The 239,483-nt window shown below is 40.6% G+C and overlaps 7 protein-coding genes and 1 long non-coding RNA gene across 8 annotated transcripts; 5 read left to right on the plus strand and 3 right to left on the minus strand.

Moving 5' to 3' along the window:
- Positions 1-10,696: 10,696 nt before the first annotated feature.
- LOC134818892 (centrosomal protein 43-like) lies at positions 10,697-58,343 on the minus strand. The gene is made up of 9 exons (XM_063828602.1): positions 58,196-58,343; positions 56,970-57,024; positions 53,504-53,592; positions 50,329-50,421; positions 42,076-42,252; positions 41,544-41,738; positions 39,459-39,546; positions 12,144-12,274; positions 10,697-12,002 (listed from the first exon to the last, which is right to left on the minus strand). Exons 1-9 carry the CDS (start codon positions 58,328-58,330, stop codon positions 11,913-11,915), a joined length of 1,053 nt encoding a protein of 350 aa, XP_063684672.1. The 5' UTR covers positions 58,331-58,343; the 3' UTR covers positions 10,697-11,912.
- LOC134818694 (protein PALS2-like) lies at positions 16,888-91,179 on the plus strand. Its single transcript, XM_063828334.1, has 16 exons — positions 16,888-16,898; positions 76,527-76,639; positions 76,776-76,840; positions 76,989-77,131; positions 78,599-78,716; positions 79,026-79,187; positions 82,560-82,781; positions 84,799-84,939; positions 85,157-85,364; positions 85,816-85,923; positions 86,089-86,218; positions 86,518-86,613; positions 87,158-87,283; positions 89,777-89,848; positions 90,148-90,243; positions 90,622-91,179. The coding sequence occupies exons 2-16, from the start codon at positions 76,582-76,584 to the stop codon at positions 90,746-90,748; spliced, it is 1,872 nt and encodes a 623-aa protein (XP_063684404.1). The 5' UTR covers positions 16,888-16,898; positions 76,527-76,581; the 3' UTR covers positions 90,749-91,179.
- Positions 29,027-45,936, plus strand: LOC134818893 (uncharacterized). The gene is made up of 3 exons (XM_063828603.1): positions 29,027-29,152; positions 45,244-45,413; positions 45,584-45,936. The coding sequence occupies exons 1-3, from the start codon at positions 29,029-29,031 to the stop codon at positions 45,692-45,694; spliced, it is 405 nt and encodes a 134-aa protein (XP_063684673.1). The 5' UTR covers positions 29,027-29,028; the 3' UTR covers positions 45,695-45,936.
- On the minus strand, positions 58,609-59,883 carry LOC134818891 (zinc finger protein 501-like). The gene has a single exon (XM_063828601.1). The coding sequence runs from the start codon at positions 59,866-59,868 to the stop codon at positions 58,723-58,725; it is 1,146 nt and encodes a 381-aa protein (XP_063684671.1). The 5' UTR covers positions 59,869-59,883; the 3' UTR covers positions 58,609-58,722.
- On the plus strand, positions 88,054-88,794 carry LOC134818894 (uncharacterized). Its single transcript, XR_010160700.1, has 3 exons — positions 88,054-88,116; positions 88,416-88,511; positions 88,781-88,794. It is a non-coding gene; the product is annotated as an uncharacterized LOC134818894 (long non-coding RNA).
- A 6,293-nt stretch (positions 91,180-97,472) lies between the features above and the next one.
- Positions 97,473-108,574, plus strand: LOC134818696 (mucin-2-like). The gene is made up of 21 exons (XM_063828335.1): positions 97,473-97,552; positions 97,808-97,905; positions 98,491-98,598; positions 100,495-100,571; positions 100,889-100,985; positions 101,175-101,353; positions 101,560-101,827; positions 102,095-102,326; positions 102,483-102,682; positions 103,133-103,331; positions 103,546-103,663; positions 103,778-103,876; positions 104,247-104,379; positions 104,653-104,777; positions 104,967-105,038; positions 105,362-105,476; positions 105,804-105,856; positions 106,011-106,188; positions 107,111-107,426; positions 108,036-108,235; positions 108,387-108,574. Exons 1-21 carry the CDS (start codon positions 97,473-97,475, stop codon positions 108,572-108,574), a joined length of 3,135 nt encoding a protein of 1,044 aa, XP_063684405.1.
- Positions 108,575-108,982: 408 nt separating this feature from the next.
- On the plus strand, positions 108,983-188,523 carry LOC134818697 (mucin-3B-like; the record flags this gene model as incomplete). The annotated part of the gene is made up of 89 exons (XM_063828336.1): positions 108,983-109,199; positions 109,230-113,962; positions 114,227-114,274; positions 115,739-115,797; positions 115,880-116,083; positions 116,320-116,540; positions 116,658-117,582; positions 117,656-117,974; positions 118,098-118,233; positions 119,613-119,913; positions 121,096-121,231; positions 121,579-121,881; positions 122,117-122,327; positions 122,452-122,628; positions 122,672-122,745; positions 122,800-123,060; positions 123,237-123,404; positions 123,794-123,994; positions 124,568-124,695; positions 125,983-126,013; positions 126,162-126,379; positions 126,587-126,694; positions 126,892-126,961; positions 127,073-127,325; positions 127,454-127,815; positions 127,921-128,098; positions 128,208-128,313; positions 128,466-128,529; positions 128,616-128,623; positions 128,753-128,842; positions 135,752-135,943; positions 136,069-136,247; positions 136,676-136,845; positions 138,391-138,426; positions 141,166-141,213; positions 141,502-141,657; positions 144,125-144,217; positions 144,345-144,876; positions 144,989-145,413; positions 145,602-146,392; positions 146,716-146,989; positions 147,159-147,407; positions 148,266-148,782; positions 148,975-149,087; positions 150,972-151,075; positions 153,949-154,039; positions 154,539-154,775; positions 155,032-155,306; positions 155,375-155,462; positions 156,806-156,865; positions 157,008-157,067; positions 157,848-157,943; positions 158,178-158,478; positions 158,708-158,813; positions 159,347-159,625; positions 159,836-160,071; positions 160,347-160,450; positions 160,494-160,642; positions 160,704-160,857; positions 161,228-161,402; positions 161,471-162,543; positions 162,732-162,822; positions 166,063-166,200; positions 166,866-167,032; positions 167,071-167,171; positions 168,032-168,134; positions 169,414-169,527; positions 170,548-170,696; positions 170,858-171,031; positions 171,141-171,230; positions 171,292-171,477; positions 171,984-172,049; positions 172,628-172,768; positions 173,667-173,756; positions 179,906-180,030; positions 180,430-180,611; positions 180,863-181,042; positions 181,163-181,276; positions 181,491-181,564; positions 181,879-181,984; positions 182,240-182,381; positions 184,934-185,055; positions 185,232-185,412; positions 186,090-186,224; positions 186,411-186,562; positions 186,883-186,957; positions 187,108-187,212; positions 187,515-187,575; positions 187,999-188,523. Coding segments are annotated over 89 exons (21,240 nt in total), but the record flags the coding sequence as incomplete, so codon positions are not given.
- An 88-nt stretch (positions 188,524-188,611) lies between these two features.
- Positions 188,612-208,049, minus strand: LOC134818124 (serine-arginine protein 55-like). The gene is made up of 7 exons (XM_063827554.1): positions 207,897-208,049; positions 207,623-207,693; positions 207,435-207,518; positions 204,261-204,336; positions 199,028-199,101; positions 197,332-197,475; positions 188,612-189,034 (listed from the first exon to the last, which is right to left on the minus strand). Exons 1-6 carry the CDS (start codon positions 208,023-208,025, stop codon positions 197,337-197,339), a joined length of 573 nt encoding a protein of 190 aa, XP_063683624.1. The 5' UTR covers positions 208,026-208,049; the 3' UTR covers positions 188,612-189,034; positions 197,332-197,336.
- Between the last annotated feature and the right edge of the window lie 31,434 nt (positions 208,050-239,483).

Here is a 239,483-nt window from a genome sequence, read left to right on the forward strand (position 1 = left end):
TCTCGTAAGGAGCACGTTATCCATCTTGAAATGAAAGCGCTTTTCTCATAGTCATAGCTGTGCCTTTCTCATAGTCATAGCTGTGGTCCAAATACATATTATCAAATCTGTGAGCTTGTGTGAGCTGGGTTACTGATACTAATCGTGTCACTAATTTCCCTTGTTGCAAGAGTTGACCGTGTTATATTTTGTTTTTTGTAACGCGATGGATTACAAGAGATTGCGGACTTCTTTGTGACTTCAGAACGTCCTAAAACCTTCTTGCGGAGAAATTCCTGAAAACTTTTGCTCGTAAGGAGGTATAGCAAAGGATTGGACGCTGCATTGATGAAAATGAAGAACACTCCAATCTTGTAATGAGTGTCAGTAGGATACGAAAACAAATGAAAAACGTTGTAAGATAGCAGTGGGGTCCACGATATGATAAAGACAGTAGAAACCGTCAGAACAACCCAAACTCCTTGTCGGTTTGAAGTTGTAACTCGGCAGATGATGATCATTAACCAGATAGCCGTGATCACGATTACAAGTAGAGGTATCAACATGAAGGTTCCACTGTTTATAGTTTCTAAGATCTCCCATATGGTACCATCTCTAGCCCCCGTCATACACCGGTAGATCTCCGGCTGATAACCTATTTCTCTGTCCAGTATTATCATCTGGATTGGATATAACAGTGACAGAAACCAAAGGAAAGACACCAGAATGTACCCTGACTTGACTGAACGGAGTCTACTTGCAAATGGTGACAGTAGACATGTAAGTTTGCAGACATTTAAAGCACAGATCATGATGATGTTCCCGATCCCGAATAAGAATTGCACAACACCGATAGCACGGCACGTGAGTCACCGAGTGTCCAGGTATCGGTCATGGTGGTGGTTGTGAAGATGGTGGGTATAATGATGAACAGAGTGTAACCCAGATCTGCTACTGCTATGTTCTGCACCAGGACCTGGGGAGGGAAACGGTGTCAATATATCATTTAATGTAATGCAATGTTGAACTTAAATTTAAAGCGAAAGACAATTTCCTCAAAACTGATCTTTTTGGCACGAACAGTGAAAAATCATGCTTCCATTGTAAGATAAGAAGAAGGGACTCAAGGTAAATGCAGGCGGACCGCGGAGATGATGTCTAACCTTGGACATGTTGTCGATCTTTATGGCATCATATTTGATTGTAGCAATGAGAACTGTGACGTTTCCTGCTACTGATAGAATCGTCGTCAAAACAGCCCAAACGCAGATGCAGTATCTTTCAACATCATCTGTCATCGTATTTGTGCTACAACTGGGATCAATGTTATGGTCAAAATAGTTACACAAATATAGCAAGAGTTCAGTTAAGTAGAACAAGCAACAAGTGATTTGTATGAATGATGAAAAATGTCATAGCGACTGCAACTCCAAAAGAAATCAGAAGGACTTAACTAACTGTAAAAGAACCACTAAAGTCTAAACTGACAGTATATGGCCATATGGCTCCTTCAAACACAGTTTTTGTGATATAATGTCCAGTGATTAGCAGTATTTGTCCTGGTGGCAGCAGAACATATTATTATGTACTCAGAAGTCAGATCCTGATCACATTCTTAAAACTATTCTAATTCTAAATGTGACATCGATCATTAACAACTAAATAACGGTATGGTAAATAAAACACTTTTAACTTTATAAGTTTAGTCGTTGTTATAACAACGACTAAACTTATCGACACAAATTAATTAACGATTTCGATTACCAGTCTGAAAAACAAGCGAATTACAGCTGCTTTTTATAATCTACCAGGACAGTCACCGACTAATCCTACAACAGCTGTGTGAACCTGGGTGATTACAAAACAAATTACAAGTGCAAAGTAGACAGATTTATTAACTAACGTATGTTACTATAATTATCATTAAACCAGCAAAGGAAGGGCGTCTGCGTCTGATAGTCCGAGTAACAAGTATCTAATATCTATGAATAAGCAGACTGCCAATGTGGCCCGTGTATTATAAAAGAACCGACTGCTGCGCTTCTATTGGAAAATGGTTGTCGAGGGCCTCATGAAACACCTGTTAATTAAATTGTTAAGATAATGTAATAATTGCTAAAATGATGTAAATATTAGCACTAGTGCAATGTCATTGCTAATAATACTAATAGACATAATGTTCACATAGCCTTGTGTATACGCGTACTGCGTGACGCGCTTGTTTCACAAGTAGAATATACTCCTTTGCCGCCTTCGGCGGTCGCGCACTACTGCTGACTGCAAGCGAGAGGGCTCTGGTTAGAGCAAGACATAATGCTACACTGTAGCATTATGTCTATGATTAGCAATGACATCAGACATTGCTTTAGTGCTACAGGGTGGGATAAAAGTCAGTGTGCAAACGTTGGTCTTAATAGCTCAGTCACTGAGTGTCCAATTGAAATAATTCTTTCTGGTATGACTTACTACCAGCACTACCACTGGTTCGAGGATTTTGTCAAATCCAAAAATATTCGACATTCGTGTTCATGTTTTTTGACTTTGTGATACTGATATTAACGGATTGTGTATAACACCCTTTAGTACCGCTATAAACGGAAAATACTACATACTGAGAGCTAAGAGATGTATTAATGTAAATTGTAAGTATAGGACTATTAAAGTTGAATTATTGCATGATGGAAATGCTAAAAACTGAGAAATACAGCGATTCCGTGTTAAACCGATTATGCAAAGTTTACAGCATAAATGATACAAATATTGCTGGACATTTTTTTTAAATCGGCCGATGGTAAGTGGCTTGATTGATGGTTTTGTACCATTAATGCAACATTATGGAGTGAGCCATTAAAATGGTTCACTTTTTCTTCCTATTCGCTCTCTCTCTTCCATTACTGCATATTATGTAGCGTTGGTAATTAGGTTAGCTCCGCAAGTGATATTAGGAATAGGAGTGTAGGGCACTGATTGCGGTCTGTTTGAACTGTAGAGAGAATTCATACTTTCATACGACAATGTTTATGCGTGTAATACTATAAGCTATAAGGGGGGGAGCCACTCATTGCAGTTTGTTTGTTTACTTTCATACGACAATGTAAATGTAATGCATGTTTTCAAATATACGGTGGGTGTGGTGCGGATTTAATAAGGGTTAATTTCTAAAACGATTTAAAGCGGTTTAAGACGGGAGTGATGAGGTGTAATTGTCGTGGTACAGATACTATTGGATACGTGATCTGAGGGCACTCCGAATATATTAATTGTTCACATCACCTAATGCGGGTTTTGACTCAGCGGGTAACCGTAAATACTGAGCGTGCTAAATCACTCTAAGTCTACAGTCGATCTTCGAGATTGTTCTAAAAGGGCCCCCGACAGTCGAAACCAACTTCATTCGATGTATTTTCGGACGCTGATTCCGATTCACCCCCTATGATATAAGGGTTAAAATGCGATCACGTGATATGACCGTATAAGGAAGTTAGTCTAATTTCTCGTTAGGGTTAGGGTTTCAGCATATGATTTTTTAAAGGATTGGGTTAGGGTTAGGGTTGGGATCAGATTAAAGGATTAGGCTTTCGAATAGTCGTTCAGGACCAGCTAGAGAACGGGTTGAAAAAGTCACGTGCCAGTCGAGTGTAGAGTGATTAATCATCATCCGTAAATACTCCTACCCTGTTTAACTGCGGCAGTGAAATTCCGGCCGAAGGCACGGGTTACACTAGTAATACCTATATTATCGTATCATAATATGTATTTACCTGAGGACCCCAGGCTATTATGTTCAGAAACATAAAGATTCGGCGGAATGACAGGCTGAGCGCCGCCCAGTAAAATATGTATATACTGAACGTTTGAACTTTCGGCTTCATTAATAACAGAAGCACTGACACATGGTTCAGGAACAAAATTATTATGCAATATGTAATTGAATGCAGTTCTGAAAATACAAAAGGGACACCTATATCAGCTGCAGCTCCGATGATAAATCAAAGTTATGTTTTGTAAAAAAAATCCAGCATCAACAATAAGCCGCATCACGAACTGTAAGCTTAATTTTGTAATTTAGTAATTCCGTCGCATAGCATTAGTAGTTTTAAACGATTATTTATTACTATTAGCACCGCGGTACTACTTATACTACTACTATACTACTAGTACGTAGCGTAACAAAGAATCCCGCAAAGTGCAAACCCCGCGCAATATGTATTGTACGAGTGCGCGGCTGTATCGTGGCCACTTTGCACTTAGTGAAACGACAATGGAAAATGGGGGCACAACGTGATACAACTATTTATAGATCTTGTAAGGTCGATCAGCGAGATTTTTTAGCATATGTAAACGTTTAGTAACCAGGTGTAGCTAGGCAACACTCTGGCCTTGCTCTATAATATTACGATTTTGTTTATCTTCTAGATGATACTATGATAAGCTCGAAAAATAGTGTTTTAATACTAAGATTAGTAATCTTAGCTGAATGTAAATGGTAAAGGCCTATGAGTATAGAAACTCAAACATCGATTATTTTCATATAGTTATACTCATATATATATAATACCTGGGGACCTCAGGCTATCACCATATTACCGTACTTTATATCAAAATTCTCGGATGATGATTAATTACTATACAATCGATTGTCACGTGACTAGTAACTTTTTTAACCCGTTCTCCGATCCAGACTCCAAGTGTATACAAAATCGAAAGCGGTTAAAATTAAAATCACCAAACTGTGATATTTCTGTCCCATTTTCAAATAAAAGCGACCTGGTTGTAAATTCAAAATTAATATAATAACTATAACCTACCAATTAATATAATAACCTACCCGTACTAATAACCTACAGGACGCGCGCCGAGTTGGACTCATCTACTGTTTCAATATTTTATGAGTATCACCCGTTAAGCGACCTGCAGGTGCCCTGGACCAATTTTTTTGTACAGACCAATTTGTCCATTGTTGATGGACTGACATGACCCGGCGCGCGCTACTTTGAAGTTGTAGGTTTATAACCTACCAGGACGCGCGCTGAGTTCTAGTTGGACTCGTCGACGGTATTTGGACTCGTCGACGGTATTAATTTGAAACAAATATTTTACGAGTATCACCCGTTAATGGTTAACTTTGAAAAAAATTATACGAGTTCATCAATCATCCGTCAAAGACCAATTAGTTAGTTCATTGTAATTGTAGATTGCACGAGCTACACGCGCAATAGAAGTACTACTAGTACTACTAGGCCTAAGGCCGTGAACCATCGAAAGTGAGCCGGGCGTACCTTGATACGCGAAAAGTGGCATGCAACGTACGCGTATGTCTAGGGGGTGCACCATAAAAATAAACTTGCTCGGATTTTAAAATTTTTTGTACCATTGTTTTCTAGAGACTGTGAGAATTTTCACAATACTAAATTTGTCATACCTTTTTTGGAAAGATCAGTGAGTTTCGCCTAGGTGCCATATTTGATGGTGCGCGGCTTTTGGAGCAAAATTAACTGTAAAACTCGCGTAATTTGACCAAATTTGACCAAATTCGTTGATTTTTGTCGTATTATTTGGATATATCTTCAGTTCCTTGAATGAGATCATTCTGAAAATTGGCGAAGACCTTCCAATAGGGCTTTCACAACTGTCCGAAAAATTTGGTGGATATCGGAGTTGATATAGTGATCAAAATGGAGCAAAATACGCTGCTTTTAGCTGTAACATAATGTCTGATGGTTGGATATGCTTTAAACTTTTCGGACACTTTCCTTGTAAGTCTATGAGTAAGCTTACCAATTTTTGTTGCAATCGGAGGTCGGGAAGGATACTTAATATCTATTTATTTGAAGAAAATTGTGCTGGCCGAAATTAGCGCTAAAAAACCATCCTACAGTCGGCACGCGCGGCTCACTGTCGATGGCGCACTACCTAGTATGTCAACGCGTACCGCACTACTGCATCGACATACCGACTGAGGCTAGGATGGTTTTTTAACGCTAATTTCGGCCAGCACAAAATTCTTGAAAAAATGCATATTTGGTATTGCCTATAGTGACGAAAATGAAGTAAAAGGTGTCGCTTCGAGCTGTAAAATAATGTTTGATGGTTCGATTTGTAGGTTTATAACGTACCACTACCAGGACGTGCGCCGACTCGCCGAGTTGGACTCATCGACGGTCCTATAATTCATAATTTGAAACAAATATTTTACGAGTATCAGTACCCGTTAATGGTTCGATATGCTCAAAATTTTCCCAAAAGTTTCCATGTAAGTCTATAAGTATAAGTATAACTATAACTATAAGTATAAGTAAGCTAACCAATTTTTATGAAGATTGGATTGAGGGAACGTTACCAATAATAATAGTATATCAACTCCAATATAATTATATCCATGAAGTTTTTCCAAAAGTTTCTAAAGTCCAATTAGCAATTAGAAGGTCCTTACGACATACGAAAATAATTTTTAGTGTTCAGTTGATACATGTTTCGTATCCAAATATCAGAGATATATTCGCGCGCGAAAAGTGGCATGCAACGTATGTCAAGTGTTCAGAATGATCCCATTCCAGGAACCGAAGATACGACGGAATAATACGACGAAAATCAATGAAATTCGTCAAATTACGCGACTTTAACACTTATTGTTATTGTAGCTCCGAAAAAACTAAGGCGAAACACAATAATCATTCCAAAAATGTATGACAAATTTGGTATCGTGACACGTGAAAAAGCTTACATTATCATTAAACAATGGTACACAAATTTTGAAAATTCGAGCAAGTTTAATTTGATCGTGAACCTAGCCTATTACTACTGGAAGCAAGATATCCAGCGAAATGTTTGGAAAATGGACATGGAAGATCACAAAAATGAGTCATATGTGATCTAACCCATTCTCAAAATTTAAGCATTTTCAATTTTTGGATCAAAATTTGATTACTTAAAATTTACTTTTAGATTAGTTTTTGAACTCCAAGACAAATTAAAATTCAAGGAAAGGCTGATACGGACAATACAATTGGACAGTCTAATTCGTGTTTAAACCTAAAGTGTTCAACTTCAATTACATTTTCTAGCTGGGCTTAATTAATAACTTCATTCTGTAATTGCATAGTTTGTAATTCAACTGAAATGTGCCAGTTAAAGTCACTGTTAATTTTCATTAGCCGATTACCAGTTGGTACTCGCAATATTGTGAGTGACCTAAAATAAAGAAGAGTTTAGATATTGAGATAGTAGTTACCAGTTAACCTAATTTTATCGTCAGACGGCGGCCATCGCTCTGATTTTGATAAGTTAACTTGTTATCTACATCACTCAGTAGCAAGCTAATTTGACAGGAAGAAGATTGGTTTCAATTTAGTTTCGGTAAAATATATATTATTATTGATGATTGCTATACGCACGATTCACCAAAAAACAGGCACAGCTCCAAGCTCTTACTCTAAGTCTCCTAGTGAAGACCCATTTCTTTATTTTTCAATTTCAGCATTGGATGGGCAATTTCCGGGCCTTACTAGTTACTGCTAAACAGTATTTAACAGTGAATAAATATGTAATGATAACATGACAAATATCAGTATCACCATGCGATGTTCGTGAACTTTTCCTTCCTCAGTTCAGCTAGAGTTATTGTTAATACTGCACGGTGGAGTTTGTAGCCTGGGGACTCCAGGGGCAAGGCTATTATGTTCATATTTATGTTTATAAACATGACAGACTAAGCTCCGCCCAGTAATGGAGTTTGTAGCTTCTACTAACTCGCTAACAGATCTCAAAGCTGCACTGCGAGTAAAGCTAAGAGCTGGAAAGGATTGATATTGTCAATCAAAATGGAGTTGACTAGAGACTACGGCGCACCGGGAGCTGGAGGTGGCATGAAACTTTCCCAAAAGCTGTTGTACTTGTATGTTGTAAGAGTTGCGTCGTGCTAACTACTAGTAGTAGTACTGCCACTACTACTAGCAGTGGTTGAACCACTGGTTCTAAACTGGCACAAAACCTATTATTCAGCTTGCTAATCTATCACATGTAGTGAAATTTGTTTGGGAGCGCCAGTCGACCTCAGCTTCTGAACTGTAAGAGTTCGGATTCTGAAGAAAACATTGATCGCTCTGAAAATTTGTGTAGTTAAGTTGTGCGTGTGCTCTGATTAGATAACCATTCTCGCCAAGTATAAGCTCTCCCATTAACACTGTTACGATATTATATAAGTCGAAGTCATTCTCCCTCTCTATCAAATTAGCTTGGCATGTTGGAGACTGGATAGTCATACCTATTCATAGCTATTTAAATCTATTTTTATAATAGACTAACTGATCAAAGCACACGCACAGGGACCACCCAACTACCAAAAGTTTAAGCAAGATTTGCGTCAAAATTCAAACTCGGACAACACACTCACAGATCAGAGGCTGAAATTGTCTCTTGACTAGCGCTCCCAGGCAAATATTCCTATAGTTATACAGCCATAGGTGGACAGTAAATCACACGAAACAGTTACCTGGGGACCCCAGGCCCAGGCTATTATGTTTATAAACATAATATGACGAATAAAGATTTGGCGGACTGTCAGGCTGAGCGCCGCCAGTAAACGAAACAGTTGTGTTACTGTTAACGACAGACTACAGAGCCGTTATGAGTTGTTAATGTTACGTACTGCTAGCACTAAGCGGTCTGATCTCCAGCCTATTTTAATCCATCAGTATCAGCATGATAATCTATTACTGGGCGGCGCTCAGCCTGTTATTCCGCCAAATCTTTATTCGTCATATTATGTTTACGAACATTATAGCCTGATAAGCTAATCTACAGACTACAAGTACACGGTACTATAACCTGTAATCCATCATTCGCGATATAATTATATATGATTCTATGGGAGTGCCGGATATGGGAGTGCCGGATATGGGAGTGCCGGATATGGGAGTGCCGTCTAATACCGGCCCTTGACCCGTGTTGTTCTTAACAATAGACAATAAAGAGACACTGACAGGATATACCATTAATGATTACACCATTATTGTATTACTTGAGTCAGTCAGACAGAGTGGTAGCTGAGTAAGACTAAGAGGGCTACGTATGTCTATTATAAGTGACAATATCTCCGTGATTAGGAGGGATACACGACAGTATCTCTGTGATTAGGAGAGATACGCGACTGTAGCAATAAATGTAGTATGACTCTATGAGCTACTTTTCATAACATGTTGTTGTGTCTTGTACTCAACACGAGATTCGATAATAAAATTCTAATGAAGTTTGTGCCATAAATACAATTTTAGAAATAAGATTTTATTGTGATTGTGGATGCGATAACTGAATAACTCACAACATTGTCAATGCAACTTGGAACTCGGAGTTCATATAATTACGGGTTAAAGTCTGACGATATTCAGACAGACCAACAAAAGACACGCATTGAATTCCCCTGGAATACACATTGGACGTCATGCCACCAGCTATTCTGAGCGATATCAGTTGTATTATGGAAAACCAAAACAGAAATGTAGTGACAGTCCACGTCAATAAATCGTTCCTGAAAAGTGCAAAATGAAGAATAACTTCCACTCCCTACTCGGACGGGTTTCTAAATTAAGATATAAAGTTAAAGAAACTTCTTCGGTAAGTTTCTGAATTTAATATGGACGATAAAAATTTCAGAACTAGAAGGACAATTTAGGCCAACAAAATTTGCAAAAACTAGGGTTCAACACGAAATGGGTATTTCGGATCGACTTTTACGTTTTTCTCTATCACTATGTATTCAAAGATGTGGTTCGTTATTTTAGATCCCGTTTCATTTCTGTTTCGAATATCTTTCACAGAGATTATCCATACTGTCTTGGAAAGCTTATTTCCTTCGACCAGAAAAAAAGGTTACGTTGACTCCAAATGAAAATCACATGAATTATGGGCATTTTTTTCGGATCCTATCTTCACAATCTATTTAGGCCTCTACCCAACACTAATTCAAAAGTCGATTAACTGCCTCCTGTTTTGAGGAATTGTGTCAGTTGGAACCCCGAAAGGGGACTGATAATTTCCTAAAAGTGGCGGTGAACCTAAAAACAGAGTCACGACGTGCCATTACCACCAGAACCAACTTGTTATCGGCAAAGTTCGCCCGAATTGTATTTACTGAAACTATAGGTGAACAAGGAAGGAAGGAGACTGCACGGTGGTCCTTTCCCGCCATATTCTGATAAGCTACCAAAAATATGCGATGATGGTTCACACTTCAGGGTCTGATCAGGGGTGGCACTTCCCAAGAACCAATACTGTTATCGGCCGGTATATTTACCTCTACTTGCCCCCTATCTGTAATTAATACAGGAGCATGGGGAGAGGGAACTGGGGGACACCAGACGAACCGCCGTTCCAGTCAGAGATCTAATCAAAATTCCGCGGCCCTTATGGTAGAGGGGGACCAGCTGGATGGCACTATGGTGGCAGTAAAGTTTGAGTCGTGGTTGTTCCGTTGTGTAGTCACGCTTTTTTCGTGATTTAATGACGGTGATATTATCGTACCTACTCATAATGTCATTTGGAAAAATTGTGAAAGTAGGAGTAGTACAGACAATTCAGATAGAAGAGAATATTGTGTACGGCTATCGTACGAGCGTAATTAATGGAATATAATTAATTTTGCTGTGATTGATTTATAAAAGCTCCTCGGGGTTTTATTCCTTTCTTCCAAAAAAACATGCAACAAATTCAACCACTTAAATTCTCAAACATAAACTTTGTTAAAATATATTTTACAATTGAACAATTGTGATAGAATAAATTAAAATAGATGCATTTTCACTATGAAGTCTAATTCAACTTGAAATAACAATTAACCACTTAGGGATGTTTTGTGCAACAGAACATTTCCACCTTTTTTTAAACAAGCAAAATAGCATTACAAGGTAAACTAAAGTCGAGTCTAACATTATCTGAGGTGAAATTGTGAAATATAAAACTGTGAGAGTACTGATTTAAACAACGTAGGACCCGGGGTGAAATAGGGAGAGATAGAGGTTAAATTTCAATCAGTATAGGAGTATTAATATACCGGGGACAAGTGTTTCGTCCTCCACAAATCTGTCCTAATAGAGTAATAGGTATTTTAGATATTGTTACTGACGCTCTGCTTATTGCTATTTTGTAAATGCTAATGGTAGTAATTGGGGGCCAACGCCCCAAAAGGCCCCGATTTCTAGGGCCCTTTTTGGATTTTCGATATGTGTAGGGCCTTTTGGGGCCCTAGAATTAACTTCAATTTCATCAAGTTTGATATATGCTAAGTGCTTTAATGATATTATCTGACTACTTGCACAGTACTTTTATGTTTATTTGAGTGTATTTACATGGAGATTATGGTCCATAAACACTATCAAATAGTGGTCAGGGTCAAAAGGCCCCAAAAAGCCCCAATTTCTAGGGCCCTTCTTGGTTTTCGATATGTGTAGGGCCTTTTGGGGCCCTAGAATTAACTTCAATTTCATCAAGTTTGAAATATGCTAAGTGCTTTAATGATATTATCTGACTACTTGCACAGTACTTTTATGTTTATTTGAGTGTATTTACATGGAGATTATGGTCCATAAACACTATCAAATAGTGGTCAGGGTCAAAAGGCCCCAAAAGGCCCCGATTTCTAGGGCCCTTTTCGGATTTTCGATATGTGTGGGGCCTTTTGGGGCGTTGCCCCCCCCCCCCCTAATTGATTCGAGTGTGATCAGGAACGATCTAAAATTCAAGAAACCACAAAAATGTGCTCCAATCTCATGAATATATGTGACAGCTAAACAAAAAACTAAATATTGTTTCTCTTAGAGTTTTTATGAGTGCTCCGAAAATTTTATAGTAGGTATGTAATTCTGAATCTGATTATTGGTATTGGATCATGAGATAGTATAATCATGACCACGACTGTCTGAAGCTCTGATGAAGTCTGGTTAAAATGTGATGTCCTCAACGTAGTCGATATCTCCGACACTATCCACAGATATGGTGTGATCTGAGGTAAACATCGACTCCTCGGCTCCCTGAAAAGAATGCGGAGCGTCATGGAATGTGATCGTATTAGTTCGACTTTTGATCTGTGCAATTTCGGAGAATTGAATGAGAAATCGAAGATAAAAATCACGATAAACAATTTATCTGGATTCTGCAGAACAGCAGCTCACCTTTTCGGTACCAATCTCGGAAGTGTGAAGAAGATCGTCAATGTCAGATATCCCGGATACTTCCTCGGTTGCAGACGTGTTTCTCTCGAAATCGTCATCGTAAGTCTTATCTCCAACATCTGTGGATGTCTCTGAAAATTAAAGGGCCATGTTTACTAATGAAATTCGCTTATTGAGAAATTGAGTTACGTGTGTGAATGTGTGTCTTTTTTTTGTGAAAAGTCGGTTAAAATACGATTAGAAAATACCATACTTGGTCATTTCATTTCAAGCTATGGTCGGATTCTCCTCAAACTTTGTAATAAGAGATGGTTTACTTTTTAAGTAAATATCATATAGTACTGACCGATTGTGTTTTTCCCTAATCGTATTTTCAACCGACTATTAAATCAACATTCCAACCAAACAATATAGACACTTACACCCACATACATCAACATTCCACAAATGAAAAATTTGGAACATTAATAAAAATTTGAAAATTTGATTGGTTATCACCACACGATTTAATCAGAATCATTGAGATGAAACTGTACTGCTAAACTCTAAATAATAAATTACCATTCGAGAACTTTAGACTCGACATGGAATCTTACACTAAACAACTGTGCAGACAATGAGACAGAATTAGACAAAGAAACAGAATTAGAAGTAGCGCACATTAAAAGAACAAAAGATTGAGGAGTACTAGCTGATGGTTCACATTCACAAACAACTCCAAAAGTCGAAAGTAAGTTTACGGACTAAAGTTAAAGAGGATTATAAGGACGTTGATAAATGATAACACGTCACTACACTGGAGTTAGCTATTCTTGAAGTTGTTATTCCTTGTGTGTTATAGATTTGGGCCTGGAATTCAAAAATGGAATTCCTTTTCGGATGTAAACATTACATATAACATGGTTCGTTAAAATATTACGTCTGTAAGATTCCGTTCATTTTTTATCAACCTTTCTTCCTTTTTGGGCAAAAACAATTTTTTAAAAGCAAGCTAGGAACAAGGGGCCGATTTCCTTTTCGTGTGGCATTCTGCCACGGTCCTTTCGGTACAGATTTCCCTGCAGCATAGTCTGGACGCAACCCCACTCCCCAGGCATATGCACTCGTGTTATTTTCGCAGCTCTAATGAGAGCCGCTACCATTCACACTATGGTTTGGTGAGTGACGGATGCTCTTCAGTGTTGAGATCTTGACCCAGCTGGGATTAGCACTCGTAACCTCAGGGCCTCCCCTTGGACCTATAAGTTGACCTAGCTGCAATAATAATTTCTATTCGCTAGATTACATTTTTCGGAACTCTTTCATTCCAAAAAAATGTTTTCTTTCCAAGGATATGGAATCATGATATTGTTATTTAATTTCCCCTAAGAGGCCTGGCATGTAGCAGTTTTAGGACTGAATCCCTACCGGACGGAATCACTACCACCCAAATATCACTACTGGTAGTGATTCAGTCCGGTAGTGATTCAGTCCTAAAATATACCTCAATCCCTACCAATAATGATTGGTAGTGATTCAGTCCGTTAGGGATTCAGTCATGTAGTGATTCGGTCCGTTCACCGAACCAACTTTTTAAAAATACCGTGTACTTTCTGTTCAACCCTACAACAACAACAACACTAATGTTTCACTGTGCTTCATTTCTTTGGAACCCCTTAACTTGCTGCAATCATGATATTAACTAATTGATCTACAGATCATCAATTCTTCCGAAAATATGTCTGGATTTTTCGGGTGAACCCACTAATTAAAGATCCGGCGAGATCAAATATTGTTCGTTCCTTTTGCTAGATTTCACTGTAAGTCTGTATGAAAAGATGTCTCATGTCTGGTCCTTTTCCCCTTCGACATATAAATGGACTTAAATGGTACGGCGCCAGCCAGTCGGGCACGTGGTCACCAAGTGACGCAGTCACGAGGTATAATCAGCTGATAGATATCGTGACCAATATTAGCCAGCGAGAAGGGCTGGATTTCAATTAGATTCACAGCTCACAATTTGCTTGAAATATGAAATATCATTTCAAACGCAAGCGTCTTCTTTGACATCGATACTTACCACTTACATTTATTCCGTACTGTACTCAATAAATGTAACTCACGTGACAAAAGTGCGGCCACTTGAAAAATGAATTATCATCTCAAACGTTTTAAATTAGTGGAGTAGATCGGAAGGAACTACTTTCATAAATTGTAACAGGAAATGGTGACCAACAATTTGAAATTAAATCGCACTGTTTTGTTTACATAATGACGTCTCGTATTGTTTTGATAGAAAAAGATGAACTTGAAGCTCTCAGGAAAGGCCGAATACCGGAAAACACACGAAAATCGACTCAATTCGCGGTCAATTTGTACAACACATGGAGTGAGGAACACGCCCGTTTGGGGCATAGGTATGCCCCGCTGGACTGCGGTGTTCCTTCAATGATGAACATTATGGTGGCAAATTTCATAGTTGAGATAAGAAGAAAGGACGGACACCACTATGCACCTGAAAGCTTAATAATCATTTTTCATGGAATAAACAGGTACTTAGTGGAGCAGGATGCTACCATGAACCTAAGCCTTGCTCCAGAGTTTCTCACTTGCCGCCAGAAAGTGGACGGCTATATCAAACATCTGGAGAAGGAGGCTCCACCTCACAAAAAGAAGAAGGCACCTGCTGTAGACCCTGGTGTACATAGGGTACTTTGGCTGAGTGGACAGCTAGGACCTGCTACGCCAATATCGCTAGTAGACGGTCTACTGTGGCTTTGTGGCTGGTTGTTCGCTCTTTGCGGCAAAGAAGAGTTGCGAAACGCCAGATATTACAATTTTCATTTCGAAGATTGTGTATTGAAAGAAGGTGGACCAATAATGAACAAGGTCACATATACAGAAAATAAGTCAAAAGCTAATCAAGGAGGTCTTCACAAGAAGAATGACCCACGTCCTGTACAACATTACGAAAACCCAAGTAATGAGAATTCATTCACGAATTTATCCAAGTTTTATTTATCAAAGCTACCTGATAAAGCAGATTTGAATAAAGCACTGTTTTTCACTCCCAAGAAGCTAGAGAATCCAATTCATGATGATGTGTGGTACACAAATACTCCAATAGGTATCAATACATTAAACAAAACAGTGAAACGAATAACTGAAGATATTATGGCGACTAATCATTCCTTAAGAACAAGTACCATCAACACACTGTTTGATGCAGGTGTAACGGAAACTGACATAATTAAGAGGACCAGACACAGGAGCGTAGCAACATTATCAACTTATCGTAGAGATAGTGTGGATGCTCTTACTACAGTTTCCGAGATTCTGTCAGCTCCAAGTGAGACACTTAAAACATCAGACGTGACTGATGAGGTAGCCACAACAAGTAAAGCGTCTGAAGTGCTCCCATGTCCAAGTTCAACAACGACTGCTCATTCTACACATATCATAGAGACACTAAAAACATCACGCATGAATACTAAGAGAAAGGTGGATAAGTGCGTGTCCCCAAAAAAAGCAAAGAAATCTAGATTGGATAAAGAACTCGCCGAAGCACTTATTTGGCTAAAAACATCCGACGTTTCCCAACTAGTTACAGACTTTGACGACTTTGAAGTAGAACAAGTACAATCAAGATGGACGGAAACGGTTTCGATAGATACAAACACTCTGATTACTTTGCCTAACCAGAATCCAGCCTAACGTCGAAATAAGTATGAGATTTGACAGCAACAATATGTCTGTTGGAAAGGTGCCAAATAAAATTGAAGACAATGATAAAAATGTAGGAACAGAGCTGTCTTTAGCCCGCGAGAGCAGAAGTTCATTTCACTGTAAGGTATTAAAATATCAATTTGCATGCCAAACTATTTCATTCTTTGTAACATAATATCTTACTCCTTTTAGAATGCAAGCGTCTTCTTTGACATCGATACTTACCACTTACATTTATTCCGTACTGTACTCAATAAATGTAACTCACGTGACAAAAGTGCGCTGTCCAATAGCAGTTAGGTAAGCTGTCATGTGGCAACCACGAGAGTAACACGATGGTAGCAGCATGGCAAGATGCTCATTGGACAATGAACACTTTGTGTCGGAAGTAGATACAGTTTTTTTGCCAATTTGACACTGTTAAAATGCACCAAATTTCAAAATTTTTGTCGGAAAATGTTCCCAAGACTGTAGTCTTGTGCCGTACCATAAGCAATTTATAGAACTCCTGACAAAACTCGTGCCTTCGGCACTCGTTTGGTCAGGAGTTCTATAACTTACCATAGCTGCAATGATAACTTCTATTTGCTAGATTAAATTTTTCGGAACTCCTTCATTCCAAGAAAATTTTTTTCTTTCCAAGGATATGGAATCATGATATTGTTATCTAATTTCCCCTAAGAGGCCTGGCATGTAGCAGTTTTACTCTACTTCATTTCTATGGAATCCCTAAACTTGCTGCAATCATGATATTAACTTATTGATCTACAGATCATCAGTTCTTCCGAAAATATATCTGGATTTTTTCGGGTTAACCCACTAAATAACGATCCGGCGAGATCAAATTGAAATATTGTTTGTTCCTTTTGCTAGATTTCACTGTAAGTCTGTATGAAAAGATGTCTCATGTCTGGTCCTTTTCCCCTTGGACATATAGATGGACATAGCTGCATTTTCCGGAACTCCATCATTCCAAGAAAATATTTTCTTTCCAAGAATATGGATGGACATAAACTGACTCGAAAACAGTCTAAATTATCATTTATTGTTGTGACTTTTCATACGGCATTCCTGTGATTCTGTACATCAGCGACACACCAGCAGGGTAGTAATTTTGTGAACCATATTGCAACCTTTTATTTTATTTCTAAAGAGAAGTCAGGATTTGTCCAGCCTCTAACATTGCTATTTGTTGACCTACTGCAACCTTTATAGTCCTTAGCAATTACACAGAATCTGAAGCTGCAGCCATTTTGAGATTTCACCACCTAACATAAAAAAGATATGAAACACCAGTCCTGCCATTTCAAATCCCGAAAGCCTTTGCCAAAATTAAATTTTTGGACAACTTCAGCATTGCCTGAACCCTCTTCCCCTCCAGTTACGTGTATAAACCCTCTTCTTTTAGACTGCTGACGTAATATCTGAACGATTCTTGTCTTGAATTTGTCGGGTCCTAATTAAGTGAAATTTCTGAATTGTGGTTTCCAGTTTTATTTTTCAAAACGTTGTTCGTAAAGTGGTTTAAAGCCAAAATAGTTTGCCAATGCTAGATTTTTTCCATTCACCATTCTTGAGTATGGCAGCACTCAAAATGCAACAATTGAATGCATAAATAATCTAAATATCATTTACACTGGACAAAGGGATCGTTCACATAATACGCTTAAGCCTTAAGGGGATAGGGTTGAAATGATTAAGCTATAATGGACGAAATATGAATTATGTAATATTATGTGAATGACTTGAATAGCCAATTGCAATTATATGCTTGCAGTCAATAAAGACACTGCAGTGATTGCAATGAAGGTGGAGCCTTTCTAACCAGGGTGTGAAGGTATTTTAATTTAAGGGGTTATATTAGTATAGAGACATAGAGGGAGGTTTATCGTTTTCTTAAGTGCTAATTTGTTATAAATTAACAACTTCCATTGCCACCACTACTCCTATTCTCGCAATTTTGTAAAATCACAGATTTCGTTATGTTAACTTCAGATAGCTGCAAATTTGCATTTAATGGGCATCATTCTCGGTCAAAATCGAAAAATCAAAAAATGAATATTTCCGATACCATACTCTTTTCAGCTGAAATATAGCAGTAGTACTTGCTAATTAGAGGACGATAGTTATGTTAAAGAACCAGTTAACTCAAAAAAAAGTTTTTCTCATATTTTTATAGATTGTGACAAATAGCAAACTGAGCAACGAGTCGAAATTCCTAAATCTCTAACTGCTCTCTAACGCGTGTAAATAGCGTTTGTATTATTTTGGCGATGACGTCATAAAGTCCCTTGCGCGCGCAGAAGAGCTCGTGAGACTGTATTTTACAGGTAGAAAATGGACATAATACACTGTTTTTTCCCCAAATAATGCTCATTCGACCACAAATAGAGGAATAAATTTAATTGTCAGCGGAAAACATTATGGGTGATGAGTCGGGGGGGGGGGGGGGGGGGGGGGAATCATATGGTCAGAATCGTACGTGACGTTGGGTGGGTGGGTCATATTTTCTTCCAAAACGCAGTTAGTATTCTTGTACTAAGTGGTGGGTCTGCTGCTCATTTCCCAGAAAAACAGTTAGTATATGGTACTAAGGGGTTCATTTTTGGGTGTCCAACCCAAAAAAAAACCATGTTACCTCAAATTACAATTTTGGGAATGGGTTTTATGGTTTTTTTTGCTTTTTTGGGTCTTTTGTAATTTTAAAATTTTTTTTGTAACTTTTTATCTAATTCGACTACATTAAAAACAAAACCCCTATACTAAATAGTGGGTATATATTGCCCATTTCCAATGTTTAATGACCTGTTCAAAGCAATTTGTGGGTGGGTATCTTATTTTATATACCCAGACTCGGTTAGTACCGTGATTTCTGATTTCTCAACAGTTAGTACTGCAAAAGCCGGCAAAAGGGGTGGGTGTCCTGAATATTATCCGAAAAAGCAGTTAGTACCGTGAAGGGGGTGGGTGGGTCCTTTTTGTTAAGTCCAAAACTGCACTTAGTCGACGTCACGTACGGCACTTAGTACCTGATCTCCCCCCCCCCCCCCCCCCCCCCGGTGAGTAAAAAGTGGCGGTAATTTTGTGTAAGTCTGATTGAACTATATAAGTGAACTCCGGAACTCACTTTAAATGTCAACTCCCTTAAGTCAATAACATAACCTGGCACGTCTAAATCATTATACCTCAACGGTCATAATGTACAGGCAATACTGTAGGGATACTGAAGGGAAAGGAAGCAGTTCTAACGAGCTCTTCTCAAACACAAGGATATAACTTGTGAACTCGGCTAGTATATATGAAACATTTGTCATGGAGTTGTAGAGGGAGTTATGTGCCTCGCCGGGCTAAAGTAGTGGATGACCTTGCTGTACAGTGTACGGCAAGTTAAACAAGGATCTGAAACTACTAGGTTCCGTACAGACTCAACTCTGCACCCGTGTCAATATGTTCATTATATGCAAGCCTCTTGATTTATTTTAAAATATCAAAGCGTTTAGAACTTGAACACTGCCACTTACAATTTAGGCTATACAGATACTTTCACCATTATTAAATAATAGGGGTCAATTTGAGCTAGCTTGATTGTACTTAAATTTAATGGCCATTATTATAATGTACTTGTACGTGGTTCCTGTTCCAGGCGCCTTTACTGATCGTTTCTCGTTAGACTATTACCTGTCTAGCCTGGGGATTAAACTGACATCAGAAATTAAAGATCATGATCGTTCAAATCACCAGGTTGAAGACAGTATTGTGTAAATTTAGTTATATTTTATACAATATCTTTGTCGCATAGTAGCGGGGACCGGGGTAGTAAATACGGTGTTTCGTTTCGTTTCGTATGTGGTGCAAAAGATGTTCTTTGGTTTGTTTATGTTCTTTTTAACGTTTTCGTAATGTGTTTTTTGTACCAGTCTTACAACCTCGCTCAGGCCATAATCGTGCACGGCGGTGCAGTGTGCACCTATCATCCCATCTAATTATATAGAATCATCGTTGAGAAGACTATATAATATAGTCTTCTCAACGATGACTCGTCTCAGGTTTTATGTTTTAGGGCAGCATTCCCCTTCAGATCAGGGCACTGTCTTGAAGTCTTGAGACTTGCCGACTATTATAATATAATAATGCCTTCGGCTCTTCGGGTTCCGCTTGATAATTCCCGACAGCTTGCTGGAGGGAATTTGCGGCCCGAAGAACCGGAGGTATTATGTATTATAATATTTTCCGGTTCCGATTAGGAAGGGGTGTAATCCGATACGTGCGCATGATACAATATAGTGTCTAATATATAGAACGCCAGTGTTATTTGTTTTACAACTTGCCGCCAGCCAGTCTGAGGTCTATGCTGATAATACTTTCGCTTCCCTTGCGGGATATATCGGCAAATTATCAGCTCTCAGTGTCCGAGACTTTTAGTGGATATAATTCCCGGAAGGTATTATAACTAGCAGGAACCCGTCTACCCTAAAGTGGTGTCAAGACTCGAGAGAATAAAATAATTATTACCTATTTAATTCGCGTTTTTGCCACCACTTGGGAGTCCAAATTTTGAGCACTAAAATTCTTATTCCTTGGCCAATTTTTAATTTTTTCATGCTGATTTGAAGGCCATTAAAGCATTTGACCCAGTCAAAAAAGTTTCAGTTGTATATCTTTTACGGTTTTTGCGGAAAGTCGCGTTAAAGTTGATGCCCTGGTGTCAGTAAAATGGCACGGATATATCCACATATGTATATATATATCGTCTCGCTTTATATATAGTAAGATAACGGACTATGAAATGAAATGAAATGAAATAGAGCATTTATATCCCGCTTATATCAACAACCAATATTATTAAAATTAAAAAAAAAAAATTGCCGACTTCAAAGCGGCTGGCGTGGTGACAAAAGTGATAATTTAAACTCCAGAATGCATGTATGTAAATTACCAGTAAGTGTAAGAGTTCATATATAAAATGGCCAAAAAATATGTAATATCTATTTTATTGAATAAGAAAATATAAACAATTATATCTCACTCATCTCTCTCACAAATTTTACCAGTCCTGATAAAATAACGTTTATTAGGATTTTCCGTGACCTTCCTCTTCAAATCTAGAACCAACTGTCTATGTACTTCACGCTCCTCCGGCGACCGATCCGGTGAAATAAAGACAGTTTTGAAACACTGAGACAGTCTGAGTTCTTTAGCTTTAATCAGTACCTGATGAACGGTACTAGAGCTTCCAAATGATACTTTGACAGCTCTATTTTTTTCAGCAGCTTTATTCCCAATTCGAGCAGCTTCAAAGCGTGGCTTCTCTGCCATTTGTTCAAACACATCGCAAATTTAATCCCCAAGTTTCTCTCCTGCTTCCTCCTTTAGACCAAAAATCAAAACATTTCTGCTGCGATCCTCTTCAGCTACCACATTCTGAACTACTTTCTTCAAGTTCTCTGCTGTGAAAGTGGATGCAGAGCTGGGGGGATGTTTTGACACAGCAGCACTGTAAGACTTAATCTCAGCTTGAACAGTATTTTCTACAGCGGTTTTAACAGTTCTCTGGACTGATTCTAGATCTTTAGTCTTAATGTCCAAGAGTTCCCCTTGCAAATGAATAACTGATTTCTGAGCATTAATCATGTCACTTTTCATTTCCTCTAGTTTTGTTGTCGCTGTTAGAAAAACTTCCTTATATGCAAAGCTAATCTGAAATGCATCAAAAAGGTGCTTTACTAAAACGTCCTTGTTTGGTTTCTTGAACTTGTCTAATGTAAAATGACTATCTTCATCACAGTTTATTGTCTTCATCACTTTCTCAATCCAATGACCAAGATTATTAAAAAAATAAAAATAAAAAACTTATAAAATTTTTAAAAAGAACCTCAAAAAACCTTATAGACCTTGAAAACAGTGCCACTTACCCTTGCCCGTGAAGGAACAGTCACTGACTGTTCTGATTAAAAACCCCGATTTACAATTACCGCACCCAATTTTTTTTCCGAAAAAGGTGACTTTATTTCCGAGAAAGCGAGAAGTTAATAGAAAACGTTTTTAAAGTTATCATTATCTTGAAATTTGATACAAGCCGGTTAAGTTAAGATATTGATAAAGTTATTGAACAGTTTTTTTCTCCGATTGTTTAGCAACAGCATCTGGGCCACTAAGTCTCACTTTTGTACGATAGTTCTAGACTTTTTCGTTTAAAGGATTATGCTTATCAGTATAAGGATATGATTTCACTACTAAGATATATAATATATTGTATACGTAGATTGAATTCATGACACGTGATTCCTTACAGTAGTGCTTATATAATACAGGACTCAAGACAAGCTTGTAAGCTCGTTTCAAGGTGAGCTTGATAGCTTGTGCTTGTGCTTGTGCTCATCACTTCGTGTTCTCTGCAGTCTGCATGTTATCGTTTAACGCCTTAGTTACTCGATGTTTGACAGTATTTTTTTAATGACAGCGCGATTGTGTTTGACAAGGATTGGTCGGTGCAACAGGTGAATACGTGATCTGTATAAGCCCATACATTTCAAAACTTAATCTGGAGATAGTAGATACCTTAGCGTTTGCAGAGAACACTTTATTTAAACGTACCTTACCTCTGACGTGTCTTATCTTAAAAAGAAGGCCAGAAAAATAGGAGATCTTTTAAAAGAGCCTGTACTTGGGATTTCTGATTTTTGCATAATATATTTTTGATATGATAATAAGCAAATTATTAATAGTATCGTCGTCATGGCTATAGTCTGGTATTCACGATTAGGAATTATTATTGGATTTCCAGAGCTGGTCCGTAGCTTAAATTCGGCAGAAATTGAGATCATGACGAGGGGTCAGCCGGTGCACGAGGAGAGAAGTAAACAATCAGGTACAAGTTTAGGCTGTGTTCCAGCTGATCCTGGTCGTTTACTTGTGTTATCTTAGCGATTTTACGTTGAATTTACGGGTAATATTACTCGTACATACCTTATCCTGCGTTTATCTAATTACAGCTCAATCTTTGCAATGTTTACTGAAATAATAGCCCAAAAATTTTAGTATTTCCCTATCTGTGTGCACTCATATTTTCCCCCAGCTCGAACTATTGGAAGTTTGGTTGTATCCGGACGAGGAGGACCCATTGATGCGAGCAGGGTTTCCATGCCCAATATTGAATTTCTCAAACATGCCTAAAATACCTTAGTACATATTATTATGATTGCTATTTTTGGCTTATAACTTTGAAAAGTTGATATTCGCGAACAAGGACCGATTTGAAATTCCGTACCTTTTTAAATTTCATGTATTTTTAATATCAAATAACGGAGTAGTTCGCTGTTTATTAGTCTCATGATTGAAATACTGATATCTGGATATTATCCGGTTGGAAGAGACAAGGACAAGTGAAACAAGGAAGTTAGGAGTAAGGGCAAATTTTCGGCGTCAACGCCATCTTCAGGCTGAAATTGTTATTAATGTTAGTATATAATAAATGCTTCTATACTAGTTAAAATGCTAAATTGAAATTACACACACTGAATACAGGTTACATCAAATGGTATTATACATTATATTGAAAATAGTGATGAACACACGTTTTACACTCTGTCCAAGTACATAATATCTACTGAACATAAGGGTTGTGTGCTATTTGTTTAAATTTGTCTTTGAATATGTTGTAAAAGAAATCCCTTAAGCTTCTCGCACTCTTCTTTGTTATTGATACTAGGTTTAAATAAATTAATGTAGTAAGCTTCTGTCACTTTACGTTTAATGGTGCTATATAAGTTAATTTCTAAAATATCGAAGGAAATATCTGGTTCTAAGTTATTGTGAAACTCTGAATAATGAGCAGCCAACGCATTATCAGGATAGGTTAAAGGCCTGTTGACTGCTCTTCGATGCTCTGCAAATCTATCGTGTGCTGTTCTACTCGTTTCCCCTATATATAGCTCTTGACATAATTTACACGTAACTTTGTATATGACACATTTTGGTTTGCAGTCGTGATTTGTTGTGATGAATGGACATATGATACAGTTTGGTTTTGGTTTCAATGTAATGTATAATACCATTTGATGTAACCTGTATTCAGTGTGTGTAATTACAATTTAGCATTTTAACTAGTATAGAAGCATTTATTATATACTAACATTTATAACAATTTTAGCCTGAAGATGGCGTTGACGCCGAAAATTCGCCCTTACTCCTAACTTCCTTGTTTCACTTGTCCTTGTCTCTTCCAACCGGATAATATCCAGATATCAGTATTTTTAATATATCATGTATGCAGGAATAAAACAACATAGAGCATTAGAATAATACTTATAGATTATTTTATACGAAAATAATTAAAAAAATAATTAAACTAACATCTTGCGAAAAAAGTAGAGTTATATCGACGAACACTGCCAACAACAGTTTTTTACGGATATTTGTTTTCTATTGCTTAATAACATCTGCATTCTGCATAAGTACAGGTTGAGGTAATGGTAATTAGTATAATGGTTTAAGAATTCCATCACGCTTTTCTGATTGGCTTAAGGTAACACTGCACGTACATTGTACATTGACGCGTGCATTATGCATTGAGTCAATTCCGACATGTTTTAATAGTTAATACAATATTGAACCAAGGCTATCAGTTTTGTGAGTTGATCATGCCATTCGAGTGTCCTGATCATCTTGAGTAATTTGTAGCCATTTGGCCTATGGCCATCTGCCATAAACCATAATTTATTCATTGGAAAGCATAACGGCCTCTATATTACTATTAAGAACTGAGAATTATCGGTATTACGAGTTCGACTATACATTTCGTGTCTGCAGACTTCTTGTGGTATATTCAATGCCCATTAGACGGCATGCCTTAGAAAGCTTAGCGTCGTCGATTAGGCCCCATACATTAATCGAACCATGGATATATTTAACAACCATTCATTTCCATAATCGTTCAATTTATCTCTTTACGTCTGGACGCCGAGGAAAAGAAAATGAGCAATACACTGAATGATCCCTGGTGTTGTCTGAGCTGTGTCTAATTGGTCGGGGACCAATCCTTGATAAGAATAGCTCCAGGGGCTCAGGCACTGGCAGTAGCCCGGGTAATTGTGCTCACGAACACGCTCCCTTTGCGTGTGTGAATTCTTCTCTTTGCAAAGGAACTCCATTGTTCCTGCTGATTGATGAAGGCATTTTTACCTTTCGATCGTCGACTCTTCTCGTACGCTGCTCACTGCTCAGCTCCCTCCTGAGTCCTGCATGATAAAAACACCCTAGTTGCACCATGTGTAATGTGTATTCAGACACCTAGAGGCTAAACTTTGGTGTGCTACTCCACTATTTCCATTTTTCAGACACGGTTGTAAAATCTTGACGTGCTACTACTCTTTCTTCAGACCCAGTATAATAATGTTAGCAAGGTCAAAGTTAAGCTACTGCAGTAGCTTTACTCAGTTAACATTGGGGTAGGGGGGCCGGGGCAACCCCATCCATGTCCATGCCAATTTGACCAACATTTGAGGAATAGATGGGCAAACTGGGCATCAATTATTTAAATTTTCAAAATCGAAAAATAAATATTTCTGATACCATACTCTTACTCCAATTCAAGGTTTACCTGTCTTTAATGCGATCCAATTTAACCAAAATTTGAGGAATAAATGGCATGGCATTGGCCGGTCCACCCCCCTCCAACGATACACGGAGACTATCGTCATTCTATTATTTGAAACTAACCCACAGGTACACCATCATCATCAATTCTGAGCGCTAATTTATATTGCACAACACACACACACAGACCCGACCACACAGGCTATGTGCCTAACAGAGCGGCAAAGTGGTTCCGCGGAAGACTTTCTGTAAGAGCGCTGTATCTAGCTGTGTATTTCCAGATAGAAAGGAAGTGCTCAACAGCATTATTCAGGATCTCATAGTGGAGAGTAATAGCGCTCTGTTACTCTGTCCGCTGCAATTGTTCGGTGTGCCTGCGCTTTTAGTTTAGTGCAAAATCCGATGTGGCTCAGCTTTGTTATGTAGTGTATTTATAGAGGGTTTTTAATAGAGTGGTTAATTACAGTAGCGTTGAGAATACATTAATTATTCAAGGATCATTTTACATGAGCAACACGCACGTGCTTAGTTATTTCTTGTATTTGACCTAAATAGACTTTAAACTAATTTATCAAAGCTCAATTTTTAGTTTGTTCTTTGATTTCGATTCTAAGGAACCACTGATTTTATTTCGACCCATTATCTTTATAGATGAATGTTGGGAAATTAGCTATGGCCTATTTACGGCCACTATAAATAGCCTCGAGACGCTCTTTGTATGGCCACGATACGGTCGTATAAAGGCAACAGCTAATGGCCCAATTCCACGGTATCACTGTGTATGTGAAACCATTTACAATACATAACGAAGGGTCGCTAAGCTAATGAGAAGGTGATGCATGATGATAGTGACTCAGCATAAGTAGGCAATGTTTGGTTCAGCAGATCGCGAGTCTAAGTACACGCAGTTCTCGGTATTACAGTATTACTATTTACTATTACCAGTGCGTGCTTTTAATTACTCACTACCACCTTGTTTGTTTGCATATTCGTAATTAATTGTTAGGTCTCGATAATTTACCGAATATAACTATAAAAATTTAGGGGTTGACCTTTTGTTAGTCAGCGACTACTTCGAATAGACGTTTGATTTTGATAAAACTATCACGAAGTTTTGAACCTAGAAACACTAATTTTACACGGATGCACTGTGTACCCCTTACAGCTCTACCATCACGTGTTAGATTAAGAGATAATCAAAGCTCAAAGGCTAACTTGCACGCCTGCACGGTTACCACGCGACGCAAAATTTTTCAATTAGATATCTATTCTGTTATTCTTCCACAGAATTCCGAAATTCGAATGTAGACAAATTTCAAAAATTTGGTCCCTCCGTCTTAATTTTGAAATGGTAGAATGTTGACCATTACCTGAACGCTAAAATAGCGCTGGCAGTACCGATCTTTCAAAACCTGAAAGCAAAAGCAATATTCCCAACCATACACGGCCACGGGTTAGGTTAGGGCTTAATGGATAATTAATTGCACAAGAGGGAAGCTTCTAAATTACATTGTTAAACTCGATTAAGAGCAAGAAACTTTCTAGATGAGACTGTACCTGCTGTTGCCTAGCAACACGCAGGGGAACACTGGCTAATTTGGGACCAGCCGTGTTATTTTCAGATTTTAGTCTCGTTTTAGCAAGATTTAATGAGTTATTAAATTTAATAACAGCAATGTAGTTATCCGCTCATTGAAACTGATCGGACCCGCTGAGGGTGTGTTTCAGACATTGATCAGCTGATCCAGCAGCCGGGCGGAGATGATAAGATTTGAAATGATCCAGAACAATCTGGGATTGTATTCGCCCCTGACTTAATTTTACATAATATACCGTATGAGATCACCGCTGGATGACGCAACTTGTAAATATTTATATTAAAGGGACAATAGGAGCTAAATAGTCGAAAACAGAAATTTTAAGTGACTGCGCGGCTCTCCCATGGGCCGCACATTAAATCATCATCACAGATGGCTGCTCCTTTATAATCCACCTCAGTTCACTTTTAAGAGTGTTATTTCTTTATTGTTTCTTGCCGTGTGTTTACTGTTTAGTCATCTCTAAATTGCTTCAGTAAAAGTAATTGTCACCAGTGGTTTTGCTTTTCGGTACCAGACCTCATCAGGATTCAGGATGTGGTCATGATAGTACAGTGTCATGATAGTACAGTGTCATGATAGTACAGTGTCGTGATAGTACAGTGTCGTGATAGTACAGTGTCGTGATAGTACAGTGTCATGATAGTACAGTGTCGTGATAGTACAGTGTCATGATAGTACAGTGTCGTGATAGTACAGTGTCATGATAGTACAGTGTCGTGATAGTACAGTGTCGTGATAGTACAGTGTCATGATAGTAAAGTATGATAGTACAATGTCGTGATAGTACAGTGTCGTGATAGTACAGTGTCGTGATAGTACAGTGTCATGATAGTACAGTGTCGTGATAGTACAGTGTCATGATAGTACAGTGTCGTGATAGTACAGTGTCGTGATAGTACAGTGTCGTGATAGTACAGTGTCGTGATAGTACAGTGTCGTGATAGTACAGTGTCATTATAGTACAGTGTCATGATAGTACAGTGTCATGATAGTGCAGTGTCGTGATAGTACAGTGTCATTATAGTACAGTGTCATGATAGTACAGTGTCGTGATAGTACAGAGTCGTGATAGTACAGTGTCGTGATAGTACAGTGTCGTGATAGTACAGTGTCATTATAGTACAGTGTCATTATAGTACAGTGTCATGATAGTGCAGTGTCGTGATAGTACAGTGTCATTATAGTACAGTGTCATGATAGTACAGTGTCGTGATAGTACAGTGTCGTGATAGTACAGTGTCATTATAGTACAGTGTCATGATAGTACAGTGTCATTATAGTACAGTGTCGTGATAGTACAGTGTCATGATAGTACAGTGTCGTGATAGTACAGTGTCGTGATAGTACAGTGTCATTATAGTACAGTGTCATTATAGTACAGTGTCATGATAGGTACCAGACCTCATCAGGATTCAGGATGTGGTCATGATAGTACAGTGTCATGATAGTACAGTGTCATGATAGTACAGTGTCGTGATAGTACAGTGTCGTGATAGTACAGTGTCATTATAGTACAGTGTCATGATAGTACAGTGTCGTGATAGTACAGTGTCATTATAGTACAGTGTCATGATAGTACAGTGTCGTGATAGTACAGTGTCGTGAGATGTCAGTTTGTTGATTCGCACGCCACTTTATAACTGCAGTGATCGCACGATCTGATCTCATACGACACACATTATAGATGACATGCAAATTTTATAGAATTACTCTGAATTGCACGATTCTTGTGGACACATTGTTAAAAACTCTCCTTAAAGACTTAGTACGCGTCACGCGACACATATTGTACAATTTATTCATTGTGTCTCAGAAACACGCAGATCATACAGTTCTCCAGAACACCGCTGCGAGTGGTGCGTGACTTGAGAACGTGACCAGTTTTTATTATAACCCAATTCAACGAGAATTCTTGCATATATCCCAGGCGCGTACAATACCCAGCCCAGTATACAATAACACATGTATATTCTACACAGGTTGACATGGCAATGATGAAGATGGCAATTAACCGGAAGGTGGTTGGCTACAGCCCACACTGGGAACATACAGTTCGGAGCACACAACAGCACAGGAAGGATTCCTCAGAAAACCTCAACTCGTGGGAAGGTACGTGACACACGTGGGGCGGTAGATGCTGCTCTATAATAAGTAGTCAGCCTATATCTCTCTATTACTACTACGATTGTAGACGTTGTTATTCTTATCGTTATATTCATTATTATTATTTGTCTTTGGTAGTGCTTACAGCTGACGTAGAGAGGCGGTAAATGCGTTGTACTCTAGGGTATAGAGTATAGACTAGGCTTTAGTTTGGGTTCGTAATATGGTAATAAAATTATTTTGCTCTGCGAAGGGAACATATGATTAGTGTCAATTCTGTCGATGAGTAGAGACATATGGGCGTGTCTTGAGTTCCCAATTCTACCAATACATCGGGTATGATAATTACATATGATTATTATGTCGTTGGAATAATAAATCATTAATATATGTAATATGTATAGTCATTTTAAATACTGCCAATTTAAGCAGATTTTAAAACAGGTACAGTAAATCAGAGTTGCAGACAATTTTCCCAGAAATTGTCCAGGTCTTCAATCAATTTGGGTCTGGACCTTAGGACGGTCTGACGTTTACCTCCCATCTTCAGTTATATAGTGGTAGCCGAATATACATGAACCGAACATAATATATAATAGTAGATTACCTATTCTATAACTTTGTATATAATGATAATAAGGTAACTTGTGGTTGTATGATACTACTATAATATAATAAAATACCTTACGGACAAAGGGCGTTGCTCTGTCACAAAGGTATTCAAGTCCCCTACATCGTACAATACATAATAACATGTTCCTACTCAAGTCAAGTTTACTACGCGATCTATTAAACAGTAGTCTAATAGTAACACACGCTGACGTAACACACGCTGAGGCATAATTATAATAAATGTACAAAGAGGAAATATTTGTTTTGACACGTGGTAGAGACTCTGAGTCTATGCTGGACGCAGATTGGTCAGCCACTGTCACGTGTCTGAAAAACCTGATTCATGTAACTCCACCGGTCTAATACAGTAATACATGCTATGTAATCCCCGATGGCCGATATGTACAAAGAGAAAATAATATAGCTGATGTTATAGTCGGCCACTGTTACTTAGTCTCATGATGAATATCTGATTGTCTCTTCTTTTAAAGACACTGTGAGAAAGATCTATTAACACATCTTTTTTTAATAGGTCAAAACAACAACAAAACAAGAAATTCCAACGACAACAACTTGACTTATAGACAGTATATATGATAAGTACAATGGGCGATTATAAGCGTGTGATGCAGACATGTGGTTTGTAAAGAAACGTTCAAAGAAACCGTCATTGCAACATCTGTAACAAATTCAATAGACACTATTATAAAGTGCAGCTGTTCATAAAATGTGTAAATAATTGTACGGATATGGCTGGTTAGTTTGCAAACAGAATTTTCAAGCAGACAAAGTGAGTCGGAATACGGATCTGTTTATAAAGATTATTTTAACTCTCATTAAAACTTAAAACTTATTAAAACTTGCTGAATATGACACACCCTTTCTAACATCTTCATTCAGCCATGACATCAGCACAGTAACTTATTAAACGAAGGGATAAATGTAATGAATATTTTGGTACTACCTTTATAATGCCGTCATACACTACAAATTACTACAAATGAGGTTGGAAATACGATATTTTGGTGAACTAGGACGATTCAATTCTCCGGAATCTGGAAATTCGCAAGTTAGCGCAATTTTGACACATATTTATAAGTCTATTGGTGATTACGGACGAGGACAGGGTCTTCACTCTAATATGGCTAAATCTGGCCTATGTAGAATAAAATTAAATACGTGAACGATCGCTGAAACATTAATTATTTGCATCTTTTGCAATCAGATCAAAATAGTTAATTCCGTTTTGCAAGATTGACACGTTGATAATAGTCTCAATATCTGGCCGTCCTCTCGAATATTTTTGGAGATTTGAAGTGTTTTGATAGGAAATATTCAGAAGAGCATTATAATAATGAGAGCATACTTTAAAATGAGAACATTTTGTGTTGTGCTACGCGTTTATGATAACATGTTGTTTTTAGCTTCGTTTATTTTTAAGGTCTCTTCTTAAAAAGGCGATAACATTGATTGTGTTACAAACCTTTTATACCTATTATATATTCCCAGGTTGATGAAATCACCACAGCAATCTCTAAAAAACTTTGGAAACTGTCCAAAAAATTACCTCATTTTGTAGCCAAATCCAGCTCCCAAATCATAAATGGAGTTGAATTATCGCGTTTTTTTTCTAAGTTGTAGAAAAAGGTTAAATTGAGGAAGGTGTGATTTCGGAATTTTGATTTGTGCGTAAATTTGTCTTCAATGAACGTTATCTTAGCTTAATTTTACCCTGTCGAATGTCGATGCTTAGCAACAAATACTTAACTTGTTTCATCGCTTTAAACTACGGCATATCTACCACTTTTTAATCTATTTTATCAGATTTTATCTGTTCATAACTTTGTCGAAAGTGATTAATATCATGAAATATTAATAAATTCGTTATCATTACACGGAGGATTAAGCTCCCCCTGTTTCTCAAAGGTTATAGTTGAATTAATGATATTGCTGATTGAAGATCTCCTCAAACACAGCTCTGTGGTTTGACCAGCAGGTTTCTAGCTGTTAATAAAGGTAATAAATTGATATATTCCAGACATTTTCTCTCACCAAACAGTTGAGAATTACAGTTTATAACTGTAGACATTCTTAGAAATGGCGATTTAAAGTCTGTGGTACTTTTTCTCGTGGTCGAGGACAATTATCTTACAAGTATATACGTCAATGACTAAGATTCTTAAATGGATGAGGGAAACTAGCATACTTAAGCTCGGCATTTGCAGACTCATAAAAATCCTTCCACGTCCCACGAGTTTCTATTGGGTATTACTGTGGTTATACTGTGGCCTATCGGTAAACCTTAAATCCAACGAATTGCAGATTAAAAAGAAAACGAGGTTAGGCAATAAGATTTAAAAACTTAAAATTTAACGGAATCAAAATTTTACTTTTATATGATTTACCCCCATTCCGACCACATTATACTCACATATATAACGGTATAATAAGGTTAATGTTACTTGTAATCTCTTCTGTCATGTATTATGCCGATTACGTAGCAGTTGTAGTCTCGAACATTCTGTTTGAACAAACTCGCAGGGACTAACCATATTTTGTTGTTTCCTATTAAGCAACTTTTCATTATATCCCTTTTTCAAACGGAATTTGCTTTGACAGGGTGCTGTGGACAGAGGTGACTTTGTCAAAGTGGTCGATCCAAAAATCCAAATTGCAATAGTCCAATATGATAACCTGAATAAAATTGTTTCTTGGCAATTTGGATCGACTGGAGAGTACCCTCACTCCACAGACCTTATTCCTTGATCACGTGACACGTATCTTCTGGAATATTTTTACTAACTTTCTTGCATCTCAATAAACTTACGGCAACGTCCGAACCAGAAGTGTCGAAACTAGTTAAAAAAAGTTTATCAGGCTTATTTACCAAATAATATACGGTGGAACACCCAGGCATGGCACACCTACTTTCTACGAATTCAAGATTCTGACTTTCCGGTTTATCTATTCATTCACATTCTAGACAAGAAATTCTATCGAAATTTCTGTAGAAACCTACCGGTCGCAATTTCAAAGAGGTAAGTCTAAAGAACCCGAAAGTTACATATTTGTGCAACTTTCGGGTTTAATTGTAAGTTTAATGATGACTTAATCATAAGTCCCCAGCCGCAAGTACGTCTTATCATTGTCGCATAAACAAACAAGTATGTTTCTAATAGGATAATATGTTAAATTTTACTCGAATTTAGGAATATTAATTCCTTTCCTGGGTTTTTTCTCAACCTCTGTTCGTAGATAGATGAAATTCTTCAATTGATATCTCAGGGCAAGAAGAAATTGAACTAATAGCTTGAAACATCGTGGGGTAATCAGATAATGATAGAGAAATATCATACAATAGAAAGGAAAACTTCGTGTCAGCATATTTGAAGAAGAAATGGGCGAAAACGTAAGGGGAAGAATAGAGGCTAACAGAATTTTGTACTTAAGAGATTATTTGCTAATTTAGAACGGTACCAAACATGTTAATCGTCTCGTAAATTAAATAGGTCCCTTTTAAATAAACGGGGCCTCCTTTATTGGAACTGTGTATACAGTTCCACCAATCTTACTACGTCAAGAATTATAATTGATTTTTCTGCTTTCAGATAACATCAGCTACAGCATTCTTCATGGGTGGAATTTTTAAAGGAGGCCCCGTTTAGTTATGAGGGACCCGTTTAGTTTAAGAGGCGCTTAAAATTTTCAAGCGTTATCAACCTTAATTAATATCTCGGTTATGAAACGGGCTTTATCAAAATCACGGGTTTCTAGAGAAATGTGATTTGCAAAAGGTTTGCAAAAGTCACAGTTTTATAGTCTACAATTTTTGAAGACATTTCCTGGTGTTATCTAAATGAGCTTTGGACGGCTTAAACCAACCACAGAATTTTCTTATTTTAGATAACGCAGAAAATGTTGAATTCAGAATCAATCTCATCAGCCGAATTTGTAAATGTTTATCAAAAATGCATGGAAGAGTGCTTTTGTTGTTGTTAAAACTTGTTCAAATCAAACCAATAGCAGTTGAGTATCTGTATAGTGCCTTACCTATTTTAAACAAGTAGGTACTCCTTATTATGAATCTTAAGATAAAGGAATAGGAAAAAAAAAATCAAATTTCTTACAATCATATATTTATCATTAAATGAGTTTTGCATTTTTAACTTGGGTCCCACACTACAATTTAAACTAAGTATAGGTCCTCCATTGCTCGGTTTCCATTTACAACAAGAATTTTGAACATCGCACCAACCCAAATGAAAGCGTGTGAAAGTGTTTCCAAAATTTCTTGGAAATTATTTCTAATACAGGGGGGGGGGGGGGGGGCAAAAGTCAGTGTGCAAACGTTGGCCTTAATAGCTCAGTCACTGAGTGCCTTAAAGAAATAATTCTTTCTGGTATGACTTGCTACCACCACCAAATTCCTCGAACCATGGTGGTCCACCATGGTTCGAGGAATTTGTGAAAATTTTTCCCGCATTTATTTGATAGTTTGGATAGTCGGTTCGAGCCAAATTTTATTGGATTGTGTTTGGCCATTCAAATTACGTTTTTGTCCTGAAAAAATTAGAGTTATAGCTTTTCAGATGACAGAGATACGAACCATAACAAGTTTATTCATTACGCGTGATCAGGTGATTGGCTTACCTAATCACGTGATCAAGGCTGCCCAGTTAAGGTATGGTGTCACATAATCACCCAGTCAATTTGTTAACAAGATACACAAAATGCTTGATAAGTTCGTTATTTCTAATCCGTTTTGCCTCGAAATTAGGCGTTCAGCATGTTCAAAGATAACAATGGGCGTGGTCTAAAATTTTCAAATTTTAGGGACGGAATCATCGAACAGTATGCCATCTGCAAAGCAACAACTCTCAAATATAAAACACGGCTGAGGTATAAGACCCAATGTTTGCACACTGACTTTGGCCCCCTCCCCCACCCCCTGTTATCTGTATAGTGTATATATATCATTAAATGAGTTTTGCATTTTTAACTCGGGTCCCACGCTATAATTTAAAACTAAGTATAGGCCCTCCATTGTTCGGTTTTCATTTACATCAAGTATTTCGTACATCGCTCCAGCCCAAATGAATTATTGCTAGTACCAACCCAAATGAATTATGGCTGGAAGTGGAAAGCGTTTCTTCAAATTCTTGGAAATTATTTCGAACATTGCCGCGGAGGGACTACCAGTACGTGCTTATTTTAATAAAATTTCCTGTTCTTCTAACTAGAGTCGATCACAATATTGTTATCGCGCTATTTCTCTGCCTTTATTCTCATCTGTGACCTTATTCATTGCCTTTACAACAAACCCAATGCGATGATAACGATGGTTTTAAAATAAATCTAGTCGGCTATGTTTTTGGGCTTTTTGACTTTTACACAGGAAAAAAGGATAGTCTTTAGGGGATTTTTACGGCTTTTGGGGATGAGGTAATCAGCAAAAGCCAAAAATTACTCAATTCCCTTTTTTGTCGTACATCTAGCTGTAGACGACAGGGTGGTAAATAAACGGGTTTATCAAGATGAGTATTTATATTGGAAGGGTGATAAGGAAAATTGAGTGAGCTTCGAGCAGGAGATAATATTCATGAACCGAGGCACACGCAAAAAGTCGCAACAGTCGGCTAAATGATTAGTAACCTCTAACGGATAGTTCCAGATTCACTAGCTCATTCAGCCTGGAGAAGTTGTGTAAAAATACAATTAAAAAGATTACATTGTCTCCTCTTCACTACTGCATATCATGTTCTTAATTGCGCTATTGAATACTGAAAAAGTGTTTGTTGTCTGAGATATTTATACTACGTCACTAGGTGCATGGCATTCCAGTATCCTTCTCTCCTCTCAAATTGTTCCAGACACTATTGTCTGCCTTTGTTACTTCTTTATTCACCTGCGTTATTTCGCTCCTCCAAAAATTAGCGCTAGACTTGGGTTTTTTACGGTTTTGCAGCCGAACAAAACGGTTTTACATTAACCCTGACTTTATTTAACATTACCCTTGCTGTAATCTTAACCGCAACCTTAACAACAACCCTGACCCGAGCCGTAACAATCGAATTTGTGTTTAATTAGCCTGTCACTTGACCAAAACAGGTTTTTTGCCCATAACTCCTCAGGGAAGCATTTTTCCTTTTCACCCTTTTGAAAAAAGGCAATAGTGAAAGGTTACGAATGGAGGTTTTTGAAGAAAAACGCGGATTTTGGAGATTGCAGTAGGGGGTCTGATCGAGTATGTCGTGTTCCTTCCGTCCGTTACCAAGCAACGAAAAAGTTGCGCGCGCGAGGATTGCTTGCGGAGATGTGATGTATAGATAGCCTGTGATCTATGAGTATGAATGCGCGGCGCGACTGTGTTTTAATGTATATGATGCATGTAATGTATAATATTACTATTAGGTAATACGCCCAATTTGTAAGTGGCACGCGTAGTGTATTGATTTGTACACGAGTATTTCTTGAATTACAGATACAAGTTAAGTTCTACGGCAATTGAACTGAATTTTTTCCCGTATTTGATGCATAATTTATCAATATTATTAATATTATGAAAATTGAAGTGAGCTGATTGGAGCTTATACTTAAATTTATAGTAAATGTGAAATGGAAATCTAGCGTCCGCCAAAACGAAACAACGGGCGCAATTCTTGTTACCCTACGTCATGTGGGGTGATTCTGAATCAGCGTTCAAAAATAAGTCTTGTTGCGTCAATCAGGGCCTTTACACAAAATTCTATTTGGGCGAGTGATTTATTTTTAAAGTTTTAGTGGGAACGTCTAATGGAGTCTGGCGAACAATAATATTATTACTTTGTGGTTAAATCACTGAAATTTTTCATCGTCTTGTGAACTAACTTCTAGGATTAATAGTGTTTCTAACGAATAATGCGTAGTCATGTAAATGTTGCAATTTTGTTTACAATTGATACTTTTACTATCGAAGCATTATTTTAGCTAATTAGTAGTGACTTTTACGATGAGGGAGTTGTCACGCGCATGATACTGGAGATAGCGAGTGTTTGTTTGTTTCGTATAATTTACTTACTTTAAGAAAATTCTGTAGGGCGCGGCTGAAAGATTGGCAGACACTCATTTTATCCATATCAGCCTCAAACTGGGGTATGTTTCCGGATGATTTCCACGTTACAACGTATAAATTTAAACTTTTGGCCAGGGAAAAAAGCTCGTTCTGAGACTTGAACTAGTGAAAGGAGAGAAAATGTCACTTAAATCAGTGACCACATTATTACTCCCTGTATCTTAACAACAGTTTAACAGCTCATGACCTCATGGGATCCCATGTAGGGCAGGGATACCCACCGGGAAGGTGATGAAGCGAAAAAAAGCATTCGGCGGCGTTAGGGCTATTGTTATCACTCAGGCGTACCCGTATAGGAAAATGTTAGTCGAATCACTCATTTACAAATTTCATCACCAATTAATTATGAATAATTTGAATACTTGAATACAATGTTTCTGTAGCTGTCGATGAGGAAAGCATTTTTCAGTTTCTTTAAAGAGCTCTTTTTTGTTTTCGCGGACAAAAATATGTTAAAGTGCCACTGTTCCATTTATTTTTGAATCGATATCCCAATCAGGATTCTACGTAAGTCTATGTTTGTCTAAATTAGTTTTTACATCGACCGATATAAATTAATGGCAAATTTATCGAGTTGATTGGTGTGAATTTATGCGATTTACGGAATGCATCCCCGCTAAAAGAGACAAAATTGTCTACTATAGAATTAAGAATTTCGTGACTCCTCTAAAAGATAATACCCTACTTCTTCGTTCGGTCAAGTTCAAAACGTTTCTTAGGAGGGATTTTTGCGTACTTTACAGAATTATAGCTGGTACCCCTTCAGCTGCTAAGATGAAATCTGCCATTAATTTAATAAAGGATTATCAGCCATTTTAAGTGAGACTGGACCGTGAAGAGACTTCTTCTTTCGTCACAGTTAAATAGCCCGACTAGCACGTGACTGGCACGAGACCACAGTTAAACCTGCAAGTCATTAAAAATTCCCAAGCCCCAAGGTAAGTTTTTTCTGGTCTCATCCTCATTGACGACACAATCCAGACTCTTCTAGGATTCTAAGTAAACACTTTAGCTTGTCCTCTTCATTGACGTATTAACCATTCTAGACCACTTAATGAGAAGAATTAAGTTCAAGGAAATACTGTCGGTCCTTCAGGATTAGGCTTCAACGAGGAACAAATTGGTGGACTTCAAAGAAAACATAAAGATATTCAGAATAAAATATGATGCAGTGGCGTTCCTAAAAACTGCACGTGATGATGCGCTGAATGTTTCAATTGTTGTAGGAGGCGGATGAAATCTAGATAAACTGCATAAACTAATGTAGCAATTAGCGCTTGTACGTCACACCATTTAATACTTGGTAGATGGATCAATTTTAGATCGCACTTTGAACTAACGCCCACGCAGCCTGGACAGTACTGATCGTAAATAAAGCACGGTAAAACCTCTTCTTACTCACGCGAACGGACAAAACTATTATGGCTATCTTTTCATCTCTTTAACCAGCCCAACGCGTTGCCACAACCTTATTTATAACAGATTTCTTTTGATATAAATGAATTATTAATTCCATCAGATCTATACAACTTGTTACTCTTACCCATACTGGTAGTTCCAACCCGTAAAACTAAAAGTGCTTTCAGCATTTATCAAGATTTATTAATCCTTTGACTTCCACTTCCATCCCCGAGTTAATAGTAGTTTGTGTGCTATTACTATTAGTACCTAATCTACTGTGTATTCTATATAATATGCTGCCGTCAGACCTCACGCGGTCTTGGTTACGAAAGGAAAGTGACGCAAGATCTGCTCTATAATAATAAAGAGTTTCGTGTTATCAGGGCGTGTACATTCCACCCCGAAGTAACACAAAAAACGGTTAATCTTTCAACTTCTAGAGTCTTGGGTGATTTAGGACAAGTTCAGGGTCATTCTAAGTCGTCGGAGTTTATAAGGGTGTCGCCAAACATGTTTTCGTTTATTTCTAGTTAAAATTTCGCACTCTTTAGTACTATAGTTGAAAACAACTTCACTTATTATCTATACAATTTAGGATCAAATTCAAAATATCTCTTTTAACTTATTATTATTATTAATTGTGCAGCCCCTATTTATCTTTAATATATTGTATTAATTCCAAGAGTAACCAAGCGAATTTTCCAAATTAAATCAACTTCCGTATAGTTATTTCAGTAAAGGAAACGTTTTCATGTATTGGGCCTTGAACGTGGAATGAATGGCCAAATTATATCAGATGATTAAACAGCTTATAGTATGCTTTTATTAAATCTCTTAGGACCTTATTTCAGCAAAGTTATGAGGGTGACTTAAATGGGGCGAAAACAATCAGGAGGCCTAAGCATAGGAATAATTCAGATAGCATTTTTCGGTATAGATTCTGCACTGTACAACATAGATGCCACTACACTCACAGCAAGTGAAATAACTGACATTTAACACGCTCTTCTAAGTTCTAACTACACCGAGGTATATATAAGTATTAAGTATAACACTTGACACAATCTGGTTCACAGCTCAAAAATAAAACAACTGACAAGAAGGACAACTGACGACAAACAAGAAGAACAACTGATGACAAACAAGAAGGCGAACAAACACTAAGTTATTAAGAAAGAAACAACTTACTAATCCCAATCTTTTCTAGCTTGTCGTCCAGGTTCTTACATTCTTCGTCCCATTCCCTGGTTGAGTGAAGATCTTCTTTCTCATTTGACTGAAAGAGTTTTAATCTAAATATTGCGAATTTATTAAGATGTGTGCGTGTGGTAGACAAATAAGATATAAATCGTAACGGCAATATCGATTTGCGTGAGAGAGAGGAATAAAGTATAGAAAATTAAGATGTGCGGTAAATGGGAGGTTTACAAATACATAAAAAGGAGAATTCGGGATTTTCGCAAAAATGTCTTTTACAACGTTTTCATAATTTGCCTCAGCTAATAATTCCAGGTCCTTCGTATGAAGTAGTTCGAGATGAATCTACCGGGATCGGGATAATTTAATTCCTGTTACACCGGCCTCACTCTGTTATCTATGTAGTTTTGTGTGGCCCACAAAAGGATAGCATGAAGATGCTTTGCCTGCCTCTGGGCTCTGGGGTGTGGCAACCCTCAAAGAAGACGGGGAAATCTATGGGAAAATAAGCGGGGGACAGTGGCTACAATGAGGAATTATAAAATGAAAAAGGTCACTCCGGTTTGATCCAACGATTCTTGCACAATAGTTGACAATATGTGTTGGTTGTCAAAGATTTTGTTGACAGAGGTAATAATCCTGAAAAAATTGGCCTCTAAGTTGAGAAATAGCTGGGCACTTTCCTAGAAAATGCTATCGATTTTTAAGATGAACTTAGAAGGTTGAGAGATAAAGAAATAAGAACTGGATTCGAATTTCTGTAAAATTCGAACCAACAAAGTAGGTTCTCTCCCACGACCTTGTGACAGAGACCATATAAATCTTAGCGACGGTTAATTAATTTTGACTGAGACCGTTTTTAATCGACATGGCTAGGGGGCGTTACGTTTCATTAGGTAATAGTTATCATCCATATTTTAAGTTTTGTAGGCTATTGTCAATTCTTGCACGTGCTATTTTTTACTCTCATTTTATAGACTTTGGATTAACGTTAAAAACGTTCCTGTGTGACAAATTACGGTATGCACGTTTTCATGAAGTGTTACACTGTACAGTGTGTGGTTAGCTTTCTAATTTCAGTCGTCGTTCTTGAATTAATTGGCAGAGTAATGTTTCGTACGGGTCCCCGTTCTGCAGTTTTTTGTCACCCCACTTTCATGTACGTGCAACTTTTCCATTTTCAAGATAAGGAACTCCAATATGATAACTCCGTGAAAATTTGGTTGCCCAAACAAATATTTTATCTCTAATAAGCAATTAGCAACCATAAACATTTCCAAATTTCCCCAGAATGTTAGTAGATCACATCAAGACATGAGCTTACAATTTGTCTGGTAATACGCCAATAGTAGCAGATAACCCAAATATTGGGGTGATCTAAAGAATTATCAGGTTTATTCATGATGAGTTCAAAAGACCTGAACCAACCGTTAAACGTGACATAATTCATATTGACAGTTACCGCTCAAATTTAGGCGATATTCCAATAGCATTGCCAAATTAAAAGTCTCCCTGAACCCCCAACATGCTTCTCCGAGATAAGCCTCCTCCGTGGATCCAATCAACTACCGCTATGGTTCCAGACGTGACGGAACTGTGATAACGGGTAGAAATTAGTGGCCAGGGGACATAGGCTTGCAACTTGGAGGGGGAGGCATTTGCTTGCAACTTGGGAGTGAAGTTATAACCAGGGGGAGCTTATAGGAATTAAGGTGGATTGTAAACGGAGGGATGTTAGATTTGCAGCCTTTTTTAAATCTTAGATGAAAATGAAAGGCGACCAGAAATTATGTTTAATCGAATTTATTCTTCTTGAGTGAGAAGACGAATAAGCGGCATCTACAGGTGAAAATATTTTTTTGCCAGTTTAAGTGGCAGCCCTGATCGAAATCCAGGGCCTTCCTTAACAGACAAACACACACACATACACACACACACAAATAAATACTTATGACATGAAAAAGCCAGTCAATAACCATTATCTGGGGGCTCTGGGATTTGTGAGATCATAGAAAGGAACAACCATTGAACATAATCTTTTAAACCTATAAGAATAATATAGCTGCCACCACTAACCTGGTCCATTTGACTGGAGTGCTCCGTGGAAATATGCTCAGAAATATGCTCAGATATCTGTTCTGAGATCTGTTCAGATAGAGGTGATGTAACTCGGTCGGGTGACGTCATGCGGTCACTACTGGTCACGTGATCCGGAGTCACGTGATCCGGAATCCTGCCTCCCTCTTTGTACTGGTGTGGCGGCGACAATATCTGAAGTCAGGAGAATGTTAGGATCCTGTTAATGGATACTTTGCAATGATCAATTAGTTTGGATTATGTCAGGCTTTTCCCTAGAAAATGGTTTCTACCTCAGGGGCATATATTGCGGCAATAATAGACAAACCCATTCCCCTAAAAATTCCACCGAACGCGCACCTAGATTTTTCTACGAATATCTCTCTAGAACGAAACTTTTCTACTTATAATAGCGGCTTCACGACAGTACCACATAATCGGAGGAAACCCCTGAAACCCAATGATTTAACAGTTATACTTAACAGTTAACACAGGTACGTGTCCTTTATTGCCTATATAAATAGCTCAGTACCTGAGTATTGCTATTAGCATATCGGTTAACCATGTCCTCTATTGGTTTCCTGTTGCTTAAGAAATCCATGCTATCGTTGATAGGGTCCTCAGCAGTGCTAGAAGGGTTAGATCCCCGTGTGTTGCTGGAGACTGTGTCCTTTCTGTTGAGGTGTACGTTGTGTCCTCCTGTGCAGCTCTGAAATTATCCATTATGAGACCCATTGAGCCTGTACCTAAATGGGCGTTGGTAACAGCAGGGGGTTGGGTACGTAACTACATGCCCTGGTAAGTGGTAAATCAAACCCTGTTTCTTTGTCACGCTTCAATGCGAGCCTGAATCACATTAAGTGGATTATTAAGCAACGATTATTGTGGGAATAGTTGTGAAAAATTATACACTGGAAATTTCAATGACAATGGGTCGAAATATAATGTATGAGATTCATAAATTCGGTCACGATCTCTTTCATTCAGTGCGCCCGTTATGGGTCTGAGATTAGCCCATCCTAGGCAAAGCAATTTGTATACTCGTAACTTCATAATTAATATCCACAAATTGCGGAACAGGCATGCAAATTATTGTATGCCGGACCACATCCCCTGTTTCGGAATAAATGTTTTATTCCGATCACAATTTTTTTATAGATAAATCATGAGCATCTGTTTAATCTACACTTTGCTTATATATACGGAAATTTATTTTCGGCTATTTTGAGACTTACTACACAGTACACACCTCTTCATTTTCAATTACACCAATATCAATTGTACATTTAACCTACAATTTTGCACCACGATCGATTTTAATGATAACGATTAAACGTGATTCTCGACAGATAAAAACGATAAGACTCTAGCTAGACGGTTCGTGACGCGTCACCTAATCTGTCACGTAACACGTCACGACTAGCAAGGACCAAATCCTAAAACTGAATTGGTACATTCAACAACTATTTTTATTAGATAAAGCATTGTATTTCGTATTTATAGTGTATCTTGTTATTATCCCGTAACCCGTTTCAAACACCTTGTTGTCACTAAATTTACTAACGACTTGTTGTATATTTCGGACATGTGGGAACAACAATGTCATTAGCCAAACAATACCGACATTAAACGTAGTTCTTCTTGGAGCGTTCTCAAATTTGAAATTTCACAGGATTTCTAAAACTGCGGGTAGAAAAACTAATAAATAATTCGACATGACTGTGCCTGTTTTTCTACTCGCAGTTTTAGAAATCCTGTGAAATTTCAAAAAAAAAGAAGAATTATTATTATTTTAGCACGTTCTACCCTAGTGATGACGTTAGTGCCATGTTCTGAATAACACCTCGACCTCCCGATAAGTGATATCTAGGTTAATTCGGTTACATATACGCATTCCTAATGCATAAAACAAATATCTTATCGGTCCAGGTAGCAGATTAATATTTTGTACAACAAAACATGTCAGAGTTGCCAAAAACAGATATGGAGACACAAATTGAAATGATTATTTGGTTTGATTAAGCAGAGAATAAGAGCCTAACTTGGGCAACATGGATTTGAAACATTGCACACGGCCGAGGTATTCATAGATAATCAGTCCAAACGATCAGAAACTGAACATTTCATGAAGTGAACCGTGAAGTGATAAGTATAAATTAAAATTGTGCGATAAACTCCCGCACAACCACGACCTTGTCCCAACGGTTCACACCTACTTTCGGCGAGATTTGCCAGGATTCAGGTCACATCCTGACCAAGCCAACAATCCAGCTACCTCTGCCACTGTAAATCATTTCCACGGAACGTCTGATAAAAAGAACCAATTGCGTTTGATTAGATTATCTTATTAGAACCCCGAATTTGATTCCATAGAAGCAGGGAGACCACGCAGCGCGTGCCTATTTAAACCCTCTACTTTACCCTAAGGTCACATAGTCCTAGTTGCGTGTCTCACTGGTGCAGGTGCAGTGGAGGCCACCCAATTGCAGTACATGTTTTTAGAGTTTATAGATGTGTTTCACTTTCCGATTAAAAATTCGTCATCAGATATTGCTCAATTGACATAATTGTATTGAGAAATACTTGATGATAAAGTTTTGTAAAGTATCGTGGACGTAGTTATTATAATTTAAATATTTCCGAGAGAGAATCAAAACTCTGGTCTTGTGTTTCTGAATACATACTTAATAATAGTATCGATCTTAACGTACGACATAAATTAATTATTAACCTAGTCCAAGAACACTTAACAGTTTATAACTCATTTGCATTAATTGACTGTCCCTTTTATACGATTCATCCTTTGACATTAAATTCATCCCAAGTGATCTGTATTCTGTAAGGTAATTAAGTGGAGGGTAGAATTTGAAACGTCCTTCGTATTCAATTAATTTGGTGCTACATATATACACTACTACAGGGTGTACACTGTACGTGTTGTAGAATTATTCAGTTGCACGGCTGGAAAGCGTTAAAAATATTTGATGAGCACTATTAGCGAGATAGTCGCACTGATTGACTGCAAACTTTAGATACGTCTAATCGGGTGACATGCACAGCTTATCATCGGCCTTAACTAGCTAAATTCTAGAGTCTGCTCCATCAAACCCTACAAAATAGGCTAAAACAACGGAGAGAAAACATTTGAAAAAATATATTTGAAAATTCTGCAGAAACGTTCGGCAGTAACTGACAACCTGACACTCTAAACTCGGACCTAAGCAACCCGTCGGCGCGTGGTATATTTACGGGCTTATCTTGCTTATCTTGCTTATCTTATAAATTAAGATTCTGCCTTTAGTTACTTGCCCGTTTTTTATGTTAAAACATTAAATCATCATGAAAGTTCTGGACACAACAATGGAGGAACCGCGGCATTAGTTTGTTCCCAGAGACTTCTCCGTGATTAATGGAAGTGGTGGGTTCTTTGCCAGCCATAATGGCTCATTGTAGACCAGTCTAACCAATTCTCCGGTTTTCGGGAAATCGGATAAAATTATCGCTTATTTTTATCTCATTTTGTGCAAGTAAGCGTAAGCCATGCATATCTACATCGTTCCTTTCACGAGGATTTCACAGGATTTTCAGTTCATCACCATCGTTTTCGTTCATATTTTAAACCTTCTCGAACTTCATTATAAATTATTTAAATCTTAACGGTATATTTATCAGTCGTAAACTAACACGTAACAATTATCAGAAGAGAAAGCAAGCAGCAGTATGTCTAACAACCGAGGTGAACTGATCGCCTACATCAAGAGGCTGGGATACAGTGAGAAGATCGCAGAGGAGGTCCTCCGACAGAGAGGAGATAGGATCAGCAAGTCAGAATTACTGAATTACGTCGTCATTGCTGCCTCCAAAAACAAGGTAACATTTCAGTCCTGTTTTTAAATGATTGTTGAATTTCTAGATTTTTTAAATGCGGCAAAAGTTTTTGTTTCATCACGTTGCCAACGCGTCGGTGAAAATCACAAAATTGCACTACAGTCTTGTAATTCTGAAATCGAGACAAAAAACTAATTCCATGACATCATCAGGACGTCAGAACAAAACCAAGTGCAGACTACTTAAACAACCAGGACAGCTTCAGAAAACCTGACGGGTCAACACTGAGAAAACCACTTTGGAAGAGGAAAAACAACAAGTGAGGGGTACGAAGACATCACGTGACACCCCGCGTGTTAGGAGCAACGCTCTGAATAAAAATCAGAATTGGAAGAACCGCATCAACATTGACAGATTCACTAAGGTATTGCTTGTAAGAAACAATCGAGGTTGAGACCCAAGACTGTCTTCAGAATAAATGACCCGTTTGTCGCTTTTACTGTAATGTTAATTGTTATGAAGTTTATTGTATTTGTCTACGATGTTGTTGCCTTCTTTCTCAGAACTACGACCATATCTATTACAGTTCTACTTTTAGTGTGTGTTTGGGATCGTTCACATATTACGTAATCACTGAGGGGGAGGGAGGGGGTTTCTAGATGATTACGCTGGTGTTATTTTAACAAAATAGCGATGTGTAAACTGATCACGGAGGGGGCGGGGGTTAAAATTGGCAAAAGTGATACTGATTACGTAATATCAAATATATAGTGAACGACCCCTAGTCTTTGATCAGCTTAATCAGATGGGAAGGGTAAGGGTTTATACAATAAACTACATTTGGCGATGAAATGTTCGTTTACAGATTAGTTTATTTGTGATCTAACCATAACTTAAGCTTAGCCTAATGATGCACTTCTTTTCAAGGTTTTAGATCAATTACGATTTGACTAACTCCATTGTCCTAGCACGGATGTGGCCAAAAATGCTGGGGCTATTAACGTAATTTGCACAATATCGATTATTTGCACAATAGCTTCATGCTAGAATAAAATGAGGGGAGTAAAAATGGCCGCATATCTAGTTATAATCTGCACGTTTGGCCCCAAACGTCTTTAAATGAGATAAAAGATGATTTCAAGGGAATGATTCAGCCTTGAAAGCTTGAATCAACCAACATAAGGCGTGCTCGCAACAGCAGATAAGTCAATGTTTCTCCAGAAAAGATGACGTAATAATTACGCCATGTTTTCCGCAGAAAAATTGACGCATTTGCCGGATTATTGCATTACGGTAATGTGGCATCAACCCATGACCCGCCTTAACTCACTACTTATAATCCTTATCGCAATCTGAAAATGATAAAAGCACTCTATCTACTTTCTACAATATCGAAAAATGTTGCTAATAATAGCTGATTTGGGTTGGTCATTGGTCTGTGGTCACTAGTCACCAGGTGCGGTTGAGACTTGTCTAGTAGTGCAGCTGGGAGTTTAGCATAAACGGGAAGAAAGGGGCAGTTATTAACCTCGGCAAAATATTTTAAAGCACGTGGGAAATAGTTTTCTGATTAAGCTGATTTCACAAATTAAACTTCTTTCATTAAATTACCAGAGCATGGATAGGAATTGATCTATAAATCCACTAAATTGTGCAATTTATAGTTAAGAAAGTAACAGGTAGTTGATATTTTCATAACTGATCTTAGCATTTTATAATGCAGTAAGAATACTGTAGCTTTAGCTGTGCATTTTCTAGACGTTTCACTTATCTGCAGACCTCTGAATTTTTACCGCTATTTGTACAGCCATGATAAGTCTGTTAAATAAAGTTGGTGGTTGAGTTTGGATAAGAAAAAAGGAGTGTATTTTACACACTTTTAACAGATCAATCTCAACGGCAAACTTCATTAAACAGTTCACAAATAATTAATTAATCATGTGAAATTTCTCACATATTCAGCAGATTGTTGCAATCAGTTATCAGAACTTCTTGTTTACTAAGATACCTAAGGCTCTACCTTAAAAGAGCGTTTCATTTATGTTATATAATGTAAATTGTTGGGTCATTCTAATGTGCGGCCAAAGAAAGATTTGTCACAGAATTTAAAAGATTTACAAGAAAGTGTTGACATTTTTGGACACAGAATGACCAAGCAAGCTTATTTTAAACACTCATTCCTGAATCTTGGGAATGATCCTGTTAGTTGCATGATGTATTTGAATAACATGATTCGTAACTATAAGCCGTAGATTTTTAGACTTGATCACTGGTGGTAAGCCCTATTTTCATAGGCACGTGACAGCCATTAAGGGGGCAGGGGGGGTCTTCATGGAAATTTTCTCAAAATCGACTTTTTAGTTGTTTCTGTTAGAGGGGAGTAAAATCTATCAGATACTTTTAATCCGATATTGTTCCTAGCCGAAATTATTGCCGGTAAAAGGTCTATGCAAAATTTTGAGATAGGCCTTTAAACATTTTTTATTTGATTTTTAAAATCTTGGACCTCGAAAAATCGTCAAAAAACCAGGTCCAAGATTTAAAAAATCGAATAAAAAATGTTTAAAGGCCTATCTCAAAATTTTGCATAGACAATCTCTTTTAAATGATCCTTAGAACATATCCTGAAAGTTTGAGGGTGATTGCTCAAAAAATGTAGGAGAAGATAGATTTTTAGACTCGATTTTCAGGGCACGCGATCAAAAATCGCTAGCGCAATACAATTACACACAAGTGCTAACCTTTCACCGGCGATAATTTCGGCTAGGAACAATATTTTTCTATCAGATTAAAAGCATCTGAATTCTGATAGATATCACTCCCCTCTATCAGAAACAGCTAAAAGTCGATTTTGAGAAAATCTCCATGAACACCCCCCTGCCCCCTCAACCAATCGGTATTAACCACATCCCAGAGTCACTATCACGTGTCAAAACAGATATCACCTCCCAACCAGTATCCGAATTTATTATCAGTAAAAATTCATCTGGAAAAAGTTTAAACTTGTAGTGTATTTCCAGCAGTATTATCTTTTTTTGTACGTTTATTTTTTCACAATGTTGTTTAATATGTTCGATGATACCTTAAAGACACTAAAATGCCATATCGACCAAAGAAATATTTTAAGGTTTGGCGGTACATATTAATTTTTAAATCGAGCACGATTGCCATTGTTAACATTTTACCAGTAACATTGTGTCGAACAGAAGGGTTAACTCTTCTGTTCGAAAACCCCGGGTTTTTATTAAAATTGCTGGTACAATCCCTTGCCTTCGTAGGGAGCCTTTCATAAGATGTTTTAGCTCAATGTTTTGTTGTAAGCGAGCGTGATCAATAACTTGTGCTAACTTGTACATGGTTTATTTGCATTTATGTCTGTTAACCCACAGTTTTATATATTAACATATCATACAAAATGGAGTTTTAATGAATACTTTAAATTTTAAATTGGATGACCATGGCTATTTGCAAGATATTTGGAATATCACAAAATTATCACCATTGCGATAGCTATCAAATTTATTTGAAATGAAAATAAAATAAAATGGAAAAACATAATAAATATTCGTCTCAAAATGCTACAGAGTTGTAAAGGGTCAGATTCTCAAATATTTTTCAAGAGACATACAGAGAAACACGAAAAATTACCTAAGATTAAAATGTGTCACATTAGCATGCTTTTTTTCTTAGATACTCTTCATTGCACTGTTATATGGATTCGAAGAACAGCTTTAATTTTTGTCGTGGCAAAGAAAATTATTCAATACCCTCCCATACTAGACATTTTGAAAATAGGGGCCGAAAAATATCAATACAGTTCATTGTTCATACAAAATTTTCTCGAAATTTCATAGAATTACCCAACATTTTTGCCTAATTATTAGATTATGCGCGTCATTTCAGCTTTTCACTTCTATCATCATTTTATTTTGTAGTACATAATTTCTGACTGTCATAAGCTAACAGAAGTTTAGCGAGGTACCAACATGATGGTTGTTGGTACCTCGCCAAACTTATGGGGCTTTATGAGGTAGTAATCAGAAAACAGTTTCCTTGCATACACATCGTACCCCCTCCCAAAGTCCCAACATCACCTCTGTTCGGTTATGACGAGTAGTGATAATGGTTGGTGATCCATAGTCAACCTGTCTTGTAACGATTTCCCAAGTGTTGAATGTTGGAAGTGTTGAATGTTGCTGCAACATCATGTGAGTAAAGTTAGGTAAAGTGAGGATGATACTAGGGTTCTTGAAACATACAAGTGGAAATCTTGAAACAAGTGATACAAAAGTTTGTTGGCAGGAGCTATCAGACAATATGTGTTAATCGTGCTCGGCTGAACGATGATGGTTTCATAATTACAGCTTCTGAGATATATTTATTGAATAAAGTCATACAACATTTATCGATGCCCATTGCCCATGCCCATTTCACCAAAAGTTAAGGATCAATTGGGCGAAATGGGCATAATTTTCCAGTCAAAATCGAAAAGTAAATTTGTCTGATACCATGCTCTATAAAGCTAAAATGTAACTGAATTTACTAATTTGAGAACGGTGAACACAATAATGATATTTACTATCATCATAAATCAAGTTTTTGCCGTCTAAGGCGATGCCCGTGCCCATTTCACAAAAACTTAGGAATAAATGGATACGTGGTTGTCCCCAAATTGTGATATTAATAACTCTTTGGCCCGGAGTTAGACTGAACGTGATGATACATCGTGCTTAACGGGTTTAATATCGTGCGTGACGGGTTTAATATCACGAAAGCCGTCGTCCTAGCCAGTTGTAATTATAAAGATAAGGAATTCCACAGAAGACACTAAATACGTCAATACGGATCAGACATAACTTTAGTGTCTAGTTTAAGGGTCACGTACCGTAATCACAAAACAAATGACATCGTGAGACCTGAGGGGGTCACGCTCACACACACACACACACACACCCACCTGTTTTATGATGGCAGCAATTAGGGGCAGTTCGTCTGAAACATCGTAATCAATCTGGCGTTCCAGCGTCGGTCTCCCTTCGTACTTCCCGCTCTGGATATTATAATAAAATTTATTTGCAGTTCAATAAATTCTCACTGATCACTAAAATCTCCCGACCGGCCAAAAACCAACTAACTAGTCACAAGAATATAATATAGTTTATTGGGGGGGGGGGGGGGGGTGACATGTCCGCCAATGTCCTGTCCTTATTGGATTCTACGAGACAAGCGGACATTTTTTGGGGACATTAGCGGACATTGACGGACATTGGCAGACTCGGACGGACATTGGCGGACATTAACGAATTTTTCGCACATGATTTGGACAGAATATTTTCGGCTAATAATGAACAGTGTAGCATGAAATGTGGAGAAAAGTGGTTTTCAGAAAAACTTTGAACATTTTGACTTAGAAAATGTTCGGTCCGAGTCATTCTCGATACGTACCTCCTGTATCGAGAGCTGCCGACTCCGAGCTCGTGTTGCAAAGGGGAAGCCTGCCGTCCGAGATCGCATTTTGATGGGGAAGCCTCGAGTCCAAAATTGTGTATCGAGGGGTAGGTGCGGACTTCAAAAAAAACCGAAAAAGTATTTTCGGCTAATAATGAACAGGGTAGCATGAAATGAAAATTTTCTAAGTCAAAATTTTTCAAAGTTTTTCTGGAAACTAATTTTGTTCACGTTTCATGCTACCCTGATCATTATTAGCTGAAAATAGTTTTTCGATTTTCGAAGTCCGCACCCTCTCTTTTTTTGGCCCCTTGTCCGGATTTAATGGCGGGGGGAGCGATGCCCCCCCCCCCCCCCCGCTTCCTACACCCCTGACTTGATCCTGAACTTCACAACTTGTTCCCTCTTCTACCAGCATTGTGATTGTTCATTCGTCACGCCTCTCTGGCTCAACCGACTGATACGGGATATTAAGGTCACGTGGCTCCATACTGGACTCTAAACAGTGACTACCGATGTAGCGCATGTATTTCTAGATCTTGTATCCAATTACAACACTCCTTGACATCTCACTTCGCAAATTTAGCAAAAATTAACAAAATTTAACAAAATTTAGCTAATTTTGTTGTCCATTTTTGTCCGCACGTGTCTGCCTATCTCCGCCTATGTCCTGTCCTTTTTGGATTCTATGAGACAAGCGGACATAGACGGACGTGGCACCCCCCCCCCCCCCCCCCCCCCCTTATTAAGAGACACTTCTGTTCCTGCTGTTCACGTTTGAAGAGGAGAAACACGTGACCACTTTCTTTTTCACTTTCTCTTTGTTACAGTCAATCTCGTAAGATCAGGTGAAAGGACGAGCATCGTGAGCTTATTGTCAGTGGCAACGTCAACTGCAGTGACTCGCACATCGAGCAGGATCCAAATAAACACCTGATTATCGCCATATTTTCTGAGATATTTGGACACGTTTAAAACCACCCCATCTAGATATACTTGTCACGCCCTAGCCGTCCAGTGATACCGAAATAGGGACAGGCAATCTAATTAAATGCTAAAACCAAGTGTTGCTCCTTAACATATGTGATATGTCAGTTATATATAGTATTCAATAGGCAAAAAGACGCTCTAGGGGCTACCGGCTAAACTTGTTAAATCTAATGATGTTTGAAAACAACGTAAATGAATCAGTGAAATGCACATATCTCTGGTTGTGGGAGTTCTTTTTCTTCGCGTTTCAGAAAAACGTATATCAAATATACGTCTCTTTAACAGCCAATACCATGTTTACAATTTACGGGCCTAACAGCAGTTCACAGCTAGGTAAGTTTGTAAGTTACAATTTTGGTCGAGCTGTAAGTTGTAACAGTGCAATTAAAAGCCATTGATCAAGCAATACCCATGACGTTCGCTCACTCTATCTCTCTCACCCTCTGGGACACATTCTGTGGTGATACCATGCGAAATGCATCCTTTCATTGTGCAAAGGGCGTGATTTTATATTGGTGATTCCAACTCACTTGTAGACTTGCTGAAATAATCACGGCTACTTACTAATCCTAGAACTTAAAAATTGCATTGCTCGGTCGGAATGAACATCATCGGTCAAAATCCTTGCCAAAGAATACGATCGAGTTTCGAAGTAAGACATTAAATCCAGATTGACATCTACGAAATGCGTTGCAAGGTAATACCTAAATAGTAAATAAGACTAGTGTGGCCTCACCCAGATCTCGAAGTACAGACGATGGACGAATGAGCACCACAGTTTTAATTTTATCGTTTTTAAATTACACACTCATCAGCCTATTGGCTAATGGATGCTTTCGGTGCATATCGCAAGTATCGAATTAGCTTGACAAACCATTAGTATACTTAGCTAGTACTATCGGCCGGACGCATTCATATCGCTATTATTATATCGCGCGCCGGTGACGCGCGCAACGAGCCCAAATAACATACAGAAAGTGTTGAAAATTACTTTGCATTTCAATAAATGATTTGGTAGCCGCGTGTTCCACGAAGTTTAACACCAAGGACCGTTGGCGGGAAGGGATCGTATAATGGCGGGTCGGAGCTAGCTTTACAAATCACAGCGATACTTGTCAGAACAAGGCAGAGAGTCATCAAATTGGAACGAACAGTTTTTGAAATAAAGATTAGAAAGTGCAGTCAAGTCGGTTTATGTTAGAAGCTTTAGAAATTGTCAACCTGTCCAGTGGCGTAACGAAAGGCCCTGCTGACCCCGCTGTGCAGGGGGGCGCCGTCTTAGGGGGGCGCCAAATCGTCGTTTGAATGTGGGACAATTTCGAAAACTTAACTAAAGTACTAGCAAAACTGCGCGTTTTGCTCTAGATACACACTTTTTTAGAGATTTTACCGGCGTATTCTTTAAAATCACCTAATTTGTTCAATTTTAGGGAGGGGCACCAAAAGGGGAGGGGGCGCCAACAGGGGGGCGCTTTTTTCGGCAGGGGGCGCCAACAGGCAACGTTACGCCACTGAACCTGTCATCCTGACAGCCAAACTGTGTGTTTTTGGCGCTTACTATAAAATGCGCTGGAGCTATAAAGCTATAATAAATAGCGATCGGCATAGTATTGCAAATTATTTCTAGAAAATACAATGGCGTGAAGTTCGGGGTAAGACTAAAGTATCAAGAGTAAATTTGAAGTTGATCTTACCATTCCAGTTTCTGGTTCGAATACTGCGCCAGTGTAGTCAAGTTGGAAGAATTCTAGAAATTCCTGAACGATCCCAGCTGCCAGAAGTCCTGAAGTTGGTGCGTATTTGTAAAATACCAAAACAGGGGCAGATTTGCGAACAATTTTATTATCCAATTTATCTTTAATGCAATGAAACCCTTCACCATCTAAACTTAACCCTTTACTATCTAAACTTAGCCTTCACTATCTAAGCTTAAGTCTGAAGTTTTAACCCCTTACTATTTAAATTCCAGTATAACAAAACTCTAAATTTTGAAAGAGAAAAAAATTAGGACGACTACTCCAGTAGCAGGGAGGAGTTGAGTGTGCACTTCGATGTACAGAGTTTTTTGCTGCTGAATCGGGTTAAATAGGTCATTGGTAACTCAAAAAATCGAGGGCCGCATGTTGTGTCGCTAGTCCCAACCCTGTGGAGCCCCGCCCATATTTCATATCAGGTGCGTATATGGGAAATATGTATCTCAGCTTCTGAAGGTCTTAGAGACTTAAAGTTGAGTTTAAAATGTCCGCAATACACATGTTTATATTGGTACTATGAAGGTCATGAAAGCCCAAAATGCTTATTTTTGGAAAAAAATCAGAAAAACCAATTTTCACTTGGGCGCGAGTAAAAAAATCTACACTAGAAATTGAGTGAAAATCGAGTAAGCAGTTCAGTGTCTACCACATTTCTAAACACAGGGTCCTCTGTTAGGTCATTCTAAATCAGAATTGATAAAGTAAGCAAATTTTATTAGTAGTTTCAACCCTGTGGAGCCACGCCCATATTTCAAATTATGTGCGAATATCGGAAATTTGTATCTCAGCTTCTGAAGGTCTTAGAGACTCAAAGGTGGGCTTAAAATGACCGCAATGTACATGTTTATATTGGCACTATGAGGGTCATGAAGGCCCAGAATGCTTATTTTTTGGAAAATTCAGTAAAACCGATTTTCAAGTTTGCGACACTTGGGCGTGAGTAAAAATCGACGCTTAGAAGTTAAGTGAAATCGAGTATGAAGTTCAGTGTCTGCAACGTTTCTAAACACAGGATCCTTTGTAAGGTCATTCTGAATCAGAATTGATAAGGTACGCAAATTCTATGAGTAGTTTCAACCCTAGGGAGCAAAAGCCAAAACTCCTAAATTACCCCCAGGCGCAAATATATGACTTTTCTATCTTTGAGCTCAAACTAACTACGATGGCCACATTTATATACCAACTGTAAAGAAACATAGGGTCTATACTCTATAGTGCTTAGTTTTTAAAAACTCATTAAAAACTGTTTTAACCTTCATGCATCATAAAATAGTAACATCAAATTAAGTATTAATTATGGTATCTCGGGCTAAAAAAGTCTTATAGACATTTCCAGCACAGTAAAACGTTCAACATGAACACATTCGGATAACATTTATGGAGCAGCACATACCACCTAACTTTAATTTTGGTATAACTGCGAAAATACTCAGTTTCAGAAGCTCCTTCCAGCTATCTTAGGCTGCCATCAGCTCCCTCTCTGGGACTCTCTCCAGTACTGCTTGGCTATTATGGCTAATCAACTTGAATCCAACCTCATGTAGTAGAATCTACTTCTAAGTTCTAGTTACCTTCTGCTAAGATTCTTTCTAGCAGCTACTATACCACCAGATGGCAGAAACCACCAATTCCAGCTGTCTCCACCTACTTCGGCTACCTCTATTTAGCTACCACCAAGGTTCCTCCAACTTCTGCTCGAGCAACTTTAGCTTAGGGTAGTGGGCTACTTCTTGCCATGTCTAGCAACCATCAGCAACATTTTATTCTGGCGTTTAGAGGTTGCTAGAAACAGCAAATTTCCTCTTCCTTAATGAGCTAGAAATTGTTGGATGCAGCAGAGGTTATACATCACTCATACCAGAGGTTGCTAGAAAGATCTAAAATTATAACATATTGGTGGTGGTAGCTGGGTAGAGTTGACATGGACTTAGCAGAAGGTAACTAGAACTTAGAAGTAGATTCTACTACATGAGGTTGGATTCAAGTTGATTAGCCATAATAGCCAAGCAGTACTGGAGAGAGTCCCAGAGAGGGAGCTGATGGCAGCCTAAGATAGCTGGAAGGAGCTTCTGAAACTGAGTATTTTCGCAGTTATACCAAAATTAAAGTTAGGTGGTATGTGCTGCTCCATAAATGTTATCCGAATGTGTTCATGTTGAACGTTTTACTGTGCTGGAAATGTCTATAAGACTTTTTTAGCCCGAGATACCATAATTAATACTTAATTTGATGTTACTATTTTATGATGCATGAAGGTTAAAACAGTTTTTAATGAGTTTTTAAAAACTAAGCACTATAGAGTATAATAGACCCTATGTTTCTTTACAGTCTAGTTGGTATATAAATGTGGCCATCGTAGTTAGTTTGAGCTCAAAGAGAGGCCCCTACAACGTTCAGAAGCCGAGATAGAAAAGTCATATATTTGCGCCTGGGGGTAATTTAGGAGTTTTGGCTTTTGCTCCCTAGGGTTGAAACTACTCATAGAATTTGCGTACCTTATCAATTCTGATTCAGAATGACCTTACAAAGGATCCTGTGTTTAGAAACGTTGCAGACACTGAACTTCATACTCGATTTCACTTAACTTCTAAGCGTCGATTTTTACTCACGCCCAAGTGTCGCAAACTTGAAAATCGGTTTTACTGAATTTTCCAAAAAATAAGCATTCTGGGCCTTCATGACCCTCATAGTGCCAATATAAACATGTACATTGCGGTCATTTTAAGCCCACCTTTGAGTCTCTAAGACCTTCAGAAGCTGAGATACAAATTTCCGATATTCGCACATAATTTGAAATATGGGCGTGGCTCCACAGGGTTGAAACTACTAATAAAATTTGCTTACTTTATCAATTCTGATTTAGAATGACCTAACAGAGGACCCTGTGTTTAGAAATGTGGTAGACACTGAACTGCTTACTCGATTTTCACTCAATTTCTAGTGTAGATTTTTTTACTCGCGCCCAAGTGAAAATTGGTTTTTCTGATTTTTTTCCAAAAATAAGCATTTTGGGCTTTCATGACCTTCATAGTACCAATATAAACATGTGTATTGCGGACATTTTAAACTCAACTTTAAGTCTCTAAGACCTTCAGAAGCTGAGATACATATTTCCCATATACGCACCTGATATGAAATATGGGCGGGGCTCCACAGGGTTGGGACTAGCGACACAACATGCGGCCCTCGATTTTTTGAGTTACCAATGACCTATTTAACCCGATTCAGCAGCAAAAAACTCTGTACATCGAAGTGCACACTCAACTCCTCCCTGCTACTGGAGTAGACAGGAGGAAAGTAAGAGGAACTGCTGAAAAGTAGGAAGTAGGACAGCTTAAATAATTGTGATGTTTAATAACTAAGCTTGTTGTGACGTTAGTTTAGATAGCTAGAAAAATAATTTTACCTTCTTTTGTTGATAAGAATTGCTGCAGTCTCTTGTTATGATGCACTTTTCTGTTCTGAAAATAAAAGAGTTAAACTAAAAAACTAAAAATAAATATTTAATCTACAGGTAAAATTTGTAATCAAAGTTGATGTTGTTTGAATTTCAGTAGCACTCACAATGTGGCGCATAGTCTAGTGGCTAGTGGTAGCCTACTAGTAGCACTCGCAATATGGCGCGTAGTCTAGTAGCTAGTGGTAGCCCACTAGTAGCACTCACAATGTGGCGCATAGTCTAGTAGCTAGTGGTAGCCCACTAGTAGCACTCACAATGTGGCGCGTAGTCTAGTGGCTAGTGGTAGCATTAGTAGCATCCTACACGCTAGAGTATAGCCTAAGCTATGGGCGAAGACTATACAACGGTTATCTCGCACTTCACCCTGCGAAATCCGGCCAGGCCAATTAGCTGTGGTTGGTGCAGGGTCTAGGCCTTGAAGACTGCTAATTAATTTGGGCCTGCTGTGATGGGCTCCTCGTGCAGATATACACGAATAATTATTGAACAACTACCTCCTCGCTTACACTTGTGTGAGCTTGGAGAAGTATCATGAGCGAGCGGTGCCAGGTAAATGAATCCCGTGAATGGAAGATTAGCAATGTTTCGTGAATTAAAATTACAATTAAACATTTTGAATTGAACATTTTGTCAATTTTGAGATACATCATTACGAATTAAAGTGATAAAACCTTCTACATTCTGTCCTCAGATTCTTTAGCTGTATTTACTTTAAATTATACAATGGATATAACAGTATAAGTCTATATAGTCATAATAATAATATATGATATATAATAGTCATAACTGATTACTCGATTAAGTAAACAGAAAGCGGTAGTTTCCTTATTAAAAGCAACTATCATAGCATTATGCACTGAGTCAGTTCACATGGAAAGTTGTGCTTACTTATTGACACCGGTTACACACTTGATGGTAATTGATATGATACCAATCAAAAGCAGATCTATTCACAGATACAAACTGATAAAATATTTTTGCTAAATCCTCTTAATATGATTATTGTATGACTTGCCAGTCACGTTTTCAGCGATATGAAACCATATTTTTCAGAATAACGGCTTTTTATGTGTATTTTTATGCTAAATACAGTGGATATTTGAAGCAAAAAAGTTACCTTATGTCTTTCAATTTTTGAAAATCATGCAAAAAAAAACCATATTAAATGTAACCTTTTTATCGGTGTCTTCCAAAGCCAAGAACACACCAGCCCTGAGTTGGGCCTGTATCTTGCCAAGAAGTCCATTGTTTTCTAGAGTTTGGGTTACCAGATCCCTTAACTCTGTATCTTCATCTCCAGCTGACATTTTCTTACCTAGGATAATTAAAAAGTGAAAAGGTTCCAATTATAAGTTCTTAAGGTCTTAAATTTGCTTATTCTATAAGAATATTGATAAAGTGATAAGTTGAATAATAAATTCCAATATTTGTATCATGCAACGAAATCCATCTGTATCCATACAGATAAGGTAAATCATATTACAAATATGGCTTTGTGAAATTTGGATGAATAAAACGATCAGTTTACTAACTCAAACAATATGATTTAAGACAATCAATATTCGATGGAATTAATTAATGGATGAGTTAGACAATTATATATCGAATTCCTTGCAATTTTAGAGTTTCTGTCCGGTGTGAGTCCTCATATATGCGCTGTGAACCGACCTTCCTGAGCACTAGAATACGAACGTTGGTTTCACTTGAAGGGTTTCTTTCCCGTGTGAGTCGTCATATGTTTCTTGAGATCACCTTTCTGAGCACTACAATATGAACATTCCTTACACTTGAAGGGTTTCTCTCCTGTGTGAGTACGTTGGTGATTAATAAGACTTGATCTAACAGAGCAAGTATATGAACATTCCTTACACTTGTAGGGTTTCTCTCCCGTGTGAATACGTTGGTGTGTAACAAGACTTGATCTAACAGAGCAAGTGTATGAACATTCCTTACAATTGTAAGGTTTCTCTCCCGTGTGAATACGTTGGTGTGTAACAAGAGTTGATTTAACAGAGCAAGTATATGAACATTCCATACACTTGTAGGGTTTCTCTCCTGTGTGAGTCCTCATATGTTTCTCTAGACTACCTTTCCGAGCACTACAATACGAACATTGACTGCACTTGTAGGGTTTCTCTCCTGAGTGAGTACGTTGGTGTCTGATGAGATTTGATTTAATTGAGCAAGTATATGAGCATTCGTTGCACTTGAAGAGTTTCTCTCCTGAGTGAGTCCTCATATGTTTCTCTAGATCACCTTTCCGAGCACTACAATATGAACATTCATTACACTTGTAGGGTTTAGCTCCCTTGTGAATACGTTGGTGTATGATAAGCTTTGATTTATCAGAGCAAGTATATGAACATTCCATACACTTGTAGGGTTTCTCTCCCGTGTGAGCACGTTGGTGTCTGATTAGCTTTGATTTATCTGAGCGAGTATATGAACATTCCTTGCTCTTGTAGGGTTTCTCTCCCGTGTGAATACGTAAATGTTTCACAAGATCACTGTTCTCAGTACAGGTATAAGAACAATCGTCACATTTAAAAGCTTTCCCAACAGGAGAAGTATTTTCTTTGCCCAACCTGACTAATGATGGTAATGAATTTAACAAGACATTTCTAGTAGACATATCATTGATTGTTTCACCATGATGTTCTCTGATATGTTCTACAAAGAACTCATCATAAAGGAAGTGAGCTTGACATTGCGGACAAATGAAACCATGTGAAACTCCAGTCACCTCCTCCTGTTCAGTTTTTATTTCCTTTTTGATGGGAATTAATGTTATGTTACTCTTTTCTTTATCAGCAGCTGTTGAGGATCTTTTACTCCGTGTTAACATGACAAACGTTCCTGCATTAATAACTGATTAATGAAATCAAAATACACAAACTTTCCAAATTCAAATATCTACATATTTAATTACCAGTGGGTATAAATAAATGGAATATTATTTAAATATAATATTTAGACCACGCTTAGAAATCCATATTCTATCAGTACCACGAGCTATAATGCAGTTAATAAATGTCATATCAGAGTCATATTATAAAAATAACAAATAATATAGATTGTGGAAAAACATTAAATTTACTAATTTCTACTATTGAGACAAGACAAAATCAGTGGGATTCAATTAATGGTTAGATATATATCAAATATTAAGTTTAATTTCACATTTATTTGGTCAACAGACTGCAAAATTCTTATATCTAAATCAGAAAAATTCATTTCAAACCTAGCTCTAAAAATGTGTGGAGATTATTTCTAGATAATAAATGTAATCATTGATCATACCTCGTAGGTAAACTAATAATATAAAATTGGAAGTAAACTGACATTCTCTACCAGTGAATACACTGGTATGGTGTCTAATAAAGAGTGACTGATCAGAATAAGTATACAGTTGTATGACAACATTCCTGGCAATTTTATAGTTTCTCTCCCGTGTGGGTTCGTTGGTGTCTATTAAGATTTGATTTAATAGAGCAGGCAAATGAACATTGGTAACATTGGTAGGGGTTCTCTCCCGTGTGAGTACGTTGGTGTGTAATAAGACTTGATTTAACAGAGCAAGTATATGAACATTCCTTACACTTGTAGGGTTTCTCTCCCGTGTGAATCCTCATATGTGTTGTAAGCGAACCATTCTGAGCACTAGAATACGTACATTGACTGCACTTATAGGGTTTCTCTCCCGTGTGAGTACGTTGGTGTATAGTAAGACTTGATTTAACAGAGCAAGTATATGAACATTCCTTACATTTCACAGTGGGCTGGGATGCTAGCATAGGCCAAAAATTGACTTTTCCCCCCTCTTTTCTAATTGATTTATCTATTAAGATAAAAAGAATCTCGATGCAATGCAAAAAACCAAAATGAAAAAGGATGAATCGTGTGAAAATGGCACCGCGCCTAAAATTTGTATTTTTTGGCAGTGGAAATTTTGTATTTGACTGCCAAAATTTACTTTTGTTTTATCCTTTCACCATAAATTGTCTTTGTATTAGTTTCCTGAGTTATTTGTGAGTTAGTGATGATCCAAGCTTCCTAGTTACTAGAAAAAAACCCTAAGGGTCTAGCTAATTTGCTGATTTTTTGATGGAGCGCCGATTTTAAACTAAATTTCAGCATTTTTTTCTCTTAAAAAGGGCAAAAATAGTTGCTAACTTCATAATACTTCAAATGGAAACCTACTTCATCTTAAAGCTGAGTTAATTTTGGTTTAGAAGCTTTTGGAATCTGTCTGGGCCACTTTGGGTTATATCTGTTTAAAAAATTAAGAAACTCAAAAATTGGGTAAAATTTGCTGCATTTTTAGATAATTTATGAGCTCAATTTTGCTATTAAATTGACATATTTTAGTTATACTCCATGTTTGTGGCGTTTTTTTGCATCCTAGACCAGATGCACATGGATGAAAAATCAAAATATCACAATTATTATGGTTAAAATTGATGAAAATCCAAAAAATCGTGTTTTTAAACGAAATTTTTGAAAATAACAGGAACAATTTTGGCGTTTCAGAAAATTTTGGTCAGATAAATGGGCACAACTTTTGTTCTGATCAATATTTTTTCATAATTCAAAAAGATTTGAGTTCCTAAGATAGCTGTCCTTTGTTTAAAGTTCATAAAAGAGCTTTAAAATCGATTAAACCTCTAAAAAAACAACTTTTCCTGGGATCAGCCTCCTATTTTTGGACTACAAGAGTGCTCAAAATCGGCCCAAAAATTTTTTTCTGAGACATTTTCGGCCCTGTGAATGATTGGAATCGTATTTTTGTACCCAAATTACCTTAAAAACAAAGTTAGAGGCATGTGTGATGGTCTAAAATACCCTATGCTAGCATGACCCCCACTCACAGCCCACTGTGCATTTGTAGGGTTTCTCTCCCGTGTGAATCCTCATATGTGTTGTAAGCAAACCATTCTGAGCACTAGAATACGTACATTGACTGCACTTATAGGGTTTCTCTCCCGTGTGAGTAAAATGGTGATTAATGAGACTTGATTTAACAGAGCAAGTATATGAACATTCCTTACACTTGTAGGGTTTCTCTCCTGTGTGAGTACGTTGGTGTCTGATAAGACTTGATTTAATTGAGCAAGTATATGAACATTCGTTGCATTCGTAGGGTTTATCTCCCGTGTGAGTACGTTGGTGGTTAATAAGATTTGATTTATCAGAGCAATTGTATGAGCATTCGTTGCACTTGAAGAGTTTCTCTCCTGAGTGAGTCCTCATATGTTTCTCTAGATCACCTTTCCGAGCACTACAATATGAACATTCATTACACTTGTAGGGTTGGGGGTGATGCAACGTCAATTAATGTCAATTAATGTCAATTAATGTCAATTAATGTCAATTAATGTCAATTAATGTCAATGTCAGTTTTGCAAAATTTTGGAATACTGACATTAATTGACACGATATTTTTCGACCAAAGATTATGTAGTTCTACCATATTTTTAGCACTTAAGAACGTTTATATCATCAATTTATTCACTACTATCACATATATGGAAATGTGAAATGTGAAAAAAATTCAGATCATTAAACAATAAAACTAAAATAATACGGTTTTCCGAAATTTAATTTTCTTAAATGGGCGTGGCCATCCAAGGGCGTGGTTCTCAACATCATCAGAACTTAAAACCCACATTAAACGAAATGCCTTCATGACATTTATATTTGAATAACGAATCTTAAACAGCTAACAGTACTCCTTCATACTAAAAAAGCCGATTCTAGATATTTTACCTGTATAAGAAACCAATAAAATATGGGCGTGGCCGGTGGGGATCGAAGATGGAAGAGTTGGAAGCTGAAATTTTTTTTGGTGGTCTTTGAACCTAAGGATCAACAGATAAGAACATACTCATAATTATTCAAGGACATTTTGTTTTTTGAACCGGTCTAACTTACATAGACGTGAATATCTTGAATATTTATCAAATAATGATAATCTCAAATTTCAAGACAAATTAATGTCAATTAATGTCAATTAATGTCAATTAATGTCAATTAATGTCAATTAATGTCAATTAATGTCAATGTCAGTTTGGGGTTTTTATGGAATACTGACATTAATTGACGTTGCATTCCCCCCGTAGGGTTTCTCTCCCGTGTGAAAGCGTTGGTGTATAATAAGATTTGATTTAAAAGAGCAAGTAAATGAACATTCCTTACACTTGTAGGGTTCCTCTCCCGTGTGAATACGTAAATGTTTCACAAGATCACTGTTCTCAGTACAGGTATAAGAACAATTGTCACATTTAAAAGCTTTTCCAACAGGAGAAGTATTTTCTTTGCACAACCTGACTAATGATGGTAATGAATTTAACAAGACATTTCTAGTAGACATATAATCATTGATTGTTTCACCATGATGTTCTCTGATATGTTCTACAAAGAACTCATCATACAGGAAGTGAGCTTGACATTGCGGACAAATGAAACCATGTGCAACTCCAGTCACCTCCTCCTGTTCAGTTTTTATTTCCTTTTTGATGGGAATTAAAGTTATGTTACTCTTTTCTTTATCAGCAGCTGTTGAGGATCTTTTACTCCGTGTTAACATGACAAACGTTCCTGCATTAATAACTGATTAATGAAATCAAAATACACAAACTTTCCAAATTCAAATATCTACATATTTAATTACCAGTGGGTATAAATAAATGGAATATTATTTAAATATAATATTTAGACCACGCTTAGAAATCCATATTCTATCAGTACCACGAGCTATAATTTGCAGTTAATAAATGTCATATCAGAGTCATAAATTATAAAAATAACAAATAATATAGATTGTGGAAATACATTAAATTTACTAATTTCTACTATTGAGACAAGACGAAATCAGTGGGATTCAATTAATGGTTAGATATATATATATCAAATATTAAGTTTAATTTCACATTTATTTGGTCAACAGACTGCAAAATTCTTATATTTAAATCAGAAAAATTCATTTCAAACATAGCTCTAAACATTTGTGGAGATTATTTCTAGATAATAAATGTAATCATTGATCATACCTCGTAGGTAAACTAATAATATAAAAGTGAAAGTAAACTGACATTCTCTACCAGTGAATACACTGGTGTCTAATAAATAGTGACTGATCAGAACAAGTATACAGTTGTATGACAACATTCCTGGCAATTTTATAGTTTCTCTCCCGTGTGGGTTCGTTGGTGTCTATTAAGATTTGATTTAACAGAGCAAGTATATGAACATTCCTTACACTTGTAGGGTTTCTCTCCCGTTTGAATCCCGTTTGTGTTGTAAGCGAACCATTCTGAGCACTAGAATACGTACATTGACTGCACTTATAGGGTTTCTCTCCCGTGTGAGTACGTTGGTGTATAGTAAGACTTGATTTAACAGAGCAAGTATATGAACATTCCTTACACTTGTAGGGTTTCTCTCCCATGTGAGTAAAATGGTGATTAATGAGACTTGATTTAGCAGAGCAAGTATATGAACATTCCTTACACTTGTAGGGTTTCTCTCCTGTGTAAGTACGTTGGTGTCTGATAAGACTTGATTTAATTGAGCAAGTATATGAACATTCGTTGCATTCGTAGGGTTTATCTCCCGTGTGAGTACGTTGGTGGTTAATAAGATTTGATTTATCAGAGCAATTGTATGAACATTCCTTACACTTGTAGGGTTTCTCTCCAATGTGAGTCCTCATATGTAATGTCAGATGACATTTCTGAGCACAAGAATATGAACATTCCTTACACTTGTAGGGTTTCTCTCCCGTGTGAATACGTTGGTGGTTGATTAGATTTGATTTAACAGAGCAAGTATATGAACATTCCTTACACTTGTAGGGTTTCTCTCCCGTGTGAGTACGTTGGTGTATAATAAGACTTGATTTAAAAGAGCAAGTATATGAACATTCCTTACACTTGTAGGGTTTCTCTCTCGTGTGAATATGTAAATGTTTCATAAAATCACTGTTCTCAGTAGAGGTATAAGAACAATCGTCACATTTAAAAGCTTTCCCAACAGGAGAAGCATTTTTTTGCCTAACCTGATTGATGATGGTAATGAATTTAACAAGTCATTTCTAGTAGACATATCATCGATTGTTTCACCATGATGTTCTTTGATATGTTCCACAAAGAACTCATCATACAGGAAGTGAGCTTGACATTGCGGACAAATGAAACCGTGTGATACTCCAGTCACCTCCACCTGTTCAGTTTTTATTTCCTTTTTGATGGGAATTAAATTTATGCTTCTCTTAACTTTGTCAGCAACTGTTGAAGGTCGTTTACTCCGTGTTAACATGACAAAAGTTCCTGCATTAATAACTGATTAATGAAATCAAAATACACAAACTTTCTAAATTCAAATACGGGTATATGGCCCCCAGAATATAGGTCGTTTTTTGAGCACTTAGAAACAGGTGTTAAAACTACTTCTAAGCATGTTTAGGGCTGTAAATATGTACATAATAACCCTTTAAATGTTTCTTGGGTAGTTGAAAATAATTATTAGGTTTTTAAGTGTACTTTTTTTTCACCTGTAAAAATACCATTTTTTAACAGGGCCCCCAGAATATAGGTCCAAACATCTGTTCCTAAGTTGTTCTAAAATTGTCACAGACAGTTATATGCAGTCAGAATATGTTGCTGAGACTGTATTGATGATGCCAATGGCTCCAGATACTAAATTGAAATGGTTTAGAGTATACTTAATAGCAAAAAATCAAAAACTACGGCAGTATCGAGATAGCCCGACCACTGGTCCGCGGACCACTGTCCGCGGACCACTGTCTGCGGACCACTGTCTGCGGACCACTGTCTGCGGACCACTGTCCGCGGGTAGGGCTGAGTTCATCCGTTTCGTTTTCTCTGAGACCATAGTTGTAGTTGTTCAAGAAGGAGTTGATGATAGAAATGATTGAGGAAGTCTCGAGCATTCTCTAGGGAGGCGGTGGGTCCATTAATTTCGTCCATTAGACAGAAGAGTACCATGTCAGGAATTGGAATAGTTGTTGTTGTTGATGATGGCAACTGATAATACTTCACCAAAAACGAACGACTTATATACCACATTTTAATCGTAATCATTTATTTCATTGAGCAATCAATATTATTCGTAACTAATTATATCCGAGAGACCACATTTGAATCGTAATCAATAGTTTGATCCAGTAATTTACTACGCTACAATTAATTATGCTAGTCGTAACTAATTGCATCCAAGATACCATACATACCATTCATATGATCTGGTAACCAATCAACTATTCACAAACACCTGTTGCTTGATTCAGGGGATACTGTTATTATACAGTAATATGATCTGGTAGACAGTGGTCCGCGGACAGTGGTCCGCAGACAGTGGTCCGCAGACAGTGGTCCGCGGACCAGTGGTCGGGCTATCTCGATACTGCCAAAACTACGGCCCCCAGAATATAGGTATGCAAAAATCGTCCTCAAATACTCCACCTTCATACATTTTGATGATGCCATCTCTTCAGCATATGTTCTTTAACTGTTTCTCATCACTACCCCACATTCCTTAATGCTCAGGGTGACAGAGAAAATGCAGAATCTTGGTCGCTATTTTTTTTTAAAACCTATATTCTGGGGGCCATATACCCGTAATGAGTAAAATCTTTAATTTTACTAGTTAAAAAGCTTTCATGCACTCATTTAGTAGGGATCTTAACTAAATACTTAAATAAGATTGAAGGAGTGTCCCTAGATATGATTGAGGGGGGCTGTTTTTATCTGTATCAATACAATGTGCACCTCAATGACTGTAAATCAGACATTTTTGGCCGCCAAATTGTTTTAAAGGCCTAACTCAAAATTCTGTCCCAAAACTTAAGGTCATGAGACAATTCTACGTTGATTCTGAAAATTTCATGTGAAAATATTGAAACCCTATTGAGTTCTATTGTTTTGAGCGAAGTCAGTTTGAGATATGGGCGATTTTGTTCATTTTTTGCGATTATTTGAACACAGAATCCACAGTTAGGTAGATATTGAGCTGATAATCATAGAGAATGTGTAATATATGCTTACCTTCCATATAAAGTTGGTTTCATTCAAAAATATTGATATTTGACCAATTTATGGACCAAAATCGATCAAATTTGGTGCGTATGCCCAAATATGGGCATATGGTTTTTGTTTTTATCCCATAACTCGGCCAATTTTTATCCAATTTTGATAAAACTTGATATGTGGGTTCAGGAGACTAGTAGCTACAAGTAGAGCATCCCAAAGCATGGTTTTGGGCATGTTCAGGGTTTTTGACCAACCTATATTCTGGGGGTCGTATAGACCTATATTCTGGGGGCCCGTAAAATTGTGGTGGCCATAACTTTTTTCCAAATTGTCAGTTTGCAGATGTCTCGATGAAAAGATAGCTTAAAATAATACTTATACTCATACCAGTAGTCTTAATGGCATGTGTTGGACAGATTTTTGTCATGACAATTTTTCGCCATATTTACCCCTCTAGAAAATGACAACATCGTTTAAATCTTTCGCTGTCATGACCAAATATACCAAAATACCTCATGTAGGTCCAAAATTTTTATCCAGAAACATTAGTTACATGTTTTACTCCAACATAGCAGTAACAGATCCCATTAGCATCGCTTATCTTGGTTAGAACTGTATCCACTAACATGACCTATATTTTGGGGGCCACCTATATTCTGGGGGCCATATACCCGTATCTACATATTTAATTACCAGTGGCCCACTGGTAATTAAATATGTAGATATTTGAATTTAGAAAGTTTAGGCAGTGGGTATAGATAAATGGAATATTATTAAATTATATTATTTAGACCACCCTCAGACATCTCTAATCTATCTGTACCATGCAGCTACAATACTGTTAATAAATGTCATATCAGAGTCATATTATGAAAATAAAAAATAATATAGATTGTGTGGAAGAATATTAAATTTACTAATTTCTAGTATCGAGACAAGACAAAATCAGTGGGATCCAATTAATGTTTAAATACATATTATCAAAGATTATATTTGACTTCTTATTTATTTGGGCGAAAAGCTGCAAATTGTTTTTATTTAAATCAGAAAAATCCATTTCAAACATAGCTCTAAACATTTGTGGACATTATTTCTAGACAATGCAATCATTGATCATACCTCATTATAGGTAAACTTAAGACATAAAATGGGAAGTAAACTGACATTCTCTACCAGTGACTACGCAGTGTCTAATCTAGGTAAACTATAGGTAAAAATATAATATTAATCATAAGCTAAAATGTACTAATCTTTGTATTCTAAATGGGGAAAAAAGAAGAAACATTGTCAGTCAGTCGAGAAAATTGTCAGTCAGGCTATATGGCAGCTTTGTAGATGTTGTGACTATGCTAGTAGTGGTCCCAGGCTTGCGACTGGAATTGCGGTGTTAAATCGATTTAATGGTACCAACGATCCACCTCCCACTTGTTGTTTGGTACTTAGCATTAATAGTGTTAGCTGTAGCCATTCATAGCAAGAATCTTAAAACTAAAGGGGATGACAAGGAAAAGAGGAAGGAAAAAGAATAACGGAACAAACAATTAATTAAAGTATTTATAGGAGCATTAGATATTGTAATTACAAGCTTCAATAATAAATCACTGACTAAAACTTCTAATTAAAATGACACTTGGTACGCTCGCCCATTTTCACTGGTCAGTCTGAACTTCGGTTTAGCACGTTGTACACTTATTCACCTAAGTTTCAGAATTTGTTCAGTTTAGCAGAGTTAGTACCCGTGTTTCATTAAATCAAAAGATATCAGGGGAGTTCTTTAATAATGTTATGGTCATCTAGAATACCGAACTTCCTGAAAACGTTATCATATTTCCTCAGACAACGTTTAATGCCTTTAATCAGTCTATCACGGCTATATCCTCTATCAATTAGAATTTTGAATATTTTGTGAAGATGGGAGGTAAATATATCCAATCTAGTGCAAACATAAAGTGTGACTGATTTAAACAAGTATAAGAGTTGTATGAGAACATTTCTGGCAATTTTGGAGTTTCTGTCCTATGTGAGTATGTTGGTGTTGGACAAGACTTGATTTAATAGAGCAAGCAAATGAACATTCTTTACACTTGCAGGGCCAGGGTTTTTCGCCCATGTGAGTCCTCATATGCGCTGTGAGCGGACTTTTCTGAGCACTATATAGAATATGAACATTCCTTACATTTGTAGGGCTTCTCTCCCGTGTGAGTACGCTGGTGTCTGATAAGACTTGATTTATCAGAGCAAGTATATGAACACTCCTTACACTCATACGGTTTCTCTCGTGTGAGTATGTTGATGTATAATAAGATTTGATTTATCAGAGCAAGTATATGAACATTCCTTACACTTGTAGGGCTTCTCTCCCGTGTGAATACGCTGGTGTCTAATAAGATTTGATTTATCAGAGCAAGTATATGAACATTCCATACACTTGTAGGGTTTCTCTCCCGTGTGAGTACGTTGGTGGTTAATAAAATTTGATTTAAAAGAGCAAGCAAATGAACATTCCGTACACTTGTAGGGTTTCTCTCCCGTGTGAATACCTAAATGTTTATTATTATTATAAAACAGGATCTTACCGACAAAAATGATTCTTAAAAATACCTTAATGCGGTAAACTGTACCCTTGAAAAAGATTTTCCCAACATCTGTTGCATGCAGCTATATCTCTAATTTCGTTCAATTCATGCAAGTTGTCCATTTGCAAATTTCTACTACTTAAATCACTTCTTAAAACCGATAACAAGTTCATTCTAGGTCTCCCCAATCTACCAATGAATAAATTATCTGATTCAATAGCAAAAGAGAGAGCCGTTTGGGCTGGGGTGTTCTCCATACTCCTGAGAATGTGTCCAAACATCTTCCACCGCTGGTGTTCAATACGCTTGGATAACTTTTCAACTTTGCACCTTTCATACAATGCTTTGTTGCTTATCATACCTTTAGGCCATTTGATGTTTAAAATGGACTTGAGGTGTCTACGATGGAGTGTGTCCATTTTCTCCATGGTTGCTTTCTTAGGACTCCAACTATTTGAGTTGTAAATCAATACAGATACAACTTGAGCATCATATAACCTCAGCTTTCTTTCAAGGGAAATTTTCTTACCGGACAACCATACTTTTCCAAAGTTCTTAAAAGCAATCTCAGCTAGGATTCCCCTTCTTTGAATGTCCTTCTCAGTACAGAGTAAGGAACCTAGTGACTTGTTACTTCGCCATGGTTCGTTATTAGCTAATGGCTGACCGTTTGTGTCTTTATCAGATTTTTTGGCCAGGTAGAAGGTACTGAATTCAGTTTTACTTTCATTTACTTGGAGGTTCCAGTCTTTGAGAATCTCCTTCACTGTAGGAAGGAAAATTCTCAGTTTCTCGATGTCCTCGTCAGCAAAGTCACAATCGTCTGAATATTCCCACTCAGTTGGAAAACCTAGTTCTGATACTGGTGGGTTTGGTCTCCCAGATACAGCTCTGAGGTGGTGTAAGGCTGCTGCAAGAATAAGTGTGAATAGCTTTCCAGATAAACTGTCACCTTGAAAGGCTCCGAGTAAACTTTCAAACTCTTCCGACAGTGAGGAGTTAACACGAACTCTAAGGAGAGTATTCGATAGAAGGTATTGAACTAAGCGAATGTCGTCCTCCGAACAACCAGCATCCTTCAAAACATTGATGATAGTGTCCCTTTTCACGGTATCAAAAGCTCTACTCATATCAATACCCATTTTGCTAAATGTCCATTTCTTCCTCATCACAACAGATATTAGCATTCTCTGAGCCCACACAATGTCAGAGCAGCTCCTACCTCTCTTGTAAGCACTCTGCCATGGCATGGTGTAGTTGTCAATTCTACTCTCAACCCGTTTTAAGGCAATTTGAGTGAGCATCTTCCTTGATCTGTTTAACAGTGTAAGTGGTCTAAGGCTTGTGAGGGGACCTTTAGGTTTACCGGGCTTCTGTAGAGGAGTCACAATACCTTGTCCTATTGAACTTATGTATTTGTTCCCACTAAATGACTCGTTAATTGCCTCAGCATACTTCTCAAAAGTGATTGGATGGGCGTACTTTATCAACTCATTCTGGAGATTATCTGGACCACTGGCACGGTTTGATTTGAGTTTACTTGCAGCAAGTTCAACTTCAACTGGTGTAATGGGGTTATCAAGTGGTTTTGGATCGCAGGTAAAAGGTTGCAGGCCAGCTTCAACTCCTTCTGTTAGTTGTTTTTCGAAGAAAGATTTCGCTGTGTTTGCTTTCCCTAAATCAGTACCAATAGGGTTGTTGTTGATATCATTGATCACTATGTTACCCGACTTTTTTATTCCAGCTAAAGATCTTGAAGCTCCAAACATCTTTCTAGCATCGTCAGTGTTATTTATTTCTTCTGCTAGAGCGTCAGCCTAAATGTTTCACAACATTAAATGCAATCATTGATCATTCCTCGTAGGTAAACTAATAATATAAAATGGGAAGTAAACTGACATTCTTTACCCGTGAATACACTGGTGTCTAATTAGGTGTGACTGATCAGAACAAGTTAACAGTTGTACTATGAGAACACTCCTGGCAATTTTAGAGTTTCTGTCCTGTGTGAGTATGTTGGTGTCGGGAAAGACCTGATTTAATAGAGCAAGCAAATAAACATTTCTTGCACAGTAGGGTTTGTCTCCTGAGAGCCGACCTTTCAGAGCACTACAATATGAACATTCTTTACACTTGTATACAAAGCATGTATAGCTAAGGCAAATCGTATGATTTGTTGGATTGAGAGGAATTTAGTTATTAGAGAAAAGGTTGTTATGATTGCTATATATAAAGCTTTAATAAGACCCCATCTTGAGTATTGTGTCAAATTGTGGAATCCACCTGCAGCTTTAAGAAAGATATGATTTCTAAAAGTATTACAAATGATTGCTTTTTTTGGAATGTTTCTAATTAAATGAAGTTTTAGTAAGAATTGAAGGAGCCAGTAATAAAGAGAAACATAACAATTATCTTTGGTTCCATCCTTATGTGGCAAAGAAGCGTTTTATAAATCTATATTCCACTGGGAAGTTTTTAAAATAGGGTAATGTTTTTGATAAAATTGTTTTTAAATATTGTATTTGATGAATAATTAATGTTGGTGGGGAAATATTTATTATATATTTTTTCACACAGTGCGTTACTGGGCCGCGCTCAGCCTGTCATTCCGCCGAACCTCTATTCGATATGTTTATGAACGTGATAGCCTGAGGTTGCCAGGTAAACAGTGCGATGATATTTTGTAGACATGTGTGATGATGTGATGTCATAAGTTTTACTTTACTTTACTTTACTTTGTAGGGTTTCTCCCCTGTCCTTATATGCGCTGTGAGCCTACCTTTTTGAGCACAAGAATGCAAACATTGACTGCACTTCTACGGTTTCTCTCCTGTTCGAGTACGTTGTTGTATAATAAGAATGATTTAACAGAGCAAATATATATGAACATTCGTTGCAGTTATAGGGTTCCTCTCCCATGTGAGTACGTTGGTGTCTGATAAGATCAGTAGTCACATTTAAAAGCTTTCCCAACAGGGCAAGCATTTTCTTTGCCCAACCAGACTGATGATCGTAAAGACTTTAACAAGACATTTCTAGTAGACATATCATTGATTGCTTCACATTGCGGACAAATGAAACCATGTGATACTCCAGTCACCTCCTCCTGTTTAGTTTTTATTTCCTTTTTGATGGGAATTAAATTTTTTATATTACAAATTCAAACAATATACACATAATATAGCATTGGCCATTGACCCTATATAAAAATTAAATATGAAATCAAATAAAAAATCTTAGTAAATATTATAAAAACCCTTTAAGTACCTTACTCGGGATTATTATGACCGGGATAAAGTGGTGGGTTTAGGGTAATTTCGCCATATTTTTCCCGAACCACATTTTCACCGGTCGTTAATAAACCCGCCTACTCAGCTTTTAGGGTTCCCAAGGGGTATGGGTGCTCATATTTTAATCGTTGTCTTATATTCTCTAAAGAAGACTATTGGGACACTTGTTGTAGGTTTTTCGACTTCATTTGGCTAAAATTGCAAAAAATTCACCTTTTTGCCCAATTCTTGTCATATATCCTTATTGTCAAATTTGATTTAAATAGGCCAATTTTTAATTTCTTAGGTATTGACTATCTCTACATAATGAAATAGGACTCAAAGTACAAGTAACAGTTAAATTAAAACTTGAATTAATTAAAACTGATGAAAGGGATGATCCAGATGAAGATAACGAAGATGATTACAACTTATTGGAAGACTAAACAGCTCAACCTTTATCTTAATATCGATCTGGTTGTTACGCTTCAAATGTTAAAAATTATTTTCCATCTAGTTTGATTAACCACGAGTCATTATTTCTGTCTACTTTCAACAATTATTGATAATTCGACTTGTTTCACAAGTTTTAGCAATGCGAAAATTTCTAAACTTGCTTATCTCTAATAAGGAAATTTACATCTGAGACAAAATCTTTGAATCTAAAATTGAAAGGTTGGACACCGGTAAAATGGCGACCGGGAAAATGTGGTGGGTTTTGAGCAATTTCGCCATATTTTTCCCGAACCATATTTTAACCGGTCGTTAATGAACCCGTCGTAATAATCCCGAGTAAGGTAGTAGAAGTAGCCAGTTCAATTTGTTGGCTCTAAATGTATGTCTAGTTCTGATATTTTAACAGCGTTACCACTTTTTCATTTTTATCCCTCTTTCTCCTCTAAGAGCTATAATTTTTTTTCTCAATAATAAGTCAAATATTATTCTTTTCCTGATAAATTTCATTGCCTCACTGTATCTTTCTCCTAATCTTTTAAACATTCTGTCAGCAATTAACTTTTTGAAAAAAGTAGTTGCTTTTCTTCCCATTACACCTGTTGTTGATTAGGACTATTGATGTAAATGTATGTTACTCTTAACTTTATCAGCATGCAGCTGTAGGTAGTTGGTGTGTACGCGATCTTCTGCGCGGCTGTAATAGGTTCTGATCGATCACGTGAATGCGATTCACGTGCTTTTTAACATCAAATGAGCCTTCGCACTGTTTTTCAGGACGATGGAAGTCGTAATTCACTTAGCCCGAATAAAGATTGGGCGAAATTACAGGCTGAGCGCCGCCCAGTAATAAATAACATAATATATATTAATAGTTTTGTGGTAAATTTAAATTTTGTTTTTCTTAAATTTTATTTTTCTTAGAACGCTGAACGCAGCAAACAAATTCTCACCAGAGCCTTGACATACGTTGCATGCCACTTTTCGCGCGCGAAGCGCGCGCCGCCGTATCAACCAGAGCCCTTGCGTTAACAATAGCGCGCGCCTAGCTCGCCTGCCCCGTACGGTAAAAAGTTGTATCGCGTCGTGACCCCCACGGTCGTTTTCCTTTACTGTTTATCGTCCTGACGATACAGGGCTAACATAGCCATGTGTCTACGCGTACTGCGTGACGCGATTGTTTCACCTTCAGCGGTCGTGCGCTACTGCAAGCGAGAGGGCTCTCGTTAGAGCAAGATACAGGAGGAGCCGCGCACTCGCGCGCGGCGGGTCATACAACAAGTAGAAAGCACATGGTGAGGTGGATATAAAATTAGGGACGTGTGGTAAGTTTATTGCTCTAACCAAAGCCCTTTCGCTTGCAAAACGCTCCTACTAAATCGCTCGCCCAAATTTTAAGAAAATTCTTGTGAATGGTGAAAAGGCCCTTTGGGCATGAAAGTAATCTATATCGGTGTATTTTGGACGCTGATTCCGCATCAGCCCTCCTGACGTAGAGTTAAAATGCTTCCCTGGAGAGTTATGGGCAAAAAACCGTTTTGGTCACGTGACAGGCTAGTAAAATACGAATTCGATTGTTTAGGGCCCTGGTTAGGGTTAGGGTTGTGGTAAGGGTTATGGTTAACTTCGGGGTTATGGTTAGGGTTAGGGTTGGGATTGTCATACGTTGTATGACCCGCCGCGCACGAAGTGCGCGGCTCCCCCTGTAGCGTCGAAGACGCTACTATAGTGAAGCGACCGTGGGGGTCACCACGTGATACAAGGTTGGGATTAGGGTTTATGTATAACGGTTTTGTCCGGCTGCAAAACCATAAAAACCAAAGTCACGTGAAATTTTTGGGCGAGCGAATTAGCAAAACCCCTTGCAGAAAGGGCTTAATTCGATTTTGAAAATTGTAGACCTCGTTTTTCGACGATTTTTTCAGGTCCAAGATTTTTAAATTGAATAAAAATTTTTCCTATCTCAAAATTTTGGCCCGACAATCTCTTTTAAATGGTCCTTAGAACATATCCTGAAAGTTTCAGGGTGATTGCTCAAAAAATGTAGGAGGAGATTTTTAGACTCGATTTTCAGGGTTCTTCTACATCATAAGTCCTATAAAAAATGACATGTGTCAGTATGTCAGTTGAACTGTTCAAAAAATTATTGAGTGAAACTTTTTGCAAAACCAAGCCATAAGAGAAATCACAGAAGAAAATGTAAATTAGTATTTGAATATTTAATAAATGAAAACCACACTTTTAGAAACCTTATCTCATGACAGTTATCCTATTGAAACCCCAAATATTAGTCTATATTTATTCATTAGCTATGCTTCTTCCCAGTCTAGTGTCTAGATCACAAGGCCTTACTTTTTTTAACAGTACCTATTTTTTAAATGCTCATTGGAAAATTCGATCTATATTCTTTTGATGCTTTGTAGATGTTGATGGTAACATTTTGAACATTTAAAATATAATTTTGAACATTACAGTAAAGTTGTTCACATCTCAAACAGAAAAAATATATGTGATATACTTTGTTACCTGGTATGTGTCACTTTTGCATGTTAAAAGTTTCTTTCTTCAACCATAGACTTGCTTCTGGTCTTGTTAAATATATAATTTACAGTTTTCAATCCTGCTTTGATGCATCCAGAGCCATTCTAGGGTGTTGAAATCGTTTGGCTTTGCATCTAGCGGAGGCCTCCATGGGTGGTGAGGCCAGCTCCCCAAACCCCCTGAGTCAGCCCAGGTGAGCTAAAACCCACATTCTCTAAAGGTCTAAAACACCGAACCCCTTGATGGGCCACCAAAATTCAGTCAGCTGCGAAACAGAAGAGAAGATTATATTCGAAAATCTGGTCCAAAATGTCTCCTTATAGCCTGATGATATTCCGTTTATCAAAGCTTTCTTTTTTAATCTAGCTTTCAACTCACTAATTGGTCATTGCCTCACTGAAGAAAAATTCAATCAAAACAGTGAAATTTGGTTAAGGAAAGTTAATATAATCTGAACATTTTCATGATTTTCCATCCATCAAAGTTTTCTCCAGCTAATCTGCTTCCAGTCACACTGACCTCACTTGTTGGTCATTGGTAAAAATTCAGTTTAAACTGTGAAATGTCAGTCATGGAAATGGCAGAAAGATTTGATCACACAATACTCTTTGGTAGTTCAATGTTACCGGGCAAGATGTAGTAGATGGAGTTGTGAAGCAAGCAATATACAATGACTGTTGAGACAAGCACGCCTACACAAGCTGTTGAGGAACTTTACAAGTATTTAGGTAACATGACGTTTTATTTAAAAGATAGTAATTCATTTGCAGTTTCGTTGCGAGGTTGTTTGCCTAGTTATCTATGTTAGATTGTAAGCATTCCATGTTTCTTTCAATTGACGAAACATATTATATATTTATTCAGGTGAATTAAAGTCGAGGGGAGGTCAGAATGTTGAATATGTCAAGGCAGTTTTCGAAAATCATCAGGTATTGTATACTTTAGAGTAGATATTCTAGCCAATTTCAACTTTTATAACCGGACTCAGTCTTAATTTACTATGATATCTTGGTTTTCAGTCAATTTTTAACACATCACAAAATTGTATCTGTCCAGTTTGCACGGCAATTATTTCAGTTCAGCAACATATGTATGCTATACCAGCTGATAGGCATTGCAAACTCCTTGCCCCGCCCCCGGGATTCTCATGTCAGTAGAACGCTAGGAACATTGTTAGACGCCCTCTCTAACAGCCCATCAGAACACGCGCAGGAGCTCAAGTAAGAATTATTTTATGTAATAATAATAATTAATAATATTGAAATCATATAATATAATCATATGACCATACGTCATCACGTTCACTAGTTTCGGAATAAGATGCAATGCTGTGTAAGAATGAAAAGTATGCATTTTAATACATTATTGTAGAAGTACACAGTACAATCGTACAATCGTACTCCAAAATTTGCCTGCACTTCTCGTTAAGCAAACCAGATCATATCTTGGTGTGTCAGCCTAGTAGGTATAATTATCATGATATTGCACATTATAATTGCTGGATAATGGAGAATGATGTGTAATACTGACCGCATTTGAATTAAGTTACTTATTTCTGCACTGTATCCATTGCAAGTATTGGTTATTGTACCACTGTTCGTAAAGTTTAAGGTTAATTAAGCTTGGTTGCTGCACCCGTAGGGCGTAGGCTATAGTTATAAACTGGTAGATATAATAGATTCATTCCAATTTAATTAGATGTCACCTGTGTTGAATAATGTCTTGAAAAATCACAATTCAATAAATTGAATTTCAATTGATTCTATTTAAAAGTTTTGTGCGTTGTTACAAATTTAGATTGTGTTTCCATCGTTTGAACGATCTTTTAAAAGGTGATATAATAATATTCCTCATGATAATATGCAAGACCTTATTTAGATAATGTCAGCATTGAAAATGTAAAGTTTTAGTTCGAATGGCCTCTATCAGCTTTTTAGGCCACACCCCTAGATAGGGATTATAGATAATAAACCACCATTCATGAAGTGATATCATATAAAATCATAAAACAACTGATGATACAAATTGACATAAAATCAACATCACGAAGTGAACTTTAGCTGTCACGTGACTAGAATCAGAACTTTAACTATATCACTGTACATTTATTAAACAATAAACTTATAAAGTGTAAAGGGGACATGCAACAAAACCATTCATGATTTGGCACGGCCAATGAATACATATTTGGAAGATATAGACAAAAACAATATAAACGATTTTGGTGTATGTCCCTTTAAGTCTAATATAGTATGATGACAAACTGGTTACTAATTGGACTGTTAACAGTTTACACTACACAATGTGTCAATTTACTTGGCAAAGATACAATATATTTAACGCGGCTTTTAGAAATTAAACTGCTGACAATACCGTTATACTTTTATATTTTTCTGGCATGTCACGAGTGATATTTAACGATGGGTTAAATATAGCTATCGTGTTTAATGATTAGTTACAAATTGAAACTTGTTGTCTTTCATAAGTGTTGTCGTGTTAGATTGTATTTACGTTGGTGTCTCTTGAAAATAATATTTATACTGTGAACTTACTCAAAGTTAAATTAAATATAATATCTTCGGTAGGATATGTGATTTCTTTGATAGATTAATATTTGATCCCTTCAAATATTCAACTATTAACCACTACAATATAGACGTATCAGACTTTTAAAGATATCCCTGTAGGTGTTTGTTAGAAGATACGTATCTATCAAGCTTTACGGATGTGATCAGTAAGATACTATTACGAGATTACGACGTCGTTCCACCCGGTCACCACCTTGATCCTGATGAGATGGACGAGGTTTAGATTTATTTTACCTTGATTAACACGTTTTCACTTTCTAATAACCAGTGGTCAAATTGTGATTTCAAATTTTAGTAAATTATTATTCGTCAGATTAAATAGTTAACATTTAAATTGAACATTCCCCAGAGCTGAGTACACATGATTTTGTGAGTGTTAACAGTACCTATGTTTAAGTACCTACAGTACCTATGTATAGGTACCTACAGTACCTATGCTGTCAATATTGATGTCCTTAAGTTTTTACTAAATAGTACAAAATAAGGCCCCGCTCTGTAATGTTTTGCTCATTTTATTATTCATCAGAGTTCAGAGAAAGTGCGGATGATAGGACTACACAAGGGTAAAGGGGAACCTCTGGGAATAACACTGAAGAAGACGAAAGAGGGAATTGTGATAGCTAGGATATTACATGGTGGCTTAATAGGGAGACAAGGATTACTCTCTGTGGGTGACATCATATTAGAGGTTAGTTACGTAATGTTAGAGGTTAGTTACGTCATATTAGAGGTTAGTTACGTCATATTAGAGGTTAGTTACGTCATATTAGAGGTTAGTTACGTCATATTAGAGGTTAGTTACGTCATATTAGAGGTTAGTTGTTACGTCATGTTAGAGGTTAGTTACGTAATGTTAGAGGTTAGTTACGTCATATTAGAGGTTAGTTACGTCATATTAGAGGTTAGTTACGTCATGTTAGAGGTTAGTTACGTCATATTAGAGGTTAATTACGTCATATTAGAGGTTAGTTACGTCATATTAGAGGTTAGTTACGTCATATTAGAGGTTAGTTACGTCATATTAGAGGTTAGTTACGTCATATTAGAGGTTAGTTACGTCATATTAGAGGTTAGTTGTTACGTCATGTTAGAGGTTAGTAACGTAATGTTAGAGGTTAGTTACGTCATATTAGAGGTTAGTTACGTCATATTAGAGGTTAGTTACGTCATGTTAGAGGTTAGTTACGTCATATTAGAGGTTAATTACGTCATATTAGAGGTTAGTTACGTCATATTAGAGGTTAGTTACGTCATATTAGAGGTTAGTTGTTACGTCATGTTAGAGGTTAGTTACGTAATGTTAGAGGTTAGTTACGTCATATTAGAGGTTAGTTACGTCATGTTAGAGGTTAGTTACGTCATATTAGAGGTTAGTTACGTCATATTAGAGGTTAGTTACGTCATATTAGAGGTTAGTTACGTCATATTAGAGGTTAGTTACGTCATGTTAGAGGTTAGTTACGTCATATTAGAGGTTAGTTACGTCATGTTAGAGGTTAGTTACGTAATGTTAGAGGTTAGTTACGTCATATTAGAGGTTAGTTACGTCATATTAGAGGTTAGTTACGTCATATTAGAGGTTAGTTACGTCATATTAGAGGTTAGTTACGTCATGTTAGAGGTTAGTTACGTCATATTAGAGGTTAGTTACGTCATGTTAGAGGTTAGTTACGTCATGTTAGAGGTTAGTTACGTCATGTTAGAGGTTAGTTACGTCATGTTAGAGGTTAGTTACGTCATATTAGAGGTTAGTTACGTCATGTTAGAGGTTAGTTACGTCATATTAGAGGTTAGTTACGTCATATTAGAGGTTAGTTACGTCATGTTAGAGGTTAGTTACGTCATGTTAGAGGTTAGTTACGTCAAATTAGAGGTTAGTTACGTCATATTAGAGGTTAGTTACGTCATATTAGAGGTTAGTTACGTCATGTTAGAGGTTAGTTACGTCATATTAGAGGTTAGTTACGTCATATTAGAGGTTAGTTACGTCATATTAGAGGTTAGTTACGTCATGTTAGAGGTTAGTTACGTCATATTAGAGGTTAGTTACGTCATATTAGAGGTTAGTTACGTCATATTAGAGGTTAGTTACGTCATATTAGAGGTTAGTTACGTCATATTAGAGGTTAGTTACGTCATATTAGAGGTTAGTTACGTCATGTTAGAGGTTAGTTACGTCATATTAGAGGTTAGTTACGTCATGTTAGAGGTTAGTTACGTCATATTAGAGGTTAGTTACGTCATATTAGAGGTTAGTTACGTCATGTTAGAGGTTAGTTACGTCATATTAGAGGTTAGTTACGTCATGTTAGAGGTTAGTTACGTCATATTAGAGGTTAGTTACGTCATGTTAGAGGTTAGTTACGTCATGTTAGAGGTTAGTTACGTCATATTAGAGGTTAGTTACGTCATATTAGAGGTTAGTTACGTCATGTTAGAGGTTAGTTACGTCATATTAGAGGTTAGTTACGTCATATTAGAGGTTAGTTACGTCATATTAGAGGTTAGTTACGTCATATTAGAGGTTAGTTATGTGATGTTAGAGGTTAGTTATGTCATGTTAGAGGTTAGTTACGTCATGTTAGAGGTTAGTTACGTCATATTAGAGGTTAGTTACGTCATATTAGAGGTTAATTACGTTATGTTATACGGCTGTGACGTCACGACTTCATAAATCCGCTCGTCATAATATTTGAAGTCATGGGTAATGGGTATGCACATGTTCTGCATGTTTGTTTGTTCAGTGTACAATGAACAAACAAAGTGTAACATTTCACATTGTTCTCTACTACAAGCAACATGTATTAATGTTAAGTTATCACTAGGAAACACGTTAGACTATTACAATACATCCCCCAACACGGCTACCCCACCACGGCCCGGCTCTCCTGGACAGCCCGTGTTTTAATTAGTATAAATACACGCTCTCTCAGCTCTCGGAGCTCATGCTGGGCAGTGTTCATTGCTTTGTTGGTAGTTCATCACCGCTTTTACTTTTTGAAATATCTCCCGCCTGATTGTACACTATTTGTTATTGTACTAGTATATTAAATCGAAGTTCTAAACAAGGGATAGTTAAAACAACGCCCAACTTTCCCTAAAACAAATAACTAAATATCAAAAACTTCATTGTAATTTCTGCCAATATCTACCAGTACTTTTTGTTATTGTATCGGTAAATCTGATGCTTTAGATAAGCGGCTTGCTAACGACCTCCATCATATTATAAATGAACTAGTGTAACCCGGCCTACGGCCGGGATTTCACTGCCGCAGTTAAAAAGGGTAGGAGTAATTACCCGCTGAGTTAAAACCCGGATTAGGCGAGCAATTCTATTCGGAGTGCCCTCACGTATCCAATAGTATGCTTAAAAGATAGTAATTCTTAATCAATAATCGATAGAAATTAACCCTTAACACCATGCACCACACCAGCCTATCATATTTGTGAACATGCATTACATTGTCGTATGAAAGTATGAACTCTCTCTACAGTCCAAACAGACCGTTTGAGCACTCCCTCCCTAATAAGTTTATAGTATTATATGACCATGTAATATATACGCCATGTAATATATACGCTACATAATATTATGCAGAGAGAGAGAGAGAGCTAGCCCCGTAACTCTTGCCGTTCTTCTCAAGCCATTTTATGTAACATATTTTGTGGTAAAAAACCATCAATTAAACCACTTACCACCGGCCGATTTTTATAAAATTTGCTTATTGGCTTCGTCAGAGTTTTGTCGGCACTATACCGAAAAAACCAGTCCCGTAACTATTACTGTTTTTTTTGTATAACCGTTCGGAAATTACACACAGACGATCAGACAGACAGACAGACAGACACACACACACACACACACACATTCTGGTGTTATTAAGGTGATTCTCTTCGCCACAAAATATAAAACGCCATGCGAATCTCTAATTTTCTGGTCCTACAAAACTGAAGCATCCAATGTTAGTTAAAACACAACATAATCCTTGATCCACACCACTAAACATCTCACCCTAAACATCTCACCCACACTAAACATCTCACCCTCGCTCTAACACAGGTAAATGGAGCTAAAGTATCTGACGACCCGAGCGAAGTGCAACAGTGGCTAACCAACACATCAGGAAGTCTCATGCTCACTATACTACCTTCCTTTAACCCCGCCATGTCCGATGTCAAGCAGCTCTTTGTACGTGCTTTCTTTGATTACGATCCTGCTACTGATGATATGTGTCCCAGCAAGGAGTTTGGGCTGCCCTTTAAGTTTGGGGAAATACTCCAGGTATGGTTTAGCTTTACTTTAATAGTCAGTTTTATTTGTATTGTGGTCATGATTGTTTGTGGTGGTAAATTTTATCTGTTAGTACAGTTATGCTAGTGATTAGCTGAAACTATGTGTAGTTTTGAAATAGCACAATTTCGATATGATATATTATTATGTAATGACATTTATTACTAACACAAAGATTTTTTAACACTGCATAATTAATCTGCCTGTACAAATAATCTGGTTTGATAGACATTTTATGATACTGTGCATATCTATTTTTGATTCGAATAAAGTTATAATATAATGTAATGATATTATGACCTGGTACTGATTCTTCGTGGCAGTGAATATTATCTTTAAGTTATACCAGCGATTCGGTTCGTGTCTCTTTTAAACTAGACAATGTCAATGTGAGGAGATTATGTCTTTTAGGGCCATATTTACCATATTTGCTTAAAGTACGAATTTGAAAGAAGAATTTTGAGTGCCACATTTAAGTGACAATATAATAGGGCCCCCAACCCCTCATAAAAATTTGTATTTACTAACTGAGATCCTCTAAATGCTGTATGGCCCTAAGGGCTGATAAATAATCTGACTGCTATGAATTAATAGTATTTTCTTATTATATTCACGATTAAATCTTTCATGTGCGCGGAAAAATAGACGTGCTCATACTACACTGTATATTATATTGTAGTATTGTGCATACTTTGTATTTGGAATAGAATTGGCTCGTTCACGTGTAAGCAAATTTACAGAGCTTTCTTGAGATTTGTGATTTATCACCAGTCATGTGACACTTAAGAAGATGATATGCATTTTCCCGTGTTATTATTGCATACATTTCACACAATGTAACGGAGAATTTGTTTAACAATGTCTCATATCTTCCACCTGCGTGCTGCACAAGAATGTTTTAAACTATTCTTTGTACTGAATTGAATATTTCATACACGGTGAGTAGCTGAACTACATTGTGCACGGTGCACAAGTACTGCCGCTACGCTGCAGAGTGAATATCTTAGCAGAGCCAATATAGTTAATGTTGCTATAATGGGGTTGTGACAAGTCCCCATTCATCACAGCCCGCTAGTTTTACTGCCTCCTTATATATAGCGGATATGATACTATATAATATAATTATCTTATATTATGTAACCTCAGTGTACTGTGCTCTGTAGTCGGATAAAATGTCAATAATGTATCATTGTCAATGCACGAAAGTATAACAAAGGTTCTGTACCTTCATCATATACTGTCAAGCCCACAATGTTACATTGTTATACTGTTACAATGTCACAATGTTACACTTTTACATTCTCTACAATATCTCCCTACACAATGTCAGTAGGTAGTGCAACTTAATTAATTAATTATTGGTTAAGAGCGTGTATAATGACCGGGTGTTTGATAAACACTACAATGTGTGGCCCAGTCTAATGGAATGCATGACAAACGTTTAACTCATCAATCATGACGTCATAGTTTATTGAGCTCACCGTTATATTGTTGACTACTTGACTGCCCATTATGTTCACTACAATGCCCTCTAGCAGGGCTCACCCTCTTGTGTGTAATCTTCTTTAATAGGGGTTCGCAAATCAAATCAGTTTGTGTATGTGCACAGTGTTGCGTTATATTGAGAGGTTATACTTATAGCAATATACTGACTTAGTGTAACATAATCAGATATACCATCGCAGTTTAAAAGTTCCTTTACCCCATCATGAGCAGAGGTTTTCCATCATGTCATAACTCATCTCTTACTGAGGATACTAGAGAACGTCCACTAACCTCTAATCCTACAGGAGGGAACGTCCACTAACTAACCTCTAATCCTACATGTTGTGATACGAGGGAATGTCCACTAACTAACCTATAATCCTACATGTAGTGATACGAGGGAACGTCCACTAACTAACCTCTAATCCTACAGGTAGTGATACGAGGGAACGTCCACTAACCTCTAGATCTCTAAATAGTTAGTGATACGAGAGAACGTCCACTATAACCTATACTATTACAGGTAGTAAACAAGGACGATGATAACTGGTGGCAAGCTGTAAAGGTGCACAGTGAGAATGAAAGTGAGCGACCCCGGCAAGCTGGTCTTATACCCAGTCTTGTGCTTCAAGAGAGGCGCAGAGCTTTCATCAACCAGGATATGGTAGGTAGCTTTAAAGCTTTTAGAGTTTTTTTAGTTCTTTTATTGTACCTTTTAGACAAAATCTTAAGGACAAATTTCTTAACAGCTTTATACTGCTGACAGTATTAAATTCAAGGTTATTACAATATCATCTTAAATGAAAAATACAAATCTATTTGATATGACATTAAACAAAGTTCAAAATATGTAATTGTCTTTAATCGCATGATAACACCAGGTCAAGAAAGCAAAGTCAATGAAGAAGCGGAAGATAATGTACTCAACCCAAAAGAATGCAGACTACGACAGGCACTCAGTTCCCATCTACGAGGAGCTCGCCAGAATGCCTCCATTCCAACGTAAAACCATGGTTCTTGTAGGATCTGACAACACGGGCAAAGATTCTCTAGTCAGTAAACTCCTGACAAAGGATCCTGATAGATTAGGTTTGTGTATTTAAAGTGTAATCATGTAATTGGATTACTCGTTAGAGAATGACGAGATTATCAATGATGTGTACATTCCTAACATTCGTGAAAAAGTAACGTGATACTGTAACTCTTGTAACTTTGATACTTATCTGAGTATTACAGCCCTTATTAGCACGCAATTGTAGCCCTCGTTTACCTCATTTTACTGGCTGTAATCCAGAGTAAACAGTCTCCTTCTCCTTTAAACTTTATAATTGAACATGGTAAAATTCAAAATCGTTTTGCCATTCCGCACGACTAACTAGATAACCCTAAAACTTGGGAAAGAATGACATGAATGTCCAGTAAAAGTGGGTTACTATTAATAAACAGCATTAACCTGAACTACAACCCTATTCAGCAACTCCTATGTAAAAGTGGGTTACTATTAATAAATAGCATTAAACTGAACTACAACCCTATTCAGCAACTCCTATGCCACACACTTCTAGAAGGCCCCGTGATGGGGAGGACTCTGGACAAGGTTACTGGTTCGCTAAAAGCAGAAAAGAAATGGAGGACGAGTTCTTACAAGGTTTTTACTTTATTCTTTCAAGTTCCAAGTAACCTGGATTTTCTGTATGATTTGTAAGTTCTTGGAACAAGCTATGAAAAGGTTAAGATATCTATATTGTCCAACAATTGCAAAAGTGACTAAGTTAGTACTGTTAATAAACATAAAACTGGAACCACCTTTCAGGAAAATACCTAGAGTTTGGTGAGTACGAGGGTAATTTGTACGGAACTAAACTAGACAGTGTGCGAGCGGTAATGAGAAGCGGGAAAACATGCGTCTTATCAATCCACCCTCAGTCTCTTAAATCTATCAGGTCAGTTTTACACTTTCCCAGTCTTATTTAGCAGATTAATTATATCTAATAAATTAAACAGTCCATATGTTCCGACAAGTGTGTTTTCTCAATTAATACTATTCTTTCCTCACATTGGTTACATGGGATTCTGTGTTTCAAAATAACGCAATCACATCACGCCACAGTATTTCATATGACGTCATCATATTAGAGTTCAACTAGTTAGTAAGCCAAGAATTGGATCACGAAAAATGACAGAAGTATTACGCAGTTATATAAGGTAATAATCAAGTGATATTAAATCCGTTTATTCCCAGAACGCCAGAGTTCATGCCATTTGTTGTGTTCGTGACAAATGAAGACGAGATGGCCAGTGATAAGAGTGATAGCCGAACTATGTACGACGATTACAGGTAAAATATTATTAAATCTGTATTCTAAGTATTAACTTCCTTGTTTTACATTTTTATTTTGGGATTTGCCTGCCGTTTAGTAAAATTAATGTGTCGTTTTCGCCGGTACTCATTATATTACTCTCTGTCACTTTGTAAAGTTTAAAAAATGAAACCTTTGACAAGACCGACATTTTAAATTAGAGTTCTCAAAATATGTCGAATCTTATTGTTATTATCAAATATCAAATCATAGTTAATCATTGTAAATCACAATACTCATATTTCGCCGGTACTCATTATATTACTCTCTGTCACTTTGTAAAGTTTAAAAAATGAAACCTTTGACAAGACCGACATTTTAAATTAGAGTTCTCAAAATATGTCGAATCTTATTGTTATTATCAAATATCAAATCATAGTTAATCATTGTAAATCACAATACTCATATTTCAGACAGTATTTCGACAAATCAATAAAAATTTCTAACCACAATTATATTGATATTTCAGACAGTATTTCGACAAATCAATAAACATTTCTAACCACAATATTGATATTTCAGACAGTATTTCGACATGATGATAAACCTGGATCCACGTGATCTGGAAGGCGCTTACACTTCAGTAAGACAGGGACTCAAAAGATGTGAGCTGGACCATCAGTGGGTACCAGTCAGTTGGGTTTATTAGACTAATTACCCTAATTAGCCTTTAATGAGATGCTAATCGAGAACTAATTATCGATCTCGTGATATGTTTACCACACACAAGAGTTAATACCAGTAATTAATTACCTTACCCCATATTAATATACCCTGTGTTTTATATAATATACGTGTCAACAATAACATAACTAGCTGCTCGTTATCAAGTGTTAGATGTATTATATTTATTTTAGCAATTTCGCAGAAAAAAATTGTTATTTTCAAAGTATGTATTCTGTTTATTACGTTTTAATGAAAGAGTTTTTTTGAAACGAAGCTCAGATTATTATATTAACAATTTTAAAGTTTACCACAGATCTATAATATATTGCTACTAGTCAGAATTGTTTTAATGCGCTTAAGTCTGGTACAGCATGGAATTTCTTATTGTTATTCAGAAACAAATTTTGCTCGTGAGATTTTGAGTTTTATTTGTCCAAGAAGTGGATTCTGAATTTAGATAATGGCAGCACGATATGCAATGTATTCCCTTATTTACGAATTTGAATTCAGGGAATTTGAATTTGGTCTGCTAATGGTAAAATGAATTCGGTGAGGACTTCCCGCACTAGTGAATACTGAATCTGACAAAATATTTCCATATTTGGAAATCATTGATTATTGCCCTGGACGCTTGTCCAGCATATATTTATGTCAATAGATTAGGAGCAGTTTAGCGCAAAATCAGGCATTTCCAAAATTGTATAATTTTGACGAATCATAAAAGGGCAATGCAAGATTCTCAGTGTGCGAGCAGTAATGAGAAGCGGGAAAACATGCGTCTTATCAATCCACCCTCAGTCTCTTAAATCTATCAGGTCAGTTTTACACTTTCCCAGTCTTATTTAGCAGATTAATTATATCTAATAAATTAAACAGTCCATATGTTCCGACAAGTGTGTTTTCTCAATTAATACTATTCTTTCCTCACATTGGTTACATGGGATTCTGTGTTTCAAAATAACGCAATCACATCACGCCACAGTATTTCATATGACGTCATCATATTAGAGTTCAACTAGTTAGTAAGCCAAGAATTGGATCACGAAAAATGACAGAAGTATTACGCAGTTATATAAGGTAATAATCAAGTGATATTAAATCCGTTTATTCCCAGAACGCCAGAGTTCATGCCATTTGTTGTGTTCGTGACAAATGAAGACGAGATGGCCAGTGATAAGAGTGATAGCCGAACTATGTACGACGATTACAGGTAAAATATTATTAAATCTGTATTCTAAGTATTAACTTCCTTGTTTTACATTTTTATTTTGGGATTTACCTGCCGTTTAGTAAAATTAATGTGTCGTTTTCGCCGGTACTCATTATATTACTCTCTGTCACTTTGTAAAGTTTAAAAAATGAAACCTTTGACAAGACCGACATTTTAAATTAGAGTTCTCAAAATATGTCGAATCTTATTGTTATTATCAAATATCAAATCATAGTTAATCATTGTAAATCACAATACTCATATTTCAGACAGTATTTCGACAAATCAATAAAAATTTCTAACCACAATTATATTGATATTTCAGACAGTATTTCGACAAATCAATAAACATTTCTAACCACAATATTGATATTTCAGACAGTATTTCGACATGATGATAAACCTGGATCCACGTGATCTGGAAGGCGCTTACACTTCAGTAAGACAGGGACTCAAAAGATGTGAGCTGGACCATCAGTGGGTACCAGTCAGTTGGGTTTATTAGACTAATTACCCTAATTAGCCTTTAATGAGATGCTAATCGAGAACTAATTATCGATCTCGTGATATGTTTACCACACACAAGAGTTAATACCAGTAATTAATTACCTTACCCCATATTAATATACCCTGTGTTTTATATAATATACGTGTCAACAATAACATAACTAGCTGCTCGTTATCAAGTGTTAGATGTATTATATTTATTTTAGCAATTTCGCAGAAAAAAATTGTTATTTTCAAAGTATGTATTCTGTTTATTACGTTTTAATGAAAGAGTTTTTTTGAAACGAAGCTCAGATTATTATATTAACAATTTTAAAGTTTACCACAGATCTATAATATATTGCTACTAGTCAGAATTGTTTTAATGCGCTTAAGTCTGGTACAGCATGGAATTTCTTATTGTTATTCAGAAACAAATTTTGCTCGTGAGATTTTGAGTTTTATTTGTCCAAGAAGTGGATTCTGAATTTAGATAATGGCAGCACGATATGCAATGTATTCCCTTATTTACGAATTTGAATTCAGGGAATTTGAATTTGGTCTGCTAATGGTAAAATGAATTCGGTGAGGACTTCCCGCACTAGTGAATACTGAATCTGACAAAATATTTCCATATTTGGAAATCATTGATTATTGCCCTGGACGCTTGTCCAGCATATATTTATGTCAATAGATTAGGAGCAGTTTAGCGCAAAATCAGGCATTTCCAAAATTGTATAATTTTGACGAATCATAAAAGGGCAATGCAAGATTCTCAGTGTGCGAGCGGTAATGAGAAGCGGGAAAACATGCGTCTTATCAATCCACCCTCAGTCTCTTAAATCTATCAGGTCAGTTTTACACTTTCCCAGTCTTATTTAGCAGATTAATTATATCTAATAAATTAAACAGTCCATATGTTCCGACAAGTGTGTTTTCTCAATTAATACTATTCTTTCCTCACATTGGTTACATGGGATTCTGTGTTTCAAAATAACGCAATCACATCACGCCACAGTATTTCATATGACGTCATCATATTAGAGTTCAACTAGTTAGTAAGCCAAGAATTGGATCACGAAAAATGACAGAAGTATTACGCAGTTATATAAGGTAATAATCAAGTGATATTAAATCCGTTTATTCCCAGAACGCCAGAGTTCATGCCATTTGTTGTGTTCGTGACAAATGAAGACGAGATGGCCAGTGATAAGAGTGATAGCCGAACTATGTACGACGATTACAGGTAAAATATTATTAAATCTGTATTCTAAGTATTAACTTCCTTGTTTTACATTTTTATTTTGGGATTTACCTGCCGTTTAGTAAAATTAATGTGTCGTTTTCGCCGGTACTCATTATATTACTCTCTGTCACTTTGTAAAGTTTAAAAAATGAAACCTTTGACAAGACCGACATTTTAAATTAGAGTTCTCAAAATATGTCGAATCTTATTGTTATTATCAAATATCAAATCATAGTTAATCATTGTAAATCACAATACTCATATTTCAGACAGTATTTCGACAAATCAATAAAAATTTCTAACCACAATTATATTGATATTTCAGACAGTATTTCGACAAATCAATAAACATTTCTAACCACAATATTGATATTTCAGACAGTATTTCGACATGATGATAAACCTGGATCCACGTGATCTGGAAGGCGCTTACACTTCAGTAAGACAGGGACTCAAAAGATGTGAGCTGGACCATCAGTGGGTACCAGTCAGTTGGGTTTATTAGACTAATTACCCTAATTAGCCTTTAATGAGATGCTAATCGAGAACTAATTATCGATCTCGTGATATGTTTACCACACACAAGAGTTAATACCAGTAATTAATTACCTTACCCCATATTAATATACCCTGTGTTTTATATAATATACGTGTCAACAATAACATAACTAGCTGCTCGTTATCAAGTGTTAGATGTATTATATTTATTTTAGCAATTTCGCAGAAAAAAATTGTTATTTTCAAAGTATGTATTCTGTTTATTACGTTTTAATGAAAGAGTTTTTTTGAAACGAAGCTCAGATTATTATATTAACAATTTTAAAGTTTACCACAGATCTATAATATATTGCTACTAGTCAGAATTGTTTTAATGCGCTTAAGTCTGGTACAGCATGGAATTTCTTATTGTTATTCAGAAACAAATTTTGCTCGTGAGATTTTGAGTTTTATTTGTCCAAGAAGTGGATTCTGAATTTAGATAATGGCAGCACGATATGCAATGTATTCCCTTATTTACGAATTTGAATTCAGGGAATTTGAATTTGGTCTGCTAATGGTTAAATGAATTCGGTGAGGACTTCCCGCACTAGTGAATACTGAATCTGACAAAATATTTCCATATTTGGAAATCATTGATTATTGCCCTGGACGCTTGTCCAGCATATATTTATGTCAATAGATTAGGAGCAGTTTAGCGCAAAATCAGGCATTTCCAAAATTGTATAATTTTGACGAATCATAAAAGGGCAATGCAAGATTCTCGAATATTTAACATAAATTGACAGTTTAGATGCGGATTGGGGCATTATCAATAATTTATTCTAAAGAATTGTGTACTGGATTTGTAGGGCGCAAGTTTTTATCAGTATGGCGCTAGCATTGGTGCACGCACTTGCAGCACGCACGCGCGTATTTTCAATTTTGTTCATGCTATTAAATTAATTAAAGTGTTAAGTCCTGCGCGGACTTAACTTGTAGCGCGATGCACTACTGGGTCGCGCGCGCGCATCCAATAATGCTTCTCGCAACCACGTATGCAGATCGGCGAGATGCGAAGGATTGACATCGTGAATCAAGGACTTAACATGTGGCACAAATATCTCTATTTAATCTGCTTTCGTCACGCTTTTTGCATTCCATTCCGCTTATACCAGTAATAAACGCACTCAACGCCGCCTTTTCACGGTTTTATATACGGTTATAATAATCACCATGAGTGAGGAGTCCTCGACATGGTAGTGCTATATTCCACACCGGATGGTTGTGTTAAAATTGGTGGAAACGATGCCAGGCCATATGCAGCCCCGACATGATATGAGCTGGACGAGGCTGATCAGACAATCAGGAAACTCTAACTGTTCAAGAGAGACCATCTCATGAGCAATTTGTATTTAAAGTGAGTGTAAGTACTGCATCGGAGGTCGGTAAAAATGATTTATGTATGCGGCATTGGTATGGGCCGAGCGTGCTAAATCACTTTACAGTCGATCTTCGAGATTGTTCTAAAAGGGCCCCCGACAGTTGAAACCAACTTGAATCGTCAATCGATGCATGGATGTATTTTCAGACGCTGATTCCGAATAACCCCCGATGACATATATAATACTAATAGTGTTAAAATGCTCCTATAGCGAGATATTGGCGAAAAACTGTTTCGATCACGTGATTACGTGATATGACGCGACGGTATTAGGAAGTTAGTCCAATTTCACGTTAGGGTTTCAGCATATGCTTTTGTTAAGCTAAGGATTGGGTTATGGTTAGGGTTATACTTATGAACAGATAAGAGGGTAAGGGTTTCGAATAGTCATTCAGGGCCAGCTAGAGAACGGGTTGAAAAAGTCACGTGACACTGACAGTCGAGTGTAGAGTGATTAATCATCATCCGCATTGGGCAGATCGTGTTTTAAAGAATTATGATTTTTAAACGCTATGATAACTGACCGTGTATGGGCTACACACCGAACCCGATATTTTCGGCCACATACTGTTCAAAGATTTATATCTTTGAAAGGAGCCTTCTGCCTGTATGCTGTACCGTATCGACCGGTAATAATCAGTTTTACATATAGCTATTGTGTTAAATTTTATTAACGTAATCATTTAGAAACCCCCTAGCTCCCTCCCACGTTCAACTTCAATGATTATCATTAAGTAATATGTGAACGACCCATTAAAGACTTATTCTATTTTATTTATAATTTGATTTTGTAGATTTTAAGACCCAAAATAATACAAAATGATCATTTTGTCCACCATTTATCAATATTTCTCATTAAGATTTAAATTTTGCATTCAAATAGGTTTGCACTTGTTTTTTTATTATCCAGACCTCTAGTATAGATCGTCAAGCGCTTAGTTTTTCGATTAGCTGTCGATCTAGAAATAAAGTTTTACAAAACATCAAGTTGAACCTGAGTCAATCAGCGATAATTTTAAGATAGAAACGCACGTGAAATGTTTAGAGTTTACTCGTTAACTATATACAGGGGGGGGGGGGGGCAAAAGTCAGTACCCATACGTTGTCCCAAGATCCTAGGGTATCGGAGAGGAGGAGAACTCTGTTTCAGGCCAAAGACGCATATCATGAGAATCCTACAGAGGAGAGTAGAGAGGTAGTTAAGGAGTGTAAGGATGCACTTGCAGTGAGCTACAAAGAGGTTGAGGAGGAGACTCTTGTTTCTCGGATCAGGCGGGCTGAGGATGCTGCTGACAGGTGCAAGAATAAGGAAAGTTGGGACCTTATTAATGACATAAATGGCAGGAAAAGCAAGCCATGCAGCCTGGTTGATGGAGGTAGTGCAGAGGGGAGATTGAAGAGCTGGAAGGACCACTTCACTAAGCTCCTGGGTCAACCACCATCTGTACCTGACCAGGAAATAGTTATCCAAACCATCCACCCCCAGCAGGATATAGAGACTGGTCTGTTTTGCAGGGAGGAGTTAGCGGAGGCTAGGAAGCAGATCAAGGAGGGTAAGGCCTATGGTGATGATGGCATAGCTCCAGAGATTCTCAAAAGAGTGGACATGGACGACCTGATTCTAGAGTTCTGTAACAGCGCTTTGGTTGATGGAAAAATCCCTGATCAATGGCGGCAACTCAACATCGTGCCTGTGCCAAAGAAAGGAAATCTAACTAAAGTGGATAACTACAGAGGAATCGCTCTTACGTCCATTGTTAGTAAGACCCTGAATCGTATGATCCTTAACAGAATCAAACCAGCGATGGAGAAAATCCTGAGGATCAACCAAAACGGATTTCGGGAGGGACGCAGTACCACCAGCCACATTCTGTGTCTAAGGAGGATCTTGGAGGGGGCTAGAGACAAAAACCTGACCGCCCTTCTCTTGTTCATCGATTTTAAGAAGGCCTTTGATAGCATTCATAGGGGTATATTGATGAAGATACTCCTGGCATATGGGATACCAGAGCCCATTGTTAGGCTGATAGATGCTATGTACAAGGACACCATGGCACGAGTCATCACGGAGGATGGTCTGACTGAAGCTTTCCTTATACTTGCTGGAGTTATGCAGGGAGATACACTGGCGCCCTACCTCTTCGTGATTGTCATTGACTATGTGATGACAACAGCACTTAGAGGCAAAGATCTGGGCTTCACTGTCAACCCCAGAAGAAGCAGGAGATACCCAGCAGTTAAGATGACAGATGTCGACTTTGCTGACGATCTTGCACTGACAACAGACACCGCAGAGCAAGCGCAAGATCTTCTCCTCAGTGTGGAGCTGGCTGCTAACTCCGTTGGACTTCACCTCAACGAGAGTAAGACGAAGTACATCAGAGTCAATCTCTCTGAGTCTGACTCTACCGTCATTAAAGCAGCAAGTGGGCAGGAGATAGAGCAAGTAGATGACTTTGTCTACCTTGGAAGCAGAATAATGAGTGCGGAGAAGGACTTTGATGTTAGGAAAGCAAAGGCATGGGGGGCCTGTCATCACTTAAAGACAACCTGGAAGTCTGGAATGCGCAGGGACTTAAAGATCCGTGTCTTTCGAGCAACGGTTGAGCCCGTACTCCTGTACGGCTCTGAAGCATGGACGATAAGCCAATCCATGACTAAGCGGATCAATGGATGCTACACTAGAATGCTCCGGATGGCCTTGAACATACGTTGGCCACAAATCATCAACAACAGTGATTTATACGGCAACATCCCCAAGCCATCAGCGATGATAGCCTCCAGAAGAATGAGACTGGCTGGACATGTAGCCAGGCATGACGACCTTCTGGCAAACCAACTTCTGTTCTGGGACCCTCAGCATGGATACAGGAGACCGGGGAGGCCCCACCTTACGTTTCTGGACATGCTAAAGAAGGACATCAGCCTTTCCTGTGTTGAAGAGATAAGATCTGTTATGCTTGACCGCGACGTGTGGCGAGGAATTGTAGTTGCTCGGACCAAGAAGCCGACTTAAGTCAGTAAGTCAGTGCTTTGCAGATGGCATACTGTACCTACTTGTTCGAGGATTCCGTCACCAAAATTTGAAAATTCGAATTTTGGGGGCCACGCCAAATCAACATCGAATTGTTTATACTGGTGTTTGTGAACATGTTAGAGACTCTGTTATAACATATTGCAATAGGTCATTTAATCCGGAATATAATCTGAAAAGATGGTGCGAAACGGATTTAAAATGACGAAGTTATCAAGCAATTTGTTTAACTAGGTAGTGCGCCATCGACAGTGAGCCGCGCGTGCCGACTGTAGGATGGTTTTTTAGCGCTAATTTCGGCCAGCACAATTTTCTTCAAACAAATAGATATTGAGTATCCTTCCCGACCTCCAATTGCAACAAAAATTGGTAAGCTTACTCATAGACTTACAAGGAAAGTGTCCGAAAAATTTAAAACATATCCAACCATCAGACATTATGTTACAGCTAAAAGCAGCGTATTTTGCCCCATTTTGATCACTATATCAACTCCGATATCCACCAAATTTTTCGGACAGTTGTGAAAGCCCTATTGGAAGGTCGTCGCCAATTTCCAGAATGATCTCATTTAAGGAACTGAAGATAAATCCGAATAAAACGACAAAAATGGTCAAATTTGGACGAATTTGGTCAAATTACGCGACTTTTACATCTGTTTTTGCTCCAAAAGCCGCGCACCATCAAATATGGCACCTTGGCGAAACTTACTGATCTTTCCAAAAAGGTATGACAAATTTGGTATTGTGAAAATTCTCACAGTCTCTAGAAAACAGTGGTACAAAAATTTTAAAAATCCGAGCAAGTTTATTTTTATCGTGCACCCCCTAGTTTAACTTTATCTCGTTAGCAAAATTGATTGGGTACTCAATGATTGCTCGATTACGACACCGTAATTACTTAATTAGGCTCTCTGCACGGTTCCCAAAATGCGGATCTAGCCTCAACCCAACCACCTGATCACACGTAATGAAAATGCTACATTTTTCTGTCATCTGAGAAGCTAGAACTCTCATTTTTCAGGACAAACGTAATTAAAATGGCCAAACACCATTCAATAAAATTTGGCTCAATCTGACTATCAAAACTATCAAATAAATGCGAAAATGAACCTTCATTTGAAAAAAATGAACCTTCATATTTTTCGATTTGACAAATTCCTCGAACCATGAGTGGTGGTAGTCAGTGGCGTAACGAAAGGCCCTGCTGACCCCGCTGTGCAGGGGGGCGCCGTCTTAGGGGGGCGCCAAATCGTCGTTTGAATGTGGGACAATTTCGAAAACTTAACTAAAGTACTAGCAAAACTGCGCGTTTTGCTCTAGATACACACTTTTTTAGAGATTTTACCGGCGTATTCTCTAAAATCACCTAATTTGTTCAATTTTAGGGAGGGGCACCAAAAGGGGAAGGGGCGCCAACAGGGGGGCGCTTTTTTCGGCAGGGGGGCGCCAACAGGCAACGTTACGCCACTGGTGGTAGTAAGTCATACAAGAAAGAATTATTTCAATTGGGCACTCAGTGACTGATCTATTAAGGCCAACGTATGGGTACTGACTTTTGCCCCCCCCCCCCCCTGTAGTATATAACGATAAAGAGATGTATCACTGTTTGTGGATGTAGTTGGTGCTCTGAGATGTATTCGAGGCAAACTGGTATATTTTCAAAACAAACAACCCTCTTAAACTTTAAAACGCCCTGTACGACCCACCTCTCCATGAGAGCATGTTTACAAGATCTCTTTCACGTGACCAAACTCCTGCAAACTGGGCTCAGTTTGATTGGTCAAATATAACGTCACGTGATATAGGGGGTATTTGGGGGTTATGATTCTCTCCTACGCCTCTTAGTTCATATTTGATATTTTGTTTTCTGTTTGTGATCACTCGTACAGTAACTGGGATTATAACGGAGTTACTGATTGAACACAATGATCAGACTTGTTCTGGGCGCATTTTTAGTGATACTTTATATTAATGGGTAAGATACTGTCTAGTCATTGACTACTGATTCTTTACATTTCGCTGATGCAACCGCTTGTTTAATGAAACGTTGCCTACAGCTACCAAATAATTATGTTGGGTATATGGAATAATCTCCAGTCAAATAAATCGCGTCTCAAAATGATGCCACATTGGTAAACAAGAAAAATGTTCTTTCAAAAACTTCTTCAGAGTTAAAAATGAGCTCGATTTCGAGTTACCGGGAGAGATATCTCTGTCAAAACGAAAAAGTCACTGGTGTACGGACGAGGAGGAGAGTGTCCAAGAGATTGTAACCATGGAAACGAGGACGGTTAATACCCTGGTTGTTGACCGATGCAAGCAGGGCGGTGAAACTGTTCCGTGTCCCCGCATGAGGTTAGAGTCATGTTTTTATCAGGAAATCGTAGCTTATATGCTTAACTTAGTAGAAGTTCACCGTTTTATTTACAGTTAAGAAATTCTTAGACAGGGTGAAGCAATGTCAATGACAATTTAAAATTGGTTCTGAGAACCGGAAGAGATATGAAAAACACGACTACAGATTATAGCCCAAAAGTGGGAACGTAGCAGTTTTTCGCCTGGCTTTGTCTGACTGATATTGTGTTAATTGTTACTTTAATCCGGTTTCAGACGTTCGACTGTGGAGATTCCTAAGACAGAGCAGCGAGTTGTAGTAACAAAACGTGACGTGTGCTGCGCTGGCTGGTCTGGTGACTCTTGCGACACACGTAAGTTTCATTTTTATTAACAATAACATGGGCAAAAAAGTAAAAAACATAGCTTAAATTTAAAACGGAAACTAGAATTGGATGATTGGATAGAAATACTTATACAGTGTATTGATTCACAATGGAAATTCGTTACTGAAATTAATGTGTTTGGCTGCGGCTGTCCACGAGATAAATATATTATCTTATGACTAGTTTTAGTTTTAAACGTGACCTGATGAACGTGACCGCTGTACTGGGAATTATAATAATTATCTAAAATCGAATCTTAGTGTTAAATTCGCACATGTGTCATGCACTGAAAATACGTACGCTCCGCATGCAGTGCATGGAGCGTCAGATTACAAATAATACTAACAGTGGCGTAACGAAAGGCGTTACGGACAGGGCGCCATTTTTCGAATTGTAAGCATTTAATGCGACATGAAAATTATTCCATGTCTTGTCCATCTCAGGTCGGACCGGAAATACTATTCATCAAAAATATTCACAACAATTTTAATTGGGGGACCGCCCAAACATATTTAAGCAAGAAGTGAAATATTTTAACGTTAACCCACATAAAATTAAAATCATTAATTTCAGCGGTGTGCAAGGAGGAGTGTAGAAACGGGGGTTTGTGCTCGGAACCAGGAGTTTGCTCCTGTCCTGAGGGGTTCACTGGTCGTTTTTGTGAGAGGAACGCCCCCGCAGGTTCGTCGGTATCTAATTAAGTAAAGCCAATTGGCATACATGTTCAACTTCACGGCTTTTCTGTTCATGTCCACCTTAACCATCATAGTGTGAATTATTTGAATTCATAATTTTTGACTAAACGTACAATCACAATTACAAATAACTGTTTAAAAATGTGAATTTCACGTGCGTGTCCGATAAGAAAAATAAAAAGATATTTCGAAGACTTAACTTAAATAATGATGGAAATGTCTCAATGTTTCGTTGCAACATCATACTCAAAGTACTATATATACTACCTCAATGTAACACACTTGAATCACGTGACTTAATGATGACGTTTTTGGTTGTGATCATTTAATTACGATTTAATTAAATTGATTAATTTAATTTAATTGCGATCAGAAAAGCACTCTCCTACAATTAATATCATGATTTTGGATATTACAGGCTTCATAAAGGAGAACATAGAAATGAGACAGATGGCAACGATGCATAGATCAAAGCGAGATCACACATCACCTCAACGTAAGCTCAATAAACTTGATTTATTACTTAGTATACATAGTAATATTCTTTTAGTTGTAATATGAAACATTTAGAAAAGCTAAAGTTTTGCGTAGCATACGTGCACAGGTCCAAAAGGGAGTAAACTAATCGAGTCTGTTGTAACCACTATCATCAGTACTGTGTTTTCCAAACTTTTAGTTCGCATTTGTCGGTTCTATACTTTTACTATCCGACTAAAAAGATCCGGTCGTTTCTGCACATCGTGTACCACGTTTCGAATTCTTCGATGAGATTCTCCACTTATCTCAGAATGTTCTAATGAAGGGGAGGTGATTGTGGAAGATTGCAGAACTTGTGCCTGTCATGATGGAGTCTTCGTCTGCCACGAATATACTTGCTCAGGTAAGAAGAATCGGATCAAAAACAGAGAGGATACTCTCTTTAATAATTCCTTTTGTATGTCTCTGTACAAGCCCATATAACGATCGATACGATGTTACTATGCTGCTAAGAGATAGCCCAACCACGTCGGGTGGCACAACTGAGCAAAAGTTTCTTTTATACTTGCTGAAATTCTTAAAAAATTTCCTTGAACGTTTACCAACTGAGTTTGGGCCAATCATGTTGCAGAGAGTTATCAATTAAAGCGAAACGATTGGTGCGGTTTCAGCCGAAACTACCGAATTCGAAGTATTGAGCCCGCAAGATTGTGATAACTAGTAAAACGCAAAAGCGATGCAGCTGTCGATAACTGTTAAAGTTCTGAGAAATTTTAATTTTTGGATTAGAGGTCAGGCCTCGTACAATATCCAATTCGTTCTGGAAGTTATTTGCTTTACGAATATTGTTTCCAGGAACCTGCGCGATATTCGGGCACAGAAACTATGTTACATTTGACGGGAACTCGTTTGAATATTCTGGGACGTGCAGCTACATTGTTGCAAGGGAGTGCTCTCTTGCTCAGTCATTCCAAGTCAGTTACATAATTGCTAATTCTATTAAACGAATTATCGATGGCCTAATATCGTAAGATTAGAAATTTCAACCGTCGCCCACGGCTTTTAAATTCATTATTATCAGTTATCGCCGGGCATAACTCGCGAAAAGCAACTTGATATCGCTTAAGTGCAGTACCGTATTGGTGCTGGTATAGTGGTAGGTAAATGGTAAAAGTAACGGATATCGAATGTTGTACTTCAGGTTATAGTACACATGAACCCTGAGGTTGACATGATAACGAGAATTAAGGAGGTCGAAATAAAGCTCGGTGACAAGTTTCAACTAACACTGCAGAGAATTGATGGAAGTTTCAGAGTTTTGATGCGAGATTACGTTATGGTAAACAGTAGAAACCGTAACGTCTTTGGGCAGTATCCAAGTAGCCCGACATGTGTTCCCGAACAGGTGTTCCCGAACAGGTGTACCCTAACCACAACCTTAACCCTAACCCTAACCCTAACCCTAACCCTAACCCTAAACCTGTTCGAAAACACCTGTTCGGGAACACATATCGGGCTACTTGGATACTATCTTGACACGATTTACGTTTAACTATCACATTATATTTGATTCACAAAATGATAGACAATTCAACTGCAAAACCGAAGTAAAATGAGATTATGAAACAATGATCATTCTGATCTACTCAACATTCACCACTTTGCTAAAATTGAAATCAATTTAGCAGCTATCGGCTTATTATTCGAGTATCTTGAACGTTCAGTATATCTTACAGTAGCTTAACTGTTTAAATTTGACAAAGTTATATAAATTACCCTCACTATAAATTCAAATTCAGCGGAGGGAGGTTGTATGGAATTTTTCCTCTGGTTTTCGCAGCTACGGCAGTACTGTTGTGTCTCTAACCAACTTCAACATTCTCGTTCACGCAACTGGTTAGCTACGCCTCTTTTTTTTCTTGTGAAAATTATACTGAGAACAGTGCCTGATATTTCTAATGGATCTCATATTTCATGTACATTTTGATGATAGCGAGTTGCGATAGTCTAGTTTGATCTTTAAGGTAAAATTCAAATCATTTTATCACGGGGATTATATCTGATGTCTTATCATTTCCTCCACAGATCTGAGTGTGAGCTGGGACGGAGGCGGTAATCTTCTGGTAACGGTCTCCAAGGAACACGAGGGTCACTTGTGTGGTATGTGCGGTGACTTCGACGGTGACCCGAGCGATGACTTAGTAAATAAGTTTGGCACGATAACGACGAACATTGAGGAGATAGCTGAAAATTGGAACAACGATGTAAGTGTACATTTTATTTTCGCTCAGTGCTGACTGCTGACTCACTTTCATAAAATTTATAAAGACTCGTGAATAGAGAATAAAAGAAATGCTTGAGAATCATGAATGTCAATCCCATCGAAATTCATGATGTTCCTATACTACTATTAGATTCGTTTGTTACATCGATCTAGAATAATAGATTTGATAACGAAGTTTAACCTTAGGAAAAGTGTGAAAGCATTTCAATCATCCCACCTGCCTGCCCTGCTGATCGCCTCGAATTCGCCAAACACGACTGTGAACAGATCAAAACCTACGACACTGAGTGTTGGGACATTGAAAGCCATTACAACAATTGTGTTTCTTCCGTCTGCAACTGTCCGGAGGAAAGGTCTCCGACAGAGTGTGCTTGCTCTTCTCTTGCCTCTTTCTTCGCCAGCAAGTGCCACTCTGATATCCACTGGCTACCTGAGTCGGTCTGCTCGGATCAGTGTGAGTGTGGGGGATATTGTCTATATTACTTTTTGCTTTTGTTTGTGTATTCAAGAGTATTGAGTATAGTTCCAGACAGTTTCATGGAATGGCCGGTTGTCCTTCTAGATAAATATTCCAAGAATGACACTTGCATTTAAATCTAACTTGATCGGCTTACTTTCTGCGGAATTCTTGGAAAAAAGATCCCCCTAAGGAGGTCTCACCCCAAGTAACCTGACCCTGTAATCCCAACAACCTCTAACTTCTAACCTGAACATCTCACAGTTTCGTGTGCTGGTGGGTCGGAGTACCATTCCGTATTCTCCGGCTGTGAGAAGTCCTGCTCGAATTATTATCTCGACCTGGGCTGTTCCCACACCACGTACGGGTGTTTCTGTCAAGAGGGCAAGGTCCGGGACGCTTACGGTGGTTGTGTCACCCCGGAGGATTGCACGTGTTTGTACAATGACGAGATATTTACTTCAGGGGAAACTAGGGATGTAGACTGTAGAACTTGGTGGGTTTAGTAATATCCGTCATAATATTCGTCGTAATTCCGTCATATTTCCGTCATATTTCCGTCATGCATCGTTTTTAGATTAAAACTAAAGCACAAGGATCCATAATATTTCCTCAACTGAATTAAAACAGTATGATATCATCCCTCACCCAGCTACTGTGAGTACGGAAAGTGGACGTGCAGAGATAAGCCTTGTCTAGGTCAGTGCCACCAATCCGGTCAGGGTTTCTACCAGACATTCGACAAGATGATGTACACTTTCTACAGTTCCTGCGAACACATCTTGGCTACGCAATGTGATTCCATGACCCATTCAATCCCGATGATCCTGAGTTTCGTGTCACTTCCAGCCGGTAATAATTCCGATTATAAAAAACTCTTGAAATGTATCATAAAAGTAATCACATCGCATTTGTAATTATCAAACGGAAGAACACCAAAAAATTTTCTCCTTACTAAGGAAGACATGTTGTCAAATAAAATGTGAAATGGAAATAATTAAAATTAAGCCACACTAAACTTCAGGGACCTAGAAGCGTGTACCACGTCAGGGCACTGTCCAGGCAGAGTGGTTATCGTAAAGATTAGCAGATGTCACGTTACAATAAACAACCTTCACCATATCACCCTCTCCTGTCCCTCCATGGGCATTGAAAACCGTAAATTGACAAATATTTTCATAAAAACACTGTGCATAATTTGTCACTTTTCTCACGTAATGCATTTGTGATGATTTCAACAAAATGTTTGTTTTGATGAATTGAACGTTTTTTAAAGCCAGTAATGTTAACACCTCACTTCAGAAGAAGAAGAGATCCCTTATTCGAACGACCACATGGTTGTTAGAAATGGAGCGTCCCACTCGGTCGAGGTGATGAGTCTCCACTCTGGTAGTAATCTAATGACGGTACTGTGGTCTGAGTCTGGGGAGGTTACCGTGTCCATGCCTAGCTCCTTGCAGGGCAAAACTTGTGGACTTTGTGGAAACTTCGACGATATTGAGTACAATTTTCTTTAGCTTAATCTAACTCACGCCCCTCTCTCTTTATCCTTTTACGTTGACCAAGTCGAATCTGGCTGCAAACTTTCGTTTTTCAACAATTGGAGTTTCATCATAAAGTTCCAGTGAACTCTTAAAATGCCTCTTTTGGGTTAACAGTAATTTCAAATAAACGAAAACAAAACATCACGGACTGAACTAACCACAACACTTCAGAGCTAACGACATGACAGCAGCCGGGCACGCTTCAGCCACTAACCTTGATACTTTTGTTAAAAGTTGGGCTGGACCCTCCTGTGAAGCGGAACCTTGGTTTGATAAATCCGTCAATCCGGTTAGTTGGTAGTTTTGATGAAATTAGGAACTTATTTTATTCGTTCTTACTTTTTTATTTAACTTATTATGATTCATGAGGATCCATGAGATTTTCCAACAAATTTCCTTCCAGGCTCAAGAATACCTGGCTAAAGAACAGTGCTCTATGCTCTTGCAGAATTCTGGATTTACAGCGTGTCACCAGTATGTTTTACCCACTGACTACTACAACGTAAGTAATCGTTATTAGAACATTGGAATTTGAGTCGCGGAGAGCTGAAATTCGAATGTGTCCTACCGTTAGGACATATTCAAACTTTTCATTGCATCAAATTTTTCTCCGGATACACTCCTTTCACTGAACTCACTGATAGGTCACTGGTCACTGTTTTGAACTTATTACGGAATAGCACTATCAGGTATATTCGACTTTAGAAATCATACTGAGGATCTTTAAATTGTGGCATAATTTAGTCTCAACTTTTAACTTTCCAATGTGATCCAAGCCTTAACCTTCAATTTCTAATCTTGAAGCTTGAGTGGATTAGAAAATCTGACGTAAGTTATAACAGTGTACAAAGATAGCGAACTTATTGTTTCAGGCGTGTGTAGTGTCAGTTACACACTGTGTGGGAGACAAGGAGAAGTGCTTCTGTGAGGCAGTCACAGCTTACGAGACAGTCTGTGCTTCCAACATAGCGGCCTCTCTTCACTGGAGATCTGGTACAAGCTGTGGTAAGTTCGAATTTGTTCTTATTTAAAAGTGACCCAGACCGCGCGTTACAGTAAGTTACCAGACCACCTCCCGGCTCCCTCTTTCAGCCATATAAGTTGGGCACTTTAAAAGTTTCAGTGTTATACCACGATTGTGGCTTCAAATATATTCTTACAACTACTTATTCACTTTGGCCGAACCTGAGAACTGAAAATAAGAATCTTGTTGTTGTATGTTGTGTTGTTATAGATTTGTCGCTTCTATTATAAAAATTTAATAATAAACTTTCACAGAGGTACTCTGTGATCGTGAAGACCAGGTATATCAGAACTGTGGAAGGTGCGCGCCCACGTGCAAAGACCTGGCCGACAACTCGGACTGTTCACAAGAGTGTACTAAAGGGTGCGCATGTCCGGAGGTGAGCTTATCCAATAATCTACATTATTTACGTTTTTTCTGGGAGATTTGTTAGTCCACTCGGAGAAGCAGTTCGATTAATAGCGATTTTTTGTTGTTTTAAGATCTATCTTTATCTTCTTATCAATTAAACTGCACAAAATCAATTTTGTTTAATTCAATTAAAGTTTTTAAATGTTTATAATTCCAGGGTCAGGCTGATCACGAAGGAGTATGTGTGAAAGTTTCTCAGTGCCCTTGTATTTACAAAGATTCACTTTACGTTAGTAGCTATACTTTATTTTTTCTTAGTTAATCATGCTGGGATTTAGAATTTAACGAATTTTTATTTACAAGTTTTTGGATTATATATGTCTTACCCTACGACTCTGAGTCAAAAACGTAACCGTGGAACTAGTTAAAAACATACAACTTAATATAAGTTTAAAGCTAACTGTCGGAACAAAAATCTGTTTGTTTGTTTAAAAAACTGAGAACTGAGTGGAGACTCTCACTTTGTCCCCCCTTTGTCCCAAAGCATCAAGTATAACAGTCGGAATGTTCAGAGCGAATTTCTCTCCAAGCTAACTTTTATAATCTCTGCAGGAAGCAAATGAGGTGTTTTCTGAAGGGGCATGTGAAGAATGTAAGTGTGAGGGTGGCCAGGTGATATGCCACGAAAAAACAGAGTGTCTCATACCACTCCAAGAAGAAGTTGACGGTGGGTTTTTTAATAGATAATTGATTAGATAATTAAACTTGACAAAATTATTAAGAATAAATATCCCCATAGCAGTGGCACTGGACACAGTGTCCATATCCCGACTTTGTAAGAATAACAAGTTACTCGTTGCAAGATGAAGATTCACAGCGATCTGCCCCAGGACCCCTTTTCTAATAGTATACTATTTTTTAGCTCCATTGACGTCGTGCCCCAGTGGTTCAGGTCCAGAATATTTCATCCCCAAAATTCTTGCCCCAGAGCATTGTGCCCAGCACCTCGTGGCATGTAACTGGATGAATCAAGTTGACATGTTATTATTTCCAGGATCTTGTGAACACGAAGGTGGGACTGTTCCTAATGGACTGTCGTTTATGAGGGTGAGTTTTGGAAGAGCTGGTATAATAAACCTTGTTCTTGTTTCTATCTTTGATTTAAGTTTTGATTTAACTCCTTTCATGATCTTAAGTTTATCATAATAAAGCAACATTGTAGCACTATAAATATAATAAAGGAGAACCCCACGCCCTGTAGGATTGCAACAAGTGTGAATGTTTGAACAGCAAGCTGACCTGTGACACCGCCATCTGTCCCGGAGAGTGCTTCGCTAGCGGAGACCCCCACTACAAGACATATGACGGACTAATGTACGAGTTTCAGGGTACTTGTGGGTATGTTCTCTCTCAGAACGTTCCCGGTCAAACTGTTGAGGGTAACTCATTCTCTGTGAGTATCTTAAGTGCGAGTTTTATTTAACAGTCTTTTTAAAAGTTGCAACCTGCCAAAACCAAGTTTTTTGACAAGCCAATTTGTTGATGCTTTCGTGAAATTTGGATACCCTATTACACGTGATACGGCACGTGATACGGCACGTGATACGACACGTGATACGGCACGTGATACGGCACGTGATACGGCACGTGATACGGCACGTGATACGGCACGTGATACGGCACGTGATACGGCACGTGATACGGCACGTGATACGGCACGTGATACGGCACGTGATACGGCACGTGATACGGCACGTGATACGGCACGTGATACGGCACGTGATACGGCACGTGATACAGCACGTGAGACGGCACGTGATACGGCACGTGATACGGCACGTGATACGACACGTGATACGGCACGTGATACGGCACGTGATATGGCTGTGTACCTATACGTGTAACTTTACAGGTGAACGTGCAGAACAGAGAATGCGGCAGCTCTGGAGTGACTTGTACCAAGGAGGTATCAGTCAGTATCACAGAGAGAAAAAGCAGTGAAAAAGGAGAGACAACGAGACAGTGACCTTCACTTTGATCAAGGACCAGTCTATTACAAGAAACGGGAAGGTCATTAGAATTCCATATAAGGACAGATCCGTTGGTATGATGCTTATTTGTGGATTTAAAACTGCTGTTCTTAATCGTTAATTTTCTTGAACTTTTGATTTAATTCCAATCTATTTGTAGATTTGTGAATTTCAATATTTTCATATTACTAGCCGTCTTTCATCTCTTCCATTATATCAAATAGGGTAAATTTTCACATTGCCTGGTTATCATTATTCTTCATAGTCAGATTTCCACAACTCCAAACGTTTATTTTTCTAACGTTGAAATAATAAAAACACCGCCTCCCAGATGTAGTGGTTGATAAAGTTGGGTTCTACCTGATGGTCGGCTGGTCGGGTGGGGTCCGGGTTCTGTGGAACGGAGGTACTCAAGTGCACGTCCGAGTACAACCAGGCTGGTCTGGAAAACTCCAGGGGCTCTGTGGAAATTACAATCTCAATAAGAAGGACGATTATCTAAGCCAGGATGGGATGATCACTGACACTGCTTATCCTTTCGCTAACTCGTGGAAGAACTTGGAGAATTGTCCTGATGTAGAGAAGAACCCAGAGACCCCTTGTGATATCCATCCTGTGAGAAGGAGCTTCGCCGAGACCATGTGCTCGTGAGTACTGATTTTAGATTAGATAATTACTGATTGCATACTGATTGTATTTGTGGCAATGAGGCAAGTATAAGTTAAAATGGACGAGTATAGGTTAAAATGGGAAAGGACGGGTTCTCTATCAATTTTAGTGTGTTGTAACAGAATATAGTTGCAGCCTATAATCATTGAAGTTCTTAACTTAGTTGTAAATTCTGAATTTATTAAAACTGCACTAGACTGTGAAGTGACGTGCGATCCTCACTCGCGAACGGTTAAAAACGAACAATCAGTAAAATATTATTCTCCGTTTAAAAGAACTAGCCTGACAATGAACGTTCCGGTTCACCAAAATGGAGAGTAGAAAGATAAAACTGTAAAATGTTCTCTGCACACGCTGTAGATCTACACGAATATCATGAACTCCGCTAGTAATTTATCTAACAAAGGCCTTAAAAACAGCAAAAACTAAAGTTTTGACAAAAATGAACATCACCACCGTGTTCTAATCAGCAATTTGAAATGCAGCAGCTACACTTCAGTTAGAACAGTATTGTATCAGAAATATATTTATGTTGGTTTTGACCAATTTTAACCGAAAAATGATAAAATAATGCCAACCTTTTCAAGGTTGATAAAACAGGACCTGTTCGCCAGCTGTCACCCTTTAGTCCCTCCTGGTCCCTACTACGAAAACTGTCTGTTCGACGCGTGCGGGTGTGATTTAGGAGGTGACTGCACGTGTTACTGTGAGGCTATAGAGACGTACGTGCATCAGTGCACGTCGCGTGGCGTGACTATTAACTGGAGGGTTCAGACTGACGAGTGCCGTGAGTATAGATACAGATATTGTGCAATGCTTTGGTTGCTTCTTTAAACTTTTCAAATAATTGAAAAGAAATTGGTTCCTACAAGGGATTAACTGTCGATGATGTTTTTTCGTCCCATGTTATCTCTGGTGTTTTTGACCAAAATTCACAGAGGTGATGTGTGAATGGCCTAAACAATACATCGAATGTGGACCGGCCTGTCACGACATCTGCGGAGAGAAAATCTGTAGGAACTACACAAACAACGAATGCTTTGAACAGTGCGCCTGTCCAGAGGGACTGGTGGAAAATGAGGAAGGAAAATGTGGAGAACCTGACTGCAGTAAGTTGTACACGTAGTGATAACAGCAAATTTTCATCGAAAAACCATTGCAGATATTTTTCAAAACGAAACGGTTCAGAAATAAGTTCAAACTTTACATTCGCAACATTTCAGCAAAGGGAGTAACAGCTAGTCTAACATCTACATCATCTACAGCTACAGCAACTTCTTCAACCACCACTCCATCAAGCTCATCCAGTACAACACCACCTTCCAGTTCATCAAGCACAACATCATCCTCAACAACAACGCCTTCTAGCTCATCTAGCACAACAACTTCTTCAACCACCACTCCATCAAGCTCATCCAGTACAACAACACCTTCCAGTTCATCAAGCACAACATCATCCTCAACAACAACGCCTTCTAGCTCATCTAGCACAACAACTTCTTCAACCACCACTCCATCAAGCTCATCCAGTACAACAACACCTTCCAGTTCATCAAGCACAACATCATCCTCAACAACAACGCCTTCTAGCTCATCTAGCACAACAACTTCTTCAACCACCACTCCATCAAGCTCATCCAGTACAACAACACCTTCCAGTTCATCAAGCACAACATCATCCTCAACAACAACGCCTTCTAGCTCATCTAGCACAACAACTTCTTCAACCACTACACCAACCAGTTCATCAAGCACGACCTCAGCGAGTACCACTCCAACAGAATCGTCTACTTCTCAAACTTCAACCTCATCATCGACATCATCAAGTTCTACTTCAACAACATCACAATCCTCAACAACCACAAGAACACCAACACCTTCAGTCTCTTCATCATCATCAACAACAACTCCATCGAGCTCATCAAGCACAACATCATCCTCAACAACAACGCCTTCTAGCTCATCTAGCACAACAACTTCTTCAACCACCACTCCATCAAGCTCATCCAGTACAACAACACCTTCCAGTTCATCAAGCACAACATCATCCTCAACAACAACGCCTTCTAGCTCATCTAGCACAACAACTTCTTCAACCACCACTCCATCAAGCTCATCCAGTACAACAACACCTTCCAGTTCATCAAGCACAACATCATCCTCAACAACAACGCCTTCTAGCTCATCTAGCACAACAACTTCTTCAACCACCACTCCATCAAGCTCATCCAGTACAACAACACCTTCCAGTTCATCAAGCACAACATCATCCTCAACAACAACGCCTTCTAGCTCATCTAGCACAACAACTTCTTCAACCACCACTCCATCAAGCTCATCCAGTACAACAACACCTTCCAGTTCATCAAGCACAACATCATCCTCAACAACAACGCCTTCTAGCTCATCTAGCACAACAACTTCTTCAACCACCACTCCATCAAGCTCATCCAGTACAACAACACCTTCCAGTTCATCAAGCACAACATCATCCTCAACAACAACGCCTTCTAGCTCATCTAGCACAACAACTTCTTCAACCACCACTCCATCAAGCTCATCCAGTACAACAACACCTTCCAGTTCATCAAGCACAACATCATCCTCAACAACAACGCCTTCTAGCTCATCTAGCACAACAACTTCTTCAACCACCACTCCATCAAGCTCATCCAGTACAACAACACCTTCCAGTTCATCAAGCACAACATCATCCTCAACAACAACGCCTTCTAGCTCATCTAGCACAACAACTTCTTCAACCACTACACCAACCAGTTCATCAAGCACGACCTCAGCGAGTACCACTCCAACAGAATCGTCTACTTCTCAAACTTCAACCTCATCATCGACATCATCAAGTTCTACTTCAACAACATCACAATCCTCAACAACCACAAGAACACCAACACCTTCAGTCTCTTCATCATCATCAACAACAACTCCATCGAGCTCATCAAGCACAACATCATCCTCAACAACAACGCCTTCTAGCTCATCTAGCACAACAACTTCTTCAACCACCACTCCATCAAGCTCATCCAGTACAACAACACCTTCCAGTTCATCAAGCACAACATCATCCTCAACAACAACGCCTTCTAGCTCATCTAGCACAACAACTTCTTCAACCACCACTCCATCAAGCTCATCCAGTACAACAACACCTTCCAGTTCATCAAGCACAACATCATCCTCAACAACAACGCCTTCTAGCTCATCTAGCACAACAACTTCTTCAACCACCACTCCATCAAGCTCATCCAGTACAACAACACCTTCCAGTTCATCAAGCACAACATCATCCTCAACAACAACGCCTTCTAGCTCATCTAGCACAACAACTTCTTCAACCACCACTCCATCAAGCTCATCCAGTACAACACCACCTTCCAGTTCATCAAGCACAACATCATCCTCAACAACAACGCCTTCTAGCTCATCTAGCACAACAACTTCTTCAACCACTACACCAACCAGTTCATCAAGCACGACCTCAGCGAGTACCACTCCAACAGAATCGTCTACTTCTCAAACTTCAACCTCATCATCGACATCATCAAGTTCTACTTCAACAACATCACAATCCTCAACAACCACAAGAACACCAACACCTTCAGTCTCTTCATCATCATCAACAACAACTCCATCGAGCTCATCAAGCACAACATCATCCTCAACAACAACGCCTTCTAGCTCATCTAGCACAACAACTTCTTCAACCACCACTCCATCAAGCTCATCCAGTACAACAACACCTTCCAGTTCATCAAGCACAACATCATCCTCAACAACAACGCCTTCTAGCTCATCTAGCACAACAACTTCTTCAACCACCACTCCATCAAGCTCATCCAGTACAACAACACCTTCCAGTTCATCAAGCACAACATCATCCTCAACAACAACGCCTTCTAGCTCATCTAGCACAACAACTTCTTCAACCACCACTCCATCAAGCTCATCCAGTACAACAACACCTTCCAGTTCATCAAGCACAACATCATCCTCAACAACAACGCCTTCTAGCTCATCTAGCACAACAACTTCTTCAACCACCACTCCATCAAGCTCATCCAGTACAACAACACCTTCCAGTTCATCAAGCACAACATCATCCTCAACAACAACGCCTTCTAGCTCATCTAGCACAACAACTTCTTCAACCACCACTCCATCAAGCTCATCCAGTACAACAACACCTTCCAGTTCATCAAGCACAACATCATCCTCAACAACAACGCCTTCTAGCTCATCTAGCACAACAACTTCTTCAACCACCACTCCATCAAGCTCATCCAGTACAACAACACCTTCCAGTTCATCAAGCACAACATCATCCTCAACAACAACGCCTTCTAGCTCATCTAGCACAACAACTTCTTCAACCACCACTCCATCAAGCTCATCCAGTACAACAACACCTTCCAGTTCATCAAGCACAACATCATCCTCAACAACAACGCCTTCTAGCTCATCTAGCACAACAACTTCTTCAACCACCACTCCATCAAGCTCATCCAGTACAACAACACCTTCCAGTTCATCAAGCACAACATCATCCTCAACAACAACGCCTTCTAGCTCATCTAGCACAACAACTTCTTCAACCACCACTCCATCAAGCTCATCCAGTACAACAACACCTTCCAGTTCATCAAGCACAACATCATCCTCAACAACAACGCCTTCTAGCTCATCTAGCACAACAACTTCTTCAACCACCACTCCATCAAGCTCATCCAGTACAACAACACCTTCCAGTTCATCAAGCACAACATCATCCTCAACAACAACGCCTTCTAGCTCATCTAGCACAACAACTTCTTCAACCACCACTCCATCAAGCTCATCCAGTACAACAACACCTTCCAGTTCATCAAGCACAACATCATCCTCAACAACAACGCCTTCTAGCTCATCTAGCACAACAACTTCTTCAACCACCACTCCATCAAGCTCATCCAGTACAACAACACCTTCCAGTTCATCAAGCACAACATCATCCTCAACAACAACGCCTTCTAGCTCATCTAGCACAACAACTTCTTCAACCACCACTCCATCAAGCTCATCCAGTACAACAACACCTTCCAGTTCATCAAGCACAACATCATCCTCAACAACAACGCCTTCTAGCTCATCTAGCACAACAACTTCTTCAACCACCACTCCATCAAGCTCATCCAGTACAACAACACCTTCCAGTTCATCAAGCACAACATCATCCTCAACAACAACGCCTTCTAGCTCATCTAGCACAACAACTTCTTCAACCACCACTCCATCAAGCTCATCCAGTACAACAACACCTTCCAGTTCATCAAGCACAACATCATCCTCAACAACAACGCCTTCTAGCTCATCTAGCACAACAACTTCTTCAACCACCACTCCATCAAGCTCATCCAGTACAACAACACCTTCCAGTTCATCAAGCACAACATCATCCTCAACAACAACGCCTTCTAGCTCATCTAGCACAACAACTTCTTCAACCACCACTCCATCAAGCTCATCCAGTACAACAACACCTTCCAGTTCATCAAGCACAACATCATCCTCAACAACAACGCCTTCTAGCTCATCTAGCACAACAACTTCTTCAACCACCACTCCATCAAGCTCATCCAGTACAACAACACCTTCCAGTTCATCAAGCACAACATCATCCTCAACAACAACGCCTTCTAGCTCATCTAGCACAACAACTTCTTCAACCACCACTCCATCAAGCTCATCCAGTACAACAACACCTTCCAGTTCATCAAGCACAACATCATCCTCAACAACAACGCCTTCTAGCTCATCTAGCACAACAACTTCTTCAACCACCACTCCATCAAGCTCATCCAGTACAACAACACCTTCCAGTTCATCAAGCACAACATCATCCTCAACAACAACGCCTTCTAGCTCATCTAGCACAACAACTTCTTCAACCACCACTCCATCAAGCTCATCCAGTACAACAACACCTTCCAGTTCATCAAGCACAACATCATCCTCAACAACAACGCCTTCTAGCTCATCTAGCACAACAACTTCTTCAACCACCACTCCATCAAGCTCATCCAGTACAACAACACCTTCCAGTTCATCAAGCACAACATCATCCTCAACAACAACGCCTTCTAGCTCATCTAGCACAACAACTTCTTCAACCACCACTCCATCAAGCTCATCCAGTACAACAACACCTTCCAGTTCATCAAGCACAACATCATCCTCAACAACAACGCCTTCTAGCTCATCTAGCACAACAACTTCTTCAACCACCACTCCATCAAGCTCATCCAGTACAACAACACCTTCCAGTTCATCAAGCACAACATCATCCTCAACAACAACGCCTTCTAGCTCATCTAGCACAACAACTTCTTCAACCACCACTCCATCAAGCTCATCCAGTACAACAACACCTTCCAGTTCATCAAGCACAACATCATCCTCAACAACAACGCCTTCTAGCTCATCTAGCACAACAACTTCTTCAACCACCACTCCATCAAGCTCATCCAGTACAACAACACCTTCCAGTTCATCAAGCACAACATCATCCTCAACAACAACGCCTTCTAGCTCATCTAGCACAACAACTTCTTCAACCACCACTCCATCAAGCTCATCCAGTACAACAACACCTTCCAGTTCATCAAGCACAACATCATCCTCAACAACAACGCCTTCTAGCTCATCTAGCACAACAACTTCTTCAACCACCACTCCATCAAGCTCATCCAGTACAACAACACCTTCCAGTTCATCAAGCACAACATCATCCTCAACAACAACGCCTTCTAGCTCATCTAGCACAACAACTTCTTCAACCACCACTCCATCAAGCTCATCCAGTACAACAACACCTTCCAGTTCATCAAGCACAACATCATCCTCAACAACAACGCCTTCTAGCTCATCTAGCACAACAACTTCTTCAACCACCACTCCATCAAGCTCATCCAGTACAACAACACCTTCCAGTTCATCAAGCACAACATCATCCTCAACAACAACGCCTTCTAGCTCATCTAGCACAACAACTTCTTCAACCACCACTCCATCAAGCTCATCCAGTACAACAACACCTTCCAGTTCATCAAGCACAACATCATCCTCAACAACAACGCCTTCTAGCTCATCTAGCACAACAACTTCTTCAACCACCACTCCATCAAGCTCATCCAGTACAACAACACCTTCCAGTTCATCAAGCACAACATCATCCTCAACAACAACGCCTTCTAGCTCATCTAGCACAACAACTTCTTCAACCACCACTCCATCAAGCTCATCCAGTACAACAACACCTTCCAGTTCATCAAGCACAACATCATCCTCAACAACAACGCCTTCTAGCTCATCTAGCACAACAACTTCTTCAACCACCACTCCATCAAGCTCATCCAGTACAACAACACCTTCCAGTTCATCAAGCACAACATCATCCTCAACAACAACGCCTTCTAGCTCATCTAGCACAACAACTTCTTCAACCACCACTCCATCAAGCTCATCCAGTACAACAACACCTTCCAGTTCATCAAGCACAACATCATCCTCAACAACAACGCCTTCTAGCTCATCTAGCACAACAACTTCTTCAACCACCACTCCATCAAGCTCATCCAGTACAACAACACCTTCCAGTTCATCAAGCACAACATCATCCTCAACAACAACGCCTTCTAGCTCATCTAGCACAACAACTTCTTCAACCACCACTCCATCAAGCTCATCCAGTACAACAACACCTTCCAGTTCATCAAGCACAACATCATCCTCAACAACAACGCCTTCTAGCTCATCTAGCACAACAACTTCTTCAACCACCACTCCATCAAGCTCATCCAGTACAACAACACCTTCCAGTTCATCAAGCACAACATCATCCTCAACAACAACGCCTTCTAGCTCATCTAGCACAACAACTTCTTCAACCACCACTCCATCAAGCTCATCCAGTACAACAACACCTTCCAGTTCATCAAGCACAACATCATCCTCAACAACAACGCCTTCTAGCTCATCTAGCACAACAACTTCTTCAACCACCACTCCATCAAGCTCATCCAGTACAACAACACCTTCCAGTTCATCAAGCACAACATCATCCTCAACAACAACGCCTTCTAGCTCATCTAGCACAACAACTTCTTCAACCACCACTCCATCAAGCTCATCCAGTACAACAACACCTTCCAGTTCATCAAGCACAACATCATCCTCAACAACAACGCCTTCTAGCTCATCTAGCACAACAACTTCTTCAACCACCACTCCATCAAGCTCATCCAGTACAACAACACCTTCCAGTTCATCAAGCACAACATCATCCTCAACAACAACGCCTTCTTACCTAGCTCATCTAGCACAACAACTTCTTCAACACCACTCCTTCAAGCTCAACCAGAACAACAACACCTTCCAGTTCATCAAGCACAACAACATCCTCGACAACAACGCCTTCTAGCTCATCTAGCACTACAACTTCTTCAAACCACCACCCATCAAGCTCACCAGTACACCAACACACTTCCATTCATCAAGCAACAACATCATCCTCAACAACAACGCCTTCTAGCTCATCTCAGCACAACAACTTCTTCACCACCACTCCATCAAGCTCAATCCAGTACAACATCACCTTCCCTTCCATCAAGCACAACATCATCCACAACACCAACGCCTTCTAGCTCATCTAGCACAACAACTTCTTCAACCACCACTCCATCCAGCTCCTCCATACAACAACACCTCCATTCATCAAGCACTACATCATCCTCAACAACACGCCTATCTAGCTCATTAGCACAACAAATTCTTCAACACCACTCCATCAACTCATCCAGTACAACCAACACCTTCCAGTTCATCAAGCACAACATCAACCTCAACAACAACGCCTTCTAGCTCATCTAGCACCCCAACTCTTCAACCACACTCTCCATCAAGCTCATCTCAGTCCAACAACACCTTCCTGTTCATCAAGCACAACAATCATCCTCTCAACAACCCCTTCTTAAGCTCATCTACACAACAACTTCTTCACCCCACTCCATCAACTCATCCAGTACAACAACACCTACCCAGTTTCATCAAGCACAACATCATCCTCAACAACAACGCCTTCTAGCTCATCTAGCCACCACAACTTTTTCAACCACCACTCCATCCAAGCTCATCCAGTAAACAACCACACCTTCCAGTTCCTCAAGCACAACAATCATCCTCAACAACCATGCCATCTAGCTCATCTAGCACAACTACTTCTGTCAACCAACCACTCCAGTCAAGCTCATCCAGTACAACAACACCTTCCATATCATCAGCACAACATCATCCTCAACAACACGCCTTCTACTCATCTAGCACAACAACTTCTTCAACCACCACTCCATCAAGCTCATCCAGTACAACAACACCTTCCAGTTCATCAAGCACAACATTCATCCCTCAACAACAACGCCTTCCTAGCTCATCAGCACACCACTTCTTCAACCACCACTCCATCAAGCTCATCACTGATAACAACACCTTTCACAACACCTTCCAGTTCCATCAAGCACAACATCATCCTCAACAACAACGCCTTCTAGCTCATCTAGCATCATACAACTTCTTCCATCCACTACACCAACCAGTTCATCAAGCACGACCTCAGCGAGTACCCTCCAACATAATCTTCTACTTCGCAACTTCAACCCTCTCTTCGACATCAACAAGTTTCTACTCACAACAACATCACAATCCTCAACAACCACAAGAACACCAACACCTTTCAGTCTCTTCATCAGCATCAACAACAACTCCATCGAGCTCATCAAGCACAACATCATCCTCAACAACAACGCCTTCTAGCTCATCGAGCAAACAACTTCTTCAATCCACCACTCCATCTAGGCCATCCAGTACAACAACACCTTCCAGTTCATCAAGCACAACTTCATCCTCAACAACCAACGCTTCTAGCCATCTAGCACAACAACTTCTTCAACCACCATCGCCATCAAGCTCATCCAGTACAACAACACCTGCCAGTTCATCAAGCACAACATCATCCTCAACACAACGCCTTCTAGCTCATCTACACAACACCCACTTCAACCACCTCCACTCCATCAAGCTCATCCAGTACAACAACACCTTCCAGTTTTCATCAAGCACAAACATACATCCACAACACCAACGCCTTCTAGCTCACTAGCACAACAACTTCTTCATCCACCACTCCATCAAGCTCATCCAGTACAACAACACCTTCCATTCATCAATCACAACATCATCCCCAACAACAACGCCCTTCTAGCTCATCTAGCAAACACCTTCTTCACCACCACTCCATCAAGCTCATCCAGTACCACAACACCTTCCAGTTCATCAAGCACAACATCATCCTCAACAACAACGCTTTCTACACATCTAGCACAACAACTACCCTTCAACCACCACTCCATCAAGCTCAAACCAGTACAACAACACCTTCCAGTTCATCAAGCACAACATCATCCTCAAACAAACCAACGGCCTTCTAGCTCCTCTAGCACAACAACTTCTTCGACCACCACTCCTATCAAGCTGCTACCCAGTACAAAAACACCTTCCAGTTCATCAAGCACAACACATCCTAAAACAAAAAACCCCTTTAGTCATTAGCCAACAATTCTTCAACCACCCCATCAAGTACCCGTACAACAACACCTTCCATTTCATCAAGCACAAATCATCCTCAAAAAAAGCCTTCTAGCTCTCTAGCACAACAATTCTTCAACCCCCCCCCCTCAAGTATCCAGTCAACAAATTTCCCATTCATCAAGCACAACATCACCCCCAAACAACAACCTTCTAGTCATCTAGCAAAAACTTTTAAACCACCACTCCATAAAGCTCTCCAGCAAAACCCCTTCAGTTATCAAGCAAAACTCTCTTTCCCAACAACAACCCTCTGCAATCTCCCAAAAATTCTTCACCACCTCCTAAAATTCCCCTTACAAAAACCCCTTTCCAGTCATCAAGCAAACATCACCTCAACAAAAAACCCCTTCTGCTCTTTAAAACAACTTCTTCAACCCCCACCCATCAAGTCATCGTAAAAACAACCCCTTTCCGTTATCAAGCAAAATATCCTCAAAAACAAGCCTTCAGTATCTAGACAACAACTTCTTCAACCCCCATCCATCAAGCTCATCCATTTAAAACAACACCTTCCATTTCATCAAGCACAAATCACCTAAACAACACCCCTTTAGTATTAGCACAAAAATTCCAACCCACATCATAAGTCATCCAGACAACAAAACCCCTTTCCCATTTCAAAGCAAAAACATCTTCCTCAAAAACAACGCTTTGCTCATCAGAAAAACAACTTCTTCAACCACCACTCATCAAGCACGACAACACACCCCCAGTTCATCAAAAAATCATCATCACAACACGTTTACTCAAAAACCAAAAATTTTCAACACCACCCAAAATTAAAGCTCTCCATACAACAAATTTCCGTTCATCAAGCACAAACACTCCTCAAAACAACGCCTTCTAGCCCTCTAGCAAAAAACTTTCCAGTACAAAAAACCTTCCATTTTCATCAAGCACAAATATCCTCAAAACAACGCCTTCTATCATCTAGAAACAACTTTTTCAAACCACTCCATCAAGTATCCAGTAAACAACCCCCTTTCCAGTTCTCAAGCACAAACATCTCAAAAACCCCTTTAGCATCTAGAAACAACTTCTTCAACCACCACTCCATCGCTCACCCAGAAAAAACAAAAAATTCCATTTCATAAAGCACCAACATCACCTCAACAAAACGCTTCTAGTCATTAGCACAAAACTTTTTCAACCCCCTCCCAACTATCAGACAACAACACCTTCAGTCTAAGCCAAATCACCCTAAACAACAACGCCTTCTAGTACTGCAAACACTTTTCAACCCACCCATAAGTCACGACAACAACCTTCCAGTTCTAAAGAAAAATCCCCTCAACAACACCCCTTTAGTCTTTTGCCACAATTTTTAAAAACCACCCTCAAGTACCCCAGTAAAACAACACCTTCCCGTTCTAAAGCCCCCCCCTATCCTCAACACACGCCTTTTTGTATTTGACAAAACTTCTTCAACCACACTCAATCAAGTCACCCAGTACAACAAACCTTCCCAGTTAAAAGCACAACATCACCCTCAACAACAAGCCTTCTGCCATCTGCAAAACAACTTCTTCAACCCCCCCACTCCTCAAAGCTCATCCCGTCAACAACCCTTCCGTTTTTTCAAGAACAAATACCTCAAACCCCCAACAAGCCTTTAGTTTTACCCTGCACAAACTTCTTCAACCCCCCACTCCAAAGCTCATCAGTAAACAACACCTTCCTTTCATCACCCAAAACATCACCCTCAACAACAACCCCCTTCACCCCTAATTGCACAAAAAATTTTTCAACCACCCCACCCTCAAGCTCACCGTACAACAAACCCCTTTTCCAGTTATCCCCCAAAAATTCATCCTCAACAACAACGCTTTAGCTCTTACCCAAAATTTTTCAAACCCCCACCCTCAGCTAACCAGTAAAAACACCTTCCATTTTTCTCAAGACAACATCACCCCTCAAACAAACCCTTCTGTCATCACCCAAACAAAACCCAAAAAAAAAAAAAAAAAAAAAAAAAAAAAAAAAAAAAAAAAAAAAAAAAAAAAAAAAAAAAAAAAAAAAAAAAAAAAAAAAAAAAAAAAAAAAAAAAAAAAAAAAAAAAAAAAAAAAAAAAAAAAAAAAAAAAAAAAAAAAAAAAAAAAAAAAAAAAAAAAAAAAAAAAAAAAAAAAAAAAAAAAAACCCCCCTCCTTCCCCCCCACACCCCCCCCCCCCCCCCAAAACCCCACTCCTACCCCCAACAAACCCCCCCCCAAACCCCCCCAAACCTATAAACCCCCCCCTTTCCTTCCCCCAAAACACAACATCATCCTCAACAACAACCGCTTTAGCCCTAGCCCCAACCCTTATCCCCACCACCCCATAAGCTCACCGTCCCAAAACCCCTCCAGTTCTCAGCACAACATCTCCCAACAACAAACGCCTTTACCCTTTTAGCACAACCCCTCTTCAACACCCTCCATCAAGTTTCCCAAAAAAACCCAACCCCGTTCATAAGAAAAAATCTTCCTCAAAAAAAAAACGCCTTCTCTCATCTGCACAAAAATTTTTTTTAAAAACCACACTCCATCAAGCTCACCCGGAAAACAACCCTTCCTTTCATAAAGAAAAAATATCCTCAACCCCCCTTCTACCCATCTAGCCAAACTTTTTAAACCACCACTCCTCAAGCTTCCCGTACACAACCCCTTCCGTTCATAAAGCCAAACCCTCTCCTCACAACAACGCCTTCTGTATCGAAAACCATTTCTTTAAACCACCCACTCCCCCAACCCTTCCAGTAAAAACAAACCCCATTTACCCAAAAAAACATCATCCTCAACAACAACGTTCTAGCTCATTGCACCCCAACTTCTTAAACCACCACCATCAATAACCCCAGCCCCTCAACCATTTCCAGTTTCCCCTACCCAAACCACCTCTCCCCCACCAAAAGTTCTTTTACCCATCCCAACCAAACCCAACCCCATCATAAAATACAACAAAAACCCCCCCAGTTCATCAAGCACAACATCTCCTCAACAAAAACCCCTTCTGTATCTAGCCCCCCCAATTCTTCAACCACCACCCCAAGTCACCCGTACAAAAACACCCCCCGTTCTCAAGCCAACACACCCCAACAACAACCCTTTAGTCACTAGCCAACACCTTCCCCACCACCACAGCTCCCCCATACAAAAAACCCCTTCCCCTTCATAAACCACAACAATCCCACAACCCCTTCACTATTAGCACAAAAAACTTCTTCAACCCCACCCCCCCAAAAGCACCCCTAAAACCACCTTCCGTCATAAAGACAAATCATCCTCAACAAAACGCCTTCAGCATTTGCAAAAACAATTCTTAAAACCCCACCCAAAGTCACCGACAACAAACCCTTCCATTTTAAAGCAAACTCATTCAACAAAAACCTTTAGTCATCTGCACAAAATTTTAAACCCACCACCCCCATCAAGACCCCATAAAAAAAACCCCTTCAGTTCCAAGAAAACTTCCCCCTCAACAACAACCCCTTCTGCTCATTAGCACAAAAACTTCTTCAACCACCACCCCCATCAAGCTCACCGTACAACAACCTTTTCCTTTCTCAAGACAACATCATCCTCAACAAAACGTTTAGTCATCTCCCCCAAAAAACTTCTTCAACCACCACCCCATCAAGTCATCCAAAAAAACCCCCCTTCTTTCATAAAGCACAACTCATCCTCAACAACAACGCTTCTGTCACTGCCAAAAACTTCTTCAAAAAACCCTCCTCAAGCTTCCAGTACAAAACACCTTCAGTTCTCAGCAAAAATATTCAACAACAACCCTTCTAGTCATCTAGCACAACAATTCTTCAACCCCACTCACAGTCACCCAGAAAAACCCAACCTTCGTTCTCAAGCCCCCAAATCTCCTCAACAAAAACCTTCTAGTCTCTAGCACAAAATTCTTAAAACCACCCCTCCCCAAGTACCCAGTAAACCACCCCGTTCACAGCACAACACACCCCTCAACAACAACCCCCTTTTCTAGCTTCTAGCACAACAACTTCTTCAACCCCACCACTCCATCAAGCTCACCCAGTACAACAACACTTCCGTTCATCAAGCACAACATCCCTCTCAACAACAACGCCTTTACCATCTAGCAAAAACACTTCTTACCCCCTTCCATAAGCTATCCAGTACAACAACACCTTCCAGTTCATCAAGCACAACATCATCCTCAACAACAACGCCTTCTAGCTCATCTAGCACAACAACTTCTTCAACCACCACTCCATCAAGCTCATCCAGTACAACAACACCTTCCAGTTCATCAAAGCACAAACATCATCCTCAACAACAACGCCTTCTAGCTCATCTAAGCACAACAACTTCTCAACCACCACTCCATCAAGCTCATCCAGTACAACAACACCTTCCAGTTCATCAAGCACAAACATCAATCCCTCAACAAACAACGCCTTCTAGCTCATCTAGCACAACCAACTTCTTCAACAACACCCACTCCATCAAGCTCATCCAGTACAACAACACCTTCCAGTTCATCAAGCCAACATCATCCCTCAACAACAACGCCTTCTAGCCTCATCTAGCACAACACAACTTCTTCAACCAACCACTCCATCAAGCTCATCCAGTACAACAAACACCTTCCAGGTTCATTCATGCACAACATCATCCTCCAACAACACCGCCTTCTAGCTCATCTAGCACAACAACTTCTTCAACACCACTCCATCAAGCTCATCCAGTAAAACAACACCTTCAGTTCATAAAGCCCCAACTCATCCTCAACAACAACGCCTTCTAGTTTATCTAGCACAACAAACTTCTTCAACCACCACTCCATCAAGTCATCCAGTACCAACAACACCTTCCAGTTCATCAAGCACAACATCATCCTCAAACACAACGCCTTCTAGCTCTCTAGACAACAACTTCTTAAACCACCACTCCACCCAAGCTCATCCAGTACAAAAAAACACCTTCCAGTTCTAAAGCAAAATCTCCTCAAAAAACAACGCTTCTAGTCATCTAGCAAACACTTCTAAAACCACCACTCCATCAAGCTCATCCAGTACAACAACCCCTTCCAGTTCATCAAGCACAACATCATCCTCAACAACACCCCCTTCTAGCTAATCTAGCACAAAACTTCTTCAACCACACTCCATCAAGCTCATCCGTACAACAACACCTTCCAGTTCATCAAGCACAACATCTTCCTCGACACAAGCCTTCTAGCCTCATCTAGCACAAACAACTTCTTCAACCCACTCCATCACGCTCAATCCAGTATACAACAACACCTTCCAGTTCATCAAGGCACCACATCATCCTCAACAAACAACGCCTTCTAGCTCATCTAGCACAACAACTTCTTCAACCACCACTCCATCAAGCTCATCCAGTACAACAACACCTTCCAGTTCTTCAAGCACAACATCATCCTCAACACAACGCCTTCTAGCTCATCTAGCACAACAACTTCTTCAACCACACACTCCATCAAGCTCATCCAGTACAACAACACCTTCAGTTCATCAAGCACAACATCCATCCTCAACAACAACGCCTTCTAGCTCATCTAGCACAACAACTTCTTTCAACCACCACTCCTTCAAGCTCATCCAGTACAACAACACCTTCCAGTTCATCAAGCACAACATCATTCCTCAACAACAACGCCTTCTAGCTCATCTAGCACAACAACTTCTTCAACCACCACTCCATCAAGCTCATCCAGTACAACAACACCTTCCAGTTCATCAAGCACCAATCATCCTCAACACAACGCCTTCTAGCTCATCTAGCACAACAACTTCTTCAACCACCACTCCCATCAAGCTCATCCAGTACAACAACACCTTCCAGTTCATCAAGCACAACTCTCCTCAAAAAAACCGTACTCATCTAGCCCCCCCTCACACCAAAATCCACCCCAAAGCCTTCGTACAAACAAACTTCCCTTCTAAACAACCCTTCCCCCTCAAAACAAGTTCTATAAAAACCACAATTTTTAAACCAAAAACCCCATAAAGTCTCCTTCAACAACACTTAGTTCATCAAGCCAAAATTCACTAAAAACAACGCCTTAGCTCATCTGACCACTTTCTTCAACCCCACTCATAAGCTCCCCCGTACCCCCCCCTTCCCATTTCATCGACCTCTCCTCAAAAAAACAACGCCTTCAGCTTCTAGCCACCCCCCTTTTAAAACCCCACCCCATAAAAGCTTCCGTCAAAAACCCCCCCTTCCCCGTTCTCAACCCAAACTATCCTCAACAACACCCCTTCTAGCATTTCCCCCCCCAAAAATTCTTCAACCCCCCATCCTAAGTATCCCCAGTAAAACAAACCCCTTCCCCGTTCATCAGCCAACATCCCTCAACAAAAACCCCTTTGCTCTCTAGCACAAAAAATTCTTAAACCCCCAACCCCATCAAGTCCCCCAGTAAAAAAACACCCCCGTTATCAAGCACTTCACCCTAAACAACCCTTATAGCTATCAGCCAACAACTTCTTCAACCCCCCACCCCATCAAGCCCTTCAGTACAACAACATTCCCAGTTCTAAGCACAACCTCCAAAAACCCCCAACCCCTTCTGTCTTTAGCCCAAAAAATCTTCCCCCCCCCCATCGTTCCCCAGTAAAACAACCCTTCCTTTCTCGCACCATACCCCAAACCAAAAACCCAGCCCCCCCCCTTTTTTAAACCCCTTAAAATCTAGACAAAAAACCTTCTTCCAAAAAAATTTCCCCAAAAACAACCCTTTAGTACCCAAAAACCCCCCCCCTTCAGATCCTTCCCCACCACCAACAAACTCCCCAACAACAACGTTTTAGCTCTCTAGCACAACAATTTTCAACCAACCATAAAGTCATCGTACAAAAAACCCCCTTCCCCTTTATCAACACAACATCACCCAAAACCCCTTTAGTATTAGCAACAATTTCTTCAACCCCACCCCTTTAAGTCACCCCGTCAAAACCCCCCCAGTTCCCTTCAGAAAATACCCTCACAACAACCTTCTAGTCATCTAGCCAAAAAACCTTTTAAACCCCATCCCCCAAGCTCACCCCAGTAAAACAACCTTTCCCGTTATCACCCCAAAAAACCCTCAACAACAACCCTTCTAGAAATCTAGACAACAATTTTCTTAAACCCACCACTCCAAAAGTACAGTAAACAACACCCCAGTTCTCAAGCCAAACACCCTCAACCACGCCTTCTAGTCTCTAGCCAAAACTTCTTCAACCACCACTCCTCAAGTTTCCCCGTCAAAACCCCTTTCCCCAGTTCATAACCCAAAACATCCCTAAACAACCGTTCAGTATTGCACAAAACTCAACCCCCTACAAGCTACCCGTACAAAACACTTCCGTTCTCAGCACAACTTCATCCTAAACAACACCGCTTAGAAATCTAGCCAACAACTTTTCCCCAACCCCCCCCCCACAAGTCATCCGTAACCCCCTTCCAGTTCATCAACCCAAAAACACATCTCAACAAAAGCCCCTTTGCCCCCAAAATTCTTAAACCCATCTCCACCCATCCAGTACAAAAAAACCTTTCTTCTAAAACCAACCCTCCTCCCCCCCAAAAGTTTACTTCTCCCCCAAACCCAAAAAACCCCCTTCCCCCTACAAAAAACACCCGCCCACCCCCCCCCCCCTTCCCCCCCCCCCCCAAAACCACCAATTTTCCAAACCAAAAAACACTTCCACACAACCAACCCCCCCAAAAAGCCACCTTTAGAAACAAAACCCCCTTAAAAGTCATCCAGAAAAAAACACTTCCATTTAAACACAACATCCCCCCGCTTCCTCTTTAGCAAAAACTTTTTCACCCCAATCATAAGCTATCCCGTCAAAAACACCTTCCTTTTATCAGCACAACCCCCTCCTCAACAACAACCCTTCTAGTACTAGACAAAAAATTCTTCCCCCACCTCCCATTCACCGTCCAACAACATTCCCGTTCATCAGAAAACCAAACCCTAACAACAACGCTTCTCTCTTAGACAACAATTTCTTAACACCACCCTAAGTCTCAGTCAAAAACACCTCCAGTTCATCCACCACCTAAAACAAACCCTTTCCCCTAAAAACCCCAACCCTCTCGCTCCCCTACCACCACCAACCAAATCTTCCCACCCACCCCCCCACACTCCATCAGCTATCCGTACAACAAAACCCTTCGTTCTCAAGCACACTCATCCTCAACAAACGCCTTCTAGCTCATCTAGCACAACAACTTCTTCAACCACCCACTCCATCAAGCTCATCCAGTACAACAACACTTCCAGTCATCAAGCACAACATCATCCTCAACAAAACGCCTTCTAGCTCATCTAGACAACAACTTCTTCAACCACCATCCATCAAGCTCATCCAGTACAACAACCCCTTTTCCAGTTCTTAAAGCACAACTCTCTCAACAACAACGCCTTTTTGCTCATCTAGCACAACACTTCTTCAACCACCACTCATTCAAGCTATCCAGTACAACAAACCTTCCAGTTCTCAAGCACAACTCATCCTCAAAAAACCCTTCATAGCTCATCTAGCCACAACTTCTTCAACCCCCACCCTCAGCTCATCCAGTAAACAACACCTTCCGTTCATCGCACAACACCCTCACACAACGCCTTCTAGTCATCTAGCAAACATTTCTTCAAACCAACCCCAAATCAAGTTTCATCCAGTCATATCACCTTCCAGTTCATCAAGCACAACATATCCTCACAAAACGCCTTTAGTACAACTTCTTCAACCACCACTCCATCAAGCTCAATCCCAGTACAACAACACCTTCCAGTTCATCAAGCACAACATCATCCTCAACAACAACGCCTTCTAGCTCATCTAGCACAACAACTTCTTCAACCACCACTCCATCAAGCTCATCCAGTACAACAACACCTTCCAGTTCATCAAGCACAACATCGATCCTCAACAACAACGCCTTCTAGCTCATCTAGCACAACAACTTCTTCAAACCCCACCATCCCCCAAGCTCATCAGTACAAAAAACACCTTCCGTTCATCAAGCACAACATCATCCTCAACACAACCCCTTTAGGTCATCTAGCACAAAAAACTTCTTCAACACACTCAACAAGCTACCCAGTACCCCAAACCCCTTCCGTTCTCAAGCAAACTTCATCCTAAACCCAACAACGCCTTCTAGCTCATCTACCCACAACAATTCCACCACCCCCCCTAAAGTCTCCAGTACAACAAAAACCTTCCAGGTCTCAAGACAACATCATCCTCAAACAACCCCTTTAGTCATCTAGCCAACAACTTCTTCAACCCACCACCCCAATAAAGCTCACCCCAGTACAACAACCACCTTCCAGTTCACAGCACAACATCTCCTAAACAACAACGCTTTAGCTATCTGCCCCACAACTTCTCAACCACCACTCCATCAAGCTCATCCAGTACAACAACACTTCCCAGTTATAAAGCACAACTTCATCCTCAACAACAAGCCTTCTGCTCTCTAGCACAACAACTTCTTCAACCCCCACCCATCAAGCTCATCCAGTACAACAACCTTCCAGTTCATCAAGCAAAAACATCATCCTCAACAACAACGCATTCTAGCTCATCTAGCCAAAAACCCTTCTTCAACCACCACCCCATCAAGCTCATCCAGTACAACAACACCTTCCAGTTCCATCAAGCCAAACATCATCTCAACAACAACGCCTTTCTAGTCATCTAGCACACAACTTCTTCACCACCACTCCATCAAGCTCATCCAGTACAACAAACTTCCAGTTCATCAAGCAAAACATATCCTCAACAACACGCCTTCTAGTCATCTAGCACAACAACTTCTTCAACCACCACCCCTTTCAGTCATCAGTACAACAACACCTTCCAGTTCATCAAGCACAACATCATCCCTCAACAACAACGCCTTCTAGCTCATCTGCGCACAACAACTTCTTCAACCACCACTCCATCAAGCTCATCCAGAACAACAACACTTAAAAGTTCATCAAGCACAACATCTCCTCAAAAACAACGCCTTTCTGCTCATTTTCACAACAACTTTTTTAAACCACCACTCCTCAAGCTCATCCAGTACAACAACACCTTCAGTTCATCAAGCAAACATCATCCTCAAAACAACGCCTTCTAGCTCATCTAGCACAACAACTTCTTCACCACCACTCCATCAAGCTCTTTCCAGTACAACAACACCTTAGTTCTCAAGCAAAACATCATCCTCAACAACAACGCCTTCTAGCTCATCTAGCACAACAACTTCTTCAACCACCTCTCCATAAAGCTCACCCCGTACAACAAAACCTTCCAGTTCATCAAGCAAAAAACTCATCCTCAACAAACCCCTTCTAGCTCATCTAGCACAACAACTTCTTCAACCACCTCATCAAGCTCATCCAGTACAACAACCCCTTCCGTTCATTAAAAGCACAACATCATCTAAACAACAAGCCCTTCTAGCTCATCTAGCACAACAACTTCTTCAACCACCACTCCATCAAGCTCATCCAGTAAAACCCAACCCCTTTTCGTTCATCAAGCACAACATCACCCTTCAAAAACCAACGCCTTCTAGCTCATCTAGCACAAACTTCTTCAACCACCACTCCTCAAGCTCATCCAGTACAACAACCCTTCAGTTCATCAAGCACAACATCATCCTCAACAACAACGCCTTCTAGCTCATCTAGCACAACAACTTCTTCAACCACACTCCATCAGCTCATCCAGTACAACAACCCCTTCAGTTCATCAAGCCAAAAATCATCCTCAACAAAAAACGCCTTCTGCTCTTTCTGCACAACACTTCTTCAACACCCACCCCATAAAGCTCATCCAGACTATCAACAACCCTTCGCTCTAAACAACTCTAACCCTCTAGCTCTCCAAACAACCCACCCCAATCTCCAACAAACTTTTTTTCAACCAATTCTCAACACCTCAATCTTAAAAAACACATCCGCTTTAAAAACATTCCACCAAGCCATCACTACACACCCTTTTTTCCCCAACCTCTCCTAAACCATTCGTTCTCAGCAATATCTCCAAAAACCCCTGCTTATTACAATTTCTTTAACAACCTACCACCATCACAACCCTCGCCAAAAAACACTCCTCACAAAAACCCCTTTTCCTCTAAACCCTTCTTCACCCACTATCACTCTCAAAAAACCCTTAAACCAAAACCCCCTCACAAAAACCTTCTTCATACAACCTCTTACACCACTCTCAACCTCAGAAACAAACCCCTTCAAAAAACCCAAACTCAACAAAACCCCGCTCTGAACATCTTCACCAACACTCTCATTTCCATCCAACCTCATTTCAACTCTCCACACAACGCTTCTAAATCACACCACTTTAACCCACTCACAAGTTCATCACACCTCAGTCATCAGACAACATCATCCTCAAAAAACCCTTCACCATCTACCCAACTTTCACCCCCTCCCCCCAAAACAAACCCCTCCCACCATTCTCAACACAACTCATCTACAAAAACCTTCCCACACTCCGCTCACATACAACCCCCAAACCAGCACAATTTCCCACAAACCTTCTAAATTTAAAACCACTCTTCAAATCCATACAACCCTTCCGCAATACCAAACAACCCGAAAAGCCAAAAACTTCTCAACCCCCCGCTCCGTACAAAACCTTCCAGTTCATCAGCACAACATCTCTCAAAAAAACCCCTTTTTCCCCACACAACTCTTCAACCACCACCCAACTCCTTACAACACTTCCAGTTCATCAAGCACACATCACCACAAAAAACCTTTCTTCACAAATCTTCAACCACCACTCCTCAGCTTCGTACAAAACACCTTCAGTTATCGCAACATCTCTCCAACAACCCTTTTAACAAAAACTTCTTAACACACTCCATCAAGTCTCAGTACAAACACCTCGTCATCAAGCACCATCATCCAACAACAACGCTTTAGTTTGCAAAACTTCTTCCCACCCAAAACCAAACCACCTAGCCAACCAATCCCAACAAAACCCTTTAGCCATCTCACAAAATCTCAACACACATCCTTACAACAAAAACCCAAAATTTCCACAAAAATTAAAACCCCTTTAGACAAACCTTAAACCCCCAAAATCATCCTCAACAACATTCAGATCACCCAAATTTCAACAAACCTTTCTCCACACAAAACCTTCAACCCATACCACCAGTAAAAACTCCCCCCCCCCCCCCCCCCCCCCCCCCCCCCCCCCCCCCCCCCCCCCCTCCCCCCCCCCCCCCCCCCCCCCCCCCTCCCCCCCCCACCACCCCACCCCCCACCCCCCCCACCCCCCCACCCCCCCCCCCCCCCCCCCCCCCCCCCCCCCCCCCCCACCCCCCCCCCCCCCCCCCCCCCCCCCCCCCCCCCCCCCCCCCCCCCCCCCCCCCCCCCCCCCCCCCCCCCCCACCCCCCCCCCCCCCCCCCCCCCCCCCCCCCCCCCCCCCCCCCCCCCCCCCCCCCCCCCCCCCCCCCCCCCCCCCCCCCACCCCCCCCCCCCCCCCCCCCCCCCCCCCCCCCCCCCCCCCCCCCCCCCCCCCCCCCCCCCCCCCCCCCCCCCCCCCCCCCCCCCCCCCCCCCCCCCCCCCCCCCCCCCCCCCCCCCCCCCCCCCCCCCCCCCCCCCCCCCCCCCCCCCCCCCCCCCCCCCCCCCCCCCCCCCCCCCCCCCCCCCCCCCCCCCCCCCCCCCCCCCCCCCCCCCCCCCCCCCCCCCCCCCCCCCCCCCCCCCCCCCCCCCCCCCCCCCCCCCCCCCCCCCCCCCCCCCCCCCCCCCCCCCCCCCCCCCCCCCCCCCCCCCCCCCCCCCCCCCCCCCCCCCCCCCCCCCCCCCCCCCCCCCCCCCCCCCCCCCCCCCCCCCCCCCCCCCCCCCCCCCCCCCCCCCCCCCCCCCCCCCCCCCCCCCCCCCCCCCCCCCCCCCCCCCCCCCCCCCCCCCCCCCCCCCCCCCCCCCCCCCCCCCCCCCCCCCCCCCCCCCCCCCCCCCCCCCCCCCCCCCCCCCCCCCCCCCCCCCCCCCCCCCCCCCCCCCCCCCCCCCCCCCCCCCCCCCCCCCCCCCCCCCCCCCCCCCCCCCCCCCCCCCCCCCCCCCCCCCCCCCCCCCCCCCCCCCCCCCCCCCCCCCCCCCCCCCCCCCCCCCCCCCCCCCCCCCCCCCCCCCCCCCCCCCCCCCCCCCCCCCCCCCCCCCCCCCCCCCCCCCCCCCCCCCCCCCCCCCCCCCCCCCCCCCCCCCCCCCCCCCCCCCCCCCCCCCCCCCCCCCCCCCCCCCCCCCCCCCCCCCCCCCCCCCCCCCCCCCCCCCCCCCCCCCCCCCCCCCCCCCCCCCCCCCCCCCCCCCCCCCCCCCCCCCCCCCCCCCCCCCCCCCCCCCCCCCCCCCCCCCCCCCCCCCCCCCCCCCCCCCCCCCCCCCCCCCCCCCCCCCCCCCCCCCCCCCCCCCCCCCCCCCCCCCCCCCCCCCCCCCCCCCCCCCCCCCCCCCCCCCCCCCCCCCCCCCCCCCCCCCCCCCCCCCCCCCCCCCCCCCCCCCCCCCCCCCCCCCCCCCCCCCCCCCCCCCCCCCCCCCCCCCCCCCCCCCCCCCCCCCCCCCCCCCCCCCCCCCCCCCCCCCCCCCCCCCCCCCCCCCCCCCCCCCCCCCCCCCCCCCCCCCCCCCCCCCCCCCCCCCCCCCCCCCCCCCCCCCCCCCCCCCCCCCCCCCCCCCCCCCCCCCCCCCCCCCCCCCCCCCCCCCCCCCCCCCCCCCCCCCCCCCCCCCCCCCCCCCCCCCCCCCCCCCCCCCCCCCCCCCCCCCCCCCCCCCCCCCCCCCCCCCCCCCCCCCCCCCCCCCCCCCCCCCCCCCCCCCCCCCCCCCCCCCCCCCCCCCCCCCCCCCCCCCCCCCCCCCCCCCCCCCCCCCCCCCCCCCCCCCCCCCCCCCCCCCCCCCCCCCCCCCCCCCCCCCCCCCCCCCCCCCCCCCCCCCCCCCCCCCCCCCCCCCCCCCCCCCCCCCCCCCCCCCCCCCCCCCCCCCCCCCCCCCCCCCCCCCCCCCCCCCCCCCCCCCCCCCCCCCCCCCCCCCCCCCCCCCCCCCCCCCCCCCCCCCCCCCCCCCCCCCCCCCCCCCCCCCCCCCCCCCCCCCCCCCCCCCCCCCCCCCCCCCCCCCCCCCCCCCCCCCCCCCCCCCCCCCCCCCCCCCCCCCCCCCCCCCCCCCCCCCCCCCCCCCCCCCCCCCCCCCCCCCCCCCCCCCCCCCCCCCCCCCCCCCCCCCCCCCCCCCCCCCCCCCCCCCCCCCCCCCCCCCCCCCCCCCCCCCCCCCCCCCCCCCCCCCCCCCCCCCCCCCCCCCCCCCCCCCCCCCCCCCCCCCCCCCCCCCCCCCCCCCCCCCCCCCCCCCCCCCCCCCCCCCCCCCCCCCCCCCCCCCCCCCCCCCCCCCCCCCCCCCCCCCCCCCCCCCCCCCCCCCCCCCCCCCCCCCCCCCCCCCCCCCCCCCCCCCCCCCCCCCCCCCCCCCCCCCCCCCCCCCCCCCCCCCCCCCCCCCCCCCCCCCCCCCCCCCCCCCCCCCCCCCCCCCCCCCCCCCCCCCCCCCCCCCCCCCCCCCCCCCCCCCCCCCCCCCCCCCCCCCCCCCCCCCCCCCCCCCCCCCCCCCCCTTTTTTTTTTTTTTTTTTTTTTTTTTTTTTTTTTTTTTTTTTTTTTTTTTTTTTTTTTTTTTTTTTTTTTTTTTTTTTTTTTTTTTTTTTTTTTTTTTTTTTTTTTTTTTTTTTTTTTTTTTTTTTTTTTTTTTTTTTTTTTTTTTTTTTTTTTTTTTTTTTTTTTTTTTTTTTTTTTTTTTTTTTTTTTTTTTTTTTTTTTTTTTTTTTTTTTTTTTTTTTTTTTTTTTTTTTTTTTTTTTTTTTTTTTTTTTTTTTTTTTTTTTTTTTTTTTTTTTTTTTTTTTTTTTTTTTTTTTTTTTTTTTTTTTTTTTTTTTTTTTTTTTTTTTTTTTTTTTTTTTTTTTTTTTTTTTTTTTTTTTTTTTTTTTTTTTTTTTTTTTTTTTTTTTTTTTTTTTTTTTTTTTTTTTTTTTTTTTTTTTTTTTTTTTTTTTTTTTTTTTTTTTTTTTTTTTTTTTTTTTTTTTTTTTTTTTTTTTTTTTTTTTTTTTTTTTTTTTTTTTTTTTTTTTTTTTTTTTTTTTTTTTTTTTTTTTTTTTTTTTTTTTTTTTTTTTTTTTTTTTTTTTTTTTTTTTTTTTTTTTTTTTTTTTTTTTTTTTTTTTTTTTTTTTTTTTTTTTTTTTTTTTTTTTTTTTTTTTTTTTTTTTTTTTTTTTTTTTTTTTTTTTTTTTTTTTTTTTTTTTTTTTTTTTTTTTTTTTTTTTTTTTTTTTTTTTTTTTTTTTTTTTTTTTTTTTTTTTTTTTTTTTTTTTTTTTTTTTTTTTTTTTTTTTTTTTTTTTTTTTTTTTTTTTTTTTTTTTTTTTTTTTTTTTTTTTTTTTTTTTTTTTTTTTTTTTTTTTTTTTTTTTTTTTTTTTTTTTTTTTTTTTTTTTTTTTTTTTTTTTTTTTTTTTTTTTTTTTTTTTTTTTTTTTTTTTTTTTTTTTTTTTTTTTTTTTTTTTTTTTTTTTTTTTTTTTTTTTTTTTTTTTTTTTTTTTTTTTTTTTTTTTTTTTTTTTTTTTTTTTTTTTTTTTTTTTTTTTTTTTTTTTTTTTTTTTTTTTTTTTTTTTTTTTTTTTTTTTTTTTTTTTTTTTTTTTTTTTTTTTTTTTTTTTTTTTTTTTTTTTTTTTTTTTTTTTTTTTTTTTTTTTTTTTTTTTTTTTTTTTTTTTTTTTTTTTTTTTTTTTTTTTTTTTTTTTTTTTTTTTTTTTTTTTTTTTTTTTTTTTTTTTTTTTTTTTTTTTTTTTTTTTTTTTTTTTTTTTTTTTTTTTTTTTTTTTTTTTTTTTTTTTTTTTTTTTTTTTTTTTTTTTTTTTTTTTTTTTTTTTTTTTTTTTTTTTTTTTTTTTTTTTTTTTTTTTTTTTTTTTTTTTTTTTTTTTTTTTTTTTTTTTTTTTTTTTTTTTTTTTTTTTTTTTTTTTTTTTTTTTTTTTTTTTTTTTTTTTTTTTTTTTTTTTTTTTTTTTTTTTTTTTTTTTTTTTTTTTTTTTTTTTTTTTTTTTTTTTTTTTTTTTTTTTTTTTTTTTTTTTTTTTTTTTTTTTTTTTTTTTTTTTTTTTTTTTTTTTTTTTTTTTTTTTTTTTTTTTTTTTTTTTTTTTTTTTTTTTTTTTTTTTTTTTTTTTTTTTTTTTTTTTTTTTTCACAAAAACCCAAATTTCTAACCAAAAATTCATCTCACCAAACACACTTCATTTCACCAAAAAAAATTCTCAAAAACACCCTTCAAACCCCCCCAAACCCACCACAAAACCCTTTCCTTTAAACTTCCCCCACTTCAAAAACAATCCCCAAAAACAACAACCCCCGAAAAAAACCCCTAAAATTTTCCTTTTCCTAAAAAAAAATTTCCAAAAAATTCTTAAACAAAACCCCCCCTTTAACAAACCCCCCACCTCATAAAAAACCTTTCCCAAAAACCCCCTTTTCCAAAACTAAAATTTTAAACAAAACCCTTCACCCCAAAACCCTTCCCTCAAAAAAATTCCCCCAACAAAACCCCTTCTTTCATACCCAAAATTTTCCCCAACAACCCTTCACCACGCAAAAACCCCCCTCAACCCCCCACCCCAAACCCTAGCTCCTTCTAGCCCACCCAACCAACCCTTCCTTCCCCAAAAACACTCCTTCATCCCTCATCCAACCAAAACAAAAACCCCTTTTCCCTTTCCATACCAAAAACAACTTCCTTTCCCCCAAACAACAAAAACCCCTTCTGTCACGCCAACAATTTTCCCCACCCTCCACCAAGCCATCCGTAAAAAAAACCCCTTCCCGTTAAACAAGCAAAACATCACTAAACCCCAAAACGCTTCTGCTATCTGCCAAACTCTTAAAACCCCCACCCCTTTCAAGCTCACAGTACAACACCCTTTCCCATTTTCTCGCAAAACATCCTCAAAAAACAACGCTTCAGCTATTCCCAAAAAACTTCTTAAACCCCACCACTCCTCAAGCTCTGTACAAAACACCTTCCATTTCATAAAGCAAATTCTCCAAAAAAACCCCTTCTGCTATCTACAAAAACCCCCTTCCCAAACCACCCCCAAGTCATCCAGTCAACAACCCTTCCAGTTCTCAAGCACAAATCACCCAAAAACCCCCCTTTTGCTCTCAGCAAAACAATTTTTCCCCCAAAAACCCCAAAAAGCTCTCCGTAAAAAACATTTCCCAGTTCTCAAGCAAACCCTTTCCCTCAACAAAAAACGCTTCTGTCTCTCCCCAAAAAAAACTTTTCCCCCCACCCTCCTCAAGTTCCAGTACAAAAAACCTTCCAGTTCTAAAAGCCCAACTACCCTCAAAAAACCCCTTTTAGTCTTACACAAAACTTCTTAAAACCCCCATCCATCAAGTATCCGTACAAAAAACACTTCCCCGTTCATCAAGACAACATTCCTCAACAAAAAAGCCTTTAGTCATAAAAACCACCTTTTAAACCAATCCTTCAAGCTCTCCGTACAAAAAAACCCCCCTTCATTTTCATCAACACAATTTTCATTAAAACACAACCCCCTTCTGCTTAGCACAAAACTTCTTAACCCCCCCCCTCAAGCTCATCCAGTACAAAAACCCCCTTGTTCAAAAAGCACAACATTCCTCAACAACAACCCCTTCTCATCTGCACAAAACTTTTTTCAACCCCATCCATCAAGTCCCCCGTACAACACCTTCCCAGTTCTCGCACCTCATCTCAAAACAACCCTTCTGCTATTAGACAACAATTCTTAACCCCCTCCAAGCTCTCGTAAAAAAACACTTCGTTCATCAACCCAAAAAATCATCCCAAACCAACCAAAACCCCCCCCGCCATTAGCCCAACAACTTCAAAACACCACTCCTAAATTTCATCCAGTAAACAACACCTTCCAGTTCATCAAGCACAACTCTCCCAACAAAGCCTTCTAGTTTAGAAAAAACACTTCTTCACACCACCCTCAAGCTCATCCGACAAACAACCCCCTTCCATTTCATCAAGCACAACATCTCCTCAAAAAACAACGCCTTTAGTCATCTAGACAAAATTCTTAAACACCCCCCTTCAAGTCACCGTACAACAACACTTCCCATTTCAAAACCCAAAAACATCATCCTAACAACAACCCCTTTCTAGTCTTAGCAAACCTCTTAAACCCACCATCCTCAAGCCATCCGTCAACCCCCTTTCCCAGTTCATAAAGCACAACATCTCCCAAACAACAACCCTTCTGCTCTCTGAAAACCCCTTCTTACCCCCCCTAACACCCTTTCCAAACCCTTCCGTTCCCCTAAACAAAATTTTTTCCTAAAAACAACCCCCCTTCTAGGACTAAAAACCCTTACACCACCCCCTTTCAAAAAAAACCGACCAAAACCCTAAACTCTCCATACAAAAAAAACCCTTCAGTTCATAAGCACAACTTCCTCAACAAAACGCCTTTAGTTTGAAAAAAATTCTTAACCCCACCCCATCAAGTCACCCTAAAAAACCCCTTTCCAGTTATAAAGAAAAACTACCCTCAAAAACCAGCCTTTGCTATCTGCAAAAACTTTTTAACCACCATCATCAGCTATCGTCAACAAAACTTCCAGTTCTTCAAGCAAAACATCTCCTCAACAAAAAACCCTTTGTCATTTCCCAAAACAATTCTTAAACCCACCACTCCAAAAGTTTCATCCAGTACAAAAACCCCTTCGTTCATCAGCACAACATCCCTCAAAAAAAAACGTTTAGTCTCACCCAACACTTCTTCAACCACCACTCCATCAAGCTCATCCAGTACAACAACACCTTCCAGTTCATCAAGCACAACATCATCCTCAACAACAACGCCTTCTAGCTCATCTAGCACAACAACTTCTTCAACCACCACTCCATCAAGCTCATCCAGTACAACAACACCTTCCAGTTCATCAAGCACAACATCATCCTCAACAACAACGCCTTCTAGCTCATCTAGCACAACAACTTCTTCAACCACCACTCCATCAAGCTCATCCAGTACAACAACACCTTCCAGTTCATCAAGCACAACATCATCCTCAACAACAACGCCTTCTAGCTCATCTAGCACAACAACTTCTTCAACCACCACTCCATCAAGCTCATCCAGTACAACAACACCTTCCAGTTCATCAAGCACAACATCATCCTCAACAACAACGCCTTCTAGCTCATCTAGCACAACAACTTCTTCAACCACCACTCCATCAAGCTCATCCAGTACAACAACACCTTCCAGTTCATCAAGCACAACATCATCCTCAACAACAACGCCTTCTAGCTCATCTAGCACAACAACTTCTTCAACCACCACTCCATCAAGCTCATCCAGTACAACAACACCTTCCAGTTCATCAAGCACAACATCATCCTCAACAACAACGCCTTCTAGCTCATCTAGCACAACAACTTCTTCAACCACCACTCCATCAAGCTCATCCAGTACAACAACACCTTCCAGTTCATCAAGCACAACATCATCCTCAACAACAACGCCTTCTAGCTCATCTAGCACAACAACTTCTTCAACCACCACTCCATCAAGCTCATCCAGTACAACAACACCTTCCAGTTCATCAAGCACAACATCATCCTCAACAACAACGCCTTCTAGCTCATCTAGCACAACAACTTCTTCAACCACCACTCCATCAAGCTCATCCAGTACAACAACACCTTCCAGTTCATCAAGCACAACATCATCCTCAACAACAACGCCTTCTAGCTCATCTAGCACAACAACTTCTTCAACCACCACTCCATCAAGCTCATCCAGTACAACAACACCTTCCAGTTCATCAAGCACAACATCATCCTCAACAACAACGCCTTCTAGCTCATCTAGCACAACAACTTCTTCAACCACCACTCCATCAAGCTCATCCAGTACAACAACACCTTCCAGTTCATCAAGCACAACATCATCCTCAACAACAACGCCTTCTAGCTCATCTAGCACAACAACTTCTTCAACCACCACTCCATCAAGCTCATCCAGTACAACAACACCTTCCAGTTCATCAAGCACAACATCATCCTCAACAACAACGCCTTCTAGCTCATCTAGCACAACAACTTCTTCAACCACCACTCCATCAAGCTCATCCAGTACAACAACACCTTCCAGTTCATCAAGCACAACATCATCCTCAACAACAACGCCTTCTAGCTCATCTAGCACAACAACTTCTTCAACCACCACTCCATCAAGCTCATCCAGTACAACAACACCTTCCAGTTCATCAAGCACAACATCATCCTCAACAACAACGCCTTCTAGCTCATCTAGCACAACAACTTCTTCAACCACCACTCCATCAAGCTCATCCAGTACAACAACACCTTCCAGTTCATCAAGCACAACATCATCCTCAACAACAACGCCTTCTAGCTCATCTAGCACAACAACTTCTTCAACCACCACTCCATCAAGCTCATCCAGTACAACAACACCTTCCAGTTCATCAAGCACAACATCATCCTCAACAACAACGCCTTCTAGCTCATCTAGCACAACAACTTCTTCAACCACCACTCCATCAAGCTCATCCAGTACAACAACACCTTCCAGTTCATCAAGCACAACATCATCCTCAACAACAACGCCTTCTAGCTCATCTAGCACAACAACTTCTTCAACCACCACTCCATCAAGCTCATCCAGTACAACAACACCTTCCAGTTCATCAAGCACAACATCATCCTCAACAACAACGCCTTCTAGCTCATCTAGCACAACAACTTCTTCAACCACCACTCCATCAAGCTCATCCAGTACAACAACACCTTCCAGTTCATCAAGCACAACATCATCCTCAACAACAACGCCTTCTAGCTCATCTAGCACAACAACTTCTTCAACCACCACTCCATCAAGCTCATCCAGTACAACAACACCTTCCAGTTCATCAAGCACAACATCATCCTCAACAACAACGCCTTCTAGCTCATCTAGCACAACAACTTCTTCAACCACCACTCCATCAAGCTCATCCAGTACAACAACACCTTCCAGTTCATCAAGCACAACATCATCCTCAACAACAACGCCTTCTAGCTCATCTAGCACAACAACTTCTTCAACCACCACTCCATCAAGCTCATCCAGTACAACAACACCTTCCAGTTCATCAAGCACAACATCATCCTCAACAACAACGCCTTCTAGCTCATCTAGCACAACAACTTCTTCAACCACCACTCCATCAAGCTCATCCAGTACAACAACACCTTCCAGTTCATCAAGCACAACATCATCCTCAACAACAACGCCTTCTAGCTCATCTAGCACAACAACTTCTTCAACCACCACTCCATCAAGCTCATCCAGTACAACAACACCTTCCAGTTCATCAAGCACAACATCATCCTCAACAACAACGCCTTCTAGCTCATCTAGCACAACAACTTCTTCAACCACCACTCCATCAAGCTCATCCAGTACAACAACACCTTCCAGTTCATCAAGCACAACATCATCCTCAACAACAACGCCTTCTAGCTCATCTAGCACAACAACTTCTTCAACCACCACTCCATCAAGCTCATCCAGTACAACAACACCTTCCAGTTCATCAAGCACAACATCATCCTCAACAACAACGCCTTCTAGCTCATCTAGCACAACAACTTCTTCAACCACCACTCCATCAAGCTCATCCAGTACAACAACACCTTCCAGTTCATCAAGCACAACATCATCCTCAACAACAACGCCTTCTAGCTCATCTAGCACAACAACTTCTTCAACCACCACTCCATCAAGCTCATCCAGTACAACAACACCTTCCAGTTCATCAAGCACAACATCATCCTCAACAACAACGCCTTCTAGCTCATCTAGCACAACAACTTCTTCAACCACCACTCCATCAAGCTCATCCAGTACAACAACACCTTCCAGTTCATCAAGCACAACATCATCCTCAACAACAACGCCTTCTAGCTCATCTAGCACAACAACTTCTTCAACCACCACTCCATCAAGCTCATCCAGTACAACAACACCTTCCAGTTCATCAAGCACAACATCATCCTCAACAACAACGCCTTCTAGCTCATCTAGCACAACAACTTCTTCAACCACCACTCCATCAAGCTCATCCAGTACAACAACACCTTCCAGTTCATCAAGCACAACATCATCCTCAACAACAACGCCTTCTAGCTCATCTAGCACAACAACTTCTTCAACCACCACTCCATCAAGCTCATCCAGTACAACAACACCTTCCAGTTCATCAAGCACAACATCATCCTCAACAACAACGCCTTCTAGCTCATCTAGCACAACAACTTCTTCAACCACCACTCCATCAAGCTCATCCAGTACAACAACACCTTCCAGTTCATCAAGCACAACATCATCCTCAACAACAACGCCTTCTAGCTCATCTAGCACAACAACTTCTTCAACCACCACTCCATCAAGCTCATCCAGTACAACAACACCTTCCAGTTCATCAAGCACAACATCATCCTCAACAACAACGCCTTCTAGCTCATCTAGCACAACAACTTCTTCAACCACCACTCCATCAAGCTCATCCAGTACAACAACACCTTCCAGTTCATCAAGCACAACATCATCCTCAACAACAACGCCTTCTAGCTCATCTAGCACAACAACTTCTTCAACCACCACTCCATCAAGCTCATCCAGTACAACAACACCTTCCAGTTCATCAAGCACAACATCATCCTCAACAACAACGCCTTCTAGCTCATCTAGCACAACAACTTCTTCAACCACCACTCCATCAAGCTCATCCAGTACAACAACACCTTCCAGTTCATCAAGCACAACATCATCCTCAACAACAACGCCTTCTAGCTCATCTAGCACAACAACTTCTTCAACCACCACTCCATCAAGCTCATCCAGTACAACAACACCTTCCAGTTCATCAAGCACAACATCATCCTCAACAACAACGCCTTCTAGCTCATCTAGCACAACAACTTCTTCAACCACCACTCCATCAAGCTCATCCAGTACAACAACACCTTCCAGTTCATCAAGCACAACATCATCCTCAACAACAACGCCTTCTAGCTCATCTAGCACAACAACTTCTTCAACCACCACTCCATCAAGCTCATCCAGTACAACAACACCTTCCAGTTCATCAAGCACAACATCATCCTCAACAACAACGCCTTCTAGCTCATCTAGCACAACAACTTCTTCAACCACCACTCCATCAAGCTCATCCAGTACAACAACACCTTCCAGTTCATCAAGCACAACATCATCCTCAACAACAACGCCTTCTAGCTCATCTAGCACAACAACTTCTTCAACCACCACTCCATCAAGCTCATCCAGTACAACAACACCTTCCAGTTCATCAAGCACAACATCATCCTCAACAACAACGCCTTCTAGCTCATCTAGCACAACAACTTCTTCAACCACCACTCCATCAAGCTCATCCAGTACAACAACACCTTCCAGTTCATCAAGCACAACATCATCCTCAACAACAACGCCTTCTAGCTCATCTAGCACAACAACTTCTTCAACCACCACTCCATCAAGCTCATCCAGTACAACAACACCTTCCAGTTCATCAAGCACAACATCATCCTCAACAACAACGCCTTCTAGCTCATCTAGCACAACAACTTCTTCAACCACCACTCCATCAAGCTCATCCAGTACAACAACACCTTCCAGTTCATCAAGCACAACATCATCCTCAACAACAACGCCTTCTAGCTCATCTAGCACAACAACTTCTTCAACCACCACTCCATCAAGCTCATCCAGTACAACAACACCTTCCAGTTCATCAAGCACAACATCATCCTCAACAACAACGCCTTCTAGCTCATCTAGCACAACAACTTCTTCAACCACCACTCCATCAAGCTCATCCAGTACAACAACACCTTCCAGTTCATCAAGCACAACATCATCCTCAACAACAACGCCTTCTAGCTCATCTAGCACAACAACTTCTTCAACCACCACTCCATCAAGCTCATCCAGTACAACAACACCTTCCAGTTCATCAAGCACAACATCATCCTCAACAACAACGCCTTCTAGCTCATCTAGCACAACAACTTCTTCAACCACCACTCCATCAAGCTCATCCAGTACAACAACACCTTCCAGTTCATCAAGCACAACATCATCCTCAACAACAACGCCTTCTAGCTCATCTAGCACAACAACTTCTTCAACCACCACTCCATCAAGCTCATCCAGTACAACAACACCTTCCAGTTCATCAAGCACAACATCATCCTCAACAACAACGCCTTCTAGCTCATCTAGCACAACAACTTCTTCAACCACCACTCCATCAAGCTCATCCAGTACAACAACACCTTCCAGTTCATCAAGCACAACATCATCCTCAACAACAACGCCTTCTAGCTCATCTAGCACAACAACTTCTTCAACCACCACTCCATCAAGCTCATCCAGTACAACAACACCTTCCAGTTCATCAAGCACAACATCATCCTCAACAACAACGCCTTCTAGCTCATCTAGCACAACAACTTCTTCAACCACCACTCCATCAAGCTCATCCAGTACAACAACACCTTCCAGTTCATCAAGCACAACATCATCCTCAACAACAACGCCTTCTAGCTCATCTAGCACAACAACTTCTTCAACCACCACTCCATCAAGCTCATCCAGTACAACAACACCTTCCAGTTCATCAAGCACAACATCATCCTCAACAACAACGCCTTCTAGCTCATCTAGCACAACAACTTCTTCAACCACCACTCCATCAAGCTCATCCAGTACAACAACACCTTCCAGTTCATCAAGCACAACATCATCCTCAACAACAACGCCTTCTAGCTCATCTAGCACAACAACTTCTTCAACCACCACTCCATCAAGCTCATCCAGTACAACAACACCTTCCAGTTCATCAAGCACAACATCATCCTCAACAACAACGCCTTCTAGCTCATCTAGCACAACAACTTCTTCAACCACCACTCCATCAAGCTCATCCAGTACAACAACACCTTCCAGTTCATCAAGCACAACATCATCCTCAACAACAACGCCTTCTAGCTCATCTAGCACAACAACTTCTTCAACCACCACTCCATCAAGCTCATCCAGTACAACAACACCTTCCAGTTCATCAAGCACAACATCATCCTCAACAACAACGCCTTCTAGCTCATCTAGCACAACAACTTCTTCAACCACCACTCCATCAAGCTCATCCAGTACAACAACACCTTCCAGTTCATCAAGCACAACATCATCCTCAACAACAACGCCTTCTAGCTCATCTAGCACAACAACTTCTTCAACCACCACTCCATCAAGCTCATCCAGTACAACAACACCTTCCAGTTCATCAAGCACAACATCATCCTCAACAACAACGCCTTCTAGCTCATCTAGCACAACAACTTCTTCAACCACCACTCCATCAAGCTCATCCAGTACAACAACACCTTCCAGTTCATCAAGCACAACATCATCCTCAACAACAACGCCTTCTAGCTCATCTAGCACAACAACTTCTTCAACCACCACTCCATCAAGCTCATCCAGTACAACAACACCTTCCAGTTCATCAAGCACAACATCATCCTCAACAACAACGCCTTCTAGCTCATCTAGCACAACAACTTCTTCAACCACCACTCCATCAAGTCATCAGTACAACAACACCTTCCAGTTCATCAAGCACAACATCATCCTCAACAACAACGCCCCTTCTAGCTCATCTAGCACAACAACTTCTTCAACCACCACTCCCTACAGCTCATCCAGTACAAAACACCTTCCAGTTCCTCAGCACAACATCATCCTCAACAACAACGCCTTCTAGCTCATCTAGCACAACAACTTCTTCAACACCACTCCATCAAGCTCATCCAGTACACAACACCTTCCGTTCATCAAGCACAACATCATCCTCAACAAACAACTCCTTCTAGCTCATCTAGACAACAACTTTCTTCAACCACACTCCATCAAGCTCATCCAGTACAACAACACCTTCCAGTTCATCAAGCACCAACATCATCCTCAACAACAACGCCTTCTAGTCATCTAGCACAACAACTTCTTCAACCACCACTCCATCAAGCTCATCCAGTACAACAACACCTTCAGTTCATCAAGCACAACATCATCCTCAACAACAACGCCTTCTAGCTCATCTAGCACAACAACTTCTTCAACCCACTCCTCAAGTCATCCAGTACAACAACACCTTCCAGTTCATCAAGCACAACACATCCTCAACACACAACGCCTTCTAGCTCATCTAGCACAACACCTTCTTCAACCACCACTCCATCACAGTCATCCGACAAAACCCTTCCGTCTAGCAAACTCCTACACAACCCTTCTAGCTCATCTAGCACAACAATTCTTCAACAACTCACATCAGTTAACACACCTCAGCAGACCACTCCAACAACGTCTATTCCAACTTCACCATCATCACATCCTCAAAACACCTTCATCATCACAATCCTCAACAAAGCAAAACAACACCTTCAACCTCATCACATCAACAAACCCTCAGTCATCAAGCACACATCTCCTCAACACAACGCCTCAGCTACTAGCAAAAACTTCTTAACCACTCACAGTCACCGTACACAACCCTTCCAGTTCTCAGCACAACATCATCCTCACAACAAGCCTCTAGCTATCTGCCAACAATTCAACCACACTCCATCAGTCTCCAGTACAACACACCTTCAGTTATCAAGCACAACATCATCTCAACAAAAACGCCTCTAGCTCATCTGCACAACAACTTCTTACCCCCCCACAAGCATCCAGTCAAAACACTTCAGTCATCAGCACAAATTCCTCAACAACAACGCTTGTCATAGCACACAACCTTCACACACTCCATCAACTTCAGTACAACAACCCTCAGTTCACACACACTCATCCTCACAACACGCTTCTAGTATCTAGCACAACACTTCTTCAACCCACTCTCAAGCTCTCCGTAAACAACACCTTCCAGTCATCAAGCACAAACATCCTCAACACACGCCTTCTAGTCACTACACAACTTCTTCACCCTCCTCAAGTACCAGTACAAACACTCATCATCAAGCCAACATCATCCTCAACAAAGCTCAGCTCTCTAGCACAACAACTTCTTCACCACCACTCTAAGTCATCCAACACAACACCTTCCGTCTCAGAAACTCATCTCAACAACAACGCCTTTCTTCTAACCAACCCTTACCACCACCCACGCTCATCCGTACAACACCCTTCAGTTCTCAAGACAAATCTCTCACAACAACGCCCTGTCATAGCAAACAACTTTAACACCACTCATCAACCACAGACAAAACACCTCAGTCTCAAGACAACATCTCCAACACAAGCCTCATATTGAAACAATTCTTAACCACCACTCATCAGTCACCGTAAACAACCTTCTTCAAGCCACATCACTCACAACAAGCCACATCACACACACCCAACCCCCCACTCACCTACAACACCTATCATCAAACAACACCACAACAACTAACACCAACACTCCACCACACAACACCATCCACCTCGCCCCACATATCCCAAACACCTCCCCCCACAACATCCCCCCTCCACATCACCACACTCCCCCCAACAACCCCCACCCACCATCTCCACCTCCCCCCCCCCCCATCCACACCTAAACTCCTCAACAACAACGCCAACACTCACCACCTCACAACACATCAACCACCACATCCAACCTCTCAACATTCACCCCAACCTAACCACACTCACACACCAACAACACACCTCCAACAACACAACAACCAAACAACCCCACCCACCCAATCTCAACCACCACCACATCCTACAACAATCCACCACAACTCACAACACCTCTACTTCTCACAACAATCTTCACCACCACCATCAGTTCCGCAACACATAGTCCACTACCAACAAACTTTACCATACCAAAACTTCAAACCTCATCTTCCATCAACATCATTCACACACAATCCCAACACGCCAGACCAAACACCTTCAACTCTCACACACAACAACTCCATCACCACAATCCAACAACCTCACCTCACAACAACCCCACTCTCAAAACCAACAACCCATACAACCACCACTCAACCCGTCTCAACCAAACCACCACCTACCCGCAACAATCACAACATCATCTCAACAACAACCTTCAGTACTGCACACACTTCTTCAACACCATCCACAAGATCAACAAACCTCCAGTTCATCAACACAACATCTCTCAACAACACGCTTTACTACTACACAACACCTTAACCACTCATCGCTCATCCTCAAACCCCACACACACAACATTCCTCAACAACAACCCTTCAGCTCTCTCCAACTCTTCAACCATCACTCTCCAACCCTCGCACAACACAACCTTCAACAAACCCCCTATAACACCAACCACCCTCCATCCTAACAAATCACAACAACTCTTCACACCCTCTATATCAACATAACACCACAACCATGTACACCATCCAAAACAACTCCAACAAAACGCCTTCCTATCTAAACAATTCTCAACCCCACCAAGCTCATCCCAACAACCCCCCACACAATCTCCAACAACACGCCTAGCTATCACACCAACTTCTCAACCCCACTCCAAGCCACCTACAACAACCTCCATTAAAACAATCACACCATCCCACCACCACCACCCCCTCATCACAGCCCAACACTTCATCAACACACATCATCCCAAAACAACCTGCTATCACCAACAACCAACACCTCCATCAACATCAACACACACCCCAAACCCCCTCACAACAATCATACAACAAAACCCAACCACCACTCATCAAGTTCAACCACCCTTCCGTCATCAACACCACATCACAACAACCTCATCATCCACACACTCACACCCTCCATCACACCATACAAAAACCTCCATAACACAAATACCACAACACCTCTACTCCACTACAAAATTCTAACCAACTCCATCAGTCATCTACACAAACCTTCCAGTCTCACCAATCATCCCAACACCCCTTTCTCTCTAACAACACTTCTCACACCACCCACACTCATCCTCAACACACCTTCATCATCAACAAACACATCCCAACAACACCCTTTTCATCACCAAACTTCAACCACCCCATCACTCTCCAGTACAACAACCCTCAGTTCCAGCCACCATCCTCACAACAACTCTACTCCTCTACCAACAACTCTTCAACCACCACTCATCAGCTATCCGTACAACAACCCTCCGTAACCAACCACCCAACAACCCTGCTTCTGCACAACACCTCACCCACCATCATCAGCCTCATACACAAACCTTCCAGTCTCAAGCACAACTCACCTCACACACCTTCTAGTCATCTAGCCAACAACTTTCACCACCCATCCTTCACAACACACTCCGCTAGACCACTCCAACCACGTCTACTCTCCAACAAACTCCAACACACACTACACAACAACCCCCACCACACACACTCATCCCCCACCCACATTACACACTCTAAACCCCCATCTCTCCACTACAACAAACCCTCAACACAACCCTTCACTCACTACACAACACAAACCACACACCAACAATTTACAACCTACAACCCCCCCAACTCAACAACACCCAACCCCCTCACAACACACACCACCCCAAACCCCACCCCTCCCACTAAACAATACACAAAAACAACAACACATCACATCAACAACACCCCCAACACATACCCCACCATCTAAACTCCACACCAACACCCCCTTAACCACTCCCACAATCAACCCAAAACCTACTACCAACACCAACAACACCAACACACATCACCTCACACAACCCACACCAACAACCCCCACCCACATCACTCAAACACCCTACAACACTCCCACAACAACCCCCTCAAACTCACACACTCAACCCCAAAAACCCACATAACCTAAAACCCACCAAACATCCAACACCACCCACCTCAACAAACTCCAACCAAAACCCCCCAAAACCCACCTACCACCCAACCAACCTTCCCCCCCACACACCCCCACCCGTCATCTCACAACAACCCACACACCCCCCCACCAAACAACCAACCCCCAATCCCACCACAACCCAAACCTCATCAGACAACTCACCACAACAACACCTTCGTCATACACACACCCCCACTCCACATCACACAAAACCCTCATCAACACAACTATCCCACACAAACCCCCACCATCACAACATTCACCCACCCAACTCTCCACAAAACATCACTCACCAACAACTCCTCAACACCTCATCACACCAACAACCACACCCACCCACCTCACAACCAACACCCACACTACACCCTCCCCAACATACCACAACACCCCTCTCTAACTCCCAAAACCCCCCCACCCACTCACCCCACACCCCCACTCCTCAATCCACCCCCCCCCAACACTCACAACACTCTCCAACCAACTCAACCACCCCACCACAAACTCACCACACCATCCCAACAACTCCCCAACACAACACCCCCACCGCCCACATCACAACATTCTCAACCACTCCAACTCTCCGACAAAACACCTCATAACACACAACTATCCTCACAACAACCCTCTAGTCCTCACAAATTTCAAACCTTACCTGACAACAACACTTCCAGTTCATCAACAAACATCTCCTCACACAAGCCAGCCTTAACAAATCTTCACACCCAACACCAACAACAACACATCAACCACTATTACCAACCCAGAACCACTTCTTAACCTCCACCTCATCGACACACATGTTCTCAAACATCCACCCTCACACTACAAACCAACACCCAATGTCTCCTACAACAACACCTAGTCATCAAACAACTCACCAAAAACGCCTTTAGCTCATCTGCACAACACTCTCCCCCACTCAACATCTACAAAACACCTTCCTTATCAAGCAAACATCATCTCAACAAACCCTCAGTATTGCACAAACTTCTCAACACACTCATCAACTTCCAGTACACACACTTCTTCATCAAGCCAACTCATCTCAACCAGCTTCTAGCTCATCTAGCACACAATTCTTCAAACCACTCTCAGTCTCCAGACAAACCTTCCAGTTATCAAGACAACATATCCTCAACAACGCCTTCTGCTCATTAGCACAACACTCTTCAACACACTCATCAGCTCATCCGTAACAACACTTCCACCACCAAACTCATCCTCAACACACGCCTCTAGCATCTAAAAAAAAAAAAAAAAAAAAAAAAAAAAAAAAAAAAAAAAAAAAAAAAAAAAAAAAAAAAAAAAAAAAAAAAAAAAAAAAAAAAAAAAAAAAAAAAAAAAAAAAAAAAAAAAAAAAAAAAAAAAAAAAAAAAAAAAAAAAAAAAAAAAAAAAAAAAAAAAAAAAAAAAAAAAAAAAAAAAAAAAAAAAAAAAAAAAAAAAAAAAAAAAAAAAAAAAAAAAAAAAAAAAAAAAAAAAAAAAAAAAAAAAAAAAAAAAAAAAAAAAAAAAAAAAAAAAAAAAAAAAAAAAAAAAAAAAAAAAAAAAAAAAAAAAAAAAAAAAAAAAAAAAAAAAAAAAAAAACCCCCACCCTCCTAAAAACCCTCTTCAGCACAACACCCCACAAACCTCTCTCAACAAACAACTCTCACCCCCTTTTAACACAGCAAAACCCAGTCACAAACCTATCTCAACAACAAACCTCTGCCTCGCCAAAACCTTTCAACCCCCACAACCACACAACCACCTCCTTTTCCACAAACTCACTAAAAACCAACCTTCTGCATAAAACCCATTTCCCAAACACCCACAACACCAGACACAACACCACAGTTCACAACCAACTCCCAAAAAAACCTTCACACTCAAACAAACTCTCAACACAACCCATCAACTCATCCACAAAACACGTTCATCCACAACAACCCCTTCAACAAACCCTTCTAAAAACAACCCCTTTTCCACACCCCCCATCAAGCCATCCAGTACAACACACTTCCTTCACACACCACAAAACCTAACAACCCACCTCATCTTCAACAACAACTTCTTCAAACACCACTCCTTTCCCCTAAACAACACCTTCCTCCACAACCCTCATCATCCTTCAACAAAAACCTTTCCCTCCCAACAACCTTCCTAACACCCCCATTTCCCATCAAAACACTTCCCTCCAAAACCTCTTCATCAACAACAACCCCCCTCACTCACACACTTCAACCACCCCTTCCATTCAAATCTACCAAAACAACCCTTCCCTCTAGCATCAACATTCCTAAAACACCCTCGTTTTTCCAGACCAACAACTTCTTCAACACCACTCACTCTCTACAACAACCTTCCCAAACCACAACCTCTCCACCAACCTTCTAGCCTAGCACACAATTTTCCTTAAAACCCCAACCCACTCCCCATCAAAAAACCCCTTCACCATCAAACAACCAACACTCCTCAAAAAAACGCCCAGACTTAGTCCAAACAACTTCTCAACCACCATTTAAGCTCTCCTTAACAACAACACTTCACCCCCAAACACTTTCCCCAAAACAAAAACCCTTCAGCTCATCAACCACAACTTAAACCCCCAAATACCCTAACAATCAACCTTCCTCTCACACTCCACAACTTCCAAACAAACACCTTCCTTTAAAGCCACATCTTCCCACACCCTTTACTCCCAACAAACAACTCCTCCACCATCAAATTAAACCCCCCAAAAACCACCCTTACCTCTAACAAAATTCCAACCACCCTCCTTTCAACCATTCAGTAAACACCACTCCCATCAACACAACATCATCCAAAAAAACCCTTCTAGCATCTGAAACAACAACTTCTTAAACCCCCAAAATCCTCAAGCCATCCAGTACAACAACCTTCCAGTCACAAACAACCCACCTCAACACGCCATATCTCACAACAACTCTTCAACCACCCCACAACCATCTTACAACAACCCTTCAGTTTCAACAAAACTCCTTCCAAAAATAAGCTCACACTCTTCAAAAACAACTTCAACCACCATCAAAACCTTCTTCCAACAACACCTTCCTTCACAAGCCCATCTCACAACAACCCTTCTACCACTCACAATTCTTCAACACCACTCCTTTCAGCTCAAAAAACCAACCAAACACCCAAGCAACAACCTTCTCCAACAACCAAACATCTCACAACAACTTTCAAAAACTCCACAACACATAAAAAAACCCCTTCCACATCAACCAACTTCCCAACACACCCTTCAGCTCATCTCACAAAAAACTCAACCCCTCCATCACATCCATACAACCCCTTTCCCTTCTCAACCCATCACTCATCATAAAACCAACGGCCATTTTCTAAGCCAATCTCCAAAACACCCCACACTCATCAAGACACAATCCAACCACCTCCAGCTCATCAGACAACACCCTTAAACACAAGCCCCACTCCACCCAACCAACCTTCTTTCAACCAACCCCAAACCACCACCCCTCAACCTTCCTTACAACACCCCCTTCACCCTAACAAATCCCTCCTACCTTTCCAAGCCCAAACTTTCACACACCACTCCTCAACACCAACCAAAACCTTTCCCTTCAAACACACTCCCTCAACAACACTTCCCTTCAACCAAAACCCTTCTTAAACCACCACCCTTTAAAACCTTCCAGTCAAACAACCCATTCATCAAAAAACACCCAACAAACGCCTCAACTTCTGACAACAAATTCTAACCACCCCCAAGCTCACAATACACACCTCCAGTTTCAGAAAACCCCCAAAAAGCCTATTTCCGGGGAAAAATTTTAAAACCCAAAAGGGGGAAGCCAAACCCCTTTTTAAGCAATTTCAAAAAAAGTTCACCCCGCCCTTTTCCCACCCCAAAAAAGAAAAAACCCTTTCGTAAGCAAAATTAAACACCCTTTGCTTACCCAAACCCCCCTCAAAACCTCAAAGCTTCCTTAAAAGCCCAAAAACAACGAGCCTCCCCCTTTAACCCCCCCCCATCACTAAAAACCCCCCAAAACCCATTCCTCACAACAAACTTCTTCACCACAAAAACCTTCACCCCTCAAAATTTTCCCAACAAAAAACCCCCCCTTAAAAAACAAAAAACCTCAAAAAAACCCCCCCTTCTAGCAAACAATTCTTCAACCACCACCACAAGTTCACCCAGCCCAAAAAACCCCCCATTCCCCACACCAAAAACCCAACCCCCTTTTTCAATCATCAGCACACACCTTCAAACCCCAAAAACCACATAAACCACCTTCTTCTCAAAAATAAACACAACACCCCAATCATACAAAAAAATTCTTAAACCCACCCTCTAAACCCGACAAAAACCTTAAAACAACCACCCCTCCCTCAACAACCCCCTTGTTTTAAGAAAAAAAAACCCTTTTTAAACCCCCCCAAAACCACCACCCATTACCAAAACCAAACCCCACAACAATTTTAGCTCAAGAAAACACTTCCCAAAAAAAACCCTCACCTACAAAACCCTTCCTCCAGCACAACAATCTCAAAAACGCCTTCAGCTCATAAAACCCCCAAAACCATCCTTCTTCACAAACAACACCCCCACCCCCCCAAACATTCCAACAACAACCCTTCACCATTCCCCAAACCTTAAACCCCCCCCCCCCGTCCCAGTAAAAACCTTCTTCACAACACAACCCAAAAACCAACCCCACCATCTACAACCCCTTTTTAAACCCACCCCACTAAAAACCCCCCCCGGGTTCATCAAAAACATCATCCTCAAAAACAACGCCTTCAAACCTTTAAAAACCCTTCTTCAAAAAACCCCAAAAACCCCCATAAACAACACCCCCCAAAAAGCCCCCCAACCCCCTTCAACAAAAAACCCCAAACCCCAAACAGCACGAAAAACCCTCCACCCCCCTTTAAAAACCCCCTTTCACACTAAAAACCCCCCCCCCGCCCGCCAACCCCTTTCCCTTCCAAACCAAACCCTCAACCCCCCCCCTTTGTCATCAGAAAAACCCCCCAAACCCCCCCCAAACCACCAAAACAACCCTTTAGTTAAAACAAAAAATTTTTCCCCAAAAACAACCCCCCAACTACAAAACACCTTCCCCCACCCCCACCAAACCAAAACCCCCCATTAGCAAAACCCAAAACCACCCTCAAAAGCCCCTTTAACCCCTTTCCACAACCCCAAAAACCCCCCGGCCCCCCTCCAAAACAACCCCATCATAGAAACCCCCCCATCCTCCACCTTTTAAAAAACCTTTGATGCCCCTTTTTAACCAAACCCCCAAACCCAAAAAAAAACCCTTCAACCCACCCTCAAAAAAAAAAACCCCTTCCAAAAAAACCCCTTTAAAAAGGGGGGGGGAAAAAAAAATTTTTTCCCCCAAAAACCCCAAAAATTTCCCCAATAAAAACAACTTCTTCCCAAAAAAAGGGGGGGGCCCCCAAAAAACCCCTTAAAACCCCCTTCTTTCCCAAAAAACAACCCTCACTCAAACAACTTTCACCCCAAAAAAAAAACCCTTCTTCCAACCCCCACCTCCCCCAACAAAAACCCTTTCCCATTTCTAGACAAAACCCCCAAAAAAACCCCCCCCAATCTAAAAAAAACCCTTTTTCCCAAACCAAACTTCTCAACCCCCCTCGTCTTTAGCAAAAAAAAACCCCAAACACCAAACCTTAAACCACCCTTCCAAAAAAAATTTTTTTCCAAAAACACCACTCTCCAGTACAAAAAACACCTTCCAGTTCATCAAGACAACATCTCTCAACCCAACAACGCCTTCTAGCTCATCTACCCAACACAACTCTTAACCCATCACTCAGCTATCCGTACAACAAACCCTTCCAGTTCTTCAAGCCAACATCATCCTCAACACACAACGCCTTCTAGCTCATCTAGCACAACAACTTCTTCAACCACACTCCATCAAGCTCATCCAGTACCAACAACACCCTTCCAGTTCCTCAAGCACAACATCATCCTCAACAACAACGCCTTCTAGCTCATCTAGCACAACAACTTCTTCAACCACCACTCCATCAAGCTCATCCAGTACAACAACACCTTCCAGTTCATCAAGCACAACATCATCCTCAACAACAACGCCTTCTAGCTCATCTAGCACAACAACTTCTTCAACCACCACTCCATCAAGCTCATCCAGTACAACAACACCTTCCAGTTCATCAAGCACAACATCATCCTCAACAACAACGCCTTCTAGCTCATCTAGCACAACAACTTCTTCAACCACCACTCCATCAAGCTCATCCAGTACAACAACACCTTCCAGTTCATCAAGCACAACATCATCCTCAACAACAACGCCTTCTAGCTCATCTAGCACAACAACTTCTTCAACCACCACTCCATCAAGCTCATCCAGTACAACAACACCTTCCAGTTCATCAAGCACAACATCATCCTCAACAACAACGCCTTCTAGCTCATCTAGCACAACAACTTCTTCAACCACCACTCCATCAAGCTCATCCAGTACAACAACACCTTCCAGTTCATCAAGCACAACATCATCCTCAACAACAACGCCTTCTAGCTCATCTAGCACAACAACTTCTTCAACCACCACTCCATCAAGCTCATCCAGTACAACAACACCTTCCAGTTCATCAAGCACAACATCATCCTCAACAACAACGCCTTCTAGCTCATCTAGCACAACAACTTCTTCAACCACCACTCCATCAAGCTCATCCAGTACAACAACACCTTCCAGTTCATCAAGCACAACATCATCCTCAACAACAACGCCTTCTAGCTCATCTAGCACAACAACTTCTTCAACCACCACTCCATCAAGCTCATCCAGTACAACAACACCTTCCAGTTCATCAAGCACAACATCATCCTCAACAACAACGCCTTCTAGCTCATCTAGCACAACAACTTCTTCAACCACCACTCCTCAAGCTATCCAGTACAACAACACCTTCCAGTCTCAAGCACAACTCACCCTCAACACAACGCCTTCTAGCTCATCTAGCACAACAAACTTTTCAACCCACCACTCATCAAGTCATCCATTTCAACAACACCTTCCAGTTCATCAAGCACAATTATCTCAACAACAACGCTTCTAGCTCATCTGCACAACAACTTTTCACCAACACTCCATCAAGCTCATCCAGTACAACAACCCCTTACAGTTCATCAAGCACAACATCATCCTCAACAACAACGCTTTAGTCATCTAGCACAACAATTTTCTTCAACCACCACTCCATAAAGCTCTCCGTACAACAACCCCTTCCAGTTCATCAAGCACAACATCACCCTCACAACAACGCCTTCTAGCTCATCTAGCACAACAATTCTTCAACCCCACTCCTAAAGCTCATCCAGTACAAAAAACACCTTCCGTTCATCAAGACAACTTCACCCTCAACAAACACGCCTTCTAGCTCATCTAGCACAACAACTTCTTCAACCACCACTCCATCAAGCTCATCCAGTACAACAACACCTTCCAGTTCATCAAGCACAACATCATCCTCAACAACAACGCTTTCTAGCTCATCTAGCACAACAACTTCTTCAACCACCACTCCATCAAGCTCATCCAGTACAACAACACCTTCCAGTTCATCAAGCACAACATCATCCTCAACAACAACGCCTTCTAGCTCATCTAGCACAACAACTTCTTCAACCACCACTCCATCAAGCTCATCCAGTACAACAACACCTTCCAGTTCATCAAGCACAACATCATCCTCAACAACAACGCCTTCTAGCTCATCTAGCACAACAACTTCTTCAACCACCACTCCATCAAGCTCATCCAGTACAACAACACCTTCCAGTTCATCAAGCACAACATCATCCTCAACAACAACGCCTTCTAGCTCATCTAGCACAACAACTTCTTCAACCACCACTCCATCAAGCTCATCCAGTACAACAACACCTTCCAGTTCATCAAAGCACAACATCATCCTCAACAACAACGCCTTCTAGCTCATCTAGCACAACAAACTTCTTCAACCACCACTCCATCAAGCTCATCCAGTACAACAACACCTTCCAGTTCATCAAGCACAACATCATCCTCAACAACAACGCCTTCTAGCTCATCTAGCACAACAACTTCTTCAACCACCACTCCATCAAGCTCATCCAGTACAACAACACCTTCCAGTTCATCAAGCACAACATCATCCTCAACAACAACGCCTTCTAGCTCATCTAGCACAACAACTTCTTCAACCACCACTCCATCAAGCTCATCCAGTACAACAACACCTTCCAGTTCATCAAGCACAACATCATCTCAACAACAACGCCTTCTAGCTCATCTAGCACAACAACTTCTTCAACCACCACTCCATCAAGCTCATCCAGTACAACAACACCTTCCAGTTCATCAAGCACAACATCATCCTCAACAACAACGCCTTCTAGCTCATCTAGCACAACAACTTCTTCAACCACCACTCCATCAAGCTCATCCAGTACAACAACACCTTCCAGTTCATCAAGCACAACATCATCCTCAACAACAACGCCCTTCTAGCTCATCTAGCACAACAACTTCTTCAACCACCACTCCATCAAGCTCATCCAGCTACAACAACACCTTCCAGTTCATCAAGCACAACATCATCCTCAACAACAACGCTTCTAGCTCATCTAGCACAACAACTTCTTCACCACCACTCCATCAAGCTCATCCAGTACAACAACACCTTCCAGTTCATCAAGCACAACATCATCCTCAACAACAACGCCTTCTAGCTCATCTAGCACAACAACTTCTTCAACCACCACTCCATCAAGCTCATCCAGTACAACAAACACCTTCCAGTTCATCAGCACAACATCATCCTCAACAACAACGCCTTCTAGCTCATCTAGCACAACAACTTCTTCAACCACCACTCATCAAGTCATCCAGTACAACAACACCTTCCAGTTCATCAAGCACAACCTCATCCTCAACAACAAACGCTTTGCTCTCTAGCACAAAAATTCTTTAAACCCACCACCCCTCAAGCTCATCCAGTACAACAAACACCTTCCGGGTTCATCAAGCACAACAAAAAAAAAAAAAAAAAAAAAAAAAAAAAAAAAAAAAAAAAAAAAAAAAAAAAAAAAAAAAAAAAAAAAAAAAAAAAAAAAAAAAAAAAAAAAAAAAAAAAAAAAAAAAAAAAAAAAAAAAAAAAAAAAAAAAAAAAAAAAAAAAAAAAAAAAAAAAAAAAAAAAAAAAAAAAAAAAAAAAAAAAAAAAAAAAAAAAAAAAAAAAAAAAAAAAAAAAAAAAAAAAAAAAAAAAAAAAAAAAAAAAAAAAAAAAAAAAAAAAAAAAAAAAAAAAAAAAAAAAAAAAAAAAAAAAAAAAAAAAAAAAAAAAAAAAAAAAAAAAAAAAAAAAAAAAAAAAAAAAAAAAAAAAAAAAAAAAAAAAAAAAAAAAAAAAAAAAAAAAAAAAAAAAAAAAAAAAAAAAAAAAAAAAAAAAAAAAAAAAAAAAAAAAAAAAAAAAAAAAAAAAAAAAAAAAAAAAAAAAAAAAAAAAAAAAAAAAAAAAAAAAAAAAAAAAAAAAAAAAAAAAAAAAAAAAAAAAAAAAAAAAAAAAAAAAAAAAAAAAAAAAAAAAAAAAAAAAAAAAAAAAAAAAAAAAAAAAAAAAACCATCCTCAACAAAAAACTCATCCTACCCCAAACCAATCTCTTCCAACAACTCCATCTCAACACCAACACAACACCTAGTCATCCATCCCTCAACAACACCCTTCAGTCATCAAGCACAACATCCACCCAACAACAACGCCTTCTGCCATCTAGCACAACCTTCTTCCCCCACTTCCATAAAACTCATCCTACAACAACCCTCGTCATCAGCACAACTATCCTCCAACCACCCTCCTAGCTCCCCAGCACAACAACTTCTTAAAACCCATCCACAATCATCCCAACAACAACCCTTCAGTTCATCAGCACAACATCTCCTCAACCACCACCCTTCTAGCTCATTTTCACAACAACTTCTTAAACCCACCATCAAAATCTCATCCATCAACAACCCTTCATTCTAAGCACAAACAACCCCTTCAAAAAACCCTTTCAGCTCATCTACCAACAATTTCCAACCCCATTTCATCAAGCCACCATCAACAACACCTTCAGTTCATCAAGCACAAAAACTTCTAAACAACAACGCCTTCAAGCTCATCTAACAACAATCTTCCACCCCACTCCACAAGCCACCTCAACAACCCCCTTCCCAGTCATCGGGAACAAAAAACTTCTCAACCCCACCCATCTCTCATCTACCCCATTCCAACACTCATCATCAAGCTCATCCATACAACAACCCTTCCAGTCATCAAGCACAAAAACCCCTTCAACAACAACCCTTCAAGCTCATCGTACACAAACACTTTCACCATTACAACCCCTTTCCCCCAACAACACGCCTTCCAGTCATCAACAACACTTTCTCAACCAACCCACAACACTTCAGTCATCACACACACACTTCTCAACCACACCCCACAAGCCTCTCCATCAAAACAACAACTTCTACCCACCCACCAAATCATCCTCAAACAAACCTTCTAGTCACTACACAAACAATCTTCAACCCCAACCCTTCAGCTCATCAGTACAAAAACCCCTTCCCAACACCACACAACTCATCAACAACAACCCTTCAGTTCATCAAGCACAAAAATTTCTTAAAACCCACCAACAAGCTCATCCAGTACAAAAACCCCTTTCCCATTCACCACCCAAGATCATCCTCAACAAAAAACCTTCGGGTTCATCAGCACAACAACTTCTAAAAACCCACACTCCTCAAGCTCATTAGACAAAAACCCTTTCCCTTCATCAGCAAAACATCATCCTAAACAACAACCCTTCAGTCTCAAGCACAACAAACTTCTCAACCCCCAACCCTTCAGCTCATCTAGCCAAAAAACCCTTCCTTCACAACAAAACCCTCATCCAAACAAAACCCCCCCTTTCAACCCCTCACAACAACCCTTTTTCAACCACAACTTTCTCAATCATCCATCCAACCTTCCAGTAAAAAAACCACTCTCTTCAACAACAACCTTCTCATCAACACAACCTTTTCATTTACACAACCTTCTTCACCACACTCACAGCCAGAAACAAAAACCTTCCAGTTCATCAACCAACTCATCCTCAAAAACCCCTTCTAGCTCATCTAGCACCAACAACTTCACAACCACCACCATTAAAGCTCATCCATACAACAACACCCTTCAGTTCATCAAGCACAACATCATCCTCAACAACAACGCCTTTCTACTATCACACAAAAACTTCTTCAACCCCCCACTCCATCAACTCCTCCAGTACAAAAAACTCCATTCATAAACAAACTCATCCTCACAACAACGCCTTCACCTCACTCTTCACCCAAACACTTCTCAACACCCTCCAGTTCCATCCAGACAACAACCCCTTTCCTTCATCAAAGCCACATCATCTAAAACAAAAACCCTTCAACTCACTCACAACAACTTCTTCAACCACAACCCTTCAGTCATCAAGACAACAACACTTCCTTAAACACACCCATCACTCAACAACAACCTTCTAGCCATCTACACCACAATCTCAACCACCACTCCATTCAGTCATCCAGAAAAAACACCTTCCATTTCCATCGCACAACAACCTCAACACAACCCTTCAACTCATTAGACAAACCTTCACCAAAACCATCAACTCACCCATACAACAACCCTTCAGTTCATCAAGCACAACAACCCTCAACACCAACCCTCAAGCTCATCAGACAACAACTTCCTTCATCAACCACCATAAATCACCCTCAACAAACCCCTTTCAGTTCATCAAGCACAACACACCCTTCAACAACCACCCTTCAAGCTCATCTAGCAAACAACCTTACCACCTCCATCAAGCTCATCCATCAACAACACCTTCCATTCATAAGCACAAAAACTCTTCAACAACACGCTTCTGTCATCAGACAACAATTTCCCTTAAACACACTCCATAAACCATCCATAACAACAACCCTTCAGTTCATCAGCACAAAAATCTCCTCCAACAACGCCTCAGCTTTAAAAACACACCTTTCTTAACCAAACACCTCTCAATCAACACGCCTTCCAGTACAAACACAACTCTTAAACCACACTAAATCGACAAAACATTCCCATTAAACAACACACATCCTCAACTCACAGACCACCTCTCACCACACTCTCAACACCCATACAACAAACTCCCCCAGTCATCAACAAAACATCATCCTCACAACAACCTCCTACTCACTCGACAACAACTTCTTCCCAACCACCACTCCTATCAAGCCTTAACAACAAATCCTTCATTCAAGCACAACATCATCTCAACAACAACGCCTTCTAGCTCATTTTAGCCAACAACTTCTTCAACCACCACTCCATCAAGCTCATCCAGTACAACAACACCTTCCAGTTCATCAAGCACACTTCATCCTCAAAAAACAACGCCTTCTAGCTCATCTAGCACAACAACTTCTTCAACCACCACCCTTCAAGCTATCCAGTACAACAACCCCTTTCCAGTTCATCAGCACAACATCATCCTCAACAACAACGCCTTCTAGTCATCTAGCACAACAACTTCTTCAACCAACTCCATCAAGCTCATCCAGTACAACAACACCTTCCAGTTCATCAACCCACAACACATCCTCAACAACAACCCCTTTTAGTCATCTAGCACAACAATTCTTCAACCACCACTCATCAAGCTCATCAGTAAACAACACCTTCCAGCATCAAGCACAACATCATCCCCACAACCATTCTAGCTCTTTCTAAACCATTTCTCAAAAACCCCTTCAACCACCATCCACAACCTTCCATTTCATCAACACCAACTCATCCCAAAAAAACCCTTCTACCACCCACAACACTTTCTTCACCACAACTTCTTCAACCACCAAACAAAAACCCTTCCAGTTCAAAACACAATTCATCCAACACAACCCTTCAAACCACGCCCAACTTCTTCAACACCCCATCAACTCACCACCAAACTCCAGTCATCAACACCTTACCCTTCAAGAAACAACTTCTACCTCTACCCACAACAACTTCTTAAACCCAAACCCCCATTTCCATCAAGTCATCCAGTACAACAACCCTTCCATTCATCAAGCCAACATCATCCTCAACAACAACGCCTTCTAGCTCATCTAGCACAACAACTTTTTCAACCACCACTCCATCATTCATCCAGTACAACAACCCCTTTTCCAGTTCATCAAGCACAACATCATCCTCAACAACAACGCCTTCTAGCTATTTTGCACAACAACTTTTTCAACCACCACTCCATCAAGCTCATCCAGTAAACAACACCTTCCAGTTCATCAAGCACAACATCCATCCTCAACAACAACGCCTTCTAGCTCTTCTAGCACAACAACTTCTTCAACCACCACTCCATCAAGCTCATCCAGTACAAACAACATTTCCCAGTTCATCAAGCACAACATCATCCTCAACAACAACCCTTCTAGCTCATTAGACAACAACTTCTTCAACCACCACTCCATCAAGCTCATCCGTAACAACAACACCTTCCAGTTCATCAACACAACTCATCCTCAACAAAAACGCCTTCTAGCTCATCTAGCACAACAACTTTTCAACCACCACCCCAAAATCATCAGTACAACAACACCCATTTCAACAAACTCACCTCAAAACAACCTCACATCAACACATTCTTCTAACCAAACCAACTCCTTCAACCACCAGACACAACCTTCAGTTCACCCAAATTTCTCAAAAACACCTTCCATCGTGCACAAAAACCTTAAAACCCCACACAACCCCAACCCTTCAGCTCATCAAAAACAACTTCATCCCCCAACCCAAAAAGCCTCTCCAGTACAACAACAACCTTCGTTCACAACCACAACATCATCCTCAACAACAACCCTTTCCCAGTTCATCAAGCACAACTTCTCAACCACCACCCTTCAAGCTCACCCAGACAACAACCCTTCCAATTCCAACACACATCATCCCAACAACAACCCTTCCAGTCATCAAGCACACACTTCTTCAACACCACCCATCAGCTCATCTAGACAACAACTTCTCACAACCACAACATCACCTCAACAACAACCCTTCAGTCATCAGCACAACAACCCTTTCAACCCCAACCCTTCAGCTCACCCAGTACAACAACCCCTTCAACATCAACACAACCTCATCAAAACAACCCTTCTAGTTCATCAAGCACAACAACTTCCAACACACCCCATCAAGCTCATCAGAAACAACACTTCTTCTAACCACCACCCCTTTCCTCAACAACAACCCTTCAGTTCATCAGCACAAAAACTTCTTCCCCAAACCACCTCAAGCCACCCGTACCAAAAACACTTCCACCACACCACAACTCATCCCAACAACAACCCCTTCCCAGTTCTTCAGCACAACAACCTTCTTCAACAACTACCTCTACCATTAACAAAAAAACCCTTCCAAAAACCCACCCCAAACAAACTCATCCTCAACACAACCCTTCACCATCACAATTTCTCACAACAACCTTCTACCCACACACCAACCTTCAACCTCATCTAAATCATCAACAAAAAACCCTTTCCCAGTCATCAAGCACAACATCATCCTCAACAACAACGCCTTCTAGCTCATCTAGCACAACAACTTCTTCAACCACCCTCCATAAAGCTCATTCCAGTACACAACACCTTCATCTCAGCAAATATCCTCAAAAACAACCCTTCTCTCAACACACAACCTTCTTCACCCACTCAACAATTTCCCCTTCAACACACCTACCAGTTCATCAAGACAACATCTCCTCACAACAACCTTCTTCACAAAAAACCTTTTTCAACCCCCACTCCTAAACTCACCCAGTCCCAAAAACCCCGTTCATAAGCAAACATCATCCCAAAAAACGCCTTTATCTTCTGAAAAACAAACTTTTTCAACCCATCCATCAAGCCATCCAGTACAACAACCCCCCCCGTTCTTCAAGCAAAATCACCTCAACAAAAAACCCCTTTCTAGCTCACTAGCAAAACAACTTCTTCAACCACCCCCCTAAAGCCATCCTTACAAAAAACACCTTCCAGTTCATCAAGCAAAACTCATCCTAAAACAAAACGCCTTCTAGCTCTCTGCACAAAACCTTAAACCACCCCCCATCAAAAACCACCCGTTTAAACCCAACACCCCCTTTACCAAACTTCAACCTCAAAAAACCCAATTCATTTCCAAAACAACAATTTTTAAACCAAAACCCACACCTAAACCTTTTTCCATAAAACAAAAACTTCCATCTAAACACCCATCCTAACAACAACCCCTTCAGTATCACACAAAACTTCTTCAACACCACCCTTCAAGCTCACCCAACAAAACCCTTCCCCCACAAGCAAAAACTCATCCTCAAACAACCCTTCAGTCATCAGCACAAAAACTTTTCAACCCCACCCTCAGCTCCCCCGACAAAACCCCTTTCCCGTTCACAACACCTATCCCCCAACAACAACCCTTCAAACCCAAAAAATTTCTCCCCACAACAACCTTAAAACCCACTCCACAACCATCCTTTAAACAACACCTTCGTCATAAAGCAAAACCCTCATCTAACAAAAACCCCTTTTTCCTCACAACAACCTTCTAAAAACCCCCACTCCTTCAACCACCATCAAAAAACCCTTCAGTTCCAACAAAACATACCCACAACAACCCAGCCTCTAGCAAAAACCCTTCTTCAACCACCACCCCCTAAAGCTTCAGTACAAAAACCCCTTTCAGTTCATCAAGCCAACTCATCCTCAACAAAAACCCCTTTCTAGCCTCTAGCACAACAACTTCTTCAACCCCCCACCAAAAATCATCCTTTACAAAAACCCCTTTCCCAGTTCACAAGCAAAACATCCCCAAAAACAACCCCTTTTAGCTCCTAGCACAAAAACTTCTTCAACCACCACTCATCAAGCTCACCAGTAAACAACACATTCCGGTTCATAAAGCAAACACACCCCAAACAACAACCCCTTCGCTCATTACCAACAATTTTTAAACCCACCACTCCATAAAAGTTTTCCCAGTCAAAAACCCCTTCCTTTTTTTTCTCAAAAAACATCTCCAAAAACCAAAAATTTCTTCATCACACCAACTTCTTTCAAAAAACCACCCCATTCCAAGCCCTCACTAAAAAAACCCTTTCAGTTCACCAACACCCCAACACACCCTCCTTCTAACCTTACACAAAACCTAAAAAACCCCCAACCCTTCTTCTACAAAAAAATTTCCACAAAACCCACAACCCCCCAACAAAACCCTTCAGTCTCAGCACAACATTTTTCTTAAAAACCACCTCCAAGCCCCATCCAAAACACCCCCCCATTCATCAAGACAAAAACACCTAAAAAAGCTTTCTCACTACCCAACAACTTCTTCAACCCCACCCCTAGCCACCAGCCAACACCCCCCCCATTTCCACGCAAACACACCTAAACAACAACCCCTTCATCATCCCACAACAACTTTTTTAAAAACCCCCCCTCCTCAGGTTTTCCCCCATTTCAACAACCCCTTCCGTTCATCAGACAAATCACCCTTTCAACAACAAGCCTTTAGCCTCTGCACAACAACTTTTCAACCCCACCCACAAGCTACCGTCAAAAACACCTTCCTTTCCAAGCCAAAACTCATCCTAACAACAACCCCCTTTCTGCTCATCTAGCACAACAACTTCTTCACCACCCCCTCAAGTCATCCGTAAAACAACACTTCCATTCATCAAGCACACTCATCCTAAACACAAGCCTTCTAGCTCATCTGCCACAACTTTTAAAACCACCATCCAAAAGCCACCAGTACAACAACCCTTCCAGTTCTCAAGCAAACTCATCCCAAAAACAACCCTTTCTGCTACTAGCAAACAATTTCTTAAAACCACCACTCCTCACTCATCCAGTACAAAAACACCTTCCATTCTAAAGCAAATCACCTCAACAACAAACCCTTTGCTATTAGCACAACCTTTCCCCTTAAAAACCCATCCTCCCAACTCATCAGTAAAACAAAACCCCGTTCTCAAACAACTCACCTCACAAAAAACCTTTACCCCCCGCAAAACAAATTTTTTTAAAACCCACCCCCCCAGTCACCCCAGTAAAACAACACCCCTTGTCATCAACCCAAACTCTCTCAACACAACCCTTCAGCTCTCAGACAAAAACCCTTTTTTCCCAACCCCCCCCATAAATCATCATACACAACACCTTCCCAGTTATCCAAAACAAACCTCCAACAACCCTTCGCTCTCTACAACAACCTTACCACCACCCTCAATTCATCCTAACAACAACCCTTCGTTCTAGCACAACCTCCCAAACCCCCCTTTTTAGCTCTCAGACACAACCTTAAACCACACCCTCAACTCCCCCATCAACAATTTCCCAGTTCATCGCAAAACACCCCTCAACCAACCCTTCAGCTCATCTCAAACCCCTTTCTTCCCCCATCCAAAAATCCCTCAACAACCCCTTTTTGTTCATCAACAAACACTCTAACAACAACCCTTCAGTCACTGACAACAACCTTTTTTAAAAACCACCCCCAAACCAGCCTCAACACCCCCTTCCAAACCCCCCCAAACAAACTCTTTTCCAAAACCCTTCCCCAAAAAACCCACTCTACCAAACCCCCTTAAACACCAAAAAACCCAATATCCCTCCCCCAAAAACACTCCATCATCAGCACAACATCATCCTCAACAACAACCCCTTCTAGTCATCTAGCCCCAAAATTCTTAACCCCACTATCAAGTCACCCGTCAAAAACCCCTTCCAGTTCTAAAGCCAACATCCCCTAAAACAAACCCCTTCTAGCTCATCTAGCAAACAATTTCTTCAACCCCCACCCCTCAAGCTCATCCAGTACAACAACCCCTTCCAGTCATAAAGCACCATCCTAAAACAACAACCCTTCTAGCTTTCTACACAACAACTTCTAAACCCCACCCCCTCAAGCTATCCAGTCAACAACCCTTCCAGTTCTTAAGCACAACACACCCCAAAACAACAACGCCTTCTAGTCTCTGCACAACAACTTCTTCAACACCATCATAAAGCTCATCCAGTACAACAACACCTCCATTTCATAAAGCAAAAACTCATCCTCAAAAAAAAAAACCCAACCCCTTCTAGCCACAACCAAAAACTTCAAAACCACCACCCACAATCCCAGTACAAAAAACATTTTTCCAAAAATAGCCCCTCATCTAAACAACAACCCTTCAGCTCTTAGCCAAACCTAAACCCCATCCCATCAACCACCATAAAAAAAACCCTTTCCCAGTTCATCAAGCACAAAAAACCCTAAACCCCAACCCTTCAGCTCTCTTACACAAACTTCTTCAAACCACAACCATTCAAAGCCCCCCATCCCCAAACAACCCTTAAAATTCAAAACCAACATAAACCTTTAACAAAAAAACCTTTCCACAACCAAAAAACCCAAACACCCTCCACCCTCACAGCAACAACCCCTCAGTCATCAAAAACACACCTCAAAAACAACCCCCTCACCTCTAACAAAAACTTCTTCCAACCCACTACAACCTTTCCAAAAACACCCTTCCCATTTAAGACAAAAACATTTCAACAAAAGCCCAACTCATTACAAAAAACCCTTCAACCACCCCCACAATCTCCAAAACACCCTTTCCCTTTTCATCAAGCCAACACTCCCAAACCAAGCTTCTATCTCACAAAAACCTTCTTCAACCCACCACCCTAAAATCCCCAACCCACCCTTCAGTTCATCGACAACATCTCCTAAAACAACAACCCCCTTCATTTTCATTAGCACAACAACTTTTTTCAACCACCACCCCATAAAGCTCTCCGTCAAAAACCCCCTTCCAGTTCATAAGAAAACCCTCCTCAACAACAACGCCTTTAGCTATCTAGCACAACAATTTCTTCAACCACTCCATCAAGCTCATCCAGTACAACAACACCTTCCCATTCATCGCACACTCATCCCCCAACAAAACCCTTCTAGTCATTGCAAACCACTTCTCAACCCCCACCCACAACCTCCTCAACACACTTCAGCATCAACCCAAAAATTTCCCCCTTTCAACCAACCCTTCTGCTCATCAGACCCCAACCCCTCAACAACCACCCAAAAACCCTTCCCTTTTCCAACCAAACCCCTTCGAGTCATAACCCACCCTCAACAAAAACCTCAAGTTCAGCAAAACATTTCCCAAAAACCCCCCCCAAACAACTCCCGAACCAACCTCCAGTCTAAAAGCACAACACTCTCAACCAACCCTTCACTCATCAGACAACAACCTTAAACCCCCATCCATCAAGCTACCAGTAAAACAACATTTCCCTTTCACAACACCCATAAACCCCCAAAACAACCCCCCGTTCTTTAAGCACACACTTCTTCCCCACACCCTCAAGCTTTTGAAAAAAACCTTCACAAAACACAACCTCCTCAACAACCCCTTTTTTACCCCTATCTAACAAAAACCCCTTCAACCACCAGCCCCACAACCCACCAAACCACACTTCCATTTCCAAAAAACCTTTTTTCAACAAAACCCCTTCTACCACAGCCCAACTTCTTCAAAAACCCAAAAATAAACCCCTACCCAGTCCAACACCCACTCAAGCACACATCTCCCAACAAACCCTTCTAGTCATCTAGCACAACAATTTTTTAAACCACCACTCCATCAAGACCCAGTAAAAAACCCCTTTCCCATTCAAAACACAACATCTCCTAAACAAAAACGCCTTCAGTCATCTGCACAACAACTTCTTCACCCCCACTCCATAAAGCTCTTCCGTAAAAAAACCCTTTTCCTTTTTAAAGCCAACATCATCCTAAAAAAAACCCCTTCTAGCTCATCTAGCACAACAACTTTTCAACCACCACTCCTCAAGCTCATCCTACAAAAACCCCCCAGTTCATCAAGCAAAAACACATCCTCAACAACAACGCCTTCTGTCACAGCACACAATTTCTTCAACCACTCCACAAGTCATCCGTAAACCCCCCAACCCCCTTTTCCCAAAAATTCACCCACACCCCCAAAAAGTTCTCTCCAAAAAAACCAAAACCCCCCCCCCAAAAACCAACCTTCAGCTCAAATTCACAACAAAAACCTCAGCCACAAGAAAAACAACCCCAAACAAAACCCTTCTGCTCATCAGACCACTTTTCAACCACCACCTAATCATCCATAAAAAAACCCTTTCCCGTTCTCCACAACACCCTCAACCCCACCCTTCAGCCATCGACAAAACTTTTAAACACATCCCAATTTCATCCAACAACAACCCTTTCCCAGTTCATCAACACAACAATCCCCTTCAACAAAACCCTCAGCCTTAGACAACAATTTCTTCACCACCACCCACAATCTCCTCAACAACCCCTTCCTTTCATCAGCCAAACCCCTCAAACCCCTTCTGCTCTTTCCCAAAAACCCTTTTTCACACCACTCCATAACTCACTAAAACAACCCTTTCCCTTCCACCCAAAATCATCCTCAACAACAACCCTTCAGTCATCAGCAAAAAACCCTTTTTAAAACCACACCATACCACCATCAACAACCTTCCAGTTCTCAAGCACAAAATCATTAAAACAAAAAACCCTTCAAGCTCTTTAGACAACAACCTTCCCACCCACTCCAAAAACTCTCCAACAACAACCCCCCAGCTCAAGCAAACACCCCTAAACCCAACCCCTTTTAGCTCACCCTCCAAAACAACCCTTCAACCCACCCCCACAAGCTAATAATAAAACAACATTTCCCGACAACACCTCAAATCCTAACAAAAACCTTCTGCTTCTACAAAACTTCTTAAACACCATCCTCAAGTCACGACAAAAACCCCTTTCCCAAATTCCAACCCAAAAACCCATCAACAAAAACCCTTCAGTCCAGCAAAAAACTTCTCAAACCAAAACCCATCAAGCTACCCAGACAAAAAACCCTTCCACACAAAAAACCATCATTCAACAAACCCCTTTCTAGCCTTCCACAACAACCCTTCAACCCCCACTCACAATCCCCCAAAAAAACCATTTCCATTAAAAACCCCAAATAAACCCAACACCAAACCCTTCTAGCTCATCTGCACAACAATTCTTAAACCCCCCACCCTAAAGCCTCCCCCCAAACCCCTTTCCCAGTTCATAAGCACAACATCATCCTCAACAACAACGCCTTCTAGCTCATCTAGCACAACAACTTCTTCAACCACCACTCCATCAAGCTCATCCAGTACAACAACACCTTCCAGTTCATCAAGCACAACATCATCCTCAACAACAACGCCTTCTAGCTCATCTAGCACAACAACTTCTTCAACCACCACTCCATCAAGCTCATCCAGTACAACAACACCTTCCAGTTCATCAAGCACAACATCATCCTCAACAACAACGCCTTCTAGCTCATCTAGCACAACAACTTCTTCAACCACCACTCCATCAAGCTCATCCAGTACAACAACACCTTCCAGTTCATCAAGCACAACATCATCCTCAACAACAACGCCTTCTAGCTCATCTAGCACAACAACTTCTTCAACCACCACTCCATCAAGCTCATCCAGTACAACAACACCTTCCAGTTCATCAAGCACAACATCATCCTCAACAACAACGCCTTCTAGCTCATCTAGCACAACAACTTCTTCAACCACCACTCCATCAAGCTCATCCAGTACAACAACACCTTCCAGTTCATCAAGCACAACATCATCCTCAACAACAACGCCTTCTAGCTCATCTAGCACAACAACTTCTTCAACCACCACTCCATCAAGCTCATCCAGTACAACAACACCTTCCAGTTCATCAAGCACAACATCATCCTCAACAACAACGCCTTCTAGCTCATCTAGCACAACAACTTCTTCAACCACCACTCCATCAAGCTCATCCAGTACAACAACACCTTCCAGTTCATCAAGCACAACATCATCCTCAACAACAACGCCTTCTAGCTCATCTAGCACAACAACTTCTTCAACCACCACTCCATCAAGCTCATCCAGTACAACAACACCTTCCAGTTCATCAAGCACAACATCATCCTCAACAACAACGCCTTCTAGCTCATCTAGCACAACAACTTCTTCACCACCACTACCACAAGCTCATCCAGTACAACAACACCTCCAGTTCATCAAGCACAACATCATCCTCAACAACAACGCCTTCCTAGCTCATCTAGCACAACAACTTCTCAACCACCACTCCATCAAGCTCATCCAGTACAACAACACACTTTCCAGTTCATCAAGCACAACATCATCCTCAACAACAACGCCTTCCTAGCTCATCTAGCACAACAACTTCTTCACAACAACCACTCCATCAAGCTCATCCAGTACAACAATCACCTCCAGTTCATCAAGCACAACATCATCCTCAACAACAACGCCTTCTAGCTCATCTAGCACAACAACTTCTTCAACCACCACTCCATCAAGCTCATCCAGTACAACAACACCTTCCAGTTCTCGAAAACATCCCTCAACAAAACGCCTTCAGTATCTGACAACATTTTCCCCACCCATAAAGCTCTCGAAACAAAACCTCCAGTCCAACACACTACCCCAAACAACACCCTTTTCTCTACACAACAACTTCTACCCCACCACGCTCACCGTCACACCCTTCATCACACCAACAATCTCACAACAACCCTTAGCTCATCTAGACAACAACCTTTCAACCCCACTCCATCAAAGCTCATCCAGTCACAACACCTTCCAGTTCACAGCACAACACATCCCCCACCAAAACGCCTTCTAGCTAAATCTAGAAACAAAAAACTTCTTAAACCACCCTCTCCACAAGCCATCCAGTACAACAACACCTTCCAGTTACAACCAACTCATCCTCAACAACAACCCCTTCTAGCTCATCCCCAAACAACCTTTTCCACAACCCCCCATTTCCACAAGCTCATCCAAAAACCCCAACCCTTCCAGTTATAAAGCAAAACTCACCTCAACAACAACGCCTTCTAGCTCATCTAGCACAACAACCTTCTTCAACCACCACTCCATCAAGCTCAACCAGTACAACAACACCTTCCAGTTCATCAAGCACAACATCATCCTCAACAACAACGCCTTCTAGCTCATCTAGCACAACAACTTCTTCAACCACCACTCCATCAAGCTCATCCAGACAAACAACACTTCAGTTCATCAAAGCACAACATCATCCTCAACAACAACGCCTCATTCCTCAACAAGCACAACATCAACCTCACACCCTCCACCACACAACTTCATCAACCACCACTCCATCAAAGCTCATCCAGTACAACACACCTTCCAGTTCATCAAGCACAACCATCATCCTCAACAACAACGCCTTCTAGCTCATCTAGCACAACAACTTCTTCAACCCACCACTCCATCAAGCTCATCCAGTACAACAACACCTTCCAGTTCATCAAGCACAACATCATCCTCAACAACAACGCCTTCTAGCTCATCTAGCACAACAACTTCTTCAACCACCACTCCATCAAGCTCATCCAGTACAACAACACCTTCCAGTTCATCAAGCACAACATCATCCTCAACAACAACGCCTTCTAGCTCATCTAGCACAACAACTTCTTCAACCACCACTCCATCAAGCTCATCCAGTACAACAACACCTTCCAGTTCATCAAGCACAACATCATCCTCAACAACAACGCCTTCTAGCTCATCTAGCACAACAACTTCTTCAACCACCACTCCATCAAGCTCATCCAGTACAACAACACCTTCCAGTTCATCAAGCACAACATCATCCTCAACAACAACGCCTTCTAGCTCATCTAGCACAACAACTTCTTCAACCACCACTCCATCAAGCTCATCCGCCCAAAAACTTCCCCGGTTCTAAAGCAAAAACATCCCTCAACAAAAAAACGCCTTCAGTCATTTAGCCCAAAAATTCTTAAAACCCCCCCACAAGTTCCAGTAAAAAAACCCCCTTCCAGTTCATCAAGCAAACATATCTAAAACAAAAAAAGCCTTCTGCTCATCAGCCAAAACTTCTTCAACCCCCCACTCCATAAAGTCATCCAGTCAACAACACCTTCCGTTCTCAAGCAAAACATCTTCCCAACAAACGCCTTCTGTCTTCTAGAAAACAATTTTCAACCCCACCCTAAATCAGTCATCCAGTAAAAAAAATTTCCTTTATCAAGCCAAATCATCCTCAAACCAAAACCCCTTTAGTATTTGCCCCTTTTAACCCCTTCAGTTTTGTAAAAACCAAAACCTTCATTTCATCAAACCCAAACTTCCCCAAAAAACAACGCCTTCGCTTTTACAAAACAATCAAAAAACCCCACTCCATAAAAGTCTTCCAGACAAACCCCTTCCGTTTTCAAGACAACATCATCCCAAAAAACAACGCCTCTGTCATCAGCACAACAACCTTAAAACCCACCACTCCTCAAGCCATCCAGACAAAACCCTTCCAGTTCTCAAGCCAACCTCCCTAAAAACAACGCCTTTCTAGTCATTGCACAAAACTTTTTCAACCCCCACCCATCAAGCCCGTCAACAACATTCCGTTCCAAGCACAACTTCCTCAACAACAGCCTTCTGTATCTGCAAAACCCCAAATTTCTTAAAACCACCCCCCTCAAGCTCACCCAGTAAACAACACCTTCATTTCTAAGCACAACACTTCCTCAACAAAAACGCCTTTGTCTCTGCAAAAACCTTCTTCACCACATCCATCAGCTCATCCGAAAACAACCCCTTTCCTTTACACCCAAAACACAAAATCTCTAAACAAGCAACCCCCCCATTTCCCCTTTTTTTACTTCTCCCCACCCCCCAACCCAAAACCCTTTCCTTCAACAAACTCAAATTTCAAGCTCATCCGTAAAAAAACCCTTCCATTCACAAGAAACTCATCTCAACGCCTTCTAGCTCATCTAGCACAACAACTTCTTCAACCACCACTCCATCAAGCTCATCCAGTACAACAACACCTTCCAGTTCATCAAGCACAACATCATCCTCAACAACACGCCTTCTAGCTCATCTAGCACAACAACTTCTTCAACCACCACTCCATCAAGCTCATCCAGTACAACAACACCTTCCAGTTCATCAAGCACAACATCATCCTCAACAACAACGCCTTCTAGCTCATCTAGCACAACAACTTCTTCAACCACCACTCCATCAAGCTCATCCAGTACAACAACACCTTCCAGTTCATCAAGCACAACATCATCCTCAACAACAACGCCTTCTAGCTCATCTAGCACAACAACTTCTTCAACCACCACTCCATCAAGCTCATCCAGTACAACAACACACTCTTCCAGTTCATCAAGCACAAACATCATCCTCAACAACAACGCCTTCTAGCTCAACTAGCACAACAACTTCTTCAACCACCACTCCATCAAGCTCATCCAGTACAACAACACCTTCCAGTTCCTCAAGCACAACATCATCCTCAACAACAACGCCTTCTAGCTCATCTAGCACAACAACTTCTTCAACCACCACTCCATCAAGCTCATCCAGTACAACAACACCTTCCAGTTCATCAAGCCCAAGGACACGAGAGGACATGCAAACGGACATCTATCGACACGCAACGATTGGAACTCCTATCTAGCTCATCTACACAACAACTTCTTCAACCTCCACATCCATCAAGCTTCATCACTACAATAACACCTTCCAGTTCATCAAGCACAACATCATCCTCACAACAACGCTTTCTAGCTCATCTAGCACAACAACTTCTTCAACCACCACTCCATCAAGCTCATCCAGTACAACAACACCTTCCAGTTCATCAAGCACAACATCATCCTCAACAACAACGCCTTCTAGCTCATCTAGCACAACAACTTCTTCAACCACCACTCCATCAAGCTCATCCAGTACAACAACACCTTCCAGTTCATCAAGCACAACATCATCCTCAACAACAACGCCTTCTAGCTCATCTAGCACAACAACTTCTTCAACCACCACTCCATCAAGCTCATCCAGTACAACAACACCTTCCAGTTCATCAAGCACAACATCATCCTCAACAACAACGCCTTCTAGCTCATCTAGCACAACAACTTCTTCAACCACCACTCCATCAAGCTCATCCAGTACAACAACACCTTCCAGTTCATCAAGCACAACATCATCCTCAACAACAACGCCTTCTAGCTCATCTAGCACAACAACTTCTTCAACCACCACTCCATCAAGCTCATCCAGTACAACAACACCTTCCAGTTCATCAAGCACAACATCATCCTCAACAACAACGCCTTCTAGCTCATCTAGCACAACAACTTCTTCAACCACCACTCCATCAAGCTCATCCAGTACAACAACACCTTCCAGTTCATCAAGCACAACATCATCCTCAACAACAACGCCTTCTAGCTCATCTAGCACAACAACTTCTTCAACCACCACTCCATCAAGCTCATCCAGTACAACAACACCTTCCAGTTCATCAAGCACAACATCATCCTCAACAACAACGCCTTCTAGCTCATCTAGCACAACAACTTCTTCAACCACCACTCCATCAAGCTCATCCAGTACAACAACACCTTCCAGTTCATCAAGCACAACATCATCCTCAACAACAACGCCTTCTAGCTCATCTAGCACAACAACTTCTTCAACCACCACTCCATCAAGCTCATCCAGTACAACAACACCTTCCAGTTCATCAAGCACAACATCATCCTCAACAACAACGCCTTCTAGCTCATCTAGCACAACAACTTCTTCAACCACCACTCCATCAAGCTCATCCAGTACAACAACACCTTCCAGTTCATCAAGCACAACATCATCCTCAACAACAACGCCTTCTAGCTCATCTAGCACAACAACTTCTTCAACCACCACTCCATCAAGCTCATCCAGTACAACAACACCTTCCAGTTCATCAAGCACAACATCATCCTCAACAACAACGCCTTCTAGCTCATCTAGCACAACAACTTCTTCAACCACCACTCCATCAAGCTCATCCAGTACAACAACACCTTCCAGTTCATCAAGCACAACATCATCCTCAACAACAACGCCTTCTAGCTCATCTAGCACAACAACTTCTTCAACCACCACTCCATCAAGCTCATCCAGTACAACAACACCTTCCAGTTCATCAAGCACAACATCATCCTCAACAACAACGCCTTCTAGCTCATCTAGCACAACAACTTCTTCAACCACCACTCCATCAAGCTCATCCAGTACAACAACACCTTCCAGTTCATCAAGCACAACATCATCCTCAACAACAACGCCTTCTAGCTCATCTAGCACAACAACTTCTTCAACCACCACTCCATCAAGCTCATCCAGTACAACAACACCTTCCAGTTCATCAAGCACAACATCATCCTCAACAACAACGCCTTCTAGCTCATCTAGCACAACAACTTCTTCAACCACCACTCCATCAAGCTCATCCAGTACAACAACACCTTCCAGTTCATCAAGCACAACATCATCCTCAACAACAACGCCTTCTAGCTCATCTAGCACAACAACTTCTTCAACCACCACTCCATCAAGCTCATCCAGTACAACAACACCTTCCAGTTCATCAAGCACAACATCATCCTCAACAACAACGCCTTCTAGCTCATCTAGCACAACAACTTCTTCAACCACCACTCCATCAAGCTCATCCAGTACAACAACACCTTCCAGTTCATCAAGCACAACATCATCCTCAACAACAACGCCTTCTAGCTCATCTAGCACAACAACTTCTTCAACCACCACTCCATCAAGCTCATCCAGTACAACAACACCTTCCAGTTCATCAAGCACAACATCATCCTCAACAACAACGCCTTCTAGCTCATCTAGCACAACAACTTCTTCAACCACCACTCCATCAAGCTCATCCAGTACAACAACACCTTCCAGTTCATCAAGCACAACATCATCCTCAACAACAACGCCTTCTAGCTCATCTAGCACAACAACTTCTTCAACCACCACTCCATCAAGCTCATCCAGTACAACAACACCTTCCAGTTCATCAAGCACAACATCATCCTCAACAACAACGCCTTCTAGCTCATCTAGCACAACAACTTCTTCAACCACCACTCCATCAAGCTCATCCAGTACAACAACACCTTCCAGTTCATCAAGCACAACATCATCCTCAACAACAACGCCTTCTAGCTCATCTAGCACAACAACTTCTTCAACCACCACTCCATCAAGCTCATCCAGTACAACAACACCTTCCAGTTCATCAAGCACAACATCATCCTCAACAACAACGCCTTCTAGCTCATCTAGCACAACAACTTCTTCAACCACCACTCCATCAAGCTCATCCAGTACAACAACACCTTCCAGTTCATCAAGCACAACATCATCCTCAACAACAACGCCTTCTAGCTCATCTAGCACAACAACTTCTTCAACCACCACTCCATCAAGCTCATCCAGTACAACAACACCTTCCAGTTCATCAAGCACAACATCATCCTCAACAACAACGCCTTCTAGCTCATCTAGCACAACAACTTCTTCAACCACCACTCCATCAAGCTCATCCAGTACAACAACACCTTCCAGTTCATCAAGCACAACATCATCCTCAACAACAACGCCTTCTAGCTCATCTAGCACAACAACTTCTTCAACCACCACTCCATCAAGCTCATCCAGTACAACAACACCTTCCAGTTCATCAAGCACAACATCATCCTCAACAACAACGCCTTCTAGCTCATCTAGCACAACAACTTCTTCAACCACCACTCCATCAAGCTCATCCAGTACAACAACACCTTCCAGTTCATCAAGCACAACATCATCCTCAACAACAACGCCTTCTAGCTCATCTAGCACAACAACTTCTTCAACCACCACTCCATCAAGCTCATCCAGTACAACAACACCTTCCAGTTCATCAAGCACAACATCATCCTCAACAACAACGCCTTCTAGCTCATCTAGCACAACAACTTCTTCAACCACCACTCCATCAAGCTCATCCAGTACAACAACACCTTCCAGTTCATCAAGCACAACATCATCCTCAACAACAACGCCTTCTAGCTCATCTAGCACAACAACTTCTTCAACCACCACTCCATCAAGCTCATCCAGTACAACAACACCTTCCAGTTCATCAAGCACAACATCATCCTCAACAACAACGCCTTCTAGCTCATCTAGCACAACAACTTCTTCAACCACCACTCCATCAAGCTCATCCAGTACAACAACACCTTCCAGTTCATCAAGCACAACATCATCCTCAACAACAACGCCTTCTAGCTCATCTAGCACAACAACTTCTTCAACCACCACTCCATCAAGCTCATCCAGTACAACAACACCTTCCAGTTCATCAAGCACAACATCATCCTCAACAACAACGCCTTCTAGCTCATCTAGCACAACAACTTCTTCAACCACCACTCCATCAAGCTCATCCAGTACAACAACACCTTCCAGTTCATCAAGCACAACATCATCCTCAACAACAACGCCTTCTAGCTCATCTAGCACAACAACTTCTTCAACCACCACTCCATCAAGCTCATCCAGTACAACAACACCTTCCAGTTCATCAAGCACAACATCATCCTCAACAACAACGCCTTCTAGCTCATCTAGCACAACAACTTCTTCAACCACCACTCCATCAAGCTCATCCAGTACAACAACACCTTCCAGTTCATCAAGCACAACATCATCCTCAACAACAACGCCTTCTAGCTCATCTAGCACAACAACTTCTTCAACCACCACTCCATCAAGCTCATCCAGTACAACAACACCTTCCAGTTCATCAAGCACAACATCATCCTCAACAACAACGCCTTCTAGCTCATCTAGCACAACAACTTCTTCAACCACCACTCCATCAAGCTCATCCAGTACAACAACACCTTCCAGTTCATCAAGCACAACATCATCCTCAACAACAACGCCTTCTAGCTCATCTAGCACAACAACTTCTTCAACCACCACTCCATCAAGCTCATCCAGTACAACAACACCTTCCAGTTCATCAAGCACAACATCATCCTCAACAACAACGCCTTCTAGCTCATCTAGCACAACAACTTCTTCAACCACCACTCCATCAAGCTCATCCAGTACAACAACACCTTCCAGTTCATCAAGCACAACATCATCCTCAACAACAACGCCTTCTAGCTCATCTAGCACAACAACTTCTTCAACCACCACTCCATCAAGCTCATCCAGTACAACAACACCTTCCAGTTCATCAAGCACAACATCATCCTCAACAACAACGCCTTCTAGCTCATCTAGCACAACAACTTCTTCAACCACCACTCCATCAAGCTCATCCAGTACAACAACACCTTCCAGTTCATCAAGCACAACATCATCCTCAACAACAACGCCTTCTAGCTCATCTAGCACAACAACTTCTTCAACCACCACTCCATCAAGCTCATCCAGTACAACAACACCTTCCAGTTCATCAAGCACAACATCATCCTCAACAACAACGCCTTCTAGCTCATCTAGCACAACAACTTCTTCAACCACCACTCCATCAAGCTCATCCAGTACAACAACACCTTCCAGTTCATCAAGCACAACATCATCCTCAACAACAACGCCTTCTAGCTCATCTAGCACAACAACTTCTTCAACCACCACTCCATCAAGCTCATCCAGTACAACAACACCTTCCGTTCATCAAGCACAACATCATCCTCAACAACAACGCCTTCTAGCTCATCTAGCACAACAACTTCTTCAACCACCACTCCATCAAGCTCATCCAGTACAACAACACCTTCCAGTTCATCAAGCACAACATCATCCTCAACAACAACGCCTTCTAGCTCATCTAGCACAACAACTTCTTCAACCACCACTCCATCAAGCTCATCCAGTACAACAACACCTTCCAGTTCATCAAGCACAACATCATCCTCAACAACAACGCCTTCTAGCTCATCTAGCACAACAACTTCTTCAACCACCACTCCATCAAGCTCATCCAGTACAACAACACCTTCCAGTTCATCAAGCACAACATCATCCTCAACAACAACGCCTTCTAGCTCATCTAGCACAACAACTTCTTCAACCACCACTCCATCAAGCTCATCCAGTACAACAACACCTTCCAGTTCATCAAGCACAACATCATCCTCAACAACAACGCCTTCTAGCTCATCTAGCACAACAACTTCTTCAACCACCACTCCATCAAGCTCATCCAGTACAACAACACCTTCCAGTTCATCAAGCACAACATCATCCTCAACAACAACGCCTTCTAGCTCATCTAGCACAACAACTTCTTCAACCACCACTCCATCAAGCTCATCCAGTACAACAACACCTTCCAGTTCATCAAGCACAACATCATCCTCAACAACAACGCCTTCTAGCTCATCTAGCACAACAACTTCTTCAACCACCACTCCATCAAGCTCATCCAGTACAACAACACCTTCCAGTTCATCAAGCACAACATCATCCTCAACAACAACGCCTTCTAGCTCATCTAGCACAACAACTTCTTCAACCACCACTCCATCAAGCTCATCCAGTACAACAACACCTTCCAGTTCATCAAGCACAACATCATCCTCAACAACAACGCCTTCTAGCTCATCTAGCACAACAACTTCTTCAACCACCACTCCATCAAGCTCATCCAGTACAACAACACCTTCCAGTTCATCAAGCACAACATCATCCTCAACAACAACGCCTTCTAGCTCATCTAGCACAACAACTTCTTCAACCACCACTCCATCAAGCTCATCCAGTACAACAACAGTTTCCTCTACTTCTTCTCACAGCCCTCGGCCTTACCCTGGAAAACACTGTGTTGTGCCTGCAGGTATCACAAATGTATTTTACATAGTATAGATCAAAAGTATTATTTCTGAACCTTATTAATATGAGTAATGGATGTGTATATGTAAATTTTATAATATATTTTACTTTTATGTATGAAATGATTTATTATTATGTATGAAATAATTATGTTGAGATTATACGGTATAAACCCGATTGTTTATAATTCTAGAGACGAAATAACGATGATTTTAACTTCAGGCTGGAAGTTTTATAAACTTTCCGAGTTTAAAAAAATTAATTTTGTTAACCCTAAGCGTGTTGCGGACTATTCTTAAGCCGGTATCTCTAATCTTTTATCTAACAACCCATATTTAGTTGCATCTGAGATCACAGCCACTCAGTTTATAGATACCTCAGATTTTGACTAATAATTTGTCAGGTGGCGAGAGAAAAGTTATAAAATTAGAGAGTAGGATTGGTGGTCGAGTGGTTATGGAGAGCCCGTATGATTCTGACCGAGGCCAAGGAAAGTTTTTGGTAACTGGCAAGGGTTTGGGAGCTGGCTTGAAGATGTCCGTTTTGAAGTTTGAACTCATGGATCTCGATATTGCTGAAAATGAGGTGATCAGTCGTTGTTCTTATAAAAGTCTAGTTTTATGTTGAAAGTCTAATTTTATGGTGATAAATGTAGCAAATAAAATAACACTAATGTTTTTAAAAATTTTAGATAGTGCATGTATGTATGTTGTATATTTAGAATTTATCAATACCTGATCGCGCCTGCCAGCACTTTTAAAATCAAATTTCAAAAACCCTTCATATTGCTCCGCTATAACCCATAAAAGTGAAATAACCTTGGCCGCTGATTACAGGACATAGTGATATACGACTCTGTCATACACATGAACCTTATGGATGTGTCCGGGTACCTGGGTCAGTGGAGACGCCAGACCACCTTGGTCCGTCCGGTACTTGTTCCTTGGAACAGGATAGATAGCAATTTGGGGCAACTTACTTCTTCTGCTAACATACTGTTGACTGAAGAAGAACAGGTATGTTACATGTTTGTGATGGATCATAATCACGCTGTTATTTCTCATCAACAAGTATTTATACAAATTAACTGAACCTATAAAAGTCCTACTAATCAGTTTTAACCCTCCCTCTCAAAGGGTGACAAGTTCCCGCGACTCCGGAATGAGCCAGACGAGGATCAGCTGGTGACCACCAAGTTCCTGGAGACTATGAGATATTGGTTCAACCTACGGGGTAGAGACCACTACAAGGTATGAAATGGGTTCCGCTCTCTGTTTAATCTTGAGCGCGCCTGAACAACTTAACGCATTATTTTGTGTTGAAAAGTAGCTGAAATCTTCGCCGAATGATAGCAACTGTTCCTTATTTTAATATCTATAGCATTGTTTTTAGTTTTTGATAGTTTAAGATTAAGTTAGGTGAAATTCGTCACTCTTCTACTGTAACGTAACGTTTGAACCCCAGACTAATCTCGGAGTAGCTCTGGTTAACAAGTACCAGGGTGGAGTTTCGGAGCAGACGGATGGTAAACCTATCAGGTTAGTTATCAAATTAAACTGTTCCAGTAATTAGAGCTGTGACAAGTTTTACCTGACAATTTGAAGTTTCACATTCTACTTGACGTGCTACTTACAACCAATTACTGTGCCGTACAATTTGTGGAGTTACGTAAAATCGTCGAACAAAGGAATTAGCGCGTGGTGTACAGTTGCCAGTTGCCAGTTGCCAGTTATAACTTTAAGTTACCAATAGCAACCACAAGTTGTCAGTGGTAATTTTAAGTTACCAGTTAAACTTATAATAATAACTTAAAATTAACATTAAGTAAGTAAACGTCCCACTATCACATCAGGTACTACAATTACGAGAATATCACTACTGCAGAGGACCGTACTCCCAGGATTGAAGTTTGCTACAAAAAGACAACTCTTAAAGTCTGTTCTGGGGACGATGTACAGGTACAATATATCACACTTACGTGTTTTGTTCTAAACTATTTGGTTGTTCATTTAGGCTTTAAGGACCTAATGGTTATTGAGATATAATTCCTATAATAATTATTAAATATTTTATTAAATACAAGTCATATTATTAGTATGTATTATTAATTTCAATACTTTATCCCTGGAAACACATTTCTGATAACCGCTTGATACATATAACCCAAATTATGTTATCAAAATCGAGCCTAATTAACATTTATATCCCCTCAGCACATATTACCAGTAACCATGGATACAGTACTTGTGGAAGGAGAGGGGAATGTTGACGGAACAGGACTTAGTGTTGGTGAGGATGGACAGGGGAAGAAGTACAGAACTGTTGTTTACGTGGACTTGGAGCAGTTTGATATTGGTAAGGGATCTTAGTTTATGATAGAATTTCAGATGCTCTGGTTAGAAATAAGTTTTAGTAGATTAGTGATGCATTAAATCTTGCGCGTATAATGTATATGTACACCAAGGTAAACAATTCGTGTCATCTCTTGAATATGAAGAGAAACATTAACAATAATACTTTATCTTAACTTCTAATCATATGTCTTCAAAATGTAAACCAATATCACTTAAAATTAAAATCTGACCATTCCCAAATGCGGACTTTGATCACTTAGAAATGTAAACCCTGATCATTAAAAAATTATATCCTGACCATTCGAAAACGTAAATCCTCATCCATCAAAACGGTAAACCTAAGCCCGATCACTTGAAAATGTAAATCCTGATATCGTCCATACTTGACATAATTCTGGCTAGATGGTTAAACAGCAGCAGGTGCATACTCGGAAAGATATCAGGAGTAAGAGTAGAGGCACAGGCAGTGTGTATTATTTGTGCTACCCCACAGTTCCTACACCTTAACTCTTTAACAGTAGCTGTAGGGAGGTCTCTACAGACTGACAGCACTGCTTCTCCTCTCCCTCCACAGCTGCATTTCACCTGGAGACGGTGATCACCTAGCTGTAACCGCTGCGCTGACAAAGGGATGTCATCACAGACCCCTGCCAGACGACCTATTGCGGATCCTGGGCGTGGTGAGGATGGCGAGCGGAAGATGTTGTTGGTTAATCTTCCGGATCCTACCATCTTCTCCGTGATGAAGGTGGTTAGAACAGCTCTCATGTACACGGGACAGAGAGATGAGAATCTGCAGGATCTGAGGAGGTGTTCACAATGCTGTTTCCTGTAAGAGTCAGCTGCTATCCAAACTAAGATCCCCTCCACTACCAAGAACTCTGTATCAGCCAGGTCCTCTTGCTCCACGATAGCCTGTACCTCCGTTACCTCCATGTTACTCCACTCCCTGCCTGCTATGTACGATGTTATACTCCTCCGTTTTATTTGCTGTCTGTGTCCTGTGGTGTGAGGTCCACTGTCTGTCTCTACTTTCTCTATGATCTGATCTGGAATGTTCTGTTTTGTCGGTCTCTCCCCCTTCTCGGAGCCGTTTGATTTGTTTTCACTCTTCTCAGTCCTGGTTTCTAACAAGCCGTTTTTGTCTTGAGGGGCTTCATGCCGGACAGCTGTACTGTTGTCCGTTTTCACTGCTTCTTGGTAAAGAGTTGAGAGCAGCACTTTGTCCTGTTGGGGAATCACATCACCCTTTCCTATGATCAGCTGGTTAAAAATCAAGTCGTAAACTTCTGTCTGGAGTTTACCTTTTGGTACTTTACTCAATGGTATGACAGACAGGACGGAGGCTGAGGATCTGAGATTTTCATCCTTCGATAAAATCCAACCTACTATTTTCTTGAACAGTTTGTAGCAATCAAATTTTTGCTCAGAGGCTGCTATTTTGCCTAACATCACAATTCCATCTAATGAACTTGACACGAAGTCTGCTTTCTCAATAATCTGAGCAAAGTTCTTTGTACAATATTCGTTAGCAATACGTGTCATGTGTGCGGAACCAGATATTTCATGATGTTTTAGCAGTTTCAGCACATTTTCAGGTGTTAAAACCGCCCCAAATACCTCCAAAACCTCTGTCATCAACCACTTCAGATCGAAGTGAACAGCAAAGTGCACGAAATATGTGATGTTATCCTCAGTTATAAGCCCACTGCTAACTCCCCCATAAACTGCAACCAGTATCTCTCTGCCCGTCTCACACGATACCTCCAACTTTGTTATATCCAGTCTGCTTACATTATCAGCCAGTCTGTCTCTAACTTTAGAGCTCAGAGTTCCGCCTGATGCCAACAGAATCACCCGGTGACATCTGAGGTCGCCATCAGTGCAGGTCAAAACAAAGTCTGATTCTTCTCCCGATTTTAATAAATCCCTCAACCCTGCACTCACGTCGTCTTTCCACGATCTCATCAACAAAACATACAAAGTTTTCAAGCAAAAGAGAAACGCGAACCGTATTTAAAAATCTCAAGTAGATCTCTCCATCAATAGATTGTTTATTGATGATTGCTAGCAATAGCTATTCAATTTACTTTCACAAGCGGGGCCGGGGAGGATGCTTGTTGAGCATAAAACTTGGCTGAAGTTCTAAGTTTTCACTGAATTTCAGTGTTTCGTTATTGAATAATAAAGACTATCATAAGCAATTAATGTGACGATCTAAAATGCAAAACAGCCACGTGACTTGAGTGATATCGTAATATACACACGATAATAGCACGCTATAAAACGAATACATGTTGAAGAGTGGTGCGGGTCTATTATTAGTCAAACTCAACACAGTTACAGTGGCTTATTGAAGAACTTTTAAATCCAGCTACCTCAGTGCCAAATTTTTGACTCAGTGCCAAATTTTTGATGCAAGCCCCTGCTTGGGATGATATTTTATGGACGTGATCATGTTTTTAACTTGACCAATAATAAACTTTTGAATCAAGTTATTTTTGTGATGACGTGACGAATTATCGCGAATAGTTAAGTATCTTTTCCTCACAGACCACGTGATACGAAAAGGACATGACAATTTCCCGAAAAATTCCTGGTTGGAGATGGTGATATCTGACTCCGAACGCAGCACATTTGGTGTGGACAGCGATAGAGCTATTTCTATACACCAGGTTAGTTTTACAATTTTACAGATGAAATGGAAGTTTGTAAATTGAAGGCGGCTTTAAATTTTTGAATTTTTGCAGAGTTTAACTGAAACCAACATACCACGGCATAATCATTTCGACTTTTCTCGCAGTACGAAGAATTTTCTCAATCAAAATCCAACGTAGGAAACAATTCTCAGTTAAAAACAAAATGGAACGAGACCACAGCCGACTGGAGCTCTTTATCGGAGGCTGAACGAAAACAGAACGCTGAAGATGTTGCCTTCTCCACTGTGTCGGACCGGCTCCCGAATACACGTATCCAGCTGGGTGTACAGACTATGATGATGAACTGGTTACTCAAGGGGGAGAATAACTACGGTATGTGTGGTCCGGGGGACTACTCTTTATTTTCAATTAATAGTTGCCATTAAGTTGCCCAGAGACTGTTGTCATTCTTGTATATGGACAAGTTTTAAATTCATTACTCCAAGGTCGTAAGGATTGAAAAAAAAGATAGAAATTTCAGTGCACATACGTTGTCCTAAATAGCTCAGTCAGTGAGTGTCTGATTGAGTTAATTTTGTCTGGTATGACTTGCTATTACCACTCATTCGAGGAATATATCGAATCAAAGAATATCCATGTTAATGTTTTTCCGAATGAAGGTTCATTTTCGCATTTATTTGATAAATTGAATAATCGGATCAAGCCAAATTGTATTGGATTGTGTTCTGCCATTCAAATTACATTTGTCCTGAAAAGTTGGAGTTCTAGCTTCTCAGATGACCGAGATATGAAGCATAACAAGTTTATTCATTACGTGTGATCAGGTGATTGGGTTGATACTAGAACCATGTAGATTGTAGAGTTGATACTAAAACCACGGTCTCGTAGCAAGCTAGCACATGATTAGTGATAATTGATTACTCCATCAATTTTGCTCCATCAAACAAATTGCTTGATAACTTTGTCATTTTACATCCCCCGCCCCGCCCTCTCCTCCTGTATATTCCGTGATTTCTCTATTCAGTTATAATGATTTAATGTTTGTCCAGGCATAATGCTGACAGATGAAGCCCCAGGAGGCCACGCCCTGTTCTCGTTCTACGATAAGGAAACTGGACCAGTTGGAACTCAGCCAAAAATCGTAATTTGCTTGCCTGCAGAGACTTCAGCTACTGAAACACCTAGTATGTTCACTCTATTAAACAACTTTCAGTTTTTAGAATCAGTACTGCTTATATTGCTTGTTGAAAGATGAGCTATTATTAGATGCTGTTAATCAGGTGGATGCTACCTAAATCACCAAACACCTTTGTAAAATTCTGACTTTTGTATCTTTTTTTTCCCCCGAATTTATTCTCCTCCGTCTAAAGGTTCAAGTACCAAGATACCTTGGTACACCACTAGTCCACATACTTCTACCTCTATTTGGACACTTGGGAAACCTAACAAGAAATGTCAAATGTTAAAGCATCCCTTGGATAAACATATTGTACAGATAATTGACAACTCAACGTGTGTCACTGTAAGTATTGATTAAATACATTTTGTTGGAGTGATTAAAATGTAATTAATCAATGAGTTTTAATACTTTCAACACTACTATATAACAAATAATTTGAGATTATGTGACTGATTAAATGCTGAAGATAAAAGAAATATATTCATTTTGCTAAGATTATGTTTGCGTTTCATTGCTCAACAGCTGTTCGAAGGATCAAATTTAAGATTAATCAATAATTAATTAATAAAGTAATTCAAACGTTTTTCACCACTGGTTCAAGTAGAGATTGAGATGAAATATTACATTATTGTTTTTTGACTGAATTGTGTTAAATCCCACAGAATCTGCCGTACACGACCCGCTACTGTCAGGACACAGCTGGAAGATGCTTAAAACGACAAGCAAGACACTTAAACGTCAGTTTAACAACTCAATCAGCATTTTTTCTTTTTTAAACCAACCAACAGATTCTCGTACAAAACTTAAAAATTGTTTGTTTTTCCCCTAAATACACCGGTCAGTATGCACAGGAATAAGACCTTTTGTTTAGTAACATTTTATCCCAGGGAACTATTATAACGTCATGTAGTTGCTGCCAAGCCATAACCGCAACTGTGAACGTTGAATGGGGATGTTATAATATGAATGGCGAAGGAGAAATTACAGCAAAGGTTAGTTTTTATATTTTGTAATCCATTTTTCATTGGTCTTTCATGGAAAGGCGCATACTTCATTTCTGTAAAAAGTGCACAAAAGGTGCTTTTTGAAATGAAAAACAAACTCAGAAACGAAATTATCTTCCTTCTCTGTAAAAAATTACAATTGCGTGAGTAACTTTTGTCGAGGTGACTCAAATTAATCTTATATACGATTCCCCCGTTGAAATTTCATATACAAGCGTCGACTAGCGTTGGACATGCGTTCTACGAAGTGAAATTTGAAAACGTCCTTACTATTACTTATTTTATTGCAGGTGTACCCGTACGAGTATATTACCAAGTGCATGTGCACTGTATGCGGTGAAAACCATAATGGTAAGTTCACATATTAAGTTCACATATTACGTAATCGTTCACATATTACGTAATCAGCCGAGGGGGGGGGGGTTTCAAATGCTTATGGTTGATTACGGGGGGGGGGGGGGGGGGGGTTTGGTCGTTGATTACGTAATCAAAATTTTAATTTTTTACCGATTTTCGAAATACCAATTGGATAATTTTCGTTAATTATGTAATCAAAATTTTCGTTTTTTAAACCAATTTTCGTTTAGTAAGTGCTTTGCGATTATTTCATTCATTAATCCGTTGTGATAGCTTTGAATAAATAAATGGCTTAACATGAACATGTAATATAGGAGGGGGGTTGGGTCTTGATTACAGAATTATATCCCACATTGTTAATTACATATACCAGTATATATTACATGTACTATAAAGTTCACACTTTTTACTTTTTAGAGAAACCGTTCACGCTACCCAGTACCGAACAGTCCACTACCGAGCCTGCCTGGAACCAGGGTAGTTCCGCACCTCCCCGAAACGGGCAGCCGACCTCCATTTTACAGTTTGGACTGCGGGACACGCATAGGTTCGATGATATTGCAGCTCACCATGATCAGGGAGTTCAAGATGGATTGCGTGAGGTGAGGTGGTCGGAGTGAGTAAGAAGCTTAGGTTGAGAGTTTGTTTGAAGGCTTCAGTTATCCTGTTTGGTGTAGAGGATATGCAGCATACTGTATACTGTATGGGATTTACAGTCAACAGTCAGGTGTCAACACCGCTGTGGATGTTTTTTCAAATTGGTTAAGATTATGGTTTTTTGTTATTAGTGACGATCGGGTTTTCTGAGTTTCAAAAATTTATGGTACAATCTATAATAGTTGTCAATGTTATTACTCATCTAAAATCCAACTCTATTTTACGATCTTTGACACACGGGTTCAATTTTATCGAGTGATGTTTCTTGAAGAGTGTATTTAACTTCGTCCTCTTATTAATTTATCGGGTCACTATTTTATTTTATCTCAAAATTTGAACGAAAACAAGGAAAATTTCCGATTTTTATTGTTTTAAATATGTATTGAAAAAGCATGACAAACTTTAAAATAACTTAAATATTCAAAGACAAATTCTGATAAACAAATCCAAAGCTAACGTTATTACATGGAAATATTATAGAAATAAAAGAAAATTTTGCATCGATTAAAAGAGAAGATCATATCTCTTAAGAGTCTGTAGCAACTGAAATATGCAAAAATAACAGAAAACTCAATTTTATTTATAACGTAATAATGAAAATTGATTGAAGAAAAAAAGCAAAATAGTTATAAAGCTACAGCCTGAAACATACATACAATAAAGAGTTCACAGATGATCAAATTTCTGGATAAAATAGGGGCGGGATCAATACGTTCCGTTCCCTTTTTCCTGGTCGAAATAACATGTCTCTCCCATTTCCCATTTGAGATTCTGTCTTAAATCCGTCTGAATGACTCTGAAAAGGGAATCTAGGTAAACTATAGGTAAAAATATAATATTAATCATAAGCTAAAATGTACTAATCTTTGTATTCTAAATGGGGAAAAAGAAGAAACATTGTCAGTCAGTCGAGAAAATTGTCAGTCAGGCTATATGGCAGCTTTGTAGATGTTGTGACTATGCTAGTAGTGGTCCCAGGCTTGCGACTGGAATTGCGGTGTTAAATCGATTTAATGGTACCAACGATCCACCTCCCACTTGTTGTTTGTTACTTAGCATTAATAGTGTTAGCTGTAGCCATTTATAGCAAGAATCTTAAAACTAAAGGGGATGACAAGGAAAAGAGGAAGGAAAAAGAATAACGGGACAAACAATTAATTAAAGTATTTATAGGAGTATTAGATATTGTAATTACAAGCTTCAATAATAAATCACTGACTAAAACTTCTAATTAAAATGACACTTGGTACGCTCGCCCATTTTCACTGGTCAGTCTGAACTTCGGTTTAGCACGTTGTACACTTATTCACCTAAGTTTCAGAATTTGTTCAGTTTAGCAGAGTTAGTACCTGTGTTTCAATAAATCAAAAGATATCAGGGGAGTTCTTTAATAATGTTACGGTCATCTAGAATACCGAACTTCCTGAAAACGTTATCATATTTCCTCAGACAACGTTTAATGCCTTTAATCAGTCTATCACGGCTATATCCTCTATCAATTAGAATTTTGAATATTTTGTGAAGATGGGAGGTAAAGATATCCAATCTAGTGCAAACATTACCATATCTAAGAACTTGACTTGAAAAAACGTTGTAGCCAACCTCGGTTGGGATGTTACTGTGAGGAAATGTAAGGGATACAACATGAAAATTAAAATCATCAGTTTTGTTATACACTGATATTTCTAGTCCTTCTGTGGAAATATTAATATTTAAATCAAGGTAGTTAATGATTTTATTATTGGAAGCAGCTCGCTCCATCTCCAATGAATTAGGATAAATATCTTTAATCAATTTATGAAAGTAAAGGTAGTTAATAATAGATAAATCGTCAACATATCGTTTATTATTGGATAATATCTTTGCTAATCCCATTTTCTTTTCCTGAAGTAAACGTTTCATATAATTAAATTCCTTTTTGCCAACAGTGAGATCAGCTATAGGGGAACTTGAATTTCCACCCATAGGAATACCCTTGGTTTGTATGAATACAATCCCACCGAAGACGACATAAGTGTTATAAATAATAAATTTAACAGCCTCTTTTAGGTCATCTTGACTAAAGCAGGCATGAGAATCATAGGTTTTATTGGAAAAGAAACATGTATTACTGTCTCTTTTAGAAATACAAATATATCTATTACGGTCTGAAAATATTAAATCAACAACTTCATTAATCATATTCTCTACTTCAATCAAGTCTAATCTGGTATAAAGAGTAGTAAAATCGTATACTTGTATATTATAAACATCGCTATTTTTGATAGCTTCAAGGAATTCACTTGAGGAATCTATGCTCCAAAACATGTTTATACCGCTGTTGTTGTAGATTGCCTCGCAGTATTTCTAGAAGTATTTCCTCAAAAGTTTCAGACAACAGTTAACTTGGACGTTAAGTTGTTTCGTAACGCAAAAACGGGCACCTGCAATGAACCTCGCCTTGTAAGGGTTCTTATGAAGCTTAGGGTTCCAGAAGATGCGTGCTAGTCGCAAGTTTTTATCTTCAACTTGTACATTAAATCTCTCCTTTAGACTCTCAGATATTTTATTGACATAATGAGTCTCGTCTTCGCTACAGGGTTTATATGTATCATTACCTATACATTCTAGAGTATTAGGATCAAAACCCATTTCATTGACAAGAGTTTTTACATAAAACTTTTTACAAATAAATGAAAAATTACCAGAAGCTTTGTCGATACTACAAATAATGTATTTACTTTTCAGCAATTTAAGACTTCTTTTAACATCATCTTTTTCCAGTGTGTTTTCTTTTATTTCAAATGTTTCAGGAAAGTTTTTCTTGTAATATTCAATACGACTGGAAACTATTGATAACACTTTTTCCTTCCAATCGCTGAACTTTACTTCTTTTTGACAGTACTTTCTACTTTTTGATTTTATAAATTTATCGACAGCTTCGGTAACTGACATATATATCTCATCTGGAGATTTAAATGTGGGAATCCTGTATTTACAACCGTAGGAAAGTACTTCCCTAAGTTCAACATTATCAACAATATCTAAATTACCAGTAACTACATGTCCATGAGGAGGATAATTGAAAGGGGAGGAGTGACAATCGCATGGACTACCTAAAATAGATTTAATATCAGAAATAGAAAGTTTCTTTAAGAATGAAGCATAGTTACAAATAGAAAGACTTATAGGATCATTATACTCATAATAAATCTGTAATGGTGTAAAAGACTGAATCAAAATGGGAAGCAAATCAATGACTGAAGTGTCAGAGAAAATAGATTTTAGGTTAAGATTATCAATGAATTTGCAATTAAATGGAACAATTATAAATTCTCTATTACTGGATTCAGATTTGTTCTGATGGTATTTGGGGGAAAATGTTGAACAGAAAGAGGAACATACGTTGTAAATCAATCCTGAATTATTTTGACTCAAAGAGTAGAGAGTGTCTAAATCTGATAAGCTATAACATTTTAATGTTTTGTATATGGAATGTTCTGAAGAGATGTTATCTTTCAGCCTGTTAATATCAGACTCTATGGTATCCAGAGACTTCTTAGGCTGAACTTTCTTCTTTCCATTCCCTCTGCCACGTTTGTATCGAGCAATCTGTCCACTAAAATAATTCATAACCCGATCTTGGGAGATGTTGCCCGTTCCTTTCTTCTTGTCATTAAGACCAAGAGGGAATGCTGTCCCAAGCTTCTCTATCCAGTAATCCTCCAGGAGAAGTAAATCATTTTTGACATCGGTGGACATGTCAGAATCAACATAATCTACAATCTGTATGGAAGCATCTGAGAAGACGTGACCAGGAATATTAAAATGTTCATATAAAAATGTGGATGATTTGGCTTTGACACAATTTCTGTGGCCATTGACTCTTTTGTGAAGTGGTTGAGTTGTTTCTCCAACATATTGTTTTTTACAGGTAGAACAGGTAATAACATAAATAACATTATTAGTTTTACAATTGAATATAAAATTTGTATGTCCAAAGATAAAATCATTATTAAAAGTACTGCTCCTAAATGTATTAACAGGATTAAAACTGTTGCAAGTGAGACAACCTCTACCATTGCAACATCTAAAAGTGCTAGAAAAGACATTACTAGGGGTTACCCATTTATTCAAGGATTTTGAGAAAAATTTACCATTACGTTTAAGTCAAGAAGGTAACATCATCCCTTTCGGCGTTTCCGCCTAGACCCAACGACTCGAGATAGGCCAAGGACAACGGGTCGGACATCAACCTATTGTCATGGGGCTGCCATGATTGGGCGGGCGTTAGATGTCATGAACCTAAATAGTTCTCCCACCGACGCAGTGTAGCCTGGCGAGATTCTTCGCGACCATAAAAATCTCTTAGAACCGGATCTTGCACTGCCGCTGTTTCTCGTACCGTAGCATGGCGGACAGCTCACGCCAGAAAATGAAATAAACGGGAACTTATAATAGCATTCCCGAGGTTTAGATTTTAATGGTGCTTACTGGGCGGCGGCCAACCTGTTATTCTGCTTTTATAGCGCTACTTTATCCGGCCAAGCTGCCCTACAGGCTACAACGGATTGGCATCAGCAAGCATTAAATTTAACTGGGGACCTTTCTTTTGATTGGTCGGCGTCGACTATAAGCCTTCCTTGCGGTGGCTTTCACAACGCGTCCCCATTCTCCAACTCCTGCTGCTAGAGAGAGAGACTCCCAAGTTATATACTATAATTATATTATACATAGATATCGACAACAGACTCCGAGAGTCTTGAAGTTCTGTTACCACCGCCCCTGGTGCAACCCCTTACGGGTTAACGATGAGGAGACAGGGACTTCCAGGGACGGTCATGGCCTGCTACATGCAACTCGTAGGAGTATGCAATGTTCCTGTAACGTCACTGTATACCACTCCTCTGTCGTTGTTTTGAGTGTCCGATCCAAAAACCAAATCCTAGGGTACACGAGACGTAGAAGCCTGTGAGCGTGTTAGAGTCTGTTAAGTGTTAGAGTCCTAGGGCTACACGAGACGTCGTAGCCTGTAAGCGTGTTAAATCCTGGGGTTACACGAGACATGGTAGCCTGTGAGCGTGTAGTCCGCTCCTCTATCGTTGTTTTGAGTGTCCGAACCAAATCCTAAGGTACACGAGACGTGGAAGCCTGTGAGCGTGTTAGAGTCTGTTAAGTGTTAGAGTCCTAGGGTTACACGAGACGTGGTAGCCTGTGAGCGTGTTAAATCCTAAGGTTACACGAGACTTGGTAGCCTGTGAGCGTGTAAAATCCTGGGGTTACACGAGACATGGTAGCCTGTGAGCGTGTAGACCGCTTCTCTATCGTTGTTTTGAGTGTCCGATCCAAAACCAAATCCTAGGGTACACGAGACGTGGAAGCCTGTGAGCGTGTTAGAGTCTGTTAAGTGAGTCCTAGGGTTACACGAGACGTGGTAGTCTGTGAGCGTGCTAAATCCTGGGGTTACACTAGACATGGTAGCCTGTGAACGTGTCAAATCCTGGAGTTACACGAAACATGGTAGCCTGTGAGCGTGTAGACCGCTCCTCTATCGTTGTTTTCAGTGTCCGATCCAAAACCAAATCCTGGGGTTACACGTCATGTGGGGGCCTGTGAGCGTGTTAGTTTCCTGCGGAAGGTGTTATTTGCCTGTGGGAAAAGCGGTTATGCTGCGGTTCTAAGGTTAGTAGAGGCTATTAGAGCCTTTCCTTGTTGTAGAGATGGCTAGTCCCTTCCTTTGCATAGGTTAGAAACACCCATGCACCTCCCGTTCGAGCCACCCACCCCACACCGCGTGGAGGTTCGGTGAGGTTTTTCGTGGGGCAACTGGGGACCTAGGCTTTAGGGTACAAAATGAAAATATTGTGGGATGACAGACTGAGCGCCGCCCAGTAAGCATTAAATCCGGAACATATGATGTGTCTCGAACATCGAACGAGTCATGATTGTTTTACCTGGGGACCCCAGGCTATTATGTTCATAAACATACCGATTCAGCGGACTGACAAGCTGCGCGCCGCCCAGTAATGATTGTACTGTGAGAGTGAGAGACATACATTTTACTGGCAACACGTGGCCTGGCTAGATATATAGGCCTGGCTGCGCGCGCGACGGTGTTTATTTGCGCGAACATTTGCTCCCCGAGATTAAAGCGGCTTCCAATTTGAGTCTTATGTAGACCCTTTGCTAGCTTTGTGGATCTAATGGGCAAATACATGGAAGTAATTATCAGTGGCATGAGTTCGCACTGAAGTGTAGGTGGTTTAAAAACAGTGAGAGTAGTATGATGTAACGCAGATTTTGGGTTTTTTTAAAGACTCAGAAAGGCGGAAACATGTGAATAAGAAAAGTATTTAGCACTAAGCAGTAAGCAAACAAGGCGAGAAATGTATATTCGGCAGGATGCCAGGCTGACTCATTACGGACATGTTGTAATATGCACAGTTTAGCCCAAAAACAAAAGTATTCTCCAGATCCTTTTTTGTTAAATGAGGCCTGAAATAGTAGATAGTCGTGTGTTTCAGATGATCTTTTACATCCTTAATTTTTTTGATCGCCCAGTCTGAAACCCAGTCCCTGAAACTAGCTTACTTTAGCTACATTTCTGCCGTTTTCTGACAAAAGTGCTTAAGTAACATTTTGGAAATTTCGGGTTTTTTGGTCTAACTTTTGTTTTTGGGTCAAGAACTATCCCTGAGGACCATTGGATACATTAGCCGACCCCCCAAAACCCCCTTTTTGGAACCCCCTAAAATGCAAAAAATGGTCATTTTTCTGAGAAAAGTGCTTAAGTAACATTTTGGAAAACGGGTGCCGTTTATTTCAAAAATGGTGCCATGTCGGGAACTGAAAACGGTGGCATTGTTTTCTACGTCCAAAACTGGCCTAGTGACGGCAATTTGGTGATCGTGGGTCTTTTGGCCTGGGAAAAAACAATTTATGTCACTTAAGCACTTTTGTGAAAACGGGCTCGTTTTCTCACAAAAGTGCTTAAGTGCCATTATACGTTTAATTAAATGTTGATTCTGCCAACTGAAACTATATAATCGGTACTAACAAATCTAAATTTTCATGGCGGATCGATTGGTGATGGTCATAAACTTCAGAAACGCTAGCTTTGCCGTCAAAATTGCCGATTTGTCAATGCAGAACGTTTCAAAATATACGTCATAATTTGCTCTAAAATTTGTTATTCTCTTATAAGTTGAGACTGGCGGGATTATCGACAGGCAAGGGAACATTACCAAAGAGATAGAAGCGATTTGCTTCACTGCTCCTTCTCTGTTGATATGGAGAAAGTTCTTTTATTACCACACATGCCGGAGTACAAAGAGGCGATTTTTACAAGACGCCTTGTCACATTTAACAAGACCTTCGCGAGGCTGGGGTCAGACGGAGCTCCTTCAGCGATTCTTTGGAATGAGTCCATCGCAGGAAGGAAAGATGAGAATGTGTCCTCGATTGGTGGTAGCAGGGAGATCATTTTTTGGGCAGACAATTGTTCTGCTCAAAACAAGTGTTGGACTTTATTTACTGCCCTATGTTCAATTATCAACAGCCCAGATGTTGACCTGGACAAGATAACGGTCAAGTATCTAGAGCCAGTGCACACCTTTATGAGTGCAGACTCATTCCACCATAAAGTGGAACTGGAGTTGTCCATTAAACAATCAGGTCAACTTCATGATTATAAGGACTTTGTTCGGGCAGTTGAACAGGTGGGTACTGCGATAAGCATGAACTGCACAGACTTTGAATCGTGGCCAAGGTCCTACGGAACAAGAAACTAAAAAACTAAAGATGTTAAAGTTGTAAGTTTCCAGCGTGGGTCTGTAGAAATGGAATGGAAAACAAATCATGACGAGGTTTCCTTTCATTTCACTCCATTTCTCAGACAAAAAGACGAGAGACTCATTTCCAATTTTCATAGGTTGAAAAATAGCTTTCGCCCAGGAAGAGCCCCGGGGGATAGCTACTCCCAAAAAACAAGACATTATATACGTAAACTGTGCAGGCTTATGGCCCCGAGTAGTAGGGTATTCTGGATGAACTTGCCTGAGTGTTTGACTAAAAATCATCTATTTCTTGTATTATTTACCATTTATTTATGTACAACAATTATGTTACATTTTTATACGCTTGTTTTTCTTTGCCTCGCGTTACGATATCAATAATTCGCAAATCATTGGTCTTTATGAAGAAAGCCTCATCTGAGTTCTTAACTTAATTTCTAAAGAAAGAAAATTATTTATTATTATCCCGTACTTTCACCAATCAACTCTTCGTTGAAATGCTGGTAGAATTCCGACTATTTTTTAATCCGATGGGGAGGAGGGAGTGTTTTCGTGTTCTTAAACCACCACCAATCAATTTGTCGTAAAATTTTAGGTCAGAATAATCGCAGATAAAGTTCCCACTAATGTGGCTGTACTTAAGCACTTTTCTCAGAAAACGAAATGTTTAAATTTTCTATTTCAGCGTGTCCCCTATTTACAACCAATGTTTCATCACAACAGTTTTAGGCTAATTTTTCGTTTTACTTTCGATGACCAATGGTTTGAACGGGTCATTTTCATCAGAACATTGAGCTTTTGCTGATGTGGCTGTACTTAAGCACTTTTCTCAGAAAACGTAATTTCAAATTTTCTATTTCAGCGTGTCCCCTATTTACAACCAATGTTTCATCACAACAGTTTAGGCTTATTTTTCGTTTTACTTTCGATGACCAATGGTTTGAACGGGTCATTTTCATCAGAACATGTAGTATTTGCCGATGTGACTGTACTTAAGCACTTTTCTAAGAAATTCAAACTATAATTTGTGATTTTGAGGCACTTTCCGAGAAGTTAGGATGATGAAACCTTGTCATAAGTTTCAAAAGTCGACAAAGTACCTTAGAAACATAGTGGGTGCAGTTTAAATTGGACAGTAGCTAGCCCAGAGCAATTACAGAATTGAAATCTTTAAAGTCAATTTGCACAAAATGAACCTTGTGTTACTTAAGCACTTTTGTCAGAAAACGGCAGATTTACCCCAGTAAATTTAACATAACTATAACGGACCTGAATATCTCACTATAAGTAACTGATTACAACACTGTGTATCAAGTTTTACCAGTTTTAAAGCCGCACAGGAGATCTGGATCTGGATCTGGATCTCTTCTGGCACGTGACCCTGATTCTGCGTCCATCTAGATCAGTGTTATCCAGTCTTTTAACAGCTGATCTCATTTCAGATCTTCTTGCGAAGTCAACTATCCTGAAACAAATCGTTCTTCAAATATGGATATCCGAACTAGTACTCTCCGAATTTCATAAAAGGTACTTTTGAATTTATAACCCTAAAGTTAAGTATGAGCAAGTTCCTCGCCACCGATTTGCAATGTCCTAGCTTGAAAAGTGCTTGCTCCCACAATGAAGATAATAACTAGGCACTATGATAAAAGGCTGCTCAGCTCATATCGTTGTCGTACGGGGAGGCTATAAATAGACTCAAGACATTGTGTAGCAAAAAGTGAGAGCGCCTGCTGGGGAGTAAGATTCTGAGAGCTGCTTTGTTGAGAACAGGCTCATTTTACTGGGGATTGTACAACACCTCGTACAATGGAATGTGGTGTGTTGTCTCCCTGAATATTTACAAAAAAGTGAGCTTTCGCATGAACCAATTACTTTGGTTGTGATTGGTATTTTTGATGAGGCAAAAAAGTATTCATTAGAACCAAACTTTTTACAGATGGGAGCTAGATTATAAAGCGAAATTAGAACGTAACTGATTTTACATTTCCTCGAATATTTCTGCATTTTGTTTTCTAGTATACTATAATATAGTCCACATATAAGGTGATAAATTTAATTACAGATTTTTGAAAAACCACAATGTCAGTGGTGAGTAGTGGAACAATTTAGAAGAGTGAATCAGTAAATTAGCAACACTGGATTCAATATCGTCCCAAAGCTTTCACTCCTACTGAAAGAACCGCAATTGCAGAGACTCTTTACAGGAAGCTTTTGCTTCATTTGGTCTCGAATGAACACTCAAACTCAAATAATCAATAAGTGACTCTGCAAATGGTTGCTGTTAAAATGTTAACACCATTGAAATACCACGCAAGATAATGTACTTGACCAGTGAACACCCTGGTAACCCCATTCGTGACCAACCACTCATGTAACGTAGCTAAACGCAAGGTAGGTTGGCAGCGTTTCTTACTATTGTGGAGACAGTTTTATGAGAGTTACAACTGGCACATTACATGTATTATGTAATTGTAAAGAGGTTAGTTACATGGGGGCTGGGTGGCCTAGTGGTTAGAGCTTCCGCCTTCTGTACAGAAGGTTAAGGGTTCGAATCCCAGTATCACCCAGTCTAGGGAGTAGCTAAGGATTCATTGGATCTATGCGATCTCCTCGGTCGACTCAGCCGAATGATAGGAAACTTGATTGAGGGTTAAATGAGGAGGGGTGCCTGTGCCAAAAGATCAAGAATCTTAGGATACTCCTTCAGAACATCTACAATGTAGTGTACTGTAAAACAAGGGCGGTCGAACTATTCGATGACCCTGTAGAGGAATCTACGAACTTTACAAATTACAAATAATTATTATGTATTATGTAATTGTAAAGAGGCTAGTTCGTGAGAGAGGTTATACAATATCACACAATATCACACAATATCACACAAAGCTTAGCAGACACATCAGTCGTGTTACATCCCAGAGCCAATATGTAGGAGTCAATGGTGCACAGTTTTGTGACTTTGATACCTACGATTTGAGATCATTAATCACAGTTTAGACTGACTAAATACTCACCCTTGTCTCTCCTGATAACGGTGAGCATCAGCAAACGTCACCTCCCCAACTCTCCTAAAATAATCTTTCAGTTCCTGAGAATAATTTATTTAGACTCTCCTCGAAATCAGGAAATTGTATCTTGAGTATCACTTTTATTTATTATGTATTATGTACGTCCTTAGTAAACCTATTTACAATACTCGGCTGTACAAACTGATAATCATATTATGATAATATCACAGCCCGTTAATTTACTGCCTCTTAATACAATGTTGATTGTAAATGATAAAAATTGCAATTGCCCAGCTATAAAGGATGGACACGGCGTGTATTACACAGCATAATTAACGTAACACGTAATTAGTTTATAATTGTTGTAACACTATGCTAGTAGATTTAGAGAGCAACAAAAGTTGAACAATAGAATCCAAAATAATTGTTTTATTAACAATGAGGACTTTGGGTTCTTTTGCGATAGTCAAAACGCGACAACTAGCGCTGGATGGTGACAACTAGCGCTATCCAGCGCTAGTTGTCGCCATCCAGCGCTAGTTGTCGCTATCCAGCGCTGGATAACGCTGGCCAGCGCAAAATATATATGTTCGATAATTGTCGCTATCCAGCGCTAGTTGTCGCCATCCAGCGCTAGTTGTCGCCATCCAGCGCTAGTTGTCGCTATCCAGCGCTAGTTGTCGCTGGCTATGCGACACTGTCGCACGCGATAGTTTGCGATGGCCAGCGCAACTGGCCATCGCAGAAAACAGTTCGATAACTAGCGCTGGATGGCGACAACTAGCGCTGGATAGCGACAACTAGCGCTGGCCAGCGCTGGCCAGCGCTAAGCGATAGCCAGCGCTGGCCATCGATATCCAGCGCAAAATCTTTGCGCTATTACTCGTCAGCTAGCGCTGGCCAGCGCTAGCCAGCGCTAGTTGTCGCTATCCAGCGCTGGCCAGCGCTAGCCAGCGCTAGCCAGCGCTAGTTGTCGCTATCCAGCGCTAGCCAGCGCTAGCCAGCGTTAGCCAGCGCTAGCCAGCGGTAACCAGCGCTAGCCAGCGCAATGTATCAAAATCATATACTTGCGATATTACTCGGATGATGATTAATCACTTTAGTTTTACACTTGACTGTCACGTGCCTTTTTTAATCCATTCTCTGACTCTAGCTGGTTCTGAACGACTTTTCGAAACCCCAACCCTCTAAGTCTAATCTGATCCCAACCCTAACCCTAACCCAATCCTTAACAAAAACATATATGCTGAAACCCTAACAATAACGAGAAATTAGACTAACTTCCTTATACGGTCATATCACGTGATTGATTGATTGAGGAGCACTACCCGAAGGCATTACTCGGCACTAACGCCTTAAAATCTTTAATTACAATCAAATATAAATATATGCACACAATGTATAAAATATTAATAATGTATAAAATATGATTACGCAATTAGCAAATTTAAATAGTACTATTAAGAATTTGAAATAACTCTTATCTCTTGACATAAATTTAGAACAGCGACACAGGGTCTGAAGAATGCGCGGTGATATTTTTATCTTTTAAAAGTTGTAAATGACAGTGAAATTGCGCTGTAGCGATAGCATTGTAAAAAATGCTCGAAGATAGTCATATTTCGTTATGAGGTTAAAGTTTTGTTGCTCGTTATTATGATCAACGTATGTTGTACCAAATTATTTAAATTTCTAAAAGTACGAAATTTGAGTTGTTCCAGTCCTTGTCATCCGGGTTAAGTGCTTGTGCAGTAAGCACATGCTTGCTGACTGTAGACTTGAATGAATTTAGGAATTTGTCTTGTAGGCAAGTGGTGACGTATTTTATGTCCTTGTTAATAATGTTGACTGTTTTGTTATATAACTTAGGCCCAATGTAAGAAATGCTCTTGTCTGAATTACATAAACGGTTAAATGGTACTGCAAAGAACTCAGGTTCTCTTCTAGGTGCGTTTAAGTTTGAAACAGTGAACATTCTTATAATATTTGGTGGTGCAGTGTTAGAATAAACTTTGTGCATTAAGCATAATATACATTTAGCTATCACGTTCGGTAAAGCTAATACTTCTAGTTTATTGAAAATTTCCTTTGTGTGTGAAGGTGTGCTATTCAGATCTTTGTCATAAAAATAGCGGTGGTATTGGTTATCTGCAGCGCGAATGCCCTTTTTCTGGGCCGAGAAGACTCTTTTAACGGAGTTTAGCGATCTTGTTCCCCAAACTGTGCAGCAGTAGTACAAGTGAGACTGAACAAAGCTGTTGTATATCAACTTGAGTGCTTTGTTAGGTACTGAGCCTTTGAGTTTGTAGAGAATGCCCGCATTTCTAGATACTTTAGTGGCTAAATGTCTAATGTGGTGGGCCCAATTTAGCTTGGTATCAATGATCACGCCAAGAAACTTTTCGTGATAACTTTGCTTTAGTCGTTCACCTCCCATGTAGATTTCTATATCCTCAGTTTTCTTATTTGTAAAGATCATATATTTAGTTTTGCTAGCATTTAATTTGAGCCCGTTATTAGTAGCCCAATCAATTATCAAAGTCAGAATCTCATTCACCATTGCATTAAGTTGTTCAAAAGTATCTGTACTTATTATTAGGTTAGCATCGTCAGCGAAATAAATATGTTTAGCTAAATTACTAATCTGAGGAAGGTCGTTGATGTAAATTATGAACAGAATTGGTCCGAGAATGGAGCCCTGTGGAACTCCGTAGTTAAGTTTGAGGTGAGCGGACTTGCAGTTGTTGACGCTCACGTATTGCTCTCTATCGGTTAGATATGAGTCAAACCAAGATAAAGCCAACCCCCGAACTCCATAGTGCTCAAGTTTTCTCAGAAGAATACTGCTGTCAACCATGTCAAAGGCCTTGCTGTAGTCCAATAGAAGCAGTGCTGTGACCTGCTTTTTTTCTAGTGCCCTGTGAATATGGTTTTGGGCTTCTAGTAAAGCATGTTCGCAGCTATGCCCAGCCCGAAATCCGTATTGAGAGTCAAATAGGATTTTCTCTGTCTTTAAGTGATCTATTAGTCGCGCTTGCATAATTTTTTCAAAGATTTTTGAGAAACATGAGAGTAGTGAGATAGGTCGATAGTTTGAAACTTCAGCACGTGACCCACCTTTGTGAAGTGGAATTACTTTCGCGATTTTCAATTTATGTGGAAACTTCCCCTGATGTAGAGACGCAGAGACTAGGCAGCTAAGCACTGGTGCAAGTATATTGCTCACTTTTTTCAGGGGAAGTATACTCATATCAGAAGTCGACTTAATCTTCAAACCCTTAACTATTTCAATTATTTCTGATGCGGACGAATCTTCTAGATTCATGCTCCGCTGGCATCTGCTATCTTGAGTTTCTGTTACGATAGTCCGGCCCTCGGAGCATACGAGACCGTTTTCTCTCTTAAGAGTCTCAGCTATATTGCAGAAATAGTCATTGAAGCTATTCGCAATTTGCTGAGAATCTGTTATCTCGCTCCCATTATAGTTAATTTTGTTTATCGATACATGTACAGTTTTTCGCCAATATCTCGTCAGGAGAGCATTTTAACCCTATGTCATGGGCCCATGGGGGTTGATTCGGAATTAGCGTCCGAAAATACATCGATTGAAGTTGGACACAACCATCGGGGGCCCTTTTAGAACAATCTCGAAGATCGACTGTAGAGTGATTTAGCACGCTCGATATTAGTATTACTCGTCAGCCAGCGCTGGCCAGCGCAATATAGTTGCGATATTACTCGTCAGCTAGCGCTGGCCAGCGCTGGCTAGCGCTGGCTAGCGCTGGCCAGCGCTGGTTAGCGCTAGCTGACGAGTAATAGCGCAAAGATTTTGCGCTTGATATCGATAGCCAGCGCTGGCCAGCGCTGGCTATCGCTTAGCGCTGGCCAGCGCTGGCCAGCGCTAGTTGTCGCTATCCAGCGCTAGTTGTCGCCATCCAGCGCTAGTTATCGAACTGTTTTCTGCGATGGCCAGTTGCGCTGGCCATCGCAAACTATCGCGTGCGACAGTGTCGCATAGCCAGCGACAACTAGCGCTGGATAGCGACAACTAGCGCTGGATGGCGACAACTAGCGCTGGATGGCGACAACTAGCGCTGGATAGCGACAATTATCGAACATATATATTTTGCGCTGGCCAGCGTTATCCAGCGCTGGATAGCGACAACTAGCGCTGGATGGCGACAACTAGCGCTGGATAGCGCTAGTTGTCGCCATCCAGCGCTAGTTGTCGCGTTTTGACTATCGCAAAAGAACCGGACTTTGTTCACATTTATTATAATTCGCTCTAACATTTTTATGCAAAACGAGCGTAAATATGCTTTGCACCGACGTTCCGTTATATCATATTATATAATAGAACCGAACGGCGGTGCATATATAATATATAGACTTTAGAGGGGAATTAACATAAAATCTAGATCCTAGAATTTAGAATTTAGAATCTACAATCTACATATTGATGAAAACATACCCTACCATCTAATAACATGAGCTTTCAAACAACTACCACCAACACTTGACCAACCATTTGAACCAAATACGACTTGACTTGACTTAAGGCGGCTTCAGCGACCAGATGCTCCACCAAATGTTCCACCAAATTGTTCCAATTGATTTGAACAATGTTTGATCCAGTTCTGCTCCCGAGCGTTAGATGTGAGCGTTAAAAGAGATAAGAGAACCAGTAAGTACCATAAACTGACGTACCAATTAATATCTTGTCACGATACCCAACATTTTATCGACCAACGTAGCTAATAGCTATAGTCACGTAGATAAAACCACAAATAACGGGGTACTGGTAGATCGTTCATTTTCATTTATCTACAAGAACTAGATCTTCAAACAAAAATGTTAAATGTTAAATTTTAATTATTTAGTTTAATTGACAGCCTTGACTACTGCTGAATACTTTGAACACATAGTTAAAAGTATATTATTTACACGTAATAATAACCTGCATATTTGAATGATCGGTCCTTCATTTCTTGCCAAAAATATGTTTTACTTCTCCACAGTCCACAAACATATCATATCATATCATTTATCTAACATGTCATTAACATGTCATTAAGTGATAAACTATTATATTGAATAAAAAAGCTGATACAGTTATATTTTTAAATAAATAAACTCAATGTTAAAGTAATTTTACGATATAGCTTTACCGTGTGCATTTTTGTTCAATAAGCTAATTGTTAAATGATAATTAGATTAAATAATTAATTAATTAACCCACTCTCCATGTAGTCCTCGTACTGAGATTGTCCACCACAACTCTGTTTTCCGTATTATAGGGACGAATCCTCGTGTGACTGTAATAACAAGCATGTTAGTAACTGGGAAATTACAGATTTTACATTAGCAGTAGAGTAAAATGTATCAAGATAGACAGCCTCATTTATATTCATTTAATGAGCATAGTTTACTTACTATATGGCACCTTGCATTATCCAAGAACGTAATATTAAAAGAGTTGAAACTAGATCTACATTCTACATATAATGTATATGACATTTATATTGTATATTTTACTTTCTTTTTGATTTACCTGAACTTGCGTAAACAAAAAGAGCACAGATGGTGTAAACCATTTTGACCTCCCTAGAAAATTCATTTGACTGCGTCTGAACTCTGAGCTAATCAAAATTTTCTCAGGAAACTAAGGTATTTGACTCTTCATACATCTTCAACAATGGAGAATACCCCGTACGAAAAGAACAGATTGGTAATTGCATCCAGCTGACATTGTAAATTCCATCATTACTCATCAGACCATAAGGGCACCATGTCGGCAAATTTACCATTCTTGATAGAACACAGCGCACACTTATTACACAGAAAATACTGGAAGATAACTAATACGTCAAATCAATTTCTTTTACAAATTCTCTTGTTTCGAGTAACCTAATTTCCAGAGACCTTAACAATGAAGAAAGTTACAAGAGACTGACCACTAGGTACCTGCTAAACAAGAGCCGGGTTTTTCTAAACACCTGCTCCCAAAACAGGGCTGGAAAGGGAGCTCTCTAAAGGGAGCTCTTTAGAGGCACTTAAACAATTTACTTATTACAGAGCTGAACACGTGAGGCTCTCTCTATCTCGTTAAATATTAACGCCGATATATCGATCATTTATTGAGTTTAAGCTATTTTCAAGGTTGAGTGAGTTTCAGGGTTAGTGGCAGCTTGGTTCATGATTTTAGCACGTCTTGTTCTAACCTTAAGTTTCAGTTTACACTTCGTTTTATTTGAGAGCTTATATCATTATTGCCAAGAAGCGGTATAAGTAGACGGTATAGTAGACTGAAGTTGGAAATTGGCATCGTCCGTTCTTTTAGAGCCGTCTATAATCCAGTATTTTCACAAATTTGTCAGGTTCCATTATGTGAAGTGTAATTTTTCGAAGATACGATAATATATTCATTTCTGTCTGACATGTAGATATTTGAAGTTTGGTCTTCTTCAGAATTGGGCTACAACTACACGCAGGCATATCATCTTATATATGGTAAAGTTGTCTTCAACAATATTCGCGCCATCGTATAAGGATCACTTGCAATAAATGTGTTGGATTTTCTTAGAAGAGGCATCTGGTGATACTTGAAAATTGGTAAGAAATTATCATGTCAACTATAATCCTTGCAACTGACAAAGATTATCACAGAATTATATCAGAATGCATGACTGGCAATCGTCTTGAAGCAATCATATGTTGCTGCTACAATCTACCTACGTTGGTACAGGAGTCACAAAATAAGTAATTTCATGGACGACAATTTTGTGATTACATTAAAGTACTGATACTAATGATGGTGTTGCGCCAATGGAAATGGCGAAATACAATCCACTCTTTCTATCGGTCATTTTGGTGGACTGCATAATTAGTGATTGCACATGTGGTCACTGCTCATTGAGAACATATGATAGATTCGAGGGGACTAAATACATTTCCCCGCCGGGGAGCCTTTAAAATAAAGATTATAGGAACGTGAATATTGTAAATGTATTTTGTCCTTTTCCCTTTGTTTGCTTAATCTTCTTTGCCCCTCAGCTATAATACTTATGACAGAAGAGTTGATCACAACCAGTCACCGAGTGATAGTGACATTTTGGGGTTTGGTCGCTCTCATCTGCTTTGTTATCGGATGTCCAGCTAACTTGATAGCTTTCACTTTCTTCGCTCGGTACAAGAAGAGTAGAACTAGTGGAGTACTTTACATCTTAATTACGCTCATTGATGCCCTGATTTGTGGGTTCGGATTTGTTATTGGAGTATCAGGAGTTCTCAACAACAGCAAGGTTTTTAATCTGTGTCATGTTTATTTAATAATTGTTTAATTTGGAGTTATAGAATGTCAGGTGTCTGTGGTTTTGATGATATATCACACAACTCCTTTCAGGTGCTGATTGGTAACTTTACATTCTGCCAAATCTATGGAATATCTTGGTTTACTCTAGACATAACATCAATCTTTGTTATGGCTGTCCTCAACCTGTGTAGAACCATCTCAATTTACCAGCCCTTTAGAGCTATACAGAAGAAGACAGTGTTAATCCCAGTTTTAATCTACATCACAGTGACCATCCTCGACACCACTTTTCCACTGTGGTTTGGAAGTTTCTACAAACCGGACTATGATGGAGTTCAATGTAATTACAACATGCCCAAAATTATGCCCTACGATTCACTACAATTCAAAATTTATCTAACCATCCACACATCAGTCAATCGTGTCATAATCCCTATGATAATAATTATCTGTTGTATTTTGTCGAGTGTCAAGATTTGGAACAATCGGGCTACAAAAGTGCAGTGCAGCAGAAGAAATAGCAGGGGGCAAAGGTTAAGACAGAGGAGAAGGATTGAGGCAACTAAAACAGTTGTCTTGTTAGGAATCATATACATACTGTTAAACATCCACTACAATGTGATATACGTAATGAGTCTTTATCACACATTGAGCGGAACCAGTTGGTAAGTTTTGCTAGAAAATTTGATAACTTAATGTCCCCTGCCTTGAAGATGTATTGAATATCTATGAAGAGTAACACTTCATTTAAAGGAAGGATAAAAATATAAATTATCTTAATTTTCAGGTACCTGTTCCCAGAAACAACGAATAAGGCTATGAGTGGCTTTTACGAGTTCTCAGCCTACTACATTTACGTTCACTGTATTTTACTGAATTCAACTATCAACATCATTATGCTGTACATAAGAACAAATAAGATCAAGCTTTACTTTAAATCTGTGGTCAGTTGTAAAATATTGCAAAATTTCAAGTCGGAATTATTCTCTTCAAATGGGGTTGATTTATAGTTAATCATTTTATGGAATTGGCTGCTTTGTGAAACATTTTTTGTGAAATATTTTTTTGGAAATATAAACCTTCAAATATCTTTTATTTTACCTTGCAGTAGATGGACAGTAATCTGAACGGGGTGGCGATCTATTTTTAGTTCTATTAGATCCCTTTGCTAATTGAACAACACATCTGAAAATATGACTTGTAAGTCACAGTAAAATCATGAAGTGTTGTGTCAAGTAAACAAGTTTAAAATCAGCTGTAATATTAACATTTTAAAATTATCTTTTTACCTATTTCCTAAAAAGTCCCTGCTATTTAAATCGTCACAAGCCTCTTCTGCTTTTCTCCTGTCTTCAAACTCCTGAGGAAATGTTCACATTTATTTTACTATTAAGTACAACACTCTTCATGTTAGCCATTCAAAAACGCCACAATAACAGGTATATCAACATACGGAATTTCAGAGCTATTTCACCAAATTTAATCAATTTATGATTATCTTATGAACATGAGATTATTTTTACAATAGACTGTAAACAGTATAGTATATTCTAAAGTACTCACGACAAAAGAATAACCCTTCTTGATTATAATGTCCAGCAGTTTACCATAGTTTTTGAAAAACTTCTTTATGTCTTGCTCTTGAGTGTCGGAAGGTATTTTACCGAGATAAACTGTGTAAGAACTAGGCATTGTTGAACATTATAGACACATTCTAGAAAAGACAATTTTATTATTTATCACCAATTCAATACACAATCAATTAATAAATATATATATCCGAATAAACTTGATTTCAAAGTAAGTGATACAAGTATGCTAGCAGCTAGCGCGCTTGTATTTAATAATAATACGCGCTGTTAGAGTGGGTCTGACCACACCGCCACTCACATTGCCACAGCTGGTGAAAGAACCCAAGCACTATTGTCTATTAAGCTTTTATGAGCCCTGATTGACTGCTGAGAGTGGTGACGGGTCTGACATTTATTTTGTTTTCCTTATATTCCAGTATGCAGTAAAATTAAGTTATATGATTGTCATGCGATATTTAAGTCACAGCTGCTCGCAATACATTATTGATTATAAAATTGTTAAATAAGCTCGCTATACACTTTTAGATACTAAATGTATATGTTCATATTAGCTCATAATATCGAATACCAATAACAAATAAAATATAAACATGAAGAGGCCCAAAACCAACTCAAGCATGACACCAGATTAAAAACAACATCGCACATATTGTCATTGGAAGCTGCAAGCTTATTATCGTATGATTCCACGTTGATCCGTTATTATGCAATCACCTTCAGGCGGTGTCAACAGATCATGCAAAAAGGGTTTTTGACAGGCTGTGCCCTTACCACAATTAAACTGAACCATTGCCTGATGTAAACATGAGTGTTGGCTAAGTGAGCTGCGCAAGCGCTCACGCATTTGTGTAGATCTGGCTAGTAGCGCTTGAGTAATTTGGCTACAAAAACGTAAATTGTGCGTTACGTAAAGTATCATTTTTTCCCTTCAGATAAAGTGAACAGTACACCCGCGTGTAACCTGCTTCAATGGTTTGTGTGCATGTGTGGTGGAGTGAGTGTAGAATGTAATGATCGACTGAATCTGTTTCTTTTGTGGTATATATATGATGAGAGAAACAGGTGTAAAATGAAAAAAGATATAAATATAAATGGGGGTATTTTCATACGAAAGTGTTGAAGTTTAAGTCCTGCCAGTTATAATTAAGTCCTGCCAGTTATAATTTTAATATTGTCAGGTTGGTGTTGAGCCTTCATGATAGAATGCTTCAATTGGGATTTAATTGAGCCTAGTGAACCTATTTTACCACGTGCATTTGACTGCTCAAGAAACGTATTCCATAGATTTGCCCCTTTGTATGCGAAATTGTGTGATGATTGTGGTGTCACAAATCTGTCATCTCTGAGCTCAGACTTCTAAAAGAGAGAATACATAGATATGGGCTGATGACTCTTCACTTTCTTCATTGTTTCAGAAATGCATCGGTATCTATGTATATTATGTATTGTCATTAGTTCCTTAGATTGGAAAATCGGTTTTGTTGATTCTCTAGAGTGGAATTCTGCCCCAAGTATTTGGCAGCGATGTGGCCTTACTTGTCTATCACCAGTCTTCCTCAAGCTGATACATAAAGAACACGGTTTAATGTGAGGTATAGTTGATTCATTGGATATTTGACCTTTCTTGTTAATACTGCACTGAATTGGCCTGCTACGAGAACTTAACAGGTTTTAAACTTGTCGCTAAATACTTTTAGTCTGAGTCCCCAAACTAAACAGGATTCGGACACATTTCTTTTGTGCAAGGAATAGCGGTGAAAGCTTATTAATTGATACACCACCCCATACAGTTACACCGTATCCTATATGAGATTCAAAGAAAGTGTGGTATATTTGTTTGTACAGTTGGCTGGGGAGTAAGTTTTTATTTGATAAATACGGCCACATATGCTGTTTAATTTCTTAGTCAGTTTCTCGATATGAGGCTAGTAAAACAAAATTTTTAGTAAAACAAAATTTTATTTACCACAAAACAATCAATACATATTTAATATTATTATACATTGACAAATAAATCTAAATTTAAATTCAGCTATATACACAATACACAGCCCGCCGCGCAGACAGCCACACATTGCTGAGAGATTCTCAGGTGCAGATGTAAGCGCCGCGCGCGCGAGGTTTGTTATCTTACAATTACATGTCACGATGACCTAGGAAGGTTCCTTATTAAAGCTCATGAACGAAGATTCCCTAAAGCGTCCTCCAAACAAATTCCCTAACATTAACAATATTGCAAAATTATAATCTAAGACTCGGAACACTTTTAGATAAGTTCATTTAAATTATTAAGTATTTTGAATCTCACTCTTAAGATTTACGGGGTTCATTGTATATATATATACTTCACGACAATCTGTTGTAAAACAGGGGTTCCAGAAAACCCACTTCCCGATACTCCTGAAACATGAAATTTTTTTACAGTCGATTTGGACGAGGTTGCAAGACGCCCTGCAAAGTTTCAGATCTCTAACTCAATTTTAACATGGTTTTTAAGGCACCTGAATATGGCGATTTTGGGTTTTTTACCTAATTTCGTATAACATGCTGGCACGTATTTTGCGCAAATTTCTTAAAAACCTTCACATAACTATTTCTTATTCCTGTCATCTTTAACATTGAATTAAAATGTTTTGAACTTAAATATACCTGCTGAACTACTTTCGATGAGTCTTAATGCCTGGAAAACAATAAAGGGGATATACTAGTATAGGGGGTAAATAGTATTGTGAATATAAGGGCGACGGTAATGCTTGCCAGCATTGTGATCAGGACCGTCGACGAGTCCAACTCGGCGCGCGTCCTGGTACTGGTAGGTTATAAACCTACAAAGCCTCACGACAAATCGCAATTTTTTCAGTTCTCCGATCGCGTCAAATTGCGCATTTTCTTTTAAATCTGAGGACCAAATTTTCGTATTTTTCTTCAAATCTGTGAGCCAAATATCACGTTTTCTATAATTAATATACGAAACCAATCAGTATCACATACAATTTTTATATTATTATAATAATAAGACTTATATTTCAGAGGAAGAGGAAGTTGTTGTAAATCATTGTCATACTGATTATCCCAACGTCTACTTCAACGGACAGAACTGTTGTAAATCGAACATGGAAAAGTTCTACGAGCCTCAGGGTGCCCAATGTGACGGCAGTGTGATTCAGAGAGACAGTTTGTGTTGTGCGGGAGACCAGTACACGTCGTGCCCCGGTGGAAACTGTAGGAGCAACCCGTCACCCACACCAGGTGAGTTGGTCGTATAAATATAATTAGTATAATTAGTATAATTAGTTTATAGGCTTCAAATCTTGATATCCTTTAATTCGTCCGGAGAGAGGGATGCAAGTTGATCGTACGGACTTCGTAAACCTCAACAAAAAAGGCATTTTAAGAGAAGCACCGCATCTATTTGCTATGTGCTTCTTTAAGAGAAGCACCGCATCTAGTTGCTAGGTGCTTCTTTCAGATCAGCACCGTATCTAGTTGCTAGGTGCTATTTTAAGAGAAGCACCGTATCTAGTTGCTAGTTGCTTTTTTAAGAGAAGCATCGTATTTAGTTGCTATGTGCTATTTTAAGAGAAGGTCAAGGTAAGGGTCGGTTGTCGGGGGGTCAATTGTCGGGCGGTCAATTGTCGCCCACCCGGTGCTTCTCTTAAAGAAGCACATAGCAACTAAATACGAAGCTTCTCTTAAAAAAGCAACTAGCAACTAGATACCGTGCTTCTCTTAAAGAACCCTAACCCTAACCCTATCCCTAACCCAAACCCTAACCCTAACCCTGACCCTGACCCAGGACTCTGACCCTGACCATGACCCTGACCCTGACCTTAACCCGATCAATTGACCCTAGTGTCGGGGGGTCAATTGTCGGGGGGTCAATTGTCGGGGGTCAATTGTCGTACTAAACCCTAGATTTCGCGACAATTGACCCCAGTGTAATTACATAGGGGTTCAATTGTCGGGGGTCAATTGTCGGGGGTCAATTGTCCAGTAGTATATAATAGAACATTTTGATTTCCTAATCTTTTTATTATACAATTTTTATATTATTATAATAATAAGACTTATATTTCAGAGGAAGAGGAAGTTGTTATAAATCATTGTCCTACTGATTATCCCTACGTCTACTACAACGGACAGTACTGTTGTAAATCGAACATGGAGAAGTTCGTCGACCGTCAGGGTGCCCAATGTGACGGCAGTGTGATTCAGAGAGACAGTTTGTGTTGTGCGGGAGACCAGTACACGTCGTGCCCCGGTGGAAACTGTGAGAGCAACCCGGCACCCACACCAGGTGAGTTGGTCGTATAATTAGTATAATTAGTATAATTAGTTTAAAGGCTTCAAATCTTGATATCCTTTAATTCGTCCGGAGAGAGGGATGCAAGTTGATCTTACGGACTTCGTAAACCTCAACAAAAAAGGGCATTTTAAGAGAAGCACCGCATCTATTTGCTATGTGCTTCTTTAAGAGAAGCACCGCATCTAGTTGCTAGGTGCTATTTTAAGAGAAGCACCGTATCTAGTTGCTAGTTGCTTTTTTAAGAGAAGCATCGTATTTAGTTGCTATGTGCTATTTTAAGAGAAGGTCAAGGTAAGGGTCGGTTGTCGGGGGGTCAATAATTGTCGGGCGGTCAATTGTCGCCCACCCGGTGCTTCTCTTAAAGAAGCACATAGCAACTAAATACGATGCTTCTCTTAAAAAAGCAACTAGCAACTAGATACCGTGCTTCTCTTAAAGAACCCTAACCCTAACCCTATCCCTAACCCAAACCCTAACCCTAACCCTGACCCTGACCCAGGACTCTGACCCTGACCATGACCCTGACCCTGACCTTAACCCGATCAATTGACCCCAGTGTCGGGGGGTCAATTGTCGGGGGGTCAATTGTCGGGGGTCAATTGTCGTACTAAACCCTAGATTTCGCGACAATTGACCCCAGTGTAATTACATAGGGGTTCAATTGTCGGGGGTCAATTGTCGGGGGTCAATTGTCCAGTAGTATATAATAGAACATTTTGATTTCCTAATTTTTTTATTATACAATTTTTACATTATTATAATAATAAGACTTATATTTCAGAGGAAGAGGAAGTTGTTATAAATCATTGTCCTACTGATTATCCCAACGTCTACTACAACGGACAGTACTGTTGTAAATCGAACATGGAGAAGTTCGTCGACCGTCAGGGTGCCCAATGTGACGGCAGTGTGATTCAGAGAGACAGTTTGTGTTGTGCGGGAGACCAGTACACGTCGTGCCCCGGTGGAAACTGTGAGAGCAACCCGGCACCCACAACAGGTGAGTTGGTCGTATAATTAGTATAATTAGTATAATTAGTTTAAAGGCTTCAAATCTTGATATCCTTTAATTCGTCCGGAGAGAGGGATGCAAGTTGATCTTACGGACTTCGTAAACCTCAACAAAAAAGGCATTTTAAGAGAAGCACCGCATCTATTTGCTATGTGCTTCTTTAAGAGAAGCACCGTATCTAGTTGCTAGGTGCTTCTTTCAGATCAGCACCGTATCTAGTTGCTAGGTGCTATTTTAAGAGAAGCACCGTATCTAGTTGCTAGTTGCTTTTTTAAGAGAAGCATCGTATTTAGTTGCTATGTGCTATTTTAAGAGAAGGTCAAGGTAAGGGTCGGTTGTCGGGGGGTCAATTGTCGGGCGGTCAATTGTCGCCCACCCGGTGCTTCTCTTAAAAAAGCAACTAGCAACTAGATACCGTGCTTCTCTTAAAGAACCCTAACCCTAACCCTATCCCTAACCCAAACCCTAACCCTAACCCTGACCCTGACCCAGGACTCTGACCCTGACCATGACCCTGACCCTGACCTTAACCCGATCAATTGACCCCAGTGTCGGGGGGTCAATTGTCGGGGGGTCAATTGTCGGGGGTCAATTGTCGTACTAAACCCTAGATTTCGCGACAATTGACCCCAGTGTAATTACATAGGGGTTCAATTGTCGGGGGTCAATTGTCGGGGGTCAATTGTCCAGTAGTATATAATAAAACATTTTGATTTCCTAATCTTTTTATTATACAATTTTTATATTATTATAATAATAAGACTTATATTTCAGAGGAAGAGGAAGTTGTTGTAAATCATTGTCCTACTGATTATCCCAACGTCTACTACAACGGACAGTACTGTTGTAAATCGAACATGGAGAAGTTCGTCGACCGTCAGGGTGCCCAATGTGACGGCAGTGTGATTCAGAGAGACAGTTTGTGTTGTGCGGTAGACCAGTACACGTCGTGCCCCGGTGGAAACTGTGAGAGCAACCCGGCACCCACAACAGGTGAGTTGGTCGTATAATTAGTATAATTAGTATACTTAGTTTAAAGGCTTCAAATCTTGATATCCTTTAATTCGTCCGGAGAGAGGGATGCAAGTTGATCTTACGGACTTCGTAAACCTCAACAAAAAGGGCATTTTAAGAGAAGCACCGCATCTATTTGCTATGTGCTTCTTTAAGAGAAGCACCGTATCTAGTTGCTAGGTGCTTCTTTCAGAGAAGCACCGTATCTAGTTGCAAATTGCTTTTTTAAGAGAAGCATCGTATTTAGTTGCTATGTGCTTCTTTAAGAGAAGCACTGTATCTAGTTGCTAGGTGCTTCTTTAAGAGAAGCACCGGGTGGGTGACAATTGACCGCCCGACAATTGACCCCCCTGACCCTGACCCTGACCCTGACCCTGACCCTGACCCTGACCCTGACCCTGACCCTGACCCTGACCCTGACCCTGACCCTGACCCTGACCCTGACCCTGACCCTGACCCTGACCCTGACCCTGACCCTGACCCTGACCCTGACCCTGACCCTGACCCTGACTCTGACCTTTTGGCTATAATATGTTTTGTGGCAATTCGGTAGTGTGGCAAAGCACGGTTAACGCACGGTTAAGGCACGGTTAAAGCACAGTTAAGGCACGGTTAAGGCACGTTTTAAAACATCAGAACTATGAATGAGTGACTCTGAAATTTACACACCGAAACAGCTTCAGATCTATCGTTGAATGTGATCTGTGATGATCAGATGGTACTCTGGGTTGATGGTGTTCAGACAAACGTTGCCGGACAGGGAGCCTGGAACCAGATGTCTTCTCTCAAAATTCCTGATACCACTCAGGTGATCGGTATCAAATGTTTAAACACAGGAGGACCATACGGGATCATGGGCTCCGTCGAAGATGAGTCAGGGAACAATGTTCTCGTTACTGACAACTCTTGGAGCTGCTCAAATGCTGCTGATGATGGCTGGGAAAAGGCAGGCTTTGTAGAGGGAGACAACTGGAACGCAGCATCTTACTACCCCCACCTCGTCTACATCACCAATAACGGACCGTGGGCCGCCGCAATGTCAGCCAACAAACAAATCATCTGGACTGCTAGCGCTGCAGATACCACTGTTTACTGCCGAAAAGTAATCCAAAAACCAGGTAACTATGAACTCTGCCTGGTACTTTTCCATTACCTGTCAGGTGTGAAGGTTGTGTTCCTCTTGCACGCGGTCGTATCCTATCTAAGGAAAACATTTGAATTAATGACAATAATAAAAGACTAAAGGCGATAGCTAGGCTTTTCAAGTTTCAACATATTTATGTTTCAAAAGTCTGCAAGATTTTGAACTGTCTATTTCTTGTAGAATGGACACTACACGTTCAATCCTTATTTGAGTGTGAATAAATGCTTATCAAAATATATATCAGAAATCTCGGCTCCAATGCGCCATTGGATTCGACTTCTATTCCAGTATTTATGGACGGCGCTGGAGTGAACGCCCATTCTTAGATACTGCTCTACTAGTATGTTGGAGACAAAGTCATTATTAATATTAATTATTATATGATATATCTAACTGTGCTGTATAATAATACAGTTCACATCAAGACCTCTCTATAAGATATCCCAAAATAAGGGGTATTATACAGGGACAAAAGGATTTCGCGGCATGTACGAAATCGCGAAATTTCCCATTCTCCGCGACAAATTTTATGTATAGTTTAATGTATAGCCTGTTAAATTTCGCGGTACCGCAAAATTTGGCCAAAATAATCGCGAAATCCTTTTGTCCCTGGTATTATATGAGTATATGATATCATACTTGATGGGGTGAACGAGTGGCAGTGGGCTAGATTGTACTGAAGAGAGCGGGATAGGAGGTCCTCGGTGAAGGCTTGAGGAAAAGTCTTCAAGTAAGAGTACTTTAAAAGTAATAAATACAAAAGATATAAGGGAACCTCTTATTTTCGGGATGTCGAGGGGAGGTGCCACTTTGAGGACACTTCGACATATTGCTTTTGACAAATTGCCTGTACGTTTGTACATTACTCGGTTTTCTAATTCTCATGATTGTTGTGAATTTAGTCCCCCATCGCATATCATGAGTGTGAGTGCGGTAAACGATCGTGAGGGAAATTCGGTCAATCATGATCATTATCCTCTCATTTATACAAGACTGATGATGTTGATAAACAGAAATTTTCTCAATCTGCGCTTCTTAAATAAGACACTGACAGAAAGAATGCATCTATTAATTTCTGATTTTATTTTCGAACAATTACATTATGTTACTTTTCGTAGCTTTGAGTCTCGCTCTCCATCTTGCTAATGCAGGTAATATTTAACCCTTACGATCCATTGTTGTACCATAAGATTTTCATCGCCGGGCCTGATATGAGGGAGAACAGTTCCCCTCAGTCTCAATTTGAAGGAGCTTACCACTCTTTCTTCAATGGAATTATTGGGATCCACAGCTCATGGAAATATCATGGAAATAATATGCACCTGTAATCGAATATAAATTAAAGTAGCTAATACAATTTATTACTCATCACTGAATTAACCTTTCAGATCTCAAGTTGAATGTGATCTGTGATGATCAGATGACACTCTGGATTAACGGAGTCCAGACAGACGTTGCCGGACAGGGAGCCTGGAACCAAATGTCCACTGTCAGTTTAGGACCAGCTGGAGCTACGAATGTGATCGGGATCAAATGTTTAAACACAGGAGGACCATACGGGATCATGGGCTCCGTCGAAGATGAGTCAGGGAACAATGTTCTCGTTACTGACAACTCTTGGAGCTGCTCAAATGCTGCTGATGCTGGCTGGGAAAAGGCAGGCTTTGTAGAGGGAGACAACTGGAACGCAGCATCTTACTACCCCCACAGCGTCTACATCACCAATAACGGACCGTGGGCCGCCGCAATGTCAGCCAACAAACAAATCATCTGGACTGCTAGCGCCGCAGATACCATTGTTTACTGCCGAAAAGTAATTTCAGGTTAGAGGGGAAGGTAAGTTGGGGGGAGTTGAAATGCTGAGATCTTAAATGTTGTTCCTCGGCCTCATAGTCCTATATAGCTGATAGTGATACTTATAAGGTTAGTTTCAAAATCGATAAAATGCGCTGTTGCCTGTTCGTCATTATTTAATTTACCCCATCAGATTAATTTGAGATTAATTATGTGATACTGATTAACTGTTTTAATTATGTTCCTCGTTTCAGGAATGCAGATAGAACAGACCGGTCACAGGGACTGGAAATGAAGTGCGAAAAGAAAAGAAACAAAGAAGATACGAGATGAAAAATTATCGATTACGAGACTATAAGGGTTTTATGTCTAACGATTTTCCATCTTTTATTTTCGAAAGTTTTGTAGGCGAATGGTAATTTTTGATAAAACTGCAAAAAATTTCAAATACTTTAATCGTCGGATGATCATGACCCTCAAACGATTATAAAGTATTTACAATTTTTAGCAGTTCATCAAAGATTGTTGATTCGTTTAAAGGGATAACGTTTTAATTTTCAAAAATAATACATATAAATGATACTCAAGTTTGATACCAGTTCAATTATTGCTCCATGTAATTGTATATATCAGATGGTTGCTAAAATATATTTACCCTCATTTTTTTCGTAAAGCTTTTTTTCAAGCACAATCTTTTTTCTTTTTCTCAGCGCCAAACTAAGCTTTAGAGAATGTGGATTTAAACTTTTTTTTGGAAAACAAATAGAATAATATATAACAATATAATTTACAACAATGTATATCGACCAGATTTGAATCATCAATTAATTGAGTCCATAGGACTCATAATTAGCTAAGCTTTGATACAAAGCATGCGAACTCAAAGTCGCTTTCACAACTTTTGTCAACTGAATTAACAGAAGATCTGGTTCCTCTTATACACAGGAGAACCAGCTTCTTGATAATAAATGATAATTTACATCTTACAAAATTTACAACATCTGAATAATTTTGTTGAGTCTTATTAGATATTTTCTCACACAATAATCTAAAAAACGTTCTCGCTTCTGGCCTGCTGCCACCCGTGACAGAGTACACCAGTGGACAGAAACTCCCATGTTATACATTCAGAATTTTCTCGTTGTATAACCTCCGCTTCTGAGTCTCAGCTCTCTCGTATATTTTTTCTGTCGATGATGAGAGATAAGACTCAGAATTGGGATTGAGAAACTTTATGTCGAAATAGGAGTTCTGTCCCGGACGATAGAATCCCCTGGCACGGACGTCAGGGTGGGCATTGTCTCCTGTTAGTGTGGTACTTGTCATGAGAAAGTCTCCCCGTCTAAAGTCTGTAGGCGGGGCTCACATTCTACGTCTTTGCAAACAGTTGATAGTTGTTTGGCTATGAAATCCCTAACTGAGTTGTGGCGGATGATGATGTAGCCTCCTCTTGGACAGTTTAGAGCATGGTTGATGTCCATTTTGGCCCCACAAACACAGGATTGAGGTAATCGTGGAAGGTCTTTGTTATATCGAAGAAGTAGACTATCCCTGAATTCCCCTTTGTTCAATGTGAACCCATAAGACTTAAGAGGTAGGACAGTCAACCAACTTGGGCTTCCTTTTTCTCTTGCCTGATTAATTGCACGTGTAGATCAATCACTGCTTTCATTGCAGATAACGTGTATTCTAATTCATGCTTTTCTGCCCTCACTTTTAGAATTTCTTTCAGCGACTCGGAATCATGATCTATATCCGTTTCAATTCCGGCCATGGCCTTTACTAAGGACTTAGTCACTTCCATGGATGTTTTATACTCCTCTGATGCCAACTTTGATAAAACTGGTATGCCTAGTCCCCCACATCGTACGGGTAGCGCAACCGTTCTTCTCTCTAATGGTGTAATAGGGCATCCGGTTCTTTTGCGATAGTCAAAACGCGACAACTAGCGCTGGATGGCGACAACTAGCGCAAAATATAAATGTTCGATAATTGTCGCTATCCAGCGCTAGTTGTCGCCATCCAGCGCTAGTTGTCGCCATCCAGCGCTAGTTGTCGCTATCCAGCGCTAGTTGTCGCTATCCAGCGCTAGTTGTCGCTGGCTATGCGACACTGTCGCACCCGATAGTTTACTGGGCCGCGCTCAGCCTGTCATTCCGCCTAATCTCTATGTTAATGAACATAATAGCCTGGGGTCCCCAGGTAACCGATAGTTTGCTATGGCCAGCGCAACTGGTCATCGCAAAAAACAAGTCGATAACTAGCGCTGGATAGCGATCACAACTAGCGCTGGATAGCGACAACTAGCGCTGGATAGCGACAACTAGCGCTGGATAGCGACAACTAGCGCTGGATAGCGACAACTATTCGCGCAGTTTGTGGCAGTTAGTGCCAGTTTGTAGCAGTTAGTAGCAGTTTGTGGCAGTTAGTGGCAGTTTGTAGCAGTTTGTAGCAGTTTGTGGCAGTTTCTTTGCACTTTGCTCCTCCTGTGAGCTGCAACTAATATTGGAGGACTTCGCCGCTTCGACGCACCGCGCAAACTAGCATTCTTGCTTCGCAACAACAAGCAATCGTTGCACGTTGCTCTGCTTCGCAGACAAAAAGGAGACATTTGCGTTCTTTTTGTTTCTGGTTTCGTAAATTATTCCATATCGATCATGTCTCAATAAAGTAATTATCACTTTTGTATTATAATTGTATCATTGTATCTTTATATTTTTATTAAGAAAGGGCTCTTACTGCTTACTAATTCGCTAGCCCAAAAATTTCACGTGAATTTGGTTTTTATGGTTTTGCAGCCGTACAAAACGGTTTTACATAAACCCTTATCCCAATCCTAGCCCTTGTGCAGCACCGCGCACTCATTTATGCTTATCGCAACGATAGATCAGCGAAATGCTTTGCCGCCTTCGGCGGTCGCGCGCTACTAGCTGCAAGCGAGAGGGCTCTGGTTATATTAGCATTAGAGCAAGTGCCTCGCCGTCTATTCATCGCAGCTCAGCTCGGAGGTTATAACCCCGAAGCTAACCATAACCCTAACTACAACCCTAACCTTTATATTATACCCATTACCCGAGCCCTATATAAACAATCGAATTCGTATTTTACTAGCCTGTCACGTGACCAAAACTAGGTAGTGCGCCATCGACAGTGAGCCGCGCGTGCCGACTGTAGGATGGTTTTTTAGCGCTAATTTCGGCCAGCAAAATTTTCTTCAAACAAATAGATATTGAGTATTTTTCCCGACCTCCAATTGCAACCAAAATTGGTAAGCTTACTTATAGACTTACAAATAAGGAAAGTGTTCGAAAAATTTAAAGCATATCCAACCATCAAACATTATGTTACAGCTAAAAGCAAAGTATTTTGCCCCATTTTGATCACTATATATCAACTCCGATATCCACCAAATTTTTCGGACAGTTGTGAAAGTCCTATTGGAAGGTCGTCGCCAATTTTTAAAATGATCTCATTCAAGGAACTAAAGATATATCCGAATAATACGACAAAAATCAACGAATTTGGTCAAATTACGCAACTTTTACAGCTACTTTTGCTCCAAAAGCCGCGCACCATCAAATATGGCACTTAGCTTAGGCGAACCTCACTGATCTTTCCAAAAAGGAAACATATAAGCAACATTTGAAAGAACATAGTGTGGAGTGAGCTATGTGCCCATCCTTGGAAAACCCGGTGGATGTCCTTGCTGTAAATAACGGCAGTGTTAAAAGTAAAATACAATTTTTAAAAGTAAAATACAATTTTTATTTTCCACAGAAGAATCAGTACATATTGAATTATAAATATCCGATTTCCCCCTTTTGTCTGGTTCCGGGCAAAAGACCAGGTAGCTTCGATGAGGCCTGGCATGTGGGTCTGGATGTGCTGGTTGGCGGTTCCCGGTGTGGTGTGTGCTGAGACTGGGGTGGATGGCTGAAACCAGGGGACCGCTGGGCTGGGTGGCGAAGCTGGTGGTCGTAACGGAGGCAGTCCACATTGAGCACCCAAGCGACGAAAGTCGCTAGGTAGCTCGTGGGGATAGCATCCGGGTCGATAGCTGGCGGCGTTGTCTTAGCATGGCGTGCCACTGGGTGTAGGCACTCTGTTCTGGGCTCGCATGCATCGCGTCAGGGGGCTTGTCGGCTGGGGCGTCTGTCACACGTGTAGGTACTTATTGATTTAAAGTACAGCGGCAGAGTCAATCCTGAGCACTAGAGCACCACCTATGACTCTGCCCATTTGCTCTGGAGTTACTGCCCAGGACCCAATCCTATCCTGTTTCTCTCACCTATAGTGATTGGTAATGGTGCTTTATCCAAAGCAAATGACCTTGCCGTGGTAAGGGGGCTTAATCGGTATCACAAGACCAGCCGAGACTAAGCTGTACTGTTCAGCTGAGCAAAACTGAACGTAGGTCGCACGTGCCAACCTTCTTCCTTTACCTCATTTGATCCCTTTTTCTTTTGGAGCTCTCACAGCCTTCACTCACACCTGAGCATATAGGGTTTTAGAAGTTCAGGGTGTGTACTTCAAGGTCGGGCCCTTAATACCGATCATTAGCACCCGTTTTACCTTTACCTTATTAGCGGCATATCATTACTGTCGCGGTAGTAAAACAAACATCTTTCTACGATACGCAGAAAGTGTTAAAACTCTCACTAATACACTTGGACTACAACACCGGATTACCAGTGGAGGAGGCTGGACTGAGCTGGCCTCGTGTGGGATTGGCACACTTGCGCAGGCTTCACAGCCTTGCTGCGATGGTGCTGGTTCCTATCGGGGCTGTGCTCGTTCAGCAACCACCAAGGAATCCACCACTACTACACCTACACTACAACACCGGATTACCAGTGGAGGAGGCGGGACTGAGCCGGCCTCGTGTGGGATTGGCACACTTGCGCAGGCTTCACAGCCTTGCTGCGATGGTGCTGGTTCCTATCGGGGCTGTGCTCGTTCAGCAACCACCAAGGAATCCACCACTACTACACCTACACTACAACACCGGATTACCAGTGGAGGAGGCGGGACTGAGCCGGCCTCGTGTGGGATTGGCACACTTGCACAGGCTTCACAGCCTTGTTGCAAGGGTGCTGGTTTCAATCGGGGCTGTGCTCGTTCAGCAACCACCAAGGAATCCACCACTATTACCCCTATACTACAACTCCGCATTTACAAAACAATCATGACTGATAGCGGTAATGAGATGTATCAACTGCGTAACACAGATGAGACATTGATTTTCGCAGAGCGGATCAGGTTTCCTGATTTACGCTTAACATCAGACATTATTGTGATTAAAGGACCTATTTCAACAACATTGCGCGGGAACGCGCACATAATCTCCCATATACTGATAACAACATTATCTATCAATCCTACCCCACTGTGGAATAGGATACAGATCACCAACATCTGGGAGGCAGTGGCTGTGCAGCTACATGAAGGTGGGGGCCCGTCGACGGAGTTTAAACAGAGGCAGCGGATCTGGGTGGATGTCTCACCTTCGGGTGAGACATTCCTAGAGAAACACAGTTTTCTCCCGGAGACGCTGGTTGCTGCTATTCGACTTCGACCAGCCCCCCGACACAGTGCCCAATCCAAAAGGTCCTAGTACCCGTCCGGTGAGGGTAACTGCAGGTGCTGCACGCCACGTCCCCAATACCAAAAAAACAGGTAAAACTCATCATGAATATTACTCTGTTACTCAAATCAACCTTAAACGCAAGTACAACGCTTGGAAAACCCTGCTGGTGAACACTCATGGCAGGAAAAATCCTATTGTACTAGCGACTGAACCATACACTAATAACAAACACCTAATTCCACCAATAAGCAAAGAACTAACCGAGTATTACTACAAAGTTGGGGACATTAGGCCCCGTGCCGCCATAGTAATACACAAAAACCTAGCTGAAAAAAGTTGGGAACTATCGCAATTCACAACCCCGGATCAAGTTGCTATTAAGATTCAACTTAGCTCGACAGAAGTAATTCTGGCAGCTTCGTACATGGATATTAATGGACCAGCTCCATCCCACGAAACCACACCTCTAGCCAAATACGCTATAGACAACAAAATACCACTCATAATAGGCTCTGACACCAACTCCCAACACACTCTTTGGGGTAACAAGTTGTGCAATAGAAGAGGAGAGGAACTACTTGATTTCCTCTCGTCGCTAGGGCTCTCCTGTTCCAACAAAGGTTCAACTCCAACATTCCTCAACTCACGAGGTCATAATTCCATCATTGACCTCACTATTACCAACCAACTGGGGGCTGAACTGATCAGTAACTGGCACGTTAGTGATCTTTACTCAAACTCCGATCACAGATATATCATGTTCGACATTACTTCTGGTCCCAAAAAAGAACCAAGACAAATACGCCTAGTCAAGAACACTGACTGGGCGAAATTTGACGAGATTCTTTACAACAACAATGATCTCCACAACACCTGCGTTAACACACCACACGACATTGATCACAAAGTTAACACCATTAATACTACTCTCCGAGCTGCCTTCGAGGAGGCATGTCCCATTACTTACATCTCCAGCGCTGTCAGAAAACCACCCTGGCTAACTCGAGAAGTTGAGGAAGCACAGAGGGGTATAAGACGCAAACTCATCACAGCTCGTCGAATCAAAACTGATGCTTCGTGGCTCGCTCTTAGAGAAAGCAACAAGCAATACAACAAGATCCTGTCCAACTCCCAGCGCAATGCGTGGCGGAAATTCTGCGCAGACACAGAATCGGTTAAGGAATCTGGAAGGATGAACAAGATTCTGAAAACCTGTACTGACACCAATAACAAACTTGAAGCCGTTTATAAACCAAATGGCGAACTCACCAAAAACGCAGAGGAGACACTGGAGGTCATGACACAAACCCACTTCAAGGAGAGTGTTACTGATCCGCCAGTTCCGCCTCTCTGCCCCTTACCGATCTCCACAGACTTACTAGACAAAATCTACAGCCCTGAAAGAATCGAAAAGGCTCTCCTATCCTTCGATCCCTTGAAGGCTGCAGGACCTGACACTTTAAAACCTATCATATTCCAGAAAGCCTGGGCTCATATCAAAGACATAACAAAAAACATTATGACAAAAAACCATGAAACGCAACACATCCCAACTTTGTGGAGGGACTCTCTTGGAATCTTTCTCCCTAAGCCTGGAAAAACCGACTACAACAAAGCTAAGTCATTTCGAACGATCACTCTTTCGCCCGTGATGTTAAAGTTACAGGAGAAAGTGATCTTATGGCATATGCAACATGACCTCAACATAGCTAATGATATCAACAAACGACAATTCGGCTTTAAGAAGGGCTGCTCCACAGAAGCGGCACTTCATAAAGTTACTCACACCATTGAGCGCAGAATAGCCAAGAAAGGATATGTCCTAGGTGTCTTTCTAGATATAGAGGGCGCCTTCGACAATGTCTCGTTCAAGGCTATCTCTGAAGCAGTCAAGGCTACGAAAGTGGACTTGGCTACTGCACAGTGGATCATCAACATGGTAACCAATCGATTCATCACACTAAATCATAAGGATAAGTCGAGAAGGGTACGGATCAGGCGAGGTTGCCCCCAAGGAGGCATTCTCTCTCCTTTTCTCTGGAATCTGGTAGTCGACGATCTCCTTTCCTTTACCGCAAAAGACATCCCGGGTTACCTGCAAGCCTTTGCGGATGATCTGTTGTCTCTAGCGGAAGGGGATGATTTAGACATCATCTGGGACCGAACATGCAAAACTATTAAAACGATAGAAAATTGGTGCAGAACCAAAGAGCTATCTATTAGCGCCCTTAAAACTCAGATAGTCATGTTTACCTGGAATAGTAAGTGGACTCTAAGACCTATAACAGTTGGCAACAACATTATAGGTCTTTCCAAGTCTGCTAAATTTCTAGGAGTCACCTTGGACAGCAAACTCAATTTCAATGAACATATCATCAACACCACCAAAAAAGCCACGGCATCCCTCATGCAATGTCGAAGAGCTGTCGGCCCCACATGGGGTATGAGCCCTAAAACATGCAAATGGATGTACACGGCTGTCATCCGTCCAATCCTATCCTACTGCTGCAGTATATGGATCAGGGCCACTCAAACGGACTATAACGCGAAGAAACTCAAACGTGTGCAGGCATTGGCACTCAGAATGATGTCTGGTGCCATGCCAAGCACACCTTTTATCGCATTGAATCACCTCACCGACACTTCTGACATCATACTGTTCCTGCAAGGCGAAGCAGCAAAGGGTGCGGCCAGGCTACAAGCTTATGGCAGCCTCACTCTTGAAACTATCGCCTTCAGGAAGGGAACTATCAAAAATCATACCACTATCAACAAACAATTCATGGCAGACCTCGTTATCCCACCTAGAGCAACGAGAGACCTAACAACACCAACCATGATGCTGGGACGGCACTTCACCGTCACAACTCCTGGAGCCGATAACACTGAATATAGAAATTCACTTCAAAACACCATTGACAACATTACCAGTGAAACGATCACCTGCTACACTGACGGGTCACTCACTGACTCAGGATGCGGGGCTGGCTATATCATCACAACTGACAACAATAACACCACCCTTGAAGAAAGATCATTCAAGCTCCCTGATTATTGCACTGTTTACCAAACAGAGCTCACCGCCATCATTGAAGCTTGCAAATATCTCTCTACCTATACCAACACACACATCATCATATGGTCTGACAGTCTCTCATCTATACAAGCTATCTCTGCGCTTTCAACGCGGAGTAGAACTACAAGAGACTGTTACGACTCTCTTAATGCACTCGGATCCAACAACACGCTAGAGATACGATGGATTGCAGCACACATCGGATTGTGGGGGAACGAAAAAGCAGATGAGCTGGCCAAGCTTGGTACAATCAGTGAATCCACTTTGAAGTGTCCAATTCCTCAATCCTACATCAAGCGTCAAATCGACAACAAAGTCAACAGACTGAATCAGGAAACTTGGTTAACTGACGGTCCCAGACACACCAAACTGACACTCGGCCACAAGCATGCCAAAATCATCAAAAACCTCAACACTACACTCAGCAAAAACAGACAAGATTACAGAACTGCAGTTCACCTCATCACGGGTCACTGCGGCTTAAACAAACACCTTCACACCATTTGCAAATCAAACACCAGTGCTTGTCCTATGTGCGGCGACGGAGAGGAAACTGTCTCACACTTTCTTGGACAGTGTCCGGCTATTGCCCAAATTAGAGGTCAATATTTCCAGGACTACTACCTCTCTGTCAATGACATATTCGACAACCAACACATCACCACAATTGTCAATTTCGCAAACCGCACCAAACGCTTAATTGTGCCGGAGGAGCTGGATCAGACCGGGGTGACTTAAAGTATTATTTCATATGCTGTCTCGTCTCGTTTTACTTTTCCAAACCCAGCTGGCATTAAGCGTATCATTTTGACTCATATTATAACATCTTACACCATCCTCCACCAATCACTCTGATTTCACCGGCAACCTTCCCCAAGGTTGCCACACCCCAGAGGTAGGCAGAGCATCTCAATGCTATCCTCTCGTGGGCTATCTTGGCCCAGCCTCTCTTAAAAAAAAAAAAAAAAAATATCCGATAATTCCATTAATAATCATTAAAAGTTGCTTTGTCATTTGTAAAATCAAAAACGAAAAGCCGTACGCTGAACGCGCGCGGAATTTTTTCTGCAGCCCAGGAAAAGTTACCGGCTGGTGGTGGTACTAGAGTTGGTTTAATTTAAACAGACGGCTTGACCTCGCGCGCGACAATAAGCATGATTTGCACGCGTGGCGTATTCCAATGTTCAGGCAGCTACCACGTGACACAATTCAGCCAACCAGAGTACAGGAATCCGCAAAGTTAAAGTTGCAAACTTTTGATCGGCCCGAAAGGGGACTTTTCTGGAGATTTTGAGATAACTCAACAATTACGTTGTTTTGAATTTTCCTCCTGGAGAGGTAACGTTATTTTTAAAAGAGGAACATGTTACAAAAAACCGGAAGTCTCCAACTCTTTTACTTTCAAAGTTAAGCCCCATCCGGTCAGGGTTCCTGGGTGCAGCTGGCTGCCGCCGAGTAGGGTGTTTTGGCCGTTCTAACTTAAGACTTTCAAGAATTAAAGCAGCCGTATTGATCTTCCAAACCTACAACTTTCAAGGGCTAGAATTCGCTGTATTTTGCCGTTAAAACACAACTTGTACTGTTTAACTTCATGATTGGGCCAAAATTCAAAAGCAAATTGGCAAGAAGTGGTGCTCACGGTCTCACTTAACGTCACTTATCGCTCAGTTAAGAGCGACCATGGTCTTAAGCGACAGACAGCCTGCAGGCATATGATCCGAATACGAAATATCCTTGTGTTCGGCATTTAATAGCCCTAATTGGTTACTTCTTACCCAGGAAAAGTTACCGGCTGGTGGTGGTACTAGAGTTGGTTTAATTTAAACAGACGGCTTGACCTCACGCGCGACAATAAGCATGATTTGCACGCGTGGCGTATTCCAATGTTCAGGCAGCTACCACGTGACACAATTCAGCCAACCAGAGTACAGGAATCCGCAAAGTTAAAGTTGCAAACTTTTGATCGGCCCGAAAGGGGACTTATCTGGAGATTTTGAGATAACTCAACAATTACGTTGTTTTGAATTTTCCTCCTGGAGAGGTAACGTTATTTTTAAAAGAGGAACATGTTACAAAAAACCGGAAGTCTCCAACTCTTTTACTTTCAAAGTTAAGCCCCATCCGGTCAGGGTTCCTGGGTGCAGCTGGCTGCCGCCGAGTAGGGTGTTTTGGCCGTTCTAACTTAAGACTTTCAAGAATTAAAGCAGCCGTATTGATCTTCCAAACCTACAACTTTCAAGGGCTAGAATTCGCTGTATTTTGCCGTTAAAACACAACTTGTACTGTTTAACTTCATGATTGGGCCAAAATTCAAAAGCAAATTGGCAAGAAGTGGTGCTCACGGTCTCACTTAACGTCACTTATCGCTCAGTTAAGAGCGACCATGGTCTTAAGCGACAGACAGCCTGCAGGCATATGATCCGAATACGAAATATCCTTGTGTTCGGCATTTAATAGCCCTAATTGGTTACTTCTTACCCAGGAAAAGTTACCGGCTGGTGGTGGTACTAGAGTTGGTTTAATTTAAACAGACGGCTTGACCTCACGCGCGACAATAAGCATGATTTGCACGCGTGGCGTATTCCAATGTTCAGGCAGCTACCACGTGACACAATTCAGCCAACCAGAGTACAGGAATCCGCAAAGTTAAAGTTGCAAACTTTTGATCGGCCCGAAAGGGGACTTATCTGGAGATTTTGAGATAACTCAACAATTACGTTGTTTTGAATTTTCCTCCTGGAGAGGTAACGTTATTTTTAAAAGAGGAACATGTTACAAAAAACCGGAAGTCTCCAACTCTTTTACTTTCAAAGTTAAGCCCCATCCGGTCAGGGTTCCTGGGTGCAGCTGGCTGCCGCCGAGTAGGGTGTTTTGGCCGTTCTAACTTAAGACTTTCAAGAATTAAAGCAGCCGTATTGATCTTCCAAACCTACAACTTTCAAGGGCTAGAATTCGCTGTATTTTGCCGTTAAAACACAACTTGTACTGTTTAACTTCATGATTGGGCCAAAATTCAAAAGCAAATTGGCAAGAAGTGGTGCTCACGGTCTCACTTAACGTCACTTATCGCTCAGTTAAGAGCGACCATGGTCTTAAGCGACAGACAGCCTGCAGGCATATGATCCGAATACGAAATATCCTTGTGTTCGGCATTTAATAGCCCTAATTGGTTACTTCTTACCCAGGAAAAGTTACCGGCTGGTGGTGGTACTAGAGTTGGTTTAATTTAAACAGACGGCTTGACCTCACGCGCGACAATAAGCATGATTTGCACGCGTGGCGTATTCCAATGTTCAGGCAGCTACCACGTGACACAATTCAGCCAACCAGAGTACAGGAATCCGCAAAGTTAAAGTTGCAAACTTTTGATCGGCCCGAAAGGGGACTTATCTGGAGATTTTGAGATAACTCAACAATTACGTTGTTTTGAATTTTCCTCCTGGAGAGGTAACGTTATTTTTAAAAGAGGAACATGTTACAAAAAACCGGAAGTCTCCAACTCTTTTACTTTCAAAGTTAAGCCCCATCCGGTCAGGGTTCCTGGGTGCAGCTGGCTGCCGCCGAGTAGGGTGTTTTGGCCGTTCTAACTTAAGACTTTCAAGAATTAAAGCAGCCGTATTGATCTTCCAAACCTACAACTTTCAAGGGCTAGAATTCGCTGTATTTTGCCGTTAAAACACAACTTGTACTGTTTAACTTCATGATTGGGCCAAAATTCAAAAGCAAATTGGCAAGAAGTGGTGCTCACGGTCTCACTTAACGTCACTTATCGCTCAGTTAAGAGCGACCATGGTCTTAAGCGACAGACAGCCTGCAGGCATATGATCCGAATACGAAATATCCTTGTGTTCGGCATTTAATAGCCCTAATTGGTTACTTCTTACCCAGGAAAAGTTACCGGCTGGTGGTGGTACTAGAGTTGGTTTAATTTAAACAGACGGCTTGACCTCGCGCGCGACAATAAGCATGATTTGCACGCGTGGCGTATTCCAATGTTCAGGCAGCTACCACGTGACACAATTCAGCCAACCAGAGTACAGGAATCCGCAAAGTTAAAGTTGCAAACTTTTGATCGGCCCGAAAGGGGACTTTTCTGGAGATTTTGAGATAACTCAACAATTACGTTGTTTTGAATTTTCCTCCTGGAGAGGTAACGTTATTTTTAAAAGAGGAACATGTTACAAAAAACCGGAAGTCTCCAACTCTTTTACTTTCAAAGTTAAGCCCCATCCGGTCAGGGTTCCTGGGTGCAGCTGGCTGCCGCCGAGTAGGGTGTTTTGGCCGTTCTAACTTAAGACTTTCAAGAATTAAAGCAGCCGTATTGATCTTCCAAACCTACAACTTTCAAGGGCTAGAATTCGCTGTATTTTGCCGTTTAAAACACAACTTGTACTGTTTAACTTCATGATTGGGCCAAAATTCAAAAGCAAATTGGCAAGAAGTGGTGCTCACGGTCTCACTTAACGTCACTTATCGCTCAGTTAAGAGCGACCATGGTCTTAAGCGACAGACAGCCTGCAGGCATATGATCCGAATACGAAATATCCTTGTGTTCGGCATTTAATAGCCCTAATTGGTTACTTCTTACCCAGGAAAAGTTACCGGCTGGTGGTGGTACTAGAGTTGGTTTAATTTAAACAGACGGCTTGACCTCACGCGCGACAATAAGCATGATTTGCACGCGTGGCGTATTCCAATGTTCAGGCAGCTACCACGTGACACAATTCAGCCAACCAGAGTACAGGAATCCGCAAAGTTAAAGTTGCAAACTTTTGATCGGCCCGAAAGGGGACTTATCTGGAGATTTTGAGATAACTCAACAATTACGTTGTTTTGAATTTTCCTCCTGGAGAGGTAACGTTATTTTTAAAAGAGGAACATGTTACAAAAAACCGGAAGTCTCCAACTCTTTTACTTTCAAAGTTAAGCCCCATCCGGTCAGGGTTCCTGGGTGCAGCTGGCTGCCGCCGAGTAGGGTGTTTTGGCCGTTCTAACTTAAGACTTTCAAGAATTAAAGCAGCCGTATTGATCTTCCAAACCTACAACTTTCAAGGGCTAGAATTCGCTGTATTTTGCCGTTAAAACACAACTTGTACTGTTTAACTTCATGATTGGGCCAAAATTCAAAAGCAAATTGGCAAGAAGTGGTGCTCACGGTCTCACTTAACGTCACTTATCGCTCAGTTAAGAGCGACCATGGTCTTAAGCGACAGACAGCCTGCAGGCATATGATCCGAATACGAAATATCCTTGTGTTCGGCATTTAATAGCCCTAATTGGTTACTTCTTACCCAGGAAAAGTTACCGGCTGGTGGTGGTACTAGAGTTGGTTTAATTTAAACAGACGGCTTGACCTCACGCGCGACAATAAGCATGATTTGCACGCGTGGCGTATTCCAATGTTCAGGCAGCTACCACGTGACACAATTCAGCCAACCAGAGTACAGGAATCCGCAAAGTTAAAGTTGCAAACTTTTGATCGGCCCGAAAGGGGACTTATCTGGAGATTTTGAGATAACTCAACAATTACGTTGTTTTGAATTTTCCTCCTGGAGAGGTAACGTTATTTTTAAAAGAGGAACATGTTACAAAAAACCGGAAGTCTCCAACTCTTTTACTTTCAAAGTTAAGCCCCATCCGGTCAGGGTTCCTGGGTGCAGCTGGCTGCCGCCGAGTAGGGGTGTTTTGGCCGTTCTAACTTAAGACTTTCAAGAATTAAAGCAGCCGTATTGATCTTCCAAACCTACAACTTTCAAGGGCTAGAATTCGCTGTATTTTGCCGTTAAAACACAACTTGTACTGTTTAACTTCATGATTGGGCCAAAATTCAAAAGCAAATTGGCAAGAAGTGGTGCTCACGGTCTCACTTAACGTCACTTATCGCTCAGTTAAGAGCGACCATGGTCTTAAGCGACAGACAGCCTGCAGGCATATGATCCGAATACGAAATATCCTTGTGTTCGGCATTTAATAGCCCTAATTGGTTACTTCTTACCCAGGAAAAGTTACCGGCTGGTGGTGGTACTAGAGTTGGTTTAATTTAAACAGACGGCTTGACCTCACGCGCGACAATAAGCATGATTTGCACGCGTGGCGTATTCCAATGTTCAGGCAGCTACCACGTGACACAATTCAGCCAACCAGAGTACAGGAATCCGCAAAGTTAAAGTTGCAAACTTTTGATCGGCCCGAAAGGGGACTTATCTGGAGATTTTGAGATAACTCAACAATTACGTTGTTTTGAATTTTCCTCCTGGAGAGGTAACGTTATTTTTAAAAGAGGAACATGTTACAAAAAACCGGAAGTCTCCAACTCTTTTACTTTCAAAGTTAAGCCCCATCCGGTCAGGGTTCCTGGGTGCAGCTGGCTGCCGCCGAGTAGGGTGTTTTGGCCGTTCTAACTTAAGACTTTCAAGAATTAAAGCAGCCGTATTGATCTTCCAAACCTACAACTTTCAAGGGCTAGAATTCGCTGTATTTTGCCGTTAAAACACAACTTGTACTGTTTAACTTCATGATTGGGGCCAAAATTCAAAAGCAAATTGGCAAGAAGTGGTGCTCACGGTCTCACTTAACGTCACTTATCGCTCAGTTAAGAGCGACCATGGTCTTAAGCGACAGACAGCCTGCAGGCATATGATCCGAATACGAAATATCCTTGTGTTCGGCATTTAATAGCCCTAATTGGTTACTTCTTACCCAGGAAAAGTTACCGGCTGGTGGTGGTACTAGAGTTGGTTTAATTTAAACAGACGGCTTGACCTCACGCGCGACAATAAGCATGATTTGCACGCGTGGCGTATTCCAATGTTCAGGCAGCTACCACGTGACACAATTCAGCCAACCAGAGTACAGGAATCCGCAAAGTTAAAGTTGCAAACTTTTGATCGGCCCGAAAGGGGACTTATCTGGAGATTTTGAGATAACTCAACAATTACGTTGTTTTGAATTTTCCTCCTGGAGAGGTAACGTTATTTTTAAAAGAGGAACATGTTACAAAAAACCGGAAGTCTCCAACTCTTTTACTTTCAAAGTTAAGCCCCATCCGGTCAGGGTTCCTGGGTGCAGCTGGCTGCCGCCGAGTAGGGTGTTTTGGCCGTTCTAACTTAAGACTTTCAAGAATTAAAGCAGCCGTATTGATCTTCCAAACCTACAACTTTCAAGGGCTAGAATTCGCTGTATTTTGCCGTTAAAACACAACTTGTACTGTTTAACTTCATGATTGGGCCAAAATTCAAAAGCAAATTGGCAAGAAGTGGTGCTCACGGTCTCACTTAACGTCACTTATCGCTCAGTTAAGAGCGACCATGGTCTTAAGCGACAGACAGCCTGCAGGCATATGATCCGAATACGAAATATCCTTGTGTTCGGCATTTAATAGCCCTAATTGGTTACTTCTTACCCAGGAAAAGTTACCGGCTGGTGGTGGTACTAGAGTTGGTTTAATTTAAACAGACGGCTTGACCTCACGCGCGACAATAAGCATGATTTGCACGCGTGGCGTATTCCAATGTTCAGGCAGCTACCACGTGACACAATTCAGCCAACCAGAGTACAGGAATCCGCAAAGTTAAAGTTGCAAACTTTTGATCGGCCCGAAAGGGGACTTATCTGGAGATTTTGAGATAACTCAACAATTACGTTGTTTTGAATTTTCCTCCTGGAGAGGTAACGTTATTTTTAAAAGAGGAACATGTTACAAAAAACCGGAAGTCTCCAACTCTTTTACTTTCAAAGTTAAGCCCCATCCGGTCAGGGTTCCTGGGTGCAGCTGGCTGCCGCCGAGTAGGGTGTTTTGGCCGTTCTAACTTAAGACTTTCAAGAATTAAAGCAGCCGTATTGATCTTCCAAACCTACAACTTTCAAGGGCTAGAATTCGCTGTATTTTGCCGTTAAAACACAACTTGTACTGTTTAACTTCATGATTGGGCCAAAATTCAAAAGCAAATTGGCAAGAAGTGGTGCTCACGGTCTCACTTAACGTCACTTATCGCTCAGTTAAGAGCGACCATGGTCTTAAGCGACAGACAGCCTGCAGGCATATGATCCGAATACGAAATATCCTTGTGTTCGGCATTTAATAGCCCTAATTGGTTACTTCTTACCCAGGAAAAGTTACCGGCTGGTGGTGGTACTAGAGTTGGTTTAATTTAAACAGACGGCTTGACCTCGCGCGCGACAATAAGCATGATTTGCACGCGTGGCGTATTCCAATGTTCAGGCAGCTACCACGTGACACAATTCAGCCAACCAGAGTACAGGAATCCGCAAAGTTAAAGTTGCAAACTTTTGATCGGCCCGAAAGGGGACTTATCTGGAGATTTTGAGATAACTCAACAATTACGTTGTTTTGAATTTTCCTCCTGGAGAGGTAACGTTATTTTTAAAAGAGGAACATGTTACAAAAAACCGGAAGTCTCCAACTCTTTTACTTTCAAAGTTAAGCCCCATCCGGTCAGGGTTTCCTGGGTGCAGCTGGCTGCCGCCGAGTAGGGTGTTTTGGCCGTTCTAACTTAAGACTTTCAAGAATTAAAGCAGCCGTATTGATCTTCCAAACCTACAACTTTCAAGGGCTAGAATTCGCTGTATTTTGCCGTTAAAACACAACTTGTACTGTTTAACTTCATGATTGGGCCAAAATTCAAAAGCAAATTGGCAAGAAGTGGTGCTCACGGTCTCACTTAACGTCACTTATCGCTCAGTTAAGAGCGACCATGGTCTTAAGCGACAGACAGCCTGCAGGCATATGATCCGAATACGAAATATCCTTGTGTTCGGCATTTAATAGCCCTAATTGGTTACTTCTTACCCAGGAAAAGTTACCGGCTGGTGGTGGTACTAGAGTTGGTTTAATTTAAACAGACGGCTTGACCTCACGCGCGACAATAAGCATGATTTGCACGCGTGGCGTATTCCAATGTTCAGGCAGCTACCACGTGACACAATTCAGCCAACCAGAGTACAGGAATCCGCAAAGTTAAAGTTGCAAACTTTTGATCGGCCCGAAAGGGGACTTATCTGGAGATTTTGAGATAACTCAACAATTACGTTGTTTTGAATTTTCCTCCTGGAGAGGTAACGTTATTTTTAAAAGAGGAACATGTTACAAAAAACCGGAAGTCTCCAACTCTTTTACTTTCAAAGTTAAGCCCCATCCGGTCAGGGTTCCTGGGTGCAGCTGGCTGCCGCCGAGTAGGGTGTTTTGGCCGTTCTAACTTAAGACTTTCAAGAATTAAAGCAGCCGTATTGATCTTCCAAACCTACAACTTTCAAGGGCTAGAATTCGCTGTATTTTGCCGTTAAAACACAACTTGTACTGTTTAACTTCATGATTGGGCCAAAATTCAAAAGCAAATTGGCAAGAAGTGGTGCTCACGGTCTCACTTAACGTCACTTATCGCTCAGTTAAGAGCGACCATGGTCTTAAGCGACAGACAGCCTGCAGGCATATGATCCGAATACGAAATATCCTTGTGTTCGGCATTTAATAGCCCTAATTGGTTACTTCTTACCCAGGAAAAGTTACCGGCTGGTGGTGGTACTAGAGTTGGTTTAATTTAAACAGACGGCTTGACCTCACGCGCGACAATAAGCATGATTTGCACGCGTGGCGTATTCCAATGTTCAGGCAGCTACCACGTGACACAATTCAGCCAACCAGAGTACAGGAATCCGCAAAGTTAAAGTTGCAAACTTTTGATCGGCCCGAAAGGGGACTTATCTGGAGATTTTGAGATAACTCAACAATTACGTTGTTTTGAATTTTCCTCCTGGAGAGGTAACGTTATTTTTAAAAGAGGAACATGTTACAAAAAACCGGAAGTCTCCAACTCTTTTACTTTCAAAGTTAAGCCCCATCCGGTCAGGGTTCCTGGGTGCAGCTGGCTGCCGCCGAGTAGGGTGTTTTGGCCGTTCTAACTTAAGACTTTCAAGAATTAAAGCAGCCGTATTGATCTTCCAAACCTACAACTTTCAAGGGCTAGAATTCGCTGTATTTTGCCGTTAAAACACAACTTGTACTGTTTAACTTCATGATTGGGCCAAAATTCAAAAGCAAATTGGCAAGAAGTGGTGCTCACGGTCTCACTTAACGTCACTTATCGCTCAGTTAAGAGCGACCATGGTCTTAAGCGACAGACAGCCTGCAGGCATATGATCCGAATACGAAATATCCTTGTGTTCGGCATTTAATAGCCCTAATTGGTTACTTCTTACCCAGGAAAAGTTACCGGCTGGTGGTGGTACTAGAGTTGGTTTAATTTAAACAGACGGCTTGACCTCACGCGCGACAATAAGCATGATTTGCACGCGTGGCGTATTCCAATGTTCAGGCAGCTACCACGTGACACAATTCAGCCAACCAGAGTACAGGAATCCGCAAAGTTAAAGTTGCAAACTTTTGATCGGCCCGAAAGGGGACTTATCTGGAGATTTTGAGATAACTCAACAATTACGTTGTTTTGAATTTTCCTCCTGGAGAGGTAACGTTATTTTTAAAAGAGGAACATGTTACAAAAAACCGGAAGTCTCCAACTCTTTTACTTTCAAAGTTAAGCCCCATCCGGTCAGGGTTCCTGGGTGCAGCTGGCTGCCGCCGAGTAGGGTGTTTTGGCCGTTCTAACTTAAGACTTTCAAGAATTAAAGCAGCCGTATTGATCTTCCAAACCTACAACTTTCAAGGGCTAGAATTCGCTGTATTTTGCCGTTAAAACACAACTTGTACTGTTTAACTTCATGATTGGGCCAAAATTCAAAAGCAAATTGGCAAGAAGTGGTGCTCACGGTCTCACTTAACGTCACTTATCGCTCAGTTAAGAGCGACCATGGTCTTAAGCGACAGACAGCCTGCAGGCATATGATCCGAATACGAAATATCCTTGTGTTCGGCATTTAATAGCCCTAATTGGTTACTTCTTACCCAGGAAAAGTTACCGGCTGGTGGTGGTACTAGAGTTGGTTTAATTTAAACAGACGGCTTGACCTCACGCGCGACAATAAGCATGATTTGCACGCGTGGCGTATTCCAATGTTCAGGCAGCTACCACGTGACACAATTCAGCCAACCAGAGTACAGGAATCCGCAAAGTTAAAGTTGCAAACTTTTGATCGGCCCGAAAGGGGACTTATCTGGAGATTTTGAGATAACTCAACAATTACGTTGTTTTGAATTTTCCTCCTGGAGAGGTAACGTTATTTTTAAAAGAGGAACATGTTACAAAAAACCGGAAGTCTCCAACTCTTTTACTTTCAAAGTTAAGCCCCATCCGGTCAGGGTTCCTGGGTGCAGCTGGCTGCCGCCGAGTAGGGTGTTTTGGCCGTTCTAACTTAAGACTTTCAAGAATTAAAGCAGCCGTATTGATCTTCCAAACCTACAACTTTCAAGGGCTAGAATTCGCTGTATTTTGCCGTTAAAACACAACTTGTACTGTTTAACTTCATGATTGGGCCAAAATTCAAAAGCAAATTGGCAAGAAGTGGTGCTCACGGTCTCACTTAACGTCACTTATCGCTCAGTTAAGAGCGACCATGGTCTTAAGCGACAGACAGCCTGCAGGCATATGATCCGAATACGAAATATCCTTGTGTTCGGCATTTAATAGCCCTAATTGGTTACTTCTTACCCAGGAAAAGTTACCGGCTGGTGGTGGTACTAGAGTTGGTTTAATTTAAACAGACGGCTTGACCTCACGCGCGACAATAAGCATGATTTGCACGCGTGGCGTATTCCAATGTTCAGGCAGCTACCACGTGACACAATTCAGCCAACCAGAGTACAGGAATCCGCAAAGTTAAAGTTTGCAAACTTTTGATCGGCCCGAAAGGGGACTTATCTGGAGATTTTGAGATAACTCAACAATTACGTTGTTTTGAATTTTCCTCCTGGAGAGGTAACGTTATTTTTAAAAGAGGAACATGTTACAAAAAACCGGAAGTCTCCAACTCTTTTACTTTCAAAGTTAAGCCCCATCCGGTCAGGGTTCCTGGGTGCAGCTGGCTGCCGCCGAGTAGGGTGTTTTGGCCGTTCTAACTTAAGACTTTCAAGAATTAAAGCAGCCGTATTGATCTTCCAAACCTACAACTTTCAAGGGCTAGAATTCGCTGTATTTTGCCGTTAAAACACAACTTGTACTGTTTAACTTCATGATTGGGCCAAAATTCAAAAGCAAATTGGCAAGAAGTGGTGCTCACGGTCTCACTTAACGTCACTTATCGCTCAGTTAAGAGCGACCATGGTCTTAAGCGACAGACAGCCTGCAGGCATATGATCCGAATACGAAATATCCTTGTGTTCGGCATTTAATAGCCCTAATTGGTTACTTCTTACCCAGGAAAAGTTACCGGCTGGTGGTGGTACTAGAGTTGGTTTAATTTAAACAGACGGCTTGACCTCACGCGCGACAATAAGCATGATTTGCACGCGTGGCGTATTCCAATGTTCAGGCAGCTACCACGTGACACAATTCAGCCAACCAGAGTACAGGAATCCGCAAAGTTAAAGTTGCAAACTTTTGATCGGCCCGAAAGGGGACTTATCTGGAGATTTTGAGATAACTCAACAATTACGTTGTTTTGAATTTTCCTCCTGGAGAGGTAACGTTATTTTTAAAAGAGGAACATGTTACAAAAAACCGGAAGTCTCCAACTCTTTTACTTTCAAAGTTAAGCCCCATCCGGTCAGGGTTCCTGGGTGCAGCTGGCTGCCGCCGAGTAGGGTGTTTTGGCCGTTCTAACTTAAGACTTTCAAGAATTAAAGCAGCCGTATTGATCTTCCAAACCTACAACTTTCAAGGGCTAGAATTCGCTGTATTTTGCCGTTAAAACACAACTTGTACTGTTTAACTTCATGATTGGGCCAAAATTCAAAAGCAAATTGGCAAGAAGTGGTGCTCACGGTCTCACTTAACGTCACTTATCGCTCAGTTAAGAGCGACCATGGTCTTAAGCGACAGACAGCCTGCAGGCATATGATCCGAATACGAAATATCCTTGTGTTCGGCATTTAATAGCCCTAATTGGTTACTTCTTACCCAGGAAAAGTTACCGGCTGGTGGTGGTACTAGAGTTGGTTTAATTTAAACAGACGGCTTGACCTCACGCGCGACAATAAGCATGATTTGCACGCGTGGCGTATTCCAATGTTCAGGCAGCTACCACGTGACACAATTCAGCCAACCAGAGTACAGGAATCCGCAAAGTTAAAGTTGCAAACTTTTGATCGGCCCGAAAGGGGACTTATCTGGAGATTTTGAGATAACTCAACAATTTACGTTGTTTTGAATTTTCCTCCTGGAGAGGTAACGTTATTTTTAAAAGAGGAACATGTTACAAAAAACCGGAAGTCTCCAACTCTTTTACTTTCAAAGTTAAGCCCCATCCGGTCAGGGTTCCTGGGTGCAGCTGGCTGCCGCCGAGTAGGGTGTTTTGGCCGTTCTAACTTAAGACTTTCAAGAATTAAAGCAGCCGTATTGATCTTCCAAACCTACAACTTCAAGGGCTAGAATTCGCTGTATTTTGCCGTTAAAACACAACTTGTACTGTTTAACTTCATGATTGGGCCAAAATTCAAAAGCAAATTGGCAAGAAGTGGTGCTCACGGTCTCACTTAACGTCACTTATCGCTCAGT

Source organism: Bolinopsis microptera, chromosome 7, assembly GCF_026151205.1.
Source record: "Bolinopsis microptera isolate Bmic1 chromosome 7, MBARI_Bmic_1.0, whole genome shotgun sequence".
In the NCBI taxonomy this organism is placed as follows: domain Eukaryota; kingdom Metazoa; phylum Ctenophora; class Tentaculata; order Lobata; family Bolinopsidae; genus Bolinopsis; species Bolinopsis microptera.

Coding starts and splice junctions, on each gene's coding strand:
- LOC134818893 (XM_063828603.1), top strand. CDS start 29,029: ATGGCAATGATGAAGATGGCAATTAACCGGAAGGTGGTTGGCTACAGC. Junction 29,153..45,243: donor AAACCTCAACTCGTGGGAAG/GTACGTGACACA, acceptor AACAATTATCAG/AAGAGAAAGCAAGCAGCAGT. Junction 45,414..45,583: donor TTGCTGCCTCCAAAAACAAG/GTAACATTTCAG, acceptor TGACATCATCAG/GACGTCAGAACAAAACCAAG.
- LOC134818892 (XM_063828602.1), bottom strand. CDS start 58,330: ATGTCAGCTGGAGATGAAGATACAGAGTTAAGGGATCTGGTAACCCAA. Junction 41,739..42,075: donor ATGCTAATAGCAATACTCAG/GTACTGAGCTAT, acceptor TCCTGACTTCAG/ATATTGTCGCCGCCACACCA. Junction 39,547..41,543: donor ACTCCAGTCAAATGGACCAG/GTTAGTGGTGGC, acceptor AAACTCTTTCAG/TCAAATGAGAAAGAAGATCT.
- LOC134818891 (XM_063828601.1), bottom strand. CDS start 59,868: ATGTTAACACGGAGTAAAAGATCCTCAACAGCTGCTGATAAAGAAAAG.
- LOC134818694 (XM_063828334.1), top strand. CDS start 76,582: ATGACTGTTGAGACAAGCACGCCTACACAAGCTGTTGAGGAACTTTAC. Junction 76,640..76,775: donor GGAACTTTACAAGTATTTAG/GTAACATGACGT, acceptor ATATTTATTCAG/GTGAATTAAAGTCGAGGGGA. Junction 86,219..86,517: donor CAGTCTCTTAAATCTATCAG/GTCAGTTTTACA, acceptor GTTTATTCCCAG/AACGCCAGAGTTCATGCCAT.
- LOC134818696 (XM_063828335.1), top strand. CDS start 97,473: ATGGAAACGAGGACGGTTAATACCCTGGTTGTTGACCGATGCAAGCAG. Junction 102,327..102,482: donor GATGTAGACTGTAGAACTTG/GTGGGTTTAGTA, acceptor TCCCTCACCCAG/CTACTGTGAGTACGGAAAGT. Junction 105,857..106,010: donor ATGGACTGTCGTTTATGAGG/GTGAGTTTTGGA, acceptor CACGCCCTGTAG/GATTGCAACAAGTGTGAATG.
- LOC134818124 (XM_063827554.1), bottom strand. CDS start 208,025: ATGCCTAGTTCTTACACAGTTTATCTCGGTAAAATACCTTCCGACACT. Junction 207,694..207,896: donor AGAAGGGTTATTCTTTTGTC/GTGAGTACTTTA, acceptor ACATTTCCTCAG/GAGTTTGAAGACAGGAGAAA. Junction 207,519..207,622: donor AGGGACTTTTTAGGAAATAG/GTAAAAAGATAA, acceptor TCATATTTTCAG/ATGTGTTGTTCAATTAGCAA.